Below are 288,358 nucleotides of genomic sequence, written 5' to 3'. Positions count from 1 at the left end.
GCCGTCCCTTTTCATTCTTAACAAAACAGAGTTGCATCACCTTTCATGCCTGTAACCAAGTGCAACACCACAAATGCTTTCAAGGAGACACTGCCCAAAAGTGTGTGTGAGATGAATTGCGGCAAGACTACAAAGAAACACAAAAGACAAAGTGCTCCTAGCGATAGATCAGGGAGGCTGTGGGATGGGATGCAGCCAGGAGGAGACTATGATACCAGGCTTTTTGCACTGACTTCGAGTGCAGTCATTCAGGAAAGGTATATGGACACTTTTGCCTTTAAGACTCATCGTACAATCTAATTTTGTTTCAAGCATACAGTAAAACATAAAACCATTTGTAATAATTTGTTTTCTCTTCTAAATAAGTTTGGCTTATCTGTTGTTTCTTGACACAGTTTCACAAAAACAAGTTCTGGTAAACTGGGACTCTCCTTAAAAGAGTGTTTGAATGGACATGGTGTAACATTAAAGGTCCCGTACAGTCTAAAAGTTGATGTCCATGTGTTTTTTGATTATAAAGCAGGTCCAGGTTCTATATTAATACTGTGAAAGTATCAAAGCCTCAGTCCACAGAGAAATGCACACAGCCTGTATTCAGAAACTGAGCCTTAAAACCAGCCGTCAGGACTTCTGGAACTTTGTGATGTCACAACAAAGGAGTCAGTGCCATCAGCTAAGCCCCAGCACAGTCCACCTGAACCCACCAACCAACCTTGAAGGATTTGGTTTCTCTGAGTGTTTACCTGAAATTTGCTATATTTTTATACCATCACTCAGAAAACAGTCAGCCAATCAGAAGAGAGGCTCAGAACCTCTCTTCTGATTGGTTCACTGAACTGTTGTTACTAAAGCTCCAGAGAGAAGTCTGAGAGAGGAGAACTACACTGAGATGGTTTTTGGTTCTTAAAACCACAAATATATCTTCTGATGGAGATCAACACTTCAAATAAAACACTGGAGAAGTGTAAAATATGGGACCTTTAACTTGAAAGGGTTGAACTGACAAGGTGACAGTCCATGTGAAGGTATCAAGTTATAAAAAATATTTTCTTATCATAAATTACTATAAAATCTCTCTCTGAAACACACAGAAATGTAACTGAGTGTGTCAAGTTCCTCCCCTCTGTCCCCGCTGGAGCAGAGACTCATGGGAAGACCAGGATAACAGCCAATCCCTAAAGGAAGTGAGGAAATGACTCCTCGCCAATCTCAGGGCTCACTGAGGTTACTACGGGGCTGCTGGGCCATCGCCATGGTACCCTGCTATCAGGGGACACCTGGCCAATCACATTCAGTGATGTGAAGTGTAAACATCTCACACTGCAGTGCAGAAGCATGTTGCCTTTACAGAAGCAGGGGGTTCACTGTGCAGACATGGGGGGTTGGAGGGAGGGGCAGGGGTGGGGCGACATATCCTACATATGTTACAAGAAAATATCATGTTGATTTTTGACCACAATATTTGTTACATATCATTTTTAAAGAGTCTGTTAGTGTTTATGTTTATTATATTTACACTCACATTAAAACCAGTTACATCTTTTAATGTTGCATGGACTTAAACATAAAATAAAAGGGAAATAAATGACAAATTAAAATACATTTTGTAACACAAGGTCATTATAACACACTGTGACATAGTGATATTATCATTTGAAAGCATATGGTGATTAAGTACAGTTGAAGGATTACACATTCCCTTGCAGAGAAACTTCCACAAGTCCTGGGCTTATTAAAAGTTTAAAAACCCCAAGAGATGAAAGTGCAGAAGTACATTGTGGTCAAGTTTAAAACATTTGCTCATACAGAGCTTTCAGATTTCCAGCAGCTCAATCAACAGCTCACCAGGAGTCTATTTTGTCTCTGCTGAGCTGATCAACCTGACAAATATTTGGCAGGAACTGACCATCAGCAGCCAGGTTTCCCCGCCCACTTTGTTTCCTACAAACCTCACAATAATTCTGTGAATAAACACTACGCTTTGGTGCACAATGAACAGCTGATGTCTGCCATCCAGGGATTCCCTCAGCTACACATATATAACAGTGGCAGTAGCGTCACTACAAGTATGTATAGTGTGTATCTGTTTGACAGACAGTTACAGTAATTACTGAGAGCTAGCTTCAGTGCAGTGAAGCTTCATTTGATGTAACTAGTAGCTTAGCTCACTACACTTTCCAAGTAGCTCCATTGTGAGATGATCTACATACTGATATTAAGAAATATTGATTAGGTTTATCAGGTTGCACTTTCAGCTGGATGATGTAGACGATCAGGTAGATGTTTCACTTGCACAATTAATCGAAATATAATCGAAATCTCAGTATGGTCAAGTGCAATATCCAAATTGCAGGAGCTGCAGTTTTTTTGACAAAGGTAGAAAGTGTGACAACACACCATAGATGAGACATTGTGGTGCTACAGAGACGCCCCAGCCAACAAATCATATTCTCCAGACGGAAGGGAATGTGCTTGTTTGGCTCAAGAAAATCACATCATCATCATTTTAAAAAATTTAAATGCAAAAATGAAATATACCTGCCAAAATAATCAGTAATATTTATTTTATTTTTTTTTTTTTTGCATTTCATGCAGCCTTACTACGTTAAAACTTCACATAGGTGCCACATAATCCTGGTTCTTTAGTTTGAATGTGAAGAAAACACAGCTCCTTTAAATTTCTCTGCTGTTAGCTGTCCAGTTAGCTCCGACGCTAAAAACTGTTAGCAAAGCAGTGACGAAAACATTCAGCTAGCAGCCTCGCTGTTTTAAGGCGGTGCTGAGCGGCTCTGCTGCAACGTCAGGTCATAATAGCTAATAATGGTCTGTGGCTTGGAACTGAAGCCACAGGCCCTCATCAACACAGCAACACAATGTGGGGAATACTGACTGGAAAGACACAGATTGTATGTTATAAATGGGGCCAATACTGTGGGATTCCTCAGAGAATCAGATGTGCTCCAGCTGACTTACTCCGTAATCCCACCTCACTCTCTGATCCAATTTACACACACTCCGACACACACATACAGTGAACGCAGATAGACCATAAACAAGCTTTATCCTTTGATCATTGTGTGGCAGGAAAAAAAAAAAAAAAAAAAAAAAAGACATTACAGGCGAGAGAAGTCAACAGAAATGCACAGAAAACCCACATTTCAACGTGCAAATAAGCCAGCAGGATGGAGACGCTCATATAACATCAAAGAGTGGAAAAGACAAAGTCGGTTTCAAGTAATGTTGGCGATTCAAGTCTGTATGAACAACCACTAATCAAATAACTACACACACACACACACACACACACACACACACACACACACACACACACACACAGGAGTGAAGGAAAGATGATGACTGAGCTGAGCCATTATAAAGAATCGCTCCTGACCAACCCATCAAGCATCCAATCCCCGCTAATTGGAGCAGAGATGGGAAGCGTCATTTCAGCGAAAGCTAACCTCTAACCACCTGCATTATGAGCATGATGTTAGTTAGCAAGCTTGAAAGGGGATAGAAGCGTCCAATGATTGGTGATGACAGGTTTTATAGACGGTGGGTTTTATAGGAATACAGACGTAAAGATGCTGACGTCACTGAAGCTGAATGTCATTTTTCCTGCTGTGGATTTACATATGAAAGTTTACTTTTAAGAACCTCAGTGTCAGTCAAAGCAGAAACTCATGAGTCCCTTTCATGACATAAAGACATCGTTATCAATTGGTCATCAGTTAAAAATAGTTTAACTTTGTCTCTAAGAAAACACACTTTTCATGCATTTCTTCCTTTGCTATGAAGGAGATGCCAAGAATCAGAGTTCCAGCATATTCAAATTGCTTCATCATCACAATCTGTCACAGAGCACCACACGTTCACCTCTGTAATGTCTCTTACTGCAATGCTTCCTGGGACTTCTCTACTAAAGACTGTACAGAGTCCCTATGAGTTTTTCCCAGTCCTGTTTTAAAGTAACTAATGATTCACCTGGAGCCCATCCAACTGCAACATAAAGCTGCAACAGCCTGTCCTCTAACACTGTCTGTTCAAATAATTAACATTTAGGGCTCCAACTAACCAATTACTTTCATTGTCGATTACTTTCTCAACCAATCGATTCATTGTTTGGTCTAGGAAACAAAAACGTATTTTTTATCCAACCCAAACATATTGACTTTATTGTAATTTTTAGTGCGACATTTGAGAAGCTGGAGTCTGATTTTTTTTTTTTCCACTAGCCTTGTTTGAAAAATGACAGGAAGTATTAATCAATTACCAAAATAGTACCCGATTACTTTCCTGTCGATGGACTAATCGATTAAAGATAAATGGACTGCACATATACAGCTCTTTTCTAGTCTTATCAACCACTTAAAGCCACGTTTACCCATTCACATACACACTCACACACTGGTGATGCATCAGGGACAATTTGAGGGTCAGTATCTTCAAAATGTGGATGGGAGGAGCCGGGAATTGAACCACCAGCCTTCCAATTAGTGGACGTCCTGCTCTACCTCTAGAGCCACAATCAATTAACCAACTAATCATTTAGTTTCACAACCTGGGGTGACCGACTTTGCAACACTGTTGCCCTGAAAAACTTCTGGTCTTCTTCCGTCTGGTCAAAGGTGGGAAAGAAGACAGCAGGGATGACAGACTTAACAGTAGGTATGATTTCGTGGGTTTGCTATGAAAACTTTTACCTAGTTTTTAAGATGAATCATCAATTGTACACTATCTTCTGTTTATTGCTGGATAGCTTTCTGTATCTCTTCAAGGGCAAAAAAAGCTCTGCAGAGGACAGTAAAGGTTTCCTCACATCAGCATTTGCTTAACTTTTTGTGTCAAGTTCAGCTTTGATGAACTTGACTGTTTACAAGCCATCTTGACTATGCTGATCTGTGAGGGAAAGGAGAACCACAGGAGGCTTTGAATAATCTGAGGTGGAGAGTGAGTGACTACAACTAGCATAGTCCTGTTTGGTTAGCATCTGGTTAGCTCCATGGCCACAGTAGTTTGCCACCTCGCCCCGAGAGTGAACTCGAGTTTCCAGCAGCATCTATTTTGCTGATGAGCATCTGTGTGCATCACATCATCTGGACCTTTCAGAGCAAGATAGACACAGTTGACGGAAAATGACTGACAGCTTGTAGCACAAGTCTGAATCTTCTGGGCAAATAAAAGTGGTCCCGTATTTAACTTGTTGGCCTATGTCTGTATTTCTAATAATAAATCACAGAATCAGATCAGAGTCCAGATATAATCAAGAAGTTGAAGTGAAACATTTCACGCACACACACACACACACACACACACACACACACGTGATGGAAGTCATTCCTCCAGACAAGCAGCTTGGCAGGAGAGCGAACTGTGAGACACACGTCGTCTGAATCCAGCCTAAGCCAGCTAACCAACGCTACGGAGGAGGACCACAACATCAGCTCGTCTCTAATGACTCAACAGGATCTGGACTGGGCTTATCAGACTGATCGTGTCCGTCTTCACAGCAGAAGCCAGTACTGTACACTGACAGATGACAGACAGAAAATGAGCTGTGTGTGTGTTTAACAGGAGACACAGTCACTCTGAAGGTAAAGACAAGTGAGGCTTGTTAAAACATATTTTCACTGACACCAAACTTCCTAAATAGATCTAAACAAGGCGTTCATCTGATGCCATCCCACTTACAGTATCATACAAATTGTATAATGACGGCTTGAGTCACACTTGCAAAACATAGTAACTGGAATGTGAGTTTGTCTTTTATGCTGTTGACTCATCCAAGGTGTAAAATAGACTCCACAGCAAAACATGAATGTGAGGAAAAACAACAGACTGCCAGCTCTCAGAGGTTGTCATGGGCCGCTGAGGTGAAGTGATAGCGAAGTGACGTAAAAGCAAATATTAGCAACGAACTTTAAACTAATTTTAGGCCGGTTTTAAATTCCCCATCGACCAGTGTTGCCACTCACCGGACGTCGTTTTGCTGCGGAGGTTTCTTCTGGCCAACCAGGTTCACCGTTCTTGCTTGGATAGGCTTCTCTTCTCTGAAACACAGAAAGGTAGAAGACCACTGTTAGTGCAACATCTTACATAACTTTCTTGTGTCTTTGCAATCGGTTCATTCATATACTTTCAAACTCCCTGTTTACGATGAACGGTCAGCTAACAGGCGTCAGATAAAGACAGACTTTACCTGTCGTCTTATACAGCTTAATGGGTGATGGAGTCATAAAAAGTCTGATGTCATCCCTGTAACTTTTACAAGACTTGCCTGAACTCTTCTTCTGTGAATGAAAACATGAGCACTGTGTTTTTCACTGGGTTAATTTTGTTATGCTAGGATTTCTTGTCAGTATCTGCTGGCTGTCAAATCTGAATATTATATTAACCTCATTTTATCTGCTCCAGTTATTCCACTGAAACTTGAATTGTGCAGCTATATTGTGAGTGCAGCTATTTTGTGTCACCTGATCTCAAACGACATTACACTCAACCAAACCGAAATAAGAAAAAAAAATAAAACTAATGCTTGACATACAAACTAAACTGATAAAGACTGTGCATTCAGACATCCAGGATACCTTTAGGCAGTGATGACAGGCCTCAGGCAACAATGGCATGCTTTCAATATGTCCGCTGACACATTCGCAGTGTGATTCAAAACCATCTCATCCATAAACATGAACAGCGGGCTCTGATCAGTCTGATCACAGAGGGAACTCTGGAGAGAGAAATCCCCGCCAACGCCCACGCTGTCTAAAACAGAACACGTCTTTTTTATCGTCAATACTGTGGATACCCCTCTCTTTATGAGACACTTCTGGCACATTAACAATGGAGATATCTCTTTGTTCCTCAAAGATACAAACCATCCTCTGTTGCACCGACTCTATATGTGATTCTAGAATGTGGACTGAGGCATATTTCTTTAGCTTGACTGAAAATGATGCATACTTTTCATTTTTTTCATGTTCTCCAAACATTTTAGGTCTCCACTGGTTTGCATTCACTTCTACGTGGTGTGAAAATGAATTTGCAGACTTTTCAAACTTGCCTGAACTTCAAGCGAACATCATTACAGCATTTTTTTTTTCCAGTATTTCACTTTTATTACATGGGAATGCAGATAAAGTGCAAACCAATTTGAAAGGTCTGCTCTGTTTTACCTCATAATGATGATGTCACTTAAACAAAAGTACATGCAGACTTCACTGTGAATAATTACGCTCAAACCAGCAGATGTCAGGAAGTGTAGGAAACACGTATTGAAATACATAAAACACTGCAGCATTGTGGTGAGCTGTGATCTTCAGTGATTTGTTGTAGATTTGAATGAATTGATCCGACCCAACAAATTGGTACCAGACACAGACTGCATTAAACAAATGCTCATTAACTTAAAAAAAAGAATTCCATTCATTCATTCATTCATAACAGGCTCCTGATTCAATTTGTAGAGTTCGCTGGCCTCATTTAGGAGAAAAGACAGCACTGCTGTCGGATTGGTACATCAAGGTGCTGGAAACAGTATTAGGAGTGAAAAACTTGCATTGCTACCCTTGTAGTTAATGGGCTAAAGCATGCAAAACCTTAGTATGGCCCTCATGGTCCTTTAAGGTCAGACTGTTTTCCCGATCTGAGAGAAGCCGCTCTTACACCGCTCTCTGCTAACTATCAGACTGTGGTGCTTCTCCACACACTGATATCTTGTTTTTTCTAGAAATCAGATCTAATGCTTCACAGCTAAAATTAACACTTAAATTCTCACAACAACTTGCAAAGAATCTACTGCATGTATACACATCTTGCACATGAGCACAGAAAGAAAACAATCACATGCATGTGCACAAGCAGCACACACCTGCGACACATGTTTGCAGTGGATGTATACGTGTGCTATGTGTTTCCTGTTTCTCTCTTCAAGGTGAAGGCAGCCACGTATCCCAGCTCTGAGCGAAATTGAAATAAGTGATAACATTGGAGCACACACATCATCCAGCTACTTGCAGAGAGTAGAGCTACTTTTAGGCCTCTACGATGCTTTTCATGAATATGTACATGGAGTGATTGCTTACATGTGTTTGATTGTGTCACTAAAATGCACATACTTTGGGTATTGGTAGCGACTGAGGGAGACGTGCTGCACTGTAATATGTTCCTATACTTTACTTTTCTATTTATAATATGTAAGTGGGATTGAGGCTTTTAAAGATGGTGCACAGCACTGTAGCAGGGGTTCACCACAGTCTTTCATAGAACAGTTTACCTGCTGATAATCACTGACAGGACGTCATTGTTTATCCACACTTTATTTAAAATGGCATCATTGCTGCTGTTATACCCTCAGTGTATAACACTGTGCTCATATACACTTGAATAGCAAGAAAACTGATGGTGAGTGGATCTTAAAGTGCTCATAGGAGGAGTGTATTCTCTACCTCTCTGCATTACAACCCACACGACCCTGCTGCTCGTACACTCACCATGCATGTATTAGTCAACCTGTGCTGACTTTCTGTGCAGACCCAATCGTAAAGACAGACACACACACACACACACACACACACACACACACACACATACACACACACACACACAGCTTTCCTGTGGAGAGGAAACGGTGCTGAAGCTAATATAGGTTAAGACATGTATGTGCTGACAGCCTGCCTTATTTGCAGCCGCTACAGTATGACATGACTGAATCCACGGCTCCTGATACATTAGCCTACTGAAAATGATGCATAGCCACTTAGAGCTGGAGTTATATATTGGACATTTCCTTCTTTAGATGCAATGAATCGATCTTCCATTCCAGTGCTGGGCTATCAGTCCGCGCAGAGAGCTTAAAATAGAACAGGGACGTAAAGCTTGAGGAGTGCCTTGCTTAGGTGGGTCGCTCTATCTTTTCAAGCTGCCAATGTATGCACACAGCTCCATGCAGACCAGGCAGAAAACGAGAGAAAGGCATCGTTTCCACTTCATACATTTTTCTGGTCCTGGAGGAAAGGGGGTGGATGTGGGTTGATTTCTGCAGCGATCGCAGTGACAAATGAATCTGGAGGAGACTTTTTTTTTTTTCTCCATGCATGTATATGGTGGTGGTATGGAGGAGGCAGAGGTGGATGCACACAGTGAATGTAAGTCACTCCTGATTCAAAATGACATTACACATGCACCTTTTCCTCCCCTGTTATAGGCCCACTGGTTCTATAACAGCCTGTGTGATGTCTGTTGCAAGAGCACTGGCCTACATACAGTGCATAAGGCTGGGAAAGGCTCAACCGCACCCCTGAGCTGAGAACAGCAGCTGTTGAGATGGATGCTGCACAGATAAAAGCCAACAGGGAGGGTTTTACTTTTACTATTCTCAATGGCAGGCTTCAGTGAGCCTTCTGCAGTTTCCTGCTGCATCTATCAATGAAATATTTCAGACGAAGTCCAAATACTCTCCACTTGACTCAGGCATTGGTGCAAATGGTTGTGATGATATCAGGAAGACAAGCGCAGATGAGAAAGTAGTTCTTATTTTTCATCTGAGTGGATTGTGATGGGGTATGGGAACACACCTTCATCCTCCCACGATTCTCTTCTTCCTTCCTCCTGAGCAAAGTTAACCCTAACCCACCAGGCACTCACTGAGACCCTCATAGGGCAAGTAAGAATCAGCAAACTGGACGGGAACATGGTCTAAGCTGGCGCATGCATGTTTTCTCCTGCACAGAGCTGGAGTCTTCATGGGTTTGTGAGTGAGTGAGTTCAGTGTGGAGAGAACTGCAAGATGTACACACACACACACACACACACACACACACACACACATGGTGAGATACAGTGGAGTGGAGAAGAAGTCCTGATGCTGAAACATTTCATCCATAGGAGGTGAATGGTCTTCAGAACGGAAATAGCCCAGGCCCAGTCTCTCACACACTCACACACGTAAACACACACACACACTATCTTTCTCTTCTCTCTCTCTTACTTTAACATGGCCTCCTCCTTCGCCTCCTCCTCCCGTTGCCGAGCCAGCACAGCCATGATGATGTTCCTCTCCTCCTCCGTCAGATGGCTCAGGTCCGGCTCCGGGATGGCCGGGGCGACGGGTGGGCGCGGGCCGCCCCGAGGGCCCACCGAGGCGAACATCTTCCCCACCACCACCACCACTTTCCCCTCCTCCCTCCCTCCTCTTCCTCCTCCTCCTCCTTGCCTCGGTCGGGATCACGGATAGAAAACCCGCTGGCGGAGCCCACGGATCACGACATGGCCCACGGACAAAGCGGCGGTTGGAGCGACTGATGCGGAGTTCCCATGGCGGTGGCGGGGGGCACCCAGGGCGGCGGCGGCGGCAGCAGCAGTGTCGGTGCTAGCCGTGGTAGAAGTAGCGGTGATGGTGGTCCCGGTTGCCGTTTTCAGCCTCTGCTTCTCCCTCTTGCTGCTCCGCTGTCTTCTCCCCCCACCCCCCTCCCACCGCCCGCCCGCCCACCTCTCCCCTCCACCACCTCCGTTTTACGGGGAGCCCATATCACCGGCGGTCGGTCGGGATGATGGTACACGGGAGAGGGATCTCGCTTCCTTTCTCAGGCCAGGCAGAGAGTGGAGGTCCCTGGAGGCGGCTCAGGTCTCCGCTCGGTCCGGTGGGCTGCTCCGTGTGGCTGCAGGGCGAGGCGGCGACTTCTTGTTTTCCAGCGCCGCCGCTGATGCTGATGCTGATGCTGATGCTGATGCTGCTGTCAGGGAGACGGAACCGTCAATGGGACCGCAGCCCCTCAAGCGCGCTCACTTCTCTTGCGGCGGGAGCGCGCAGCCCTCATTTGAGAATGGGGGGCTCCACTCACCGTTAAGATGCGCGCTCACGCCAGCCTATAGCACACACAGGAAATAATGGGTTCCTCAGGGGTGCATTATGGGTTTTGTAGGATCGTAGCCTCACAACTCAGGGATGTTGTTTGCTGTCTAACAAAAAGGCTTGTTTACTTATTGATTTTTAAATCTATCCCTTCATTTCATCGATAATTGATGGATTGTGATATAAAGGTAATATTGCATGTCCCCTAATTTGCACGTTTTCCAAAGGTACAACTCAACTCAAAGAGCTCATCACAAATTTGGGGTAAATTAATAGATAGATTTATCAGTAGATTATATATTATATTAAGGAGTTTTAATGGATGGATGGATTAAGGGTATTTAAAGGGTAAAAAACACTTAAAACTGACCAGATAACTTGAAAATGATCCCATAATTTACTTCATGAAAAATTACAAATCAAGGGATTTCTTTGCCATTTTTAAATCTCCAAATAAAATCACATCTATCTCTTAATTTAAAGTGCCTTACTTTTTCAGTTAAGATGCAACAGTGAATGGATAAGCTGGATAGATCCAAATTTAATATATTGTGGGGTTTTCTGTCTGAATTAAGGGTTTTAATGGTCCAAATGTCTCAAAAATAATCCCTGAATTTCCACATTAATGAAACTTATTAAAGGATGACTTGTATTTTCTCCCTTAAACTCTCTTTAAACCGTACAGATAATCAATTAAAATGCCTTAAAAGTCTATATTACAATCTGTTGATTTACCCTGTAATATCCACTTACATTCTCATTGAAATATCTTTACATCATTATTTGTGAGTTACGATTACATCATTAATTATGGGTAAATTAATGGAACTGTAAGATATTAAATGAAGCTGTTTCCTTTTCATAGTGTTCGTTTTGACCCAAGCAAAGACAAACATAGTCTAGAGTCTTTATCATATACTCCAACCATTAGGCCCTATGTCAGTGTGTTAGGGAGAATAGAACATAGTACAATTTTGCAATAAACTAATAACTGGTTAATATGCAGTGCACTAAAGTATAAAATGGCAATATATCATATATAGGCAGTATAGGAAATGATTAATGTGATTCTAAAGAACCATTTTCTAGTATTGTATGAAACCCTTCACAGTAAGAGTGTGCATACTCTCCTCCTGCCCCTCCTCCCTCCCTCCAATCATTGCGTGTTAGAATGACGCTCATCCCCCTTTTTTTGTCCTCCCTCCCACCCTTCCTCTCTCTCTCTCTCCTTCCATCGCTTCCTTCAGTCCTTCTTCCTTATCCATCCTTCCAACAATTCCCAGCTCTCAGCACACACACACACAGCCAGATGTTAACCACACAGCCATGCACACAGATGTATGGATGGCATTTGCAGCTTGTGACTGTATAGTGACTGTATATACCACACATACAGTACTGTATAAGACGAGATCATGTACTGAGTCATGGTTCTATGAATTTGGAAACAGATTTACTTAATAAAGTTATTCTTAGCCATGAACCAAGATTTGGAAAACCTGATTTCTGAGCTGCTAAAATATTTTATTATTGGCTATGACTTTATTTAGAAATTGACAAGTTTTCATATAGATAATGGGGCCCTATAAAGTTAGATGCTACATCTTGTATATCTTGACCTTTATTGCAGTTCTACAAGTCCCCAAACTCCAGGTCCCAGGTCCAGGTCAGACAAAATGACACTCATAGTGAGACCTGAATTTCAGCTCCTACATCTCAACACGATGGTCAGTTCACTCAGTGAACAGAAGGCCAACCTGCAAGTCTGGAGCCAGTAGCCTAGCATGTTATGAGAATAGGCATTAAGGAAAAAAACAAACATGGCTTCATCATCATCATCATCATCATCATCATCATCATCATCATCTCATAACACATCCAAAACAGCAAAAAAACAAACAAAAAAATGTCTAAACATTACTGGTAACAATATACTGCTTGTTCAACAGCTCTGGCTCATCTTAAAGGAGATTCCTATTTCAACTACAATTATTCCATTTCTGTAAGAAACTTTCTTCCAGATATCCCACTTTTCAAGTAGGTATGGAACACACACACACACACACACACACACACACACACACACACACACACACAGCTTGCCTCATCTTATTTTTTACTGGGCATTGGTTAAAAAACAAAATGTGGGAATTCTCACTTCATAAAAAGCTTATATTTCAACCAGTACAGAACTGAACTGTGCTTCTACTAATAATACTTTCCTACAATTACCACTACCATATCTACTGTGACAGTAAGAATCATTTTATTTTGAAAGGGCCACATTCCGGAAATGCTGTTGCTTTTCTCAGCTGTATGACTCCTCGGTGATATTTCGGTAAGACAGAAACACCTGTTTTCTCCCTTCTCTCACGGATTGTATGAGCAGCTGAATTTCACTGTCTGTACGCTGTCGATATCTTGACAGGGAAAAAAACCCTCCGATGTTTGCGTGCTGTTAAGCTGCTTGTAAATAGGTCAGTGTTCGGGTAAATAAGGTGCAGCGGGAATTTTAACGAGCCAACGGTTTAGTGAATTGTAGAGTTTCACACGTAGCCCTGGGTCGTTTTTACCCAGAGACAGCTGCAGAATTAGCCTACTAACCTGTGGAAGCTGCGATTCACGCAGGACACCGCTGTGTCCGTGATAGTGTCTGTGTGTCGGCTGCACCGTGGGCTCAGCACACACACGCACACACACGCACGCAGATATATCCCGCACCCTGCTCCATGAAGCTGTCTGACAGTCAGCTTCACTCTGATATCAGAGACCTCCACAAGTGAGCGGTTTCTGGCTCTGTTGGCAAGCGCAGCACCAAGGGTTTTATCCACTAGGCTTCAAACTATTGAAGCCAAGAGAAAATCATTACAGGGGCCATTTTTTAAATATATATCATACATTAGACAGAGCACAGTGAAGGGCTGGGTATTAATATTATTAATTACACTCAGTGTAAACAATGACATGAATCCTTCAATGGCTAATGCAAGCATGTGATTATAGAGCAAATTCAAGGTAATTCATATATCAAATGATACACAAAACCATTCAGAAGGAAATGACGTAATGCAACTTAAAATGCTTGAAACATTTTTAAAAGATATTAAGAAGATAAAAACAGATAATTAAAAAATACTGGAAGGGTAAAGGTGTATTGCATGTGTAAGGTGGGTAAAGATCAGTACTTAGTGTTCAGTCAGAGGCAGCTGAGAAGATTTTTAACCTGGATTTAAAGGTGGTCAAATTGTATCTCCTTCAAGTTTGTTCCAGTTCGGACTACATGCTGCTTCTCCATGTTTAGTTTGAACTCAGAAAACACAGACAGCAGATGACCTGGAAGGCTGAGAGGATTCATATGTTAAAAGTCCGAGAGAAATTATGACATTTTAAAAAAAAAAAAAACTGCTCTGCTCTGCTCTGATTACCTGCTCTTTATCACAATCAATTCAAGCCAGCAAAAACAAGAAGCCTTATCTTACAGACCAAACATTTTCTTTAAACTTTTCTTCACCAAAATATTTACCGGACTTTATTTGAACTTATTTGAAAGAATTAGATCAAAATATTTCAGGAATGCAGAAAATTAAACTGCTAGATATGTCCTTTTAGCTTGAGTTTACATCTTGTTTTACATTGTATCTCTCCTCAGTTTCTTCTCAGGTGATTGACATGTTGCCAGTATTAGTGGTCCATGGAGGGGCGGGTCATATCCCAAAGGAGCGATCAGAAAAGTCCACTTCAGGGGTGTGCTCAGCAGCCCGAGCAGGGTACGCCATCCTGCAGGGAGGGGGCAGCAGCATGGATGCAGTGGTAGAGGCTGTGTCGCAGCTGGAGAATAATCCCTCCTTCAATGCAGGTAATGTAAAAAAAAAAAAAAAAACACACATTAGTGTATGTGTTTAACCACACACAGGATAATGTCACTTTTCTTATACATGCTCCATTGCTTGGGCTGCAAATGATAATGCATAAAAATGTGGAGTAATAATAATGCTGAACGGACCTTTTCCACTGCAGACACTTTGACCTGTCAAACACGGGTTAAATGTCACAATTAACAATGTTAATTTTTATTAATTCAATTAACAATTAACAATGTTAATTGTTGCATTGAATTGCAATAATTGCCAGTTCCACTTGTGAAAACAAGAGTGCACTGATGCTAACAAAGCTAACAAGATCAGTGTGGAAATGTCAGGGTGTCAGATAAATCAAAATCATATTGTGAAATCCGTTACTGGACAGCAGGAAGAACATTTGTGGTAAAGACGTTTTTTCCATAGCATAAAATAATTATTTAGAACAACATAACGTCGTTGCTACTCCTTCCAAAAGGTACTGTCCATATGCATAAGAATTCATTTTAAACTGTGGGTACCCAGCCCAGTTTTCAGTTTCCAAAAAGGGGCATAACAAAAATGTTTAGTGTCATTAAAATATGGAAATAAGACATCAGTGTTATAGCGGTTTCTGATAGTGTAAACTAATCAGCTCCACCATAAGGCCAAAGTTTGCAATTCTGTACAATAGATATCTAAAGCCAAAGGACAGATCTCTGTGAAATGTATGAATCACCCCCAAAAAGACGGAGCTCCACTCATAGACCAAATGTCACCTCTGTGCACACAAGATTCTTTGTTCCCAGAGGCAAGAACTCATCAAATTGTTTTTCAAATCATATTTCAGGGTGTGGGTCAGTGCTGAATGTCAAAGGAGAGGTGGAGATGGACGCCATTGTGATGGATGGGAAAACACTGGGAAGTGGCGCAGTGTCTGCTATACGCAACATAGCCAACCCTGTTCAGTTAGCAAGACTGGTTATGGACAAGGTGTGTATGCATAAGATACAGTCATTTAAGGATTTTAGCAAAATAGATAAATACAGATGTATATCACAACTGTGCTAATACCAACAGTCTTTGCACATAAGGACTGTGACTAATGTATCATTCACCTTGAAGAAACACAGGAGAACCCATAGTTTCCACAGTGACCTCAAGATACACTCTGGTTTTCAAGTACAAAAAGGTTTTGTAATAGTTTGCAGATGGATTTCATAGATGTGAACTATGATCTCTATTTCAGACCAGTCATGCGTGTCTGACAGCAGAGGGTGCCAGTCAGTTCGCCTCAGCCATGGGTGTCCCTAGGGTCCCTCAAGAGTCCCTCATCACTGAGTACTCCCGTATGCGCTGGAAAAAGAACTTGGCACCCGATGCCAACCCCGTGGAGTGCCAAATGTGAGACAGAGCATAAGTTTAAGCTTATTAGCATATGTTTCAGTAATGATGTATTCCTTAAAGGTCCCATATTTGACATTTTTCCTGTGTTTTATTTCAAGTGTTGATATCCATAAGAAAATGTATTTGTGGTTTTAAGAACCAAAAACCGTCTCAGTGTAGTTTTACATCTCCTCTCTCAGGATTTTCTCTGGAGCTCTAGTCAGGTCAGGGGAAAACAGTGAGATTGACTGAGTGACTGAATAAAAATAGAGCAGATTTCAGGTAAACACTCAAAGAAACCAAATCCTGCAAGGTTGGATGGTGGGTCCAGGTGGACGGGACTTTGGGCATGGCTGAGAGTGGGGTTGTGACATCACAAAGTTACAGAAGTCCTGACGGCTCTATGCCTGCTTTCTAATCAAAAAAGACAAGGAAGTCTCACTTTATACAATGTGGGGCCTTTAAAAAAGGAAATAGACTAAGATATGAATTCCAGCGTTCTTGTTCTTTATTGATTGAAACACAGAAAAAAAACATATCAAGACATCCACAGACACTTCTCAAACCAACCCTTCTGCATTATCCACTTCTGTGGTGTTGATGCATAGTTTATATTCAGTATGTTCCAAATGCTGATATGGTCCTTTATGGAAACTCCAAAGTTTAAACATGCAGGTTAGGTGAATGTGAGCATGAATCAACCCTGTGATAGATAGATAGATAGATAGATAGATAGATAGATAGATAGATAGATAGATAGATAGATAGATAGATAGACAGAAATAGTTTATGAATCCCTTAGGGAAATTCAGAAGACTGGCCGCCTGTCCAGGGTGTACCCCGCCTCTTGCCCAGTATCAGCTGGGATCGGCTCCAGCCCCCTAGCATCCCTCAAAGGATAAGTGGGTAAAGCTAATGGAAGGATGGACGCTTTCCATTTGGCTTAGGTGGCTCCTTGCTTCCCTCAGTCATGGCTCTTAGCTTCTCTCGGTGGGGATGCAAGAGAGAGAGGTGACACAGATACACATGCATTTACCAAAGAGCACCTCCTCGATCCCTGCAGCATCATTTTGAGGAGACAGCAATTACTTTAACAGAAATCATTTCCTTTACCGTCTCATCAGATCAACTGACCAATCCCTGAGCAGTTCCCATTGCTGTCTGGTAAAAAAAAGAAGCTTGGATGAGGTTTTGGAAGCGAGCACACGGAGTATTTTAAGAGGCATCTATGGATGTTTTGACAGGTTTTCTTGCTGTGACTCTGGGTCATCGTTGGAATTTATGTTACTGCTGTGAGTCCCAGCTGTCGACAGCTGCAAAAGAGCAAGATACAAACTTTTCAGAGCTACTTTTAAAGCCGCCAGGCAGTGAGGACCTGATACCCCTGATACCTTATAAGAGTTTTTGGTGTTCCTTTAACCTGGATTTACCTCGCTGTAACGTGGTAACCAGGTCACTGTATTAACAGGTTTTACATGTAGTGTTCTTCTAATTCAAACGTTATTCTGCTCTTCCTTAATGTTTTGTTGTGTAGTGGGAAGATGGGCACAGTTGGAGCTGTTGCAGTCGATAGTGAGGGCAATATAGCCTGTGCAACCTCCACCGGTGGAATGCTGAACAAGATGGAGGGACGGGTGGGTGACACCCCCTGCATAGGTCAGTCTGCACACATGTAGTTTGGAACTTTATGCCTTTTAATGAAAGGTTTTGGGAAAGAGCGACTGGCATTTTAGTCTAACAAGAAAGATGAAAGTCCCTTTGAGATTGACTCATTGTTCCTCCAGTCTGTTGGCCTGTGACCAGGAGGAGTTTGACATGTGGTTAGTCAGTAAACAAACTTGGTTAATAATTGACTATGAGTGTTGTCTGTGCACTGTGCAACTTTTAATTGTTATGCAGAAAAAAGTCAAAGCATGATGTCAGAGCCTCAGCACTCATTGGTTTATACTAATACCCTAATGTTGCTTAGGAATATACATACCTAACTTGAGAGGTTAGATATGTATTGGTGTAACAGGGTCTAAATTATCTCATGGTTGTTTTCTACTCAGGTTCAGTAAACAGCAGTGAGTGGACTTTGGCCATGTCAGCCCTGTCTAATCTGTTACTGTCAGTCAATGACTGATTAGACTGTCATGAGTCAGAGGAAGGTTTCAGCCACCAATCAGGGCTGGAAAAGCAAAGCCAACACTGAAGTGCCAAAGCTGCAGTTCCTCAAATGGCCACTTAAGGCTGGTTCCAAAAGTGAGTCAATCCCCGCAGACCCTCATGTTCAAATGTTCATCTCTACAGCAGAAATAAACATGTTTACAGCCTGGTACAAAAAAACACACACGCTCCGCCTCTTCGCCCATTTTTAGTTGGGAGTTAGGCGGAGTCAGGCCCCTGCCAAGATGGCAACTTTAAGCTTCAAAACCGCTCCTCATGCGTGACATCATGGATCACAGTCTGGGATCACAGCCTCTCTGGTAAAAGGTTTGCAAAGCTGTACAACAAGTTGAAACTTCAGTTTAATGTGGAATTAGTCATCATTTTCATGTAAGACACAAACTCACAGAGCAGGGAAACAAAGCAGTTTACTAGTCATTTGCTGTTTTTACAGACTGGAATCTGGAATTCTTAATCTTTTTATGCTTCATCATTTCTTTAAAGTCTTGTTAAAATTCAGACTTCTCCTCCATAATAATTGTGTCACTGGAAACAGGCAGACGTATTGAAAATTAGGATAATTTGACGTGATTAAAATACAAAAGAGATCAGGCCAACAAAGTGTCTGTTTGCTTAACTGTGTTAATGCCCACTACAGTTTATCTCATGAAAATATTATCTGAAGCATTACTCTTCCATCTAGTGAAATGGATGGGTGGCAGCATTCTCATACAAGTGCAAAGAGAGTTTCAGATGATTCAGCTGAAAATGTGGTTTTTGTTGCCACATTTTACGTTTTATTTCATAAGCAAAATTCTGTTGTAAGAATTTAAAGCTGCTCTAACTAATCAGTATTTTTGTATTAACTATGTGTCAAATGTGGAATATGAAAGTTGACACTTGGAGAGACAAACCCAGAGGATTATTACCTGCAGCTCCCCTCAGCTCTGCAGAGCATTTCAGTGTCTCCTATCGTCTTCAGGTTTACTGTTTACTCCTCAAATTCATTTCCTGCCGCAGCAGCCAGCTGTTTCCAGCAAAAAAAGCTCAGATAAACCCACTGGACACTACCTGCCCAGCACCAAACAGCAGACAGACAAATTTAGCAACTAGCTGGTGAAAATAGCGGTTTACTTGCCAACTGAAGAGCCAGATATGTTCTTCAGGAGTTGGTGGAGACCAAATCAAAGCTAAAAACATTCATCAGATAGCCAGAAAACGTCCAAATGAATTCTATTGTTGTGTGTTGAGTAAATAGGCAACAGATTGCAAAAATACTAACTTCATAAAGGGGTAATGCTGTGTTGCACTAATGCTTTGATTCTGCTGCCCCCGAGGACCAACATCAAACTCTAACTCTTAGCTCACTTGTTTTTCCCCTCACCATGTTTCTTTATATCAGAAGTTGGGATTTCTTCAATAACTCTCACTCATGGAATTAAACAGGTACCTGGGTGATGTGATGTTTTGTGTGTGTTAGGCAGTGGGGGTTACGCCGACAACGAGATTGGAGCAGTGTCAACGACAGGCCACGGAGAAGCCATCATGAAAGTCACTCTGGCAAGACTCATCCTGTTCCACATGGAGCAAGGTAACACACACAAACACGCACACACACACACACACACACACACACACACACACACACACACAAGTAAATGTGTATGTATAAAACATGTAGAGATGATGCAGATGTGTGTTAGACTAAGAGTGGGCAGACTAAGGCCCTGTTCAGAACTGGTATTAATGTCCATCTTGAGTGATCCGATCACAAGTGGTCAGCTCTAAGTTCAGGTGTGAACGCACCCGCTGAGGACTTATTTGAGATCCGATCTCTCAGACCACATTCAGAGGTGGTCTGGGCCACATGTGGACACATTCTTTTAGCAGTGTGAACGCAAATGCGTCCTGGGACATGTTGAAGCACCGCCACCTCTACTGACGTCCTCTGACCTCTGACCACTTGTGATTGGATCACTGAAGACGCATATTAATACCAGGTCTGAACAGGGCCTAAGAGTCAGAATAAGAAGGAAGCACTTCATGAACAGGATTTGATGGTTGGCTGACTGACTCAGTTTTCTCCAGTAACATTTCATCTTCTCCCCTCTTCTCCTCTCTCAGGTCAGTCAGTAGAGGCAGCCAGTGACTTGGGCTTGGCCTACATGAAGTCCAGAGTGGCTGGGCTGGGTGGGGTGATCACAGTGGACCCCCAGGGCCACTGGGCCGCTCGCTACTCCAGCCTGCAAATGGCCTGGGCTGCAGCACAGAAGGACACCCTGCACTATGGCCTGTATGCTGGGGAGCACTTCACACAGAGCATCGATGATCCACACTGACAGAAAATACACAACAAATAACTCATGGAAGAAAATCACTGAAACTGAGGATATTAATACGACTTCAAACTAATCAAAATAACATCAAAAATGAATCCAGTTGAAGGTGATCTGATTGTATCATTGAGTAAAACTAGAGTCTACAGAGAGGATACATAAAGAAAGAGAACACATGGTTATTTTTATTGACTGTGGGATAGAATAAAGTGAGGAAAGACTCTATTGATCAGGTCTGATCATGAAATTATCTCCAGCATGATTTCCCCTGATCCTTAAAGTCTGACAGTGACAGACTGTAGAGAAGACCTGTGGAAACTGAAACCTGCAGCTGTGTCACACTGTGGGTCAGGCTGGATAATCCACCTCCATAATCAAACAGCCTGTTTGACATCAGAGACAAATCTGAAATCTATCTAATCTAAAGGTATAATCATAAATACACTCCACTGTTTATCCATTAATCTTGGCTAAATCAATAAAATGATTTCTTGATTTAATCTCGAAAGTTTCAAATCAAAATATAATCATTAAATACAAATGTATTGTATGACAGAAATCGCTTCATAAAAACAGATGATTCAGAGTTTGAGCAATAGAAAATCAGTATTTTGTGTTGTAGTATTTCTCAGCTAATGGTATTTTAAATGAATGGCCAGTGTTTCCAAAACTTTCTACTGTAAACTAAGATTTAACTGCAGCTTGTTTTGATCTGGAGTGAAACACTTAGACACTTTGTGTTTCACTTCTCTTTGTATTGTCACAGAGAATCCATGTGATTTTTCTGCTGTTGTAGTGTTGTATTGTTGTGGTGTTGTTGTTTAAGGTGGAACACCGTCTGTACACACACTGAACCTGAGCCAGTATTAGTGAACCTGAGCATTAGTGAAGTGCTGCTGATCAGATGATGGTTGTTAATGCTGAAGCTTTGTGATAAGAAAACACTGATGATGACAATAAATTCCTCTGATCCCTGGACATTGTGTGTTTCATGCTTCATTTACCCATGAAGTGTGTGTGTAGAGGTGCACTGATGTGTGAGGATCTGACTCTGTGCGTGTGTGTGTGTGTGTGTGTGTGTGTGTGTGTGTGTGTGTGTGTGTGTGTGTGTGTGTGTGTGTGTGTGTGTGTGTGTGTTACCCTTTAGACTCCACTAGATGGTGGTGTTTCAATACAAATCAACACTGAAAGGCGCTTCATGACCTGCTGCCATGTTTGACTGGTTTTAGGCCTGAGATGACACTTTTCTATCAGGTGAGAAACACACAACAGACTCACAATGATACATCTGCATTTGTTATCTTACACTTGTGAACTTCACGTTCATCTTTACTGTGCAACAATAGATAAAACTTGTGACACTGAGGGAGAGGGAATCATTTGTTTGTTTATATTTTGCCCTTGAGCAGGAGCCCGCAGCAGGTCTGTGTTGTCAGGAGACTTAATGTGGCTTCTGTTACAGCATGTGTTTGTTTGTGGAGATGGAAGTGAAAGTCTGGAGCTATTTGAAGTGAAGTCTCAGCAGCACCTTGGGACTTGTTTTCCTCTGCGTGAATGACGCCTGACGTGTTGTGATATGTGTTGATGATGATGTCAGCGAGAGCTCGGCCAAATTAGGATGTTAATTTTTTTAATCAGATTTTAAAGAAGGAAGCGTGAGGCTTTACAGTCGATGCTTTCTGGCACGAGTGCGTTGAAAAAAATGGCAGTGTATGTAAGGGCCTACATGTGCAGCTGGAGAAGCAGGAGGTGGCAGTAAGAGCTTCAGAGAGGACCAGAAGAAACCACAGTGCAGGTGTAAACCAAAGTTGTTTTGACAGCTCTCTCAGCCTCGTACACGTTCAGTGTGGTTACACCTGCAAGTCAAGAAAATACATGGAAACTTGACTTGAGTAACAGCTCTGTGTGTAAGTGTAAGCCACTGCACAGCTGGAGCAGACAGATGTTTGGAATAAAACTTGAGGGTATCTGTGAGACGGTGTGTAGACAGACTGTAACTGTATATTCTACTACAAATGATTTTTCAAATGAAATGATCTTTTTAAATAAACTGACACCTAGAACATCTTGAATTAAACTCTGTTACCTTTTCAAATGGTTTGTCCCACAGTGCTCGAAAAGAGACTCAGACAATAATTCTGTTATCACAGTAGTAGCTTTAATTTCCTTTAATTGACTAACTCTTTCAGCACAGGTCTAGAGATCTGAAGGGTCAACTGCACATGTCATTGGCACATTAGATAGATCCAACAGATATATATGCAGCGACATTAAATTTAAAAAAAAAGTTTCACCTACACATGAAGTAATTCTTCTTCTTGTCCTGCTGTCCACTCACACATCTGGCACATTCTGCCTTGTGGTTGTATGACAAAGATCACTTTGGTCTCATTTGTGTGTCATGGAGATTTTTGTGTTTGCCTTTGTCTACAGCCGTGTGTGTCTGACATGGGGAGGGTCCCTGAGGTACCTGAAGAGTCCCTCATTACTCAGTAATCCTGCACACTGGAAAGAGGACCTGGCACCTGATGCCACCCTGAGGTAGAAGCTGAGAAAGGGCATTCTCCTAAATATTTTTTAAAAATCTTGAGATAACAAAGCTTGTTATCTAGAAATAACAAGACATTATCTCGAGAAAACGATATTTTGTTTTCTCGAGTTAATGGAATAATTATCCTGATATAACAAAACTCTGTTCAAACAATGAATAGTTTTCTCCTGTTATCTGAGGATAACATAACATCCTCTCCTCCTGATAATATGTCGTTATCTCGAGATAATGGGATAAAAAAATATTTGTATGTATGACCTTTCTCAGCTGCCATACTACAGAGTACCTACTGTGACACATGGCTTTGTCTTACCAGCGTTTTTACTGAGAGACTAAATTCTTCAGAATAAAAACACATAGATGCAACTCACGTGGTCCAGTTGATAACACTTAAAGAAATGTGGTGGACCACTCTGTTCTAAGATAATAACACGATGATAGTGGTGCTCTTGATGTTGTGTTCTTGTTCTTCTCTTAGAGACCAGGACATGTAAATATTGTTACTGCAAACCGGCCCATGAGTTTTAGTCTGGATTTAATCTTTCCAAAAAGGACCTGATTCTCTATTTAACAAAAATAAAATTAAATTAAAAAAAAGTTTTGCATGTTTATGTAGAATCTAGTCAAAGTTGCAGAAATAATCAAACATCATGTCGACTGTGTCAGAGATGGCCGGCACTGCCTGGGCAGTAGCTTTACCTATAAATTCAGAAGCCCAGCCTGTGAGGGGCCAAATTAACTTATGTCAGTTTTATTGTGGGGTTATGAGATTTCAGCCCTGGCACAATCTGGATTTGTTCCTTTAGGCTTGGGGAAAAACAGTATACCATTATGTCTAATATGTAGTTCACACTGTTTACTGTTAGTATGTAGTGCAGAATTAGGACACATCTAAGAATAGCAGGCTCTGCTGTTATTAATATATTATTATTATTAAATAATAATATTAAATTTTCCATCCAACAATTTTATATCCCATTAACTGGCTGTTTACATTGACTTTCTGTTGAATGAATGATGAATGAAAGTGAAAAATAAAAATCTAAAATTTAAATTAAGAATTTATCCAAAAAAAGTGGGTTTAATGTCTGTAGTGAAACCTACTGAGTGTGTGTGATTCTGTGTGTGTGTGTGTGTGTGTGTGTGTGTGTGTGTGTGTGTGTGTGTGTGTGTGTGTGTGTGTGTGCAGAGGAGATATCTCATACAGATATAGTTAGTATAGTTCACAGAAAATAAGCTTTATTGGAACAACGGACTAAAGACAGAACACCAGGCTTTTCTGTTTACCTGGATCAAGGTGTGATTTACTAGTGAGTGTAGACAGAGAGCAACTGGATCGAGACAATTTAAATCAAAATCTAATCAAACTGGGGAGTCCAGAAAAGACTCTCTGGAGGCAGATACCAGTGAAACAACAGCCAGCTCCCAGTTCTCAGACAAATCAATAGAAATCTGTGCTTTCTCTGCCACAGAGAACACATCAGTGAAATTTGACCCTCTCCTCCCCCTCCTTTGTCTCTCCTCTGCCATGTTTGCATTTTCATGTATACACAACACACATTCACTTAGATGTGCAAACACCACCTCTCTCCGCTCCCACTGATTCCTTTAGTAACATATACAAATATTATTTTTCTATACAGTCAGGTCCAAAAGTCTGAGACCACTTTCCTATTAACTGTTTCATGCCTTATTGTCTCATGAAATCTGTGACTGATGTGTGTTAAAACCCTGACAGTAACTCTATAGACTGACTAGAGGGCACTGTTTCAGTAAATATTAACTGCAATATGCAAAATGCAAATGTTCCATGACTTCTTACATTTACTTTTTACAAATTTTCATTCTTTTGCGAATTTCTGGCCATTGCAGTGCAAAGAAATATACATATATGTGGATTTTCTTAGGATAATTTTAAAATGATAAAACATGAAGTCATTTCCGTTATTTAGCCTATTATCTGGACAAAATAATACAAACAGCTGTCAGTACACCACAAACTGCAGCCTCCAAAATAACAGAAGACAGTTCAGAGGATGAGAAGATGAGAAGACCCTGCTTCAGTCAGCTCCCGAACCTGATTTCCATAATCTAGTGCCATTTACCAACCTTACAACCAGCAGCATCGACCCTTCATGCAGCAGGCACAACTAACAACACTGATAATGGCTCTGTTCCATTTAGATGTGCCAGTGAGCTAACATGCACTGCACAGAGGCTCTGGAACTGGCACACCACAATGAAATACAGCCAATATTAATACTGTTAGTTGCGTCACAGTGTTGCCATGAGAAACATCTATCAGGCCAATCCCAAATTCTGCCCTCAGGGCCTCTCAAAAAACACGTTCCCCATCATGTGCACAGCCTCCGGACCAGTCCACATGTGAGGGGTTTTCATGAGTCTGTAGTCCTGCAGACTTTGCCTGATGGTTTAGATCACAATTCATCATGTTGTGATATTTAACAAGACTAAGACTCCACCACTGCACACAAAGCACAGATGAAGCTGATGGAAATGTCAGTAGTGTTGCAGGTCATGAATCAAAGTACTGGCCATATTAAAGTTCTGACCTGATGATGGCATCATTAGGACTCATCCTGGGGGTACGTGCATGTGTGCACCAAATCTCATTCCAGTTCGTCCAATAGTCTGTACAACATTTCATGGCAATCGATCAAGCATTAGAGCCACTAACATGGCTAAAAACAGGGGCAACAATAAGCAACAAGGGACTAGCAAGAACATGTTAAGGCTGCATGTACGTGGTGGCGAACACTGATATGATATGGATATGAGACAATGATGATGATTTGCTGAATCGTTTGGTTCCTGTGTAATCCGTCTGTATCCAAGCGTAAAATGGGAGTGGGACATCTTCTGTAGGTGACACATCCCACCCCTGCTTTGAGTGTCAACTCTCTTACCTTACTCCCACCTCCTTATAATGCTTTGAGTATAAACACTTATACTCCAACATAGAGGTATTTTATCTGCCTCCACATCTTGATGCCAGCAGGTTTCTGCCCCTGTTTGTACCCTAAACAAAGCAGTAATGATGGTAGTGGAAAAGCAAACGACAGAAACGTGTTCTGCCATTTCAGGTTGAAAGGATGAGGCATACTTGTGTGTCCATATGATACACACTGTCTCTGTGAGAGAAGAGAGTGGGTTTGTGGTTCAGGAGTTAGGAGTTGGTGTGTGAAGTGAGGACATTAGGTCTGGCTCTGCCTTCTTCAGGGGCCAGTTTAGGGTTAGGGTTTGGGTTCGCCCGGGGGTTACCCAGACAGCACACAGTGCTCAGACAAAGGCATCCAAGCCACGAAGGCTGAAAGTGGGCGACGGCAAGTGTCACATCAGCCAGCGTGGCCTTTGTTAACTTATGTTAGATGCAACAGTTTATTCTGGACTAAATCATGGAGAACAACATATGGCCTTATCTGTGGAAAATCATCTCTATCAGGTTGTTATGTAACTTTGGTGTTACACAGCTTAAGGACTGCTCTCACTGGGTGGTCTAGTCTACTACAAAATTATTCCCTGGCCATGGAGCATTATTAGCTCCATATTTGTTTTTGTTTATTTGTTTGTTGTTGTTTTTACCTTTATGCCTTTACACATTGAGTTATGTACAGCACTAAAATATGAATTCTATTTTATACCACTATTAAGGTCTACTCCACTGCAGTTCAGAGGGAAACATTATTCTTCATGCTCCATTACATGTATTTAGTGATTAGTTACATACACAACATACAGTAGGATGAGCTTATAAAATATAATGCATTAACCTGACCCATTGTAAATAAGATACTTACATTTTGCTCTAACAACTACAGTAAAATGCAACTTAAAAAACATTAATGCATTAGCAGTTATATTAAAATATAATAGTATAATATTCAAGGAGGCCATTTTTCTTATATAATTATTAAATGTACTTATACTTTAAATACACTATGCTGATAATATTCATAGATTTTTACTTAAGTAGCATTTTCATTGCAGAACTTTTACTTGCATTGTCATTTTTACTTAAGTAAAAGATGTGAATACCTCTTCTATCTTCTTTCTTCTACACCCTAGTTGGATTATAGTGATTGTTAATACAGTACAGTCGTGTAAAAATGTTATGACACTGTAGAGTCATGTAACATATGAATACTATCCACAGACATCTCAATGGCTTATAATCTATAGCTTTAAAGGAACTTTATTAGTTTGAATTTAGTATAAAATAGAGGAAGAAACTGGTTCATTATTAGGGTTTTGTTTCGATTATAACTCTTTTTCTATTTGGGACCAGAGTTTTTATGTTTGGTGGTTATACGTAGCAAACTGGAGAATGTCTGCACATAAAAGGAGACATGAGACTTTCTCAGCTGATCTGTGCGGAATGAAAAGGACATCATCTTACAGTTGACCTCCCAGCAGTCAGCAGAGTGGAGGTTGATGCAGCCTCTGCAAGGTGAGATTAGGCCCTGCTATCCTTTCCTCACAACCAGACAGCTATCTTTCTAGATGTGCGTTTTTTAGTTTTAGTTTGTGTCTAAACAAAGCAATGTGGGTTGGCAAAATGTGCACATATCTGTGTAGGGCTACGCTGCAGAGCTTGCATTGAAATATATTGTTACAGTATGAATTAACTGTAAGTGAGGGTTAAAACAGGGAACAAACAGTCCGTGGAAAGGCCTCATTAACATACTGTATGCAAGTATTGTCCGTGTGTGTGTGTGTGTGTGTGTGTGTGTGTGTGTGTGCGTGTGTGTGTGTGTGTGTGTGTGTGTGTGTGTGTGTGTGTGTGTGTGTGTGTGTGTGTCAGCCTATGTGACTGCAAGGTGAGATTTGCCCTCGCTGTCCTCCAGCTTCCTGGCTATTGGTCAGGGTGGAAGCTGTGTCAAGTTAAACACAGCTAGACGTAATCAAACCGGAAGTAGTTTCGTTGCATTCCCGACAAAAGCATTACTTTTATTTAAAAAATAAGGTTGAATGTTATATTCAAAGACCGTTGTCAAATAAAAGGGACATATATGACTTTTGTGAACATTTTGAGATACGTAAACTCTTGATACTTTGTATAAAATTTTACTAACATTACTTCTTATTCTGAAAAGACTTACCGGAAACGGATTTTTTTTCATTGTATCTAACGACGCTAGCTAACTTCACACCGGTCTGTCAGCTAAAGGGGGCCGGACTCCGTCCAGTTTTCTTCCTACAAAAACCTCCGGAGCTGACAGAAGACCGTCTCGACCGGGACAGGAGAAAGTAAGCTTCAGAGAATAAAATGCTCAATAAAAGGTATGAAAGCTTCCGTTTTCCTGAACTTTAGAAAGTGTTTGACATCACCGAGTTCATCCCTGCTCCGGCGGAGTCGCTGAGGACAAGTGACAGGCATCGACAGAAGACTGATTTTATTTTCAGACCCACTCCCGCCCTCTTAACATTTGTCTCACTGTTTGTTAAAGTCCGCAAGGAATGGTCGCTGCTCTTTAAAATGATCCTGAAATATAAAGAGCAGCAGAGCGGGTCCGCTGTCTACAACTGCTGTCCGCAGGGAGGTGTTTATGGTGAGTTAACTTACCTTCGGACTGGTTCTGTTGTCTCTTGTACGGACTTACTATGATGCCAAACTCCAATCAGAAATAAATAAAGTTTGCGTTAGCGCAGCTTTCATCACATTTGTATACATGGTAAAACACTCATCGAGATACATTCTACATTAAGACATATCACTCTTAAATTCGGCGTAGATCCAACATCAAAAGCACCTCTAATGTATACAAAACTAACTTTGAGATTTGGTTTGTCTATTTTTCTCTCAATTTACGTCAATTAAGTACGCCAATGAGGCCGGTCAACAGCTGTGAGTGCTAGGGAAAGATTTTATTGACTGTAGAATGAATTATTTATAAGCCGAATTTACAAAAAGCATTGTTTGAATATTTAAATGCCGGTTCTGGGCTCAATCTGACATATAACTCCGCTGACAAGCCAAAAACTTCTAAATTGATAGATTTGTGAATTGAGTTCGTCAAAACATCTTTAACGGAGAACTGAACGTAATGAACGTAAATCACAGCATTTCACACAGCAGTGGAGCTCATACAGGGGGCTTTAATTAGCTGCGCTGCTTTTCAAAAGTGCAACTAACTGCTAAAGAAGAAACTGAAGTGCTCACCTTATTTGGAGGGAAATATTCCATAAAGTGCAGACCTGTAGACCATTTCAGAACATTAAAAAGAGCCCTAGTATTACTTAATTCAAAGTAACCATTTATGAATGAATGCATATGATTAGCTCAAATTGTGCAGTGTCCAGAGCATGAATAGGCTATATACCGTAATGCTATAAATGACAGGGTGCAAAATGATTTTATCTTGAATATAATCAGACTAATAGTAGCCAATCTTGGGGCAAGACGTAATCAAATTACACCAAGTTATTTTTGAGAAAATTGTTTGTTGTCGTGAATTCTTAGTTCTGAATTCTACTGTCTTTTTGAAGTTCAAGTAGGCTACTCCAAAAATAATGTGAAGTAATCAGGTCATACATTAATAGAATGTGTCTCTAATAAGAGAAATCAGTGGATTAATAGAGTAAAGAGATGCAGAGGTGGGTAACCCATTTAAACTGATGCACCAAAGGTTACAGTCCCATATAGGATAATATATTAAGAAGTATATTTGAACGAGTGGATGGACTAAAAAGCATTAAAAGAATGTGTTTTAATGGATTTTACTTCATATTTGTGGTTGTTTGTCTTATGCTAATCACCAGCCAGAGGTCACAGTTCAACCGTGTCATCATTTACCAGTAGATCACTGGGTTGTCAATTTCCAAAAGTACATTTTAAGTAGGTAATGAGTAATCTGTGGGGGGTTGCATATAATCGTGACCCTCTCGGCCCTGCCAATTCATCCATCTACTTCCTCCCTTGGGATGATGGTTGGTTGGTTTCCCAGGCAGAATGAGGAGTTCACAGTGAGAAAAGTGTGTAACAGTTTTTCCAACAGTATAGAACAGGGCTCTTATGTGAAAAAAAAAACATGAAGGACATCTCATTCTTTAGGACATTAGTTTGCTGGTCGATGTACCTTGTAAGTGTTGATAATATGGAAACCAAAGCCCATGCTCTGTGCTGTTGATATAGACAGCTTTATATGTGGCTCTAATTAGTGTGAGGATTTATCCAAAACACTGTAAGTTTTAGCTTTGTACAGTCTCCATTTGCACATCACTCCCTATCATTGTAAAATAATAGAAAAATACAAATTGAGTCTAACATGTTTTAACATGTAGCAGCTGAATCAGAGATCTGCCCAGGGCATTCGGTTGACTGTGGGATCAGCTTGTTAACCAGTAAACTGAGTAACGCTCTCCCAAAACCTTGATGTAGTCCTTCAATCTGAATGTGCAGCAGCCACCACTGTAGTCTAATGCAGCAGTGACTTATAGTAGCTTTCATGTCCTAGACTGAAAATATGTGGTTGTTATGTCCTTGTGATCTTGCCTGCATTTGTGTGTATTTCTAAGTGTGTGTGTGTGTGAGAGAGTGTGAGTGTGAGTGTACGCCAGGTTGTTTGTGTTGATCCAGGCCTCTGGGCTCTTTGTGTTTGAGGAGGGGTCTCCGGCCGAGCGCGGCTGACCTCAGGGTTGCTATGGAGACAACAGGAGCCACTTCCTGAATTCTCAGCCCATCCCACAAAACATTATAGGGCAGGGATCTTGAGCCGAACTCATGACAGAAGTGGAAAAAAACGGAAGAAGGCAAATTCTCAACTGAATTATTCGTTCTTTAAAAATGCAATGAATAAATACAGTGAATCAGAAACACCATGTAATATTCAAGACCCCAAAACAATGCATCTATAAAGAAGTTTAAAGGAGGGAGGCCACTTGGCTGCCTCATCCTGTTGGACTTAGATACAGTCTTTCTCAGTACTTCACTTTAAATAACTAGTTTCCATTACTGTATCCTTTCAGGCCACATTAATGTCATGAATCAGCTGGTTTCCTTTAGCACATAGTCATCAATATGCAAAATAATGTAAAGTAGGTTCAAAGCTGAGAAGTAGGCCTAGTTGGTCATTGGCTTCTTCACTGTTTTACTTTGTGATCAAAAACTCCTTAATTTAGCTACAAGCCTCCAGATAGATTTAAGTGATGGAATATCATTAGCTTCATATCATTAGGTTGTGTCTTGCAATACCAGCTCAGGTTTTCCACACGATCAGGTTTGAATTGTGACTTCAAATCCAGGATCATTTAAAAGGGAATATTTCACACAGAGTTGAGATTTGGGGAAAATACTTATTTGCAATATAAGTGTTAAAAGGACGAGGTTGGCATAGCTTAGCTTAAAGACGGGAAGTTGGAGAACCAGCTAGCTAGCTCACTGATTAATACACTACACGTTGTTTAATTCTTACACAAACAGAAATCTAAGAACAACAATTTGTGGTTTCTATTTTTTAAACTGGCTTTTTCCCTGCTTCTAGCCTTTAGCTAAGCTAGCAAGGCGAATCCCCTCCAGCTCTGCTCTGAACGTACAGACGTGAGGGTGTTATCACTCTTCTTATCACAGTTGTCACAGCAGTGAACTATGTAGAAATACCTGAACCTGCGTACGGCGGCTGTGTGAAAGAATCTACAACCTACACAAAAAAAGTAAGTGTTAGAAAGTGTTAGGCAGTCATTGAGAAAGACCAGAGGTTTATTATCAACTTTTCCAACATTATTGCACAACATAGTTTCCTGCAAGCCCCCGGTGCTCTGCACCCGAGGGTGTCGAGGAACATTAACCCGGCGTTTTTGTCCTTTAAGAGTCAACAGTGTTAATAATCAGAATCCTGGTTTCACGGGCCACCGGCTCTGTTAGTTTTCAGGACCCTGATCAGAATATCCGCTGGTCCGTTAAACTGCTGACAGTGACTGATACACAAGGTCAGCCTGTCAGAGAGAGGGAGAGCTGGACGGAGGAGGGCGGGAGGGCGTTAAAGAAAGGGCAGGATTTGTGGTATCAGATAAAGAATGGAAACTTGTAGGAAAACTCCAGCTACACACACGCTGACACACTAATGTGAAGGTCGTGGCAAGTGTTAATGAAGATAAATTGTAATCTAATAATAAAGTCAAGGGCACAGATTATATTTGTTTAACCTGAATGGTATGTCAATCTCAGCCTGCTGATTTGAGATTGTTGGAGGGAAAGTGCTTAAAGTGTCTGAGCAACTTCACAGATGTGTCACTTCTACAGAGTGTTTTTGTGTGAGGTGTTTCAGCAGTTGGATAAATTCCTGCTTAAATGTGGAAAGTCCTGAAACTTGACATCAGAGCCACTGATGGAAACCTGTGAATGTAAAATCTGTAACAGTAACTAGTGGAGTGGAGGTTCACCTGGACTCTCCTGGGATCCAGGTACTGAGTCACCAATTACACTGCAGTTAGGAGACGTCCACACATGGTGCGTCTAATGTAGTTTGTGAGTGTGTAAATCTACCAGAGGATGTGGTGCACAGAAGCTGGGCTCTGAGGGAATTCATTAAATATGAGATAGTGTGTGTGGCCTCTATCAGATCCTCATGCTCATTGTCCATTGATTGTCTGCTGTTTCCTGTCCTTTAGTTTAAAAATGTTCATGAAATTTCATGTCATAAGTTACAGGGATGGTTCGTGCAGCCCTATCATCTAACTTTGAGTGACATTCGGTACTTTTCAACATTTGAAAATCCAGCTGTAGGCCGTAGTTTCTGTCCCTCAAAAGTTCTTGCTCTCAAGATAGTACCAGGAGCTATTGGGGTGATGTTTGCAATAGTTTAAAAACAAAAATAGTGCTAATATTGCCATGAAAATTTTGAGGAACTGTATTTGTCAACAACATTTTTTCCCATGAGGAAGATGAGAAGTTGACAAGACCACGGTATGAGCTGTGGATAACATACGGTGACAGGAAAAGTGGGGCTTGTTGAGAAAACAAGGGTTGACATTTGGACCCACTTAAAATGTAAGACCAGTCTCTTTACACACTCAAACCTGTTTGTGTAAATAAACAGTCACCAGCATTATAAGAGCTTGTAGTCGCCTTACATACTGTCTTGTTCTTTTTTTTTTTTAATTAAATGTCCATATTCATTGAATCAATTCATTCAGTGCGTAAAAGTACGGAAGTTGGATATAGCCAGCCCTAACTTACTCATTTATATAGCTTCTTGTAATTCCTGGAACTGCTTGGTCAAAAAGGCCTATTAAATACTACTTAAAAAAGTATACAACTTCTTACAAAGTATTCAACTTTTACATATTTTATATTATAAAATATGTAAAAGTTGTTGTTCAGAGGGTCCAGAGTCTTGTAGCTCTTCTTTTGGGAAAATCTGAAAGTGCAAAGAACATAAAGTTTACACGTCACATTGGTTTTGAATAAGCACAAAGTACAAGAAATGGATCATTAGCGCTGAGAGAGAGAGAGAGAGAGAGAGAGAGAGAGAGAGAGAGAGAGAGAGAGAGAGAGAGAGAGAGAGAGAGAGAGAAAATAAGTAAAGCTCCATCAACAGAAAATCTACAGAAACTAATGTTATACATGGAGACCAAAAAAAAAAAAAAAAAAAAGCAACTGTAAATCAGCAACAAATACAGAACACATTATACTTCAAAGGGGCGACTTTGGCACCTGACACAGTTAGAGGTTGTCTTGAAGTGCCCGGGCCCTTGATATTGTGCACCTTTAATGGTGTTTAACCTGGCATGCACGCTCTCTCATTGTGTTGGTGTACTTGTGATGTAAAAGAAGTGCCTCTTGAGTGGATGAAAGAATGCACTGACACGCTGCTTGCCATACTTTAAAGGTTTCCTCTGTAGCAGCTTTAAACATCCATATATCACCATTGAATCCACTGTCACCTTGGCATATTTACTGTACACACATCAGGCTGTGATCACCTCCACCTCGCACCACTGACATTGGTACTGTGTGTGTGTGTGTGAGTGTGTTTTTAAATCTAGAGTCAACAGGTTTCTCTTCTTCGGTACACTGACTCATCTCAAAGAGGGTGACTGTTAGAGGACAGTTGTATATTTTAAATGATTCATTTGGGAGGAACACTCACTGGCTTTCTTCTCCACAGTTGAGATTAGTAGATTAATATCAATTTCATGTCTGTGCATTAGCCCAGTTCAGCAGGAGGCCGAGCTCTAAAGTTCACAGAAAAACACGTTGTTTCTCTTGTGTTAAAGCTGGATTCTTACAGGAATGTATAGTCTATGTTTTGTGGCTCTATGTGGAGTGAACGCACTGCAACTATTTCTTGGTGACCACTGCTACAGTCGGAGATGCTGGCTGGACGTATAATCTGAAATAGTTACAACGCACATCTCCCCATGTATGGATTAAACAAACAAGATGCTACGTGCTGATTAAAGATCTTTGGACAGAGCCAGGCTGTTTACCCCGACTTCCTGTCTTTATGCTAAGCTCACCATCTCCTAACTCAGTGCTTGACATGGAAATGAGAATTTCAAATTTCTCATATGAATATAGGAAAGAAAGTGAATAAAATAAAAAAAATTATATGTAAAAAAAATGATTAAAATTAATAAATAAAATTAAGTTTTAAAAAAAAGAAAATATTTAGATAAATAAATAAATAAAATAAGACAATAAGAAAGTGAATAAGTGCCTTTCTGGCTGTTTTGTCCCTTTCATTGTATTTGCGGAGAGCACCAAACAGCCTCAGTGTTTCCAGTTTAGAAACTTTCATGTTGTATGTTAAAACTCCAAGAGCTGACATTAGTCATTTTGTCCCCAGTTTTTCAGTTCATGAATAAACCCCACAAAGTACTTTGACTCAACAGTTACTTTTTAGACGGCAGTCCACTATGCAAATCTCATTTTTGTTTATCAGTTATTTAAGCCGTCCTTCAGCAGTGAGTGGTGTCAAAAGTTAAGATTTTATCGAAACAGGAGCTGCTGCTGTGTTGCATGAAAGCCAAACTGAAACAGTCACCCTTAGTCATGTTGATAAGCTAGGTCCTTTTTAAATAGCCTGATTTTTGAATTAAGTTTGGCTTTGACATTCTCAGTATCGAGAACAGCATTAGTTGGTCCTGTTCTAAATTCAAACTACAAAAAAATCAACCACATTTCTAAGTAGTTGCCTTAAATACTGTCTTGTTCTTTTTTTTTTTTTTTAAATTAAATATCCATGTACATGTCGCTCGATATTCTCAGTTTGCAGTACAGGATTTTTTTTCTTACATTGCTGCACAGCTAAAACACAAAACCTTTCTTTTTCCCTCGCACAGTCTACAGTCTGTGAAGCAATAGTGTAGATTATATTCAAACCTGCAGCAGACAGTGTGAAGAAAGACTAGAAGTCAATGTGTACACCTGCTTTTATTTTCTCCTGCCTTCCTCCTCTGTCTTCTCTCTCTCTCTCTCTCTCTCTCTCTCTCTCTCTCTCTCTCTCTCTCTCTCTCTCTCTCTCTCTCCGCTCTGTGTGTCAGCCGGTTGCCAAGTGCTAAGAATCTGGGGAATGCAGGATTGCAATGTTCTGATAAAGTTTGCTTTGTTCCCCAAGTGACCTGAGTGAGAGAGAGAAACAGAGAGAGAGGGAGTAGTAACCATAAGTACACACACACACACACACACACACACACACACACACACACACACACACACACAGTCCACAGACATGCATACTTGCAGATGAGCATCTTGTTGTTATTCTCCAGAAAGTGTGCAGACATGGACAGTAAATGAGACACACTGAAGAGGCATGAACACAGTTGTGTAATTGGAGCTAACTAACATACGGCTGGACAATTAGCATTCCTGAGGCATTATCTTTGCTCTGCATTGTCAAACCATCCATTAGGCTTATTTACAATAGACTGCCAGGAGTTAAGAGCCGTCTGACAAAATGGGACCAGGAGTCAAGGGCTCTCAGGACTCCTGAGGATTACTTAACAGGCAGCGTGGAGATTTGTAATTTTAATTAGTTTCTTCGAACTCTGGGATTTTCTGCCACTTCGTAATGAAGTGGAAGCTGATTGACCATTGGAGTCACAGAGATGAAGTAAATAATGAATCCCTTATCGAATCGTTCATTCACGGTCCCGATCTGTTTTGCCTCTGTCTGACAACTACAGGCATCAATAAAAATGTATTTATTTTTAATATCAGTCAACAGCAGTATGTTAGCTAATGTTAGCCTCAAGTGCTAGACTGTTTACTGTTGCTTGGCTACACCATCAGCTTCTGCAGGACTGAAGTAACCACAGCTGTAATCCCCTGATGAGTCTGTGAGCAGCTCAGGAGGTTTAAGTCTAGATCTATAGAGTGATCACATTACTGATATTCAGATTTGATCAAATGCAGTTGAACCCCATCACTAAACGTGAGCTCTGCATTTTCAGATTCATCCCTCTGATGAGCGTTTTCCAAAAGCTCTGGTTCCGTGTGAGTCAGCAAAGGATTCTCAGCAGTAATGATGATGATATTTGGCTTTTAATTTTAGAAAAAGCTTAAGAAAAGGAGGGAATTGGGTTTACACAAATATAGGTGAGGCAATGAGAGCAGGGCGAGTTTCTCCGACTGACAGGAGCTGGAAATGTGCTTATTTACCTTAGATGAGAAGATTGAGAACATCCTCATATCTGTTAAACCTAAGTCATCAGCTGATTAGCTTAGCATAAAGTATAAGAGCAGGTGGAAACAGCTAGCCTACCAGTTAGCATATTAGCATCTACCTCAAAGCACTGAAGTGCATAATTAGTCACACAGAGCTGCTAGCATGGATGTGGACTTGAGTCTTATTACTCATTTACAATGACACCAGTTTTTTGTTTTCTGTTTACTTTATGTGAAAGTAACAGATTGTTGTTCCAGCCACTGACCTTTATCTGACTGCTGTTGTTGTAGAGTAAAATGTGGACGTAGAGAAACAGTGCTAAACTAATGCTACTGTCTCAATCCAAATCACATTAAACAAACACAGATTCAACTGTCAAACATTAGTTTCTTCGAAAGAAATTGGGAATATGTACATTCTGCAAAAAGTCATTGAACAAAGATTTAACTACATGCTTGGTTTTGTCGTTTTTGTTTTCTTGGGGGTGGAGTTACATGGTAAAATGTTTATTTTCATGATTTTGTCCTCCTCGTCCATCTCTCCCCCCACTTCACCACACTGACAAGATACTTCTTCCTTACTAACACTCTTACTAGCATCCGACTCAATCCTCTGCCTGATGTCATGGCGAGATCATGGATGTGGTTGGTACAGTTGCTATGTAATAAGGTTAACTATTTCTGCTACCAATCAAATAAAAGAACAGGCGTGGCCACTGGCCAATCGTCACTGTTGTACCCGTTTAACGTACGCTGAAGGACACTGGACATAACCAGGCAGAAAACAGAATAGCAGTAGTAGTAGTAGAAAGTAGTAGTAGTAGTAGAAATCCTAATTCTCAAAAAAACGGGACAATTCATGTCCTGGGAAACAGTAATAATTTTCCGGACAATCTTGGGAAAACCAGGGATGGCTGGTGACCCTGGACATAATTCAGCTCTGTGTGTAAGGTCAGTGTAACTACAACACAAGCTTTGAGATCTGCCATGCCATATTTTACCCCCAGCACTCTGAATGGACCTGGACAATAACGACACGCCACCTTTTACCTCAAGCTTCCAGGCCTCTTCAAAGGCACTCAGCTAAAATAGCACAGTCACATCCGATCCCGTGTAGCAGCGACTGTCAGGAGCTCCGAGTGGCTTTACATTTCACGTTCAGTTCGGTTCTCGTGTGTGTCGAGAAGCAAAGCGCTGCTGTGCTTTCCAGTAGTTTGACACTTCAGCTCTTTGTTAGTGAAGGAGAGGGAGGGAACGGGGAGAAAAGGCATTCCTGTCTTTATCTGAGCACAGGACACACATGTGATTACATGCTCTCCTGCTCTTTCACTCTCCAGCTCTATCACGCACGCACACACACACACACACACACACACACACACACACACACACACACACACACACACAAAGGCACATTCATGTTAATGCTAACAAAGACCCGCAAACTCTTACACATACACATGTGCTGTGCTCTCAGGCACACACACACACACACACACACACACACACACACACATACTTGTACTTCCATCTTTGTGAGGACACTCATTGACATAATGCATTCCCTGGCCCCTTACCCTAACCTTAACCATCACAACTGAGTGCCTAACCCCAGCCCTTACCCAAACCTTAACCTAACCCTAATTCTAACCATGACTCTAAAACCAAGTCTTAACCCTCAAAATGTGATTTGAAGGTGTCTGAAAAAGTGAGGACCGGCCAAAATGTCCTCACTTTCCCAAAATGTCCTCACTCTGTTAGTAAAATACTTTTTTTGGTCCTGACTATGTAGCAAGTACAAGCACACACACACACACACAAAATGAGTTATCAAGACCGGTTGAGGGGCACATGCCACAGCTGTCAAAGGTGTGTGAGGGAGAGTTTGTGTTCTAAACAAAGATTGGCACTGCAGCCTCTCTTTGTGTGCGTTTGTGCATGTTTGTGTCAGTAAATGTCGCTGTGTGTGTTTGTGTGTGAGAAAAAGTGAATGAGAAATGCAGAGACAAAGGAAGACAGGAAGTGAGCGTTTGGGTTGGGTGGGGGGGGGGGGGGTCAGGGTCAGAGAGGGCACTATGGGAGTCTTCCACATTCATTTTCGTGTGAAGAAGTAATTAGATTTTTTTTTGTGTGTGTGTTTGTGTGTATGCTGAGCTGTGGGAGTATGTATGATGGCTAAACAGAAAAGCTGAGTTGTGTTTACATGGTAAATATGTGTGTGTGTGTGTGTGTGTGTGTGTGTGGGTGTGTGTGTGGGGGGGGTTGGAGTTAAGGTGGTGGAATGTCACATGTTGATAAATGCTTACTGGACAACAAAGCTGGGGAAAGAAAACAGTGGAAACCATGAACTGGGCTGGTCACTGCCCTGCACTGAGTCTGTACTGAAGGAGAGGATGCTGCAGTGAGTGTTGTGTGTCAACAGTGTTGTGTTGAAGTGAAATATCATCAGATGGTTTTCAACTAGTTTGCCTTTGCAGCTACGTCACATCCCTCGAAAGTTTAAAAGATTGTATATTTTAAAGGAGCTATTTGTACTATCGCTGCACAGCTAACGTTAGCATTAGCAGCTGTTTACTCACCAGTCTAGAAGAGATGTCGCGAGTTCAGCATCAAACTTCATTCCTTTACTAGCCAACAGCTGTCTGCAGCGGTGGAAAGCAACACCTAAGAAGAAAAACCAAAAACTGATGATTCTCTTGTGTCTCATGAGAAAAGAAAGATACAGATACTTGATGTCCAGAATTGCTTCAGGAATTACTGAGGAAAGCTGATGTTAGTAGAGTTCATGTAGCTCTAACCTTTGCAAAGACTTTCATACGTTTTCATGCAAGTACACAAAACTAAATTTTTAGATTAAATTGAATTGGTGAGCATCAGTCTTGCAGTCGTCTTGGATGTCAACTAATGAGGGATAGAAAGTCTCCTCCAAAATAAAGAGAGACACATTAACAGACAGATGTAGAGTTTTACAGTGCTTCAGATTTATAAAGGACCGCGCTCGTATAGTTTTACATTCCTCCTGTTCTTTTCTGCGATGATGGATTATTCCTCTCAAGCAGGAGTGGGTTTGACAGTAAGAATAGACAACAGAGAGAGTGGAAGTGACACAGACAGGCTGTGGTGCTGCAGAGGAAAGTCACCAGCTGGCAGGGGGACAGAAGCTGCAATTTTCCACTAGTTTTTTTTTTTTTTTTTCTTTTTAACTTTGCATGTAGATGTTGAAATGTGTGTATCCACTTTGTGTTTTTGTTGTTTCTGTGATTACACAACAGGGTTAATGTGTGCACTCACTGAAAGAAATCCACCAAATGAGGTTTGATCAGTTCATTTGTGTCCAGTGGAAAGTGCAGTGGATTGTTTCTATTATTTTTCAGAGCTGCTTTTTATTTCAAGGTTTTCATTTCTCCCCCTGCTCTAAACTAAAACAGGCTGAATTATCTCACATCAGTGCTCGACATTTTCACTTGTTTGGCTAAATAAAATGTTAACGTGGTCAGTTTGCACTGTGGTGCAGGCATGCATGTGTGTATGGTGTGTGTGTGATTGAGTGAGTTCATAGGTACTGCCTCCTCTCCAGGCTGGTTGGCAGTCAGGGCTACTGTAAACATCCTTGACTGGAAGCTGGTGTTAGGCTCTGGGGCTTTCAGTCGGATGTTTGCAGCAGCCAACTGCTAGTACCATCGCTACGTTTCACCCGCTGTGTGCTGTGATGAAAGGTGTGCGAGCTGCGCTGAGGTCACTGACACCACTGGCACACAACTGTAAGTATACGACTGTTGATTACAGAAGTTAAGAAAGAATTTTTAGATATAAAGGATAATTTGGTTAAAGGAAAATGATGGTTTAATAGCAGGTGGGTTTTATTTTCGTTGCTCCAACCATCACTTATATCATAACTGTGTATTCAACCACATAATTGCTGAGGTCCTGTATTGCAACAAACATCAACAACAAGCAGAGTTCAGGAGTCACTACCATTAGATTTAGAGGTAAAACCAAAAGTAATGTTTTATGTTTTATTTATTTATAAAACTGCTGTTTTAAAACATAATCTTCTGACACAACCTACTAACACTGTGAATACTTAAAGGGGCTATTTGTAGTTTTCTCTCCTGCTAACATGGTTTCTTGCTGGGACCGGGTGGTGGTGATTGTTGCTTGACATCTTTGCGTTTACAATCGAGAGGTAATAATACGCCCTCTGAGCAGTGCTATGTCTTCAGGGCAGTTTGGAGGCTACAGTGAGTCGCTATCAGAAAATGGCGAGATGGGCCAGGGCTAGCTGGTTAGCATGCTAACATAAGTAGAAGAAAAGATGTGATAGAGACAAGAGTTAACATTGGCATTGCTTTCTATGTCTAGAGACAGCTGGGAATAAAGGAGTGACGTTTGATGCTAAACTCACAACGTTTCTTCTAGAGTGGTAAGTAAACAGCTGCTAATGCTAAGGTTATGTAGCAAGCAGCTCCTTTAACATTGTAATACTAGACATTGTGAAGTAAGAACAAGTCCTGGCCCTGCAACATTGGCAGCTGTATGCTTCCCTGCAGTGCAAATTATATTTTTAATATGTCATACTGTCAGCAAAGAGTCCCTGAACTATGGAAACATCTACAATAGTTCCCATTGCAAACCATAGCCATCCTTAGACTCTGAATGACTACAGGCCTGTAGCCTTGACTTCACTAGTGATGAGGTCTTTTGAAAAGTTGATTAAAAGGAAAGAGCATCTTCTATGTTACACTTCTGCATTAGACCAACAGGCGGCTTCAGGATGCAACTATATCTCTGCTCAGCCTTATTTATAAGCACTTAGAGGATAGCAAGAACCATGTCGGACTGTTGCTCATGGCTTTATCAGCTTTTAACACCAGACGGCCTCCGCTGCTGGTACTTTGGGTTGGACACTGAGACTGGTGGCCGGATCTTGAACTTCCTCACCAACAGATCTCAGAGAGTGAAAGTGAATGGATATTTCTCCGGACTTACTTCAACACCAGCCGACTTTTCCCACGGCCGTGTACTCTCTCCCCTCCTATATACCCTGTACTCTAATTACTGCCACAATGAGGCTGAACACCTTCACATTGTGAGGTTTGAAGCAGGAGGAAATGTCCTGTGGTCCTGTCAGAGTATTTTTCGAGATAGCCTTTTTATATGTGTATTGATTTTAGTCGTCCTTACTCCAACCCTGGTCAGGATATAGAAGTTGTTGCGTTATACTAGTACTTGACACTATGACTGATAATAACTTGATCTGTTGTGTAAGTTGTGTAAAATCTGATACCACTGAATAAACTTGTAACTTTCAAAGTGCTTGTTGCGTGGCTGTTGGTGAGTAAAACTTTGTCTAATCGCGAACTATGACTCAATTCATAGTAACAGTAAATATATACCAAGAGTGTGAGTCCAGGGAGAAACGGCTGGCCATGATGGTTGTCTCCATTCAGGCCATTTGGTTCCCAGTGGATGGGAGCGGCTTCATCTCCCCAGAGGGACGAGGACAGGGGAGGGGAGAGGAGTAGCAGGAGGTGGATAAAGGAAAAGAGGAACAGGATGGGAAGAAGCTGAAAATAAGGGATAAGAATGAGGTAGATGAAGAGATGGGAGGGGAGACAAAATTGTTATTCCTGAATAGTTTGGCTTTGATTTTTCCTTCCCCCCTCATCGGTCAGAGCTGAGGGGAAGTGGGTGTAACATACACTGCAGGACCACAGACAGGGAAGGAAGGAAGGAAGGAAGCATTCTAATATTACTCCCCCACCCCCACATTCATCATACCATGAATGAAAACATGCTGAGCTTTTTGCAGTTTCTGTCTAAACAGTCTCAGCGTTCCTTCCTTGGTGCTGGAAAACTCAGGAAATAGTTCAGTTCACAAAAAGCTCCTCAACATGGAAAGATACAGTCAAAGCAAGCAACTTGTCGATGATGCAACAGTGGGTTTCTCTCTGCTGCAGTGTTTGGATGTAACTAAATCCCATATCTGTTTATTTGAAAAGGAAAAATCCAGAACATTTCCTGACAAATCTGTGTCAGTATAGTAAAAGTATAAATTTAGGTACGGAGGTGTGCTGACTTGTGGTCCTCTCAGTGATGGTCCTGAAGGAAGAACATTGTAATACTTGAATAATGTTTAAGTGCTACTAAATGAAAGAGTCAAGTCACCCAAACAAAACAGAGAGTTGTGTTGGTAGTTGGGACATGGTAGATGATATATTACATAATGATTAAAAAAGTTTACTTTTCAGACCTTTCCACAAGAATTGTTTTGTGACTTGTCATGTGAATTACTGAATAACTTGATCTCCTCATTACTGAATAATTCAATCTGTTTATTACTGAGTAACTTGATCTCTTCAGGCCCATGAAGCCTGAATAAGTAAACAAGGGAAGACTCAGCTGGTCAGAACTCAATAGGCGTGTTGAGGGGTCACAAGCACATTACTTTGTTTTAAGGGTCCAGAAAGGTCGGAAACCAGCGGATGTTTTATAGTGTTACATATTTTTATTTAATATGGTTGAACTGACTGTTTAAGGACAATTTTTTTGCAAAGCAGAACAGAGGGATGTCAAATTTTGGTGTAAAATCGTCTTCTTAAAGTTTTGCTATTGCTACATAGCCAACGTTAGCATTAACAGCTGTTTACATTACATTGATGTTGCGAGTTCAGCTTCAAACTTCATTCCTTTATTCCAGTGGTGGAAAGCAACGCCAGTGTTGAACTCTTCTCTTCTACTGAAGTTAGCATTCTAACCAGCTAGCCCCAGCCCGTCTCGTTACTTTCACTGGAGCCTCCAACCTACTCTGAAGATGTAGCGCTGCTCAGAGGGTGAATTATAACCTCTTGTCTTTCAAAGTAACAATGGCAGAAACTCTTGCCAAGCGACAGTCATCACTACCGGCTCCCGGTAAGAAACCACGGTCAGTAGCAGAGGAAACTTACTCCCAGGTTTAAAAAGTGTTTTAGTTTTAACATTAAATTCTGCCAACTTCTGCAGCATAAAGTCGCCCTGTGACCTCTGGGTTCCAGGTGGTGTAAACATCCTACACTCTCGGCGTTGGCCCCTGGTGGCCGGGAGTGGGAGTGTTTGCACTGCCTGGCTCAGGAACTCAACCAGCAGCAGTGGATGAAGGTTAAGAATTAGTCTTTCTGTTCCTTCACATTTCAGTGCAGAATTCACATATCATATAATTCATCCAGAACATAATTTCACTGTTACTGTTAATTAAATCCTCCAACCAAGCGATATGTCTGGAACAGGTACATTTTCACTTAGACAATAACCAAAGTTACTGTAAGTCAAGTAAATTCAACTTTGAAGCGGGTTTTCCTGTTTTTCTGTGTAAAGAAATGTTGGTAAATTAAACAACATTTTCACTATTTTGTGTTAATAATGTGTGTATCAGCCTCTTGTGTGTGGTATTTCTCATTTTAATCTGAACAATGAAACCTGACAGTTCATTTCACTGTGGAAGTTAGTCTTTCTTTTAACGAGTCCTGAATGAGAATTCAAACATCTTGAATCAAATGTTCAATCCTCGGTACAGCTAAATATAACATAAAGTTTAGGAGCTTTTGAGAAGCCAGCCTGGCCACCCACAGATTTGCAGCACATTACCGCAGACTTACAGCAGCTTTCAGTATTACGTCCTTTGTATTGAGATTGTATTGAGAAATTGTGTCTTTGTTCTCACTGGCATAAAGGGACATCAACGCTGTTAGATGTAGGTTGATGTAAGTGACTGGCAGCCTGTGTAAATAAAGAGTTATTGGAGCCTCAACTAAAAGATTCGAGCAGTTCCTCCGACATCCTTGGTTGGATTGCTGGGGAATGCTTGCCATTCGGGACAGGAAACAGGGAGCGGCACATCTCTGATTGGCTGGATTCCCTGACCCAGCGACCTCGGTCATGGCTGTCCCACTGGGGGTGGGACACACACAAACACATATACAATTCAGAGTATGTGACAAGAGAGTAGTGGTGAAAAGCAAAAGGAAAGAATGGAGGAAATGGGATGGAAATTATGGAAAATTAACTCATCATATATAATGTAACAGTATTAATAGTAATTTGAATGACTGCTTAGTGTTTTAGTCTTAGTTCAGACCTGTCCTTATCCATTAGGGGAAAAAAACTGACATGAAATTGCACTGTTATTTTCAGAAAGCTGAAAATCAATAATAAAGTGAACACATTAATATTTGTGTTCCTGTATGTGTCGCTATGCTGTGATGTGTGTGTGCGTGTCTGTGAAAGGCTTCTGTGGTTTAGTGGCAATAGGAGGAAAGACGTACTGAGGAAGCAGAAACAGTGGGTGTTGTCTTGTGTGTGTACTTGCAAATCTGCTATTCTAGGACTAAAAATACACAATCAATAACAAATACATAGGCAGGGAGGATGTGGCTGTTTAAAGAGGAATGACTGTGAGATCTGGTTGGTGGACTCAGCAGTAACGATACCTGAAAATGGAAGTTGTAAAGAAAAAGACAAATTTGAAACTGACATAAAAATAGTGAAAACAAAGCCTGAAGTGGATGTGATGCCTGCTCTTGAATACTGGAGGTCATGCCTACCATGTGCTATGCTGGAGTTTTGAACCCCATCGAGGGATCTATGGTCTGGAATCACATCATATATTACATGCACATGTACATTTTTCTCAGCACAACTGAGTTTCTTCTGTCTGTAAATGGGTCATGTCACTCTGTTTCTATATGAGTGCTTCTTCCAAGTGTTTTGACCTTGTCATCTCTTTACTGTACTCACAGTAGAGAGATAACAGGAAGTTAGGGGAGGGTGCGATGGGAGGACGGAGGAGGTTCCCAGCCATATTCGAAGTGGGGATGTCGCAGGTCATATCGTGTTTTTGAGTCCATTAAAAGTTTTGATGTAGTGTTTGTATATAAACAGTGTTTTCTAAACTGTACATCACCAGCTGTTGTCATATGAGCAGGGCCAGGGTCAGGGGTGGCACAAGTCCCACTGGAATCTGGTTGGCCACACTTTATGGTCTGAGGGGGTGTAGCTATTGTGCATGAGCAGTGGGGGGCCCCATTGTGTTATCATCTGTCTGTGGCTGTAGGATATTTTAAATGATAGAAGTGGCAGCTGTTACTTGAGTTTATCTCACATTAGAATATTTAGAGTTGTTTGTTTGGCGTTCATTTATTTCACCAAATTAGCCTTATAAATATTAATAATGCATACAATAATACAGTTCATTATTACAGAGAACCAGGGTTTTAACACATTTTTTTACTCTTTTCTAAAATGCACCTCCTCCCTCTTAGAGCTTTCCTCAGGTCACTTGATACTGAGCAACTGAGCAAACTCTATCTGCTGAGGAAGACTGTGAGTCAAATTTGACTTCCTGTGTTACTGTAAAGGCTATGTGGACAGGCTAGAATGACATATTTCATACAAGAGGTTATTTTGTTCTATTGTTATATTTTCATATTGCATGTCCTGTATTTTATGTTCCATTGCTTTGCTGTTTTCTGTTAAGAATTACTGCTTCAATTTTTCACTGGTCTTTCTATGATTCATTTACTTGATAGTCTCACGTACAGTATCTAAGGTATGTAAGCATCTGACAAATTAGCATTTCCAATATACACAACAAACTTTCATTTCAGTTGAGTAATTACACCATTTTGCAGTAGGAAATAATTGGTGTTTTTGAATGGACGAATACAAAATAAAAGCACAAATGAAAACATACAATAGTCATGTTGTACTTTTATGTGTAGCTTGCAAGAAAGACTAATGTCCATGCTTTCACCACAAGATGGAGCCATAGCATCATGATGAGGCCTCCTGGAGGCTCACATCACTGCTGCACAGGTGCAGTAACTAACGTTTCAAATGTTGTGATTTTTGGCTGAATTCAAGGTTGAATAAAAACGAAGTGAGACCAATAAAGACTCAAGTCTGTGCTTGTTAATCTAAATAGCACTGTGAATGAATGTGTGCATGGAAACACAGTGGTGATGATCAGTATTTCTGGATGCACTGTACATTCTCTCTGGTTGCTGAAGGGCTTCCGGGTCACTGGGCCAGTAAGAAGTTATGAAAAAATAAGATGAGGTTCCTGTTTTCTGTGCCTCAAAAAGCAGAAGTGGACTTTCGTCCTCAGCTCTAGTTTCTACCACAGGGCAAAAAGCAGGGAAAACCCCCGAAACCAAAACTAACTATAGTTTCATCATGTCATCAAGAGTGAAACACAACACCGTCAACAAGCCTGCAGAGTCAGGGTTTTACAGACACAGCAGTGGATTACACAAGCACATGTGTGGAGTACAGTCTTACTAACACTGATGTGACGGCTCGTCCACGCTGAGTTGACTGAAACGATCACAGAGGCCACAATGGAACAATAATGCAGAGGCATGCAGATGTTAGTCAGTGTCAGCCGTCGTTGACTCCAATTTGAAGTGGGTACTTTCTAACCAGGCACCAGGGTTTATAAGCTGCAACTAATAGCTTTACCCATATGCAAATGTAATATATGTGTATATATTAAATTACCATGACAGACAGATATGCACATAAAAAATAACACATGTAAAAATGATAAATGAAAGCTATAAGAAATTGGAAAAATTTTATGTATTGACATATATGACTGGACCACATAGTATGTATGTTTATGTATGTATGCTTATATTGTAGACATATGTTACATAAATTTGTCCATCCAAAAGCTTGTGAATATACATTATGTTAATATTATACACAGTGGGTTCCAAAAGTCTGAGACCACTTTCCCAGGATGGAAACATAAACATATTTAAAATTAATAAGAAAAACATATCGAAATTTTTATGTATGTTGTTTGAATAAACTTACATATATATATATATATATATATATATATATATATATATATATATATATATATATATATATATATATATATATATATATATATATATATATATATATATATATATAGTTAAACTATATGGGTGCAACAGTTTATACTATATAAAATTTCATCATAAAGATATTTTTAATATATGTACATTTGCAAATTTTACTCTGAGTATTTAATGTATGTTATAAACTTATATCTTCATATATTCAGAGGATGTACAGTACATATGTGATAATATAGGTTACATAAATGGCAGCACCACTCTTTCTATAAAATATATCATATGTTACATTTATTTATGGGTATGAACAGTTGATAAATCACTTTTAGAGATCAGTTGTAAGCATTAGTGACAGTTTTGGGTTGTCATGCTGTGAAAAACTTTTTGGGCTGGTGTTTCACCAGCTGCAAAGCCATTAACGAAAACCCTTCATAAACACCAACTTATTAGAGAGAAGTACCCCTCTGCAGTGTTGCTGGACTACGCTGTCAAAAATGGATTGGAGCCTTGAAATCATTCCCAATCATTAAAATCGAAGCCCAATTAAAAAAAAAAAACAAAACTCAAACATATTTGTGGTCCTCTGTTTTATCAGAATGAGGTAAATTCAAAACCTTCAAAAAACTCAAAATTAAATTTATAATTGCAGTCATAAACTAACAAATAGGTCAGAATAAGAATTGGATTAAAAAGTTTTAACTGAAACGTTAGGTTTTGATGGTTTTTATAGGTGGAAAACATCCAACTGGTATAAAACGCAGACTAGACAAATTATCATAACCACCATGAAACTATTTTTACCTGCTCAATTACATAAAAAGTAGCTGAGTTGAGTGGAAAACCGTCCAGTCTGGCACCACTGTCCTTCTAGGTTGAGTTGCAACGATGTGACAATGTGTCTCGAAACAAAAACAACAATCATCACAGTGAGTTAATTTTGATATGACAGCTGAAATGTCTGTCTGTATGGTTTTATTTATCTGTAAAATATATTCTATTAGTATATATTAAGTGGAAACCAAACTGTTCACTCCCGATCACAGGAACAAAGCAGGAAGAGTTCAAACTGCAGAGGTGCAAAATTTAAAGACTTATGGAAAAGGCGTTGGATTTGACATCATGGGTAATTAAAAAAGAAAAACACTGGTATAACTTATTTTCTTATTTTAACTGAGTCATTGTATTCTGAGTGTGACATTTATGCTCTAAAATGTGCCCTAAAAAATTACCACAATGCAATTCAAAAAGTAGTGCCAATGGGATTTTCATTCATTTCTGCTGACAATCCCACAAAGACGTGTACCGCGTCTTATAGTTGTGAAAATTACTGTTGTGCGACTCTACACCTGTCACTGTAAACATAAAATGATGATTTAATCACTTTATTTTGTGTCTGTCATTAATCCTCTAAACCAGGACAGGTTTACAAGAATATTTGTGGTGTGTATTTAAATATTGCAGAAGTCAAGCCCACTCTTGTACAAGACCTTTATTTGAACTGACAATAAGGAAGAACGAAACATTTGAGGATGTGTCTTAGTTTCTTTATGCAATATACATAAAACTCAGAATAGTAAGGAGTATTTTTAGATTTGCTTTCTGTCCTTGAGAATAATCTGAGTATCGTCAGAGCACAACGAGGAGTAGAAATGCTGGAAACTCTCCACCTCTGCTCATCATTACACAGATATTTTGTGGCCAAGCATTGTCTGAACCAACAGATGTTTAACTCACATTATACTTAAGATTTCCAAGTTTCAAAAGGTGCAGAAGGTATTTAATTTTTCAGGATGAATTTTGGGGAAATTTGAAATATTCCTTTAATGAAAAACAGTGACTCTTGGGAGTTGGTTGATAGATGAAGGGAATAGACCAGAAAAATGCTCTGTTAAGTTTTACAGTTTTCATTTTTCTCCAGTTATTCGGCACAATCTGTCTGAAGCAGCAGCATCCAGGCTTCAGCTGTCAGCCTCAGCGCTGATATCTGCAGACAGGCAAGACGAAGAAAATCAGCCCTTTGTCGAAAAACAAAAAGTACCGCTGTGGTGCACTGTGCTGCTACAGATATGGCCTTCAGACATACTGTTGTGAAAATAAGTGAGTGTTGGTGATTACCAGTCTCCAGCGGTGACTGAACTTTCACAATCTCCCGACAAAGATGAGAGGGGAGAATATTGTGAAATATCTTTTTGAGGGCGCAGCGGCGTGCTGCACGACACACTGAGAGGAAATAGAAGATGAGAGGACAGGAAACACATGGAGACACCATCTGCTGTTGGGCAACAATGCAGAAAAAAGTGCCAAACGAGAGACACACACACGTACACACATATGACACGAAGCAAATGGCAAACAGACGAGTGCATATTCAACTGAGAAGGATACTTCAACATTTAGGAGTTCTGAACTCCTACAGATGAAAAATAGGATTGAGATGATATGATAAAGTTTGGAAATCTAATAATGGTAATTACCACTCCATGAGATTGACCTTAAAATAAAACATATTACGATAATGTATTAAATGTTAGGGCTGTCAAATTTTCAAAGAAATCAAAGTCGAACAAATTTGAATTTATGTAAGTTGCTGTAATTAATTTGAACACAATCCACATTGTTGAACCCTCACTTGATCATACAGATGGTCACAGATCAAATATGTTTTGAATTTGGAATAAAAAGGGACATCGCTGACATACTATAACTTTCCTCCATAGCCACCATCAGGTTGTCGTAGAGAAATGAGGCGTTAGCATCACTCCGGTTCCCTTGACAAAACACCAATGAGACTTTCACATCAGAATCAGAATCAGAATCAGAATCAGTTTTATTGCCAAGTATGTTTTCACATACAAGGAATTTTTTCTGGTGATTGGTGCAATTGATCAGCAACAGTGGGGCTCTCTAGCCTTGTTGATGAGGCTAATAGCAGATGGGAAGAAGCTATTTTTGTGGCGAGAGGTTTTGGTCCTGAAGGACCGCAGCCTCCTGCCAGAGGGGAGTGTCTCAAAGAGTTTGTGTCCAGGGTGGGAGGAGTCAGCTACAATCTTCCCTGCACGCCTCAGAGTCCTTGAGGCGTACAGGTCCTGGTGGGACGGAAGATTGCAGCCAATCACCTTCTCAGCAGAGTGGATGATACGCTGCAGTCTGTTATTGTCCCTCTCCGTGGCAGCAGCGTACCAGATGGTGATGGAGGAGGTGAGGATGGACTCAATGATGGAGGTGTAGAAGTTCACCATCATAGTCCTTGGCAGGTTGAACTTCTTCAACTGTCTCAGGAAATACATCCTCTGCTGAGCTTTTTTGATGAGGGAGCTGATGTTTAGCTCCCACTTAATGTCCTGTGTAATGGTGGTTCCCAAGAAGTGGAAATGCTCCACGGTAGCCACGGGGGAGTCACACAGGGAGATGGGGGTGGGTGGGGCTGGGCTCTTCCTGAAGTCCACTATCATTTCCACTGTCTTCAGAGCGTTTAGCTCTAGGTTGTTCTGCCTGCACCAGGTCACCAGACGCTCAGTCTCCCACCTGTAGGCAGACTCATCGCCATCAGAGATGAGTCCAATGAGAGTGGTGTCGTCTGCAAACTTCAGGAGCTTGACAGACTGATGGCTGGAGGTGCAGGTGTTGGTGTACAGGGAGAAGAGCAGAGGAGAAAGAACGCAGCCTTGCGGGGATCCAGTGCTGATGGTCTGGGAGTCAGACACATGCTTTCCTAGCTTCACGTGCTGCCTCCTGTCAGACAGGAAGTCGGTGATCCACCTGCAGGTGGAGTCAGGCACGCTCAGCTGGGAGAGCTTGTCCTGCAGCAGAGCCGGGATGATGGTGTTGAAGGCAGAGCTGAAGTCCACAAACAGGATCCTGGCATAGGTCCCTGAGGAGTCCAGGTGCTGGAGGATGAAGTGGAGAGCCATGTTGACGGCGTCGTCTACAGACCTGTTGGCTCTGTAGGCGAACTGCAGGGGGTCCAGGAGTGGGTCAGTGATGGATTTGAGATGGGACAGGACAAGGCGCTCAAATGATTTCATGACCACAGAGGTCAGGGCAATGGGTCTATAGTCATTTAGTCCTGTGGGCCTTGGTTTTTTGGGGACAGGGATGATGGTGGAGGATTTGAAGCAGGCTGGCACGTGGCAGGTCTCCAGTGAGGTGTTGAAGATGTCCGTGAACACCGGAGACAGCTGATCAGCACAGTGCTTCAGGGATGATGGAGAGACAGAGTCAGGACCGGCTGCTTTGCGGGGGTTCTGCTTCTTAAAAAGCCTGTTGACATCTCTCTCCAGGATAGAGAGAGACGTTCCTTTGGTAGGGGAGGAGGGGGGTTCTGATGTGGCTCTGATGTGGAGGTTAGTGTCAGGCTTGTCCCACTGTCTTTCAAAGCGGCAGTAGAACTCATTCAGATCGTTGGCCAGACGGAAGTCATTAATGGAGTGGGGGGGTTTAGGTTTGTAGTTTGTGATCTTTCTGAGCCCTTTCCAGACAGAAGCAGAGTCATTGGCTGAGAACTGGAGCTGAAGTTTCTCAGAGTACAGTCGTTTAGCTTCTCTCACCGCTTTGCTAAACCTGTACTTGGACTCTTTAAACTTGTCCCTGTCCCCACTCCACATGGGCTCTGACCTATTCTGCAAATGCCTTTGCTCGAACAAAGGTTTGTAATACTTTGCAAAAATGTGAGTATAAATACAACAAGGCAATAAAGGAGGACTGGTGAGTAGATGGGTTTGCGTGATGATGTTTAATGTCCTCGACAACCTCTGTAGTCTCATTTAGCCACTTGTTAGCAACTGGCCTTTAAGATGTAGAAGCTTACAGAAATCAGGACTTCGGGATGATGGAACAGGATGTGCTAAAATGGTAACTCATTTCTGGGTTTTAGGACTCATTCCTGCGGCGCTGTGTTTGTGGTTAAGAAATGTCTTGACAGCTGTTGGTTGGACATGTCCACCTCAGACTGAACTGTAGTAACTTGGGTCATCCCTTCATTTTTAATCTCTCATGAATGAACCAAACTCGCATCAGCCTTAGTGGTATTTTTATTTAGTGCCTGTAAGCAAATGTTAGCATGCTAACAGAACTAAAATGATAAATATGGTAAACATGACCTGCTCAACATATGCATGTTAGCATTGTTACTGCAGGTGTGGTTAGCATGCTTAAGTTAGCATCTATAGCTCAAAGCTCTGCTGACATAACGACAGCCTCACAGTGCTGCTGTTAGAGTCTCGAGGCGAACAGGATCCAGGCTGCATGCTGACTCCTGACTCTTGGGGAGTTTAAAGATGTATGACACACTCTGAGTTTTAAAGCCACATGGACGCAGCATTTTGCTGGTATATTTCTTGCATAATTTATTGCCTGGAACAGGATGTTGAAGCAGAACATAATGTGGGAAAGAAACGCTCAAATGCATTCTGCATAAACATGACTTTCATGTCTCGAAAACGGATACAGACAGCCATTAGGACTCAACCACAGAGTTTGAGAAAATGGGATATGTTTATTTACCCACCATCATATTTCACTACTTTGTCACTTTAAACTTAAAACGTATTGTATATTAACAGTGGATCAAATGGCTGTGCAAGAGACTGCAGGTAATAAACCCACAGAGAATTATCACCTGACTTTGCAGTTTCACTCAGCTCTGCAGGGGCTTTACACACATACATATAAATTTTCACACAATATAATGAGCTGAGAAGTGATTTGGTCACTTTCATTTAGCTGCCAACGTGTAAACAGGACAGAACATGTCTACACCAATCACCAAGACAGTAGAGTACAAACACACACTCACTTACATAAACACCTCCGTGTAATGATGGAAGCCAAAGTATGGTATCATTGCTATTTTCAAGTGTTATTTAGTTTTCCAACTTCTTAAATCCAGCTCTGGATTACTCAGCTTGCTCTGCGCAGATGGGACGGTAAAGTGTTGAATCCCTGTACTTACCGCCAACAGCTCAGCCCTGCAGTGAGACCATCCCACACCACAGTGACACGTGTCAGCTCAGTCTCAAAGCTGCAGCTGATCGAGTCAAGCTTTTCTGAAGACTGATGTTGTTTGGAAGATCTACATCGACATAAGGGTCACATTTTAAAAGTGAACTGGTGAAGAAACACGTAAAACTTAGACTACTGCAAGACAGAGGCACCATGCTGATCACCTCTCACCATCTTGTTAGCAACTCATTAAAATTTCTTTCACATGTACCTTGTTATAACCACATACTGACACACGTTAGAAACCAGCTCACCAGCTGGTTTCCATAAATGAGCAGCTATTATAAGAGATCCGTAATTATAAGAGAAGAAAATCTCAGAAACTCCCCACTGTTATCTGAAGGTTAGATGAAGAAATGATGACAGAACAAGGTGTCCTATCAGGGAGAAAGTAACACCTTACATGTTGCTTTAGTTAACAAAAGTTTCTCTATGGATATTTTCCCAGTACCTACTTACCACTGACATTTCCAATTACAATACACTGCAGAGTTCATGTTTTTTTTTTACTTTAAATGGGATCTTGTTGAGTTCTTTCACATTTACATTGCATCAATATCAATAGTGCACAAGGGTAGAGAATTATCTTGTCAAAACATGAAAGGTTTTTATTATAAGATATTTATACCTCATTATAAATAATGTTTTCTCATTATAACAAGATGCAATAACGACAACAAAAATATGAGAGATCTGTTTCATTATGTGACATTTCCAGGCTGCTGTACTCAGTTACACTCAAATATTATGAATCCAATGAGCTTGTGATTTGTTTGCAAATGTACTCTCAGCATTTGACATAAAAATTGTGACCCAATATCCATTCACTATCTCTTTCTGGAGCTTTCAGCTGTATCTCATGGGCTTGTGGAAACTGAATCTCAGCAGATGGCGTTTGTAACAATAGGGTTCAGTTGTCATCACATGACATGACACATGACTGTAGAACTTGAATGTTCTCCACCAACTGACCCAGTTTAATGCTGTGGCTGGTTTTTGTCTGTTCATAGACAGCTGATGTCATAATGATGTCATACACCACGGCAGTCTTCCTCTCAGGGAGGATCTGGTCTTTAGGGTGTACCAGCAGAGATCTGAAGGTGCTGAATGATTTAATGGAAGTGCTGGCTCCTTGTGCCCTGAAGATAGCTATGATTATGGCTTAGATTTAGCAAATAATCAGACCTCAGATAGACACTAAAATTCATCTGGTGAACAAATTTGTGTAGTTCTTTATTATAAATTGAGACTTTTTTTAAAGAATAATTTTTGTTATTTTTCCCGTTATTGAAAAGTGGACTGAACAGAGGCAGACAGGAAACAAGGGAGGGGACAAAGAGACAGATGTACGACACACAGCCAAACCATGGACATTGTAGTTATGCAGCATACGTTCTAACCATTCAGCTATCAGGGCGCTCCAAAAAACTGAAAAACATGGCGGACCGAGTAATCACATAAAACAATTCTCTTCAGCTGAAAATGTTTGTTTTTTATAATAATACAAACTAGAATCACTGCTTTGTCATTGTATCCCTCCACCAACCGGCCAAGTGGCAGGAAATATGCCCACAAACTCCACTTCCTGAGTTACAGCAATGAATAATGTCCAGCCGTGTTTTTGCAGAACATTAATGTCACAGTGAAGTTGACCTTTGACCTTTTGTATATGAAATATCATCACTTCATTTTACCCTTGTAGACATTTGAGTTAAATTGTATCATAATCAATGTATGAATTTGAGAGTTATGGCCATCAATATGTTTTGTGATGTCACAGTGACCTTGACCTTTGACCTCTGCCCACCAAAATCAAATCAGTTCATCTTTGAGTCCAAGTGAATGTTTTTGCCATGGTGCCAAGAAATTCTCTGAGGGTGGTCTTGAGATATCGTGTTCATGAGAATGGGACAGATGGACAGAGGGATGGACAACCTGAAAACATAATGCCTGCTGCCCCGGCTGTCGCCAGCGTGGTCAGTGGCCAGAAATCTCCAGTAGGTGGGGCACTGTAGCACAGCTGAGATGCAGTGCTGTCTAAATGAGGCAGAGCTCAGTGTCTCTGCCGACCCATCAGGATAGTTTCCTTGGACAAATGAAAACACCTGACTATGTGGTCGTGCTGTATATTTTCAACAGATAACTGTGTTCTCTAAAATCTCCTCCTCCTCATTACTTGCTCCACAACTTGTCAGCAGACCTCTATATCTCCATCCTCCTCACTAACAGGATCTTCTGCTCTATGACAGAGGGTCGTTTGGTTTTATGCTGACATAAGCCTTCACATTGATCTCAGATCTGACAAGCTCCCCAGTCCACAGGGCTGATCACAGGCCCAACAGGAAGACGTTGCAACAGGCATATTTCACTCTTCATACAAACACAATAAACCTAAATTTCCATTTTCAATATAAAAGTGCTTTATGTGTACACCTTACCTTTAGTGGTAGAGACATTCAGGACCAAGAGAAGCCTCTCTCTCGACACTTCATCTCTCCTGTCTGTTGTTTGCTCATCAGTGGCATCAAAGAGAAGTGGAAGGATCGACGCTGTCACTGACGGGAAAGGAAGAAGAAAGGTCCAGTAGGAGTGAGATGAGTCGCACTACAACAGAGCTGACGCTCTTTGAAGGCTCTCGCCGTCACATCTCTCAGCTTAAGCCCTCTCCGGATGGCAGCAAGCTTTCCAGTCGTATCCCGCTTATTATCTTCCAACTTCTTCATGGAGAAAACAATCGTTTCAGAGAGGTCTTCAGTCAGTTTGCTATTCACATAATGTACGGCTCCCTGTGCCACTCCAGCTCTTCGCTGAGAACCTAAATCCTATTATTCAGCTGGCAGATCTGCTGCAACAGATGTGGTCTTTGTACTGGAGAATCAGAGTGTACTTCTTTCTTGTCTTGGCTCTGGAAGGCACAGATGTCACATGTTTGACTGTAAGAAGCTTCAGGACTGGATGTGTACATAATGAATTATTAACAATACATTCAGGCTACATTATACACCTAAATAAAGGTTGTCAAATGTTGCAGTGTGTAATTTTGTGAAGGTAAAATATCCTCTGTCATGCTGCTATTAATCTGTCAGTTGTCTGTTTGTCTCAGTATAATTTAATCCCATATGTATGTGCATTGATGTTTTACGCCTACCAACAGCATCACTTATCTCTTGTCTGGACAATGCTGCACATAACTATATAACTGTGTAATAAAAACCGGTGATGGTAGGATAAACTAACAATGATTTATGCAAATAGCATTCATTAGTAATTAACACAGGCTTCCAAGCAGAACTCATAACCTCTGTGATCACAAATGAGACATGAAATTATGCTCCAGTTATGGATCCTTATGTTGACACATTTCAGCCAAGAGAAACACAAGCTGATGGCACTACAGCTACGGCACAATGTGCATAATGTGAGACTGAAATTCCAGAAAATAAACATAGCCCTTATTCTGTGTTTTGTAATTCATATTCATTACATACAATATGTAAAAACATGTTGCAAATAAAATAGATAAAATTTAAAGGCCTAATATTCCGTAAATTCAATAGCTAGAGATATTTAAAATTTAAAACACCTAACCAGGGTCTCCCAGGTCCCCTAAACAACCCATCATGTGCTCTGTTCTTGGTTTGCTTCATAGACTTTGTATAAAGATGGACGTAGCCTCCATGATGTCACCCATATGTTTCTGAGGAGCAGTGTTTCAGCTCAGAGTGAGCTGCTCTATTGTTGCCATGTTGGCTGTGTCTGACTTAATGTTATGCTGCTTCATACTAACACAATCAGGTTACCAGTAATTTGATTAAACATCACAAATCCACAATCATAATGCAGACTTGAGCCCGTTTCCACTGGTCAAACAAACTCAATGACCTGCTATCGGGCTTTTGTCAACAAAGAATAAAAAGGGCCACAATCGGCATTCAGACACGGGTCAAGTGACCCTGCAGTAAACGTGGGTATTTATCCGCTCTGGCTCTATAAATTATATTTTATAAATTATATTTTATTTTTACTTGAATATACAGAAGGACTGATGAAGTTTGAAGAATATCTGGGCCCAGATTAAGACACTGATCACCAGATGTTTATTCAAGAGTTTATTCAAAAAAAAACAAGAACTTACTTGAAATAAGTCTATGGGTCAAAATAGGGAAATAACAAAACAAACACAGGTTGCCAATCCAGTGCAGGCGGAAGATAATCCAAAATTAGGCAGACAAAGCGTAAAAGGATAATTATCTAAGGAAACATGACTGGAGAACAACAGGAACAAAACAGAAGGGAAGTCAGAGACCACATACAGATGGGAGGCAGGGGGGCAATAGGCAAAAGAACACAGGTGAAACACATTAGGGTGGGGCAGACAATCAAGCTGGAGGGAAACAGGACAAAGACAGGAAGTAAGAAACAACAAGAGACACACAAGGAAGTAACTTCCAAATAAAACAGGAAATCAACGAATGTCCAAAAAAAGAGTCAAACAAAGTCCTGTCAGGACAAATCGTGACAAATAAAGCAAAACTTGTTTGATTTGAAATTGCTTTTACAAAACACAAGATAAGGTGGATCACATTTATTAGACAAACACAGCATAACAGCAACAATCATGACTTAAAATGGCACTCTTCACTCGGATAACAGTTTTAGATGTGTGTAATGGTGTTATGGTTGAGTTGGTGTTAAGTCTCTCTCCCTCACACACTCAGGCTCCCTTTGATCAATCTCAGTGTTCCACTCTGGCAAAAAATTGTCCGTCTGTACTTCACATACATTATGCAAAACACTGAGCATTAGATTGAGGTCAATGTCATTTCTCTTCATCAAACATCTCCATCGTCCTTTCAGTCAGCAGGAGGCTGTACTGGCTGAGCTCAGGGTGTGGGTCCTCCACACCATCCATCATCTTCGAGTTCTGTAAGGAGGGGAGATTAAAATGACAGCAACTGACTTTATTTTATTTTATTTCTTCTTACTGTGTGTAGTGTTAAGCACCAAAACACCAAAGCAAATTCCTGGTATGTGAAAACCTCCTTGACAATAGACATGATTGATCACTAACCACTGGGTATGAAATTTTGAAAAAACTAAACTCTATTTTGTAATTACTGAGTTTATCATAAGTCATTTATAACAGATTATCATTTTTAACCAATATATTTTCATCTCAGGTTTACAGTCTAGCAACATTTGAATCACAAAGATTTTTAGTTGTATTTCCACACTACACAGACAGCACCTGGTAAATATACACAATATGCACTCTACCCAAAGACTGCAACATGTTTATTGATTAACTCTGTTTTTCAGGTTGAAGTTGGGCACATTGTCTTTTCACCCTCACCCGTGCCAGCTGAGTGCTTGCAGTGAAACTGACTGTGCTGAAGTGGAAGGGTTGTGGGGTGTGTCAGAAGTGATCAAGCATAAAAGTGTAAGAGTTTTTATGTCAAAGATAAAAGGATTTATTATACTTACATCTCCTTTCACCTCTACTGCAAACCCCTGGAGAGAGACAGATCCCTCTGAAAACACGTTGTTAATAAACTCATAAACTATCACAGAACTGAACAGACATATTTCATCTCAGCTCTGCTGTAAATGCCTCTTTCCTGTCGCCAAACGGTGCATCACTACCAACCTCTGTTTGGAGACAAAGTGCATTCATGAACTGCAGTATAGCTGAAATATATTATATACAAATGCATAATATGTGGAACACAACAGTGTGTGTGTGTGTGTGTGTGTGTGTGTGTGTGTGTGTGTGTGCGTGTGTGTGTAAAATAACACTGTGAACACAGACATTTATCATCTCAGAGTGAGACTGAAACACAGAGAACCCATTAGACAGATGATGAAGATGAGGAGGAAGGCCTCATGCCTTTGTTTTCTAACTCATATGTTAGAATTAAAAATAACAGTGTTCAGAGCAAACAAATATCTGCAGTTATTGATGAGTGAAAGACAAGTGATGATCATTTTTGTAATTTCCATCCTGTAATATTCAGTATTTAAACCTGTACGTCACATACTGCACAGGCTCATTAAATTATTCATTCATCCACCTCACTGGTGGAAATCTTTTGGCTTTGGTTTCCCCTCACACATCCCCAAAAGGGTTAAGATATGTAGTGACAGTCCAGCATCAAGCCCAGATGCGAGGCTGTTTGTGACAGGCCTGGGATTTGAGGGTCAACTATATGCTCCTGTCTGACTGTCAAGACCGACCACCCTCTGTGTGCACTGGAGGAAGTCAGTTATTTTCAGTTTTTCTATCTTGAGAAACACTGCTGGGATTTGAGAAACTTCCATTTTTTTCTACAAAGGTTCTAACATGAAGCCATTAACCTGCCATGTGTTTTTTTCTTAATTTTTTTTTTTTTTTGTACATTGTTGCATGCGGCATCAATGTGCACATTAATACTGCATTAGTTCCAGTCAGGTCAAAGCTTCTGTCATTCATGTTTCAGAAGTCAGGCAGATAATCTTCATGTCATGTTAAGTATTGGCAAATGAAACCCTTTATGTGTTTAATCCATAGACTGTAAATAAAGATGAGCGTAGCCTCAGTGACGTCACCCACAGGTTTCTGAAGAGCGGTTTTGAAGCTCGAGAGTGGGCTGCTCCACTGTCGCCATCTTGGCGGTGCCTGACTCCGCCTAACTCCCTGCTAATCCAAAAATGGGCAAAGAGGTGGGGTATGTGTGCAGATGTCAGTAAATGCTGGTTAATGGTACATGCTGATATAAACATTTACCCCACAGTTGTCATGAAGGAGGAAATTAGCTGTAGAGACCAAAAACTGTTTATGTACCAGGCAATCAACCAATGAGATTATTCCTGCCTCTACAGTCTGACAAACATGTGCTCATCAACTTGAATCTACATGTAATGCACTTTCTTTAAACTCTCTGCAGCTGACAAATTTCTTCATCCACACTCCCAGTTTTATTGAGTCAACTGTGGCAAATTTCACATTTTAGGGCAAACATCAAGTCGTGGCCCATCTATGCTGAAAAACACTGACAAAACACAGGTGTGTCCAGCAAGCGTAGTGAATAGTCATCAACAATCACATTTTAATCAATAAGCCAGATACAAACAATTTCAAGTATTATATATTATTAACCTCCTCTATACCAATTCCTATGGGATGTATTCCTGCTGTTACTGTACATTAATACTACTCATACTGTACTGTGTATGACTGTAATGAAAAACAATAATGTAAATATCAAAATGCTGTACAAAAAACAGGATGTACAGGAAATTAGCTGGGAAAGACAACATACAGATAAACATAAAAAATACAAAAGAGGCACTTAAGAATATCAGATACACACATACGCACACACACTCGCACACATATATGTACATGTACAATACACGAGAGATTCAGATACTTCAGCCCATGTGATCACATAATTCACCTGAAAAGTTATTTTTACAATTATATCAGATACACTTGGCTGGGGAGCGGTGTAGAGGCCTTGTCAGGTCATGAAAAACAAGGCCATACTCTACAGGAAGAACAGCTGAACAAGTCAGGAAGAAGCGTTAAAGTCCCGATCGTTCGCACCACTGCCGTCACACACCTCACATGGCTTTTAGTTTCACAGATATCTATCTATTGCACAAACACAAACACAACCAACGTAATGCTGCCAACATCTGATATGATGAGGGTGATGATATGAGGGGAAGCTGAAAAAAAAAATGCTCCATGCTAATGACACTTATCCTTACCCTTATCAGAGTACAGATCCAAGGGGAAATCATATTTTTACGGGGTATTTTTTGGCATGTAAATGTATGAATTTGAAGATATTGAGTATCTAACAAAAGTATCTGCAGTGGCACTTATACAAACTTAGCCCTACAAGCATTTATCTATCGTATTTAGAGGACAAAGTCAACAACATCACCACCTACTACTGTATGGAATATGGGTGTTCAATTTTACATATCATTTAGTCAAATTACTGCCAGGTTAGACTATATGAGAACAATCAATAGCGTTTGTGACGCAGCAAGTTCCTGACCGTTCACAGATTATATATATGTTGATCCACAATTTACAGCGCTCACAACCGGAAGACACAGATTGTCAAAAAGTGCAACACACGACACCTGTCTGACACATAAACTTCATTCATAGTCCACATCCTGTCACCTGGTTCAGTTAAGTAGAGAAGACTTTTAGGTGACACAACACACCCGGTGGCAGCCATGTTGGAGGTGTTGGGCTACTGATGGCAAAGAATGTTAGCAAGTTTGCACTAAAACCACATTAGTGCACTTTTTAATTTGAAATTTCAAATAAAAAATGAAATTTTTAGGAATGAAACATTTGATATGAAATGATCTGTCTTAATTTAACATTCACAGTTTATAAAAGCAGGTCATGCCTTGTACTCTTAGTAAAATAAAATGCACTGTTAGCCTAAACTGGACTTGTTTGCATTTCTAATACACAATTGACGAAACTAGAGAGCCGCGCTGAATAGATAATCATCATGACACAAAAATAAAATTTCCGGAAGTATTTTAGATTTTAACACCATACATGAAAAAGGTGTTTTAAAACTACCTGCAATTATATCACTGCAAAAACAAATCTAAAGTCATGTGTTGACTATCTACGGAACATCAGTTCTTCCATGTGTTTTATGATTAGGCTGCGTAGACTGCTTTCAAAATATTACATAACTGTTTTTACTTATTAAAAAGTTGACTTTTTTTAGACCTTTTTTTCAGATTTCTTTAACTGCAGTGATTTGCTAACCACTGCCGCTACCACTAGCTAGCTAACGTAGCACCATTCGTACTAGCAAATGTATCTCTCAGAAACTACGACTACCAACCAGTGTTATCAATTTATTGACTCTACATTAGCTCGTTTGCTACTTGTCTTTCAAAAAGTGTCATATGACCATTTTTGTGTAGAAATTGGTGTTAAAAAAGAGACAGTTTACTGTTACAGTAACCTACATTTTGAAAAAGAAATTACACTTCCCCCGTTTCCCTAAAACAACATGGACACCTCACTAATTTACCAGTTCGTGAGGTCCACCCAGCTAAAAAGTCGACTACAACAGTCCCACGATAAATCCTCCGTCATGAAGGTTATAATGTTCAGTTTTTGTTCAAATGTTGGATCATTTTGGAGGCTGCGGTTTTTGGTGCCGCTGAACTGTACTGCATTATACGAAGGGGCTTATCTGTTGTTTAGCTTACCGTCATTGTTTTGAATGGGCTGGACAAAAATAATGTCAACATAATGCAGTGTAGTTCAACAGCACTCAACTACATTCAACCTCTCTTTAACACAGCTTCACTGAACACTGGAACCTTCATGAACTGCATCTACTGCAGGATCGTTTTCATTAGACTGCACAAGCTAGGTGTTCCCAATAAACTCACGCTGGTGCATATTCAGCCATTCAGCCCTGTGTACCTCGCCACTTCTCAAGCAGATCTCCATGGTGCCAGTTGTATTTTACAGGAGTTTTGATGTCACTAAAAAGCCACTCTGATATTAACTGTTTCTTACAGATATAAAGTCACAAACAAGTCTTTTTTTTTTTTTTTTTTTTTTTTTTGCTCTAGAGATCTGTACAATTTTCAGAGGGAGCTGCTACCTTCAACTTGTAGACAGTAAAATTGCAAAAAGCAGATAAATGAGTTGTGCCTGCGATTATTATCATTACGAGGATTTCAAGTCCATCTCAAAAAATATGGTTTTTATGTATTGCTATGACAAACCCACCCACTCCTGCTATTTTCAGCCAGCCCCTCTCAAGTGTTTACTACCCCTAATATCACTTCACAGAATTTGAAAAAAAAAAAGAGTTAAAACTCCCTGATCTCGCTCTTCACATTATAATTTTCACTTTACAGCGCCTGTACAAAGGGAGCTCAGTCCAGCTTGCTGCTCAGGAGAACTCCAGCTACAGTGTTTGATGAGTAGGCAGGACCGTTTCCCAAAACCATCATGTGACCAACACGCCAATCAGCAGGTAACCTTTGGTTCAGTGACACCTGCCACAGATCTAAAAAGACAGCGTTAAATAAGGCAATCTTCTCTCTGACTGGTTTTTTCTTGCTCACCGCCCTAATGAGGAAAAGCCTTGCTGAAACACGTTTGAGTCCCTCCTGGTTCAGATGGTTTTGGGATTTGGTCCAAGGCGAGATTGTTTAGCTTGGCTCAGGATATGACCTCCCACCCCCCCCAACACCCTGGTCCCACATTACAATCCCTAATACAGTTAAACAGAATAATCTACAATGAATACTATCGTAGTTTATATTAAGCCCTTAACCTGAATTGATTCTAACGACACATTTATCAGATTCCGATCTAAAACTATTAATGTGTTACACTGTCCTGACCCTGGGTTATGGGGTCTGCTAAGAATAAAGTTCTTCTTTGTTCTTTACAATTGAATTGATTTAATTTTAAAAACAGTTAATTTTTTGTTTTTTCTGCTTTAAAACCTGATAATAAAGGAATTAAACCTTATTTCTGTTCCCTACAGAGGAACAGCTTCGCTGTACTCGCTCCTCCCTCCCCTAGCTCCCGCCAACATCAACGCTCCCTCCAGTCCGGCCATGTTAGACCCGAGCACTGTGCAGCCCTTCAGTCCCCCTCCAGCCAGGTCCTGGCACATCATGGCATCATGGGAAGACACAATAATCCCGCTTCTCATAGAGGTGGTGCTGTCCTCCTCTCTCCTCTGTTGCTCTGGCGTTGGAGCAGGTGCTCTGATCCCACTGCTCCCAGCACCCACGCTACCTCCGACACCGACACCTCCGCCTCGCCTTTTAGGTGGTGGACCCCAGAGGAAGGCGTGGGCAGGCCTGTAGTGCTGGCGGGCGTAGCGAAGCAGGCGTCTGCGGGTGGCCGGGAGGCGGATGGTGTAGACATAGTACTCGAGGACGCTGTGCTGCATGTTTGGAAGGGTGTTGTGGCACAGCGACTCCTCCAGGAAGAGGCGAACCAGAGGGGCCTTGAATGCCTCATAACCCAGCTCGCCCAGGGATTTCAGGATGCGAGTGATCCGCAGGTAGTTGTGCTGCGACCTTAAAAAAGAACAACACAGGAGAAGCAGCTTAAAAGGTTTGAAAGAGAAAGGGAGAAAACACGAGTAAATCACAGTCAGTGGTATTCCGTCATGACCCTAGTGTTGACAAAGACTATGGCGAAAAATATTCACATTACATTTTTGTAACAAAAATGTAAACTAAAAACTATAATTAAATATTTGAATTGTTTGCTAAAAAACTAACTTGATGATGATGTCCAAAACTGATTAATGAATATTCATCTGTGGAATTCCACATTATATGTCCCAGACTGTTCTTCCACCAGCCATAGATATCTATTTTTCAACACGCTAGGGTTGTGTGATCTTATCCATAGTGCAATCATCCTGTCGTCACCCTGTGAAATTGCCAATAGCCAATATGATGGGGGTTGGATGGTTACTCTATAAGTGAGAGAGAAAGTAGAGCGACCAAGGAGCGAGTGTGTCTCTCTCTCTCACTCCTTCTCAGTTCCCCAGAGTGATGACAGTATGATGACAAATCCATTTTATGGCAAAACAGAATTGTCATCATGAATAAAGCATCAATTATTTATGTTTAATAAACACAGCATTTACAATATTCCTGTGGACACAGCTGTTTATGGCTTTCAGCTCTCTCTCTCTCTCTCTCTCTCTCTCTCTCTCTCTCTCTCTCCACCTCTCTCCTCCACTCTGTTTAATCATAGCACAGAACCTACACACAACAAGCAGCGCTTCAATGACAGTCAGCTGGTTGGAGTGTGTGTGTGTGTGTGTGTGTGTGTGTGTGTGTGTGTGTGTATGTGTGTGTGTGTGTGTGTGTGTGTGTGTATGTGCGCGTGAGCATCAGCTAGTTGCAGCTTTATACATGAAACTGTGGTGGGGAAAATTAAATTCAATATTAATTTAAAACCACAAATAAGTTACATACAATAAGTTTTTATGTTAATCGTCTTGACTCACTCGATAACTGTCGATTGTCCATCGGCACAACCCTTATACAAGCATGCAAGAAAGTCTGCCATTGCTAATAAGATATGCTAATGTCACATTGTGAAGGGCTGTGGTTGTGGATGTGATGTTAACGGTAAGAATAAGAACAGGATTAAACTAGGCTGTCAACTACGACCGCCACAATATCAGATTTTCACATTTATACACGATATCTAGAGAAAAATGTAATAATAATAATAATAATAATAATAACGATGTTATCAGTCAAATCCATCTTTAACTTTTTTTAGTGTGTGTTTTGTCTTTTTTTTGGCAAATGAATTAAACTCAAATTCAAGTGCGAGGTTATGTAACTGTAACTGTACAAAAGTGAACAAAAAGAACAAATACTTGCTACTACTAATGAGTAGTGTTAAGATGAAATGACAAACAAAAGATCTACAAGACCTAACATGACCATATTATCATGTGTGTATTATTAACACCATATCAATATTTAATTTTGAAAGTATCACCTTGTTGTCATCACCCATCACCCACTGCAGCGTGCATCTTTATGTTTTAGCTGCTCGTTGACTCCATTTGTTGTGTAACTACAGAGCAGAGTGACCTGACTGCTGTTGTATGTGAAGTTTTACACTCTGGTATAAACAGCACCTTTTTTTCTGCTAGCCTCACCATGGACGTGAACGGCCCCTGTAACCATGGTAACTGCTTACATCAGAAATGCATCTCAGAATAAACTAATAAACTTTATCCAGCAAAAGACCGCATGACCTTAATTATTAAGAACGGCTCTTTTTGATGGTAGTTTGGCCCGAGAGAAATCTGGAGACCAGAGTGAATATTTGATGAGAGAAAGAAATACAAGTGTATTGAGCAGCTGTTTTATGGTGGAGCATTTGTTGTTTTTCAGGAAGTTGGGATAATGTCTAAGGTTTAGAGGAGGCTTGTGACCTGAGGAGGTCTGGTAACAGCCGGAGATCTTGCTGGGCAGAGGGAGAAAAACGTACTTAACAAGTCCACACCTCGATGTGTAACATTCAGGTGCTTCTTTGGCAACTCAATGACTTCTCTCAGGCCATGAAACCACCAAAATAGGATGTGAAAGAAAAAAAATTACCCTTTAAATTACCACTTAACCATCTGTTTGTTGACTTAAAACATGCTGTTTCACATTTGGCTGCTGATACTGGAACAATTGAGTTGCATGGGATTTAGAATAATGGCTTTGCTAAAGGACAAATAAGCAGCAATTGGCAAGCGAGCGATAAGTTGACACAAAGTCTACACCCCTAAGCTGCTGCACAACGCGTACGTGTGTATGCTTACTCATTAAGGTGCTGGAAACGCTCCTGCCAGTTGGGAGCCCGAGCAACATTCCCGCTCTTATCCAGCAGTTTGATGCCATAGAAGTCCAACATCAGGGAGTAGGCCGCCAGGAATCGCCGCTTCGCTTCACGAGTGCTTTGGAATTCCTGACAGGATTAAGTACAGATATATTTATATTTCTGTATAAATACAGCGCATCAGAGACCAAGGCTGTGCTCACATGTCCACTCACTTATTCACACACCGTATAGTGTTTGCTGCATAGGAGACTCACTAGGGCAGGAGTGGGCAATTACGTTCAGAATGAAGCCAATATTTTCTAATCCATTAGATGGCGGCCGGAACATAATCAAAGGCTAATTTAAGAAATTGATTAATAAAGATGAAACTGGATTTTGCTTTGTTACTGTTCACATGTGGCGCTGTGGCCCACAGTCACAAACGTTTGACTGATTTACTGATTTATTGGTGTTATTTTTTTCATACCACACATCGTGTGGATTAAAGTATATTAGGCAACATGGATTAAAGCAGTGGTTCCCAACCTTTTTCTTAAGGGACCCATATTTTTACCATTGTAAACTTTGGTGCCTGGTGTGCTCTTTGGGTGATCAGATGATTATCATAAGGATATAAAATCTGTACATACGGACTCTTTCACTCAAACCATATCTAAATTTGCACAGGGACAAAGTTACTCATTAACAATGAATTGTCAAGAGCCCAAACACAAAGGCCCTGTTCACACAGGTATCAACACCTGTCTCAGGTGATCCGATCACAAGTGGACAGCTCTAAGTTCAGGTGTGAACGCACCCAAGATGTAATGAGACCTAATCACTGAGACCACATTTGGAGGTGGTCTTTTAATAGTGTGAACGCAAATGCGTCCTTGGCCACACTGAAGGACTGCCTCCTCTACTGGTGTCCGCTGCCACAGTCTCAACACAGTTTCATAATGAACCAAAACGATTTTACTAATTCAAATGACACAAAACCATCTCTCACTGTAGGGCAGTGACTAGCTCAACCCCTCCTTACCCTCTCTCACTCTCTCTCTATCACACACACACACACACACACACACACACACACACACACAGGCACATTAACTACAGACATGTCTGTCAGATTGGCTAAAAACAACAATGCATACATGTTCATAAAGTGGAGACATGGTACGTGCTTCATACACGGAAAGCACCAATTTTTGTGAATTGTTTTGCTTGAATGGAAGCAACAGTCACCCAGCAATTGGTAAGCACGTGTGAACAAATGAGACAGGCAGCTCACACACTGACACTGTATGCAGTCTGTATGTGGAGTCTAGATGTATTTATGTTTACTTGTGTGTGTCTTACTTTGATCTCGTCCTGAGTCAGTTCATGTGCGTAGAAGTTGAGCCCTTGTTCTCTTAATGGGAACAGCCTGGAGCAAAAAAAAAAACAGGATAAATGACAAAATTATTAAAAAACAATTTTTTGAACATACAAAACATTTTGGTTAGTTAAATAATGTAGATTATTAGTTACGTGTCTTTTCACAGCAGTTGCTAAAGTCCAAAGTAAAGAAGATAAGTACCACTGCCGCTCCCTGACACATGTCCACAGGTGTAGGACAGAAATAACCCTTCATTAAACCCCTCCCCCAAACAGGAATTTACCAATCATAGCTTAGCAATCATAGCTTTGTGGATTTCTCCACATGCTGAGGCAGTGTACAGTAGGAAACATCCAGTAAGATTCTCTTCATGTAAAGACAGGTTTGTTTAGTCTCCCCTAAACCAGAAACACATGTGCCAAAGTGTAGTTAACAGTGTAAACAGCTCTGAGGTGAGCTACAGATGTTAGCACGTCCAACTAACTGGGTTACTACCTACAACTGTAACGTAGCGTTAATTCCACAGCTTAGGAGCACATCATTATAACTAATCTACATTAGTGTGTAGGTTACATGACAAAAAGCCTCATTCATCATTAGCACATGTAGGACAGTTTAGTATTTTCCCACTGTGTGGAGGCTGGTTCTGTGTCCTATCAAAGTTCAGAGTAACATTAGCATCTCGCTCTTTACTGAGATAATGTTACTGTCACACATTACAAAGCCTTCTCTCTTGTAGCGTTAAAAGTGGAATACACAGTTTGAAAGTACGAATATGTGTGTAAGTCGACAAACATCATACAGATCACACCAGGACTAACTGGCTCTAAAGTGCAATGTAAGAACAACTGCGTTTCTTTACTTCCATGTCGTCTACAGGATCATCAGATGCAGCCACGTTAGCCTCAGTGTGTTCACACAATATCATGCACTTGCACATTTAACGCATTTTATAGCACATATTTAACAAGGTTCACATTTTAAAAGCAGTCAGCTAGAAACCTTAAAAAGTCAACTATCTCATGAAGCTAATGTTAGCTTAATTAGCTGGCTAGCTTCAGCTGACAACACTGCAACAGTAACTAAAGGGGACAGGACTCAGACTCACGACTCACGATCAAGCACAAATCCATTCTCCTCTTTATTTCTGGTGACTTTTGCTTGACAACTAGGTAGAGGAAAGCAGCTGTGACATGTCAGTTACTGTGGCCCCTACCAGGTGACAAATGATCCAGGCACCTACAAGGAGTTGATGCAATCACACAGCAGGTATATGACATCAAAATAGATACAGCAGCACGTGTCTCACCACTGAATGTAGGTGTGATTGTGCTCCAGTTTGTCGTAGTCGCCTCTCCACTTCGACAGAATCTCCTCTATATAGATACCTGAGAAGAGACGGGGCTAATTAGCTCTCACGCACATTTCCTTGTGTGTGTGTGTGTGTGTGTGTGTGTGTGTGTGTGTGTGTGTGTGACAGAAAGAGAACGAGAGAAAGAGAGAGCATGTAAAAACATCAGATAAGTCCACTGATTTGCTGGTCTTTCCCAATCAAACATGACCTTTAGTCAAACAAAACCAAACCCAAAGCCAACACATCTTCTCTCCGCAGTGGCAGGTGGTCTTCATGTATAGTGTGTGTGTGTGTGTGTGTGTGTGTGGGTGTGTGTGACCTCACCATCAGGTACTAGAGGGATCTTGTTCAGGTAGAAGCGCAGGTTACGGTACTCGTTGGGTTGCCGGGGCCTTTTGTAGTTCTGCACACAAAATCAAAGGCATCACAAAGGGTGTCTACGTTGTGTGAGTCTGCGTGTGTGTTTCAGAAAGCAACTGTGTCCATTGTGGTTACACATTCTTGGGTATCAATGGCACCACAATGATATAATCTTTGGTTTCTGTGTGTGTGTGTGTGTGTGTGTGTGTGTGTGTGTGTGTGTGTGTACCGGGTAGCTGTGACGGTATTTGTAGAGGTCCCTGGCCGCATAGAAACTCCTCTTCATCTTCGGAACAGACTCTGGGGAGTCAGTCAGCTGAAAGAAGCAAGAAAGAAAGAAATTAAAAAAAAAAAAAACTTTAAAATTAAAGAAAAAAGGAACAAAAGAAAAACGTAAAAACCAAAAGAGACTTGGTGCACTGCATGATATGAAATAAAAACAACTTGTGTTTGAACAGATGCTGTGAGGAGCTCATCTGCCATTCAGCTGAATTAAAAGCACAGCCTTTGCTTTTGAGGTCGACGGCTGTCATCATCCATTTCTTTCTAGCAAAGGAGGACAATTCACATCAGCGCTGCCGTGCAATCACGACAATAGGACGCCAGAAACCAGAATTGATTCTCTAATAAAATCTGGGTCATGTTAACTTTCACTGGTCAAAAGGGCTCACAGTGTAATACTAAGCCTAATCCTGCTATATCTAGCTGTATTTATCTACACTATACTCAACTATGCCAAACACCAGGTTTCATTTATTAATCATACACTAATCAAAGCTATGTACTAAATGTAGGAATGAATGAATATCGTTTTTTGTCATTTTACATGTCATTTTATGTTTGTGCTATTTGTAATTTTGACCTGATCCTGAATCTATGTTACAATTTCCAACTGCATCCTAAATTTCCTCTTCACAGAAATTTAGTTTCTATTTGTAATCATGTCAAAAATTGTGAGAAGGCTAATTTAACCAATTCAAAATGATCTAACAAAGAATGATTCTGAACTTCTGTTATGGTTTTATGACTGATTTTATGATTTCTATATCAAGAAAGTTGACTTGATTTGATCCACTGAATTACAGTTCTTCAGATACTCCTGTTATAACCTGCTGCTTTTAATATTCTGACACAGTGTGAAATAGTTCAACAGCAACTATTCTGATAATTCAGGCCACAGGGATCATAATCATAAATGTAATATTTTATTTCTTTCATAACCCGCAGATAGACATTGCAACTTTATTTGAAAACGCAATATTGGGAAGGACTAATTATCTTTACTAATTAACCAACACAATTAGGTGTACAATATGGAGGTTATAATGCTATGTTTGCAGGTATATTTTCACAACATAGGCGCGTATATTGGCAAGTATAGAACAGGTTTATAATCCTTTAAAAAATTCGTATAATACATCATGCAGAACTATATGTAAATTCATCTCAAATTTGAAAGCTGTTTTACAGTTAGCTGCCTTTTGAAATGAACCTTGGTAAAAGTGCTAGATGACTGTTTTCAGTGAAGTGCTGCTTGGTGGATTAAACGCCACCATGAGTAGTGTATCTCAACGACTCTGGAAAGTTGACATCGTGTGCATGTCTTTGGTTTTAACCAAGGTTACAAAAAATTGATATATTTTTGAATGAAGTTTGGCGTGGGCTGCATGCTCTCCCCAAGGAGACAGCAGCGTGTATCGGGGCCACTCGGTTGCCCTTTCTGTGTCCTGGCCTTGTCAATATTGTGCGTTGCCGGTGGCACATGTTACCGCACCGTGCCCCCTCCCTCCCCCTCCCCTTTACCCCTGTGTCACCACATGCATCTATCATAAACCCCGCTCTACCTGCGGGGATGTGTCTCCAGGGTCTCCGGCGGCACGGTCGCTCTCCGCCGGGCTGACGGAGTCGGAGATGCCGCTGTCATCTTCAGCCGCCGGCTCGTCGCTCTCTGAGTCCGATCCCCACGTCGAGTCGCATTCCTCAACGGTGCTCGGCTCCTTGAAACGCCAGCTGCCCAACAGATTTCCCATTTAAAAAACATGCAACACCTGCTCTTCTTTATTATCCTCTTCGTTGCACAAAATATTGCATAATTCGGCTCACAGCCTCGCTCTTCAGCGTGCAGCGCGCCGGGCTCTCTCAGCCCTCAGAGCGGAGCTTTTAAATGGCAGGAAAGGGGAATTTCCAGATCAGCGGCGATGATGCCTGTTTCTGTATGAGGGGTGATTAGTGCCACAGAGAAACAGGAGGAGGAATTAAAGCGACATTCAAGCTTCAACTTCATTGTTCTTAAAAATATAATCATGTGAATTGTTAATTGGCAGATTGTGTATGTCACCTGTAACGAACTGTAAAGAACTGAAGTATGCAGTCTATTACAGCCACTGATGTGAGTAATTATTAACATTTGACAGTTTGCTGCATCATTAAATGTGGCCATTAAATGCAGCCATCCTTATTCTAGTAAAAACATTTAAAGTAGCGGAGGTTTGTATTTTCACTCTCTCAGTGTTCAGCACAATTTTCATGGTGTTAGATAAAGCTACGCTGCTTTTGGATTAGCTTGTTTAAGGTCCTCAGTCCCACTGTATGATGTATGCTGCATGCCTAGGTTAATGTTAGCATGGCCCTGTGCCAATCCAATCCACATTTGTTTGTGGAGCTTTCAAACAGGCCGCAACAATGGCACCACTACACTCTGTAACCCATTATTTCCAATTGCTTGCTGCGTGCTGTGATGAACAGCCACACAGCCAATGGAAACGAAACATCTGGTTAAATGGTAACTGGTCGCTCATTCACAAGCCTTAATTCCCCAAGCTGCACCCTGTACCTGAGGACACACACAGCCTCTTCCCTGCTGCTCCCCGTCTTCTTCTTATTTGTGGAGATAGTGCTAATGCTTGCTTCATCGCATAGGAAATAAATGTCTTTGTTGCTGACCATGATAGACTCTAAACACAGCAGGAGCTGTAAGCTAAAATGAGATGTTTACAGAGTAGACAAAACATACATGCAAATAGAAAACCTGTGTTTAGATTTAGTGCCTCAAATGCATTTTATGACAACATATTGTGCAACCAACTTTTTAAATTAATTCATAATACAACAGCATGTCTAAAACAAACCCTAATCTTATTTTTGTGGGGTTTTTTTTCGTTTGTTTGTTCGTTTTTTCCCGCCGAAATATTCTGTGGATAATGTGTAGTGTATACTGCTGTTTGTTCCACTGAAGCCACTGATACAACGTGTAAGCACATATCCCTTCAACCTGCCGCTGGGTGGCATTAATCACCCCTCATACAGGTCCCGGCAACAGCAGCATCAGGACCAGAGCTGCGTCACGTGACAAGGACAAGAGTAGGTTACGGTGCCACGCGCGCGCACACACACACACACACACACACACACACACACACACACACACACACACACATAAATACACACACAGACATACTTGTACTTCCATCTTTGTGAGGACACTCATTGACATAATGCATTCCCTAGCCCCTTACCCTAACCATAACCATCACAACTGAGTGCCTAACCCTAACCCTGACCCAAACCTTAACCTAAACCTAATTCTAAACATAACTCTAAAACCAAGTCTTAACCCTCAAAATGTGATTTGAAGGTGTCTGAAAAAGTGAGGACCGGCCAAAATGTCCTCACTTTCCCAAAATGTCTTCACTCTGTTAGTAAAATACTTTTTTTGGTCCTTACTATGTAGCAAGTACAAGTACACACACACACACACATAAATACACACACACACACACACACACACACACACACACACACAGAAACCAAAGATTATATCATTGTGGTGCCATTGATACCCAAGAATGTGTAACCACAATGGACACAGTTGCTTTCTGAAACATAAATACACACTGTGAAGGTTCTATGAAGGTAGTTTATGTATTTTCTGTTTAGAAACAGATGATATGTGTGAATACTTGTCTTTTCACTCCAGTCACTTACAAAACAAACTTAGTAAATGACTCGTTGCTTTAGATGGACATGGCAAAAAAATAAAAATAAAAAGATTCGGCAATAATTTTATTACGTTAATGAGACACTGACCTTGTGTTATGTTCATGTTTATTTGCTCATTCGGTGGAAAAAATGACACTATATTCCAGTTTCCTTCCTCACATTATTTGACAGAAAATTTCACAATAAATTTGCTATGTGAACTCTGACCTACACATGGCTTTAATGAAATAGTTTGTACAAAGAACTGGGGATTTCTCACTGTATCTCTGTTTGTCGGGTTTGCCCCTGTTCTGATTCCTCATGAAACAGTAGCTAGAACCAGCCTGTTTTTGTAATTCCAAATTGGGACTTTCCATAAACCTATTGTGGAAAGTTAGGCAATAAATTGGTTCGTTACTGTTCTCATTTACTCTCAGTTCATAATTTCCACTTTTAAAAAGATGGTTTTGTTCAGCCTCTCTCACATCGAGGTTTCACGACATCTTTTGAGGTCATGAGGTGATGACCATTCATTACAAGTGTTATGTGGAGCAGTCACTGTCTGCCGTCGCTGATATGGTTGATGTGAAGTCTGATTACATATGTAATGTAAAATTAAACAACACCATATCGGTTGTCTGCTGACAGTCCTGAACCTGAATTGATTTTAATTGTTGATTCAATTACTGAAATGATGAATAAATATTTTTACTCTCTCATTAAATTACATTTTGTTAGTGTTTGCCAGTAGTGGAAAGTAAAATCCAAGTACTAAGTAAGTGTACAATTTTGAGGTACCATATTTTCCGGACTATAAGGCGCACTTAAAAGCCTTTAATTTTCTCAAAAAACTACAGTGCGCCCTGTAATCCGGAGCGCCTTATATATGGATTAATTCTGGTTGTGCTGACTGACCTCGAAGCGATTTTGTGTGGTACACGGCGCTCTGTCAAAATGTTTTAGTACGACTTTGGTAAACTACAAAGCCGCACTGCTTGCAGCATTACAGCTATCATAGTCAGGAGCGTCGCGGAGTAATACATATTGTGCTTCACCATAATATTACTGTGTGTGTGTATAAGGACCTATAAGGAGTTATTGTGAATGTTTGATTTAGCGGTATCAGACTGTGTTTTTTTTACGTGTTACAACTGAACAAGGTTGGGAGTTATTGTGAATACGCTCATTAACGTTTGAACAATGTTGAGAGTTACTGTGAACGTGTTTAATAAAGTTTGACTGACTTATCTGACTGTTTTGTTTCGCTTAATGCGCCTTATAGTCCGGTGCGCTATATATATGAAAAAAGTTTGAAAATAGACCATTCATTGACAGTGCGCCTTATAATCCAGTGCGCCCTATAGTGCAGAAAATACGGTACTTGTGCTGAGTGTTTGCATTTCATTCTACTTTTTACACCACTTCACTACATTTCAAAGGTAAACTTAGTGTAACTTTTTACTGAATTACATTTACTAGTTACTTTTCAGATTCAGATTTTTATATATATATATATATATAAAAGTCAAACTTTATTAAACACGTTCACAACATACGATAACACACTAATAAGAATTAAACTAATGAGCCCCAGCTTTTTTATTTTGTGACCTCAGAAAAAACTATGTCTCGTTGGAGCTCCTTGACATGTTTTACTTTTTGAATGTAAATGGACACGTGCAAGTGATTGATGAATGCATCTGTTTTTAATGTTGTTGTTTGTTACTGTGATTTCATAATGCAGGCAATGTGATGTCCAAGGCAAGTTTTCCACAGGGACAATAGGCTACATATATATTATAAAATACAGGGCTTGGTATTTTCTTAGCGTTGTTATAGTTTTTAAGTTTATACTCAAGGTGAGTCACAAGATGTCACAAATAACCTCAGTGTAAATAACATTAGTGTGAACCTTGAACAGTGCATGTGAACACAACCCTAGTAAGCGTTTTTGTTTTGGTGAAAGCCTGCAGGTTGCACACCTTTACACTGGGAAGAGAGGCGGAAGCTACACCTCCTGCCAGCATGAATGACACCCGTGACATTGTTGTGACTCTGACCATAAGGTGCATCCAGCCCTGCAGCTGTGGCCACTGCTGCTGCTGCTGCACTGGGCGAAACAAGTTTAACAGAGAGTTTACAGCGGTCAGAGAAAAGTCATTCTTCTCCTTAGACGAGAAAAAAACTTTAAAGTGAAACTGTGGAATGAAGTAATCGAGAGTACAGTATCGACAGCACAGTTGTGGTTGTGTCAGCAAGAGTGGGAACAGAAGTGATAGTGCATGTGTGGTATTTGAGTGACCCCCTGTTGGTTTATTTTACTGTGAGTTTCATGTTTCTTGAAAAATTAAAGTGAATAAAGTGTTGAGCAGCTACTTTGGGCATCGTGCATGCTGGACTTCCCAACCACCACATGACTACAGCATCATAACCATAAATCAGTTATTGTTAATGGTGGAAACCCGTTACAGAGAGATACAGAGAAAATCTTTTTGATCGTTACCTGTAAACATCAGCAAATGGGTTAAAAACATTCACACCTTTGTTGGCAGATTTAAGCAGAACCTAAAAACAGCCAGAGGAAGGAGGAACAACCTGTGCAGGTGTCAACATTACATCTAAATATGAGCCATATACCAAACAACTGGAGAGACTTCACTGCTGCATTTTTCTGTTTACATACTCTTATTTACCTTGTACCTTACTGGGTATAGCTTTACTGCTTCCATACTGTGTCTGTCACAGAAGAGTTCTCTGCCAGTAAGTATTTTATAGCATTCAGTCCAACCTGCTTCCTCTAATGTGCCCTGGCTGCACTATACCAGAGCCTGTGTATTGGGAAAGAATGACCCTCATGCTGGATAGTGATAGTATACACATACACTGCCACACAGTGTAAAAACCCAGTATTAATGTAGTAGAGCTGCAGCAATAATTGTTATTATTATTATTAACTAGTGATGAATCTTTCTTGTTTTCTCAATTACCTAATCACTTGGTCTATAAAATGTCAGAATATGGTCACATTTTCTCACAGCCACAGCACAGTTTCCTACTGTCAGACAATACATTTTAAGTTTACAGCAGTTACAACCAAATATATATCTAGTCCAGCATCATATGATATAAACAAGCGCACAAATCCTAACAGCTGAGAAGGTGGAACTACAGAGTGATTGGCCTTTCCTCTTGAAAAATGACAAACAATTCCCTCAATTAACAAAACAGCTGCTGATTATTTTTCTGATGATCATTTAACTGATTAATTTACTAAATGTTTCAGCTCCACATTAATGCAACATGACTATCTGCAAAATGCTGACATGTTAACAGGCTGTAAATGTGCTGTAGTGGTTTATATTATGTTTAATGACACTGCACCAGTGGCATAAATGAGGGAAACAACAAAATGAGGAATACATTTGAATACTGTTGTATTCCAAGGAAGTACAATAACGGGATGTATTTCTGGGTGTTATGAGAACACAATTATATTTCTACATGCTGTACAAACATACATCATGAACAATGTGGTGAATCTACTCTGCTCACTGATCTAAAGGAGGAGGAGGCGCAGAGAGACAGAGATTCAGAGAGGGAAAGAAAAGAAGACGATCAACAAGCTAAGAAATGGCAATTAAATCATAGCAGCGAAGAAAATAATCCTCTATCATAATAATAATAATAATAATCTTTATTGTCTACTGATGTGGAAATGTGCCTTTGGCTTCACAGGCTGGTTAAACCACATCATTGAGACTCACAAACAATAAGTACAAAAATAAATAATAAATAATAAAATCAGCAAAACATGCACAGTACAGACAAGAATAACGGACGTGATTCCAGTGTGAATGAGGGGTTTAACAAAGTCATTGGATTTGGTATAAAGGATTTTCTGTAAACATTCTTGGTTGCTCTTGTGGCTCGGTGTCTTCCCGAGGGCACTTTAACAGGATCAGACACGATTTGTCGAGCTTTCTGCTCCACCTGCAGTCTGTATATACACTCCAGTTGTTTCTGCTCTCTCCCAATCATTTTACTGGCCCTGCCGTAATCCTGGTCAATCTGCCTCAGACCTCAGGAGCCCACACCCTGTGCACATTATAAAAGTTAAAACTCTTTCCACAAGACTCCTGCTTATATCATATGAGTTCAGTTCCCTGATTAGATACAAGCATGCGTTGCTTTTTTAAAATGTTTCATGTGTTGGCTGTAAAACTTAAGAGTGCAATTAAAAAATGTTGTTCGGGCTCATGTCATCTGGTAAAGCCGTGACTGTGCTTTGCAGTTTTATTAGGTTTCTTTCAGTTCATGCAGTAGAGTATCTGTTTTAATGCTGCTTATCTGCTTTTTATCTCGCTGGTTTGTTTCTTTTAATTCTCAACAGCAAAGAATTTTTGCTTTTCAGCTAAAATTTAGATCACATAGATATTAATTCAAGCTGCACTTATCAATATTTTTATGAGGACGTTGGATGAAATGAATATCTGTAATGGGACAGGGGACGCTTATAGCGATGAGCCCACAGAAAATGACGACACAACTCTGAAGTCCAGACTGAGCGACTAGCTTGTTAGCGACTAGCAGGTGGAGCAACCAGCAGCTAAAGACCCAGAGTTAATATTGGATTCAGTCTAATTGTTCGGTGTCTGTTGTTTGTGCCTTAATAACGCTGGAACACATCAAATCTGTGTGTGATGTTCAGCTTGTTGTGGAATTCTGCCCCCAAACACCCAGAAAAACAAACAACGTGAAGAAAAATGATGACTGCAGATTTAATGTTTCAAAAACAGTTACATGGGTGTTTCGTGCTGTAGTGTTGTGAGTGTGTGGATGTGCTGGTGTGACCTCTGCCCTCCCCTTTTCTCCAGCAGGTGATTTGGCACAGCTCATCCTGTTTCCCAATCAGGAGCTGGAGCACGAAGGCTGAGGGAGGAGGCCTGGCCAGCGCTGGAGTGGGCGATCGGCAGCTGTTTTTCCCCGAAGATAGCTGCTTGGAGCTGGAGTGTTTGATCAAAGTTACTGGTGATATGGATGCTGATTTCTGGTTCCTGTCAGTTTGGGTTTTGTTAGTGTATGGCAGTGTTTCACTGTGCATTGTAGTTTTTTAATTGTTAATAAAAATCCCTTCCCTGGTTCCTGTGGAGCTTTTTCTTATTTGAGTGACTGTTACTTCCACAGGAAACGTAACAATGGGACTTTTGTGAGTTCATAATATCACATGATAGCACATTATAAATGTCAGACATTATGCACTAACCTGTATTTCACTTCTAATGCCACACACACACACACACACACACACACACACACACACACACACACACACATATATATATATATATATATATATATATATATGTGTGTGTGGAAAGCCTGTGGTGACAGTGATTCAGCCACAATGATTGGCTTCTTTTTTTCTGCTGTACTTACTGTGTATTTACCACCAGGGAGCAGTGTTTTCAATATAATACTGACGGGCTGTCTCATCACCTGCCCCTCCTCACTATATGTATATATATATATATATATAGTGTGGATGAGTGTGTGTGTGTGTGTGTGTGTGTGTGTGTGTATGTGTTCATTTGCAGTATGTAGGTATTTGTGCGTACAGTGGATAACCACAGGGGTGGGTGGAGTAGGTGGGAGAGGTTTATAATGTATAGAGATACATACACACAGACACATACACAAAAGGCTGTGTAGCTGGAGCTGCCAGCGCAGAAGCACTGTGCTGAGAAAAGGCCTCTAAGTGAAATGGGCAGCTCGATATTCCCTGCCCACTGAGCAGTGTGTGTGTGTGTGTGTATACAGTATTATACAATATGTGTGTTAAAAGCTATTATGTTTCTCCAGGGATTCACTTGGGTGTGTCACCACCATTAACATCATGTTAGCTACCTATACTGACACTGAAAAACCCCCCATCATTGATAATGACCATCCAGCACCGATGTGAGTGTGTGCGCCTCAGTGTGTGACTGTAAGCCAGGGTTACTCACCTGCTTCCTGCAGCTTGCAAAGCTTTAATTGGCAGCTTGTGTAGAAGCAAATAATTATATGATAATGCAGCCAATACACACAATTCTTATAATACTTAAAACAGCGACACTGTTCATACAGTAAAAAACAATATAGGCCACAAACACACTGTCAGTTTTGGATGGATAAATAAACAGTGGGCTGGTGTGAGATAATTTGGAGTGATGAAAAAAATACATATATAAGTACACAGCACTGTGAGCATGCAGCCTTTCAAACTACATTTGGAGTTGTACTAAATTGTAGATATTGGTTAAATAGAGTTAACGGGAAGGAATTCAAGTCACGAAATTGGAAACACTGCTCACTCCTGTTGTAGCAGTGTTAGTTTGGCTGTTGCAGGGTCTCATGTTGGCTCATCTGTAGTGGATGGGCAGGGAAAAAAAATCTTTAAGAGAGTCACAAGCAAGACGGAGAGAAACAAAGCAGCGAGTGAGGAAAACGAAGAGTCAGACTGTGCAGCAGCCGAAAACCAAAACAAAGACACCACAGTGTGGACTAGCCTGCAAACTGCAGGTGGTCAGAGGGAAAAGAGAAAGCTACATACATGATATGTCAAGAAGAAAGAAAGGCAATTATTTATTAGTTCTGTTGTGTTTAATATGTAACGAACCTGCTCCATTTTTGGGGTTTCATGGTAAAAGTGTCGCTCCCGTTTACTGAGTCTTGCCAGTGTGGCTATACGCAGCAAGCAGCCATCTGTTCGTGACAGTAAAATGGAGTGAATTTTCTCTTCTATCAGAGATTCCCATATAAGTCACCTTCCAATCACAAAGTGTGTGCAGTCCACCAATGTCTCATCTGTAACCTCTGATTTTCTGTTGGTTGACTTTCTGCTTTGCGTCATGGAGGCTGATGCTCATGCATGCTATGTGTTCAGCTTGTGTGTGTGTGTGTGTGCATGTATGTGTGAGAGAGAAGCGGGCAATCGTTGATGCATGTTGCACAAACTCAAACAACTAGAGTGCACAGACAGCAGAAGACTGAGTTGTGTGAAATCTGAGAACAATGCCGTCTTAAATTTTTCTCATTGTCTTGCTGCATATTTCAATTAACAGTATCCTGTTTGTCTTCGCAGTAAACCTACAAAGCCCTGTCAGTGTTTGCTCCATAACCCACTCTATTAATATTAAAAATGAGCATTAATCATGGATGAATCCCTTTAGAAGGATTTTGAAGTTTAACAGAATACAGTTTCCTCTAAAAGCTGCAGATTAAACAGAAGTGCGGTTCACTGGTGGTGTGAAAATCTAACCCACATTCTTAGAGAATTAAACATGATGAAAGAAAATCATACATTTTATAGATTTGCATTTTAACCACTTCTCTAGAGAGACAAAAACCTGATATGTAGGAAGTGATTCTTGCCGTTAGAAAGAAACAGGGTAGAGACTGTGCTGGAGTGACTGAATGATAAATAAACAGCCAATACACTGCTGTAACTTAGTGTTCTTGAAACAATGTGGGTGTTTAATTATGTCCGTAAATGTTCTCGAGTGACTCCACCTGAAAGGTAGAGCAGGATTATAACTGCATTGACGTCACAGAGACAAATGTGTTTATACCCAGCCCGTCGCAGGAATTCGATGGCTAAGCTAATTCAGGGGTGCCCTCTGACTGCAGTGGATGCTGCTGTTTGTGTCGCTCTCGGATCTGAACCCAGAGAGGCGACTAAATCCTCGCTCCCTCTGACAGAGCTGCTGTTATCTGTGGAGGAAGTTCAGAGAGCAACGTGAAGTGGAGGGACTGCGGCTCCGTCCTTAACCGCCTCATTCTTTTCATGTTATTCCAGGCAAAACTGAAAATATATAAAATACATCATGTCTGGAGTATTTTTCCCACAAACGGCCCCCAGACAGGTGTTTAGAAGATCATCTCAGTTCAGGGTGAAAAAGATTAAACAGCACACTCACTCTCCAGACTCCACAGTCTGCAGTTGTGCATACTGTTTCAGATAAATCACCCTCCCACTCTGGGTGGACAGCAGCTCTTATACTGCCCTGCCAGTTGCCTTGTTCATCCGCCCACTCGTCCACAAGCGAAACACATATGAGCTTCTGTAGCTTGAAAAATGGCTCTTGTAATGTGGCTCTTGTCGTACTGCAATGTGCTGGACCCTTTTTATATCAAACCTCATGACCCTGTTATCCCCACGCCAAGCTTTACAGGTTACACATGATGTGGGAGTGGGGCACAGGTCAGCCACCATGTCAGCTCCAGTAAGTGAGCAGTCATTGACTACATTTATAGACACACTCTTGTTTCAAGAGATATCCTGGATTTCATCAATGAATCAAAAAGAAAATGTGGTTGTGCTCAGTTTAATTAAAGGAGAGAGACTCAAACTGAAAACAGTGTTATAATGAATTAAATTAATTTTAAAGGTCCCCTTGAGCGTGTCCCAGGGATGAGGACAAATACACTGTAGGTGAATATATAAGGCTGTCACAGTGTTCGTTATTAAGTAAATAAAAAAGACATTATGAAATAAAAAAATGTATGAATAAATTGTGTAAAGCATATTCAACTGCAGGGTTGAATGTCTGAATGCATTCACCTCGGTCCATTTATGTTTATAATATGAAAAATAGATATAAATTATTTATAAACCGCCAAAGTCTTGATGAGTGATAAGTCGACCTTTGAACCTCTTGAGTTTGAAAGTGAAAGCAGGCAGCTGCAGTAGGTGCAGAGGCTCCCAGCAGCTAACATCACTAACGTCATGTATCTTAACACAAAACCATTTTATTGAAAATCTGAGGTTTGAAGGACGGATGTTTTTTTTAACATTTCTATCATCAGCTATTCACCTGAGCTGAAACCCAGTGCTCACATTTAAAGGTGCACTCCCCGGACTCGCTGTGTTTGCTCAGTCTGCCATATTCGCTTTCTGAATACAGATTCATCACCAGCACGCAATGAATCATGGGACAGGTTGGCCTTTGTTGGATCCCAGTGGTTTGAGCAACCGCAGAGAAAGACTTTCTGTCCCTATGATCATCACACAGTCGAATCTTTCTCTGAGGAGCATCTTTCAAAATGCTACAAGGTAACTCTGAAATAAGCAGCTAATGTCGCTCCGGTTAACGCTATCTCTTCACTTTGATTGTGAGTAATAAACCGAGCTCACAAACCCGCCTACCCAATAAACAACCCTGTCCTTGTAGCTGGTGCATCTTTCTGAGCTGGATGCATAAAAGGAGACGTTAGTTTCTGTGTCTGTGTTTATTAAGCAGCAGCAGCAGCTGTATCACATGGTCTTCATTAGTAGATGCGCTTTGCCAGTTTTATGACCCACCAGGCTTGGTGGAGGGAGGCAGTGTGGACCAGAATATGTTCTGGTGCAGATTTGGTTAAAGAGGCACCTCCAGGAATTTTCTTTATCAACATTGAGAGGTTTCGTCAATATTTTGCCTTGACAGAGCTACAGACTCTGCTGAATGTCATTCTAGTTTCATTGAGGATGAATGAAATGACTGTGTGGAATATGAAAAGTTTCCCTTATATGTAAAGGCAGACAGAATAGCATCATCCACCTCTGACCCTCATATCAGCTGAGCAGCCTGTAACCGTATTGGTTTGGTTTGTGTGGGCCATGGACTGAAATAATGTATGGAGTGTTAAAGTGATAGTTTGAGTTATTTGACTTGAGGTTAGGTGGGGATATTTCTGTCCACAGAAAAAAAGCTAATATCAGTTGAAGTGTACTCTTTATTTTGAATATTTTCACCACTTTATCTTGCTGTTAAACTGTGAGGGACAAGAAGACGACATAAGTATAAACAAACAAATCCAGAAACAAAGAATTTACATAACTAAATGCAAAGTCCGACTTTAGACTGAAGAAGAGGCGTCCACCTAACATACAGACACAGAAATACAGAGATAAATAAATAAATACATGTAGAAATGCAGAAATAAATAAATAATAAATGCAGAAATACAAAAAAAAATATAAATATAAATATACAGATAAGAAGTGTTTTTTCATTACCAAAATATTTTTATTTTGCATATATTTACATATTTAATTACTTCTTCCTGTATTTATTTGTTCATTCATTTGTTTAGACTTATGTCGTTTTTTGTCCCTCATATAAAATAGCCCTCTCCTTTGGACCTACTTTTTCTCAACCTTTGAACTGCATATTATGCATAAGTACAACTGATACTGGCTTTTTTCTGTGGGCATTTTTTTTTTAAAGTGGCTAAAACACATTTTGCAGATGGCCCTGTCCGCAGCAGCACATTGCTCAGCTTCTCTACCAGTACTCCAGGCTGCTTCAAACTGAGAGAGCAACAATCCAAATATACTGCAGGTAATACACCGAATATGTATAAGTGTCTCGCACAACCCGACATCAAATAGGCTGAGCTATCATTTTAAATGGCAGCATCTCCTTGATTAAATCATTTCAATAAGTAAGTAAGAGTTACTTTATTGTTAAAATCCACTTTCACAGTACAGACAGGATTTAACTTGGAACTATTTGTGGCTGACAACAACAGGATTCATGTCTTTAGGACTAAGAGGAGGAAAAAGAGGAAGTTTGAGTCCTTGTGAAAAACACCTGGACCATTATCACAATGCAGAAATCATCACAAATGAGTTTTGTGAGAGTTGTGCGTCAAGTCATTTAGGATTAACAATCAGCAATCAGTGCAGATTACAGCTCGGGAAAAAAATCACTCTGCTTCTGTAATTAGGACACGTAGCTGATCTGGAGTCAGCTGTGTGTGTGTGAGGCACTGCTGAAAAAACTGTGTGGCTCCCAATAAATAATGGTTACAAAATCTGTCAAGCTCCACTCCGAACTGTTTGGTGTCGGACCCAAACACATTTTGTCGAATTTCACCTCCATTTTCTGTTCCCCTGGAGCTTTTAAGTAGCAGCGCGCTAGCAGCTAATCTCTCAGGCCGACAGTCTGCCTCATGGCTAATGACTAAGTGTCAGTGTAACAGATGAGGCTGCTGTCCACACTGACCTGTTTACATACACTAAAGGCTACAGGCATGGATGTTGCCCGTGATAAATCACTCGTCCACAATGGCTAGAAAATGAACTGTTGGCAAATGAACACAAGCCCAAATGTTGCTAAATCAATACATCAACCCAATAATTGATCAAGTAAATCTCATCAAATATAAATTACAAAGTGGGTGTACTAGAAAAGTGATGTTTTTCACATACGACCACAAGTAAAAACATGAAGGTTGCCAGTTTAAAAAGAACAAACTTAATTATCATATAACAGTGAATGGAGCAGCAGTGATTAATAAGGAGCAGGGTCGCGAAACCTGTTGATCAATTTTTGGTTTTCTCACATCAGGCATCTCATTGAAATAGGCACTGAGGCATTTTTCAATAATATGTTTTTCATAAGGAAAAAAACAACCCTTTGGTTTCATGTTTGAATTAAAATATGAATCTGACAAAATGAGCTCCCCGAGCAGACAGAGTGTCAGGTGTCACAGTGAAGATGGATGGAGGCTCTCAGGGCTCTGGCAGACAGCGAAGATGATGTATTGGACTCCACAGGTTAAGATACAGATACAGTGGTGTGCACTGTCTTTTCCAGGGGTAGAAAATCAAAAAGGGGAACCAGATGAATGTCTGGAGGAAATCCACATCCTCTCTAATATCTTTTTAGGAAATATGGTCTTTAGGAAACATCGCTTAAGCTCCCCTTTGTTGGTCGGATTCAAAAGGGAACTATTTGCCAAAAGCTTTAGAGAATCCAAAGAAAAACAACAGCATCAGTTATTTGAGCAAATGAACAAAAATGTAATTTTTACATTCAGAGCTTCTCTAGCATCCAGTGTTGGGGAGTGGTGAACTATATGTAATCAAACTGCTGTAGTAGTTTAATTACATTTTGCAGTAACTTGCTGGTAGGTCAACTACAGTCGTATGTGCACAGTGATTCAAGTGAATACATTTTTTCCTGCCATTTCCGTGTAGTTAATCACTGAAACCACAAACAATCTTGGGTCGTCAATGGAGAGGAATCATTTTTTATTCATATTCTACCACTGCCTCTCCACTGTAACTGAGCCCTCCTTGACCAGCAGTGACCACTGTGAAGGTGGTTGCCTCCACACACTTGACCTTTGTGTAGCTCATGTGCACAAGCTGAACCTCCTGTATCTCAGCCTGAGGAAGAATCATCACGGCCATACTGAAGCACTTATTCTTACCAAACCACAGCTGACGTTCCGGCAATTTCATATCCATTATTGTCACATGCACATTGTCAGTTTCATCATTTCTTTTACAAAGTAGTTTGAACTAATAGTTGTGAACTACATTTTATAAGTAGTTCTAATTAACTAAAGTAGATTTCTTCTTCTTGTACCTTTTCTGTACGTGAACTTCTCCCAGTGTGAGGTAATTAAAGGTAAAGGTTAGTAGCAGAAGTAAAGGCAGTGGGTCATTACACAGACTTAAATGTTAACTGAATACATGATTGAGCTACTGGACTATTTGAATTTTCCCAAGGGATAAATAAAGTATTTCATCTATCTATTTGTCTATCTGTCTGTTTGTAGCAATGCTTTCAAAGTAGCCTCCCCAACACTGCTGGCAGCTGCAGTATTTATGGCCGTCAGGAACAAAAGAAGAAGTAGCATTGTGTTACTATATAGAGTCTGGGAGGAGGTGAGGGTGGATGAATGGGTCAACAAACACTGGACTTTAACACAAGAGTCTGATGTTTGTTAACTGTTTCCTAACAACAGTCCATGATCATGATCATTGTAACCTTAACCAACTGTTTATTATTATTACCATATTATTACTATGGCGATGAAAGTCTCACTAACCCTAACAAAGTAGTAATTGTAATTTAGACCCAGACCTTGATCTTTCTCTAAACCTAATCCAGTCGTTTTGGTGCCTAAACTGGGTTTATGGACGTGACTGTTGTGCAGCCTCCTCTGTCACACAGTCGGACTTGGACTGGAGTCAGACACAAGTCATGATGACTGAAGACTTGACTTGGAAAAAGCCAAAAAGACTAACTTGACTTAAACTCAATTGATTCAGGACTTAACTCAGACTTCAGCCATCTGACTTAAAAAGACTCTTTGTCACCCCCCAGCCATAAGTAATTTATGAAACAATGTACAATGAATAAAATCTTCATTTTCCAGGCAACAGATAAACGTTGAATCAGTCTGACAGCAGACAAGGATATAAATGAGCAGGAGAATAATCGGTTTGACAGTAACTACAAATTTTAGAAAGCATTCCTTATTCCTGTAAATTTACCATTTTAACCAAAAATGAAAACTAAATAATGACTTGTTTAGGACTCACATCACAAATCTTAGGACTTGGCATTGACTTGGGAGTGGACTTAGGACTTACCACTGAAAATATGGTGGTGGGTGATAAACCCAGTTTGTTAGGGTTTTTTGTGTTTTTTTATACTACTCCTCAGAAAATTTCAAATCCCATAAATTGGGGATTTAAATTATTTATTTTTTGAATCCACCACCAGTACCAACAGTTTATGTTGTGAGGTATCAGTTCTATTATTTATAACTATTTAAACACACACACACACACACACTGCTTTTTTGTCTCATTTCCAAAAAAGCACAGCCAACTTGTCCTTGAGCAAAACACACTGAATCTGGAACAGATTTCTAACTGACTAAAAATGGACATTTCAAATAATCCTGTGCGAGTTCGAGCACTTAACGTTCGCTCACTCTGCCAAACTCCAACATGTAATTAACATCGCACGCACGCACAGTGCACAGAGTGTACATTGACACCCTGCTTCTAAAGGGAAGGTCTCCTCTGTTATGCTAATGGGGCGAGATATTGCCAGTGATTCAAGGTTAGTCAAACAGCAGTTTGTTTGGTTGCTGGGCACGCTCGAGAGACTTTCCTGTCCTGGCTCGACAACACGCTGGCAGAGCTACAGCCATCAATGTCACTGCACAGACAGCGCGAGGTAGAGCATTTGTTTCCACCCGGACCTGTGTTGTATACAAAGAAAAACCCGGGCACAGAGCCAGCAGGAAATGCACTCACTGAGGAAAGTATGGGGTGTATAGCTGAATGGTGTGTGTGTGAGATACAAATGGAGAAAGGGTGAGACTTTACCCCCTTCATATGCATGTGCAAGGCCTACTGTAGATATGAAGGCTTTAAAGGCTCCTGAGAGACACTCAGTCAGTGTCAGTGACAAACTGCTGCTGGACTCTGTTAGGATGGATCTTAACTGACTGTCGTGTGCTTCTGTTTTCCAAACCTCTGCACTGTACTGTCTCCTTGAACTGCACTGTTTTCTCAAACAAATCAGCTTAGATTGCTACAGTGCTCTCAGAGAGCGAGAACGAGAAAGAGAGATTAATACCAAATGAAATAAGAAAAGAGAGGGAGCGGGATGGGACAGGAGGGGAGGGGGGGTGGGGGGGAGAACGAGCCAAAAAAAAAGGCACAAAAGGGAGGAGGGAAAACGAGACAAAGAGAGAGAGAGACTGGGAAGACACTGAGAGAAAATCTTTATTGCATTTTCATCCAGTGGGGTCTGGCTGGATGGAGGCACAAAAACACAGTTATTCTTTGGAGATTTGATTGTAGAAGCAGAGAATAGATTCAGTACACTGCCAGGTTCTACAGAGGAGGCAATTTTACCCTCCGCGGCCTTTCTCACAGTCTAATATTCTTCTGCATTCAACCAATTGGTCAAAGGTATTATTGTAACCAGAAACTCATCGATGAGAAACGCATAACTGTTTTACAGGTAAAATCTGCAGTGATTCAGTCTGATGAAATACCCCAGCCCCCCCACCAACGAAAAAAAAAAAACAGAGAAACTGTCCTGAATTTCTTTGAGGTGGTTCAACTTTATGACATAATTCAATTTCACATTACAAGTGATTTTTAAAAGGGTAAGTATGACACGGAAAAAATATAAAACAACCAGTTATATGCAAACACATATGAGTCAGTGGGGCATCTACAAAGATGGGCAGGGAGTCGTCCAATCATTGTCTCAGGTTGGTAGAAAGGTAAGGGGGGTGTCCGATAGAGGACATGGGAGACACCATATTTAGCTCATAGTCTGGAAAAGTGCACCCAAGGGGTAATGCTTATTTTTGTAAAATAGAGACCTTGCCTCTGACCCCCCCCCCCCCCCCCCCCCCCCCCCCCCCCCTTTCTTTAAACATGTAAATTTAAAGAAACTTAATAATGTGCTGTACAAATAAAAGGTAAAAAGATGCAACATAAAAAGTATTTTATACTTCAATAAATCCAAACCACTGCAATTCCAAATAACTGAGCTATATTTACAGACTGCTATAAAAACTCCTTAACAGAAGTCCTCATTCATGCCCCCTGGAAATAAACTTTTAAGATAAAATATCCAAAACGCTTCCCTCATCCTCCTCAGCGTTACCACCTGGCTGACAGTTGTCTTCCTGCTGGAACTTGTGCTAAAAGCTTCATTGCTGAGTGTTTTTTTAAACCTCTGGACTCAGGCTGCTGAACAGTGAACAGCAGCATTTAGCATGGACGGATTACTGAACAGGCCTACCAAACACAGGCCCGGGGGCCACAAAGAGACACAAAATAACCACAAAGAGACACAAAATGACCACAAAGAGACAGAAGACACACTCATGTCCACAAGCAGCTGGTGTGCTATAACCCCAACAGCAGGTCAATGGATATTTTGATGAGGATTAGATGTTTGGTGCCGTTTCAGCGTTTAGTAGAGTGATAGACAGCGTATTTACTGTATCAATATTACAATGGTTGTCTGTGCTGCACCTTGAACTGAATATTAACATGTTAATCTGGGATGACATGTTGTCTGCACACGTGTCACAGCAGAAATGTTTACAGCTGTTCTGAGTGGCTGCGTCACACTCCCACAGTCTGACCCCTACAACTCTGTCTCCTGTTGCAGACAGAAATGTAATATTAGACATACATGTCTCTATATCAAGAGTGATGTCGCCATATATGTCACCTATGTTACTATCACAAATATACATCCTCTGGATATATGAATATATAAGTTGATAACATATATGATGTACCCATAGTAAAATTTGTACATGGATATTAATTTAAGCATACATACATAAACATACATATTTGTATGGACTAGACACATATGTCAATATGTGAAATAATTTGAATTTGTAATAGGTTTTATAATTTTTTTTACATAGATGTTTTTATTTTATATTTACATATTAGTCATATGTGGAAACTTGATAAATGTACATATATTAGATTTGCGTATGGGTTTTTGTGGTCTCAGTGTGGTGCATCATAAATGGGGATAGAGGTGCACAAACCTCAAAGGCGTTCAAGTTGTTGCACTCAGTTTAGTTTATCCAGCTATTTCATATCAAATTTTATAAGAAACACCTACTGTTAATTTATCAAACCTTGAATTTATTACACAAAATAAACAGAAAATAACATGTGGCAACGTAGCTTTTGGATACGTTACCTCACAACCTGAAACATTATGTGGTATTGAAAACAGCTTGCTGCAGGAAAATTGCATTCAACTCAACTTTATTTGTAAAGCGCCAAATCATAATCTACATTATCTCAAGGCACTTTACAGGGAAAAGTCGAAATTTCACTTCATTATAGAGAAAAACCCAACAGTTCCCACAAAGAGCAGCACTCTACAACAGGGGGAAGGAAAAACTCCCTTTTAACAGGAAGAAACCTCCAACAGAGCCGGGCTCAGGGTGGGGGGGGGCTGTCTGCCTCAGGGTTAAGAGGAGAGAGAGAGAGACCAGGAACAGCTGCATATTAATAACAGTAATAGGAATAATAATAAGTGTTGTGCTGTAGTGACAGATCTGGATCCTGCTGCAGAGTGAGGACAGAGAGGAGATGCACGAACTACAGGAGAGAAAAGATACTAAGTTAATGACATGAAGTAGTATGGTATAAATATTTATATATATATTTATATTTATTAAATATAAATTAAATAAATATTATATATATATATATATATATATATAATATATATATATATATATATATATATATATATATATATATTTAGAGAGAGAGAGAGAGAGAGAGAGAGAGAGAGCTCCATGCATCATGGGATCGCCAGCAGTCTAGGTCTATAGCAGATGCACTTAGCGTTGCCACATGTAGGACCTACGTCCCACACTAACAATATTGGTGTTACTGCTGCACAGCTATGCCTGGCCTCTCTCACTGACATTATTGGTTTGGCAAAAAAACATTAAAAGTGTTCCAGCGCCACACAGACTACAGATGCACACATTCTAGGCTGCAGCAGGTGCCCTTTTTGCAATACATATGAGAATTAGATTTGGTAATAAAAGGGATCACAGTAAGTAGCTGTGGCATTAACATACCTGGCAATGACTAAAATCAAATGGCTGCTCCATGAATGTGAAAAAGTGCTCAAACTCCAAACAGCTCAGGCTACATGGAGAGTGTTATAGCTGACACAAAAGCTACCACTTTCTTCATCCTGAAATAGTATTCTAATATTCTATTTTTGAGACTATTTTATATTTATACTATTTTTGTCTTTCAATGTACGAAAAATAAAAACTCTTCGACTCTCTAATGTAAACCAATAAGACAGTTTTATATTCTCCCTCTGTGATGTGGTCAGGAGCTGATTAAACACTATGGTCATTACTACAGTCTCAGTTATCAGACCACATCATTATAATACAGTCCAATACAACAACATCATAAATTAAGGCCTCATAAATAACCAGTGCTGAATTAACAGTGACAGTGTCAACAGGAGCTGGACTTCATCATCTTCACATAGGAAGGATTTATTACAGGGCTGTGGTTATTGTGTAATTGTGTAAAATGGTTTTTACATTTCTTGTCATTCAGTGTAAAACGTAACCTTTAAAGACTGACGGGATCCAGAGAAGTGTGTGGCTGTCTCTGTGTAGTGGAAATATGTTGAAGACTTTGGGGAAAATCAGGGAAACAATGAAACCCACAAGTACATTCTTCAACCAGCTGTTTGCTCCGAGCCTGCGAGCCTGAAACAGTCTTGTAGTGTCAAGTGTCCTTTTGTTTGAGATTGGATTCTGATTGTCAAGATGTTGCAAAGAAACATTTGAAAACAGCTCAGTTATTGTCATCAAGCAGCAAAGCCAAAAAAAAAAAAAATCTGAAAACTGAAATGAAAGTCAATGGTTAAAGTGTGTTATGAATGAGAAGAGTGTGTTGTTGCATGTTGCTGTATGAAACATCTGGCTAACATGCTTACTAGTGTTAAAATATTCTTGTTTATTGTTCCCAAATTTACATTTTACTGAAACCCCAATAGACTGACAACCACTAGTTGAGTTATTTAGCCAGTTTCTCTATGTAGCTTTAGAAACTGTGAATGATGCCAAGTAACAAACAAAGTGTGCAGTGGAAAACAGGGTATGTGCCTCTATATCTCTGATATTGTTTTATTATTTCATTAACTACAGTAACATGGGGCCCCGGGTTTATTCCAGCACACATGGTTAAATGTAAAGTCATTAAATATCAAAGTAAGATCATAAATCTAAGACATTCAGAAGTGATATTCAGTCAAACCATTATTCTGTCAGTACTGGGAACTAAGAATATAATGAAATGCATTTTAAATCTAGGTCAATTGTTTTCTTCCACATTTAAGAGAATGTCAGGAGTCAGGAGACCGACCAATTTAACACCGAATGGAGTTTTATACTGTGGACTTTTTTAGTGCTGATGCCATCAAATGTCAAGTGACGCCTCTGAATGATTTTTCATCCCGGTGCAGAATGTATCGAGTCACCCACCAATCTGCTGAAGTGCTGGACAGAAACTTATTTCTATGCTAATGGTGTTGACAAATGTGTTGTGATCTTATTGCCATTTTTGAACGGATTTGAATTGCCCCCCTGAATTCAATTGTGCTGTGAATTATCATATAATTGCATTTTCAGCTATGATTTATATGCGCACCGGGGCCGGTGTGCTCCAGTTAGTTGGTCGTGGCGTTTCTGTGGCAGGTCTGACTCCAAACACTGCAGATGTTTCTCCATCAGTCTTCACCCGTGGCCCCCTTTCCTCTTCTCTCTTTCTGCTCATTTCTTTTTTCATTCATTTGTTCCTGCTTTTCTCTTCCTGTCTTCCTGTTTTCATTCATTCAGTTTGGCTTTTTCCTTCAGTTTCCCTGCCGGCGGTACTTTCACTTGTTCCTTTGTCCTTTCCATCTTCCATCATCCGTCGCAGCTGTATTTGAAGGGAAGACAGTGAGGTGCCCTCAGGGTTATACAGTAGTTCTGCTTCCTTGATAGGACACACACACACACACACACACAGACACACACACACACACACACACACACACACACAGGCACATATATACACATGTGAGAACTCACATCTTCTCTTCTCTGTCCTTGTTTTTTTTTTTGTATCCCTGCACTTGGCATTGACACATTCTCTCCATCTCTTTATCTATATGCTATACCAACCTCTCTACCACTATGTTTGGAACATGTATGTAATAAAATATTTATTACAGGTATGTAATAAAATATCAGCTATGAAAAAATAAAATATATTTCATTTATTAAAACAACATATATATAAAAATTCTATATAAAAATTCTATAAACATTCTATGTTTATATATGTGTTTCTGATTAATTTCTCATTTATTTTAAACATGTCTTTCTTCCCATTCTCAGGCTTTTGGTTTCAGACTTTTTGAACCCACTGTATATAATATCATCATATGCTGACAAGTTTTGAGATGGATATATATTTATGTAACATACTGTATGTCTATAATATAAGCACACATACATAAACATACAGTGTGGGTTAGACATATTCATCAATATATGAAATTATTCCAATTTCTAATTACCATATATAATAATTGGAAATTCAACATTCAACATTTGCATGTGGGAAAACTCTCCATTAAAAATAAGGGTAAAAAAAAATTCCGATAATAGTCCATTCAATGACAGTCATAGCTCAGCTGCATGTGAATTAGTTCAGGCTGAGGGCTTCCAAAAGTGGTACTGACTAGCTGTACAACAAATAGCACCTAACTGCGTATCCCTGGCTGCCCCCAATCACACAGGCTCCTGACATTTGACATGATGTCACATAATAGTGATGCCTTCAGGATCAAATCAGCAGCATCTCGAGCTGCAATGTTACTCTGGTGACAGGCAGCTGACGCAAGTCTGTGTCAGAGGTAATTTTACTGGAGGAAACATCATCCAGGTTGACTTTACTGGGACCAGATTGTTTACTGGTGACGCTTTTAATAGGCACAAAGCAGGATGCTGGACCAGGACTTATGTATGTCTTGATAGGCTGTGGGATTACCTGAAAATGAACTGTGTGTTTTCGAACTGCACCTACTCCTGTCGTCACACTTGACAAAGTGGTGAGGTAATGTTGAGCAGATTAGAGTTCTCAACATTTCTCAGAGCTGTTCTGGAGACAGATCTGAACCTCCACAGCTCTGACAGACTTAAACAGAAAATGAACTCAATATTTACAGCAGGTTAAAACTGCATAAATCAATGTGTTCAAAGTAGAGGTCTAAGGACAGAGCCTGTTGTTCATTGTACAGATTGTAAAGCCCTTTTAAGAGGTTGGCTTTATCATTTGGACATAGTGAAGCAGTATAGTGTTTGTCTGTGTGTGTGTGTGTGTGTGTGTGTGTGTGTGTGTGTGTGTGTGTGTGTGTGTGTGTATTACGCACACACACCTATAAAATAAAATGTACCTATAAAATAAAGGCACATGTTTAAAGATAACTTAAAACCTGTCCGAAAATGGAACAATGTCATATTTTGACATATATGTTAAGCCTATACAAATATGTATGTGTATGTATATATGCTTATGTTGTAGACAAATGTAAATATATATCCATCCCAAAGCCTGTCAATATATGTTGATGTTATATGCAATAGGGTCCAAAAGTCTGAGACCACTTTCACAGAAAAGGAGGAAAAACAAATACAAACAATAGAATAGAATTTTGTGTATGTTGTTTTAATAAACTTGCATAAATAAATGATTGTTAACATATATGGTTGCAACCTGCTATATCAGAAAGATACCATATAAAGATTCATGCACACACACACGCACACACACACGCATATACATATTTTACATATATATGTATTTACACACACGTATTTTTTCTTCTATTTATGTTTAAGTGATACTGATCTGCAGTACTTGCTTGGTCTCACCTTGTTTACACTTTTTCCCTTCTTACTATATCTACTGTTTTGCACCAAACACCAAAACAAATTCCTCATATGTGAAAACCCACTTGGCAATAAAACCGATTCTGATTCTGACATATGTGATAATAACACATCCCCTTGTAGGTGACATATACGGCAACATCGCACTTAATATAGGGACATATGGCCTGTATCATATATTACATTTCCAAATGGGTTCATTTGTTACATGTTATGATATTATTTTTGGTGATGAAAAGACTTTGCAAGGTAAAGTTGTAAACGTCTAACGAGCCGGGGCTCACACAAATTTAAAAGGAGAGTGAATACTCTTTTGAACAGTGGGCATGAAAATAAGGATAAATAATCAATGGTTTGCTAACACATTAGTTGTAGTTAACAGTGGTGCGAATATCAGTGCTGTGTTTGCAAAAAACCAAGAAAAAAGAAATTCTTTTTCATTCATCCACAAAGTTGATCTTGGATGGCCAGCGAGCTTGTGAATTATAGGATCGCTTCGATTAGGAGGCTAATGAGCTAAAAGAAAACTGAGTATGACTGGGTTTCATTTCATTGTTTGACTCAATAGCAAGAAAGCGTGTCTGCGTTACATCAGCTCGACCCTTCATCATCTGCTTTTCATTGTGTCTAATTTTACAGTGTTTTCTGCCCATTGAGGTTGAGCCATCGACCATCGAATTTTGCCTGTGTCATCTGATGAAGCTTTTTGCAATTGTGAATTATCATTTGATTTAGAAAAGCGTTCCTCAGCTGTGAGAATTAACGACATGCTGAGGTAATTTGTTTGAAAGCTGCTGGCTAATGCTTTACATCGGCTGATGCTTTACATCGCAGGGGCGGTGGGAACATACTGTACTGTGTAGGATCGGTTGTGTGGCAGAAAGTTACAGTCGTGTGTGTGTGTGTGTGTGTAAACAGGTCTATTTTTGGCCCTACAGTTCAGTTGTCGGTCATTAACATATGTACACACAGCCAGGCACACTCGCCACTTATGAATAAAACATGAACAATGATGTGGAGACAGGTGACTGAAAAAGCAGTTTGACAGGTGATTGAAGGGTGCCACAGTTTGACAGAGGGAGGAGAGGGGAAAAGATTTTTACAAAGATTGATGGATCAGGGAAAGGAGTCATGATGAATGCAAACTTTGACAGAGTGGGAGGTGTGTTTGACTCAAACCGTATATATGACTGAGACTTTCTCACTCTCAATCTGCTGCATTCAGGCAAATTAAAAAAAGAAACACATCTTGTTGCAACGCCGGTCATAGATGAGATAATCCTAGATTTACATTTCCCTTTTTTAGAACAAGTCCCTTTAGATTAATCATCTTCTTTTCAGGGTTTTACATAAAATAAAATAAAAATAAAAATCCGTCCTCTGTGTAAATTACTAATGATACCCAAAGCAATCCTGGTCAAAATCATCTTATTTAAAATTACATATTTCTTGATGCTTCATCTTAATTCTGAAACTGCTCATTGTGCATGAGGGAGACGGGAGAACATGCAATCACGGCTGATAAAGCATGACAATTTAATATTGGAATAAAGCCTTTTAAATCATCTGCTATCATCACGTCAGTCTCTTAAAAGCGATTCATCCTTGAGTAAGCCCATTACTTGGTTTTCACCCAATATCACTGAGCATGAGACTGATTAAACCTCCAAAAGTCATTTCATTCGAGGACGACGTAAAACCCAATAACTCTCAAAGCGCCAAACACAGTGCTACAAAGGAGCTCCCTCCCAGTTATACATCAGCTTTCTCAGGCTGCTACCTAATCCAAACAATCAAAGGTTCTTTCATCCAGTGAAATTATGAGCTTGTTTGCATGCTATTAGTTTGGTGTGAACCAACTCTATTAGCATGGATCAGTGATTTCTCTTCCCTTTCCTCCCGACAGATCTCTTGATCCGTGTTGTGTGCATAATTAACTATCATTGATTAGCTTCTCGGCTCAAGTGGAAAACACCAGTAAGCCGGGAAGCTCCTGCACTTATCTGTTTCAAGGACCCTTAAATGGTTCCGCAATAGACCAGTGACCCCTGTGTGATCCAATTCTGCTTAGATGAACCCCACCTGAGAGGTCAGCTGTGGTTAGATATGACCTTGGTCAGTCAAGGAGATGATGACACAAAGGAAAGGAGAGACTATCATCACCAACAGTATGCTTTTGTCCGTCAAAGATGGCCACAGCAGAAGACAACTGACCACCCCTGACCAATCATAGTTTGTCATCTCTTGTGAGCTGTAGGTGATCAGAGAGGAAGTGCTGGAGCCAACCAGTCCTCCAACCTGATCAACCCTACAGGTCGTTTTTATCAACCCTCTGATACGACCTATAGCAGTGTCTCCTGAAACAGTGCTCCTGCAGCGGCCCGGCGTACTGGACCTTGGTTGTCATGGTTACAATAATAAACATACAAACTGTACAGAGAATGGCATACATGTGGCCAGGGTTACTATATTAACAGTCATGGCTTGGTTAGGTTTAGAAAAAGATCATGATTTAGGTTAAAACAAGAACTTCCTCAACATTAGATCTTTGTTGTCATGGTTACAATAATAACGACGTGGTTAACTTTGGTCATGGATAATAGAAACAACATAAACTGCTACTTTCACCTGGGAATCGAACACGTACTCCTGTGTCATTTTGTTGACCCATCCATCCAACTCAACCTCCTCCTGACCTGGACTTAGTCACTACATAAACTATGTCACCGCACTTTTCCCTTTGCTCCTGTCATCATTACTATGGCCACTAGATGTCGCCTAGCAACAAAACCTAACTATGAATCATAATAAGCTGCACAGACGACCTGTGGGCTCATTTGCACAGGACAGTCTCCATTGCCCATCTTCATCCCCATCGCCCTTCATCTGTTGGGTCTGGGTAATATTGGGTTGATATCCTGGGAATAGACGTTGTGAATTTAATAATGAAGCATAATCCCAGCCTGTAGAAGTTATTTTCCTAAAGGTTGACAGGTCCTAGTTTAAGAAATGCAAACCTGAGACACCCAAGCTTTCATTAAAGGATGCACATTGATTTGGTCTAAAAAATGTTCTAAAACAATGAAAAACATCTTCTTGCCTGTTACATTTCTTAAAAATAAATCTTATTTAAACTGTGGAACTCATATATATGAAGTCAAGCAGAAAAGCCCAAAGCTATTTCTAAACTATTTATCCTGATGTTTTTAAGAGATGTTGTTTGAGTTGTTTATTGTATTGTTTATTGGGAATAACCTACACAGTACAAGGAAATTTGACTGTTATGAGACTCAATAGCAGGTTTGCATGAAGTCTGTTAGTGACATGAAATGTTGTCTTGTGTTACCGCCATCAGGGACCATTGGGAGGTTACATCTCCTCATCCCTTAGTTCTCAGGTCATGTCCTGTTATTTATTTATTTCATAATTTACTCTTGACAAACAACACGGGCAGCATAAACTACCATCTCTCTCTCTCTCTCTCTCTCTCTCTCTCTCTCTCTCTCTTCCTCCCTATTTGTGTCTCTATGTCTTTCTATCAGCTGGGTTTATTCTCAGCGGACACTGATGCGCACAACATAACAAGGCCTCTCTCCCTTTTCCCCTCCTCTCTCTCTCTCTCCTCCCCCCTTCCAGCTCTCTCTCTCTCTCTCTCTCTCTCTCTCTCCTCACTCTCTCTATGTCTCTCTCCCTCCCAGGTTCTCTCTTCTATATCCAGTCTCCCCTCCTCTGCTCTGCACCTGCTCCTCCCCTCCTGCCTTATTATCCTCAGACTCAGAGCTGCGCTCTGTCCTCGCCAAGTGATGCTCCTCGGCGGGGCGGCGCACATCGGTGGGTTATCACCGCCCGCTGCAAGGAGGGCAGCTCCGGCTTGTTTTTGTCCTCCGGAAACACGCACTAAATGACGGCTGGACATGGGAATGTAACGGGGCTTGTGAGAGAGTGAGCCGGAGGAGGGTAGAACGACGAAGAAGCACTCAAGTCCCATCCGAGAGCAGAGAGGGAGGAGGAGGAGGAGGGGGACTACGGGGAAACGGTCCCGTCGGGACGGGGACGCAGCGGAAGGTTTTGTGCTGTAGCTCCATAGTTTGAAATAGACTTGAGATGCTGGTTTTTGTTGTTTGGTTGTGAAGAATAACATCACGGGATTTATAGGACCGGATTCCTGGAGTTGGGTTCCCTCGGTCGGTGCCTTTCTGTTTGTGATGGAGTGAGTGAGGGAGAGGGCGCACGGTAACTTCAGCCTCGCCATGAAATCAGTGTTTTTCAGCCGCTTCTTCATCCTGCTGCCCTGGGTCCTTATTGTCATCATCATGATCGATATCGACAGTAAAAGGACGATCCGGGCTCCGGCGGTCGGTCGGACCGGCAGGGCGCAGCGGGCAGCCCGGACCGGCGCACCGGGCGTCGGCGTCACCCAGAATCAGTCCGCCCTGCCGGTGATCTACGCCATCACTCCGACCTACACCCGCCCGGTGCAGAAAGCGGAGCTGACCCGGCTGGCCCACGCCTTCCGCCAGGTGCCCCGGCTGCACTGGATCGTAGTGGAGGACTCTACGACGCGCACGGAGCTGGTGGCGCGCTTCCTGGCCCGGTGCGGCGTGCCCTACACACACCTGCACGTGTTCACGCCCCGCAGGTTCAAGCGCGCCGGGATGCCACGCGCCACCGAGCAGAGGAATGTGGCCCTCGCGTGGCTCCGGCAGCACCGGGGCCGGCGGGACACCGGGGTGGTCTTCTTCGCGGATGACGACAACACCTACAGCCTGGAGCTGTTTGAGGAGGTAAGCGTCCTGTGCGTCCTGGTCAGCGCCCATCACTGCGGCTCCCAGCAGCTCTCCGCTCATTCTTTTCCTTCTCTCCACTTTACTTTTCTCAGCTCAACGCACGGTTTTTATGTCTAAAATATGTGTGTGTTTTATATCTGATTTAGATCTTGGTGATTAAGTTGAGGTGGAGCGAAGCCTGCTTTTATTTAAAGACGTGATGATTTACTTAGTCTGACAGAAACACACATTTTTTTCCCAACTGAAAACTTAAACTCTTAAGTATTGATACCCACACACCCACATCACCCCCAGCTCAATACACATTGGGTTTTTGCTCCTAGAGCTTTAATTGGTCTGGTAATTTATAGACCACAACCGAACATACTGCTGGGTTGTTTAATTCAGCAGTGCTGCATCATATCTTCTGTGCTGATCCTGTGTTTTGTATGTAAAATGTTAAACTGTAAAGAAAGTATTAACTGTAGAACCCGAGCCATGTTGCTTGACTAAATGTTGGCTACTGTCATGGAAGATATAAGCTGCTGATATTGAGCTCCAACATGTGAAATCTCATGAATCCCAGAAACATCCCTGCAAACCCAGTTTCATAGGATTTTGTGCCACAGATTTAGATATCGATGTCAGATAGTGATAAGAGTTTTATAGCATGTGGCTACTGCTTTAGCACCTTTATTCACAGCACCAGCACCATGAGGTTAAAGGGTCCATTTCCCCCATGTCCGCCTGCATCGTTATGGTGCTCTAACCAGTACGCTGCACAGGAGAAGTCATTGTTAGCCGTTCCCCAAATGGGATCATTTCAGAGGCGTTCAAACACTGGAATTCACAGGTTCTTCATATTGATGGGATCCCACTGGAAAAAAAAACACCCCGGGGAGACCCAAGACCTGGCAGGGCGTTGTTAAACCAATGTATTCTAGCAGAGCATCTGGGGAAGACTACATGGACGCTTGGTATGAAAGCAGCACACCGATGGAGAGAGTGGCAGTTGAGTGAAAATGAAAATAAAACGAGTGAGAGACAAAACAGCAGAAGAGTGAGAGGGAGGACTGATCGACAGAAAGAGAGACAATGGAGACGGATGGCAGCTGTGCAGGTGCTGTCCAATTTTCTACTGATCCACTGGCCAGCACAGAATTAATAAGCAGCAGTGTGTGTGTGTGTGTGTGTGTGTGTGTGTGTGTGTGTGTGTGTGTGGATTGTTAGGGGGGTGATTCAGTGAAATGATAGTATTTTCCAGTTCTCTTGCTCTTAAATTCTTGCACTTACCTGGATGTAAATGCCTCTCAATTTGCTTCTAGACTAATATGAGTCACTGAAAATCCTCGGATGTATAAATATGACAAAAAACATGTTGGCTGTCTGCGGTCTGCAGACCTGACCTGGACAACAGTCTGAATGATATCCCACCAGTACTGAATCAAGTCTGTGTGAGAGTCTGTTTATGTTTTTGCATGTACATTTAAGGGTGTCTCTTCACATCAGTTAACGATTAGTGGTAATTTATCTTTATGCTACACTGCCGTCCTCCACTACATCCAGATATTGGAGAAAGACGTGCCACCAACAGCGTCAGCAGCTACACAACAATCCTCTCACTCTTGTAAATGCACAAACACTCTCAGAGAAAGCCTGTCTGATTGCTGATTGCTGCTTCTGATTACTGCCATTCAGAGATTTCTGGCCCCAGATCAGACTGCAAAACATTTTAATATTATTTAGCTGAGATCTTGGCGTTGAAATAAACTGAAGGGAAATAGTTAATCTGATGGTAAAACTCAACTTCAGGGTGAGTAATTTAGTGATGGATAAAAAAGACTGGTGATCTTTAATGGAGGCGTTTGATGGTGAGCACATTTAAAACATGTGTTCTCCTCTGCTTGAGCATTTTATTGGCTCATTGCAGAATAAAAGATGTATTCCTGCGTTGCAACATGCTGATTTGGAAGGCTCTTTTTTTCTTCAGTCTCCATCTGTTCTGCAAACAGCGAGATAAACCAAGGGCACATTTACATTAAATGTGTTTGAAGCACTTTATTTGAGCTGTGCATCTGGATTCTCAGGCTGTCAGAGAGTGAAACATTGCGGCTGAAAACACGTGTCGGATGTCTTCTGAGAGGACATGTAAGGGTTTTAAGGCTGCAAGCAGGGATGAGCAATATGACTTCAAATCAATACCACAGTTATTTCAAACGTTTACCTCGATTATGATTAGTGAACGATCACTTTGGCGCTCATCCGTCTCTCTTTTTTTTGAGCCTTGTACTCTTCATGTTCAGCATTGTGATGGTGTTTAAGTGATTAAACATATTGGTGGAGGTGCCTTTGGCTGCTGAAATTAGTTTTTCTGCAGTGTTTGCATTTGACTTCATCACTAAATGTGCTTCTGCATTCTGTCTAGATATAAGCTCTTTGCCAGGTTGACTTTGAGTGAATGTGGACTAACGTGAGTTCAATCAAGAGAGACTTCAGTCAACGAATAAACTTTTATTGCCATGTGCAAAAACAAGAGAGGAAAAGTGAGAGATGTGAGTCTTTGATGGTTTGACCCCGTTGTGATGTCATCATATTTGAAAAGCGGGTGAGGCTGTGTGAAGTATAGTTTAGGTTTAAACAACCCCTCGTGATGTCAGCCATTGGTTTGTTTTCAAGCCTCGCCATCTTGGTTTTTTGAAACTAGAAGAAACCATATTTGGACAAGAAGGTGGAGCTGAGGAGGAGTGAGGGGTGGATCTGACCTGCTCTGTATTCTATCCTGATCCTGTCAGGCAGGTCGCCGTGTGTGGTACAGTCTGTCAATCACACAGTAGCCCCGCCCTAATGCATACCCTGTTTTATCATCTATTTTCCTCTAAATGGAGTATAATTTTAAGATATGAACATCATGCTGTATTGAAGAAGACCTGAAACTAGTGATTGAGACCATGAACTCATTAGAAAAGCATTTACTGAGGTAATAAATGAAGTGACAAGTGGGGTCATTTTCCCACAGACTTCAATACAATCAGACTTCTTTTTACAACCAGTGGAGTCGCCTCCTGATGGTCATTAGATAGAATGCAGGTTTAAGGCTCCTCAGCTTTGGCTTCACTGTGGTTGTGGTGGTTGATGGGAAGATGTGATGACCTCGACCTGGCACTGGATATGAAGACTGGAGGTGGATGGGGTGAAGCACTGACATTACAGCTGACAGCAGAGGAGAGGAGAACGGATTTAAAAGTTTGACAGTGACAATGTGATTGGCTTGCTGAGATCGTGGTGAAATCTGAAAAGCACCTGAAGTCAGCTGAGTATGAGGAGTGGGGTGAGAGAGGGAGAGAGTGAGAGAATTGTGAATGAAAGATGCATAAAGATTCTTCCTGTTTGAACTTAATGCTGAGCCTCATTTGGACTGGGCGGCGTCATGTGGCTGAACACAAGCTCGTATTTCTTTAAGGGTTCATGAACGCAGCATTGGGGAAAGTATTAACCAGATTAACCAAGATGAGCAAGATTAAGCTGGTGAGAAGTTTTCAGTTAATTGTTCAGCCCTAGCTGCAAGTAATGATTATTTTCAATCAATCATTTGTTCGATTTATACAATATCAGAAAATTGCAAAAAAAAAACAACCAAAAATTGGCCATTGTGAAGTCTTCAGTTTGTTTGTTTTGTCCAACCAATGGTCCAAAACCCTACAATAGTCTGTTTACAATGAAAAACAGTGAATCATCACATTTGACATGCTGGAAACTGAGTGCTTTGGAGTTTTGCTTTAAAAATGATTAAACCTGCAAAATACATTTCTGACTTTTTACAAATTGATTAATCAATTAAACACTTTAGCTCTAAAGGGTTGAACTGAGGACAAACTGCAGTCTGGGCTGGTGCTGATGAGAAGCAATTTCTTAAAAATGACATAATGTTATTTATGAGAAGTATAGAAATCCAAGATGCTGAGCGGAATGACCATATGTCTGTCTAATCAAACAAAATGCAGCAAAGTTGATTTTTCACATCAGTTTAGGCTGATGAAATGCAACTTTAAAGGAGCTATTTGTAAGTTTTGCTATGGCTACATAGCTAACATTAGCATGAATGGCTGTTTACAAAGATTTATGAGTTCAGCTACAAACTTCATTCCTTTATCACCAAGAGCTGTCTCCACTGGTGGAGAGAAACACCAAGGTTAACTCTTATAATTGTATTGTAAGCTCTTGGCAAGTGACCGCGCTCGGCAGCAGAGAAAACCTACGTGTGGCACCTTGAACTAGAATCACATGCTGATTTTAGGTTGTTTTTCCCTCCATCTCATCCCTGAACACAACGCCTGGGTAAAAAAATATCTGCACAGCAGTGAACCCAGCACGCTGGAGCAGAGTCTACTCACAGAGTCTCAGTGTTCGATTCCGACGGCTCAGTGTAAAGAGCATCTGTTTGATTTGTTGATAGCACACTGTCTTCTCTCTGTCCTCCTGCCTATTTCATTACCCAGCTCCTCTGTGCAGGTAATGGCCTGTCATAGAGAGATAATAGGCTGTCATATGGCAGAAATAACCTGCAGAAACTGTCTGCAGGCTTTAGACTGATGGTGGTAACTGTACTTATAGTGGGTGGCAGCTCCACATTAGAAAGCCTTATATCACTGTAGGAAGAAAAATGATTGAGGTAACATTCAAGCAACTAAAATGTTATTTCACCTCGACCCCCTGTGATAATATTTCTTCCAATGGGAGTTTTAATGAGATGCAAGGAATGGTTTTGTAAAAATAGGATAGGTTCAGATTTCCTCAAGTCCATCTAAATACAATACTGCCATGTGTACATGGCAAGAGTCATGGGGCCATGAAGGACTTACCAAAAAAAAAAAAAAAAACTACAACCCCCCTCATCCTATTTCACTTACCTTTTTCCATAGTTCTATATGTCAGTGAAAATGGACAGTGAAATTGAGGGCACTGAGCAATCATTATAAATACAATTAATGTAGGCATAAAAGAATCTAGAGATTTGACCTACAGCAGTGCATTGAAATGAGAAGCCGTTTGTTCCATCAGAGACAAACACAAAGACAAACGACATTTAAAATTAGCTGACTCTGTGTAGACAAACCTGTGTATGTTGATGAAAAGCCTGACAAAAAGCATAATGTGGCGAGGCCCCTGTGTTAGCCAAATCAAGTGTTTCTCATTGTGCAGGCTGCATTGCTGCTGCTGTGTCGAGGTGACAGACCTACATCTTTCGCGGCTCAGCAAGGAAATATTGTTCAATTAAAAACTATATTTGGCCAGGGCGACCTGATAGCCGAGTGGTTAGTGTGCGTACTGCAAATGCTCTTTTAACAGTCGCCGGTTTGACTCCTGACCATCCCGAGTCCTTCCTGCAGGTTATTCCCCCCATCTCTGTCCCTTTCCTGTCACTGTCTACTGTCCTTTCAAATAAAGACACAAAAAATATCAGAAATAAAACTATATTTGGAAATAAATATAGTAAAGAGTATGTTTCTGCCGGTGGGTGCTCTAAACGGTTAAATGTCCCACCCCCACACCCAAGATAATCCTGCAAAAACCACAGTCTGCATTTGGAGAAGGTAGTTAAATGCATTTTAGCACCACAGTAAATTCACAGAGATGATATACACACATATACAACAGAGGGATTGGAGATGAAAAGTTCAACTAACAATACACAACATGAAACACAAGGATAATGCTATGTGGTGCAGGCACAGCTTGTGCTGGGTCGAGTGTGTGAGTGTGGTAAATGTTGAAATCAGAGGGACGCTCTGTGATTGGTCGTTACAGTCAGGACAGGGGTGTGACAGAAACAACCACAGCAGTTTAGTCTCTACAGCTGATCAAACCTTGCACCAACCTGGAGTGTGTTATGAAATCAATGTAAACTTGTCCCCGACTGCACGCTCTCGCAGGTTGATGCTCGGGCCTTCTTTTAGTGCCTATAGAGTGGAGGTAACTGGAACATGGAGACACATGCGACTTCATTTCCTTACAGCTGGGGTACGCCACAAAAGAATTATGGAACTGCTACTTTATATAACATATATTTAGACATGAGCACAGGTAAGACTCATAACTAGTAGCCTCTGGGAGGTAAGTCCACACTGATTTAAGCACCAAAAAAAAGAATTTTTCATTCAATATTTTGAGTTTAACCAATTTTGTCCTTCTATTAGCTACTGTGGAGCAAAATGCTAAGTACTTCTGACCTGCAGTTGTCCAATTAACAAATGGGGAACTGCAGCTGGAACAAAATCAGTGCCACTTTTGACTCTGGGTTGTTGATTACATGAGAGCTGCCCAGGCTGAGTGTGAGAGTGGGCTACAAACTACCGCAGAGTAATGAGCAAAAATGTGTTACAACCACCCTCCTACTTCCTCCCCTTATGAAAAAAACATTGGTACGTAGCAAATGTTTAACAAGCCTCCCTGCGTTTCTCCTTTAGTCTCTGGCAGCAGAGTGAGAGTGAGAAATCAGGTGGAAAGGCATTTAGCACGAAGACAAGAATTAAGGGGAGTATTCTCCATTTCCGCACAGCAGTCTGATTTCAGTTTGGCATGGTTTATTATGCACACGACACGTTACGGCTGAGTTACCTCCAAGCAGTCAATAGAGTGTCTGAAAATGCAAGACTGCTGATTTAATGGCCCCCATGCAATGCTGCCGTGATTGGCCCTTAACACACACTATTTCCTGTTGGCTCCCTAAGGTGATTTTGCATTTTTGCCCTTAGGAATAAATGTTCTGCCATCACTGGGAGCTCCCTCACTAAAGGTCAGATTAACATGCTTTGTTTTAACCTTAAATTGGACTATTTTCATTTTTTTTTAAATCCCAAAATGTTTGGGTTACTCATATTTTTTTCCTGTTAGGACACACCAGCTTGATAAACAGCATTTAAACCTTCACTGGGCTGTAAAACTCAATTTATACACAGATTAAGGGAATTATTATATGGTAAGAAACTCCATAAATCACAGTGAATGAGGCCCCATTGATGGATGATTTTTATTTCAGTGAAATGTCTCAGCAGTCTGTGGTTGAGGGAAATTAAGGTTGACAATTAGATTTTATTTTGGCAGTCCAGAAATAAAAAAGTAGTTTCCTGCACATTCTTGCTTGCTGCACAGTTTAAGGTAGAGTAACACTTGTAAGATACAAATCTTTATCAGCACCTAATTCATAGTTTCAGTTTATCAAAACTTGGTTCTTCTTCTCACTGTTTTGATTATGATTCCTCCAGGAAGTGTTGACATAACCAAGTTAACTTCTGAGGTCAACATCACTAAAGAAATGCCACATGGGCCAAGAAGAGTGTTTCAGCCAGTCCTCCAAACCGAACAACAATACAGGTGGTTTTTTTTTTCAACCCTCTGGTATGTCTCATAGTCTCCTAAAATTGTGTCCTTATGACAGCAGGTGTACTGGACCTTGGTCGTCATGGTTACAATAATAAACATGCAGACTGTACAGAGAGCGGCATACTTACCTTTGTTACCATAGTTACTAAAATAACGGTCGCGGCTTGGTTAGGTTTAGGAAAAGAAAGTGATTTTGGTTAAAATAAATACTTCCTCAACATTAGATGATCTTTGTTGTCATGGTAATGATAGTAAGTAACATAGTTAAGTTTGTTGAATGGTCATTGATAATAGACACAAGATAAACTGCTACTTCCACAGGGGAATCAAACACTGGTCTCCTGTGTCATATTGCTGTTTTGTATTTATTTTGTCACTCTATAAACTACGTCACTGCACTTTTCTCTTTGCTCCTGTCATAATTACTACAGCCACCAGATGTCGCCTAGCAACAAAATTTAATTATGGATCATATGGACCATAATAACCTGCTGCACAAATGAGCAATGGAGCCCATTGCTCATTTGTGCAGCAGGTTATTATGGTCCTGTTTTTTCACATGAAGAAAGTCTTGAAATGTCACATGGGGCAAGAAATATGAGCATTTGGATGATCAGAGAGGTTTGAAATTAAGCCCAAGATCTGCATTGTTATTATGTTTGGGTAACATCCATGGTAAATATATATATATCCATCCATTAAAACTTCTTTACGGCAGGTGATTTTTATTGGTCTGAATGAGCCGACAGCCGACCACATACCTGGCTCTGTCCTGCTTTTTGTGAGTGACAGACAAAGACTTTGTGATGAACAGTTGTTGGAGTTAAATAAAATGGCAGGCTATGTGAAAGGAGGAGCTGAGTTATGAAACACTCCAGGTTCAACTTTGACATCTCATTTAGTGCACAACTAACAGCAAGGACAATAGGTCAGTTATAGTATATTGTGACTGACTTCTTTATAAGCTATCTGATTGTATGACCACACTCATAGCTCCGTCAGATCTCAGCAATCACTTTGGTGAATACAGTGTTTTCATGACCAACAGAAATCATGGCCAAAGCTACAGAAATAAGACCGTAGTTATAATGAAGGTGAGTCATCAGGTGAAATTACTCCTGAAACTCTTCTTTGCTGATGGGTGATCTCAAGTCCGCCACTGGGACAATGACTCTGTCTGTCTGTTTTGGGTCAGCTTCTCAGTGGAGGAACCCTTTCAGAGTTAGTTGCATAAAAAGCAATCAATAAAATTAAGCAGTACTCTTCCCCCACTCTTCATTCCTGAAAAGCTGACTCTGGGGATTGGAGGGTTTTCAGCTGACGGCAGCACGGCAGCCTGTCAACCGGGCCACAGTCTCATCAGACCTTTTTTTTTTTTTTTTTTTGAATAATTGAACTCCCCCTGGCCCTGAGAGCGCCATAGCAGTCAGAGTGACTATTTTAGGGAGCAGGTACTGTGGCAAATGCTCTGTGCTGAAGTGTGACTCAGGCACACCTCTCTCATCTGGTGCCATACGGGGTCTGGTGTTAATCTGTTAGTTGTGATGTGGTGGGCTGGCTTCTCAGAGGGTGTAAATTCACTGCTGTGCCTTTAAATTTTGAGTCATAAACTTTAAGAATATGTGCTCACATTTCATTTATTTGATAATTTGAGCATGAAACGAATTTGACTTTTTAATTATACCTCCATAGTGTTAATATTTCCTGCTGTACATCCAACTGGGGAGTCAGATGGTGCAGGGGAAATTGGCTAACAGACGTTCTATTTTTAGATAAAATGGACCAAAGACACATGCATGCAAACATGAAGGATTTATTTCATCAAGTGTCCAAGCAGCAGGCTCCATGCCTGCAGAGAATCGTGGGTGATGGGGAGGTGGCACAAAGAGAAACTGGTGGGATAAAGGAACCAGAGCGAAATAAGCAATTCAATTTCCTCAAACCCCAATGAGCAATTATCATAATTACATAGTGTAGTGGGAGAAGCGGGGGGTGGGGGTAGGTGTGTGTGTGTGTGGGGGGGTAATGTCAGCGAAGCAAAGCAGGAAGGAGGCAAACTTTGCAGAGAGAAAATGTCCACGCCAGGGTCAGAGGGAGGAGAAGGATGGAGGAGAGAGGAAAGCGGCAGGAAAGGTTGAAGGCTTTTAAGGGCCAATGTAAATGTAAAAGAGATGTTATACACCAGCTCTCTGCTTTTTTTTCCTCCTGAACTGGCAGCTTGACTACACACCCTCCCTGTGCTCTCTGCTCTCAGTGTAACTGTGGCTGGGATACATTTGTGTTAAACTGAGGCTGACAGTCATTGAAGCTGAAGATTTTATTCAAATGAAATGGACATATTCTGTCCTCAGGGCTTGTGACAGGTTTGCAAAGGGCACGTGCCAAAACATGTCTCTTAAACCTGTGTGATTTAGGAATGTTCTCATGTTCTCAGTCTGCAGAGGAGGTTCTGTAACATTGCAGATATTTTGAAACCTGAAAACTCAGTTTTTTCTGTTAACAACTGTTGGCCGATCATAGACGATGAGATCTTCTTTACACCGTGTAGCTGGGCTTTCTGTCATGTGGTGATTATCGATGATGTTGTTGTAACTGTGGAGGTTTATGATCTCCTTTTAGTTGGTGGATACTGTCTATTATTTCAACAGATTGATTACTGGTTATCATCCATGTCTTAGGATGTGTGCAACATTAAAACGTTATAGTATTTTTCCAAGAATGCGATGACAGGAACAATATCAACCTCATGTCTCGGAGCGAGAGTGTTTCCTGGATTGGGTTGCACCAGCTACTCATGAATCAGGTTGCAGGTAGGTAATGTTTATGCTAGTAAAGACTTTAATAATGTGCAGGAAACCACAATCCAAGCAAAAGCAATCAGCTGTGGAAGTCAATGTAGAGTCATAAACTTCCTAAAATAATGTAATGTGCACTTAGTAATGTAATGTTCAAGAATGACATCATTATTAAACAGCATTTATCACAGTTCGGGTCAAAGGTGTCGACCTGGCAGATAGTGGGTGGAAATATTTAATTCATCTCTACGTTACAACCAGATTGTGAGGTGCAACCTGTTTTAATGAAGTCATGCGTGAAACTCCACTTAAACACTCACGTTAGAACCAGGCTGTTTGAAGTTATGAACATCTGGTGCAGCTGGCTCCTGGTTAAACTAACAGTTAACTTCATATACTTATATAGCTATATAGCTAACAGTAATGTAGTTCCATTCTTGATGTACAGTCAATAATTCTGATCCCCTCCCAAATATGCAGTCATTTTGCATGTTTTTTTTCCATAATAGTGAAATTTTACCAAACTGATTTGGAAACAGTTTGATTAGTGATTATATATATATATATCAGTGAGGTGTTTGAGAAAACTTATTATTGGTCCAATCACATCATCCTTTAGTATGGTGACATGTTTTGTTTGAGGTGCTCTCTATAGTCCACACTATGTTCTGACACACAAGGATTCATAGTGTATCCTTGTATCCTGCAGCCTGCACAGTAAACCCTGTAGAGATGGTACGTGCTGCAGAAACATGGTGAACCTACAGATGTGCTGTGAACTGCTGGATATACACCAAGTGGCCAGTTCATTAGGTACAACAAGCTTAAACTAATGTTTTGTAATATAACAGCCTTCCAATGAATCCTTGTTCGTGAGGGTTATAATGTTCAATTGATTCAGTGTTATGGTGATTTTGCAGTTTGTGGTGCTGCTGAATTGCATTGTGTGATCATGACAGGTGCCTCTAATATCTGGCCGCCACTCATTGACATCAATATGCTGGAAAAAATATTAGAATCACCTGTTGGCACCATCACAAACAACACTTTAACAAATCCACCCAGTATTTCAATGCATTGTGTACAGATGTGGTGTGAGTTGCCAGATGTGGTTTGTGAACACAGGTTGTGGTCTCACGCAGGCACAATGATACCTCACATGGCAAGTCTTCAGGAAGTGACCCAGACTGTTGTTTGCTAAGAAATAGTTCCACCATGTAACTACCCTGTCTGTGGATGTAGACATTAAACCAGCCAGTGTACTGTGTACTTAACACACAGACATGAGATTTATACTTTTTTTCCTGTATGAGAATGCAAATAAATGTATGATATTTCCCATAATCACTACTCTGATTTGATTCACCAAACAGCTGGATTTTAAAAATGTATATATTTTTTTATTTTTACCTGGGCTGAATAATTAATCAAAATATTATTGAAGCTGCAATATGGACAAGTGCAATATCCAACTTGGAGCTGCATTTTTTTTTAAGGTAAAATGTGTCTCCACACACAAAGGAACTTGTCTGTTTGGTACAAGCCCCAACAACAATCACATCATTTTTTATATTTTTCCCAGTGGAAATGAAATGCAAATAGGACCACTCTGACTGAAATCATGATTCATATTGCAATCACAATATCTGCCAAAATAACTACAATATGATTTTTTTAACATATTGTTCAACCCTAGTTTGTGCACAAAATTGGATTTTATTTAGCCTGTAGTAGCCTATATATACATAAGCAGGTACAGTATATGCACACAGACAGCTACTTCCCCTGCTGGAAAGAAACTTTGACATTATCATATGCGTGCAGGTTTCTGGATATTCTAACAAATATTGCACAGTTTCATACACACGCAGACAACCACACACTCATATGCACACACCCAATATGCATGCACCTTCATTTCTTTAATAATTTTTTTTCCTACATAAACCCATAAACCATTCACCCTGCACACATATCATGCACCATTGAATCACAGTTTCATAGCCCATCCAGAGCCCCTCTAATTTGATTCATTCATTTTCTCCCAGCTCATTTCTTCCCTCCCTTTCTCCGATTGCCTCTGCCATGCATATTAATAACACACAGATAAAAATACGCTTGATTAAAATCACACCCGGCCCAGCCACCCGAACACTCATCCCAGTGAGCAAACAACACAATGACGGCTCTTTCTCCGGGGCAGGAGGCAGGAAACGAGAACATCCATAATGGATTTCATATACTTCATCATTAAGAGTCTTTGTGTGTACACACAATTCACTTTTCACCTATTTGTTTGCAGGGAAGGGAGTCAGAGTTGATTACCCAACTGAGCCACAGTGCTCCCAGACAGAGTGTCCTGGCTGTGAGTCAAATGAAATGTGATTCCTCTCAGCACTGTATTTCTCACCCCCAGCTTTTCTTTTGTTTACTTGTAAATAGCCTGCGTTTACTGACTGAGCTTCTGGTGCTGTAATTTGTCAGGACTTACAGGTTGTCATGCATTCAGCTGCATCTGAAATTATTTTTCATGTGGGGCTAAGATGAATGATTTGTTATCTCACTGCCGTGTCTACCCTCTGGTGAAGATATCCATACTGATAATGAGACAAGAGCTTTCTTAATGTATGACAGGTCTTGCCGGCGGCTCCTAACTATACAACCTAAACTGATGCACAGTACAGAACAAAGGCCTTTACATATTCATCAGAGGAGAAGAGAAGAGGTTGAGGAGAGTCAGGGCAGAGCTTGTGCTGTCATCAGGTCTTATCAGAGGAAGGAGAAGTATGCAATGACATTTACCTTTTACTCACCTCCACACCATATCCAAAATGTTTATATGAATCGGTTTGAAATCCATTCTGCTCATTTTACACAAGTGTACTGGATACACCTGTCGACTTTAGTCTGTCTCAAGTCACAAATCTGATGGCTATAGACTCAACAAAATCAAAACAACAAATTACATTTATGTTTACATTACATTTACTCATCTGGTATTTGCTGCTTTAGAGACTCCTGGAGTAAGCAGCAATAACTAAATGTGTTCAATAAGACAAAGCACAAGGAGATCAGTTGAAAAAGTGCACTGCAAGTGTAAGTTAGGCATGTTATTGTGTTAGAGGTGTTAGGAGAGGAGGTGGTCTTGCAGGGGATGAGTCTTCAAGAGATTCTTTAAGACAGAGAGTGAAGATCTTGCTCTTGTTCTACCATCAGGGGCCCACAAATGAGAACAGTTTGGACTGAGGTTGTCTTGTGTGTAGGGATGGCCCGTGATCAGTTGGTAGTAGATGGTTGCAGACTCAAGCAAGCAAGTTGCAGATTTTGACGTTGATATTGTGATGGACAGATTAATTAGCCAAGAGGACCAAGCCTTCAGACTTAGAGAGGTTTAGCTGAAGGTGGAGCTACATCATCAATGTGGATTTTTTCTGAGAGACAAGCTGAGATCCGCACTGAGGAATCTGGCAGGAATGACAGGTATAGCTGGGTGTCATCTGCATAGCAGTGATATGAGAAACCAACTGATAATCAGACCCAAGGAGGTGGTGTATATTGCAAAGAGAAAGGGGAATGGGCTGAGATTGGTACACAACTTTGGGATGGTATCAGTCAGAAATGGGTGAAGCAGGTTTGGAGGACAAAGGACACATGCTGTCCAGACATGAGCTCAGTGTAGAGCAGAGAAGCTCTGGTTGATTGATTCATTTTTGATTACATGTACAGGAGAGGTAATGACACCCATCGAGGGCTTGTGGCGGAATGAGACCAGAGGTGGTGGTTCCAGGAGGCATGAAGTCAAGCAAATGAAATAATGGTCAGAGAGGTGGAGAGGCAGGATTATTAGGCTGTGTGTGACACTGTTTATTAATGAAAACTGGGTCAAGTTCCTTGCCGACTTGTCAGAGTGGATGTTCATCATCACCTAGGATGAGCAGCGTGCAGCCATGATTGGTGCCTGTGTTCATCTTTTTTCTCCATGCCGTCATAAATGCATAATCTGAGTTTGCTTTTGAAAATGAAATGCTATTAAAGAGGAAATGTCTCATTATTATTAAAAGGGAAAATTAAAATGACAGGTCATAATAGCTTATGATGGAATTTTTACAATCCTGTCCATTAAAATGATGGGCAACAAGAAAGTCTGATGCAAGCACAGATGAAGAAAGGTGGTATTCTTCAAGTTGGAACATATGATTTACGACTAGTGTGTGCAGTAAAGGGAGTTTGCTGACTCTGACTTGGAACAGTCAAGCAAAGCCCACTGAAAAAAAATAAAGAGAGGATAAGAACATAAAAATGTTGTTGCATGAGCTCTGGTGAGCTTGTGTGAATGAAAACTCCCTCTGACAGGACAGATGATTGCTGTCTGAGAATGAACTGTCAGAAGGGATAGAGGTATATATTTGTGTTTGGGGGGGACACCAGGAGACGGCAGTGAAACAGAGGAGTTTTGCCTTAGTTGCACCTGGTAGTTGCTTGACGACTTCTCTGAGCCGAACCATATAACGTTTCTCTGTATTATGATTGTAATTTCTGTCAGAATTAGAGCTCTCTCCCCTGTGGCTCTGTGGTGTCTGCATTTACTTTTCCACATTAAAGGAGTATCATAGGACAGTCTTGTATGTTACACAGACTGTAAAGCAATTAGTATGGAACACCATGAATTTAGTATTTATTTTATTGTTGATTTATTTATGAATTTCTCTCATGTAGTCTTTAGGGAGATTGAGGACTCTGTGGATTTGTGATTATGGCCTCTATGAATAAAATTAATTTGTCACTTTGAACTTTATATATAGAGTACATAGATGCAATAGAGACCATTGAGACCTGAAGCAGGGCAGATGTGCAGTTAAGCATTGCCCTTAGAGAAAACTCCATTTGGCTGAAAGCTCAATTAATATACAATAGTGGGATCCCCAGTTAATATGAAATTATATTGATCTCAAATAAGGAAATTATTTGTTTTTGCAACAGCAAGATTAAAATGTGCAGGTGCTTCGTAGAGGTCGACTAAATGTGTGCACCTACAGAATTTGTAATCTTTACACCCCAAGGAGAGGTGTATTCTTCTGGTGTTGTTGCAGCTTTCACCTAGAAAAAAAAAAAAAAAAAAAAAAAAAAAAAATATATATATATATATATATATATATATATATATATATCCACAAAATCCCTCTGTGTGCTCTCTCAGCCACATTTATTATTTTCCTTCCCCAATTTAGTCCCTGTGGGGAAGCTGTAGAGTTTGTTCATGATGACAAACTTGATCATAAGGGTTGAGCTCAGTTGTTTGTGGCTTTGTGAGAGACTTGTTTGTGTTCTCAGATACAGACTAGATTACTGTGGAATAACATGAAGCACTCAGAGCTTCTTTGATACCTTGTTCCTGCTCTGTAGCGGCACAAGACTTAGATCAGCTGCTAGCTCATATTACTGTTCTCCCAGTTAGGATATTTCTGTAAATAATCACAAAAACAAAATAAAATGTATTTCCAGAAAAGTTGTCATTCTTCGTTTGTATGGGTAGTCTTACTTTTAAAACCTTAAAACTTCATCAGTTTGTTGCTATCTGCTGCAAGGAATACACTATATTGATATAGGGTGGTATGCCAGCCTAAACAGATGAGTTTTGTGCTGTAAAAATGTGGAGTTTTAGTCATTTTTTGCTCATCTTCAGTCTTCCAGTGCACACACACACACACACACACACACACACACACACACGTTTCCTAAAATAGAGGACTTTCTGTGCAGGGGATTACATTTGAGGTTATATAGATTTTTTCTTCGACTCCAGACTTTCTCAAAACTGTTGCAGTGTTGGTGAGCGTTTGAGACTCTCCTGTTCAGATTCTGTAAAACTAAACAGGACTAAAACACTAAACCTTTTTTTCTAAGGTAAAGGTTCAGTATCTCCAACAAGAAGACATGATGAGGATAACTATTTTGAAATAACAAGAAATGTTTTTGTTGGCAGTTTAATGCATGAGATAGTTGTAAAATCACTGAATACAGGATACAGAAAGCTCCTGGTTTCCTCCAGAACTGGTAGTGAAGAAAGGGAGCTGGGAAACCAAACCTCGATTTAGTATTAAGGCGTTTAAGGATTGAATGCACATCTACAGTCAGAGGATACTACAGTTTCTACGTAGTTCCGGATTTATCTTATCATCCCTGTATGAAATCTGATAGCTGTTTACCATTAACTCAGAATGGTCTGTGGTTGCCTTTCAACTGATATTTTGCTGCCACTGGCAATTTGTTTGATCACACAGGGACTGAAAAAAAGCTCCTTGCAGTCATTCACTTCTGATGTTGTACGAAAGGCACAACAAGCCATAGATGTTCTTTTGTCATTTGTCAGCACTAATTATCATGAAATACATTACATTTATTTTCAGTCTTTCCATAGCATTGAGGGGCAGCTGTGGCTCAGGAGCTAGAGCAGGTCGTTCACTTATTAGAAGGTCGGTGGTTCGATCCACTGAGCCCCAAACTGCCTCTGATGGCTGTTCCATCAGTGTATGAATGTGTGTGAATGGCAGAAGCGCTGTATGATAGTGTGTGTGAATGGGTGAATGTGGCTCACATGGTAAAGAGCTTTGAGTGGTCAATAAGACTAGAAAAGCTCCATATAAGCAGTCCATTTACTATTTGCATCTTGTGTAGTGGCTTCTCATAAAGATATGGCGATAGTTCAGGGCAAAGTAAAAAATCATTATTATTCATAATCATTATTTAGGTGGTCTCTCCTTTCAGGAGTCAAGTTTCCATCCTGTTTGCAATACCATTATGGAAATAGGAGGAGTTTCCTCATGAAGATGAACGGCTGGTGGTACTAGTTCTACAGTCAGGTGTCGTTAAACCACTGCAGATGATGATGGTGCGACCAAGTGTCAAACCACCGTGACATCACCCACTGGTTTGTGAACTGCCGGTCTGAAGCCTTGAGTTTGTAATTTGGCCGTCGCCATCTTGGTTTTTGAAACTAGAAGAAACCATATTTGGAGGAGAAGGTGGAGCTGAGGAGGAGTGAGGGGTGGATCTGACCTGCTCTGTATTCTATCCTGATCCTGTCAGGCAGGTCGCCGTGTGTAGTACAGTCTGTCAATCACATGGTAGCCCCGCCCTAATGCATACTCAGCTTTATCACCTATTTTCCTCTAAATGGGACCATGATTTAAAAAATGAACATCATGTTGTGTTGAAGAAGATTTGAAACTACAGATTGAGACCATGAACTCATTAGGAGAATGTTTACTGGGGTACAGTAATAAATCAAGCAAGAACTAGGTACATTTTCCCATAGACTTCAATACAATCAGACTTCTATTTACAACCAATGGAGTTACCCCCTGATGGTTTAAGGCACTTCTGCATTGGCTTCACTCTTCAGACCCCAAGTCTACGTTCATTTCTATACACAGTTTATGGGTACAACAAGACAACATGATTGAAAACGCAGACAGGAAATATGTCATTTCTGTTTGTTTCAGTCTCAGATCTGATGCTTTCATCTGCAGCGGGTTTTCTACTTTCAGTGGAACATAATTGAAACACCAAATGTCTGTCTGTAAAAGACAAGCCCGTAGGTCATCTGTTTAAGCAGTTTATTACGATCTATAGTTCCATTTTATTGTCAGGTGACCTCTGACAGCCATTGTTGGCTAATTTTGACAGACACAAAGGAGGAAGTTGGGTGACGTAGCATATAGAACAACAAAGTCCACATCAGGAGGAAAAAGATGAGGTGAATGGATGAGTTGAGAAAACAAATGACTTTCAAACAGGAGACTGCTGTTAGTTTCCAATGTGAAACTGATAATCAGTGTTGTCTGCTCCACAGCCTTAGCCGCATATGTATTATTGCAACCATGACAACGAAGCACCTTAAGGAAGTATTTATTTTACATTCAGATTCACATTTACTCATTTGGCAGATACTTTTGTCCAAGTGACAAGTGAGTGATAACACTAAAGCCTCAGAGCAGTAGGAGACCTTGGCTGAAGTACTTTAATAGCTACATCTATTAAATAAGGGAAAGGAGATCAGGTTTCTATACACCTAATTGTTTTAATTGTGTTATCTGCTTTTCCTCTCTTTGAAATCTATTGATTTTATGTCTTGTCTATTTTATTCACGACAGAGGCTGCAGTTTAGCTAAAACATTTTTTAGTATCTAGCTGGGAAGTGGTCAAGGAGAAGTGAGAGTCATGGAGATGGAGACGTTGTCTGAACCCTCAGTAAATTAGCACACCATCAGAATCAGAATCAGAATCAGAATCAGTTTTATTGCCAAGTATGTTTTCACATACAAGGAATTTTTTCTGGTGATTGGTGCAATTGATCAGCAACAGTGGGGCTCTCTAGCCTTGTTGATGAGGCTAATAGCAGATGGGAAGAAGCTATTTTTGTGGCGAGAGGTTTTGGTCCTGAAGGACCGCAGCCTCCTGCCAGAGGGGAGTGTCTCAAAGAGTTTGTGTCCAGGGTGGGAGGAGTCAGCTACAATCTTCCCTGCACGCCTCAGAGTCCTTGAGGCGTACAGGTCCTGGAGGGACGGAAGATTGCAGCCAATCACCTTCTCAGCAGAGTGGATGATACGCTGCAGTCTGTTATTGTCCCTCTCCGTGGCAGCAGCGTACCAGATGGTGATGGAGGAGGTGAGGATGGACTCGATGATGGAGGTGTAGAAGTTCACCATCATAGTCCTTGGCAGGTTGAACTTCTTCAATTGCCTCAGGAAATACATCCTCTGCTGAGCTTTTTTGATGAGGGAGCTGATGTTTAGCTCCCATTTGAGATCCTGTGTGATGGTGGTTCCCAAGAAGCGAAAATGCTCCACGGTAGCCACGGGGGAGTCACACAGGGTGATGGGGGTGGGTGGGGCTGGGCTCTTCCTGAAGTCCACTATCATTTCCACTGTCTTCAGAGCGTTTAGCTCTAGGTTGTTCTGCCTGCACCAGGTCACCAGACGCTCAGTCTCCCACCTGTAGGCAGACTCATCGCCATCAGAGATGAGTCCAATGAGAGTGGTGTCGTCTGCAAACTTCAGGAGCTTGACAGACTGATGGCTGGAGGTGCAGGTGTTGGTGTACAGGGAGAAGAGCAGAGGAGAAAGAACGCAGCCTTGCGGGGATCCAGTGCTGATGGTCTGGGAGTCAGACACGTGCTTTCCTAGCTTCACGTGCTGCCTCCTGTCAGACAGGAAGTCGGTGATCCACCTGCAGGTGGAGTCAGGCACGCTCAGCTGGGAGAGCTTGTCCTGCAGCAGAGCCGGGATGATGGTGTTGAAGGCAGAGCTGAAGTCCACAAACAGGATCCTGGCATAGGTCCCTGAGGAGTCCAGGTGCTGGAGGATGAAGTGGAGAGCCATGTTGACGGCGTCGTCTACAGACCTGTTGGCTCTGTAGGCGAACTGCAGGGGGTCCAGGAGTGGGTCAGTGATGGATTTGAGGTGGGACAGGACAAGACGCTCAAATGATTTCATGACCACAGAGGTCAGGGCAATGGGTCTATAGTCATTTAGTCCTGTGGGCCTTGGTTTTTTGAGGACAGGGATGATGGTGGAGGATTTGAAGCAGGCTGGCACGTGGCAGGTCTCCAGTGAGGTGTTGAAGATGTCCGTGAACACCGGAGACAGCTGATCAGCACAGTGCTTCAGGGATGATGGAGAGACAGAGTCAGGACCGGCTGCTTTGCGGGGGTTCTGCTTCTTAAAAAGCCTGTTGACATCTCTCTCCAGGATAGAGAGAGACGTTCCTTTGGTAGGGGAGGAGGGGGGTTCTGATGTGGCTCTGATGTGGAGGTTAGTGTCAGGCTTGTCCCACTGTCTTTCAAAGCGGCAGTAGAACTCATTCAGATCGTTGGCCAGACGGAAGTCATTAATGGAGTGGGGGGGTTTAGGTTTGTAGTTAGTGATCTGTCTGAGCCCTTTCCAGACAGAAGCAGAGTCGTTGGCTGAGAACTGGAGCTGAAGTTTCTCAGAGTACAGTCGTTTAGCTTCTCTCACCGCTTTGCTAAACCTGTACTTGGACTCTTTAAACTTGTCCCTGTCCCCACTCCTGAAAGCTTCCTCCTTTTGCCTCCTGAGCTGACTGAGCTTAGCTGTGAACCAGGGTTTGTCATTGTTATAACTCACCCTGGTGAATGATGGGATACAGCAGTCCTCACAGAAGCTGATGTATGACGTCACAGCCTCTGTGAACTCATCCAGACTGTTGGAAGCAGTCCTGAACACCTCCCAGTCAGTGCAGTCCAAACATGCCCGCAGATCCTCTATGGCTTCACTGCACCACTGCTTTGATGTCCTCGCAACAGGTTTACACAGTTTTAGTTTCTGCCTGTATGTGGGAATCAGGTGGACCATGACATGGTCAGAGTGGCCCAGTGCAGCCCGGGGGACGGCGTGATAAGCACCACTGATTGTGGTGTAACAGTGGTCCAGAGTGTTCCCCTCTCTGGTCGGGCAATTAACAAACTGTCTGTATTTGGGCAGTTCATGACTGAGGTTCCCTTTGTTAAAGTCACCAAGGACAATAACTACGGAGTCCGGGTTGGTCTGCTCCACACACAGTATCTGGTCGGCGAGCGCCCGCTGTGCCTCCTGCACGTTGGCCTGTGGTGGGATGTAAACACCGACCAGGATGATTGAGGTGAACTCACGGGGGGAGTAGAAGGGCCTGCAGTTTATGATGAAAGTCTCCAGGTCAGGAGAACAGTGCTGCAGGATCACTGTCACGTCTTTGCACCAGCCACTGTTTGCATAAAAGCAGATTCCTCCACCTTTGGTTTTGCCGGACAGCTCTGTGTCGTGATCCGCTCTGAAGAGTTGGAAGCTGGCCAGCTCCAGCGCAGAGTCCGGAATCGATCCACACAGCCACGTCTCCGTGAAGCACAGGACGGCAGATGAGGAAAAGTCTCTGTTCTTCTGCACCAGTAGCTGAAGTTCATCCAGTTTGTTGGGCAGTGAACGCACGTTGGAGAGAAAGATACCTGGGAGAGGTGTGCGGAGTGCGCGCCGGCGGAGACGCGCAAGCGCACCGGCACGTTTTCCTCTCCTCCGGCGTTTCACTGCGAGAGAATGTAGAAGAACCATGAAGACAATGTGAAGAGAGTGAATTATATTCCAGTTTTTTATGCTATTTAAGTCAAGAAAATACTGACTCATAGGACAGACCAGGACCACGTCAGAATTTTAATTTAATTAAAATTTAATTTCAATTTCAATTTGCCTTTGTCCCAATGTCAAATGTCACAGAATAATGCTATTTAAACCCATACAGAAATGTAATATATCACATATCCATATGTCCCTACATCAAGAGTGGTGTTGCCATATATGTCACTTGTATTATTATTATTATATATTATCACATGTATACATATATGTTCATTTATTAAAAAATATCTATGTGATGAATTTTTATTTGGTATAACATGATGTGACCATATATATGTTAATGATATATATTTAATTTATATATGCAAATTTCTTTAAACAACCTACATATAAAAATTCTATATTGTTATTTTGTAAAGGTTTTCGTATCAATTTCTCATTAATTCTAAACATTTCTATCTTCCCATTCTGGGAAAGTGGTCTCAGTATAAAACATCAGCATATATTGACAGGCTTTACACTATGTCTACAATATAAGCATACATACATACATAAACATACATATTTGTATGGGCCAGACTTATATGTCAATATATGAAAATTGTTCCAAGTTTCAATATGATTTTTACACATGCGCCTAACCCTAACCCTATTTTTAATATATAGAGATTGAATATATGTACATATTTTTGAATTAAAACTAACCTTACAGCCAACTCAGATTGGTGTTTAATGTGAATGAATATTCAGAGACATCAGAATCAGAATCAGAATCAGTTTTATTGCCAAGTATGTTTTCACATACAAGGAATTTTTTCTGGTGATTGGTGCAATTGATCAGCAACAGTGGGGCTCTCTAGCCTTGTTGATGAGGCTAATAGCAGATGGGAAGAAGCTATTTTTGTGGCGAGAGGTTTTGGTCCTGAAGGACCGCAGCCTCCTGCCAGAGGGGAGTGTCTCAAAGAGTTTGTGTCCAGGGTGGGAGGAGTCAGCTACAATCTTCCCTGCACGCCTCAGAGCCCTTGAGGCGTACAGGTCCTGGAGGGACGGAAGATTGCAGCCAATCACCTTCTCAGCAGAGTGGATGATACGCTGCAGTCTGTTATTGTCCCTCTCCGTGGCAGCAGCGTACCAGATGGTGATGGAGGAGGTGAGGATGGACTCGATGATGGAGGTGTAGAAGTTCACCATCATAGTCCTTGGCAGGTTGAACTTCTTCAATTGCCTCAGGAAATACATCCTCTGCTGAGCTTTTTTGATGAGGGAGCTGATGTTTAGCTCCCATTTGAGATCCTGTGTGATGGTGGTTCCCAAGAAGCGAAAATGCTCCACGGTAGCCACGGGGGAGTCACACAGGGTGATGGGGGTGGGTGGGGCTGGGCTCTTCCTGAAGTCCACTATCATTTCCACTGTCTTCAGAGCGTTTAGCTCTAGGTTGTTCTGCCTGCACCAGGTCACCAGACGCTCAGTCTCCCACCTGTAGGCAGACTCATCGCCATCAGAGATGAGTCCAATGAGAGTGGTGTCGTCTGCAAACTTCAGGAGCTTGACAGACTGATGGCTGGAGGTGCAGGTGTTGGTGTACAGGGAGAAGAGCAGAGGAGAAAGAACGCAGCCTTGTGGGGATCCAGTGCTGATGGTCTGGGAGTCAGACACGTGCTTTCCTAGCTTCACGTGCTGCCTCCTGTCAGACAGGAAGTCGGTGATCCACCTGCAGGTGGAGTCAGGCACGCTCAGCTGGGAGAGCTTGTCCTGCAGCAGAGCCGGGATGATGGTGTTGAAGGCAGAGCTGAAGTCCACAAACAGGATCCTGGCATAGGTCCCTGAGGAGTCCAGGTGCTGGAGGATGAAGTGGAGAGCCATGTTGACGGCGTCATCTACAGACCTGTTGGCTCTGTAGGCGAACTGCAGGGGGTCCAGGAGTGGGTCAGTGATGGATTTGAGGTGGGACAGGACAAGACGCTCAAATGATTTCATGACCACAGAGGTCAGGGCAATGGGTCTATAGTCATTTAGTCCTGTGGGCCTTGGTTTTTTGGGGACAGGGATGATGGTGGAGGATTTGAAGCAGGCTGGCACGTGGCAGGTCTCCAGTGAGGTGTTGAAGATGTCTGTGAACACTGGAGACAACTGATCAGCACAGTGCTTCAGGGATGATGGAGAGACAGAGTCAGGACCGGCTGCTTTGCGGGGGTTCTGCTTCTTAAAAAGCCTGTTGACATCTCTCTCCAGGATAGAGAGAGACGTTCCTTTGGTAGAGGAGGAGGAGGGGGGTTCTGATGTGGCTCTGATGTGGAGGTTAGTGTCAGGCTTGTCCCACTGTCTTTCAAAGCGGCAGTAGAACTCATTCAGATCGTTGGCCAGACGGAAGTCATTAATGGAGTGGGGGGGTTTAGGTTTGTAGTTAGTGATCTGTCTGAGCCCTTTCCAGACAGAAGCAGAGTCATTGGCTGAGAACTGGAGCTGAAGTTTCTCAGAGTACAGTCGTTTAGCTTCTCTCACCGCTTTGCTAAACCTGTACTTGGACTCTTTAAACTTGTCCCTGTCCCCACTCCTGAAAGCTTCCTCCTTTTGCCTCCTGAGCTGACTGAGCTTAGCTGTGAACCAGGGTTTGTCATTGTTATAACTCACCCTGGTGCGTGATGGGATACAGCAGTCCTCACAGAAGCTGATGTATGACGTCACAGCCTCTGTGAACTCATCCAGACTGTTGGAAGCAGTCCTGAACACCTCCCAGTCAGTGCAGTCCAAACATGCCCGCAGATCCTCTATGGCTTCACTGCTCCACTGCTTCGATGTCCTCGCAACAGGTTTACACAGTTTTAGTTTCTGCCTGTATGTGGGAATCAGGTGGACCATGACATGGTCAGAGTGGCCCAGTGCAGCCCGGGGGACGGCGTGATAAGCACCACTGATTGTGGTGTAACAGTGGTCCAGAGTGTTCCCCTCTCTGGTCGGGCAGTTAACAAACTGTCTGTATTTGGGCAGTTCATGACTGAGGTTCCCTTTGTTAAAGTCACCAAGGACAATAACTACAGAGTCCGGGTAGGTCTGCTCCACACACAGTATCTGGTCGGCGAGCGCCCGCTGTGCCTCCTGCACGTTGGCCTGTGGAGGGATGTAAACACCGACCAGGATGATTGAGGTGAACTCACGGGGGGAGTAGAAGGGCCTGCAGTTTATGATGAAAGTCTCCAGGTCAGGAGAACAGTGCTGCAGGATCACTGTCACGTCATATGTTATGACGTGACAGTGATAACATATATATAACATAACATAACATGTTAAGACATAACATATGTCATAACATATGTCATATGTTATGACATATGTTATGGTAATGTGCAGATCTACTGTGACAAAGTCACAGAATATAAATGTCCTGACATCTGGTTTACAAGTTTACATTTAAATATCTAATCTACGACAGAAACTTGTCTGTGAGATGTAAAAAAGGATCAGTGAAGCAGTTCTCCTCTCAGTGTGGACTGTCTGACTGTCATTTATACACCATGCGTCTGCCTCCACTTTTACCATTCAGGAGATAATTACAATAATCATCACTGTATTTATTTATATAAAAAGCTATCTATGCTGTGCTGGAACTTTGGTGTATAGTGAATTTTATTAAGATGTTTTTTTGGGCATAGATGATCTAGCTTGGCATTTATTATTTGACAGGAAAGGGGCAGAGAAAGGGGGAATGACATGCAGGAAAGAGTCAGGCTGGTTGGGAGTCAAACCGGCGACTCGCCTGCTAAGAGCATCTGCAAGTTTAAGTATCCCCATTCTGAACTGGTTCATGCTTCTTAAACCAACCAAACTAGCCTCCCTGAAAAATCTGAAAATGCAGAGGAATAAGAAGCGAAACATTTAATCTTAAAACCAGTACCTGACTTAAACCAAGCCCGTTCGTTCTGTTTACTATTCTCTTCGTGTCTGTTCTTGTCACATTATTTTGATTTATTTTTCATTGTACCTGCCAACGAGGCAGTGCTGCATAACAGCATGTACTGTATGCTCAGCCAGCCTTTCCTGTATAAATAAAGGTATAACTAGAAGTTTGTCCTACAAACTTTTCTGGTGCCAGCAGTAATCTGCAGATGGTGGCATGAAAATCAGCATGTGCTAAAGCAGTCGCCACTGAGCAGAATAATGCACCATCTGTTGAAACGCTGTCACCCCACAGCTTTGTTTGGCTCCCAGCAAACATTTTGACATTGAGTTGTTGTTGATAAGACAGCGCACAGAAACTTTGAAAATGAGGCAACATCTGTAGTCACACACTTCCTCCAACAGGATCTAAATACAGTATCTTTTTTTATTTTTAGAAAGGTTTTTATGGTAACTTTATTTTTATTATCCTATAAGACCATGTTGTTAATAGTTGTGCTTGATGAAACTGATGCTGAACTTGAACGTCTTCTTATCATCGCTGTCCGTCAAATGTTTGCTCTTTAAGCTGAGGCAAACTTAACTCATCATTTAATGCGATTTTTATCCTCACATCCTATAATGGGAAGATCTGGATGCTTCTGAGAGTGATTAAGGCTAATGACACCCTAGATAGACACACTCCCATTATACACAGATAACTACATAGCCTGGACACAATCCAGTTATAATGGATAAATGAAAGCCATAAAGATGTAGCCTTGTACTGCCAGCCCACAGTTGTTATCACACTCCTTTAATGCAATCTGGAGAAGCACAACAGACATTTGTTTGAGGCAGATGCCGTTTTAACCAGGCTGTAGAGTGGATTATTGATTATCTCACTCCTTCCATCAGATATCACCATGAACTAATATATCTAACTGGTTGAATGCACAACTTGCTGAACTGTTTTCAACTTGAAAAACAGCAGCTTTAAACCACCAAGAAGAGTTTTTGTATCAATTTCAAGCAAAAATGATAATATAATAACAGAATCTTTTGTTTTATGGCCACAGCTGCATTTATCAGATTTTTGTAGGTGAAATGACTGTTTAATGTGAATGGTGTCGCAAAGTTTTAGCATTACCATTTTAGCAGCTCATTGTAAACCGCCTGTTCAGCACCAAACAATAGGCAGACAATGTTAGCACCTGGCTGGTGAACATAGTGGAACATTTAGCAGCCAAAGACCCAGACATTGCTCCCAGGACTTGGTGGAGACAACATTCTGAATAGAAAACTGGACATAGCTTCTGTGAGGTTTCTGAAAAGCAGCTTTGAAGCTCAGAGCGGGCTGCTTGACTATTGTCATCTTGGCAGTGCCTGACTCTGCCTAACTCAGCCATGCTTTGAGTGAATTATGCAGTTGGTGAGTTAAATAAAAATTCACCCCCCGTACAGTTGTCATGATGGAAGAAATTAGCTATAGAGACTGAAATGATTTTTTTTGCACCAGGCTGTAAACATGTTTATTTCTGCTGTAATTTTAATATTCTAACATGGGAGTCTGTGGGGACTGACTCACTTTTGGAGCCAGCCTCAAGTGGCCATTTGAACTGCAGTTTTTTGGGACTTCCATGTTGGCTTCATTTTCCATCCCAGGAGGATGATGCTTAGCGGAGACCAAAACAACAGCAAAAAGGAGAGTGAATATTAAGCACACAAGTCACCAGGAATATGCAAGTGGTGTAAATAGGCAGTTTTCTAACATGTTAGCCATGTCAGCTTTACAAGGCCATATGTCAAATGTGTGGGAGAGGTAGCTTCTTTTCAAGCTTTTGACACTTAAGAGTCATTATATCATCTTAACATTATCCACAGCTCTGACTGATCCACAGTTTCAGATCAAGCTTAGTCGATTCACAGGGGGTGTTTGAACATATCCTACTCTGACAGAACATTCATACTGAACATCTCTGCAACACGTAATGACTGAGCAGCTTTCATCACCAAGAATTAAACCTTCTGAATGTTTATAACACTTGTCATTAAATGTTGTTTTGGTGGATAAAGTCACTGTCAGTGCAAAGTTGATAACAGGTTGACTAAGAAGACATAAGAACGTCAAGTCGCGTTTCACTATCAGGCACAAACAGTAATCCTACCACATTACAACCGAACAGTTTTTTTGATGTGTTAGGATTACATTATACAGTTCTGATCATAGATGTTTGAATTTCCCAAACTTGAATTTAATTTAGCACATTATCATTTCTTTCCTGCTCTTTTCTTACGATATGTTAGATAATCTACTGTAAAGATGTGTGAGAATGTGTTTGGTGCTAAAGTCATCCAGAGAAATTAATCTGCTCTTGATGGAGTTTTATGGAGGTTTTCTTCTTAACAGGGATGAGGCAATAAATTCATCTAGGAAACGTAACCTTCCTAGAGGATATAAACAAGAAATCATCATCAGTATTTTCTTCACTGCAGAGAAAAATATAGATTTTGACTTGGATACTACTTCAATACTTCAGTAAACTGCAAGATGCTTGTAAAAACAATGATAATGCACTTTTACAGAGCTTAAAAATTAGCCTCACTTCTATTCAATTTGTGAAAACCTTTGTGAAGTCTAACCGCTGAAAGACAGATATTACTTACTGGTGTGTTCATGCAAGAAATACAACATATTGTGGTTTAAATGTTCTTTCTAAAAGCAGGCTAAGCAGAAAAAAAATATTCCAAAGCCAAATTCAAATGTTGCTCCTCAAAGTGATAAAGGTTGAGCCCCCTGTAAGTCCAGCCAGAGTTTCTGAATATGTTTGCATATCCATAGACTCTGTTTCCATCCTAACTCTCTCTAATAACATGTCAAATCGTACTGAGCTTTGAGGCGCAGCATTCAAACCTGGAGATCCTTAGCAGTCAAACTAGGACTTAAGCACTAAGCCAAAATAACGATCGTACTCCAGGAATGATCTGGGAACGACCAACACGCAGAGTCAGCTTCTCTTTCTTCCTCTTCTCCCTCCTCTTCTTTTCATTTGTGTTTTTACAAAGCAGAGGAGCCGGGGCCTTTTAAAAATGTCCCGAGAGAGAAAGGCAGACAGCAGCAAAAGAGGAACGAGGGGGAAGGGTTTTAGCGTCACACAGGCAAATTCAAGGGGCCGTGGTATTAACGGGGAAAGGGCTTCAAAGCACCTGCCGTCGTTCAGGGACTGGGGCAGGAGAGAGGTGGAAGGGTGCGGGCGGGGCAGAAAAGATGAAATGAACGGGAAGAAAGAGGCGAAGGGAAGAGGAAGACACTCATTGTTCTTCTCAAGGTGGAAGTGAGGTCAAACACTATCTAAATGTTAATGTTATCCACCTCCCTTTGTTCTGTTAAATCTAAAGATGAAGTGACCGCACGCCATCTTAATTTATTGGAAGATGGATAAGTTACAGTTATTATCTCTGACAGTTTGATATAAATAAAAATCATTTCCTGTTCTTTATCTCATTGCTGTGGCACATCAGGGATTCAGGCTCATGAAAGCTTTTACTGCTGGTCGGATCTCGTCTTTGCTCTGGTGCACTGGCAGAGACATGTTTTATATTTAGAGTTTGAATTTACAAGAAGAAGTGAATAGTTAGCAGATAGCAAGTAGCACAAAGGAATCATTAACATTTTGGGAAACACAATATGTGGCTCAAAGTAGATACTTCAGTCAGTACACGCACGTAGCACACGGTGTGCAAGTACACTCACTGGTGTAGGCCGTAAAGTCCGACGGGGCAGTGATGCCAGCAGGATTATATTTCATAGTACGCACGAAAACCACCCATTCACTTGTAGGCTACTTTTAGGTTTCCTACATGTGCACAAATGTCCGCTCATCAAGCAAGTAAGCGAGCAAGAGAGAGAGAGAGAAAACTCTTTAGCCTACCACATGCATTTAAAAGACCAACCAACAGGCCTGAAAAACAACAGCCAGCTAGATAATAGGCTACATACTATATTGAATGTCCCAGAGAAACATGCAGTAAAAGCTGGCATCAAGCAGGCAACAGATTCCCTCATTTAGCTAAATATACAAACAAAATCATAAAAAAAATGTATGCAAAGTGCAATGGGGTAGTGTTGTGGGTTGTGTGTGTCTGTGCTGGTGACCTGTCCTCCTTCTTAGGTCACCATTGTCACAAGTAAAAAACATGTTGGTGTTCCCTCCCCTTCTGTAACGTGCCAAGATTGTGACCATTGAGGGTAAGAAATGTCCATCATTTTGCACTCAAATTTTTGAGTGCACTATCCAGGTACTTACAGTGCACTGCATGTTGGCGTACTTGTCAATGTGTACAAACTTCTGCAAACTCAAACTAGCAAGTGTGTGTGAGTATGGAAGTACACAAATTGAAACACAGCAGCACTCTTGCACTTTCTGTCAGAGTGACATGAAAAGATATACACCAGTTTGATGTTAACTTTGGAGCTGGAGCATGGATGTGGTTAGCCTGGGGGCGATATCTAGCTTGGCTCCATCTAGAGTTAAAAAGCAGCCCTGCCCATATTTCTAGAGCTAGAAACAGAAGTGTTAGGCAGATGGAAAAGCTCTTGTTTCCCAAAAATAGACGTATACTGTTATAGTTTATGTACGGGTTAAACAGTTTATTGATGTTCTCTTATGATCTTTATGCTCTTAATATGATGTTTTTTTGTTTTTTACTATTTATTGGAAAAATGTAGAGAAGGTATGTGAATGAGCATGTGTGCATGTATGCATTGTGTTTTTTGGGTTTTGCACAGCAAATCTCATTGTACTATCTGGTGGTGGAGCTTTTGAAGTGTGCTTGAAGTCTGCGTTGTAGTTTGCTTAACCTGTGGATTATTGTGAACACAAAGTGCTCCACATTTGCTTCGCCTTTTGCCATTATATCTATGTCCTGTTGCAGACAGATCACATGTTATTGCACTGGGATGCTTGAAAAAACAAAGATGAAACCATGATAATGACAGTGTCCACTTTGAGCACAGAGAGGAGGAAAGAACCAAACACGTAAAGAGCTGAAACCAGCAAATAGCCACTATGACACAGTCCAGTCATGTATTAGGTTTTGACCTAGTCTTGTTTTTTTCTCTCTGGAGAGAGCATAGCTAGCTGTTTCCCCTGCCTCTAGTCTAGTCTTAGTTAGGCTGACCATTGCCTGACTCCAGCTCTGTTGTTAAAGCACAACTACTCCTTTAACAGGTTAATATTTCTACACTATCATTCCTTCAATTTGAATATTAATGTTTTGATACAAGCACAGTTTGTAATAAAAGTAAGACAAGACAGATGATTCCTGTAACTTACGTTTTAGACAAATCATGTTATAAAGGTGTAATGGTGTAACCTGATTTAGTAAATCACTAGTTTAAAAAAGATAACGAGACCCCAGGAAGGACTTTATATTCAATCTTTGTAATGGCTTTATGAAAATCTGCAACACTGCTCCAGCTCCATATTAATACAAAGACATGAGATTGATATTGTTCCTGTCACCTCACTCTCAGAAAGGACACAGAGCACAAATTCAAGAGAAACATTTGTCACTTGCCCTTTGCAAACCTGTCACAATCCCTGAAGGCAGAATGTGTCAATTTCATTTAATAAAGCTGGTTCAATGAAAGTCAGCTTCCGTTTTCCATAAATGTAGCTTGAAGTCAAACTGCCAATTCAGAATAAAATGCAGAGGAAATAAGCAGAGTCACAGTTCTCTTCTGTGGATTCAGTCTGTCTCAGTGCCTTCTTGCAATCTCAGACTGGTTTGATGATGTGGAGATCAGGGCTTTATGGGGGCCAGATTGTATGTTGCACAAGTCCCTGTTCTTCTTGATGCTAAAGATCCAGTTCTTTATGACTAGTTCTGATCTTTGGAGTTGATGTCATGCTCATCAGACTCCTCCCTGATTGTATAGTGTGACGGATAACAATCAAAACAGCCCAAAAGTGCCCAAAATGTTTGCACAGTATTTTATGTCTTTCTGTTACGTCAGGGTTTAGCGCTGCTGGTGATTGATGTTCAATATCTAAGAGAATTGAAACATTTATCCTACGACAACATGACCCTCCAGCTATGCCCTTTGGTGGCCATGTTGGAATGTCACACCAACTGTAAGCAACTAACTACATCTCTAAAAGTGGGACATAGCTGTATAAATAGAAGAAGAAAACAAACATTTTCCTATTACAGCTATGCCTTAAACTAATCATACTGACATGCTACACAACATTAGCTCAGATAGCTTCTCCACAATTCAACTGTTAAGTTCATTTTACAGAAACCAAAATGCTGGTGACTCTCTACCCTTGAAGTGGTCGTAAAGTCCGAATGTCTGTCTATTCCTTAATTATTTACATTCATTTGGTTCATTAGGATCAACCCAATCAAGGGAACCACAGGGGTTTTTCATAAAAGTAATACGAGTTATGAATATTATCATGTGAAGTCCATTGCAGATTGACCTATCACTTTACTGTTGGACTGACTGACTGATCTGCTAGCTTAAACTTAATTCACCCGGTACCTTCTACACAAACACATGCGGCTGTGGGGGCTTCAGGCCTTCTGTCCCGGTTATGAAGTCCTAAACAAGGAATGGGTTAGCTAATGCTAGGCAACAACAAAAAGAAAAATCTGATTGGATAAGTCTATTTTTGTGGTTTTATGACAGTAACTATTTAATTTCTGAAGCAAACTTGATTGAAAATTAGGCTAAAATTACAATAAGAAGAGAATAATTATTAAATGTATGTAATTAAATATAAAATTCAAAATACTGATATGTTTGAAAGCCTAATAGGCCCTGAAGATTCCCCACTGGTGTTGTCTAATGCATTTTTATATATGTGATATTTTTGTCATGAGCCTTCATCATACTTGAAATTCACAGCATGGACATGTTGATGATGTAATAACTGTGTCAGATATTTGCGATTTGGCTTGTGTGTTTTGAAATCTGGTACTGCTTTGTGATTGGTTGTTATACACAGGAGGCAAGATGTGCTGCCAACAGTATGTGGGATTTCTACACGTTTCTTTACCTTCGTATAGTTAACATATCTGCCAGAGGCTTGTGGTGCAGTCAGTGGTAACTTGTAGTGTGTTAATTTCTACAATGTTTTACATCTGCCCTGTCATTGAGTTCTAGCAAGGCTCAACACATATTTTGCTAGAGGCAGACAACATTTAATTAAGCTGTCAATGGCAGATTGACAGTTCTCCCCATCACTAATACATCAACATTAACCTTTCCTACACCTGAGTGGGCAAAACACACTACTCGCTGGGATGTCATTAGTTTTCTTTACATTTATTAAGTCAGAAAAATGTGTTAGAAATTCTTATCATACTCTTATTTTTCTATGCCATGTTACACACTATTCTTTGCACCCAACTGGGTCTCCCACATTTTTCCACAGTTGCCAGGACATTTGGACTAGAACTGTAAATCCTTTTCATATATAGTGCTATATATACACTTGGTTTCCCGTGGCTTTAAAAGCTAGAACTCAGTGTGATGTCTGGGCACAGTAATGCAGTGCTGCTTACTGATTTGGTTTTGTTCTGTTGTTTTGTCATGAGCGACCTGCTGGAGGCTGTTTGGGTGAGCGATGAGGAGCAGTGTCTGAGTGAATGGGCTTCAGGGTGGCCTGCATTGGAAAATAGCATCACACACACATATACACACACGCACACACACACACACACGCACACACACACACACACACACACACACACATACATGCATCCACACACACACAACGTCCAGATACAGATGTCTCATACTGCAACACAAAAACTCAGCTGTCGTCACACAGTCCATCCTCTCTCTCCCCCTCTCTCTCTTTGTCTTTTATCTTGCTGTCTCTGTCTTATTTCCCGTTGCACTGCTTCTGGCTATGTGCAAATTCATTCACTGTGAAAATGGAAGGCAGCATCGCACCGCACAATTTCATTTAGTTCTATATTCAGTTAGCCACAGATTCTCTGCATGCTGCACTCGCAAACATTTCAGGTGAATATTAGACATCTCCAGTCACTCACGCAAACTGACACACAAGTCAGTCATTTGAGGATCAGTGGTACAAGCCTGGTCGCTCACTTTCTCGGGTCTTCTCCTTTATTGCGCCCTCTCAGGGTGGATGTCTCCCTCAGGCTCAGACATCTTGTCTGGTTTGCTTGCAATGTCATTGACGGGAGAAGTGAACGTGGCTCAGCCAGCAGCGAGGCCTTAGATGGCTGTCATTACTACACCAACACACACAGAGGACGACGTTAGAGCAGCTTTGACTCCTGCTGTTTTTTAAATAGCACAACTCTGCTGGATTTTTACACCAAAAACAACTTAATTCACTTTTCAGCTTTTTACTTAACATGGCTGTTGAATGTGGGTCTATCAGTCATCTTAAAGTTTGAAAGATGAAGGTTCTGTAAATGATCGTCACTGTCACTCTGATACGTACAGTATGACAAATGACAGGCACACAGAGAGAGAGAGACATTAAAGGATGGAGCCAGTAAAAATATGCAAAACTAATGAATGTTCTGACGGTCGACCAGCCGACTGGGAATTGAGTCGGTAGTTGTTGTTTGCTGCTGTGTTATTGTTTCAAATCTCATTTACAGAACTTTTAAGTTTGTATTGAACATCAGCTCTGGTGATTGTAGTTGTGTTATTGTGGTGTTTCTGAACAAACCTTCCTCCTCTTCGCAGATGCGCAGCACTCGAGGTGTGTCAGTTTGGCCTGTGGGATTTGTGGGTGGCAGAACGTACGAGCGCCCCCTGGTGTCTGAGGGTAAAGTTGTGGGCTGGTACACCGGCTGGAGACCGGACAGACCCTTCGCTACTGACATGGCAGGTAAGGAGCAGTTCACACGTTTACTAAAGTACAGGTACTTAGACACAAATCACAACTATGATGACATTGACTAAAGCTTTATCTTCTGACTGAGCTCATTCATGCTCCACAGAGGATGGAACATCACTTTTTTGGACACTCCGTAAACTTACTTGTAGTACCACACCCATAGCAAAATATCAGTTTTATAGAATCTGTTATAGTCTAATATGCAGATTTCCATGAAGATCAATGAGGACATTCTTGCTCTGATTTGGATGAAATCTCTTTCAGGGTCAGATGAAAGACTGTTGTCTCATGGGAAATGTAGTATCCAACTTTTGACCTAAAGGTCTTGATATCTCGATGACAGTTCTGCTTTATGGTCACAGTCAAAATAAATAGAAATTTTTGACAACAGGAAAACATAACCAGATACTTGAGTCATACTCGAAGAAAATGAAATCATTTCACTCACGAGCAGATTTTCTTCTCTTCTTTACAATAATGCTACATCTGCACTGACATGTTTTAGTTCTAAAAGCTTTGTTGCATTTGCACATGGCGTCCACACTCCTCTGGAGTTTTTTGACCTCTAAAACTGAGATTTTTGGAAACACTACTGGACCCGTTTTAGTTTGAAAACTCTGGGGTTGGGTTGTAGGGTTGAAGGGCAGAAATGGAGACTTTTGGAAACGATGCGTCTGACATCCACCTCGCCTCCGGGCTGAATGCAATATGGATAACAAAATACAAGCATTGTGGAGACTGTTGTCTTTGTTAGAGGCTGTTGTGCAAATAAATTAAAAGCAGAGTTTGTACAGTTTAGGAAATAGAGGTGAAATTTACATTTTGATTCCTCTTTTTAAATTAGTCATGTTGTGGAAACAGTTAACAATTTTTTTTTTTTTTTTTTTGATCAGTTCATTGATTACAGAACAGTTCGGCCTGCTGCTGTTCATCAGAGTAGAGGACAAAGAGAAAACTTTAAGCAGAGCTCAAAGCAGAACACAGCTTTTCTATTGAGTTTCTGTTTTTTCATGGATTAATTTGCCATCAAATGAGATCTGATCTTTCCAGTTCAATGTTCTGACTGTTACTCCTCCACATACACACTCTAGCACTCCTGTGCTACTTTGCTCGATTGTTTATTCCTGAGATGAATCACAAACCAAGATTGCAGAGTCTTGTTGAATAAAACTGCTCTGAGGAGAGACAGACTGGATGAAACAGAACAGGAGCCCAGTGGAGTGAAAATCAAAGTCTAAGGCATCAGGACACTCACTGGTTTCAAGTGTTGAGCACAAATAACATAAACAGTAATAATCTAACATATAACAGTGACTTTATCTATATTAAATGGCTTAGACACTTTTTAAATAATAGTTTTAACCTCCTGTGATGATTTCACTTGATGTTTTCTTTCTAAAATAACCAGAGGGTTTGTGTCTCAGTGTTGCAGCTTAGATTCATAAGAAAGTCACTTTATCTACTTTCAACAGCTGGAAGCCCAAACGCTTCTATAATGTGTGTGACTGGAACATTTGACCTAATCGTAGATATGTTCTATTACCTGATTATTTTTTCCAGCATTTCCTCAAATTCACTTTGAGGAAAATACATTATGCTGCTTATCACAAATATTTTCCATTTGATGTTTCAAGCACATTTTGAACTGACACTAAAAACAAACATTTTAGTTAAGTTCTTCATCTTGGCAAAGGCAACAAAGAGGAGTCAGCAGAGATGAATCAGAAGAATCAATCAGATTGTTTTGGTCATGCTTCTCTTTTATTTTCTGCTGGGCAGATGCTCCTGTCATCCATCACAACCAGACAGGCCAATAAACATATAAAGTACACCTGACAAAAAAAAAATCCAAATGCTGCATGTAGACGGAGGAAACAATTAAATCTCAATGCCAGATTAGGAGAGAGGCAGCAATAATGTGTCAGAGTTACAGGTTTTCCATTGAGACGGTCCACAGCAGAAAGACGACAGCACTGGCACCCCTTGTTACAGTGGAAATAATTACTATCCACACAAGCACAAGGCAGAAGTAGTGTGAAGTTGTCATAGTGCTGCCAGTACTTATTAGAGGAGGTCACAGTGGATGGTTGGGCCCACAAAGTGGCGACTGTTAGTTGCGTCCCGTCTCCTTCCACCAGCTGACACTGGCTTCCTGCCTGAACTTAACCAAACCTTAAAGGCGCAGTTCAACACTCTGCACCTACTTTTCAAAAGTGAAGTGAAGATCGATTGAGCTCTCACATCTGTCGGATAAGGACGGAGCTGGAGTCAGGACAAGGTTAGCCTAGCTTAATCAGCTAGCTCTTTCCAAAGTGGAGAAATACACCTGTGTATACCTCTAATGCTCAGTAATGAACAGTTCATCTCATTAATTTCATTTGTGGTTTTAAAGGGAGTTCACACGCTGCAACAGACGCAGTGACTTCCTGGATGTGAGGCTGAAACAGTGCAGATGCTGCACAGATTAACTGAGCAGAGGGATAAAGAAAGAATTGCACCACTGCCCTTTATAAACCACAAGTTGTTGCTTTTACATCACTGCTTTGATCCGGGTTTAAGCTCCAGCTCCATACTTCTGTTTATCTCTCAGAAAGAAAAATGAATTTTCTAAAATATTAAACTGACCTTTATCTAACACTTAAATACACTAAACCAAAGGCTTTTTACAATGAGTGGATTTCCCAGATTGCTGAACTTTTCTTGGTGGCAGATCAGAAAGAACAGTCCTGTGCAGGAGACACTGACAAACAAACAAATGTCACCCTGATGACTGGAGCACTGAATCAGACAAAGCCCTGATGGGCTGAGCTGCACAAAAGTGACAAACGACCTGTTTTTGTCGTTCACTTTGTTGTCTCCGTTGATTATGTTACTTTGTTCATGGAAACACAAACTAACTTTGTTTTTCTGGCTTTCTTAAAATTCAAATGGAGAACCTCTCCTCTCCGGCTGGACATAAAGAAACAAAACCACATCGTGACAGTCCACCATGACAGAAAACACCACCTCCAGGTTGATCTCGTAGTTATTATCGTCCTAATGGAGAATAAAGACTCAGCAAACTTCTCCATCAATCTATTTACATCTTCATGTCTCCTGTGAAAAACTCCAATCAGCAGTGATCAGCACTCAAGTTCCCAGTGACCTCAGAGAAAATAATTCATCACACTGACCAAATAACAACAGCCTGTCAGTCACCACTCATACACACTACACACACACACACACACACACACACAGTGTATTTAGAATCTGCTGGAGTAATAATATTAAATGTGTCTTAGCAGAGGCTTTCAAATCGAGATCTGCTTATATTACAAGGACAATAATACTCACAACACAACTATATACACAAACATGCTACACAGACTCACAACACGACCAAATCTACAAACGCACTGGAAATATTTACTACACAACCAAATACACAAACACGCTGGAAAGGCTGGGAGACACTTTATGACCTTTGCAGCACAGAACAACAAGTGCACACGGATGCATCTTAATGTATCCCAGTGTGTCCCAGCCTGGTTCATCACTTTTTTGTGTCTCCTGGAGACACTTCCATTGTGTTGTGAGTCTTTTCATGTGTTGTCAGACTGATGAAGATGTTTGTTAAGTCGCAGTGCTTTGAGCTGTCAGGGCCACCGTACTCATATCATCCCAAACACATGTGTGGAGACAGCTGAGGGCACTGCAGCGGAGCACACATGCATACACTCACAGTCTCTCTCTCGCTCACTCACACACACACACATACACACGCAGACACACATGCACAGGTCTGCCCTCGGGATTAGTGTTAATTAAACCACAATTACAAGAGTGAGCGTCTCTTTCTCTCTCCTCCACCTTTCTCCTGCTCTACCACGGCCAAGATCCCCCCACCCATCCTCCTCCCAACCATCCTGTTCCACCTAATCTCACTCACACACACAAACACAAACATACACATGAGCACACACACATGAGCACACACATACATGCTGTAATTATCAGCCTTACTTTTACTCTGCTCCATATAATTACACTGTCAATTTGCAGCGCTAAGATTTACAGCCGTGGCTGTTTTACGAAGCATTTCTTACTTTATATTCTCCAAGAACAACAATAGCTGCGCCGAGCGAACGCCCCAAACTTTATTCACTCTTAAATTATTATTCATAGGATTTACAATAGTGTGTCTGCAGCGCTGCTGAGTGAGTGCTAGTGCGTGTCCTAATAGTATTGTGTTATACAGCGCCGTATTGTTAGCAGTCCACTAAAGCCTCCCATCTACTGCTCTGTCTCATTTAGCCAGACACAAAGGAGCCTGGACAATGATGGTGTGGAGTACTATTCACCTCACTGTGTGTGTCTGTAATTATGCACATTTGCACACACACACACACGCATCTGTTGGAAACACGCGCAAAGCACGCACCTGCCAGCACTTGAGCGGATGCTGAGAAGACAGGATACATGTTTCAGGACACAGACACACACCAGAGACACAACTTCCAACAAGCACATTACAGGGCAACTGAATGTATGCTCACACATAGTAAACACAAAAACACAAGGTGTATGCACTCACAGACACACAACACTAAGATGGTTTTATGCCTGTTGAAGTGGTACTTGTGCCTTGGGAGTGTTCCCTGAGAGGGGGACATGAAAGTGTTTAACCTCCAGCAGCCCGAGTGTTTACACCCGGCTCCTGAGATGGTGAGATGAGAGCAGCAGAGAGGAGGAGGAGAGAGGCGGTGTGCAGGAGTGGTTAAAGACAAAGCTGAGAGCCTTCCTCCTGCACTGGAGTGGAGTATTGTAGTGAGAGCTGAGCTGAATAAAACCTGTGATATTCGTGGTGATAAAATATGAATTTCACAGCAAGAGGCTGAGTGTTGCAGATCAGGTTCCAATTCAGTCAGTTTTAGCAGTTAATGTGCGTTTAATATGCTGGTTTAGCTCGTGTGACGCTCTGGAGGCAAGGTTGACACAGATTGTCCTTGAGCTCACAAACCCGCCCCCCCAGCAGGGACGTACAATTTCTGATGGGGACTGGTGCATGCAGATATAGAACGTGCAGATATGTTCATATGGATGTATCATATATCAGTGGGGTCCCCAGGGGTCCTTGAGGGGGCTCCTAGCAAAAATGGGAATCATTTATTTTCACTGTAATTCCATCCGTAAGTAACACGTTGACAGGATGGATGAATATTTTGGTGTGTTTGGTTAGTTGTCTTTCAAACACTCTCTGGAATAAAACATCTAGATGGGGGTCGGAGGTTGAATTTGTGTCAGTTTAGGGAACCACTGTCATGTGTCAGCAGAGGTGGACACAGCTCACAGCTCCATTACTTAAGTATACTACAGTATAGATACTCCTGGTCAAATATTACTCCAATACAAGTGAAAGTTGCTCAGTTAAAGTTGTACTCGATTTAAAGTACTGGTGTACTTGCTTAAGTATTCAGAAATACTTTTTTAATGTCAATACATCGTTGTATTGTTTCACATTTACATTTGACTCTGAAACCACCTCCTGACTGACTGACTGTGGAACCTGTAGAATAACAAGCTTGTAGAATATAATACAAACACCGTAGAAATGGCCTTAAGTTATTTGGCCAACCACAGCATAAAAACAGAAGCTACTACAAGCTGCCTGTTTAAAAGTTTATCTGGAATTGAACATATCTCAACATGTTTTCCCAGAGTTGGACAGTGAATTTTTTTAGGGAGTGATGGAGTTTGGTCAGCTTTCGTGGAGAAGGTGCAGAACTACAAAACTGATAACAGGACATGGTACAGTTTATTATAAAAGCCAGTTTTTGTCCGAGTTCAAGAACGAACTTTAAAACTCAACAAGAAGAAGATCCAGTCGGCTGTGGGCAGACAAAGAGCTGGTGTTAATGTTTGATGTGGATAAAGCAGGAGTTTGTCTGCACTGATCTATAAATGAACATGAGTGATTCTTACAGTATCTGTTGTCCATAGCTGCTTTACACTGTATGAAAATCTTCTCCTTCAGTTCATTAAACCCCTGCAGCACCTGAAGGCAGCACGACACGCCTCAGATTTGAGAGCGTGGCGCCGTCACACACGGCTGTTCGCTGTGTTTACCCTGACTGCAAATGACGCCAAAATAACCACACAAGCCACAACTTGGCATTCTGTCTGTTTGTGTAGTAGATGTAGGAATACAGTGGTTATCAATCCCATGAGTCACTTCCTCCTTTCCAACTTTTTTTTTTTTTTTTTTTTTAGCAAATGAAGCACTTGATGTTTTTTCATGTTACTGTGTCAGATTTTAAGATATGATGTGACAATTTATGAGGTGAGATACAATAGAATTAAAACTGAAACAGCGTCAGATTGATGCATTCACATGAATAGATTCATCAGCGTTTTTTAAATTCATTTTTGCCTGTCATCATTGTACAAAGTAAGAAAAACTTCCACCATCCACACAACAACACGATTTCCTGATTTCTGTTTTTTGAGCTGTTGTCATCACCCTTCACTGTGATTGGCACAGCTGTTTCAGAGTGACAACACCAGTGATGTGACTGGAAGAGGTGGGAGTACAGTAAGCCAGTGTCAAGCTTTAAAGGTCCCATATTTTACACTTTTACAGTGTTTTGTTTGAAGTGTCGATCTCCATCAGAAGATCCATTTGTGGTTTTAAGAACCAAAAACCATCTCAGTGTAGTTTTACATCTCCTTCTTCTCTCTGGAGCTCCAGTAGAAAAAAGTCTTTGAGTCACTGTCTGTTTTCTGAGTGATCAAATAAAAATATAGCAGATTTCAAAAACCAAATCCTGCAAAGTTGGATGGTGGGTCCAGGTGGGTGGGTCTTGGGGCGTGGCTGAGGGCAGTGACTGCTTTGTTGTGACATCACAAAGTTCCAAAAGTCCTGACAGCTGGTTTTAAGGCTCAGTTTCTGAATACAGGCTGTGTGCATTTCTCTGTGGACTGAGGCTTTGATACTTTCACAGTATTAATATAGATCCTAGACCTGCTTTATAATCAAAAACACATATGGAAATTCCACAGTCTGCATTGTGCTAATGGCTGTGGCTCAGGAGCTAGAGCGTCTCAGTGGTTAGATCCCCAGCTCCTCCAGTCCACATGTTGAACCCTAAATTGCCCCTGAATGCTGTTACATCAGTGCATGAGTGTGTGCAGGGCTGTGATGTATGAATGTGTGAGTGAATGGGTGAATGTGGCGAGTACTGTAAAAAGCTTTGAGTGGTCAATAAGACTAGAAAAGTGGTATATAAGTGCAGCCCATTTACCACTCCATGTGCTCCAGCATGTTCTCTTTCCTCCTAAAATTCATATTTTAGTATTTTAGTCTCCAGTCATGGATACCAAGTCAAAGTCCAGTCTTATATCAGTGTTGGTCAAGCAAGTCTCAGGTCTTCAAATGTATTATCTATAGCCAGTGTGTTACCTGCAGTAGATTCACATAAGATGAGTGATGTGCTGCTGTGGACGGTGTCAGCAAAAAATACATATTTTAGCCAGTTAAAAAATACCCACAGAAAAAAACTAATGTCAGTTGAAGTGTTCGCTTTATTTAGAATATTTTCACCACTTTACTGTGGAACAACATTTGTCAATTGTTGAACTACTGTATTCCTACACACAAGCACATCTACACTTAGCTCTGTCTGATCCAAACGGTCGACCTGTGGAGTAATAGAGTGCGGGCTGTAGATGAGGTAGTGCGTAGTCATAGTTACAATAGTTCAACGGTTCAGAAAATGTAGTTGCAAAGGAAAGGGCTGTTAGAGAGCAGATGAAGTGGTGAAAATAATGAAAATATAGTGTACATTTCAACTGGTATTAGCTCTTCTCTGTGGACATCTTCTGAAGTGGCTGTGGATGACCCCGTCCACAGCAGCACATCACTCAGTGTCTGCTGCTTCTCTACACTGGGAGCATACTCATCTGAATCCACTGCAGGTAAAACACTGACTATAGGTAAGTACCTCACACAACCCCACGTCACATATCCCCAACTATCACCTTAAGTCAAGTCATGTAACTGAAGCCCCCCACCTCTGGTGACTAGCTATGGTGTATTTATTAATCATCATCAATCATCAATATTCACCTTCACGCAGCCCTTTTGCACTTTTCGCTGCTGCACCTACATGAACCAAAATATCAGGTGTGTCTGGAGATGCTGTCACGGTCAACGAGCCCACCACAGAGCTCTTTGCACTTGTCGTTGCGTTGCTGTCTGTGTTTAAAGGAGCAGCTAAATGAGTTTCCTGCAGTGGATCTGAGTGGAATCACTGCTGTGTTATGTAAACTGATGATGGAGGTCACCTAAAGAGTTAATTTACTTTTATGATCTGGCTTATGATTTTAATGTCACAGCGTTGTGGGTGCTGATCTGCTTTTGCCCTGGAGGTAAACTCTTTTGTTTTTCCTATCTGAATTGGAAATGAACCATGGGCAGGAACAGAGACGGAGGACAAAGGCTGAATAAAGGCAGGAAACAAAAATAAAAATTGGCTCCATGCTCGTGTGTAAACCTGGCAGACAACAGTGTGATCAGTGTGGTTCCCTCAGGCTCAGAGCATCAGGTCACAATGCAAGAAGGTAAATCAATAAAGCACGAGACGTTGTATCACATTTCACTCATTTATTTATTCCTCTTTTCTTCCACATCTGCTCTCTCTTTATTGTTTGTGTGATTGAGACTTTATATAAGTGTAATGTTAAGTTAAATAGTATTATAATGCAACACAACTCAGAAATTTTACCTTTTCTTTCAGTGTTGCAGGGTCCTTCAAATTAAAAAGGTCTATCTGCTCCTTAACCTCCTCGAGCTCAGAACATTTAATCATAATTTCCCACGTGTACGTGAAATATTTTTAGACATAACTTGTCATGGATTTTTGTGCAGAGGGACCTGTGTGAAAATGATGAAGTTCCTCAACCGATGTCAGTTAAGTCAGTGTCGGTCAAGGCTGAAGACTGAGGTCTGGGAGTGTGGAGCCCTGACTCTACACTGATAGTTGTCAATAAATCAAATGGTGCACGACAAACAGGAACTTACATCAGATGAGTTGGTACATTTCATTTTCTAAAATGTAAACAAAAACAAACAAAAACGGGGCTCAAACTGAAGCCCACAGCTGTGGGCAATCTGTGTGTTAGATTTAGTTGCATTTGGAGCAGATTTACTGAGTGAAGCTGTGTTGCTTTAAGTCTTTACTTTGCATCCATACAGATGATATTCTCTGAACCTTTGTTGGAGACCTCTGGGCCAGAGACTCAAAGCTACATAAGCCAGTATCCATTGTGAGTCTGACAGTGTTATGGGAGTGTAAGGCTAAATCGATGAAGCACTTTTTAAAATAACAATCAACAAGTGACTGTCATTGCCACCATGAGGCCACTAATGCCAAGAGCAGATAGAGATCCAATCACTAAGGAGCTGTAGGATTTAAACTCAGGAACTAAGTCCCTTTTGCACAGTCCTCAAGAACCATGAAGACTTGGCAAAATAAACTGATAAGAGATTAAAACAAGTTTCAGTGTTTATACATGAAAAGTCATGAATGGAGAATGCAGTTGTGAAAAAGGAAAGGAGTAAAAACTCCAGAGCACTTGTCTCCAAAGTTAAGACGAGTTTCAGGCTTACGCACATTACGGCAGTGAATTAACTAGAATTAAATAGAATAAATAGTTTAGCTCTGTCTGTTACTGCTCCTCTTGATCTCATCTCACACACTATCTCACTTTTAGACACCTAAGGAAGCTGACAATATACTGTATATATGATTTTGTTTATAACGTTAAGTAAATATTACAAAAATGTTTCACCATGTGTCTGAAGCTGTACACAGGTTGTAGCATCTGTCCAGTGAGTCAGACTGGCTGTGTGGTGTGTGTGTGTGTTTCAGCCCCCATGTTTAACAGGTTACAGCAGACACACTGCCTGCGCCTCATGGCTGCATCACATGAGCTAGAGATTCATCTCACCTGCTCTGAATGCATGAGGTGAGCGTCAACAGACAGAGAAAAGACCTGCTGATGTCATATTGACATCATACCAGCAATACTACATAAAACTGACACCTTTCACTACAGTCGTCTCTCTCTAGGCTGAATCGGAATATTTCACAGAAATGAAAAAAAATATATATTTTTTTTTTTTACCATTTTAGCAGCTGCATGTTGAGACAACAACATTTTAGAGATATTTTCTGTAAAAAATAAATCAGAAATTAATTTATAATAAAGAGAAATCCAACAAAGAGTAACCTGCAAACTCTGTGTGGAAGGTTAGAGCTGGCAGATGTGCAGCCAGTGTGAACACACACTCAGCCGCCACACACATGTAATGCAGGCAGTGTGTTCCTGATGTAACTCTGCCCCAATAGCTCCTTGGCCATAAGAAAGTGGCAGAATCCAGATGGACTTGCAGAGTGAGCCGTTCGTCATCTGTACCCTGGGCTGATCACTTTCTGATCAGTCTGCTATAGGGAGTGAAATGTTCAGTAAGGCAATACTTAAACCTCATGTGTTTCCATGGAGATGAATTGAACTTCCTGACACTGTAACTCATTTCAAAGTATTTTCTGCACAGTTCTTAACAGTACTAAAAATTTCTGCATGATACAGTACGTGCAGGTCTGGTGCATCACAGACTCTTTGCCTGAGGCTCCTCACACTGTACTGTGCTGTACACACTGTAGTGTCCACAAAGATGCACCAGCACTTTAAGTGTCCACTGACTGCCTGTTTATTATGGACACCGGCTGCGTCAGTATTTTTTAAGCTGCTCTCTTTTCATGTTTTTATGTCACACGTATAATATGTCTTTTGTTGCATCCTGATCTGTGGAGTACAGTATCTTGCTTCCATGTATTCTGAATTGCATATTATGGTAGAGACAAATATATCTGATTCTGTGGACAGACAAAATCGAGCTTTGGTTGAATCGTGGATTTACTGTGGAAACGCACCTGTTAAAGTATAGATTCACAGGTTTTCATGACTGTCTTAAAATAATAGGCATGTGACCATACGAACATTAAAACAGGTTTTACTTGCTGTACTTACTCCTCCTGTACTGTATTGGCCTCTGTGATCCTCCAAACAGGTCTTTTCTTAATGCACTGTTAAGGGACGAATTGCACAGTCCTTGTTATGTGCATAAATATATTCCAGTTTATCTAATGCTATTATGAGGCTTTAACTCTCTGAGATAATCAAAGTTTACTGGATATCCTCTAAACCCCTCTTTTTGTTTCTATCCCCTCACAGCAGCTCAGCATAGAAACACACTGAGTTCATAGTAAAGAAAGTGTAAGCTATAATCTTAAAATAAACTTACATATATTGTTTCAAAGTCTGTATTGGTTCCTGGCTCTTGTAGGATAGACTTGAAAAACTGTGAACCTTCCCTTAAAGTGCAGTAAAGACCAGACGTTTGGATTGGGCCAGTAAGACCCCTGACCAGAGACTTTTTTGGCACCAGGAACCACAGTTAGACTCCAGTTACACCTGTCAAACATAAGTAAAGTTCCCTAGCTCTGGAAATTGTTATGGGCCCCTGGAAACTATAAAAAAAAGCTATAAATAGACAGTAATCTCAGACAGTTTGTACAGACAAAAATCAGCTCATGCAGATCAAGATAGTTGTAAAACATCCACTTTGACTTGTTGATTACTTCCTGCATGTGCAGGTCCTGCACAGAATGATGAACTCCAGGGAAATATTGTGCCTCCACCAAGCATAACGTAGCATTCAATAGAAACAGACAGTCATATAGGTCAGCTGGAGCGGGTCAGGACTAAAGTGGGACAAAGTTAGTGCAGAGTCCGGACAGTAGCCTCTTGGGCAAACGTGGCTGAGCGAAGCTGTGATCTCCATATCACAGAGGCTGGCTGCAGGGTAGGAGATGTCTATCTTGTAATTGCTCTCACATCTATCTGCTCCACCTGAGCTGCATTTATCTCTGTGATTAGCCTGCGGTATCTCACACACTGCAGTAATATACATGATAGCAGTCTAACCTAAAGAGCGCATAGGTCTTATAGCAGGTTCTGTGCACGTTTGTGTCGGTTTAGTCAGCGTGTGGCGGTTAAAGCTTTGAGTAAAGGCTTTTTACCCTAGAATGCCATTGAAAATTGTCCAATTTAAATATATGTATAAAGGTACAATCTATAAATGTTAGTTCTGAATAAATCTTCAAAATGGCTCCCAGCCTCATCCGTGTCTGTGTGTAATAGTGAGGGCAGGATGAAAGGGCACAGTGTGCTTGCGACAGTTGTCCTGGCCTCAAGTTAAACCCATAGAAGAGTGATAAGCTGAATCCGTGTGCATATCTTCAGCTTCTCTGTGTGTGTGACCCACGCTGACACTCACATTACTCGGAGGACTGCTGTCTGGAGAGCTGCAGCCTGGAAAATGCTGCTCAGGCAGGGGGGATGGGGAGAAGAGAGGAGGCAAGGATAGTGAATTACTGGGGGTGAATTCCTACACTAATGCACTGATTGCCAAGGCGTGCCACCCACTAACAATTTGCATAAATAAATATTCAGTAATTATGGCGAGACCTTGAGCACGGAGGATCACAGCAGTTTCTGAAAATATCCTCCTGTCATGCTCCAAACTGGAAACTTCAGCATCCCTCAGAGAAATATTTACTCTGCTTAAAACGCAGCTACACCTACTGTTTCATTTTAGCTGTTTTCATCAGTCATTTAAGGATTGTACTAATGTTTTAGACCATTTACTACAAATTACATACGCTTTAAATTACACCATAGGGTGTAGATTTTTCAGTGTGTTTTTCCTACCTCTCAGATTTCAGGTTGTATGTATATTAAACTGCAGAGACTTGAAATTTAATTGAGATAAGAAAGCTGAGTGATTTAGATTTTTTTTTTTTTGATCAACTTACATTATGCTTGTGTAACGTAAAAGCACAGATCTGCGACTTCCGATTCGGCCAAACAGCAACCTTTAAAATTTAACAAACCACATCTATAGTATGTGTGCTCCCACTTATTTTCCAGGTTTAAATGAACATTTTGAAAATTTCACATCTTCTCTTATTTATTGACAGTGAGACAAAGATCAAAAACCAACCTCATATCTGTGCATTAAGTCTGGAGGCGATTAGCTTTGATTAACATAAAGATGCAGCAACTGGTCAGGCTAGTTTGCTAATTATACCTCATTTGTTTGATCCGTACACAGACGATAATGTAAAAACGACAGTTTGCAGCTTGTTTACCTGTTTCTTTCTTTAGTTCATCCATCCACCGAGCAAGAGTTAACACCTAAAACCACACATTGTTGCTTTTACATTACTGAGTGTGTATGAATTAGACTGAACAAGATTCAGAATAATAATGAGTAATCTTTAGAGGTGTTTGTAGGTGGATGACAGGCTGTATCTTTTCCCCTGATCTCTGTTGCTATGCTAAGCTAGGCTAGTCACCTCTTGGCTCCACCTCCACCCTTGACATGAGAGCTGTATTGACTCTCTGTATTCCTCTAACTTCCAGCAACAAAGGTCATGAATAAAAAGCTGTATTGCATACACAGCCTGAGGAGGTAGGTTTTGGTCGATGTTACTGACTGACTGAGTGATGAATTTACACCATTGGTCGGTGGCCAAGTGTTGTTGTGGTTTCGCCACTGACCACTGTTCTCTCAGAATGATTTGGTGCTGCCAACACCTTTGTCACTAGATTAACTGACTTTTCACACCTTCTCTAGTGACTTTTTGTGGGATTTTGTGAGATGATTTTAACAGCAGCTTGGAAATGGCTTTGAGATGAATGCTGGTTAACATGTTGTCTTAATGGACCACGATTCAGTCACTGTTTAATATTTGTTCTGTTGCCTGACAACAGAAACAGAAAATCATGAGAACAGCTTTATTGTGAACTCGGCTGCATTAAAATACTGTACATGTGAGCGCAGGGAGGAGGAGAGAAGCAAATGGATAAAGACCTTGAAGTAGACTTGTTGTTGTATGTTAGCTTGTTAAACTTGACCTCAGCCAAGTGATGTGAGAGTGACACAGACACAATCACCTACTGTAATAAGACCTGGTAAAACATATGAATGTTTTATTTATTAGATTTATTGAATAAATACTTTACATTAGTATGTATTCATATTGTAAGAATTTTAAAATGTACCCCAGGCTGCTAGTGTCCCAAACTTTGTCTCCCAGGTAATTAACTTCCACTCAAATGCATGTGAACGTAGGTCTCCTCCTCTGTTCCTATTTCTGTCTGCTGACTCAGCAGGAAGGCTGAGAGAGTTACTCAGCAGGCAGAGTGAAGGGGAGAAGGTGCTGATGGGATCTGTTTTCAGCCCAGTGGGGGTGTCCTGAAGCTGCAGTGTGGGGTCTTAAAGGGAAATAACACAGAGGACAAGAAATCATGCATACCTCACACATACCAGCAAACATTTATGAACAGAAAGAGAAGCATTCTTGTTTACAAGCTCACCATCTTCATCACTGTGTGAGTTTTCCTTTGAGAATAAATGTATTTTACAACGCTCATAGACTGGTCTGTGTATTATGTGCACAGCCACAATGCCTCCAGGTAATGCGGTCAGTCAGTCCCCCGCTTTGATCCACACCGAAATGTTGGTTGAAATACTGGATACTAGATGCATGGATTGCCATAAAATGATATATGATATTCTTGCTCCCCTTGGTATGAATTTTAATGAGTTTGATGATGAGCTGAATTTTCATCTAGTGCCACCATCAACTCCCAGGTGAAATTTCAAGCTGGGCGATGCTTTGGTTTCATGTCCATCAACCTCAGCTGTGTTTTGTGTTTAGTTCTCATTAGCAAAATGCTAACATGCTAAACTTAGATGGCCATCATGCTAAACCTTCCCTGCTATAAATGTTAATATTTGTCATTGTGAGAATATTAGCGTGCTGACATTAGCATTTAGTTCAAAGCCTGCTAGCGTGACTGTAGGAACTTAATAATTCGTGTTCAATGCAGGGTGTTCAGGTGAGTCCAGCCAAAAATACCTCTGACTGTTTGATGTTTGAGGAGTGTCACCGCATTGTCAGATGAATGCAGACGGATGTGGCGTCCCCATGGCCTTACCGTTACATTTCTGAAGAGGTGCACACAAGGTACGGCATAGTCTGATTCAGTGGATGTAAGCTGTGGATATAAGCTTGTCATTGGGAGCCTATTTCAGGTGCCGTTCTCCTCGCTTTCCACTTCCCCTGGCTAATGGCATCTTCAAAATCCCCTTTGCTCTGGGAAACAAGAATGAAACAAGAATGAACTGAAAATGAAATGTTTTGACCAAGATTTGGATCATGCAATCACACAGTCGATATACATGTTTGCTATTTTTGTGGTGTTTTCTTTGCAGTCAGCTATTCTTTTTAATGACAGTGCTTAGTTCCCCACAAACTGTAAGTTCCCCTCTGACACTATTTTTGCAGGGGCACTCTCACCCGACCTCTCAGCTATCTAGTAACAAACGTCTGCTCTGTAGATGAACCGGAAGAGGCCAAGCTGTCAGTAGCATCACATGAAAATAAAAAAAACAACTGGCATCTAAACTGGAAAAAAATGCAATGCACAGGTCAATCCTATTAAGAAGATGGCCATTATCAGCTTTAACAGGAGGTCTCACAATTGTCAATTTCACTTGTTTTCAAAACAACTTGAGGCAGCTGCAGATGCGCACAGTCCTGAGGAGCAGTAGTCAATAAAAATGCAAAATTACTTAATGTGGCAATAACAATCACACCAAACACAGACAAACTGCAGACAACAGAGGCCACAGCGTCTCATCATCAGCCAGAGTGACCATTCAGAAGCAATTTATATTCATAAGCCAACCATGGTGCTGCTGTTCTTTTCTGGGCACCCGTCAAGTGTTTTTCCGGGGTCCACATCTCCACCTCTGAGCAGTTTGTTCTGTCAGTGAAGGAGCAGCCGGAGATGGAGGAGAAATGATGTAAAGGAGACTCATGATGGGTCATAGTGTCTTGGGCTCTTACAACACATCAGATGTGTGAATGACATGTTCTCCAGTGAGTACAGTGCTGAATGGTTAGCTTTAGCTTTTGTGTTTAGTTTGTTGCCTTTGCTTTGTATCTGATGTACAATGAACAAAATATAAACTCGATGTTTCTATTCCCATTTTGCATGAGTTGAAATAAAATTTCTAGGATTTTTTTTCTATGCACACAGAGTTTTTTTTTTTTCCTTAATTTGTTCACAAATGTGTTTAAATCCACTTTAATGAGCTAAAATATTCCAACTGCCTGGCAGGTGAGGTATATCAAGATGCTGATTACACAGCATGAACAGTGTGTCTTGGGCTGGTCACAACAAACGTATTTAAAAATGTGCAGTTTTATTTTGAAAAGTCTTAAATCTTTTATTTAAACTCATGAAAAACTGGAAAAAACAAAACTGTTGCATTTATATTTATGTTATAGTGTATCTAAAATGAACTTTTAGATAATTGGACTCATTAATTGCAGCTATTAAAGTTATGGAAAATCTTTCTCTCACTTTCTATCACAGTGTCTTTCTGCTTTCAAAATATTTATATAGGGACAGATTTTTCTAATTAGCATTTTTTTTCTAATCAGACCAACCACTAATCCTCACCTGTGCTATAACACACTGCAATCATGAACATTTTGACTTCCCTCTGACTCTCTCGTGCTTTCCTTCTCATCTATAGCACAATTATCACAGGAGAACGGAGACCCCTGTGGTAAATGAATTTCATATCAGCCATATCACAGTCATTAGATACACTAATGTACTCTTTCATTTTCTGCTGTGATTATAATAGACCTATAATGTGCTTTTAATTCATGCTAGCTAACACCCCCCCCCACCTCTCCCTCAGGTTTTGCAGTGAACCTCCAGGTGATACTGGCGAACCCCCGGGCACTGTTCAAGCGGCGTGGCTCCCAGCCCGGGATGCAGGAGTCCGATTTCCTCAAGCAGATCACCAAGGTCACCGAGTTGGAGCCCAAAGCCAACAATTGCACCCGGGTCAGTAACCAGGCGCCACTGTCACCATGGCAACAGATTGAAGGTCCTTTTGACTATGTAATAACGTCAGACAAGGATCTCAGTTGCTGCTTGCGGCTTCATCCTCAAGTCAAGGACATTTACCATTTGTGCTTTATAATGGAGAGTGTTCAGTTCTCTTAGGCATTTAAACAGATACATTATTCTGATATTAACAGATAAACAAAGTGAGATCCAAATGTCTTTAAATGACAAAAAAATCCACATAAGCAGATTCATAAAACAACCATTCTGCAGATTCTCATTTTGTTTGTGTGTGTGTGTGTGTGTGTCTGTGTGCGCGCACTCACAATGTGTATTTTGGGGACAGAGGGTCCCCTCTAACACCAAGCAAATGTGTCTAGTTCCTTTAAGATCAATATTCAGATTTTCAGACAGTAACTTTCTCCACTTTTAACATCATTAGTTGAGCAGTGCAGGATGAAGCTTGACTGTCATTTTTACTGCATGACCTGACTGTGATGATATGTATGAGCTGAAGTTAAGGACAGTCTTTAAAAAATGTATGCAAAAGAGAGCTTTTCATATCTTCACTTTCACCTGAACCAATGCAGCACAAACATAGCTCCTTTTTGTCTATAGCCTTCTCTTTTTCTGTCTGAGAAATCTAATATCACTCATTTCAACCTCCTCCCACAGACGAGCCCCAGCTTTTAAAGAGCAACTCAGAACTCTGTATTTTAGATTGAACATGCCCCCGTCACAGGTTCAAAAAGGCCATTCAAACCTTCAAACCCAGACACACATGGCACTGCCACGCGCCCCATGACCACTGACACTCAGAATTCATAGAAGCGTAGTTATGTTTTAAAGTCTGTTCAGCTGATGACAGCTCACATTTCACTCGCTGGAGCCAAACTGACACTGAAATCAGTGACAGTGACAACTTCACTGCCGGCCAAGGTGGAGGCTTAGAGCCGTTTGGACTGCTGAGCTAGCTTAACGTTAGCTTAGCAAGGCTTTAGCAGATACAGCTGACATGGAGAGGGAGTTGATCAAATGACTGTACTGTAATCATAATTTACTTACACATAAAAGTGGTTTTAGTTTTACTTTTTACCATAAAGAAAAACATGGAGGGTGGAAAATGTTTTGTGTCTGAACACTGAAACACTGAAACAGAGCTGTGTGACTGTTGATGGTCCAGGTCAAAACACAAATCATGCTTTAGGCATGAAAATATTCTGCTGTTTTTCACATGTGAGGAGTAAATGGTAACAGGAAATGATTTTACACTGAAAATGTAAACAGAAGATTTCTAACAATTTGTGGTTTAAGCCTAAATCTAAATTAGAATTCAGATATTTTTGTGCTATAGCTTTACACACAGTTTCTGTGCCACCTCTTTCCCTTACAGTTGCGTTTTGAGGGTCAAAGGTCAGACAAAGGCAATATGTGGTGTGTATTTCCTATAAAATAAATGTGATCTTTCCCTGTTTCACCCCTCACAGTCACAGCTGTGTGACTATGCAGGGCAGAGTTGATTGGTTAGATAATAAATATATCATCACACTGCACTGACCTGCATATTGGAGGTAAATGACACAGACTTGGGTTTAATAAAAGCCTGATTTATCAATCTTAATCTAGCATTTGTGTGTTTGTGTATGTCTGGGCCAGATATTAAACTGCAGTTATAATAATGGCCACTATCACAGCAGTAGCTCTATACGGGGCATCTCTCCCCTCTATCGACAGCATGAGTCATCCTTTAAGCTGGTGGCACCATCTAAACTTAGACACACACAGCTTGAATTGGATAGAAATGACGTTATAGCGCTATCAATTCTAGTTGTGTGCTTAGACAGCTGAGATCGATGCAGCTCATCTCAAATTACCACAGTCCCTGTTGGCACTTGGTTTTATGAAGCTACTCATCCTCATGACAGCCATCACAGAGCCGCCTTAAAGGACTTTTTGTGAGAAATGGATTCTATTACGTTTTTACCTTTCAAGGAACGCATGAGCTGAAAGTGTCACAACCCAAAACAAGAGCCAAGACTGAAAGGGGAAAGTTTTTTTTTCTTGTTTTTTTTTTAGTCGCGATTAGACTTTCATGTCATTATCTCCTGTGACATCATGTTATTAATCATTTCCTGTTTGGGATTATTTTGTCCTAACCACTCAGCACTGGTCATCTTATCATCATTTTCAGTGGACATGGACATGCTTGGGCAGCACAGTGGTGCAGTGGTTAGCACTGTCACCTCACAGCAAGATTCTGGGTTCTGGGCTCGAACTCGTGTTTGCATGTTCTCCCGATGTCTGTGTGGGTTCCCTCCAGGTACTCTGGTACTGGCCACATTCCTCTGACATTTGATATATATATATGGGCATTCTTAATTCATGGAGGATTATCCCTATAAAAACTGCTTTACGATAAGGTATCTAAAATCTAACTTTAGGACGCAGATGAAATTAGATTCATGACATTCATGCTTCCGAGGTAGATGAGGCCCACTGATGATCAGGGGTGTCACAGTGTGAGTAATGAGTTTAATGAACTATTCAGAGCCTCAACATTGGAAGGGTCATTAGTTTAGAATTTTTTTAATTAGATTTTTTTTTTTAATTATTACAACCATTTGAAAATTTAATGTTATAGGCATCATCAGTAGATTATTGTTGTGTCAGCAACGGAGCCCTCTGAGAGGTGTGCATCCTGCAGTCCACTCTCACAATATCAGACAAAATTATTTTTGGTAATTGCTGATGGTAATGCTTGGATCTTCCACAATTATGTATTTCTAAAATAAAAAGTAAGGCAATAGTTGCCTAAATGATATCATGCAGTCATTTGCAGGAGTTTACACTGAAACTAAGTAGTTCATTTTACCATATAGTGTTGGTATTAGGAGTGTTATACAGTATTGAAGTAGTAAGAATACCCTGCTATGATAATATTTTGTTTAATACACATTTACCTTGTAAAAAAAAGGAAAGAAAAAAAAGAACTCTAAACTCTACTCTTAGTTCCTAATTGGCAAATTCTGGATCAGACTTTGTGCCCCGCCCATCACCACCTGCTTGCTCCAGGTCTCCGGGTGAAAGAGCAGAGTGTATGAAGATGGTTCGAGGAGGAAACATCAGAGAGACTCAGCCGCATGTTTGAGCCTCAGTCAGACCCAGACTCAGACGAGGAGCCTGTTGAGACCAGAGTCAGAGACTAGCAGACCGATCAGAACAGTTAACATAGTTAGCGTCTTATTTGTTTATGCTGTTTGTTAGCTTGTAACTGGCAGTGGCTGACACAGTGTTAGTGGTTGTGCTAATGCAAACTCTCGCTCTCTGTACTTACAAGTTTTCAGGTTTATTTAGCCCCGCCCCTTGTCCCCACAACTTGACAGAATTGGTTCTTCAGGTTATGTGAGGTATGAATCCCTGACTGTCTGAATCTGTGACTGTGACTGATTATTTCACTCATGATATGTCTTGTATTACGTAATATATATAAAAACACCATATGGATTTTAACAAAGTTAAATGCTTGATTTTCATCAGAGGAGGTCTTTAATATACTTGTAATATAAATTATTAAGAGGCAAATTTAAACTTCAGACTAAAACAGAACTGTGGATGTTTTTCTACCTTTGTCTTGTATACGTAACATGAATGAATACTGTTATTTCTTCAGCCTTAGCCTCATAGTCATAGTGTCAGGCAGCAATTGTACAATATGTGGAGAAATAATATACAGTATACTGAGATTTCAGCACTTTTTTCCACAGATGGGTTCTGTAATATTTGCTTAAACATATGTTTTGCCCAAATGATTTCATCACTGATTATCCTAACAAAACACAGATGCCTGTGTTAAGTCACTGAATTAGTTAATTGTAGATAAGGGATGTGTTAAGAGGGAAAGGGAGCTCAGTGGGACAGAATATGGTCCAGGGCCCAGTTTTTCATGCTACACCACTGCTGATGAAAAGGCTCGACCAGCACCAAATGTTCCAGTTCAGTCCAGTAATTCTGTATTGTGGAGAGAGGTAGACAGAGCAGCATCTAGGGTTCACCAGCAGAGCATCTGATTTTAGTTTAGTTGATAAATATTTAGGTCATTAGAGTGAGTAAACTGAATCATTCATTCTGCTAGATGCTTCTTTCCCTCCATTACACTGCAAACTGTATTTTCATTCTCTGTGGAGATGCTTTGCCTGGAATCAACAGATGTAAAATCTAAATTTACTGGTTCACTGAATGTGTACAGGTCACATCACTGCACTGTAAGTCCCTGGTGGGTTGTGGTAAGTGTTTCCTGCTGGGAATAGGATAAAGACCCCCGGAGCTGCTGGATCATCCTTTTACAGCTTGCTGCTGCTGCTGCTGCTGCTACAGACAGCTCTGTGTTGAAACTGTCATCATCATTATCAGCCCCATTACACTAATGGAGGTGCCCTGCCGCTGATATTAATACAGGCCATTAACAGGCTATGACATCATCATTCATCGCCCAGCACTGCACAGACAAGAGGATGTGATCTCAGCATTTATCACGTCACAGTTACAAAAGCAGTGGGATGTGACATCATCACTCATTAAGCCCATGTTGTGCAGCTGGAAGATGTGACACGACTCATGAAGTCACCACTCACACAGATTCATGTAGCCGAGATCTGACATTGTGTAACTTTAGAAAACACAACACACTGGAGTTTTGTACCCAAATCGATCAGTGATGATGTCATCTTAAACTGTACATGATGACATCATCATTGGTTGATTTGGGTGCATAAAAAGTAACATTATTAATCATTTTTTTTTAATTTTTTTACAATGAGGAAATAACAATATTAGGCATTATGTAATAATATAACGTGCATAGACAATTAAACCATAAATATATTTAAATAATAACAATAATAATACAAACATCATAATATAGATAATAGTTCATAATAATGGATTGTATAGATTGTATTTGATATTTGAGGTCTACTTGGAATAAATAGAGCTTCAGTACTGCTTTTTTAAATTTTTGTTTGTAAAAAAGGAATTTGTAATAATAATAATGATAATAAATTAAAAGCATCATTATAGTAACATGTCACATGTCACAATTTCATGAAAAATAAAGTAGCTTAAATTATTCTAAAAGAGCGTTCACACTACTGCATTCATTAATAAATGAACAGCAATTTCTCATTTTTAGGCAAAGTACACAAGTATCAGATACGTTTTTGTTAAGTGGGAGTTGAAAGGAAAAAGTATATTTTAATTCATTTTCTTTCTGAGAGTTTCATGAAAAGGTCAAAACCATGTAGTTCAGCTTAGCATAAAGAGGTTTAACTAGAGTTAAACAGTTCACCTGGTTTTGTCTAAAAGCTCATCAAATGACACGTTGCACCTTGTTCATCTAACTATATGAAAACTAATGTAAGTTTTACTTTGTGATTTTAGAGAGAGTTAGCTGAGATACAACACATTCCCTCTGTTTTATGCTAAGCTAGGCTAATGTCTCCCATTTTGTGAGTAGTATTGATCTCATCAAGAAAGCAAATATGTTGCCAAAATATCAGACAATTCCTTTTAAGTGGACTTTAATCATGACAGGAAAATCATTATATGAAAATAAACATTTAACCCTGGTGACTTCCCCAGAGTGCCTAAGGTGACATTTCATTAACTGGCAGAGTCCACCAGGAGCTGATTTAACCAGAGAAGTCAGCTGCTTGGGGCAAATTGGAAACTGGAAACAGACTCGTATGATAAGAAATGTCAAATAGATCAGATAAGAATAAATTATTACTGTCATTATCACATCGTCATAATTTATTAATGTAAAGACAAAGATACAGTGAAATACGTAATGAAATTAAAATGACATCATCAATGTTTGTGCGGTTCCTGGTTTTGTTGGTCAGTGCAGCTAAATCCTGACAGAACTGTAAACAGCTGACCTTCTGCACATGGTGCGTGATAGATTTTAGCAATTCTTAAGGTTTAGCAATAACCTCAGCCACCTTTGGCTGGTCTGAACGGTTGTGATTGAAATGATTTGGTATCGATGGCCCCTCCAGCAGCTGTGACACACCCTAAACTCCAGGCTCCATCCACTTTGAGGAAGCTATCTAGGATCAGATCACAGCACCTGGATCACCTTGACAATAGAGGCCAGAAAGGCTCATCTGATGGCCAGGTCAGTATCTGGAGACGACTGACAGGAGCTGTAATGTAGTTAGAGCAGGAGAGTAATGGCAACAGACAGCAGTGACAGGGCAGGAAAGGAGGGGGGGGGGCAGGAACAGATGGAGACAGATGATAGCACAGGAGGAAAAGGAGAAAGGGAAGAGAGGAGGAGAGGAGGGAGCACAAGCCCATATAGAGAAATGGGGGATAGGTGGATGGATTGATTGAAGGTGGAGGAGACAGACTGAATGACAGAAGAAGGAAAAGGGACACAGGGAGGTCTGCTGGCATGGACTGAAAGATTATATCACTTCTATTTCATTTGCATCGGCTCTCGGGTTTCTACCAAACTTAATTTTTATGTTATTAATGAGGCTAAATGTATTTCTGACCATTATTCGTTACAGTTGTTTGGTCTGGTTTGGGTGATCTGATCCTCCATACAGCTTGAGTGCATTTCCGAATGGATGTGATGCATTTTATTCTGTCCGTCCCATGAAAGGATCATTTTGACTTCTTACAACTCGGTTCTTGAGATTAAAGTTCATTCTTAACTGTTAGGTCTGGTCTAATATCCTATATTGTGATATTTCCCACAATATGCAATATCATTTCATTTTATTTCATAATATTTTTATTTATTTTCTTTTTTTTTTTTGTGCAGTTTTGCACAGTCTGCCTTGTCTGACCCTCATTTCACTGTCTTGTTACATTGTGCGTTGGCATATAACAAATAAAACTTTGAACTGCACTGAAACAACTGAAACAGATACAATAAGAACGTATAGTTACTAAACAACAGCAGTACAATTATGTTATAACACCCACCTTCTGGCAATAATATCATATATCACAAAATCTGGGGCTGGACTGCTCAGGCCTACTGTCCACAGAGACAGAACAGTTCACAAAATCAGTCTTTCAAGTGTTTAGAAAAACAAAATCTATCATTCTGTAACAACTGAGAAAGCTTGGTCTGCTGAGGAACATTGTGTGATATGATAAGAAGCTCCAGAACTGCTACTAAAGGACCCAGCAGTGTGACTGTTTAATCTGGTGTGGTTTTTGTATTGTGGGCATAATTTCAGGAGCTGTCACGTTTTCACAAAGATCAAGTTGAAATAAATATGAACCACATGATTTGTTCAGATTAATTGAAAAACAACCAACAGGCTAATCCTGTAAATAGACGCAGTGACATGGTTCTGCTCATTCATGTTGTTTCTGTGTGAACAGGTGAAGTCAGATTGTTAGTGATGTTATGTTACTGAAAGGCAACAGTTTTACAGTTTTACTTTCATTTTCTCATCTATGGTGAATCTGAGGTATTTTCACACTTTTCTTCTCAGATGGTTTGGTTTCACAAGTTCTGCACAACATGCTGGTTCCCTCCACCCCGTGTCTCACCACACTCGCCACAGATCAAAACTACATGCATAATGCATAATGTGCATAATGTGTTATTTTTACTAATGTTCAGTTTTAATTGTTTCCTGAGTTTCAATGGCAGTTTGAAATTTTAATAAAAAAGGACATTATTGTTAATACTGGTGATGATGAGATTGTACTCACTAAGGAACATGACATCTTTGACATTTTTCAATCCTTGTGCATCCTTTTAAAAGTGGACCTACTGGACAGAAATGTCCCTCAGGACGCACAGGGGTTAAAAGACGGGTCCAGAAACACAAACAGTCAGATGATCAAATAGGTTTCATACAAACTCTCTGGTTGGAGAAACATATTTGGAAGAAAAAACTGAACAGTTATTATCCAAACTGTAAACATCCATCACAGTTTGGTCCAACTCTGACTTGCTGCACTTGCTGTAGTTATGTGCACAGCTTTCTTCGTCAGTGAGGGATTATTACCTCAACCAAGGAGGTGATGTTTCACCCATGTTCGTCAGGATAACACAAAAAGCACTGAACTGACGGGGGGGTGGGGCATTGGTCAGGGATGAAACCAGTTCATTCATTATGAATTTCAGTTTTTCTGTGAACTCTGGTGCATGTTGTGTGGCGGCCCTCCGGCTCTGACATGGCCTCTAGTGTTGTCTTGGCCTTGGTTGCTGCATGTGTTTTGTCACATGCAGCAACCATGGGGGGGTGAGGGGGGTGGGGGGTTGAATTAGTGCAACTGGGTGCACCTGGCAGAGTCCATCCAGAAAGCATTGAAGATCAGCCCCATTTTCTCTCTCACTCCATCATTGGGTGGACCACATGGTTTCTTTTGTTTGGTTTGGTTGTACTTTTTATTTTGCACCATGCAACACCACCATTTCACACATCCACTCACTAACACTACTGACCCACTTACTGCCCATTCCATGCATTTACTTGTTCTGTTTGGCTTTCATTTATGTAATTTGTTCTTTATTTCATGGACAACTTTGCCTTTTCACCTCTTTCATCATGGCCTAAGAGCCGGGCCGGGACAATTGTTTGACATTGGCCTTGGAGGGAGATCCTGTGATCTCTGTGCACATCTAGTTAATATAATATAAGGTCTGATTATCAAATATATAAAGTAGTAAGTACAATGTTTTTATAACTCACAGAAATGATGCCAAAGCTATGAACATAAGCCCCAAGTTGCAACTACACTGGAATTTAAGTGTAGCCTCTAATCTGAATGTAATTTGAGGATAAAACTGTAAGCTGTTGCTACCCAGCCGTCCCTCCACTGCCTCTCGACAAATTTCTCCTCCTGATTGGGAGAAACAAGGCTGCCCTCCCCTCATGCTATTAAGAAAAAAAAAGGCTCTAACGTGGTAAAGCTTTTTAACTCCCAGTTGCCTGAGGGAGGAAGAGAAAGAGCGAGCACTGAGAGGTAAAATCAAGTGCAGAGCCATGAGAGAAAAAGCGGATGTGATGAGTGAGGAAAACAGAGAGAGAGAAGTGGGGGGAAGAGAAAGAAAGAGATGTCCAGTGGAACTGGGAGGGCATGCTGGCTGCATAATTCCTGCGCACACACACTCATGCACAGACACGCACACATGCAGTACCAATTTCCCCACAGCTCTGGAGTGATGCTTTAGTGGCTGCTACATTAGCCTTGTTAGATATGCAAAGTGGGCCAATTAGCAGCACAGTGTGCAGGAAGTGACATGTTCCACCTGAAGAAGCTCTGAAACAACGGCAGTGTTCACATCCAGCAATAAATCATGCCTCCGTGAGTCTGTGTGTGTGTGTGTGTGTGTGTGTGTCGCTTTGGACACGAAAATGTCACACACCTGAATTATAGGCTCATTAGCTATGGGCTAAAAACAAAATACTCCTCCTCCAAATAACCTCACTTGAATCTCTGAGGAATGAAATCCAGGAAAATATCAGTCTTTGTGTCCACTGCAGTGTTTTCTCACCAATATATTGCTGTGAAATTGGCTGCAAACACAAGACAAACAGCCGCAGTGAGTCACGTGCTGCTTTTGATTTGATCCATTTCAGGAGGTGTCAGACTCTTTCTCGTGTCAGGGATCCCTCCTGACCGACTGGTGGGCGTCACAATTCAACAGCAGGCGGATACGAGACAATCTCTGTTTCAAAGAATGCAGAAGATATCTCCGAGCATCATCAAGGCATGAAGCTCCTGTAGCTTTAGACAGGCATATTGGCATTTTATTAAAAACCAGACAGTGGTTAGTCATCGCTGTGGCGTGGAGGTTCCCCACACATGTAGCCTCAGGGGTGTAAAAGTCTGCACCTTAAAGGATCACTCTGGTTTCTCTACAAGCTGTGTCTTATTTTATTCATTTGGCTTCATCTGATCCAGGTTGTGTCCAAATTGCAGGCTGCAGCTGTATTGTGGTGACATCAGATGTGTACGTGAGACAGCTAGACTTGTTCAGCTCTTTTCATGTCATTATCGTCACAGGAGAAAATCTTGAGTGTCATTGTGAAGTGCAGATGAAATGACATCTGTTTCTGCTCTTTGCTGATTAACTGGTGGAGCATGATGCTGCTGCTGCTGCTGCTGCTGGTTCACGGCCGCCTCATTTTTGACTTGGGGCTGAACTGGTCTATTCAGATCAGGTCACTAAGTCGCTGTCGGTGACCAGTTGTCCAGCGAGGCAAGAAACACAGGCGGTAATATGATCAGACAGATAGTAAGGAAGTGAACAGTTTAGAGATGATTGAAAACCGCTTCATCTGGACATTCAGTTTTCCCCCGCTTGTGCTCGGCTACAGTGAGTACAGTTGTACAGTTGTGCTCCAGTGAAGGTAACCTGTGCAGTTATGTTCATACTCACTCTTTCTCACCTAAATTGAATGTGTCTTGAGATCTAGCAAATGAATTTCCTCGGGGTTCCCACATGTCCTGGGAAACCTGCAAACAGTTGACCAGTCATGGAAAATACATGGAAAATGAGAGAAACAGTAGAATGACCTGGAAAATATTTTGTTGTCCTAGAAAAATTATTTTGACATCTCCTGTTTTCGAGAAAATTTAAGGTCAGGATCATGTTGATGTGAAGCTAGTTTATGGACGACAGTATTTTGAATAGGCTGCTCTCGGTTCTGTTTGGCATTGCTGTGAACACACCCTGAAGTCATATCACATGTGTGCAGGTTGGATGATTTACTGAAGAATCATTGCTCATTCATTCATCGCTTATAGCTTATTTTAAATCGTTCTTCCAGAGATAGGAAGATATTGGTTTATTGTCATAAAAACATTTGCAGAGCCCATTAAAAAAATTATAATTATGTTTACATCCATGTTTTCTTGCTAGCAGTCTTTCTTTCGTTCTGGTGGCAAATTGCTAAATTCAGTGGTGATCCTAGACCTATTGGTAGATTCAATACAATTTACAGATATTCCCTGAATGCCTCACCTGAAGACTACTAGTAGATGCCACAATTTACAGATATTAACATAACACCTCACCTGCAGGCTATTGGTAGATATAATTTACAGATGTTCCTTGAATGCCTCACATCTAGGCAATTGGTAGATGCTCACTTAGGGGTGTTAGGGCAACAGCAGTGCACTGCACAGTGTCTTTATAGGAGGTTTAAGTGGGTTTATAGTTGTCATTGTAAAATGTGCTGATATGAGGTGACATGAGGGGCCCTTTTTTCCCTTGAGGGCCCCAAACATGTACCTGATGTACCTCTCCTGATGGTGTGCCTCTGGCTACATTTCTGTCGGTCATCTGCAGGAGTGTGAGACTCATGAGATTAGATACAAACAAGATGGTAACATTGCCCACAGCTCTGCAAGTGTTTAAAAACCTGCACAGGGTTAATTGGACTCAGTGTTTGAGCACAATGTTATCATTACTGGAGGGAAAGCTGGCCAGTACGGAAAAAAAAAAAAAAAACAGAATTAATTATCCTTTTACCAGTGTCAGTTTCAGTGTACCATGATTTCCTGAAAACATTTTTCTACTCTGACACACAAAATATCAGGCATCAGCAGCTTTAATCCAAAAAATGTGACCTCAGGTCTTGGGTCTTACACTGTATCAGGAAAGCTCCGTCATCCACTTGAATCTGTGCTGTATTTATCCAAGTAAACCAGCTTGTTCATTCTCTCTCAGTGGCCAACTTTTCCACCGTCAGCAGATTTTCTCATCTTTCTTCTCTTTTTCAGGTGCTGGTTTGGCACACTCGCACAGAGAAACCGCACCTTGCAAATGAGCCCAAACATCGAAAGGACACTGTGGTCATCGAGGTGTGAGAGGGGGAGCCGGGCAGAGGATCCAAAAGCAGAAGCTGATTGCGGCTCCCCATTATCTCTTGGCTGGGTTTAAAGACAGCATCCTGTTTTCTCTCCTTATCGGGTTCATACAATCTGTTCACGACACACACAGACTCTGAGGAGCTGCATGATTTAAGACTTGTGGCTGTCTGTCAAATGTGCTTTGTGAGAACTGGATGGCACCGAATATGTTTGTTTTACAAACTGAGATGAGCTGGACTGTTCATTTTCTCCATCCATGGCTTGCTGATGTAAAAACTGGAATTGAAAAAGAAATGTTAAAAAAAGAAAAAGAAAAAAAAAGCCATGTGTATCATTTTGAAACATTAATGTCATTTTTAATCATTAATGCATCGTCAAATTAACTGTGTTGCTGTGATATGATTACCATAAACAAGGACTATGGTACAGCATATGTTTTATGACAGTGGTATTGTGATTCTGGTGTTTGTCCAAGTTAAAGGATTTTTTTTTTTTTTTTACATCTTGGGAAATATGCTCATTTGCTTTCTTTCTGAAAGTGACATGAAAACATTGGTGTTGATTTCATGTGCTTTAGATACAGAGCTGGAGTCAGGAAGTGGTTACCCAGCTTAGCAAAAAGACTGGAAGCTCTAAAGCTATTAACACAATGTCTCTCATTAATTTAACCCACATATAAATACAGATGTAAAAATGAGAATTTGTGACATTTGAAGGAGCTATCTGTGAGTTTTATCTGCCTCTGAATATAGTTTCTTGTTGGAACTGGGTGGTCGTGATTGTCATTTGATAAGAGCTTCAGCCATCGTTGTGTTTATAATACAACAGGTTATAATAAGTCCTCTGGGCAGTGCTACAACTTTAGGCCAGATTGGAATCAGAAAGTGATGAGACAGGCTGATGAGACAGGCCATGGCTAGCTACTAGCTACTTTGCATGCTAACTTCAGTAGAAGAAAAGGAGCGATAAATATTGGAGTTAACGTTGGTGTTGCTTTCCACCATTGCAGACAGCAACGTTTCTTCTAGACTGGTAAGTAAACATCTGTTCATGCAAATGTTAGCTATGTAGCTTTGGCAAAACTTACATAAACTCCTTTTAAGGGAAGTTATTTGGTTATTTGGGAAAAACATAATGCAACAGGAATGCAACACAAAAGCAAGTGGCAACCTCCAGGGATGAAAAATGAAGCCAACATGGAAGTGAGTGGTCACCTGAGGCTGGCTCCAAAAGTGAGCCAGTCCCCACAGACTCCATGTTACAGCAGAGAGAAACACGTTTACAGCCCGGTACAATAAAACTGTTTTGGTCTCTAGAGCTAATTTCCTCCTTAATTGAGGGTGTGGCCGCTTTGAGTGACAGGTGGGTGAACATATGCTTGCCTCACACACGCCCCACTTCTTTGCCCATTTTCCAATTAGCCAGGAGTTAGGGGCGGAGTCAGGCACTGAATAAATGCCAACGGTGGGGCAGCCCACTCGCTCCTCAGAAACCTGTTGGTGACGTCACAGAGGCTACGTCCATCTTTATTTACAGTCTATGCACAGATGAACTAGACAGATGGAAGAAATATCTCCGACATGTATCTCCCCAGTAAAATCACAAATTGTAATTTTTACTTAACAATATTTTCAACAAACTAGATACAGTGTTAATTAGCTTCAGAGGTGTTGGTAGATGTATTATTTAAAGTAAGAGAGCCAAGCTAGCTGTTCTCCCCTGCCTCCAGTCTTCACCTGAAACTAAACACGTCCTGATTCCAGCTTCGAATCTGACGAACACAAAATTATCACAGTTTTTCTCTTCTCACCCTCGGAAGAAGGAAAGTATTTCTGTTAACTGTGTGTTTCCAACCAGACCTCACGTAACCCTCCACACCTCTCTCACCGAGCAGGTTAAAATGTTGAAAGGGAATTTTTTAACATCAGCTCTTCACTCCTTTTATCACCTGCCAAAAGTTTTAGCTCCATTTGTTCTGGAAGAGCAGCACCTTCTTCATCTTCGTGTTCAAGGTGGCTTGTACCTGTGAAACGCCAATCAGATGCCAACAGAAACAGCATCATTTCCCAGCTCTGGTCTTCTCTGTTGACATTAATTATATTAATGTCTCAAAGTTAATGTGGTAATGATTTATTGATGCCTAAATACTATGTAATTCTGCTTCAATCACCCTGTACTGATCATATATAATGAACTGGAGCAACCGTTGCCGTCGTCTCATCCTGTATGTATGTGAAGTGTGTGATCGGATTCAAATATGGCACATGTGAAGCAACACGCAACATCTCTCCTGACAAACTGCCATCAATAATGTAGCATCTGCGGGCCGACAACAAAGAAAACCTGCCTAACAAGAAAACGCAGCTGCCAGCCGAGGAATAACAACGAACGAGTCGAGTAGATGGGATATAAACCTCACATCAGATGGTTTCACAGCTCTAAAGTGTGAAGAAGCATTTTCTCCGGTGCATTTCAACAGTGGTATTGTGTTAACGCTGAAGTTGAGAGGCGACTGAACATGTGTTGGTGTTTGTTGTACACACAGGAAATAAAAACAGGATTAAATCCAGGATTCAACAGCCTTTATTCCAAATGACCCTCCTGTAAAACTTGGAACAGAAAAAAGGAGCAAACTAAATTTCCAAAAGATAAAACAGTACTTTTACAGTTTAAGAGTCACTGGATAAAGATGAACACAGAAAAAAAATCTTTCTATTTATTATTTTAAAGCACGGAAACCACTTTTATTTTTCTCTGTATTAGGCACCAGAAAATGTAAACACATTGGAAATAAACCTGGAGGACATTAGATTTATTGAATATGTTCATGTGTCGTTCACACTACCCACATGTGTAACAGAGTGCTACAGTTATTGCATGGCAGAGGGACCCTGTGTACACGGACATGAAACTCTGCATCGGCGCGGCAGTGTGATCGTAGCTCTGTGTGTGTGTGTGTGTGTGTGTGTGTTTTGTTCGTTTCTCCTGTCGTTCTTGTTCTTACTCCAAATAAACAAGGATTAGACAGTGATGATTGGACCCATCCAGTGATTTCATACAGGTCCCCTCTCTCCAGCACTGTCCAATCCTGGTCCTCATCCTGCCGGTCTAGCCCTCTGATTGGTCGTCCAGGTTTATTTGCTCATGACTAACTGTGCTTCTCTTGTACTGCACACAACAAAACACCACGATAAAGATGGCGGATGGCAGAACATACGGTTATAGCTTCACATATGGGAGGAGACACATTTTGGGTGTCAAACTGGTCCAGGTTTGAAAAGTATATATATATATATATATATATATATATATATATAATACAAAACAGTTAATGGATTTCCTACCCTGCAGCTGGGAGTGAATTGACAGTTCACTTATCTCTGCTGTTCCCCGACAATGATCTGAGAAGCAAAACCACAACACAGTGAGAGTGTACAGTACAGTACCTGCTCTGCTATTTAAAGTGCAGAAAAGACAAACGGCTGTGATGCCAGCAGTGCTTTAATTTGCCTCGGGGAGCGCAGGGGGAAACGGCTCATTTCAACAAGGAACCGTCTTAACTGGGTCAGAGCCCGGTTTCCACTGAACCCAGCTCGTTTGGTTTTAAAACACTTCAAAACATCACATTGACGCTACCAAAGACATCCAGGGGGACCCAGGGGCCACTCAGCAATTACTGAGACTTAAAGGGAATCCTTGACATTTGGATTTCAGGTTGTTTTAAGCAGCTAGCAGTTTGAGAAACAGGGTTGGATATTTTCTCCTGATGAAAGTACTGATTCTGGGGAACTGGCCAGACAGTGCTGTCACATTAACTGCAGCGTACATATCAATCAGTGGTTCCCACCTTCTCTTGGCCTTTTCAGCAAAGGAATGTTTACTTGCAACCAGGGCAGGGCAACAGATTATTTCGAGTTTTTGTTTGTACAGTATGTCTAAAACGTCTATATTGTGAAAACTTGAGTTATTGCAGCATTTATAAAAAAGCATATTTTCAGTCAAAATGTGGCATGACAGATAGCTGGCTGCACTAGGTGTCTTGAGTTACGACAGTCCCTGAAACTGTGATGTCAATGCTGCAGTTTCCAGGACTGTTGTGACCGTTGGATGGCTAGCTAGCACTAGTCATCCTGTACCAAATCTAGCAGTTGCATTTACAACAGGATTAAACTGAAAAGGGGCTCTACACCCTGATCATGGCTGGTGAAGCTATGGGAGTGAACAGTGCACAATAATTTAGTTTGGTCTGTCTTTGCCATGTAGTCCAATAGTTAGCCAGAGATGCTAGATGAGGCTAATGTCACGCAACACAAACAGTTAGAGCAGATAAATTAGTGAGCAGCCTACTATTATAACTTCACTGAGTGTGTACGCTCGTGAGTTTTCTCAAAGAGTGAGATGAAAAGATAAATAAAGTAGAGAGCTAAAGTCAGGAGGCGATTAACTTGGCTTTACAAACTGCAGGCAGGGTGAAACAGCTCATCTGGTTCTGTGCAGAGTGTGTACAGATATTTGATTGCAGCAGGATATAATGTGTTAATTAGTGAGCATTAGAGGTGCTGGTAGACATATTTCCCTTGCTTCTAGCCTTTATGCAAAGCTAGGCTAAGCTAATCACTGACTTCATTTTGATACCTAGCAGACAAATGTAAGCGTTGTGTCAAACTTCAAACACCCAGCAGTAGAATGAACAAAGGTATTTCCCAAACTATGGAGCTATTCCTTTAATTAGAGAATGTGGTGCTGAATGTCCACAGCTGTGCCAGCGAACCTTTATTTGTTAATAATATTCATAACAATGACAACCTTAGAGCAGTTGTTTCACACATGTAGGTCTTCAAATGTAGATGTTTCCATGATTAAGTCATTTTGAATTTTGGGAGGAAGAGTAGGATGATGTGGTGAAAAAATAAATTAATTAAAAAAAAAAAAAAAAAAAAAAAAAAATATATATATATATATATATATATATATATGTATATATATATATATATATATATATATATATATATATATGTTAGCCTTACTTGTGACCTCCAAGCATTGTTGAAGTTGAGTAGGGTTCAGGGTTAGGGTTAATAAATAGAATAAAAAACAAGAAGTGCTTTTTCTTATTTTCTTTTTTTAATGATCTTGCAAACCCTCAGTTGTACGTTGTGACCCAACCCCGAGGTTAGGAACCACTGGTGTATATGATGTTTACTTTAGAGCTGATCAGTGCCACTGTGGCTGCTGTGGGGGAATAAAACTTAACCTGAAGTGGTTGTAATGAGTTTGACTGTTTGACTTAATCCTCAGAACATTTTACAGTTCTGGGAAAAATTATGTGACAATGACTCAGTGAATCAGTGCAAAACAACATCTACTGTATAAGCAGCAATAAACCCATGTCAGTCAAACCCTATGCTATTCAGCGAATAAACTTCACAGGTACTGTTAAGTAAAGGGAGAACCTCATCTCCAGATCATTTCACCTGACAGACTGACAAATAAAATTCAAACCAAAGTTGTCGAGAATCAAAGCATCAACTTCTCTCCTATGGCTCTGAAAAAGTGAGGGGTTCACATTATATTCACATAGATACAGTACTGCTGAGACGATTATCTGCTACAAGGCTTGGCTCGCCTTACAGAGAGGGGGAGGGGAAGGGAGAGGAGGGGGTGTTACAATTTACACAGCAGAGAGAGGGGAGAGGGCAGGGTAGCGTAAACCAACCACAAGATAGCCATATCTACTGTACGCATTGAAAGACTATTCACAAACTATCCATTCTGGTAATGATACAATAATATAACTAGGACTAATAGGACTTGGAGTTACTGGTCCAGCAGCGTTCTTTTTTGTTATCCTGTGTTTGTCTCTTCAGACATGAACAACTAAAGGAAATCAAAAAAGAAGAGGCAAATTGAATTAAGACATGACAGCTGCCAGTCTCTCTTTTTTTTTCCACTTCACCCAGTGTGATGTCATCTTGGTTTTTTGAAGTAACGATGAAGGTGTATATGGTGTGTGGGGAGGGATTTAGGGCAGTCAAACTACCCCTGCTGTGCGTTTTTTTATCCAGAGCTAAAAGGAGACGGGTGAGTCAGGGGCAGATTTGGCTGTTTTGGTGCCATGTGACTGCCCCATGTTTTCCCCCACTCATCCTCGTCACTTCCACAGCTGGGTGCTGAGGGTCTGGCCAGAAGAATTCGGTGGAGCTGCGGGCCAACCGGCTGCGGGGGCGCCTGACTGGTTGAAAGTGCCTGGCGTCGGGCCTCCACCGCTCATAGCCATGCCTGACATCTGCTGGGTCATCTGAGTGAGAAAAGAAAGGCAGAGAGAGGAGGAAGGTCAGTGTTAGCAAAAAGAGACAGGAGCATATTCCCTCATCCCACAGGTGAGAGGGGTGGGCTGGGGGGGCGGGGGCTGACTCTTCATGCTTTAATTCCACTCCCATACCTCCATGCCTCGCTTTTTACCTTCACTTCTGCTCTTAAAGGCCTTTGAGTGTCCCCAGCTTCCTGCCCTCTCTCCCCCTTCTCCCCACTTCCCTGTTCACCTCCCAATTCCTCGCCCCCCTGCCACCCCCCACTCACCCTCTTCCTTCCATTCTGTCTTATCTATTATGAATGTGCTTTGGTGCAGCGCTATTCGCTTATCTGGTCATCTGAGAGCTGTATGTGTGTGTGTGTGTGTGTGTGTGTGTGTGTGTGTCAGCCAGGCTTAGGCACACAGGATGTGCAACCAAATGCTCATACATCCATTCACCATTCCATTACATCTCACTGCACAACGTGCACACACACATCTCGTCATCCACCTCATGCCTTGACCATCCGAAGGTGGTGTCATATGTATATGTGTGTGTGTGTGTGTGTGTGTGTGTGTGTGTGTGTGTGTCTGTGTCTCAGTGGTAATTTACGATCTCTCATTAACCTTCCAAGCTGGATATATGGTGTGTGTGTGTTTGAGCAGCAGTCTTATGAAGGGGAAGCTCTAAAACAGATGTGCTGACAGGTCTCCCAGCACTGATCCAGTATAGATGAGTAAAAAAGGAAATAAGTTAATTTATTTATACAGTACTTTTCACAGAAACAAGTCACAGAGTGCTTTACAGATTCACATAAAAAGCACAAAAAACTAAGATCACAAATATGAAATGAAATATATCAGCAGACCTTAAGGGTGCAGGCAGACAGTTCTATGGTTTAGGTGCTACAGCCTCAACAGCTCAATCACCACAGGTCCTTGACAGTACATTTAGATTATTAGACCTAAGAGAGCGAGCTGATGAATGATGGGGAAGTAGATCAGCCACATAAGCAAGAGCTTGACCATCCAGTGCTCTGTATGCAAGAATTAGAATTTTAAACTGGATCCTTTATGCAGCAGGGCCAGTGAAGGGATGTGAGTATGGGGGTGATATGAGACTGTCTATTTGACCTAGTGAGTCGTCTTGCAGCAGCATTCTGAGTTGCCTGCAGATGATCAAGGGTGCACATACTAAGCAAGAATAAAAGTGCATTAGAATAACCAATACAGGGAGACATAAAGACGTGTGCGGGCATCTCTAATTCTGCATTTGAAACTGATGGTCTCAGTTAACTGATATTTCTTATGTGGAAAAAAACAAGATGTGGTCAGCTGCTTAATGTTGGTGCCAAACACCAAGGACTGATCATTATGCAAGTTGGGGTGGTTGGCAGAGAGAAGATGTCCAATACTTTGCTTGATCATGAGGGGAACCTTTTCTGGAGCAACAACCACACCTGTTGTCTTATCCGCACTGAGCTTTGAGAAATATTCCACCGTCCTGTTATAAAAGCCTTTAGACAGTTCTGAGCTTAGTTAACATATAAGCCTGATAGGTTTGAATGAGAAGATGTAAACCAGTCTATGGTACCAATAACCAATACGATGCTTGACATGCCCACCCGGTCACACAGCCTCTTAATCAGGATATGATGGTGTACTGTGTCAAACGCACCCTTTAGCAGAGCAGTTTCAGTGCTGTTTCCGAAACCCAGACTGAAATCATAGATATTCTGCCTCTCCAACACAGTGGTGAGTTATTTGGTCACAATCTTTTCTAAAACTGTTGACAAAAATGGGAGTCAGATACAGGTTTGTAGTTCTTGGGGACAGCAAGATCTAAGTTATGTTTCTTTAAAAATGGACTAAGAAATAAGAAACTTATTACAATCAATGACGGGTAGAGGGGGACGATGATTAACAGCGTCCAATAAAATCTTAGGAAGAAGACATGATGTTTCCCAAGTAAGTCATCTCAACATGGTTGCATGTTTTTCAATGACTCTGCACCGCTCCTTGTGTTTCTCCCACCGAATGGAGGTGAATTTATTATACACTTGCTTATTATTTCATGGCACGAGGGACAAAAGTAACTTGGCAGAATTTAAGAACTAAAAAAAAAGATACATTATAGTATTATACAATAACCCTGGTTCTAAAAAAGACTGACTAGTTGTTTAAAGCTGCTCCTCCTGGGCTTTTAAAGAGGCTGAAGGGGTCAGGATATTACAGCACTGGGCTTTGCACAGACTTAGAGAGCAGAATGTTGTGTAAGACCATATATTAACTTTTAGGACCTGGATAATGGAACTGTTTCACAGGAAAGAGAAAGAGTCATAGAAGAAAAAGTCACTGTATTTATGACCATATTATTGAGGTTATTAGAAACACGGTAAACATTTAAGTTTGCTTCTTAAAAGATTAATGAGCAGAGAAAGTGGAGTGGAACTACAAGGAGCTAAACATTTAAATGAATTAATCATGACCATAAAATGAATTAATCACCATTTTACTGTATGTTTTAGACACATACTGTATATGTATTAGTGCGTTACCTGGCTCATATTCCATTGTCCTGGCTGCTGTCCCTGCTGCATGTTGTACATGTTCTGTCCTTGGTTGGCTGTCATCACACCCTGCTGCTGCATGCCCATGTAGCCCCCATTGGACAGAGCCATGCCAGACATCATGGCCCCCCCACCCATCATGTTGGTGGGTGGGATGGCTCCACCCATTCCAGGGGTGAAGCCCTGTGGAGTGAACTGCATTTGAGGCTGGCCCATGTACATACCTGCTGGAGTAAAGACACATCACATTAACAACTGAGCAGACAGTCTTTATAGCTGAACATAAAAGGGAAGTGATCGATGTGAAGAAAATAAGTTGGCTTGCAATCAAGCTGCTATTAATCCAGTTTTGCTTCGACTCACAAAAAACTACAGCACAAATGGAAAAGTAATTAATTACAGAAGAATCACCACCTCATGGTTGTATCCCTCTGCCCACCAGCCAAGTTGCAGGAAATATGATCACAATCTCCCCTTCCTCAGTTACAGCGTTAAACATTAGGTGTTTTTGTTTTATGATGTCACAGTGAAGTTGACCTTTGACCTTTTGAATATAAAATGTCATCATTTCATTTTATCCTTATAGACATTTGAGATAAATTATGTCATAATTAGCTTATGAATTTGTGTTATAGTCAAAAACCTGTTTTGTGAGGTCACAGTGACGTTGACCTTTGACCTATGACCACCAAAATCTAACTCAAAGTTCATACTTGAGTGTAAATGAATGTTTGAAGAAGTTCTCTCAAGGCGCTACTGAGCTGTTATCTGTCTGTCCCTCCCATTATAGAATGGGACGGACATAATGCCTCTGTGCTGGTTAAGGGTGTCAAACTTCCACACAACCCATTTATAACAAAACACTTTAAAACACTGTGTCTGTGCAGTGAAGATGGGGAGAGGTTCACCACTCTGTGAAAGACTGTGCGGGCAAATAGTGCAACAATTTAAGAAAAATTTTCCTCCAGAAAATTGCAAAGACTTTGGGAATTTCAGCATCTACGGTTCATAATATCATTAAAAGATTCAGAGAATCCAGAGAAATCTCTGTAGGCACAGGAACAAAGCTGAAAACCAATATTGGATGGTCGTGACCTTCAGGTCCTAAGGCAGCACTGCATTAAAAACAGACACGATTCTATAGTGGAAATCACTGCATGGGCTCAGGAACACTTCTGAAAACTATTGTCTGTGAACAGTTTGTTGCTTCAACCACAAATGCAGGTTGAAACTCTACCATCCAAAGAAGAAATCATATCTAACCATGATCCAGAAACGTCACCAACTTCTCTGGGCCCGAGCTCATTTAAGATGGTCTGAGGTGAAATGGAAAACTGTCCTGTGGTCTGATGAATCAAAATTTCAAATTCTTTTTGGAAGTCATGGACCCCTCATCCTCCGGGCTACAGAGGAGAGGGACCATCCAGCTTGTTATCAGTGCTCACAGTTCAAAAGCCAGCAGGGTATAGGGGGTATTAGTGCCTATGGCTTGGGTAGCTTGCACATCTGGGAAGGCTCCATTAATGCTGGGCAGTATATACAGGTTTTGGAGCAACATATGCTGCCATCCAGACAACGTCTGCTTCAGAGAAGGCCTTGTGTATTTCAGCAAGACAATGTCAAACCACATTCTGAGAGTATTACAGCATGGCTCCGTAGTAGAAGAGTCCGGACTCTAAACTGGCCTGTCTGCAGTCCAGACCTGTCACCCACTGAAAACATCTGGAGCATCATGAATGAAAAATACAACAAAGGAGACCCCGAACTGTTGAGCAGCTGAAATCCTATATCAGGCAAGAACAGTACATTTCACTTTCAAAACTCCAGCAGCTGATCTTCTCAGAGTGTTGTTAAAAGAAGAGGTGATGAACACAGGGGTAAACATGACCCTGTCCCAACTTTTTTGAAACATATTGCTGGCATCAAATTCAAATTGATCAAATATTTTTCATAAAACAATAAAATTTCTCAGTTTCAACATTTGATATGTTGTCTTTGTTCTATTTTCACTTATATATGGGTTTATATGATTTACACATCATCACATTCTGTTTTTATTTACATTTTACACAGTGTCCCAACTTTTTTGGAAGCAGGGTTGTAAATGAAATTCAAATATAAAATACAAAATAAAAAGTCAGTCAGTCCACCATTTCTGTGGGATTCAAATTTCATTGTTTCCTTTTTTTCTCACCAAATGCCATATCACAGCTGTATTCAGTTACTGTTCGTGCTAATAGAATATTTACTACATTTTATTGTGAAACAGCCACAGTAAATGCAGTGTATATGGCACCGGGGTTAACCCTTAATAAATCAAGACATGGTCATTCTTGGTGATTTTTATCAGCGGATCAGTGTAAATATTGCAGGAAAGGAATATAACAAGTAGTGACCTGCAGCAGGTGTCAGACTCAGGCCACAGTGGGAACAGCTGCTGTGTGCAAGACAACTCACACAGGGTGCAGCATGATAACCACATCATAGATGCTCACATGATGATGGGACTTTTGCTTTTAATAAAACATTGTTATGACCTAGCCCATGGTTTGTCTGGCTGCTAAACACACACACACACATTTCTGACAGAGGAGCTGATCAGGTTTGCTGCTAAGACTAGTCAATACATTTCTAGAGAAACTCTTGAAAAATGCACTTACATCAGAAGTTTAAAGTAAACTGAGATTAAAATCTTAAGAACTTTACCATTAAAGTCAGTTTATGTAAATGCAAAACTAATTTCACAATCAACAAATACATGAAAATGAAAACATTAGACCAACCAAAGTTGAAGTTTGCATGATTTCAACACAATAAGAAGCGACAACACTTCTTATTACTGCATCTAAAGATTAATCAAAAGCTGCAGAATGAGATATTTTCATTCAAACATATCAGCGCTGCATCAGACCACTGTGGGAAACTGATAAGTGGAGAACATAAAGCACAGATTTATCAGTGTTTTTGGAGGAAAGACCTAAAGGAGCAACGAGGAGATAACTTCTTTAAAAAAGGCGAAAACAAACTCTGATATCAGACAGATGTGCTCGCGGCGTGTGGACATGTTAGAGACCACCTGCTCATACTGAAATATTTCTCTTTTAGCACATGTCCGAAAAAAGTTTTACAATTCTGGATTGGTACAGATTCAAAGTGGAAATCAATAAAAGCGCCATGTATTAATGGAGTTCATCCGAGTTTTCTGACATTTTGAAAATTGTGTTATTCGGTCCACTTAGAGCCACATCCGTCCTGGTACAATAAGAAGAGGCACCCACGGCCATGCAGGCACACACAGAGCACTACACACACGATGGAAGTGAGTGATTTGGCGCATTAGCCTGGTAAGGTTCTTTTGGCTTTGATCTCCATCAGCATTTATTTGGATTCAGAGAGGACAATAAAGCAACAGAAAACCCTTCATCCTGATTTCCACTCTAATCCTCCACACACATCAGTGTCATCGCGCTGCAACATATCGATATTCACATGTGCCTGCTGTGCAAATCTGCTGCCTCCCATCCACCATTCAGCAAAACATGTAACACTAATGCTTTTCCACACACTGCATACATGCTCAGGTCCATGTACAGTGTGTGAATGTATGAACCTCCACCCACTCACACATAAACAGTCTTGGCACTTCAGTCTTTACTCATAATAACTGTGAGATGAGTGCGAATCTGCAGACACTTCTCTATTTTTACTGCTGCGCTGGGACTCTGGTAAATGCAGCCTGGAGTGGACCTGCCTGCTTTTCAGCACGCTGACCTTTCATCTGCCTCTCTCTGCTCCATTTTTATGATGTATCTTTCCTCTCATGTGTGTGTCTGTGCAAGTGTGTAGGTGTGCGTCTCTGTGTGCGTACAAAGGCCTACGTCTGAGTGTGCTCTCTAGTACTTACACAGTATGCTGCATATTTTTTCCTTGCTTATGAGGCACTATGTGTAGAGTGTCTGCTTGTATTCTACGTGTATGAAGGTGTTTGGTCTGTCAGTGCAGGAGTTCAAATTAATGGCTGTTCTTTAGGATCCTCACTGCAGCAACTACCATTTATTTTCTGTTGAGCAAGGCACTATTCAACTGTTTTTTTACATCACAAAGACAAAAATCAAACAATACAATGTGTTCCCTCTAACCGGCCCCAAAGGGGTCACAAGGTAAATCTGAGAGCTCATTAGATCAGTTTTCAACCTTTTCCAACTCACGGCCCTCTTCAAAAATCTAAAAAAAATACTGGTGGCCCACATCCAACCCCATCATAATACAGAAAATAATATGTTTTTGCACTTTTTATTTGAGTGGTAAAACTCAAACATTCAGGACTGAACTGAAAGCAGGGGAAACATGTAGGAAACATGTAGCTCAGTTTTTCTCTTTTGTTTGATGGGGAGGGCACTTCTCGAGTCTCTTGACTCCCTTTCCTTTTAACCCTTCCTGTTTCTAACCATCTATCCATTTTGCCATGGACAAAATCTTTGAGTGTGCAACCAGCCTGAGATAACACACAAGTATCTGATGTGGTCCAACGGTGACAACATAACAGTTGCTATCGTTGGGTTCTCACAGTGACAGACCTTAATATGAGAAAAAAAAATAGGAGTTGTTGAATATTTTTAGGATTGATATTGATATTTAAGGATAGTTTTGTTTAAAAACATTTAAAAAGGTTATTTATATTTTGATTATTTATATAATTACATATTTTCACCTAAATTGTTCTGTTTTGCAAATGATTTGTCGGCCCATTTGCAATACCTTTGCGGTCCACAGGTTGGGAACCACTGCACCAGATGATTCCAGGGACAGTAAAGAAGAAAAACATCCTGTATACATCCTATACAACCTATGTTCATACAGATTTTCTCTAGTCTTTGTTTTTCTAAAACAAACTGTGATTGTGAAATTCTGGGAGGTTTTAGTTTTACCTAACAACATAAAATGATAATTTATTCAAATTAATCAACCTGAGAAGGGAAAACCAGTATTTGGTTTTACTGCTAACACCTCATAAACATAATGCAACCTGTGACAATGGGGGCCACCAGCAGACTTTGGTTTATTTTCTCAAAGGGGTTGAGGCCTAAGCCAAAACAGTCAGGACCTGGTGTTCTACATTTTCATGCTACGTGTCTGTAAAGGTGAAGCAAGAATTAATTTTGGGTTTATTCTACAAACAAATTCTTATAGTGTAGCAGGAATCTACTCGAAGAATAGACTGACTACCCAGATGATAGCTGTAGCTAGCTAGCAACAAACACATTAACAGTGTATGCACGGTGACTGTGTGCAGACTTTATTTGACATCTCAGCCTCAAAAACCCATAATCTCCACTTGTTTTTTTTTTCCTTTTTCCCTCCAGTTTGACTGAGACTTCCTGATATCTCTGTGCGTTTATGAAACAGAGACGTAAACAAAGCAGCTAAGATTTTGCTCTATTTGAAACATTTTCAAGTTATGTGGACACTCCATTTGCACCACCCAGGGCAAATTCACACCTGTTTGCAGCCACTTCTATCTGCAGTGGTGCTGCTTTTAATGACAGCTGCCTATTTACACATCCAGCACAGAGAAAATTAGCATTAATTCAGAGCTCTGTTTCTGGGAACTCAACAGAATTAAAGTCAATACTGACTGTGCTTTTATCTCTGTTTTTGACTCCACCAACTCCTAAACTACGTTGACTTGCTAATATAACAACTTTGTCTGTCTGTTGTTTGGTGCTGGGCAGTAACATACAGAAGGCTAAAGGAGCATTTCTGCTGAAAAGAGCTGCCTGAAAAAAACAAAAACAAAGCAATTAACAATAATATAATAATTAATGTGATGTGATGATAATGACTGATTCCCCTGCAACTAATTGTTACAGTCATTATTAATATGAAAATATTAATTAGTGCAGCTTTAACATTTGCTGCACATTGAGTCTAAAAACATCATAATACTGTTGATCAAGATGAGGCCAGTGTCCATATAGCAGGTCTCAGCAACGGGTTGGGGGATGGACTGGTATACTGTTGGGGAAGATGTTACCTGGTGTGGTTTGTTAAATGCTGTATCTGTAAACTGTGACAGTGCTAGTTGAGAAGTCAGATGCCAACAACAGAAATTTAAAGGTTCATTTTTTAACAATAAACCTACAAGCTTTTGCACTTTGGGGTTTGAACCTGTAGTTGAACAGACTGTGGAGGACAGAGACTCACCATAAGTTTCCAGATGCCATGCATGTTCTAATCACACCACTCTTATGGCAAAATTAATCACAACAAAGGAGTAAATGTTGCAGAGCTTAAATTAACTTCCAACCTGGAGAACGCAGGGTTAATAAAAATGCTGCGTGCAGTGTGTGTGTGTGTGTGTTACCTTGTCCTGGAGCAGGCTGTTGCTGGCTCTGCGGCTGACTGCCCACTGAGCTGCTGGCATACAGAGACAGGATGGAGTCTTTAGATAAGAGCTTCTTCTCCTCTGCCTTCGTGGTGGTAGTGGTGGAGGTAGAGGAGGAGGCAGAGGAGGAGGTGGAGGGGTCCGCCTGTGGAGGTGCTGGACTGGAACTAGACTGTGATGGAGACAGATGGGGGGAGGGGATGAAGAGAGATATCATAAAATTTGAATGATTTCATCCAAACATTTTTAATGTCATGACTATTCGTTCAACTTGTGCATGTTGAGTTGATTATGTCAGTAGCTGGTTGATACTAATGCCCGTGCCTCAGTTTTGGAAAACAAAATTATACTTTTTTTTACTATAAATTCTTAAACATTGGCTGCATTTGTCATATTTTATTAAGTCATCTCTCTGCTTTCTGACCTGCTCCATGTTTATGCTGTTTATTGTTGATGCTTTTCTTGATAAATTCAGTATAATAAATAAATTATAAATATACATTTTCACAGCACTTTACTTTGCCGTTCTTTTGATTAGTGTTGGGCTTCTGTCAATGAAACACTTCCCATTCCTCAAAGGGCACATTCCCTTTCCAGGTGTGTTTTTAATCTGCAGTGGGTGTTGAGTTTCACAGTAACTGAAAGAATGACAAAGTAGAAATTAGATTAAATTGTGGGGGAAAAAAAGTAGAGGCAGTGGTAGGTATTATAAATTATTGTGCAAATATGTTTTTTTTTGTTTTGTTTTTTCTTTGTTAAATATGTCATATTGTGCAATCACAAGTAGTAGTAGTATATGTGGGCGGGGTTTGGCTCAGGGTGGTGACTGCTTTGTTGTGACATCACAAAGTCCCAGAAGTCCTGACGGCTGGTTTTAAGGCTCAGTTTCTGAATACAGGCTGTGTGCATTTCTCTGTGGACTGAGGCTTTGATACTTTCACAGTATTAATATAGAACCTAGACCTGCTTTATAATCACAAACACATGGACATCTACGTTTATACAATATGGGATATTTAATTCTTGGAATTCTTGGTCCTGACAATTTTATCTGTTTTTGCTCCACATACTGGTCTCAAGAGTATATTCACTCATCTTTACTGTATATAAATTAGTATGAGAAAAGATGAGACAAGGAAGCAGGAGAGAAGGAGGAAAAGACAAGATAAAAATAAAGGGGAGAAGAGAGGGAGCTTAATAAAGGACAGAAAAGGGTAGAAAGAATGAAGGAGACAGTAGAGGAGAAGCATTTAGTGAGACAGATGAAATTAATTGTCTGCAAAGAGAGGTAGACATGAACTGTTGCAGACAGAAAACACACACACACACACACACAAACACACACACACATGTCATGGTCACATACACTTTTTCATTTATTTTTTTAAACCTTTCACGCAGACATTCATTATGTCTAATGGATCGAGCTGGCAAAAAATAAAAAAAATAATAACACCTGCTTAAGAGCTCTATACAGGTGTGTGTGTGTGTGTGTGTGTGTGTGTGTGTGTTAAGTGAGGGGACAGAGACTGGAGGGAGAAGGGGGAGGCATCAGTCAGCTGGACTCCATGAAGAAGATAAGGAGAGACATTGTGATAAACTGTGGCACTGCAACATGCACACGCACAAACATGAACACACACACACACACACACACACACACACACACACACACACACACACACACACACACACACACACACACACACACACACACACACACACACAGGAGTGAATAAAGACTATGAATTCAATGTCACGAGTACACTTCATCCACATTCCACAAATTATACATTCTCTTAACCACACACAAAAACAAACTTAATACTCAAGTGTACAGGCTCGCTCGCACACACACACACACACACACACAAACACACGCATATACACAAGCACACAGACACAATCACATGCACACACAAAGCTTTGTGAGTGTGTTGTACGCAACTGCTTAGCAGGCAGTGCTGCTCCCCTCTGTCTCTCTCTGCTGACTTCCTTTGACTGGAGGAGGGGAGGAAGGAGGAGAGGGGGAGGGTGAAGGAAGGAACAGAGGAAGCGTGGAGGAAAGGAGAAGAGGAATGATGGAGAAGGATGGAGGGGACACAGATAGCAATACTGGGAAAGACAGAGGAAGTAAGAAAGAGGAAGGAGGGAATGATGGAAGGATGAGACAGAGAGAAGAGAGAGAGAGAGAGAGAGAGAGAGAGAGAGAGAGAGAATGAGCAGGGAGGAGAGGATAAGGAGAAACAAAAATGGAAGACAAGGACAAGTTGAGGAGAGGAAAGGAGGCAGGAGGCCAATGAAGGAATAAACATAACTGAGGAGAAAAGCAAAGCTGGATAGGTATTCATGCCAACACACACACACACACACACACACACACACACACACACACACACACACACACACACACACACACACACACACACACACACACACACACATGGTCCATTTCCTCTAAAGTAAAGCCAGTTAAGGTGAGTCAAGTGTTGACAGCGGCAGGATGGAGCTCTGTATTAATAGCTGCAGCACATTAGCATGATACTCGCTCCTGAATAGAGGAGTGAATGAAAGGTGAGAACAGGCAGAAAACTGTCCTCAGCTGATCCGTCTGATGTCAGCCAGCTGCATACCACGACTCAATCAAGGAGCTAAGCCTATTTGCTGCTGAGCTTGTTCGCTAAAGTTGAAAAATACATTTAACAGACTTCAAATCCCCCAAACTGCAGTAATCGCCAGCCATTCAGCATCCTGCTTCGAGACGAGTTGGGAGAATGGACGGTGTGACTCAGACAGAGTGTGCTGGCTCTGAACTGTGTGATAAGACCATCATCCAGGATCATTTTAGAGGGGAGCAGCAACATGTGGAGCAGATGGGATGTCCACCGATGGAGGTGGGGTGAGTTAAATTATGTTTGCACAAGATTGAAACTGTGATATAAATGAGAGATTCACTTTTTTGCTCATTTGTGATGCATAAATTGAAATTTAAATCTGGTTTATTGCACAAATAACACAAATCCTTCATCCTACAAATAGATTAACACAATTTAGAAAACCTCATTATTACACTATTGCACACTTCAAACAAGACACAGCCCACACATTTTAAATTGCACAACTGCCATCTAAAACCTGACCTTTCTTGCTTTCCTTGATACAAAGTCATCAATCTCATCATCATACGAAATCTACCCAGCAACTGCATAGTTAATACTGAGACAGTGCAGAGATAGAAGTGGCTATTTGATAGATTTCCCTGCTCCCCCGCTCCAGTGGGGAGACCTGTGGTCAAACTACCCCCCGCCCCCATCTCCCACCATCTCTGAGAGCGAGCAGAAGCCTGCACAAACTAGACAGAGAGCCACACAGTGACATGATATCGATATCACTGAAGCGATGTGCAAATGAGTGATAGAAAACTGATTGCCCCTGACATGCTGCTGCCCGGGACGGCTGCCCATGTCGCCCATATCTAAATCCGGCATTGCTTATCATGAATGAATAGTAATAATTAATTAATAATTAGTGTCTGCTGTCTTCATGTTTAGTGCAAATTAGCAAATGTTAGCATGCTAACATGCTAAAGCAAGATGGTGAGCACAGTAATGAGCATGTTCACACATGCACACAGGGCAAAAGCTCGCTCGATCTTGATTTTCAGTATGAATACAGGCCTCACGATCCTTCTGACTTTTTGGGTTTTAAGCAGGAGGTGTCAGAAGAGATGTTAGCACTTAGCTCAAAGCACAGCTGTGAAGTGTTGCTGTGATTTTTATTCCTGTAAACAGAGCATTTAAAATACTTTTTACTCAGCAGACGTCTCATCAAACACAGGCTGATCGAATCACATGATTAACTGTCACTCTGGGTTGCAACAGATGCTGGAGCTGAGTCATTTTTAATGTCATTACCTGAGCTGTACTTTTCCTCTGTGACAGGTCCAAATGTAAACTGTGATATTTGTTCTCCTTCCAAAAAGGGGGTGTGACAGTAAATGATTGAGAATTATTGATTTAAGGAAGTCCCATAAACAACCAGTATAATATTGATCAGTTATATAATATGTTCTGAGAGCATAGTCGGCTTCAATGTGTTGCTCAAGGGCAGGGGGACTGAACCACCAACACTTCAACTAATGGCCGCTGATAATACATAATATATGGTCAAACTGGGAACTGGCTGGCTGATACAGATTAACTGTGTAACAGTGACAAATGGACAGTGGAGACAGCTCAGTAGCCTTTACATTATCCTGGTGCATGTGGTTCTTAAAATCAAGGCTTCTCTGGTATAAATGCAGTCGCCTAAGACAAACCATTCTCCATCAGCCTTTCACTCCGTCCTCCATCTGTGATTGCCAGACACTCCAGCAGCATTAGCTCCAGTCGCACTGAAAGAACGGTGAAGCAGGCCAGGAGTTTTCCTGCCAAAGCTAAGCAGGTGGCACACAATGTAAACTGCACTGAACTTGTAACGGAGCAGACTTTTAAGCACAGTATGTTACATGTGCATCTATCCTTTTCTTTGCCTTTCTCAGTCAAACACACACACACACCGTCCACATAGTGTGTGATGTGTTGCTGGGCTCCTAGCAGCACATTGTGTGATAGAGAGCCTCTTCAACAAGGCTCTGTTCTTCTCACCCAGTGCTGGTGTTGATGGTGCAGCCAGAGCTTTGAATTACCACTCTGACAGTCTTTTCCTCACTGTCACTATACATAGACCTCTACACATGCATGCACACACACACACACACACGCACACACACACACAAGACTGTGTGTCCCTACAGTTTTCCATCACTGTTTGAAATACTCATACACTCCCCTCTGATAGACCATCTGTGGCTTTAAAACCACACTGAGCTGTGTGTGTGTGAGTGTGTAGGTGGGTGTGTGTGTGTGTGTGTGCATGTTGAAGGATTTGTGCTAATTTACTGAAAACAAAAACAAAGCTTGGAAGTCTAAATTTTAGAGAGAGTGTCTAATATGACAGAAGGAAGAAACAAAAGACAAAAAATGAAAGGAAGTGTAAGAGGGAAGAAATCAATCGCTGGTCAAGTTTGTTACCTCATCCCTTTTCTTCTGCTCTCAACAAACTGCATTCATCTCTCCATCTCCCCTTCCCTCCCTTTCCCTCCCACAACATCCCTTGTTCAGCAATCTTTCCTTCACTCTCCCTCTATCTCTTCACTCCTCACTCCTCCTTCACTCTTCTATCCTCCTCCCTTTATACTCTCTTTCATCCAGCTTAGGCCTTAAAACCCAAACATGACACACTTGCACAGAAGCTTCCACTTTAACTTTATGTCCATGTTAACATTTTTTTTTCATGCACAATGTAAAGTACATGAAAATACACAAGGAAGTGGACGGTTTAACTGAGTTTCATTGACTGGACCGAAAGTCGCACCAGTCACGACTCAACTTGTCCTTCACTAAAGCGCAACATTTACTACAGCTAAGATGCTGCATAATGAACACACAAAGAATTATCACACAAATCTGCAGTTCCCATCACCTTTACTGAATGTTTGAATCTCACTGTTTTAATTTTATGTCACACAACTTTAGGTCGTCCATGCAGCAGCTTATTATGACCCATAGTTAGGTTTTGTTGCTAGGCGACATCTAGTGGCCATAGTAATGATGACAGGAGCAAAGGGAAAAGTGTGGTGAAGATGGTAAAATAGCTAAACAGCTGTTGAAGACCACATTAGAGCTAAAAAGCGACGGATTGTTGATAAATCAATAATAAATGTTGTGTTTACAGCTTCTGTGCTGCCCCCAAATGACCTAGAAAATCAATGAATGCAGGTTAAATACAGCTGGATGTCTCTTCGTGGTTGATTTTAATAATTAAACACTAACTCTTATAGTATTTCCACCATAATGGTTTTTTTGTGTGCATGTGTGTGTGTGTTAGTAGGTGTGGTTACCTCTCCCTGACTGTGGCAGCTCTCCACACCTGTTTCCAAAGTACGAGGACTCCGGTTCTCCTGTCACTCATCACCATACTGTTCGTGGTAGCGACGCGCTCGGTGGCTCAGTATTATCTACCTGAGTTTTTCCTCCTGTGCTTTGTTCACTTTGATTCTCCTGTACTCCGGGACTCCAGAGCCAGACCTTCACCCTGTATCCTTCTAGCTGCTGCCTGCTAACCATCTCCACCACACTGTCCACCTCCAGCCATCTCCAGTCTCCACCATCTCCTTCCCATTGCTCCACGCTTACCACCACACCCTGGTCTCCTGTCTTCAGCCACCCCTCCAGCTCTCCTCTCCGCATTCCTCTCCTCACAACCTTTTCACTATTAAAATACCTTTAATACCACTGTTGAGTTTGTGTGTCTGCTTTCTGGGTCCAGATATTTAAAACAAATGTTACACTTTATGCTCTTCCCAACTTTAGCAGGGATTTTTTCAATTTTTGTCCAGCCACGCTTTAGGATCAGACTCACTCAGTTTTAAGTGGTCTGCCAATCATCTTCTGATTGTGCTCTGTCTTGAGTAGGGCGCTCTTTGATCAGACGGATTTGTACTGTATGATGGATGCACATGGCGTTCTGTCTCAAAGAGATATTCCCTTGTTACACGGGTTTTCAAATGGTGCACTGACTTCATATCTACTGGTCCAGCTTTAGATGAAAAGAAAAAAAATCTCTCCAGCTTTGATTGCACTGCCCACTTAAGAACTTTGAAATTGGCTGCAATTTGGGGCATGGGGATAGTTTTGAGCACTCAGGAGAACAATTTCAGTCCCTAACTGCTTTATTAACGCTCCTCTAATATCATTATGGACAACTTGGAAAAAAGATGTTACACAAGTCTTTTATTTTAAAAGTCTTATAATAGGAACAATTACAGCTTCAGGACCATACTTATTTATTCAATATCTAGTACTCATTGTTTAAAGACTTAAAACAACTGAAGCTGTTCACTATAAGCATGTATCTGTAACATTTGAATAAAATGCTGTGTACAATATGAAAAGGCTGATAGTCATTGATTGCCTTTTGAAGACATGGCCAAGGACTTATTTACAAGATGGTTTTCATTGATGCAATGAGTCTGTGTTCAGCACCTGATCTACTGACGTCAGGGACACACTGGCTGCGTGGTGTGTGTGTGTGTGGCAGCTGCAGAATGTGTCGGCTTTCATTTCAGCGCCCATGTTAACAAGGTAAGAGCGACACACTGCCTGTGTGACACACACGTCTGAAGTTCGGTCTCCCGGCTGCATTGCGTGATCTAGAGATTCAGTGTCACGCAGCAAAAACAGACAGGGAAACGTTGACACCTGTTGATAGTCATACTGACATCATAACAGCAATGTTAAATAAAACCGACACCTTTCACTACAGCTGTCTATGTCACAAACATGAAAAAATCTAAATATATTTTTAATCATTTTAGCAGCTGCATGTGGAGACAGTGGCATTTCAGAGACATTTTCTGCCAAAAATAAATCAGAAATTAATTTAGAATGAAAAGAAATCCAACATTCGAGTCACCTGCTGAGTCCATGTAGAGGGATGGAGCTGGCTGCAGCAGTTCAGCGATGCAGCCGCCACGCACACGCAACGCAGTGTGTTCCCGGCGTAAGACAGCAGCTCTTTACATAGTCAGCTCCTGAACTGAACCTGGTGCTGGATGAACACAAACTGTAGCTCACTGCACACTGTAATCAGATATTATGTTCATTAATAAGAGCCTGACTGCTTCATTTTTGTTGCTCATAGTCGGTCTTCTCTGGAGCGCCTGAAGGGTGACAGACTATTTTTGTGTGCACCTACATTAAATTCTGCAACCCACCGATCTAGAGGAGCAGCCAGTGTTGGTCCAGTCCTGTTCTAATACACTGCCAGTTTACGGAAAGCAGGGATACATTTAATGCTCATTCCTCCTCCTCAGAAATCCAAGCTCTGGTACGACTGTGAGGACAGCTGCGGTCGCTCTGCGTGGCCGTAGCGGATGAAGCTGCGTGGTTACTGCTCTGATTACACCTGCGGCACTTTGATCAGATATGGCAGATGTGTTATTAATACATGAAAAGAGTTCAGTAAAACAGTTGCTTCAATATGATGACCAGTCACCAGCACCACATCAGTTCACTGCACACACACCACCACTGCATGTACTGTAGCAATGCACCCATTATAAACTCATTCATCACAGCCAAAATCATAACAAGCACAGCCACAATAAGTGACAGCAACAGCCAGAGCTAAGTCCTCCCATGTTTATCATAATCACAGCTACAGTCAGTGAAGGTGCCAGTTAACTAACTATGCTAGTTATCTATCCAGCTGCGATGATACAGCTGTGCACCTGAGCCACACACAGCTGAGGGTGCGTCCACTGGTCACAGCAAGCAGTGGTCCTGTAAATCTGTGCACCTCCTTCTCAGGAGTGTGGGTATTTTTCTGACAAAACTGACAATAGAATGACCTCACTAAGTCCACAGAAATACAAAACCAACCTTAAAGTTCCCCTCTAGTGAAAATCAAGCATTTGACCTTGTTAACATCCATATGGTGAGTTTGTATGATACAAGACATATCATGAGTGAAATACTCTGTCAACACCATGACTGAGTGTTTCCACCTTGAACTGCAGTGAACCAATGATAGTCTCATAAAAACAGATTAAGACAGTCAGGGATTCATACCTCACATAACCTAAAGAACCAATCCTGTTAACTTGTGGGGACAAAGGGCGGGGCTAAATAAACCTGAAACCTTGTCAGTCAGTACAGAGAGCGAGAGTTTACATAAGCACAACCACTAACACTGTGTCAGCCACTGCCAGTTACAAGCTAACAAACGACACAATCAAATACAAGACGCTAACTATGTTAACTGCTCTGATACGTCTTCTAGTCTCTGATTCTGGTCTCAACAGACTCCTCGTCAGAGTCTGGGTCTGACTGAGGCTCAAACATGTGGCTGAGTTTCTCTGATGTTTCCTCCTCTAACCATCTTCATACTGCTCTTTCACCTGGAGACCTGGAGCAAGCAGGTGGTGGTGGGTGGGGCAAAAAGTCTGATCCAGAATTTCTCAATGAGGAAATAAGAAATCCTGTTGTTTATATGATTGCAGTGCCGAGAGAGACACACCTTGCAGCATATTTTTGCCTATGACACAGTGACACACAAAGTGTAACTCCACCCTGGTCCATCTGTTTGATAAATACACCACACGTGTTTGGGATAGAATGCCTCACATCGTGACAGGCAGGAAGGGCCTCTTCTTAATTACTCACAAACCTGGGGGGCCTGTGTGAACCCAGCAGCTTTGGGAGGAAAACAGAAATAGGATTGTGGGTGGTGATTCAAGTCGGTGCCTCCTGGTGAGTCTGCAGCATCGCACTCGCTCTGTCAGGGCGGACGGGGCTTCACGCTTCATGTCCTGTGTGTCCCTGGCCTCGCCCTTCACCTCCGTTCACTTGTTTATTTCTCTCCTAACCTGCTCTCCACCTGTTCATCCCTCTTTCCATCCATCTATTGCTCCCCACTTTGTCTCCTCCCTTCTTCACCTCCCTACCACTGTGGTTAAATGTTGATGGCTTTTTACATTCTTTTCAGTTTCTTGGTAAAACCCATTTGAAAATTACATTTTCCGCACTCAGGGTGGGGTGAATGAGAGACAGAGGACAGAACAGAGACAAAGTGTGTGTGTGTGTGTGTGTGAGAGCGAGAGCGAGAGAGCGAGCAAGCAAGAGAGAGAGAGAGAAGGGGAAAGCTGGGGATAACACAAATCCTCCCCCTCCTACAAGGCTGTAATCGCATTTTTATAATTGACGTATTTGCAGATAGGCAAGTGCTCCCCGATGCCGAGTAATAGCTGCACGAATCAGCAGGCTGCCGGCTTCCTCTTTCTTCATGCGCCCAGCTAATCACAGCTGTAAAGTAATATCCGCCTGCTGAATCCCAAATTCAGCCCTCTGCATATGTGTGTAAGAGTAGGTGGATGTGTATTGACTGTCAGAGTATGTCCTTGTGTTTACTGAAAATGGTGATGCTAGAACGCTGGTGCAACAGGTGGGTTGCACAGAATTTCCTCCTGGGAGCATGAATCTAGGGAGCAAATTGTGTCTCTGAGCGAGAGGGGGATCAGAAAATAAACTTATGGTGGCACCACAGGAAAGGTCACAAGGTCACCTGCATCCAGTGCGTCTGTGTGAGGAAGCAGGAAGCAGGAACATGCACAGGCCATTAGTTTGTCAGATTGGTTGGTTACAGACAAACAAACAAAGAGAGGCAATCACAGGCTAACCTTCCCACAGAGGCACAGACCAGTATTACCACACACTAACTTCCTTTTATTTAAGGGCTGTGGGAAATATCACTCAAGGTCTCTGTGTTTCATTGGACATGGCTCAGACAAAGAGAAGGACCAAGTTCTGGTTGAATCAAGACCTTTTCTGAACCTTGGTGGTTTATTAATACCTCGAGAATTTAAAAAAGTCCTCTCTGTGAGAGCTGCAGTAAAACTCCAGAGGATACACAATGTCCTGCTTGACATTGAAATCATGGAGTCTACATGACAGACAGTGGGTCCAGAGGTGGAGGACTACATGAGAGCAGCCTGTCTGGAGCAGTCACTGCTGTGTAACAGTACCAGGCCTTAACTCTACTCCCCAACTCTACTGCAGTGCTAAATAATAACAGCATCAAACACCACAAAGGGCTCTCTGCTGGATCACATGTGTATGGTATCATTATTTCACCTGCTGAACAGCAGTGCAAAGTAACAAAGTTCCTTTGCTTTCATGCTATTTTATACATATACTCTGTATATCAGAGGGAAATATTGAACCTTACTCTACACTATATTTATTTGACATCTGTACTTACTGGATACTTTGCAGATTTAGATCATATACTGAACAAAAACATAAATGCAACACCTTTGTTTTTACTTTGTCGTGCCATTGATCTGCCGCCATCGCCTCATGTTGCAGCATGAAGTACACAATTCCTGGAAGCTTAAAACATCCCAGTTCTTGCACTGCCTGCATAGTCACCAGACATGCCACCCACTGAGCATGTTTGGATGCTCTGAATCTGCATATACAACAGCATGTCCCACTTCCTGCCAATAACCTGGAATGCCACACAGCCATTGAAGCGGAGTGGGCCACCACTTGTTTCCTGATCCACGACCAGTCATCTGAAACAAATAGTTCAGTGGCTAATAAATGCCTTTCATCAAATAAAACTGCACATTTTAAAGTGGCCTTTTATTGTGACCAGCCCACGGCTCACCTGTGCAGTAATCATGCTGTGTAGACAGCAGCTGGATATGCCACATCTGTCAGGTTGATGGATGATCTTGACAAATGAGAAATGCTCACTAACACAGATTTAAACACATTTGTGAAGGAAATTTGAGAGAAAGACGCCTTTTGAGTGGTCAGAAAAACTTTTAGATCTTTAATTTCAACTCATGAAAAATAGGAGCAAAACCAAGTGCTGGATTTATGTTTTTGTTTAGTTCATATATAGTAAAAGAACAAATAAGCTTATTTAATACACAATAAACCAGTGGTTCCCAACTTTTTCAGCTTGCAGCGGTAAAGAAGATCTTTCAGTAAAGAGATCTGAATACTCTTCAAGCATGATTAAAATACAAGAGAAGTCCTGCATTCAAAATTCTAAACCTTATTTCTGAAGAACTAAAGAAAGATTATCAACAGAATTTACTCATTATTAACAGAAATCAGTCCCTGATTGGTCCCAGGTTTATTATACAGCATGACAATAGGCAGAAAACAGTGCACAGACTCTTTTCAGGACTTTTTTGCCCTTGGTTCAGCCTCTCAGGCTAAATGTAAGCTGGCCCTTTCTTATTAGTGAAAGCTGTCTGGGCTTTATGCAACCTTAAAGAAATGCCAACAATGCTCAGAGCTGAAGGAGATGCTTAAATTGAACAAAACAGTAATTCATAGTCATCTTTGTTGTAAAAATGCAAATACAACATTATATATCAGACAGTACCAGGTATATATGAAGGAAACTACAACCATTATGATAATTGTGCACTTACAGTAATAAGAAGTTGGCAATAGTATAGAGATTTTTTTAATTACTGCCCGCTGTGACACGCTGTAGGAAAACCATTTGCATCATTGAGCCTCTAAAAATTAAAGTTGAAAGAACAGCATGCATTATGCAGCTCACGGTAGGTGTGAAATTCCAGTCCTGGTTCTTGGTGCAGTGTTTGGAAAAGGTGGTGTTAGAAATCAAAATTCTACACAATAAAGACATGGAGATCTCACTTTATACAGTATGGGACCTTATGGGCCTGTTGTCTCAACTAGCATGTGTAAACAACAAGTCCATTTTTGCTCATTATTCAGTTCATCATTTGCTTCTGATCTTTAAAGAAAGATTGAAGTCTCTATTTATTCTACCATGCACCAGTATCTTCTTGGCTTCATGTGAATTTATGCATATTTAAGCATAAATTCAAAATAATAAATTACACTCTGCTCAGGAATGCTTGTGCTGTATGTCTAACTTACCCATATAATTGTACATACTTAATGTTGATTAATGAGGCCCCAGGTGTGGGCAGATATAAGACAGAAAGTAGACAGAAAGGACGTAAAAGTGAAGAAGCAAGGAATGTAAATGAGAGGAAGAGGAGGAGGAGGAGGAGGAGGACATATGAAGGACGAGGAGAAGAACAACAGGAGCGGTGCTGTATGTTCGGATTCAAGGAAAATATATTCTTGTGAGAGAATGAATGCTGAGGTACAGCAGAGAGAGTGGGAAGAAAATGAAAGGAGAGGGGAGAGAGAACACGTACAGACAGGAAAAACGGCAGAAAATCAGTGAGGAAGAAGAAAAGGTGTCGACAGAGAGAGCGTAGACTGTGACAGAGGCAAACCTATGCTGCCGCAATATTAATGACTTGTATTTGTTTTGAAAAGCGAACTGATAATGATGAATTTCGTCACACAAATCATTTGAATGGTACAACACTCTATTCTAACAGCTTCTTAAACCTTTAGCTATTATAGCTAAACGCTGGCCTGCAGCTACAAAGTGCCAAACAAGTAAATCATGGAGCTTTGACTACTTTTGTGTCATTGTTTTGTTGAGTAAATTAAGCTTCTGTAACCACATGAACAGAAAAAAACAGAGCTTATTGATGAACTCCAACAATGGATGCAGCCATTCTCAAAATATCGATTTTGGGATGTTGTTACCTGTCTGTTTAAATTAAAATTGGACAAACAGGGCTGTAATTAAATGCTGTCCATTTTCCAGTTAATGGGGAAGACTATTCTTCGTGAAAGTGATTTCCAATTGTAAACTGGAGCATTTGGAAGCAAAGAAACTGTTGTTACTGTTGCCCTGCCTGCCAAGCTCACCAATCAATCATCTACACAGTTTATAATGATAAGCGATGTAATTCTGCCAATCAAAATTCATGGTAATTTTTGAAACAGTGGGGACCTTGGATAGATTTGATCAGCTCTGACTAGCCAGCCAATTAACATTTACTCCCTGAGTTGGTTGTAAACTCCGTCTCCAGCTGACTTTCATGTTTCTAGATGGCTTTTATGCATTTGATGGCTACAAACAGTGTTTTTGTAACTGAACACTTTGTAGTCATTTACTACGGCAAAAACATAAAGAACTATCATCCTCACCCATTTATTATCCATAAAGAAATAAAGGACTAACATCTTGTTTCGCATGGTTTAGTTACTAACCCTAAGTATTACGACACACTATGAAAGTATTAAAAGGAAAAAAAAGGGTTCAGATGTTTACCATATTCAGAGGCTTCAGAAAGTATTCAGACCTCTTCACTTTTTACCACTTTATAGTGTTGTAGACTTGATTGGAACTTGATTGGTTTCCACCTGTGACAATCTGAATTGACTGGACATGGTCTAGTCTACAAGTATAGAAGGTCCCGCAATTCACGCTGCATGTCAGGACAAAACCAAGGAACTCTATGAAGACTTCAGTGACATGATACAACAATGTTGAGGTATAGATGATGCCAAGGGTATAAAACTTTGAGTGTTCACAGGAGCACAGTGGCCTCAATAATTCAGATGGAAGATAACCAGGAACAGGGAACAACCAGGACTCTTCCTAGAGTTTGCTTTTCAGCCAAAACGAGTAACCAGGTAAGAAGGGCCTCGGTCAGAGAGGTGGCCAACAACCCAACGGTAACTCTAACGGAAACTTCAGAAGTCCTCTGCAGAGATGATAGAACCTTCAATCAGGCCTCTGATCCAGTGGCCTGATTGACCCCCCCCCCCCTCCCTCACTTCTTGAGGGAAGAATGAATGCAGCCATATACAGCTGGTTTTTGAAGAAAACCTGTGCCAACTGCACCTGCAGTGGGATGTTCACCTTTCAGTGTGACAATGACCTGAAGCATAGAGCCAGGAAAATGGTAGAGTGGCTTTGGGACAAGTCTCTGACTGTCCCTGAGAAGCAGAGCCAAAGCCATACAACCTCTTGTACCTGAAGATGGCAGTTCACAGACACTTCCCATCCAATCTGACAGGGCTTGAGAGGATCTGTCAGGAAGAATGGGATGAACAGCCCAAATCCAGATGTGCGAAACTTGTAGATACTTACCCAAGAAGACTCAAAGGTGTAAAGTACTGAATTAAGGATCTGAATAGTTTTTTTAAGTGAGAGATTCCAGTTTTTTCTTCACACTGTCAATAATAAATGCAAATGAAGGCCTTGTCTGAATACTTCCTCAAGCCACTGTATACTTGAGTCCTTAGAGAAAAAAATAAAGGTTAGATCAATACTTTACTGGCTACATAACTCACCTTTACATGAGAAACAGATTTAAGGATGAGGAATAAACTGACGAGTTATCTCAGTCATCTCAGGTAAACTTCCCTATACCTAACAAAGACCACAACAGAGCCAAACTTTGATGAAGTAGCATCAAAGGATGATAACTCACATGAATATGCCATGCACACCACTTTAGCATGTGCAGAAATCCAAAGCTTGACAGAGCTGCTGTGCTTTGTTACTGTTGCTAACATACAGTATGACTGGTCAGTCGTTCCTTGTGGAACTAGAGGATACAAAACAGAAGGAGCTATCAGATGTGTTATAACATCCAATTACATGTATCCCTGCTCTGCCAAATCAGAAGCCAAACCAAGAGAGTTTCCTCTATGTGTCCATTTTGCCATTAACAAAACTGGCCATAACTGATGGTAGCTACTGCACAAGTGATGACTCCATCACCAGACTTTTGTGATGACACTCTTATGCATTTCTTTGTGTCGCTTTCTAGTTTGAAAGAGCACTCATGCCGTGATCACATTATCTGGGACAGATGGCAGAGATGGGAAAGATTCCCATGTTTACAACTTGAAAGTGTTCATGTCATTTGACAACTCACAATGGTTCTATGATTGCAGTGTCTGCGTGGGGTGAAAGTAATGTTTATGGACAATATAGCACTGTATGTATTAAATTTGACTTGACAGACTTTTGGAAATGTGATACCTTCATATTTGTTTGCCTTATATAGGAGGTTTGTAAAAATCTGAGGTTCCTAGTTGTAATTACAACTTGGAGGTTTAAAAATTGTAAACAAGTAACTGCAGTAATTAACATATGGCATTAACACTGCATAATCCTACAGAAAATTAATGGGCTTCTGCTGAGGAGTTAATTTAATGAGGAAGTACTGAATCTCCAATATCCTTGTTTCTGATTGGAGGGGGCTGCATGTAAAGTATTACCTTGCATCATTGGTGACCACACCAGGTTTTTGCACAGAAGAAAAAAAGAGTCTCATTGGTGGAGAGTTTATGGAGATGAGCTGAGGTGTGAGGCAGACACAGAGCTGCAGTAGGTGGAGTCACAGTGGAGGTGATCGTGGAGGGGAGATTAAAGGGTAAGTGGGAGGAGAGGGAAGCTGGTAGTGGCAGGAGACCTAGCAGTTACAGCAGCCCATAATTGTTCTTCATGCCTGGGTCACCTGCGAGCTACTGCCTGGTCTGGTCCCAGGAGGCCAAGAAGTGTCTGTGAGTGAAGAGTGAGATGTACAATTTGAAACCTAGAGATAGGTCAGGGAGTGAAAGAATGAATTTCAAACCCAGACATGAGGTCGCTGTGAATTCTTACTTTGTGTATCTTTGTTTGTGTGTGTGTGTTTTGCACTTAAAGTATACAATGTGCATATTGTGTTTATTTTGTATGTTTGTATGTTTATTGACTCCTTGACTAGAAGCGTGCAACTGCATGTCTCCATCTTCTGAGTGTGTGTTTGTATGTTGCATATATTTAAGTCTGTATGAATGTGTGTCCTCATTTTCAGCCGAGCCAGAGGTCAAAGGCCACGCTTGAAGGACTGCAACAGCATTTCAAACTCAGCTCTGCTCTGTGAAAATGTTTTATTCAAAAAGTCTTTCTCGTTCCCCTGAGACTAGTCAGTGAACGAGAGAGAGAAGAAGGAAGGAAAATTGTATCTGGAAAACACACTGAAGAATGTCAAAGAATCTGTCTCTCTCTAACTCAGACAAACACCCTGCTTTGTTTTGTCTACCAAGAAAATGAAGAACATCCAATATGATTGCAGGCACTCATTGGACGCACTCACCTCCATCCTTTGTTCTCAACTTCGTATCATATCATAATAACAAACTCAGATGCATGATCTTGTTTTTACATTTTTCTTGTTTTTACATCTACTGGTAACAGGGGTTTTTGTGTCAGACCGATCAGAGAAAAGTCAGATACCATAGACTATACATAGAACTTTGGTGGGTTTCAATGAAAAAGTATCACACTGAGAAAGATACTACAGTAAAGGTACAGTGCATCCGGAAAGTATTCACAGCGCTTCACTTTTTCCACATTTTGTTATGTTACAGCCCTATTCCAAAATGGATTAAATTCATTTTTTACCTCAACATTCAGAATCAGAATCAGAATCGGTTTTATTGCCAAGTATGTTTCCACATACAAGGAATTTGTGCTGGTGATTGGTGCAATTGGAGATTAGGGGGGATCAGTGACATCGCGGCTCTCTAGCCTTGTTGATAAGGCTGATAGCAGACGGGAAGAAGCTGTTTTTGTGGTGGGAGGTTTTGGTCCTGAAGGACCGCAGCCTCCTGCCAGAGGGGAGTGTCACAAAGAGTTTGTGTCCAGGGTGGGAGGAGTCAGCTACAATCTTCCCTGCACGCCTCAGAGTCCTTGAGGCGTACAGGTCCTGGAGGGATGGTAGATTGCAGCCAATCACCTTCTCAGCAGAGTGGATGATACGCTGCAGTCTGTTATTGTCCCTCTCCGTGGCAGCAGCGTACCAGATGGTGATGGAGGAGGTGAGGATGGACTCAATGATGGAGGTGTAGAAGTTCACCATCATAGTCCTTGGCAGGTTGAACTTCTTCAACTGTCTCAGGAAATACATCCTCTGCTGAGCTTTCTTGATGAGGGAGCTGATGTTCAGCTCCCACTTAATGTCCTGTGTAATGGTGGTTCCCAAGAAGCGGAAATGCTCCACGGTGGCCACGGGGGAGTCGCACAGGGTGATGGGGGTGGGTGGGGCCACTATAAGTCCACTATCATCTCCACTGTCTTCAGAGCGTTAAGCTCTAGGTTGTTCTGCCTGCACCAAGTTACCAGACGGTCAGTCTCCCACCTGTAGGCAGACTCATCGCCATCAGAGATGAGTCCAATGAGAGTGGTGTCATCTGCAAACTTCAGGAGCTTGACAGACTGATGGCTGGAGGTGCAGGTGTTGGTGTACAGGTGTTGTGTATTCTACACACAATACCCCATAAGGACAAAGTGAAAAAAGTTTGCTTAAAGTTTTTGCAAATATATTAAAAATAAAAAACAAAGAAAATCACATGTACATAAGTATTCACAGCCTTTACTCAATACTTTGTTGAAGAACCTTTGGCAGCAATTACAGCCAGTCTTTTTGAGTATGATGCTACAAGCTTGGGATGCCTATTTTGGGGCAGTTTCTCCCATTCTTCTTTGCAGAACCTCTCAAGCTCCATCAGGTTGGATGGGGAGCGTTGTTGCACAGCCAATTTCAGATCTCTCCAGAGATGTTCAATCAGGTTCAAGTCTGGGCTCTGGCTGGGCCACTCAAGGACATTTACAGAGTTGTCCCGAAGCCACTCCTTTGTTATCTTGCCTGTGTGCTTAGGGTCGTTGTCCTGTTGGAAGATGAACCTTCGCCCCAGTCCAAGGTCCAGAGCGCTGTGGAGCAGGTTATCATCAAGGATGTCTCTGTACATTGCTGCATTCATCTTCCTTTCCCTCGACCCCGACTAGTCTCTCAGTTCCCGCTGCCAAAAAACATCCCAACAGCATGATGCTGCCACCACCATGCTTGACTGTAGGGATGGTACTGGCCAGGTGATGAGCGGTGCCTGGTTTCCTCCAGACATAAGGCTTGGCATTCAGGCCAAAGAATTCAATCTTTGTTTCATCAGACCAGATAATTTTGTTTCTCATGGTCTGAGAGTCCTTCAGGTGCCTTTTGGCGAACTCCAGGCGGGCTGTCATGTACCTTTTACTGAGGAGTGGCTTCCGTCTGGCCACTCTACCATACAGGCCTGATTGGTGGAGTGCTGCAGAAATGGTTGTCCTTCTGGAAGGTTCTCCTCTCTCCACAGAGCAACGCTGGAGCACTGTCAGAGTGACCATCGGGTTCTTGGTCACTTCCCTGACTAAGGCCCTTCTGCCCCGATCGCTCAGATTGGCTGGGCGGCCAGCTCTAGGAAGAGTCCTGGTGGTTCCAAACTTCTTCCATTTACAGATGATGGAGGCCACTGTTCTCATTGGGACCTTCAATGCTGCAGGAATTTTTCTGTACCCTTCCCCAGATCTGTGCCTCCATACAATCCTGTCTCTGACGTCTACAGACAGTTACTTGGACTTCATGGCTTGGTTTGTGCTCTGACATGCACTGTCAACTATGGGACCTTATATCGACAGGTGTGCACCTTTCCAAATCATGTCCAATCAACTGAATTTACCACAGGTGGACTCCAATCAAGTTGTAGAAACATCTGAAGGATGATCAGTGGAAACAGGATGCACCTGAGCTCAATTTTGAGTGTCATGGCAAAGGCTGTGAATACTTATGTACATGTGATGTTTTTGGTTTTTTATTTTTAATATATTTGCAAAAATTTCAAGCAAACTTTTTTCACTTTGTCATAATGGAGTATTGTGTGTAGAATGTTGAGGTAAAAAATGAATTTAATCCATTTTGGAATAAGGCTGTAACTTAACAAAATGTGGAAAAAGTGAAGTGCTGTGAATACTTTCCGGATGCACTGTATACCTGACACATTACTCAACAGTTGTTGGTTATAGTGATGGAATTCAAAAGTGGTTACATAGGTGACCACTTATGATAATGATAACAAATTTCTGGTGAGTGACATTAATAACTAAAGTGAAAAGTAACTAGATTAACATGGTTTCACTGACAGATAAGTGTCTTGTTACCAAAGCTACAAAGTTCATATGTTACACACATGCTAACACTGAGATTGTATTGGAGTAATTCAATAGTAATTTAACAGGAACAGTAATTACTTGGTTGACAGGACACACCCCACCGAAGACGGTCACAAAACTAACTTACATTCTGACTATACAGAAAAAATACGTACACTGTCTCGTTGTTTTTGCAAATCCTGCTCATGTACATACCGTGTAAGCATTTGGATACAAATAGGAGCTAGTACAGGCACTTGCTCATTAGTGCCACTCAGCCCTTTTGATGTTGATGCAAACCTACCCAAACTAAAGCTGAGACTTGACACTTTTACGTAATAAAATGGTACCATATTACAATAATTGTATTATTTTAAGACTGAAGTGTATCTTATGTTGATCTCATGTATAATTAAAAACAAACTGATAACAGATAGTCTACACTGAAAATATGAGCTCCAAAGAAGATCACTGCAACAAAAGTGATTACACCAGTTATTTCCAGTTAAGCTGAAAAACGTACACAAGGTTATAAAATAACCTGTTAACACCACAGCTTCCTCAGTTTTGTCCTGTCAAATGCAACATGGCTTCACGTGGTGAGGAACTGAACAAAGAAACCTGAGTGTTCACAAAGGTGGGAGATGGTACAAGAGCATCAGTAAGCTACTGAACATGAGCTGAAACAGCTGCAGCAGTGGTTAGGAGGTACAGGAAGAGCAGAGACCGTCCTCAGAAAAAGACGCCAGGCAAAACTCACAACCTTGCAGTGAAAATCAGACGGGTAAGTGCTTCTAACTTGGCACAATGATTATCTGAGTAAGCTGAGGTTTCAGAGACTGATCAGACGGTGTGAAGGACACCGCAGGATGTCCACCTACACAGACGGCGTTCAAGCAGAAAACCACCGCTCACAAAACTGCTCACAAATCAGCACAAAACTGCTGGATTTACCTTTGCTAAAGCACATGAAAAGAAGCCTGATGGATGTTGGCAGGACATTTTTCGGCTCAGAGGGGGTCCGGTGTGTTTGGCATGGATCTGGCCAGGAGACTATCATAGTGCTGATGGTTGAACATGGCGGTGGGAGTAGGGCTGTCACAGTGAAGGAATTTCCCCTGCGGTGGTTTAGGATGGCTAAACCACCGCAGGTGGTGTATGCAATGTCTGTCAGGACAGTGCACCCTGGCTCAGCAGCAGGCTTCAGCACCTCATCTAATCATTGTTTTCTCCTGTCTCTTATGCATGTACACGCTCTGTTAGTGTGTTGTGGTTGCTGAATCTTGAAAATGAAATGTGCTTTCATGTGAGTATGACAGAGGAGTTATCTCAGTTTGTTATTTTCTGCACTGTAGTTTGAAGGTCGGATAAATGTGAACATAACACATCCGTGGCGGTTGTTAGCCAGGTGTGCCGATCATGTGGCTGAAAAATGAATCTCACACTGAAGTCTCTAAAACTGCAGTTCCTCAAATGACCACTTAAGGCTGACTCCAAAAGCGAGTCAATCCCCACAGAGTCCTATTAAAACGTGGTTTTGGTCTTTATAGCTAATTTCCCTCTTCATTACAACTATACAGGGGGGGAAATTTTGAGTGACAGGTGTGTGACCATATTTTTCCACATCTCAAATGCACCAAAGTCTCGGCCCCACACATGCTCCACCTCGGGAGTTAGGCTGAGTCAGGCACTGACAAGGTGAAGACGGTGGAGCAGCTTCAAAACCACTTTTCAGAAACCTGTGATGTCACGCAGGCTACGTCCACCTTTAGTTATAGTCTTTGGTGCTGATGTGTGTACAGGAGATGACACTCGTAGACAGTACTGTAAATGTGTTTGTTTACCCAGATACTGAATGAAAAGACAACTCCCAGTGTCAAGAAGCTTGGCAGGTGAGGATTTGTCCAGCATGACAATGATCCCAAACACACTGCAGAAGTCACTCACGAGTTTGTGAAGGGGAAAAAGTGAAAACCATGACCTGGCCAAGAACAGTAATCCAGTAGAAGACATTTGTAGGATTTTACAATGGAAGGGAGAAGAACAAGACCCCTCCAGCAAAGAGCAGCTGAAAAGAATCATCTGTGCAGAAAGACAGATCATCATCACTAATGCATGTTAGACTGGTATCATCCTGGCTCAGCAGGATGTAATCAAAATAAAATAAAATAAAGCTGGATATACAGAATAATAAAAGAATAAAAGAACTGAATCTCACTAATGAAGTTGGTTCTTAAATATTTCATTTTAGTTTAATTAGTGAAATCATTGCCTTCATTCTTCTTGGGCTTTGGCTAAAAAAAAAAAAAAACTGTATTAAATGGATAGGATGTATTCCACTACATCCCCACCTGCTCTCGTCATTACAGCCGTTCACCATTATTCCTCTCTCTGTCAGACAGGCCCACTCTCCCCTTGAAGGACATTGGTTAAATTAATTCAATAAAGGAGAGTCTATGACAGTTTACTTTGATATGATCCTCAGAGAGTGTGTGTAAAGAGAGATGGCGTGTTTGTGAATATACTTGTGTGTGTGTGTGTGTGTGTGTGTGTGCACTTACATGGGAGTCTCTGCAGACTCCCAGTGTTGCCACCTGCCTGTGGTGATAAGCAGATGATGAAAGCGTGTGTGTGTGTGTGTCACCTGAGCCTGCTGTGTGTTGTTGGCCAAGGGGAGAGGGTTGGAGACCATTGGTCCAAAGATGTCCAGTTCATCGCTGATTGGTGCAGCACCGGCCGAGCTCTTCCCACCACCTTCTGGAGCATCTAAGGGAGACGTAGAGATGTATTTGCTTTACTACAAATAACCTCAACTATACTTTGATTTACTTTAAAGAGAGACTACGTGCATCTCCAAAAATTTTTGAAAGAATCAAAGTGATAAAGCTGAAAGTTTTATTCCTTCATACTCATGACACAGATTTCTCTCTGCACTGAGAAAAAGCTGCATTTGTAAAAACTGTATTCAGAGGTTTAGGAGCAGCTTCTAAATGGACCTTTTGATGTGATCATTTTCTCAACTGCTTTTAAAAAGGTCAGCAATGAACTCTGAACACCAGCTCTTGGGCTAACAAAGATGAGTCATCCTTTAATTGGTCAGAAACTTGAGTGTTCTTCTTTTCTATGACGGCAATCATTCTTCTAATGAAGGTTGTGTGATATGATTTAAAACTCCAGCTACTAAATGGACCTTGTGGTGACAGTGTTGTCACAACCAATATTTAACCAAATTTAGGACATTTACATCACTTTAATTTGGTGAGACACTAGCCTGATATCAATCCAAATGTAGATCAAATTTGAACACTATGTGGATATTAGGAGTTGGTTCGTCAAGAGTTGGTGGCACTAGTTCTCCAGTTGTGTGCGAAGAAGACTACACAACAAGGTGACATCATTAAAAGCACACCAGTCAAACCTCAAACAAAAGGAACACGATGTAGAAAATGTGATGGAAATGTGGCATTACCCTTCACTTGAGGAAGCTGCAGTGAATGTTGACGCCGCATGCTTTGTGGTTTATTTGATTTATTCTGCCTCCAATGATCTTTGTTGCGTTTTGATTGTATGGATAGAACAAATTTTCCACATCAGCGAAGCGTAAAAGCACATTAGCTAAATTGATCTTTAAAGGTTCTGTAAATGATCGTCACAGCCACCAGACGTCAAAACTGGACCAACAGAAACTCTGACCACAAATCTTCCTCCTCTCCCCTCGGTTCTCAGTTCTCTGCCAGCTGTTGTTAGGAAGCCCAGTGAAAGTACCCGACACCCAACAAGAAGCCACGACCATGGACGGCTAATAATATGCTCCACATATAGCAACATTTGCCAGACTAATCTGTAATATCTGTGACAGTGAGTTAGCTAACGTTATGCTTCTGTAGCCATCACTAATGAAAACAGACATGTAACATTATGTAGCATCAAGTTACTTAAGCACTGAGGAGAAGAAAACCTGTTCTGAATCAAGCTGGAGCTCTTTAGCAGCTCTCAGGGTTGAACTGGGAAAGAAATTCAGCCTTGGACCAGCCGCACAAATGACAGGCAGACAGAGAGGGGTGGTAAAGAGACTGATGGAGCTGGTAAACACTTTAAAAACTTAATGGATGTTTTGAGGCGGGAGTCCCCATGGTGAGTCCACCTGTGCTCCGATCTTATCTTTATCTTTGTCTGAGGCCTTTTGAGACTGTTTGAAAAAATGTGGTTTCTTCAGTGAAGGTCGCTTTCACCTTGAACGCTGTGTTCTGAGCTGTGCCATCTCACATGTGGGCAGTCCCTGCATCTTTATTAATGTGGGGAGGGCCAACGATTTAACAGGGAGGGACTTACATGTACTAAAAAGCACTCATGCTGCTCAGGATGCTATTACTACACGATATCTTCACATAGAAAACAGCTGTTTGCTGCTGTATTGTTCTTTAAAATCTCCTTTACAGAACCTTGAAGTTGTTTAAACTACAGTATCATTATGGAAAGACTGTGCTGTCCAGACAGAGACCCATTCCCATTCTGCTGAAGACGGAGCCCTCAGTACACTATGCACACTCATCTGAGAGACAGTGAGAGAGAGGCAGACAGGGGGAGGAGAGGAAGTATGTCAAATGAAAGAAAGAAAGAAACAGAGAGTGAACTGGGTGTGTGTGAGAGAGCAAGCGAGCAGCGGAGGTCATTTATATAACCGCAGTGATGAAACATCCATAATTTAGCCCTTTTAAAGTGTGAACAAGACTGAGCTCCTTTAGCTAGACAGCAGGGTACAGGGGAAACCATTTGCTGTGAGAAGGCCAGAAAGACCACTCGACATCCTTCTGAACCACTTATTAAAACTCATTTTCAAAGAATTACTTTGACTGTGGTGTCGTCCATGCTAATTTAAACTATTGATTTTTTTCCCCTCAATCCATCTTGCGATGCCTTCATGTCAGAACTTGGCTTTTATTTAGACAGCTAAAATCACTTTGTAAATTGCTGTAAGAAAGTGCTTGAAGAATAAAACCTGCTATGATTACAGTTATTACTTTAGGAGCTGGTGAGAATGACAGGTGTACATACTGAAACACAACTGAGAAAGATAAGATTTCATGTGCATTCATTACCCTCTCCCCAACCCTACTCCCCCCTTACAAAAAACCCATTGCCATGGTAATGAGCCACAGGGAGAAAAGGGCCCATCATTCTCATCATCATCACTGCCACGGCGGGCAATGTGCCCACCAGCTTTTATTATGGTATGGAGCCACTTCTTTAGAGCACTCTCAACTTCACCAAGGAAACAGACCAATAGTTCAGCCTGGGGGTGTGTTTTATAATCACCCTGCTCCAAGTACACACACACACACACACATATATATGGGGCTTCCTAGTACCCTCAATAAATACGGTGACCTCATTCAGCAGTAGAGGGCTGTTACATAAAGCACTTGGCCACCACAAGAGCTAAAATATCTTCCTTGATTAAGCTCAGGTTTGATTCAAATGCAAAAACTGAATAAGATTTTACACAAACACATGTGGAAACATTCTGTGATTATTTTGTCGCAATAGTCAAAATGCTGTTTCACATCCTGTCAATAATAAAGTCCTTTGGTTTTGGTCTTTGAAGTCTTCCTACTGCCATAAACCAAAAGATATGTTAATCTAACCCCCCCCCCCAAAAAAAAACTCAAGTCACAACTAGGGCATGAAATGAAGCTTGCCCGCTCCCCTGCTTGTGATTCTGGGAGTCTGGAAAACGGGTCACAAGCCCAGTCGGTGACCAGCATCATTAGCTCCTGGTGGAACGAGTCAATTTATGGAGGGAAGTGAGGAAATTGGACACTGCAGGTGTCTGCAGTGCAGGTAGAATATGTTTGTCTACAGGAGATAATGGACATAAGACATTGCCTCTTATGGTGCAGTGAGATTAGGTTATAGATGTTGGTGTTTTGATGCAACTGGAAACATTATTCATGGATTTGCAAATGGAGCCTGTGCTGCAGAAAAACAGCCTGAATTTCTACAATTTTGAGCGCTGAATGATTATGTAACCACAGTGAGACTTATGCCCAAACAAACATCAATCAACACACAGAAGTGGAGGATCACTTGCTTTAGAGTCTATTAACACAAAGATGGATAATGGCAAAAGCTGGCAGCTGCCCTGCGGCCCCGGATCCCGAAGGAGGCCCACTGCACTTATTTTAGCTCAAGTAGAGCATATTCTGAAATGTTATAAATCACATTACCACAAAAGAAACTGATGCACAGAAAACTTGGGCCAGCTCATTTTATTCCCACATAGGGGACCTAGTTGGGTTCTAGGTCTTTGGCCTCATAATGACACCACCAATTACATAGTCTGCTCTGTGCAGTGGGTGGGAACAACACAGCGACAGGATACATAAACTACACTGAGGGCCACAGGTGTTGGGTGGCCATAGGGGCCCAACATGGGCCCAACAGGGAGCCAACAGGGGCACATTTTTTCCCCTTTATGGTTAACCCATCTTTGCTTATAGCCAGTTTTTTAAATGCCATTTTTATGTCAAAAACATTGTCTGGTTATTTTTGTTATGTCTGAAAGCCCTAACAAAAGAAAAGAGGTCGTTGGTGTTTTAGTAAATGGAAAATGGATGCAGTTAAATGCTGCCTCTCATTCACACTCAAACTCAAATGGCGGCCGAGGTACCGTGCAAAGTACTCGCCAAACCATCAGGAGCAATTTGAGGCTCAGTGTCTTTCCTGAAGACAATCAACTGCAAGACTGAGCCACCAACCTTGTGACTAGTGCTCCCTGTTTACCAGCCGCCTTCTGTTTTGGCCAGCTGCCTATTTTAGACACAAAACAACCAACCAGTGCTTCACAGCCCACATCTGGTAAGCAGTGTGACAGTCTGGCTACTTTGCTGTGCTGCTTCTGAGTCTGCAGAGTCTCAGCTGTTCCACTTTCATCACGTCTCAACCAAACTCACAATTTAAGTCTTCTTACTTAAATATTTTTGTTTGTGTTATCAGACAACTGAATGAGTTTAAAACAGTGAATTTAACTGTGGGATGTAAAGGCTCTTATCTGTTGACTAGGCAGGAACAGTAACTCCTTCACTTTGTGCTGAGGAATTGGTTAAATCAATCATTTTTGATGATTGAGTTGTTTGATAAAAGTAATAAGTAGAAGTAAAAGCTTAACAGTATCCTGCAGATGTTATTTTACAGTACTTGTACTTGTATCACTATGGAGCAACGTTGGTCCATACTTTGTTTGAATCATGCAGAGACAGACCTGCATGTGTGGGAGCACACAGGCACTGTGATACAAGCTCCTGCCACTAGTTTCACACTGTTCCTCTGACCAGCTGTTGGTGACGGTAACGTGCCAAGAAATGTAGCATTGTACATTTGTTAGGGCCCAAGAATACACACAATGTGTTTTGGTGCAAAACCGTTTTTGTTGTTCCAACAAGTCCAACACAGTGAGATGTCATATCCCTAACCGACTGCCTTCAGTGTCTGGACCAAATAGCTCATTAAAAATAATGTGAGCCAAAGTTAGTAGCTATTCTGGTTATTTTAACATGCCAGATATATATTTAATCAACATATTTAAACATGCTTGTCCACTGCTACTGTGCATGACTCAAGGCTGGGGCCAAAAAACTCAATCAATCTGTTTTCCTCAATCAAGTTGTGTTTTCCTCAAACTGAAAATGTGCAGTATGTGTTTCAAGATTTATCTACTCTGGAGATTTCAAAAAGCTCAGTTTTAAATCAAATCGCAGACTTAGTGTGGACAGAGCCAAAACAGAGAAAGAATGAATTTAGCCCACATAGTGAGGCTGTCCATACATTGTTTCTTTGTCACGTATGTTTTATCATAAGATCATGAGAACGCAGTCTACAGTTTCATTAAAAACAAAACAAAAAAAAAAACAAAGCAAGAGAATACAACAGATGGATCTGACAAAACAGACACACAAAAAAACTCTCAACACATCTCCCTCCCTTCCTCCCTGCTCACTATGGAGTATATGGCAATAAAGGTCACAGTGGAAAATAAACAAAAGGTGAAAAGTAATAATGTCGATTACACGAGGAAGAGTCCACTCTGGGTTGTTTCTTAGGTAACGGATGAGGGGCGGCCAGACGTTATTGAATTGTGACTATTCTTCAGAGACGACCTTATTCTGTCAAGGTGGAGGATACTGGGTAATTCTCTGAGCCACAGTTTAAAAGTGGGAACTTCCTTCTCCCGGCAGAACGTCAACATTAAATTTTTGAGCTGTAATCAGACCACAGCAGAGAAGCTGCTGCTGTGGTCTGATTACAGCTCTTTCTAAGACAGATGTGGAATCTGACGTTTCCAGCACAATTAAGACAGAATCAGGTTCAATGTGAACATTAAGAAAATCAGAGAACGTTTTAGAAATGTTTATCCAGCGTCTCTCTGTCCTGGGACAGAAATGAGATTTGCCTCTGCTGTGAGGAGACGTCTGGAAACATCTTGTGAAGCTGTGATTTTGAATAGCGGAGTCTGTGGATCACCTGACACTGAATGAGACAATGCACAGAGTTGATAGAGGAAGCATTAATCTCCTTAAGTCTCTCTTCCCAGGTCCCATCGGGGCATCCGCATCCCCAGCTCATTTTCCAGTGCAGTTTTGATCGCTATCATAGACGGGGGAGGGGGAGGGGGGCAGATTATCTAGAGCTGAGGGTGAAGCACTTTCAAAAGAAGGTAAGCAGTCTTTCTCGCTTCCTTTCTCTCTGGAGTAAAGACGCCAGAAGCGCTCCCTCTCTTTCTTATTGTTGAGAAATGTTATTGTTGTGATCTCGTCTGCTGCCAAGAGCGACTGTGAACACTGCTGGAATGACACTTAAGGAGAAAACATGGAGGAAGTCAGTTCAGCATATCAGAGCCATTACAGAAGAAGGCTGAGCCAGGAGGGAGAGGGGCATAAAGACAAAGGGCGGGGGGGGGGCTCCATCAATAAAAGGTTTTGAAATTGATTCAGCAGCTCCTGAACAGGAAGGAGAATCTCTGAGACAGCATTTATCATCACAGGACGCCAACATCATCCAACTAAACCTGAAATAATAAACAAAATCTGTTTTTTATTAATCTTTTCTTTACCGCGTTTAATATTTCATAAAAAGCTGATATTAACCAGAATTTTTGACAAAAGTGCAAAGATGGAAAAAGAATTCATGTAACTTGATGATATTGTGTTTACATTAAATCCAACACAGCCTGAGAAACTGAATGAAACTGAACAGAGGAAGTGACAGGAACACAGACACTGAGGCAAAGGGAGAAAGTGGCTCTTTGACGGAGACGTGGAGGGATAGATGGATGAGGGGGGGCGCGCGCTGAAGGCATACTGCCATGTATTTGACTTATTGATTATGTGTGAAATCTCATCCACTCGACATGGCTGCGAGGTGTGTAGCATTGGTTATTTATGGCAGGGCATCCACTCTCACTCTTCCAAGCTGCGGTCAGGAATTTTTGATCAATGCAACGTCCACCGGCTCCTTCTTTTGTCAGCACAGCTAATTCTATACAGCCTCGGAGTGAGGATCCACAGGGTGATTGCATATTACAAATTTATGGTGAAACCCTGATCGCTGCCTAAATCTGCCAAATTTTTGCTGCTTAGGATTAAGGTCAACTAGCACGGAGCAGAACGTCCTGGCAGTTAGCGAGCCAAGACACCATACCATGAGCTCAAAATGTCACAGGTTTGAATCCAGCTTGTGACCTTTGAGAATGTCATATCCTCGGTGCGTTCAATCTTTCCAGCTATTCTGCTGCTGTGTTTTCAATAAAGATGCACACATACAGAACATGTGATCTGATCCCTCGAAACTCACACCTGAAAATTGACAATTTATTTTTTAATAATAAAATAAAAATGTGTCACGATGAGGTAGTTTTTAGTCACTCTGGGTAATTGGATCTTTCACCCAGTTGAGTATGTGTATTAGACATACGGGTCCTGCCCACACAGATGCAACAAAACTAATAGTAGAGTCAAACACAGTGTGTAAATGCAGACACAAGCCTGATGGAGCAGACGTCAGGCTTGGATTTTTGCTCGGTGAATTTTACCTGCATATTTTGGCATGAAGCAGACGGGGTGAGAAATAATGTTGGCAGGATTGTGAGCATAAACTGAGGGAGCTAACGTGGCTAGCAGGCTAACAGCAGCACTCGACACTCAACAGCACTCTGTCATTAACCTCTGTCATTGTCCTTACACTCCGTGCAGCATCTCTTTGTCTCTTGTATCATTCTGCGTTTATATAAAGAGCATGAACAATCCATTTATTGTGGCCTGAATGGGGTGGAAATCATTGCAGAGCCTTACGATTTTTCACACTGAAATCAGAGGCCCTGTCTCACAAAATCGATTTGCAAACAATGCTCAGATGCAGATTGCAAACGCTGACAGTATCACATTTCACAAATTACTGTAGCTCCCAAATTGCAGATAAATGTCTGAGTCCTGCAGGGCTCCTGCATCGGTCGCAAGTAAGGACGTTCCAGTCATGCGTTTCTGGCCCTGATCCCAATCAGTTCTTTAATATTAGGTATCTGTTAATATTGACACCAGGTCTGATTCAATATGTATTCTTATGAAATGTTGATTAAATATGTATCTGACAGTTTGAAATAACACATAGACTCTTTCATCTGACAGACATAATTTTCACATGCTCAAATAAATGCAGTTCACCCACTAATTTTTCTTGCATATGCAGTGAAATGCTGCACTATGGAGCAGCACTGCAGCATTAGCAGGCTGATGTGGATAAAACACGGTAGAGTAAAGAAAAGAATTTGATTAATTTGGTGAATGAAACATGTAAAAATAAAATCAAGAGGAAACAATATCATGTTGTAAATTTAGTGGATGATGAGCAGGTGGTGTCAGTTTCATCACATGCATGACGTCAAAACAAAATTACAAGGAAGAGCTCATAAGCAGTGGCTTCACCAGAGACATTCAAAATGCTCAGTAATGACAGATTAAAACTGAGTGTTTTGACAATGGAAAAGTAAGTCAGTCGTGTGTTTGTACTGCATTTGAATTGTTTGTTTAATGTGCCTGGTAGGTGGTGACTGGTGTGTTGCTAGCTAGCTAACATTCTTGCCAGTAGTGGCCACAGTCATTGACGTTCTGATGTATTTTTCTAAGCTTGGGTTCTGGGGAGACTCTGCTCCAACATTTTCTATAACAAAATCGATGGACTTGAATATTCTATATTGAGGCAATAAGTCAACTACTATTTCAAGTGGACTTGATACAAGGTTAGTACACATTAAATCATAACTAGATATTCCAGTACATGACGAGACTTTTAGGTGGCTTTAACTGCAGTCTGCTCACAGATATGTTAAACATGGCAGTTTGAAACCACTAATTATATATCAACTGCTAAATGATAGAATAAGCCACCAGACTGTAAGGAAATGTCTCTGTGCACAACTCAGTCCACCTTCTGGAGTGATCCAGTCAGAGTCCAGACCGTAATCAAGTAGGAAGGCTGTGGAATGAGCTGCTCACACCAGACATCCTAAGATTATGTCTGAGCTGAAGCAGCTCTGTAGGAAGAAAAGTCCAGAGTCCCTGCTGAATATTGTGCAGGTCTGGACCTCAGCTCCCTGACGAGCTTGTTTGACGTAATTACTGCCAAGGAAGGACTGACCTCTTATTAATTTCAAGGGTTTTCTTCCATTTTTCACCATTACTGCAAATGTTTAAAGGTGTGCTTCAATAAAGACCAGAAAGATAGCTCAAGCACACCGTGTTTGTCTTCACTTGTGACTTAGATGAAGATCAGATCATATTGTATGAACAATTAATGACAAAAACAGGTAATTAAAACATTTTCTTCTTGCCACTGTATCTCACACATTAGGTCGAGACCTGAATAAAGGTTGAGAAGTTATTGTATTGCCTGAGGGTTATTATATTGTTGGCTGGTAGAAGGTCCATCATGTCTTACCCAGGCCCAGCAGGTCCACAGCTGGCTCTGTGCTTCTCTTGGGACTCGCTCTGCACTCTGACTGCTGAGAAGCACAAAGACAAAAAGAAGGAGGAAAAGGTTATTTAATATAATGTCCAATTTGCACTGGATGGCTTCTGTGTGTTATAAAGTTCACATTATTATTGATACTTGGAATTATGAGCAAGGATTACACCGGTCTATTACAGTGTTGATATTACAATCCAATACTGACCTTTATTCAAAGAAAAGTATGTTAAACAGTCAGAGTCACTGGCCTGAGGATGAAGGTTTCGGCCTTCAACTACAGTCTTTAAACCTTAATTACAGATGTCAATTATCTTGATGACTTATTGTAAATCATATAGGAAATACAAGCATTGGCAGGAAATCTGCCCCATTAGTTTACAACACAAAATGCAAAGACATCACTGTTCAGACCAAACAGATGTAACATTTCTGGAAGTAGAGATGGCTATCATTAAGATTTTAACGGTACTAACACTTTTACAGATACTGCTCATCAATCCGTTCTTTTACTCTTATCAGTACTTCTTGTTATTTTGTAAGAGAGAAAAAAACAAATTAAGGACAGAATTAACATTGCTTTATTTTCTCATATCTTGAGTAGCAAACCTCAAAAGCATTATTTTGAACAAATCACTGTTGTTGGTGACTTATTTTCCAAGGATGTAAAACATGTAATACACAGTGATTAGCTACAGCACTTTGCCTTTGACAGTATTTTTACTGTGCTGTAGTTTACCAGCAGCCCCCACATCAATAAATCCTCCCCTGCTCTGAGTGACCTGATGCTCTGTCCCCACCCAGAACAATCAGCTGGTTAACGGTTACTCTTCATTATTAACCCATGTTCATGTTTAGTGAGGTATATCTGTGGGCTCCGGGCTGCTAAGCATGCAAAACACCTCAGGCTCAACGACAGATGAACTGCGAGTTAGGCGGTAGAAAACTGTGCTTTTCTCCACCTGTGTGTGACGGATTTTCACTACATGCTTCAGCCCTTAGATCCAAAAACCTTAACTGTACTTTTGGATGTTTACTTCTCTTCACTATTGTCACTAAGAGCAGGGTCTCTCTCTGCATCACAGACGATGCAGAGAGAGGAGATAGTGAGGTAAGATGTTAACTTTTATGGCAATAAAATAAATAGGAAATAGGAAAAAGGAAATCTATTTTCTTAGTTTGTCCAGTACTGAGAGCAGAACCAATAATGTCAGAGCTTATCAATACCATGGTCTTTAAAAATTTTGCCCCAGGGCTGTTTATTACCGGTTTTGGTGCTAGAAGGTTTCTGCAGTCCTGAAAATGAGAGGCAGTAAAAACACTTGTGGTCTATGGTAAAACAAAGGCACAGTGATTGTAAACAAATGCACAGAGAATGTTTTCTAAATGATTTCTTTCTTTCTTTTTTCATATTCTTTCAATTTAAACCAACTGAAGAGACAGAAAGCCAGTGAATGACAATATAGATAATTGCCTAATCTTTTAGTTTATACAGAGAATAAAAATACCAAATATTTGCTGGTGACATCTTTCAGTTGTTTGTCAGTGGTACATTACCCTGGTAATATTGTTTATAATCAGCAATCACACTAATTAGGTTTTAAATTAGATGCACAAGAGGAGTATAGGATGGAAAAAAGAGGTGGTGCAGGAAGAGAAGCAGGGAGAAAAAAAACAAAATGAGAGACAGATTGGAAGAGAAATAGAGAGAGATTAAAAGTCAAAAGGTATGAGAATGAGTGAGGAGAATGAAGAGGGGAGGATGGGGATAGATAGAGATTTGAGAGAAAAATGTGGTGAGGGAGAGAGAGTATAAAAGGTTAACACAAGGGCCATGAGAGATCTACAACGCTGGTAACAAACCCAATTTCCCCCAACAAAAGATCGATGGACCACATTAGATTCAATGCCGTTCCAATCCAAAGCAATGAAAACAATTACCGTGTCCACGCCTAATCAAGAATGCATTGGCTCCGAATTGATGCGTGTTGGCACTGCAGCAAAGCTTGAACAGCAGCAGCGAGAATCTCAGAAGGACGGTGGTTTGTGTACAGCAGCAGAAGGTTGTTTTGTGCTGTGCATTCAAACTGACCAACAGTGAAGTGCAGCTGCACAGGACCGGAAATTAAGGAATAACAAGGAGAGCAATGATAAAACTGGGGTTAGGACTAGATGGAAACAAACAAACAAAGCTACTTTTGCCAAGTAAATGACCATTTATATCAAATGACTGTACAGTTGGCTTTGCTGAACAAAAAGTCTCTGACCTTTGAAGGAGATTCTGCAGGAGAGATCTTCCTCCCTTAGCACACACATGATCATTAGATCTTAGATAAGTCAGCAATACCAAAAACATGGGATTCCTGATTTCCTGATACCAACAGCAACACAACACCTGAACTCAGGGTATCTGCAAAGACAGATTACCTATCCAATACCAGGGTTTTTTTCCCTTCAATAAAAGGACGTGAATCATTCACCACATCTGAATGAAAGTAACAGTTAAAGCATTTTGTATGAAACTGTATCTTTTCCAGGCAAAAAAATCTTGCTAAAGAGCATTTTCACTGAAGCTCCATTAAAAACCCAAACTAAGGACCTTTCTCTGGGATTCCTAGTTCTTAAAAACAAATTCACCCACAGCACTTGCTGCACTGCAGAAAAAACTAAACAGCTTAATGTACTAAACAAATACACAACAAACTGACAGTTTAATGAAATCAGCTTTCACTGCAAGTGTTACTGATGGTTTGTGCACAAATGTGGTCAGGGAGGTACCATCACATCTTATAAGAAGAATAATTCAACATCTAATAAATTCTTTAAGCCCAATATTGACAATGTTTGTCTTCTATTGCAGAGTCTTGCTTGTTTTGACTTTGTAGTCTCTTGCTGATGTTGGATTAAGACCTGATTGGTCTAAATAATATTTGATAATTCTCTTGTCACATGTTCTGGTGCAGTGCACACAGCAATAAGAACCTTACTGACAGGGAAATTGTATCTAATGTGGCTCTGTCATGTAATGGCCAACAGCCAATTTGTTTCATAAGGTCCAGTGTCCAGTATCTGATGGCTTCCCTACAATTTAGTAGAAACAATAATTAATCAAAATAAATGAATCAAAATCTATCAACTACTTGAATATCGTAAAAATATTCACTATCAGTGCTTGTACAAAACAACAAAATATGAGTCAAACATTATGAGACTGACTCAGATTGGTCAGAGCTTAACCTGCGGTTCACTCATTAAGACTATTTGCAGGGAAAAGGCAACAAGAAAAAAGGTATGTTATGCCTGTCCTTTTGATTTCAGACATTTCAGACCATGCACAGTGTTACAAAATTGAGATTACATAGTCTTTCGATGCCGCAACCCACACAGCTGCTGTGAGACACAGAAGAAAGAAATAAGAAAACCTAAATGTCACTGTGCATAAAAAGCTTAAACCCGCAGCTCTATATTCATGAGGATTTAGACAGACATGCTGGTAAAATTTGTCCCGAAACACTGACAGACAAGTTAGGTTTTCCTGCCCACAAACTGGTTATGGACATCCCTTGTAATTAGTTATACAGGAAGACAACAAGTGATGCAGCTGAAAGATGGCCAGCGACAGGCTGTGATTGGCTGTCAGGGTCTGTTGTGTTTGAGGATAAAGAAAGAGGAATTGGAGAAGAGGCCAGCAATCAATAACCAGCCCACCAGGTGAATGCAGTCTTTGGCGATGACGGTGACGCCGGTTTGAATGAAAACCACAGAGCAAACCAAACCCTCTGAGGACAGCTGTCACATCAGCTTTCTGTCAAATGCACGGCAGACAAAGCCATCAGCTGACGGCTGCTACACTGACTGTCTACATCGGGCCAAGGTCGGCTGCAAGTTCCTTCCTGATGTACTCAACAGCTTCTGGTGAAATGAGCAAAATGAGAGACAGTGACGCACTGTTAAGCCCCATCCATCTCCTTCTACCATACCAGGTTTATAAATGTAGGCTTCCTCCATATTAACCTGTTGTCTTGATAAATTCAGGTCCATTTACATTCACACAGTTATTCAATTAATGTAATGATGTAGACATTAATTTCAGCAGCAGTTTTTTCATTCCATGTTAAGCTACTGTCAATGAAACTCAACACATTATGCAAGTGTTTCACATTAAAAGCCTATCAGGAGAGGAAGCAATTAATGCTCTTTGTGCTGCTGAAAGCTTTAAATGTGAAACATTTGCACAGGACGTTGTCAATTTATTAACATTGAACAGCAAATGTTGCAGCGATTGGATTTAATGAGTGAAAAAAAAACAGTTACAAAATAAGCTCAAGGTCTATTCACTAGCTTTCTCTCAGCTAGAACTAAAACAGGTCACATCATTAGGTGCATTTCCATTAACCTGCCTAATGTGCAATTTGAAATTGTGAACTTAAAAGTGAGTAATGTTAACCTGTGAATTCTCAACTCTCAACTGTTGCAAAAAAAAAGTTATACTCTCTCACATTGGATGGTTTTTCATACTTTCTGAAAAAGCAATATTTCAAAAAATTTAAAATGGAAACACATTTTTCGCATTCAAGTCGTGGCCCCTATCGTATCATGCTCAAGGGAGCCAGTTCCAACCAAGAGGCAGACTGCCGGAAGTACGCTGTCATGTTTAATTGGAATCGTGAGAGGAGAAAACTGAGATTTATTCACATAACGCCTCTAAAAAAAAAAAAAAAAAAAAGACTTCTTCTATTTTACATAAAACTGCAATGGAAACCTGGCTATTGAGGGCTCAAAGTCAAAGTCAATGTGACCAACATCCAAAACCTAATCACAGATGAAACCTGAGTCAGACTCGCTGATGAAAAGCGTGATAGGTGGTTGAAACATTTCGTATCTGGGCTTCAAGTGTCACACTGAGACTACAACACTTCCTGCAAAGATGTTTCACATTAATAGCCTTTGTATTATCCCTTTTACTATCCATCAGCTCAAAGGGCATAATCCCAAGGTCAAGAATGAACATCAGTGCTCAAATGAGAGCAATACTTTTATCAAAAAGACCAGTTACCTACAAAGTTGATCACTCAAGGTGTCCAGCGTCTCCAGACGGCGTTCAAGGTGACAAGTATTCAACAGATAATGTCACAGAAATGATTTTAAATAATTCTGAAATATTTTTTAATTTATGCCGACAGACAAACAGCAGGGGACTCATGAGGATAAGAATTAATCAAAATAGGAAGCAAGCTGCCAGAAATGGTAATACTGTATATAAATATTCATTGAGTCCATGAAACTGGACCTAAGATCACTCGGGTACCTGTGGCATCCTAATTACATCAAAGCATGAGATGATGCTATTATAAAAAGTGCTTGATGAGACGATAAGCAGTAGTTTGAAAGCAGGCAGCAGCCTGTGTATCTGGCATTTACACTACTGTGTGCAGTTTATATCAGGTGGACAGTTCAGGCTGACATCTCTAAAGGAAAACAGCAGACTGAACATGCACACAGTGGCACGACATTTACATCTGCACATTTCTATCACCCGTGCAACAGGTCAAACAGTGTAGAAGAGAAAAAATAGAAAGCTGCTGCCAAGGCAGCAGAATAATAGTAGAACAATGAGCACATAATATGGTTTTCATTGTGAAACTCAAAGGGCAGGTTTCACTGACAGGAATTTCCCTGAGCTCAGTCTGAAGCCACGGATGATTTTGAAACACAAATTTCAATCCAAAAACATCAGCTCTCAAAAAGTAAATCAGTTGAAACCTTTCAAGTGCAGCGCTTGAATTTTGAACTAGATAGTGAATAAAATAATTGTAAGTGACAAGACTAATAGAAGTACCAACCCTCAGGTAGCACCACAATAAAGGCAAAGACAGCTGTTAACTTTTCAATGGTCATATCGATTGTTTCTCATGCTTTAACAGATCTGCACTGTGTTGTTCAAGGCTGAACTTTCAACCACATACAAGGAGTTATTGAGCCTTATTCTACAAGTTGTGAAATATCTCTAAAATCAATCTGTTTTTGTCTGCTGCTGAAAAGGTTTTTAGGCTTTCATTTCATCTCAATTTGACTATTGTATTTAGCACTTATAAAACCCTTTCACTCAAACTAAGAGAAGAGAATACTTCACCTCTTGACTTTAATTTCTTGCAGCACATAATTTTCACAAGTCAGGCATCAAATGGATTCGCTCTGAGCCATATTTCTGACCTACTAAGCCCATTTGTACCAGGGCACGGACTTCAGTCAGCAGAAAAAGTTTTCTAGGTTTAGATTTGTTACCAAGGATGACTGTGCATTTGCTGCCTTGGCACCTGAACTGTGGACCGTTCACAGTCTGCATCACTGTCTTTAATATCAGATAAAATCACGCTGTTGCCAGGAAAATGTCTTAAATAAGACTGACCTCACTGATTTATCTGATTTCCCAGACTACCTGGTTTTATTTGATCTGGTTTTACTTGTTATTATATAATTGTACTGCTGTCCATCGCATTATTTGTTTTAGCACTTTGTGACTATGGAAAGGAAAGTATAAATAATAGTATTATTATTATCATTATTATTATATTATTATTATTGCATGTGTATTCTTTAAATATGTCATTAAATATATTCTGAACTCTGAAAAAAGGCAGTGGGCTTCACAGTGGCGTTGCATTATAACAGTGATCTTACTGGTTCAAGTGTAAATGACAGGAATTTCCCTGAGCCCCCCCCCCCCCCCCCCCCCCCCAATTTCATGTCACTCTCTACTGTTAGTTCTCAACTAAAGGCAAAGTAGGTCAAAAACTCTACAGCTTCAGTGCAGATAGTTGGTATAGGCCTTCAAAAACCAACACTGTCAAACTCTGCATTGGGAGCACTGCATCACCAGCTACACCTCTCACAAATATATCTGAACACACACCTGCAGCTTCTGCCCTGCACAAAGATGCTGGCCACCCACTGAGACTATACTCAACAGGCTTATGCAAGAATGCATTCAACAGTACTCCTTCACACGCACGAGAGGCAGATGAAACGAGCGTCTTATCCTCCCAGCGAAGAGGCAGAGCGAGGTGGTGGAACAAACAAAGAGCCAACAACACTAAAGGAGGGAGAGGAAAACAAATAGTGTGGAAGGAGACAAGCAGGAGATGAGGGCTGCAAATTGGTTGGTGGGGAGAGTGAGAGTAAGAGTGAGGGAGGGAGGGAGAAATACAAAGACAAACACAAGAGGGACATGAAACAGAGGACGAATAGGAGAATGAGAATAAACATGAGGGTGATTGAAGGAGGCATGAGACAGACAGCTGCAGACAGTGCAGCTGACAAGGAAGTTTATACCAGAGGCTGTGGTAGCAGAAGCTACTGCAGCAGCAGACATTTATGCCATAAAGTGTGAGATAGTTTTTTTTACTTCTGAAATCTTTTATTTAACTTAAATACAAGTTAAATAATTACATCCAGTTGCAGCTACTTTGCCGTTTTGTCTGTCTATGTCAACCAACTGTCAATTAATCAGAGCATTTCCTGTACATGTGTTGGGCGGCTGGAAGGTTTTTGATGTAACACAATGATGTAGGAAGTGTTGATGAAAAGAAAAACTCAACACTTGCACACATACCTGCAGATGTTAAACGTTAAAAGCCTACCAAGAAAGGGAGCCATTAAGCCCTGTGAGCTGCTGGAAGACTTTTAATGTGAAATAACAATTCAAGATTCCAGAAACACTTTATTTGTCCCCAATTTCAAAGGCACACAGAGGAGTGCACTAAAAAGATTCTACACGTTATGAAGGCAATGACATAAAAACACATAAAAACACAACCAGTACAAGAAAAGACAAACTGTACACATTAAAACAATGACATGAGAAACAACACCAGTGCAAAGACAAAACTGTCTGCACAGGAAGTACTAAGGCTGGTTTAACACCAAAGGAAAAAAAGGCAAAGAAGAAGAAATTTGAATTATTTAGTGACTTAGAAAAGCATGACAAAACAACCTTAACTCAAAGTCCATTTATTGCCGTTTTCTGAGCTTTAAGTAAAACTGGTAACCGCATCGACTGGGAAGAGGTCAAAGGTCATCGGCCAGGAGTCAGTGCGGAGCCGAAGGAAGATCAAGTTCTTTGTTATCTGCCCCCAAAGACCATTGGTGAACAGAAACAAAAGCTTACAATCTGTCACCCACATACAAAGACCAGTGATTTCCACTAATTCCAATCAAACCAATTTAAAGTGACAATAAACAACCTTTTTTAACTGATCATTATGAAGCAAATGCTGATTGCACAATGTGATGGCTACAGAATAATGACAGCATCTGCGTTTAGACAGGTTCCCTATAATCTCACTTCACTATGCAAATCCTTCTGCCACAGGACGGACTGAAGTGTGTCTGCCACAGCGACACCAAAACAGAAAGAGGATAGTAGCTTTAGTTTTCCTCCGTAGCTCTCAGTTGCTTTCACCAGGTACCTGAAATGGCAGTCAATGGAACAGCCAACTGTGTAAACTTTACACAGCAACAGAAAAGTGCGGAGGAGGCCAAGAAGGGGAAGAGGGAGAGTAACAGAGACTGTGGTAAAATAAGAGGAGCACTCACTTGATGGGGAGAGCCATGGTTGGACTCATCTGCTGGGACTGACTGTCGACTGGCCCACCAGGCTTCGTCCCGTTTATCCCTATGAGGGTTTCCAACAGGCTTCAAGAAACAACATCCAGTTGGTAGAATTTCTATGAGATCTTGACGTACCAAAAACTCACTACTCATGATACAACTGGGCGTGTTACTCTGCCTTTATCATTACACTGAGGTCAGAGTTTGCAGATAAAATTGGGATTCTTATGGTTTTTTCTTGGTTCAGACAATTGTCTGGCCGATAGCGGCAGCCGTGTCACTAACACTCAACCCAGCCAGTCGAAGCAGGTGGTCGCCCACCCTGAGTTCTGCAGGTGGTTTCTTCCTGTTGAAAAGGAGTTTTCCTCCCCTCTGTCACCAGGTGCTGCTCCTTGTGGAACTGTTGGGTTTCTCTGTATAATATTGTCAGGTCTGGACCTTACCCTGTAAAATGCCTTGAGATTATGTACGTGTACGTTTTGATTTGGCGCAATACAAATAAAACTGAACTGAACACTTCTGCTGGCAGCCAGAAACAAACAATTCATTGTCCATTTGATAATCTAAATAAATAACACTTTTCATGGTGGTGACCTTTCCAAAAACCAACAGTGGTGGATCGAACTAGATTCTTCTTTCCGACAGCAGCGCCAACATAATACTACTTTGAAACGCTGGGGGGAAAGTTGCCTACTGCCTCTTTAAATCTGGCATCTTCTCATTCAGTGTTAAGCTATTGTCACCGTGGCAGCACTTCTGCACATGTTTCTGCACAAGTGTAGCAGCACTGAGGAATGACCTTGCTCTAATGAGTGAAAAACTATTATTTGAGACTTGATCTTTGCTTTGTTGAACAGGTATTGACAGGTGTGGTAGCAGCAGTGGTGACAGCAGTAGTACAGTGGTACTTTAGCAGCAGTAGCAGTAGCAGAGGTAGTACACGGTCGTCGCAGTAGCACTGCAGGGAGTAGATTGTCTTCCTGTGGCTGACAGCTGCCTTATTAACACTATAAAAGAGAATAATAAAACTGCCACTGGTTGATGAGCCAATGATGCCAAAGACAGGCAGCCGCAGTGGAGGGGGGAGGAAGACAGAAGAGGAGAACCAGAGAGTTTACCAAGGAGGGAAGGGAGGATAAGGGGGTCAACTGTGGAGGGGGGCATGAAGATGTGAGGAGGAGAGCAAGGGGCAAGTAGGAAGACTGGATGTGGAGCGAGGAGATGGAAATATGCTGGCAGTATAGATGAAGAGGAAAGGAAGCAGGGAAGGAGGAGAGGAAGAGGAGGTGGACAAAACAACAAGAAGACATCATGAATGAGAGGAGGAGAGGAAGACGAAGGACAGGGAAGGAGGACAAGATGATGTGATGACTGATGATGGAGAGAGAAATGGAAGATGAGAAACAAAGGATGAACTGAGGAGATGACAAGAGGAGAAAGATAACGAGACACAGTGAAGACAGGAGGAGACGGTGGGCAGGAGGCCAAAAGTCTGTGTGTGTGTGTGTGTGTGTGTGTGTCTGTGTCTCTGTGTGTGTGTTCATGCATGGAGAGAGGAGAAGTGTGTTGAAAATGCATTATCAACACAGACTAAGACATTCATATCAAGAAGTCAGCAGCCTCCCCATCTCTACTTGGAAGAACACAACAAAGACCATGTGTGTGTGTGTGTGTGTGTGTGTGTGTGTGTGTGTGACGCTGCAGTAAGTCTGAGGCTGTTAAGTGTGCTGGGCTGCTGCAGTTCTGCTCCATTCAACATGATCTGTCACTCAGCTGGTGGCACACACGCACGCACGCACGCACGCACGCACGCACGCACGCACGCACGCACGCACGCACGCACGCACGCACACACACACACACACACAATCTGAAAGGGTTTGTCACAGAGAGGAGATCTTAAGCTGCCACACGCAAGCATCTCTTCCACCCAGTTACATTCATCTGACAGTCATGGAGAACCCATTGCATTTTAACACACACACACACACACACACACACACACACACACACACACACACACACAGGGTTACAGAGACACAGAGAGTGAAACATCAAGACAAACACAAACAGGTAAAGAGACACTCTCATACATATAAAGGGACCAACAAACACACAAATTCAAGTAATGCGTGCAAAAGTGTACAAACACACAACACACACTCACACACATTGGTAACAAACACACACACACTCTACAAATATATGCACACACTTCTGAGTGTTTGAGGAAGGTCACGGTTTGGTCCGATGCCTGAAGCGTGACGGCACTGTTCAGGGAAAGAATACCTAATCAAATCAACACACACACACACACACACACACACACACACACACACACACACACACACCAATTTAAAGTGGGTATTTTCAGGTACTTTGTGAAGTGAATCTTATTTGTCACTAAACAGCAGAGCTTTCAGAGCTGTGTTTTTTGAGAAAGTAGCAGCCTGCTTCAGGTTAGAATTTGTTTGTTGGATTTAGGGAACACAAATAGACACACACACCCACACACACACCCACACACACACACACACACACACACACACACACACACACACACACACACACACACACAGCTGGATTTGGGAAAGGCACATGCAACAGGCTGGATTAGCATGCTGGATCTAACCTGCAGCACTGGGCCAACGATCGACTGGGGACGAAGTTTCCTTCAGTTTTCAGTGTTTTAAGTCTGTAGAGAGGAGGGGTGTGTGAGTGTGTGTCTGTGAGGGTTTTTGTAGTTTAGTCAGGCTGTGTTTTGCTTGTCTCTTCCCACACAGCCTCTCCTCTCATGTCCTGTTCCAACAGCAGAAGAAGCAGGATTGGACCTCATGTTGCCGTGAAACTCATCTCCACCACTTTGCATAAAGTAATTGGATTTACTGTGTTTTACACAAGGTGTCCAGACTTTACTGCACCGGTGGCTTCAACAACACACTCAGATCTCTGGTGTTGTGTGGGTGTGTCCATGTCCAACAGAGAACGTTAGTGCAGAGCTAAACGTACACTTAAGGTGTGTGAAGAGAGACCGATTGCGTGAGGAAGGCAGTATAACTGCGGCTTGAGATAGACTGTGTAAGCAAGTGTATTTGTTTGTGAGACAGCTGGTGTTTTAGCAACTGTGAATGAGATTGTGATCGTGTGTATGTGTAGGTGTGAATTGAGTGTAGCAGCACTGACAGGAGGAGGACAAGAATAGCATAAATCCAGAGTCTCTGTGCAGTGACATCATCAGAAAATCTCCATGAGAACAAGCAGCATCTGAAGACTTGAGGTGATGATCTTCACCGCACACACATGCTACGTCCACACAAACACACTTTAGTTTTAAAACGCATGACTTTAATGTTTACACCTCCTGTCCACACTAGGCTGGAGTTTTCAAGCCCTTAAAACAGAGACTTTTGAAACTCTGCTGGACCTGCTCTAGTTTGAAAACTCCAGGGTTGCGTTGTAGTCTGGACAGTCAAAAACGGAGACGTTTGGAAACGATGACGCAGACACCCACTGTGCCTCCTGACTGGGTCTCACTAGTCATGGCCTTAGACTGTGTATAAAGATGGACGTACCCTCCGTGACGTCATCCATAGCTTTCTAAAGAGCGGTTTTGAAGCTCTCGAGTTGGCTGCTGCACCATTGCCATCTTGGCAGTGGATGACATCACCTGACCCCACCTCACATGTAGAAACAATGACGTAGACGCCCACAGTCGCTCCCTGATTGGGTCTCTTCAGCCTCCACCACCAGTGGTGAAAGAAACATGGATAGTGAATTACAAGCGTTACTGACCTTGTTGTCTTTGCTAGCAGCTGTTGTGCAGTTGAATTCTGCATTTTAATGTTTTAATGTCTTCGCTGCTAATCATTTGTGGTATTTTCTACAACAAATCAGAATCTGCATCCTGTGTGTGCCCACTGTGCGTGTGAATGGTCATGTGTGTATGTGTTTTCAGGTGTGTTGGTATGAACAGTTTTTAAACGTAGCCACAGTGTGTGATTTTATCTGTCGACTTACCAGTACGGCTGAACAATAAACCAAAAAAAAAAAAAGAAAAGAATCTGATTGTGATTAGTTTTGACAAATACTATGACTGCAAGATGAGTTATGATTTCAATGGGAATGTTTTCCATTTTAATTTCACTGAAAAAATGAATATAAAATGTGTTCCTTTATGTCTGGAGAATATGATTGGTGGGCCGGGGTGTTTCTGTAGCACCGCAGTGCTTCATTTATGGTCTGCTGTGACACATTTAAACTGCAGCTCCTGTGATTTGGATCTACGTGCCACTTGGCCATATTGCGATTTCGATAATAGTTTGATTAATTATTCAGCACTACTGTAAGTGCTACCTGACACAGACTGAAACACACCTGGTCCACCCTTCATCATATCCAGGATCGGTTCGACAGTCCTAATGCGGGTCCGGTTTTTACAGAAACAAGAACTTTTAAGAATTTATTTCTGTTGTGAAAAATCTGCAACACTGATACACAAATAAAGGCCATCCAGTCAGATTATCAGGCTGCTGAAATTATTAATTTGATAATATTCACATCTAGTAAAATACCTACAGGAAGCACGTGCAAGACGACAACCTCCTCAACCGTTCGCCTGCCCCCTTCAATATTTACTCATCAAAATAAATAGGTTGTGGACCATCTCCTCCTGCAGGGCCTCGACGTAAATCTATGATTGACAGTAAATCTGCTGCATGATATATTTGCAAATCCCCGAGCCCTGCAAATGCCAGCCAGCTCAGCAGACATGGCTCGCTCTGTGTGGAGAGGTAAGCTGGGATGTAACAGCCTCAGTGGCATATAGGCTCTGCTGCATCACAGCAGGGGAGACGTGCTTCTGTTTGTGTGGTTGTGTATGTGTGTGTGTGTGTGTGTGTTGTGTATATTATCTCATCTGTGCGTTTACAGTGGGGGGAGGGTGGATGTGTGCGTTTTATGATTGCGTCTGTCTTGTGTGCGTGTGTTTTCTTGGGAAACAGGCCTGATTCTCTTCCTCCAGCAGTGCAAATCCAGCTTATTGATTAGCCTCCTTGTGGCTACACTATTGATCCTTTGGCTGCTGGACCTCAGAGGGCGCTACTTTCTATGTGTGTGGTATGTCAGGCCAAAAGTCTGTATGTGTGTGTGTGTGTGTGTGTGTGTGTGTGTGTGACATTATTAGTCACAGAGTGCTGCTCCTTTGGCTGCCCTTCACACCATCCAGTCAAACTAACTCCTATCGACCACAGATATGCTTTAGCTGCTGCTGAGTGAATGTGTGTGTGTGTGTCTGTTTGTGTGACATCCAATCTCAGGAACCTCTGAGAGCCCAACTCAGTCCAGATGTACAGAGCACCTAGCGATAACACACTCCCCAAATCCCTGCACTGAATGAACAAAGACACACACAAACACATCCCCACACACACACACACACACATACACACACACACTCCTTCATTTCTATCTCCAACAAAGGCGAGCACCAGTGTTTTCCATGAAGGAAAAGCAGCCTCTTGTTCTCTTTGATAATTTATTCATGGGCTGAAAGAAAAAGACAACATACGCTGGCAGTCTAATGGGACGACAGTGATTTAGTTTATGGAGAAAGCGACAGACACACACATACAGGCAGATTGAAACAGGAGGAGGAGAGAGATGGAGGGGGGGGGGGCAAATGAAGGAGAGATGAAGATGAATGGAGGTGAGGAGAGAATGGAAACGACCAGAGAGATAACGGAGACACTTTTTGGCTAAAAAGCATTGTGTGTTTTTGTGTAGTGCGTGAGCCTGGAGTACACTGTGTCCTTTCTCTAATCTCTTCCTCTCATGTTTTCACCACTGTGTGTGTGATAAATATGTTTTTTAACTTACTCATCTTAAATCCATGTGGCAGGTGCTTTCTGACAAAGTGATTCCTGGCCTTTTAGTTTGTTTTTAAAAAAAAAGTGTTCATTTAGCGAGTGCTTGAAAAATTACATGTAACCAACATAAAAAAAGTCCCATCCACATACATATCAGGGCTGGGCAATATGACTTTATTTCAAACTTTTATCTCCATTACAACTAAAGGATTACTTTGGTGCTATCTGCCTCTCTTTACGAGCCACACACACCTGCCTCATGGGATTTTGCGCCAAGTGATTAAACAAGTTGGTGGTGTTATCTTTGGTTGCTATCCATGTTGCATTCACCACTGTCTGGTGGTCGTGAGCAAGCGGAAACCCTCAGGGCTTGAAAATGAAGCCAACACAGAAGTGCTAAAAACTGCAGCTTTTCAAATGAACACTTGAGTCTGGCTCCAAAAGTGAGTCAATCCCCATAGACTCCCACGTTAAAATGTCCAACTTCACAGCAGAAAGCAAACAGTATAGAAAAAAATGTTTACAGCTTGGTATAAAAACAGTTTTGGTCTCTATAGCTAATTTCATGACAACTGTACAGGGAGTGAACTTCTGTTTAAGTCACCCGATTAATTGAGGGAGTGGCCACTTTAACCGACAGGTGGGTATGCTCCAAAATCACAGCTTCACACATGCCCCACCTCTTTATCCATGTCTGGATTAGCTGGGAGTTTAGTGGAGTCATCCACTGCCAAGATGGCAATGGTGCAGCAGCCCACTCTAGAGCTTCAAAACCACTCTTTAGAAAGCTATGGATGATGCCACGGAGGCTACGTCCATCTTTATACACAGTCAATGACCATGTTTAAGGGGCTTGAAAACTCCAGAATAGTGTGGACGCCAGGTGTAAACGTGGCAAAGTGATGCATTTTAAAACTAAAATGTATTAGTGTGATGTCACCTGAGGATCAGTGTTTGCGCTTGTGTCGTCACCAGCTTCTCTTCGGGTGAATGTGCGCTCCCGGAAGTTGGACAGGGTGGAGGGAGGATTTTTGGTTGGACAGTTTAAGGCTGTGCTAGATGTCAGTTTTGACGAATTTCATTTGAAGTCAGATGATCCCATCTGATATCTATAGTTTTCTCTATGACCCAATCTGGTGTATATGTTATTACCATTTAAGAAAGCTGAGCAGAAAAGTCAATGCTTCTAGTTCATTTTTTATTCAAATGCCCAACAAATCCCAGAGCTCCTCCTGTCAGTGAATAGATACATCACTCTGCCTGCCCTTCAGCTGAAAATATGAAAATGAATTTATTTAGTCTGAGAGGAGGTAATTTGAGAACATTTTGAAGGTCAAAATACTGTTCAAGAGGCTTTCCTGATGAGCAGAAAACAAGAAGGCCATGGAAAAGGCCATGTGTGAAAATGATGAGTATTGACACAAAATATTACTAACCTTGTACAAAACCATCAGTGTCAGCCTCAAAAACACTTGTAGCTATCACTACAATAAACAAAGGACTATTAAAACACATTAAGAGTCCATATGGAACTCAGGTCAGGCACAAGCACGGTGAAGCATCAAGCAACAAAATGCTTTAAGATGGTATAATAAGGTATAATAATTACAACAAAAGCAGGCTAAAAATGTTTAACAACCCATTCACATCAGTCACTCCTCAAAAACTGAAATGTAATTCTCCTCCTGGAAGATTAGCTGCACATCAGGCAAACAACATCGTCATTCATCAAGGCAAGACAGGCATGGACATGCTTTCTTTGTTTGGTGGAACAATTGTTTTTTATTGCGACTGAATGAAACATAGCACAGTGGCACCCTTCCCTTTCCTTCACACTGGACAGATCTAACATGACTACATCTTGAAAGTATTCCAACCACTTTCTAGTGTACAGTTTGTGTGGTGGCAATCAGCACTGCACAGCTGCCGTTAGCCCAGCGAGCCACAACCTGCATTGTTTCTCACTTCCAGTTCCACATCCGAGTCATCACTGAGTGAAAGAGGAATTGGTTCTAGCCGTACGGACTCCAGAAGTCGTGGACATCCGGGCAGTCCCATGTCATATGTTTAAAAATAAATGCACAGGCTTTCTTGTGTGGTTGGAAAGTTCACAGATGTAGAGTTGGGATCAGGGCCTATAGAACTCAGCACGTGGAAAACATGAAGTGCTACAAGCCCACTCTGAGCTTCAAAACCGCTCTTCAGAAACCTATGGGTGACGTCATGGAGGGTACGTCCATCTTTATTTACAGTCTACGCTCACTACCTATGGGGAACACAACTTTTCCGAACAGTGGCTGCTTTCATTTAAATGTCTGATCTGCGGATGCATCCACCTCATCTGAGTCTTCCTACACCCAGGAATAAAATGCATGCATGTGACATTCAGGCATTGTGATCTAAAAATTCAGGCAGCTCATGTAAACAGCCAACACAGGACGCTTCCTGATGTCTCACTGTCTGAATTATTGATTAGTTCACATCTCACCACTATGTCATGTGACTTTATATATCTTTTTCTGTCTTTCTAGATCTTTGACTGCCCTTCAGTCCTTCTGCATCTTATCTGCTGGACGCTAATGTCCCTCTGTGGTCAATAATAGATCTGACATGGATTAGACCACGACCATACGAGGAGAACTGTTAGGATTAATGTGCAAGTGAAACTACTGTTCGGTACACGATGGAAGTTTCAATCACTATCACACTGGAGTGACGTGCCGTGAAGGGACAACACTGCCTAACATCTGCTTCAACACCTGTGTTATGGTGGCTTAGGGGAAAAAAACTACACTTTACTGGTCTTGATTAAGGAAAGGTAGAAGACAGCATTAATTATAAAAATCAACATGCTTCAGCAAATGTCAGAATCAGAATCAGAATCAGAATCACCTTTATTGTCATTATACATAGTACAATGAAATTTGAGCGCTGCTCCCTTGGTGCAAACAATGCTAATTAAATAAAATAAATAAGAACCTAAAGAGAACACAAGAATTAAAAATAGAGGAGGTATAAAAAGGCAAGTGATATGTACAGATATATTTACACGTGGTATGAATGAAACCCGATTATTGCACTTTAGGCCCAGTTTTATTGCACAGGTAATTGGAAGTTATGCAGTCTGATTGACCGGTCATCCGGATTTCTTTTTGTCTTTGTTGACTGCAGTGATAGCCCTCGGGAAGAAGCTATCCCTGAGTCTGTTGGTCCTAGTTTTGTGTGACCTGTACCTTCGGCCCGACGGTAACAGGTCAAACAGGTGGTTACCGGGGTGGGAGGGGTCCTTGATGATGTTTCCAGCTCTGCTCAGATAGCGAGAGTTGGCAATGTCCTCCAGGCTGGGCAGAGAGCAGCCAGTGATCTTCTGGGCTGTGCAGACGACCCTCTGTAGTGCTCTCCTGTCCGCTGCTGAGCCCCCCGCATACCACGCTGTGATGCAGTACACCAGGATGCTCTCTATGGTGGCTCTGTAGAAGGTCACCAGCAGCCTCTCCTCCAGGTTGTTCCTCCTGAGCACTGTCAGGAAGTGGAGGCGCTGCTGGGCCTTCCTCGCCACCGCCGAGGTGTTCGCAGTCCAGGAGTGGTCGTCGGAAATCTGTACACCCAAGAATCTCATGGTGTGGACTCTTTCCACACAGTCCCCGTGGATGTAAAGTGGGGCCGGGTCCCCTCCGCCCTTCCTGAAGTCCAAGATGAGTTCTTTAGTTTTTGTGGTGTTCAGTTGGAGGTTGTTTACCGAACACCACGTAGTCAGTCTTTTGACTTCATCTCTGTAGTTGGACTCATCCCCTCCTGAGATGAGTCCAACTACGGTTGTGTCGTCTGCAAACTTTATGAGGGTATTTGAGAGGTGTGTCGGGGAGCAGTCGGATGTGTAGAGTGTGAACAGTAGGGGACTCAGAACACATCCTTGTGGAGAGCCGGTGTTGAGTGTGATGGTGCTGGACAGGTGGGGGCCAAGTCTGACAGTCTGTGAGCGGTTTGTCAGGAAGTCCTTAATCCAGAAGCAGATGGGGGTGGAGAGGCCCAGGTGGGACAGTTTCTGGATCAGGATCTCCGGGATGATGTTGTTGAAAGCCGAGCTGAAGTCCAGGAAGAGCATCCTCACGTAGCTGCCCGGGTGCTCCAGATGACTGAGTGCGGTGTGGAGCGCTATGGTAATAGCGTCCTCGGTGGATCGGTTTGCCCTGTAGGCAAACTGGTGGGGGTCCAGAGTGGGAGGCAGACAAGTCCAGATGTGCTGAGAGACCAGTTTCTCGAAGCACTTCATGACCACAGGCGTAAGTGCAACAGGCCTGTAGTCGTTGGGGCTATGAGAGGCCTTAGGCAGGGTGGAACGATGGCCAAAGACAGGGACAGGTTGAAAATTGTGGTGAACACTCCCGCCAGTTGGTCCGCACACGCTCTAAGCACCTTGCTGGGTACTCCGTCGGGTCCGGTTGCCTTCCAGGGGTTCACTGTCCTAAGCACATGTCTCAATTCCTGCTCCTGAAGTGTCAGTGTGCTAGTGCTGACGGGGGATGGGGGTGATGCGACAGCTGAGGGCCTGACCGCCTCGAAGCGGGCAAAGGTTCAATTCTTCTGCCAGCAAGGCGTCGGTCCTAGCCGTCGCCTGGTTCTTGCTTCTGTAGTTTGTAATGTGGTTTATCCCCTGCCACATCCTTCTAGGGTTGTTTTCAGCAAAGTGGTCTTCAATCCTTTTCCTGTAGGCCGCCTTGGCTTCCCTGATGATGTGGCCTTATTGAGAAAAATGTGCCGTCTAGTACTGCAATATGCTGACAAGTAAACCTGTGCTAATCCACTGCACTGTGTATTTACCTTGGTCACGACTTTGTGTCATGTTTACGACTTAGTAAAATGTTTAAATCTAGGCAGAAACCTTGTGGTTCATATGATGACTAATAACAATGCTGACGAAAAAGAAAAAAAGGATGTTAATTTAAGATTGTGGCCCTATATATCTAGAAATACAAAACTTTTTAGTATCTATGATATTACAAACTTTAGGTCTTGTTTACACTTTATCAGAGCTAGGTCGCACATCATGCCACCTAATCCAAAGTGTTTCTACTTGATCCAAAAACCCTCACAGCAAAGACAAGTAAAAAGCCAGTCATTAAGAGACACAATATCATAATTTTGCATTAGGTGTTCACATAAAAAGTGCAGAAATAGTTGTGTTACAAATGAAAAAAGAGAGCTGAAGAGAGTCTTCAAACCCTGGCTCCTTTCTCACCACCACAAATGTGGCCAATCAAGGTGGGAAGTGGGTGTGAGTGTAAGATCCAAGGTTTCGGAGAGTTACAGAAAAAGTTTGGACATAGACCCGAGAAGAGAAAGGTGTGGTGCGGATGGAATTTCTTAAACTATATGGCCATCCACCAAGCAGCCCACCCCTGCAATGTCATGAAATCACAATTACATAACTGTGAAGAAGGCGTTTTATTTGAAATGACAGATACAGTGGAGACACCCAGCCGAGGTGAGAGGGAGAGAGAGAGAAGGTGGAAAAAGAAAGCAAGAAAGGTAGATTTAACTATCTGACATTAAGTTAGATAGATTTTTATCACCTACTGACATTCACACCGACAGTCCACCACCAGGGTATGACAAAACCCATCATAGTTGGACTGGCCATCGGGCTTACTGGGACAAATCCCAGTGGGTTACCATATCGGACTATCAAAAAATCCATACAGTTTTTACCAGCTCTGTTGTGACAGTCTCTTTATCAGCCCTCTCTGTGTGCCTGTCTTCCAGGGTGAGCATGAGAGCTTGTAATGAGCATGGTCCAGGACTGGGCTCATTTTCCCGACATAGGTGTACTCCTGCCAGGGTGCACCAGAACAACGCCCCGCCACTTCTTTCTCCACGTGAAGAAACAATATTCAGAGTTTTCATAATCCTGTTGAAATTCATGTCCTTTTTTTCAAGGATCAATCATCACTAAAGCATATGTCATGTAAGAGAACCAGCAAAAACAGAAAAAGAATTGTCATATTGACATTTAAGGTTTATTGATTGATCACAATGTCAACACATTGAGCGCCATTCCAGAAAACATTCCAGCTTAAAAGTTTGCGGTAGTTGCTGATAGCCTGTGAAGGAGACAGTGGCTCAATTTTTTCTAGCTGTCAACAGGTAAAGATGAAAACTAAACATCCTTTTATTCATCATTCACTCCTCTGACAGTTTCTTTATTTGTGATGCATTTGCAAAGAAACATTACAGAGCCAGTAAATACCTTGGACAGTCTGTGCTGCAGCCAAGGTGCTGGATAAGTTATAGTTGACTATAGTGTGTAAACTTGCCACTGTAGGAACAGTGATTACATCACATTCAAAATTCAATTTTCATCAATTCCACAGGTCCAGAGGAGCTATTTGTAAGGTTTGCTATTGCTACATAGCTAGTGTTAGGATGAACCGCTGTTTACTTACCAGTCTTAACAAGAGCTTCAGCCATTGCTGCGTTTACAATTAAGAGGTTATAATATGTCCTGTGAGGAACACTACTTCTTCATGGAAGAAAAGAAGTGACGGAAACAAGTTTGATGCTGAACTCACATTTCTTCTAGACTGGAAAGTAAACAATTGTTAATGAATACGATGGCTATGTAGCAATAGCAAAACAGCTCCTTTAAACATATTCACTGTATCTGTAATATTTGATAAAATAATCTGGTATGGTTGCTCAGTATATGTCGATCAAACGTTTTGGGTTTTTTTTGACGTGCTTCATTATAGCAGCATGGCAGGTTGTAAACTTTGATAGAAACTGTAGAGAGAATGGCTGTTACTGAACTCTAACCAGGACGCTTTTTATTTCTTCTTTCTCACCTGCTTAGAGCTCATGTGGTCCGCGCCCTGACCACTCAGCTTTCAGGCCGCCCCAACTTAAATTTTTTATTTATTTAATTTCTCATAATTGTGGATAGTATGCACCTAATGAAAACATCAGTAAATATGTCGAGTAAACATGTTTATAAATAGGAAAAATAAACCACAAGCAGATGACAAATACAAATCTTTTTACAGGAATCTACTACTAAGATTAAGATGTTTTTGGGTCTTGACCTACATCAGGGACTGAAAGTATGTAATTTAAAATTCCTGGAGAGACCCAAGGCCAGTGTGATTACACAGACAACAAGATTTATTATTCTATAGATTATAATTATTTAACTTGACTCATCAATACAGATGAACAGATTCAAATTTCCTCAGATTGAATTATATACAGGTATTATTATCTCTGTAACCAACATCCTCAATTTCAGAGGATTGTTACCTGTATAATATGAAATCTTCTACCTTCTGCTTTGTTCCAGAAATTGTTAAAATGTTGATTGATTTTTGTCTCCCTGCAGCTGCAACAATTTCAGAATCAGCCTTGAAAAATCCATATTGATTGTAGCCTCCCTCTCAGACTTTCATCTGGAAAATAAGCTCAGTAGCTGATGGATTCACAGTATTTTACACTCGGTCTTTGTTTGGATTTTAACATGAGAAAAGACAAGCCAAAGTGAAGTGAAATGAGGTGAAGTGAAGTGAAAGGAAATGAAATGTATCTGCTGATTAAACCTCAGTCTGCTCCATCCTGGAGCCACAGGTAAACAGCAGAGTGAAGGGGTAGAACGGAGTGAGAGAGCGAGACAAGGTAAAGGTGAGTGAGGGACAGAGAGTGAGAAGAAGTAAACAGAGAAACACGGCTGTCAGCATGTTTCCTGCTATACTGGAGATTAAACAGCTTTCAGCACGTCAGCACACTTACACTTAGACTAACAAGTCTCTCTCTCTCTTACACACACACACACACACACACACACACACACACACACACACACACACACACACACAAAATGTCCTTAAATATCTCCTTGACACTGGGGCTCATTGACAGCAGGAGTAGCTGATAAGGAGGTAGAAATGGAGATGAACAATGCCACATATCCCTGCCAGCACACACACACACACACACACACGCACACACACACACACACAAAGAGTCATCCAATCTTGCAACAAACACCATGTACTACCTAGACAAACGAACACATGTATACATCAATGTGTAACCTATCTGCAGGTCGACTGAGAAGCAGCAAAGGTCACAGGATCATAAAAGGTATTATAATTCATCCTGAGGGGGACACGAGCATGTGTAGCTAAGTTCATGACAATCCATCCAACAGTGTTAAAACACAAATGTGAACATCATTAGGCGCAGTCAGCAGAATTCATCATCTGGGTACAATGAATGTCTGCGGTGGCTGTGCTTGTTGTGTGATGTGAGAGTTTGATTCAACTGTTCACTGAAGCTATGGAGACTGTATAACAAACACTAACTGAGTAAACCACTGTTATATGATCTTTACACTGAGTGAATTACACAACACCAACATTTTTATGGCAGCCTCATTACATTGCTCCTGCACTCACTGTTCTACCAAAGCTGATGGAGGAGGAAAACTTCACTGCTGTGTGTCCACAGATGAGAGATCCCAGCTGTGTAACTACAATAAGTGAGTTTGCAGCTCTGATTGACACTGCTGTGCAAGAGACTGATGCAGTTAAGCCTTAACTCTAAGCACTCCACCAGATGACCTTGCAACAAGTCTTGCAAATGAACAGGCAGCTTTAGTGCCAATAAGTTTACAACAGAAGCAGTTCCTGATGATCTCTGCTATAATAGCTAATCCAGGATGCTAATTCCTGGGTTCTCTTTCAGTCTGACTGTTTCATATGACCCTCAGTCAGACTGGACACAATCATGAAATTTATCCAAGCTGGAAAATATTGGAATTTTTCTTTAAATACTAAGGGCTGTATTTTAACAGTCCAAAAAATGATCTAAAGCAAGTGCTGCAAATGCATTCAGAGCATGTCCATATCACTTTCCCTATTTAAACAGCAGATAAAAAGGTCACTGCGCCAGGCTCATGGTTCAAAAGGGTTGTACTTACTATAGTTTCTTCATTAATCATGGGCATGTTTTAGCGTGACATACAATAAACCAATCAGAGTGCCATCTCCATTCCCTTCAGAGGCCAAAGCATGCATGCACCTTGGCAGATTGCTATTATAATGGTGCAGTGTTTCAATCAGAATTAAATTCTATTTGCGGTTGTGAGTGACCAGTGAGCCTGGTCCTGATGCAGCAGCTCTCTGCACCCTGAGGGGCAAAGGAAGGGCTGAGAGAATCAATGCACTGTGCACAGCTCTACAAAGAAATAACAAATCACAACATGAAACATCTTCTATGTTTTATTAGGGACGTGTAAATACATTTTTGGTTCATTATGAAACTGGACAAATTTAGTATAGTGATGAATGGGAAACACTGTGGCACATGCTGCTTGTGTGCAACAGGCAAATATTGCACCACTGACTTAAGACCAGGTTTTTGTTGGTCAATCGTGCAATCCAATACACACATTTGATATTTAAACAATGTGGGCAGCTGGTATACGATAGGGCCCTGAGTGTTATAAACAAGCACATGAATTGAAGACTAGAATTTTAAAGCTTAGCCATCATCAGTAATAATAAACCACTGGTATCATCAGCAGAACTGATGATATTACCTAAGAAAGAAAACGTTTGGCTCAAACCAAACAGCTACACAGTTGGTAATTTATCTTAATTCAGAACCACAGTGTTTAGAGCTGACCACTGTGCAGTTTTTAATATCAAGTCCCCTCCTGCTTTAATTAGTGAAACCCTGACTGCTACAACTTGATTCAGAAATTAGATGTTACCAAATTATTATACATTTTAGATCTGAGTAGGAGCTTTGATGTAGGAGCAGCAATAATGATACATCTCTGTACCACTCCTCGCTCACACCTGCCTGTCCACATGACCAGGACCGACACACAACAGGTTCATCAGCAGCTCCATTTGTGTGTGTGTGTGTGTGTGTGTGTGTGTGTGTGTGTGTGTGTGTGTGTGTACTGCTGTTGGCAGGTGGTGCAGACTGAAGTGAAACTGCAGGTAGTTTCAAATTAATCTTCTTCTTATGTAACTCCCGTTTTTCTTTTACAACCACAGGTGGTAAATGTAAATAGTAGATGAAGCAGAACGTAATTAGTTTAAATTATTATTTTTTTAAGAGCTATGAAAATGTATTTCATCTAATTTTGAAGCTTTGCAGGAGACACTGTAAAGAATATATTTTGGATACACTCTAATTTCACAAACATAATCATTTCACTGCTTCAACTAATTGTTTTTTTTAATGAATCTGAGGAGAAAAATATGAAAAATGTTTTAAAGCATAATAAAAATAAATTGTTATTATTACAAACACCATTTCTGTGTGTGAAAAATATATTTTCATTAAATGAAATGACTGAATTGCGCCCATCAACTCATTTATATGTTGATTATTTTGTATTTAAATCTCTGTGTTTGCATTTGTTTTAGAATTCAGCAGTCTGTTCAATAGACACATGACACTTTGATTGATTGATTACCTGTGATGACAGTCAAGGCTGAGGCTGAATCAGTTTGATCTTTATTGTGCAGCAGCACATGAGACCTCACAGCTGGTTGTGGCTCGGGTATGTGTGTGGTTCAAACAGTGTAACAGTGCACAAAGAGTCTGGAGGTAATTGGATTTTCATCGATTGTGAATAATCATACGCTGATTGCTTCTGATGCCTTCACAATAAAACGCAATATTTCTCTTCAACATTGATTTTCCTCTGACACTGGAGCAGACTTATTACAGCACAACAACTGTTCTTCAGCTCAGACTGGACACATTAACACAGCAGCAGCCTGAGACAAACGACTTCCTCTGAAACAAGAGCAGAGATTAACAGCAGACACACTGGTGTTGGCAGACTGTTGTACAAAGACAGTATTATGACTTAGATTATGATTAATGATTCCAGTTTAGATAATTATGTCATAGGCATGAAGGTAAACTCAAACAGGAAGAAAGCGAGACACTCTGATGTCAGGTTCAGGCTACGTCCACACTAACATGTTTCAGTTTTAAAACACATCTCTTTTGATACGTTTACACCTGCCATCCACACTGCTCCAGACTCCAGACTGTAAACTCTGTGATTACATTGTAGCTTGGACGGGCAAAAATAGAGACCCTTGGAAATGATGTTGTAGGCACCAATCGTCGCTTCCTGATTGGGTCTTTGCCTCCAATACCAACAGAGAAAGCAGCACGAATAACGAATTACACGTGTTACTGACCTTGTTGTCTTTGCTAGCAGATGTTGTGCAGTGAAATTCTGCATTTCTACGCTACAACTGTCTTTGCTGTTCCTCATTCATGGTATTTTGTATGTATGTATGTATGTATGTGTTTTCAGGTGTGTGGGTATGGACGGAGATTGTTTTCATTTTAAAATGTCACATCACAGCTGAAAGGTTGTGTGTTAAAACCCACCATCCTTTCAGTGTGGAAACTCCACACTGGCCTCTCTGTGTTTGTAATCATGAGTGTTTGGGTTTCCTGCAAACACCTGCAGGTTAGGTGAAGTGGAAACTCTAAACTGCCTGCAGTAGGAGTGAGCAATATAGATAAAAATCCATTATTATTATTATTATTATTGTTATTATTATTATAATATTATTATCATATGGGATTTATTAACGCTACAGTAATATATTAGATTTGAAACAACTGGTTGATCAACAGGAAGATAATCAATCATTCTTTGTCTTTGTCAAAATAAAGTGAATATTTTTAGGTTTTGGACGGATGCTCTGGGAAAATAAGCAAGTTAATGACGTCACCTTCAGAAAATAATTAGCAGATTAATCGATAATGAAAACTGTTGTTATAAAAATACATATAAATGTTAATACTAGACCTGCGTGTGGTTACATTTTACTCTCAGCTATCAGTGGATACAGTTTCCCATAGCCTACATTTCTGTTCCCTGTAGAGCATCTGAACACACACACACACACACACACACACACACGTATATCCAGCAGTATCCACGCCACTGCAAGCCACTGTATTCCCTCTCCGCTTCCCAGGCCATGGAAATACTCTGAATTTACAAACCATGACCCAGAAACACACACATTCACTCCTTTATTCCCCCCTTTTTGCTCTCTATCTCTCTCTCTCTCATACACACACGCACACACTGTAAGGATATGCATGAATATAACACAGCCCTTGCATACAAACATGTACGCTCCATCACACACCCACAACTACTGACCTCTGCTCCAGACGTCAGTAACTGCAGCTCATTCTGATGAAACCGGAATTAGTCATTTTCTTCAAAAAACGCATCTTGACTAGCACTGACTGTGTCTCTCATTTATCTTCCTACTCTGAATTTGAATGTTATGCAAGTTGTCTTTCATGACATTAGGACATCTTTTTTCTGGTGCAGTGAGCATTTTAAAAAAGCTAAATTTGGCTAAATCTGCCAGCAGCAAGAGCCTCACTAACCGCACTGAGTGATGTAATGTGGGATTTTTTTTTTTTTTTTTTTTTTTTTTTTGGAAAGACAAGAAGAAGAGTGAATTAAAATTATTACAGGCATGTTGGAAACTTGTTTAATGCAGCTCAGGTGCAAGTTACACCATCCAACACACACTCTCACTGTTGTAGATGATATCATAGTTTTTAAGCAATGGTTTCTGTGTTTACGCGTCTGTGCATGAGCGAGAAATTCTCCGTACGGATGCACAGAGCAAAACTAAAGCATCTGTGAACAACATGAATGTTTATGAGGAGCTTCCCTCGAGGATTCAGCTCCTGCACCACAGAGGTGGAGCGACTCGCCCTCTCTGTTGTCGCACATCATGCATTCATAACGCCGCACTGACACACACAAAGAAGGCAGCACTTCTCCTTCAGGCCTTCAGTACCTGTACACCAATGCACATAAAGCACGACCAATGTCACTGGACTGCATTCGTTCTTTTTCTCCTTTGTCTCACTGAACTGAATCCTACACAAAACTGAATCCTGTGGTTCTTAAAGACTAAAACATGAGCCACTACTGAAAACCAAGAATCTTCACAGATTTGTATGAATAGTGATGTGCACATTAGTTTGTACTCGACACACAGAGATGGTTAAGACTGACAAAGATCCCATTAAAGGTCCCATATTTTACACATTTCCTGTGTTGATCTCCATCAGAAGATATATTTGTGGTTTTAAGAACCAAAAACCATCTCAGTGTAGTTTTACATCTCCTCCCTCAGGCTTCTCTCTGGAGCTCTAGTAACAACAGGTCAGTCAGTCAATCAGAAGAGAGGATCTGAGCCTCTCTTCTGATTGACTGTTTTCTGAGTGATCAAATAAAAATATAACAGATTTTAGGTAAACACTCAGAGAAACTAAATCCTGAAAGGTTGGATGGTGGGCCCAGGTGGGTGGAGCTTGGGGTGTGGCTGAGAGTGGTGACTGCTTTGTTGTGACATCACAAAGTCACAGAAGTCCTGACGGCTGGTTTTAAGGCTCAGTTTCTGAATACAGGCTGTGTGCATTTCTCTGTGGACTGAGGCTTTGATACTTTCACAGTATTAATATAGAACCTAGACCTGCTTTATACAATAAAACTATAATGACCACCTCATGGTTGTATGCCTCCACCAAACAGCCAAGTTGCAGGAAATATGGCCACAATCTCCACTTCCTGAGTTACAGCATTGAATAATGGCCAGAAGTGTTTTTGCAGAACATGATGTCACAGTAAGTTGACCTTTGATCATTTGGGTATAAAATGTCTTCATTATGTCATTAAACATTTGTGTTAAATTGTGTCATAATTAGCACATGAATTTCCGGATTGTGACCAAAAATGTGTTTTGTGAAGTCACAGTAACCTTGACCTTTGACCTTTAACAACAGAAATCTAATCAGTTCATCCTTGTGCTAAATTTCAAGAAATTCCCCCTGGACATTAGTGAGATATGGTGTTCACGGACAGACAGACAACCCAAAAACATGCCTCTGAGGCCGTGGCTGTCACTGCCACAGAGGCAAAATAAAAAAATCTAAATATGCTTTCAATTCTGGCACCAGAGTAAAAGAGAAAAATTAATTGACAGCCAAAGACATGATTATTACAACAACTTACATTGAAGTGCATAGCAAACACTTTTAGAACATATCGCCCATCCTCAAGTGAATCCACTATTCACTTACCCTTTAATAAATACAGACCTCGCCATGAGCCATTGTTACAAGATGTCAGTGTCATTCCATCACATGTGAGTGCTCATAATGTTTTGACTCATCAGTGTAAACTAATGAGTTGTTTTACAGGTAACATGTAATCTATTACTTGTGTGCTGTGTTTGTACCTTTGTGTTGTTGAGTCTCTCTCCTTTATCAACGTCCCTCTCTTTCTTCTTCTCCTCCTTCTTCTTTTCACGCTCCTTCTGTGGAGGAAAAAAAAAGAAGAGGTGGTGTGAGACAGCGGCACACTGGCTACAGTTCATACAGCATGTACTGTTCATTCATGTCATACCACCTGAGGTCAGGCCAGTGCGGCTTTACATGTCCTGCACATGTTCATACACATGTATTCTATGATCAACCTCTATTTTCTATTCTTGGGAGTAAAGAGCTCACAAGACTTTTTAATCACAAGAGACACATGTAACATTAACAACAATAACCAATATTCAAACACATTTTGACTGAAACTGAAAATCATTTCTATTATCTAATGATGTACAGTATAGATGCATGTACAGAGATACATAAAACGATTCTGCAGTATACAACATATCACGTTGAAAACTGCAGTGCTATAAGTAGCAATGTAGTACTAATTAAGCGTACTGAAAGAAAGCACTTTTCTCCATTAAATCACTGTTTGCCAGCCATTATAAAATTCTATAGGAGGAGACGTGAGGCCTCATGGTTAAGAGTTGCTATACCTCATAGCAGGTTGAAAACAATTAGATCTCTCGTTCCTTAATGTGATTTTAATGCACTCACAATGCAGATTTAATGTGCAGACATTATTAGCGTGCCGAGAGTTGATGTAGTGTTTTCAGGTTCATGCTTCCATCTTGATTTGTTATATGTAAATGAGCCGGTGCTGATGCCAGCCACCAACATGCTTTAGTTAATGACTGTCAGGATACCAAAGACAAGAGCTTTAGCTTAGCAAGTGAAGCCCACAGTCTGGCCATTATTGTAACAATAACAGTCTGTTTATTTCAGTGGCTGTTTTTATAGTTATTTAGGCTGAGATGGGTTTTTTTGTCTTGTCTTGAGAATATAATAAAAAGGAGTGAATAAAATCAAAATTTAGACTCATGCAAATCAGATTTAACACTGCGAGAATCTAAAATTACTCAACAGTCACTGCCTTTTGCATATATTTAAAAAAACAAACGCAGCACATTACAAAATCTGTCACACACAGAAAGGCAGGGTCAAATGTCATGGCTTCACCCGGGAAAAAAGATGCTTGAATTTTAATTTCTGAGGAGTTTTCTCAGGATTTCATGACAGCAGAATGAAAGGAACTGTGGCTACTGTCAAAGCAGAATAGAGGCCAGATACTGGTTTCTATTCTGTTCTGGTCCTCAGTACATGAACTAAAATTAGTTGTTAGATGACTTCATTTTTGCATATCTTTAGCGGGGTTACTACATTTTGGCTGCATTTGTTGTTGACATATCCATCAGTAAGTGTGAGCGTATTATCTCTGAGGCTCTGGCAGGCACCAACTCTGTGATTCTATCAGCTATGAGCTAATGAGGCTAGCATTGGGTAATTTTCTCCAGCAGCATTATACTCCCATCTGATCATCACTAATAAAACACAACAAATTACAGCTGGGATCTCCCTCCACATATCACAGGGCTTTGTTTCTCACTTATTTAAACAGTTAACACGAGGGGCAGTAATCCCCCCCTTCCTTCTTTCAACCAATCACAATTCCTTACATAATAAATAGACCCTCAATGTACTTCACACTATAGGGTAAAATACTCAGACTTTGGACACAGGCTGCAGCTGAGAAGTCTTTGCTTAGGAAGGTTCCTAACTAAGTGAAATGACCTGGAAGTTTCCATATGGCAGCTGTGTCCAATCCTCTAAATGATAAGGAAAGGAGCTTTAATGCCTCCTATCTTATCTCCTTTAGCATAGGATACAGTGGACCTTCCTTTACAAAGAAAAGGAGATAATGCTGCTCCACAATTCTTTGCTGCAGCAACATCGCCACAGCAGATCCATGTAAATGTGTAATGTACTAGAACTGCATTTTCTCTACTTAACAAATGTATAAAAAGATCTAAAGTGCCTATGCCAGGAAACTCTGTATCAGTGGTTCCCTACCTTTTCCAACTCACAGCCCACAGACAAATCAGACAAAGACAGCAAACGAGCATATCATGTGGTCTGATGGCAAAGTGGTCTGGCCAGCAACAACATAAAAGTTCCTATCATTAGCTTATCACAGTGACAGGCCTTAAGACAAGGAGAAAAAAACAGAAAGGACTTTTTAAACATTCAAGTTTTTAAAGATCATTTTGTTTTAAAACATTAAAAAACATTATTTATTTTTTATAATGACATCTCTTTATCAAAATTGTAATTAGGCCTAGTACTAGTAGGCCCCAGCCCACAGTTTGGGAACCACTGTTGTATATACTTATGCCTGAATATAATTAATTCTGGCTCCATGCTCAGTTCCTCATTTTCATTTAATTATTATTTTAATGGCTCAACTTCCTCTTGTATGTTCTTTTCACTTTATCTTATTTCAACATTTAAATGGATTTATCATCCACGTTTTATAAATAAAGTTGGTTTAAAAACTAAAAAGCCTGGTGTAAGTGCAGTGGGATTCTCTCAGCACCACAGTCTCCTTCAGATTACTCTGACTTTTCGACCGCAGCCTCAGTTTGCATCATGATATGATTGATGAGGAGCTTTACACAACCGTCATTTCTATAATCTATAAAATATAATATACTGCATTCCGGGATTGTAAGCACAAAGACATGCCATGGACCCTAATGTTTACCAGTATCTGTTTCTGATGAGTGTATCTGTGAGGGGAAACCTTTGGCTGTTCTCTGGTTAATGTGCTCCAGCACTGGGCCAAAAATAATATTTGTGATTGAAAACAAACATCACTTTGCAACTCACTTTAAGTCCCTTCTAGAGAGAAGATCCTGTTGATTGTTCCAGTCAATGAATTAATCAATATTTTAAGCTTATCAACTTAATGATTCTGCATGGAGACGTCCAGTATTTAGCGCTTGCAGCTAATGAATAATGAGAAAACTCTTCACTGTGTGACAATGCATTTGATCAGTGTTTCATTTATTATTCTGCTCATCTCATTTTCATGCTGTAGCTGGTTGTGAACATTAATCAGGCAGCTATTTTAAACTGTGGAGTCTTTGTCCTCTCATCCAACACAAGCTGATGACAGATCTTTGCATTTGAGTTATTTCTAACTTTGAAAAAGCTAAAGCTAATTAGATTCAATAATGGACTCAGAAAGGCTTTTAACAAGGATTTAACACAGCGATCCAGAGCTGGAATCAAATTTGATAAAATGTTGTTGAACTACTGCAAGATAAAGTATAAAAACTAATTAGCAAAAACAAATTTCTGGTCTCTTTCTTCCTTAGACATTGTTTGAATTTAGCAAAGTTCATCCGAGTGTGGAGGTGTTTTACATGATGTTTGAAAAAAGCCTTCACGCCAGAGGTGCAGCTTGAGAACAGGCAAGGCAGGCAACTGCATGGGGCCCCAGGCTGTTAGGGGGTCCCCGAGGGCTGACAAACTTTACTCCACAGCAATGTCTCAAAGCGCGGGTCCCTCACCCTTAAACTGCCAATGGACTATTTGCAGTGAAAACTCAGTACAAAACCTCCCTAAAGGAGCCCCATTTAGAATAAAAACAATTGGGATCCTCATTGGTTTTAAGGAACGTCCATTCACGTCTTTGTCTTGCTGCTGATTGGTCAACTGAATATAATGCTGCCAAATCGAGCAAAAAAAATCACTAAACAGCTGCTAAGTAGAAAACCTCTTTAAGGGGGCTTTATGTGTTAATGAGCACTGGACTTATAATGTGGGTTATTTACCCATGTGACAGTGTTGAAGTTATTTAGTTAATTTATTTAGCTTTTTATTGTTCTTTATAATATATATTTACAAAATTACAAGGTTTTTCATCCTCTTTATATTTATATATTGAAAATTCTACTAATGTGAACTTTTGATATAAAAAAATAATAAAAAAAAGTTTAGACATTTTTTGTTAGTTTAAGATTATTTATTACATAATGATGATGAAGGCTGTTTGGAGGGGCCCCCTGGCAATTTTTTTGCTTAAGGTCCCACCAGACTCTAGGATCGCCACTGGATTTCCTGTGGAAAAAAAAAGTCTGACATAATGTATACGGTTAAATAATCTATGAGGTTATATTCATTTATATTTATATTAGTAGCTATAAGCCAATCAAATAGTCCCCATCCATTGAGTGCCTATAGTCAACTGTTCTGGCCTCACTAGGGCCAACAAAACAACAACTCTACGAGACAACAATGCAGCGTAACACATCCACAACACGACACCAGAGTACAGAGGAGACCTGTACCTCCTGTCTGCTCCTGTCAGCCTGGGAGGACGGTGAGGTGGAGGGAGGAGCAGCTTCAGATGACTTCTGCTGCAAGACAGAGAATTTCAGACAGAGGGTTAGACGTAGACAACAGAGGAAGAGGAAGGGGGGAAGAAAATGAAGGCAGACAGGAAGAACAAGGAGAACTGACTGTGGAGAGAGAGCAATGCAGGGGGGAGAAGAGTGAAGCAGAGCAGAGAGGGAGCAGAGTTAATTAGAGGGAATGAAGGAGAATTTTCTCCACTACAGCAGAGTACACTTCGCTTCAATAGATGCAACGAGCCAAGGTTATATTCAGCCTCGCAGCTGCACAGAATGAATGGTGTCAAAACAGGGAGTCGCAGACCCACCAACACGCACAGTTATGGAGTGCAGGGATGACCTCTATTAACCCGTCATTGACCTATGAGACAGACTGAGCGCAGGCTTGAATTGAACTCTGCAGTCTACCTGCAACAGTGTCTGTTCTCACAACCCATTTTATATTTCTCTGCTCATCAAAGTGTTCTGTAGAGCAGGAAACGGGGATCAAACAGGGTGACAGCAGCCACAGGAACAAGCTGACAAATGTGGAAAAGGTAATGAAAATACAGGGTATTTCTATTATCCTCTTAACTACTCCCAGCGGCTCCAGAAAGAGTGGCACCGCTGGAGGATGAAGCCAATTTTTTGGTCACCGAGGGTCCGCGTGAAGTGTATTTCTTTACCTGCCCAAGTACAAGGATGTACTTGGGCAGGTAAAGAAGGAAGTACGTGGACCCCCTTTGCGGACATCACCCAATGTGGACTGTGACTGCAACCGACTGCACATGTGCCCAAAAATTACCCTGGACGCTCATTACGTGCACTGCATGTATGAACTTAAGTTCACATCGTTAGTCCTGTTCTTGTTAAGGATCTGCACAGGCTGTTTTTTGTCATCACATTTCCTAGCGCACATGTGTGGAATGTGTTTGTGTAACCATACCCCTGATGCACTGTGAGAGATGGGGTAAAGACATGAAGGCAGTATTATACAGTTTTGTTGATTCCACATTAAATCAGCTATTTGTAAGGTTTTTGCCGGGAGCAGGTGGTGGTGATTTGGTGCTTTGCAAGAGCTTCGGTCATTGTTGCGCTTATAAGACAAGAGGTTATAATACACTATTATATATACGGTTAAAATGCACTATATCTTCAGGGCAGAGGCCACAGTAGGTCTCAGAAAGTGACTTGTTGGTTAGCATGCTAACTTCAGTGCAAGAAAAGGTAGAGACAAGAGTTCACATGGCTGCTGCTCCTCTTCATAAGTAAAGGACTGAAGTTTGATGCTGAACCTGCGACGTTTCCTCTAGACTGGTAACTAAACAGCTGCTAATGCTAACACTGAACTTACAGCTCCTTTAAAGATCTGTGTATTTGTGGTTTTGTCTGTGACCTTCTCGCTGGCTTCTCTGATGGAAAAAGGTGATAGTGTCACATATTTATGTGCATCGATGAGGATTTAACAACGCGTTTTTCAAAATGTAGTGACAGTAGTGGGATTTTTGCCTGTGTTGCCAGGCCACTGTTGATCAAATGTGATCAAATCACACTTGAGTCTAAGAAGTGCAGATAAGCTACAAACATTTCTTTTTTTCTAGTCTCATTTAGCCACTTTTAGCTTAACAACATATTAAGCTAAAAGAAATCATGTCTGTGCTATTTACTGATGTATTTTATGTCATAGAATAAAAAAAATGTCTTGTTAACTACAGACCATGTTTCAACCATCTAACAAAAAACCCATTCAAATAATGCATTGATTTTAGTGTGTAGACTGGTTCAGAGCCGTGCAGAGTGTATCGATTGCTCAGCCCCTGCTCTCTCTCTCTCTCTCCAAACACACTGACAACTGTCTGTCATAGTCAGACTGGTAATAAAGAGCACCAGGAGAAATCCTGTCATATCGATGGCCCATTGGACCTTCAATAAAAACCATGAAGTTTTTACCGTCCTTGGCAGACAGAATTTGTAACACCGGCACATGGGAGTGGGCTCCGTGGCCAATCACAGTAATCAACCCTCACCGACAGTGACCTTGCTTGTTTGGCTCCACCAAATGTTTCAGCTGGTCTCCACCAAAACAAGCTGTTTTGTATTCTTGAGCTAAAAACCTTCATAAAGCAGCGAGAACTGCTGAGTTCAGCAGTAAATTTCTGTAGGATCATCACTGTGAGAGATCCATTACATATTACAAAAATCATTTTATTTATTGGTATAAAAAATATTGATCACTGCAGCTTTAAAAGCAAGTGCACTAAAGTCCACAGGCAGCAATGTTTTCCCTTGTTTCAGAAGTAAAGCAGCCAAGCTGGATATGCATTTCTCCACAGACAGAGATTATCACAGTGCCAGATGGACTGAGAAACAAAGAGGTGGAGAGGAATGGACGGAGACAGGAGGGAGATAGAGAAAGGAGGAAAGTCAAAAAAACAAAAAAGATTATTCCCAATAACACATTTGCATGCGTGGCATATTAGTGCATTTATGTTCAGCGGACACAAAAGAATTCAAATTCAATTCAGGATTCTTTTTCATGGTGAAAAGCCTGGTTTATGCTTTCCACAGCTTGGTCCGCACAAAATCTATCATGAAAGCAGTCAGCAAAAAAACTAAGCACACACTTTTTACATTAATTACTGCCATTTTCAATCTGTCTTCAACATCCGTACCAATCCACTCTGACATAACTCCCATAAGCTGCTTCTCCACAGAACTTCTTAAATCTTTCCTGCCTGTAATTAGACATGTCAGTTAACAGATTTAACTAAACAGCTCTGACACCACCTTGGCCTTGTCTTTATCTCTTCCTTGTTTATTCTTTGCCATCTGGCTGTTCGCTGCCTTTCTGCAGCTACCTCCCACAAGAGCTGTGCCTCGTCCTCACTTACTGCCTCTCCACACAGCAGTTTAACAGACTGATTATTCCAGAAAGTAGTAAAAGTCATCAAGTCTCTGAAACACTAAAATATATGTTTTCTTGTAGTGTATTTTGGGGTTGAAAAATGAAAGGAGTGATTAGGTTTTGGTTGGAGGAGTGTGATTATGAAAGAATAGGTTCGGCTGTAAAATGACTCTGTAAAATAGGCTGAGATTTCTATTTACAAACATGAAAAGCAAAAAAATCCAATACCAGTGGTGGAAGATTCAACTATCCCACTCAGTCAACGATAAACACAAACAAACCAACAGTTCAAGCTGCAGAACTATGGAGCTATGGTCTGTTCATATACTGACATGTTTTTAATTGCTCTGATATAATCTAAACCAGACTCCGACATCAAAGTGGACAGCTGGTTGTGTGTATTGCATTTGGTGTCTGGGTAGACATGTTTCACACATACAGCCGCTGTGTTCAGGCTACACAGGCCGACACTATGGGCTGCACGTGGAAGTCGGCAGAGATGAGCAAATTGTGAAATGGAGGCTCACAGAACATTATGAAACCTTGTAGCTATGTGGAAAATACCATTTAATCTTAGGTCTGTACAGACAGTAAAGACATTGTGCAGGAAACGAAACCTTGATGACATGTTTTTGCTGCTGAATCCATTTCCTGTTATTCACTATTGTTCATCGGGCCACTGCCTGCTCAGAATATCTCTGATCACTGTGCTCACTTTACATTAGGCTTGGGTCGATATTTGATATTATCAAACTTTCAATATTTGATAATATCAAATATCACGATTTTTCACTTGCAATATGTGTTTTGCACAGTTTGCCTCTTGCTTAGTGTATGTTGTACAATGGCCTGTGACAAATTTGTGTTTAGTGGCAGCATTGCTTATACCTGCAATATAAAATACAAATATACCAATATGTATTAAAAACAACATAAAAATAATATACACACACGCACACATATATGTAATACCATATCACAATATTTGGTCTGGACTGAATTAAGATATTAGCCGCCCAAGCCTCCTTAACATAATGTCACAATTTATTTATTTTATAATGTCACAACACATTTTTTAAATTTTATTTTGAGCCAATCTTTCATTGAGACATAATATAGTGTATGAGTGCTTCAACACATTATTCCAAAAACCACAGTGTTTCTGGTAAAAGAAAAATAAAGTTAAAATGACTGAGAGGCAACAAATACTTTATGCAAATTAATAATAATTTGAATGCAACCCACACAGCTTGAAGAATATTGTGGAATTGCTGTTGTTCTGTTCATTTGTGGCGCCTTCGCTGACTCAATTAAATGACAAATTAACAGTGCAGACGTGTGTCTCAAAGTTCGTCCCATTTCTTTTCTGCCAGATGTGAGTGACTCATTTTCCAAGGCATTATGGAAATGACACAGGACAGACCAGCACTGCTGCAGAAAAAAAAAAAAATAGGGGGCAAAAGTTGAAATATTTTAATTTTGATTTGTCGAAAAACTGAAAGTCAAAGTAAAAAGGAAGTTTAGTCTTAACCTGCTGTGAGTAAATATCAGTGGAAAAGCACGTTATCATTGCAGTTCCTCTTCTGTATTTCTCCAGCTGCCAACATTATAGATACAAACAAAGCTAAACTGCTGTTCGGCACATCGCACAAACTGTTGGAGAAAGCTCCAAGTGCATGACGCTGGTGAAAACAGTGGTAGGTGTGGTGATGCTGTGACAATTTTTTGCTCCCAGTCAGTGTTCACCATAACCTGTGTCTTTATAACTATTGTCATGGTAACATTACAGTGAGGCAGCACACAACTGTACCTTTATCCACGAGTATGGGATCAAACTCAAAATGTTTCCACACACTTGCTCACTTCCTGTTTCTGCCATAACAAAGAGAACAACAACTGCCTAGATTTCAGACAGGGCAGTGGGTCACACAGTTCATTTTATGAGCATCTCCCACTGGAGTATGAGGCCCAACCTGCTGCACTTACACTGTGCATTTGATCAGAACAGTAACAGGTTAAATCTTAAATTTTTTATAGTTTCAAGTAATAGTGTTAATTTGAAATTAAAAGTGACAGCCCGATGAAGTGCCACTTTGTTTTTGCCCTTATGATTCATTAGTGCAATCTCTATCACTGACACAAATTGGATGTGGACCACAGTGATTCAGTGTGTTTACACCACTTTGAGCGCACACACTCGGCTGCATTTGCTTCTGTCAGAAGCGTTAAGGGAATCTGTGGAGTTATAAACCTGTAGTAGCACTATGGAGAGCGGCAAGAAATTATTCAGCATTTTAGCACCTGCAGTCGATGGGTTTTTGTTTAGATGACTGAAATAAGGTCAAGGTCACATTTTATTCTACGACATAATATACATCAATAAATACCCCAGTCCTGATTTCTTTAAGCTTTTATATCTCTTAAAAAAAAGCCGGATGCTAACAAGTGGCTAAATGAGACACAGACATTGTCCGGGACGTTAAACGTCATCACACCTTTTGCAAATTGTTACTCACTTTGTAAGAGGAAAGGCTTTTGTAGAAGAGGTCAGAGCTAAATCAAACCACAAATTTGAAGTTTAGCTGTGATGATATTGAAACTATGCTACAGTGGTGTAGTTTGTTTATCGCCCAACATTAGCTTTTTGCCCTTAGCGATTGACTTTAGGCTTCAAAAATCATAAAAATGGTTTTCATTATCCTGCTGAGCAAAACATGTAACTTTATTTTCTGTAATAATCCAAAAGCCAAAGTAAAAGTCCCACTGGCTTTTTGTCAAGGGAACCAGCATGACGCCAATATCTGGGTTGATCCTCAATGATACATCATCCCTGCATCATCCCTCTGTGGAGCATGAGTGAATGTAGGCGGTGACACAATACATAGTCCACTGACCAGCAGGTTAACACGCCCACATATGGAGCAAAGGCAGGGAAGAAGAAGACTGCTAACAAGTAAACACAGACTTAAAAGACTTCAGTAAAGCAGCAAATGTTTTATGATGAAGGAAATCCATTCCAAATATTCGCAGGACCTCAAGGATGCACACAGTGTGTTTTGGTGAGAAACACTGAATACCCAGCCTCAAACTGTTCGAGCCAGCCAGAGAGAGATGCATTTACTGAAAGAGATGACATCACTAACATCAGCCCACCGCCCTCTCCTCCTCCTCCTTTCCTCTCTAAAGCGCCTCAGGGTGGAAACTAACACTGACTGTGTCTTTCTGAAGGCAGAACAGAAGAATGTTTTCTCCAGTTTTCATCTTTCTCCGTTTCCATCCTTCTCCCTCCCTCCTCAGCTGTTAAGGCATCAAACGACTGCTTGCTCTTGTTGCCTGTGGTGGTGGGAAGGAGTGCAGCTGAGATGTGAATTCAGAGCTTTTTCCTCTCCCCCTACTTATTCTGTTGATGTCTTGAAGGTTTTCTTCCACTCTGAAAACTTCCTCCTCTTCCAGACTTTGATGCTGCCGGAGATGTCGACACAGCACTAAACAGGGACAGATGGGCTGATCATGAAGATAAAGAGAAAAGAGGCTGGAGGGTAAGAAGGAGGAGTGAAAGGAACACAGAGGGGTGAGGGTGGGGGAGGGCCAAATGATAAAGAGAGAAGAGATAACAAGAGGAGTACCACGAGCCGGGTAAAAGAGGATGAACAGAGGTTGAATAGATATTAGGACTTGGAGATAGCGGTGTCTAGCTGTCTGCTGTGGCGAGCACAGATAGTGAGAGAGAAAGATGGTTAACATCTTCACTGAAATTTGTCCGCTGGGTAGACCTTTAACAGCTTCATTTGTACTCTTACAGAGGACACTCACTGAAGTCAAGTGGAATCGTCATACGGAGACTAATAAAACGAAAATTATGGCGGCTGAGGGATGGCGTTAGGTGGTACAGCTGTAATATAACGCCACGGTGTTCTCAAAGAATCCTGAGTCACCATCAACTCAGTGACCTTGAGCCACATTTTGTGGCACAGTTGGGGTCGCAAATCCCCTTGCAGTCGCTAAATATGGAAGACTTCCTCTCGAGCTGAGTCAGGTTTGGGCCAATTAGCGACCAGATTGACGATCGACAACTAAACACGCAGACGGCAGCTGGTTTTTTTCCCTGCAGATACAAATGAAAAATCCCTGTTAACAAGTATAAGTGACTACTCCTTGATTTAATTCAACCAGTTTGTGATTCCTTTTGTATCTCAAACAGAATCTGATAAATCTGATCTCAATGTTACTGTGGTTTTCATTTGTCACAATCTTGATTTTGTTTTCATTGTACGTTAGTGTTGTTAACGATTTTCTGGGTTTGGCTTGCTTTGTTTTTTTCTGCTTTATTGATATAGTGTGATTTGTTTTTGTGTGTGGACTCCAGGAAGACTAGCGACCACTGTGTGGAAGCTAATGGGGATCCAAACAAAGCAATAATCCTGCACACCTGATCCTTCACTTGATTTTAGCCGATGTGTTTCTACCGGGTCGCGCCTGATCCAGACTCTTCCCACCACCCCACTAACTTTTCATGCTGAAGGATTGGGCGACCTCATCCACAGTCAGTCCTGTTGTCACCCTGTGAAATTGCCAATGCCAGAGCATCATGACGGGCTGAGGCTCAGGTGGTAGAGCAGGTCGGCTGCTGATCCCTGGGTTGGCGGTTTGATCCCCGGCTCCTTGAACCCAGGGTTGAGTCAGGAAGGGCATCCGGTGTAAAAACATATGCCAAATTAACTGTGCGGATGCCGTTTCACTCTGGTGACCCCAACAGCAGCAGCCGAAAGACAACCACAGCAACAACAAATAATCAGAGCTTTCACAATAATCACTCAGCAAAAACAAATCAACAGAGGGGTGTGTAGAGACAGCTCTCTCTCGATCTCTCTCTCGACTGTCCCTTAACTTCAGTGTCGTTTCCTACATTGGGGGGGGATCTATTTACAACTAAGTGAGATGTTCTGTGTGTCTGTCTATTGTCTGCTCTGCTTTGTTTCAGTACAGTCAGTGCTGCAGCTGTCCATGGTTCTGAGACAACAACTAAGACACAAAGCATATTTAACAGGTCTTTGCTTTAATGCCACTCAGCTGGTCGGAGTGTGTGTGTGCCTCTGGTTGATGCCAACTTGAACCTATGGCGGGGCAAATTAAATCTAATATTAATTTAATACTACTACAACTACTACTAATAATAACAATAGTATTCAAAACATTATTGGGACAATAAGAACAAATATCAGCTTGACATTGGTCATCAGCTCCATCTCTCTGAACACCAAGATCATCGTGTATCAGCACAACCTTAACGTGCCAGGACCACACACACTGAGTGACCAATGAGAGAGAGGGAGGGAGACATCTCAATACAGGATAAAAAAGTTGTTATTTTATAATCACAACACTGTCTGATAAAACATCCAAAATATAGGTAAATAGCAGCTGCAGCCACCACAGGGAACACAGACGATAGCCCAACCATGAACTGATAAACATGAACACTTGGTAAGAAAGAAAAGAAACACTTGAAAAACTCACAATAACATTATAACCAACAAGTTATAATATAATCTGAAATAATTAATTTGAGCTCGGGCTATAAAATAAGGAAGTAGACTTATCATATGATCCAGTATCATGGAGACTGCCACATCCTGCTGAATATGACTCTGAGGGCTCAGTCACACCAACATTTACAGCTAATTTTGAACCAAAATTAATGAGTCTCCTCAGAATCACCTCCAACAGTTGAACCAATGACAATCACTACAAGCCTGTCGTCACAAATAAGACTAGGAGGCAGCGCTAGGTGCTAGGTGCTGACATGCTCAAGATGACAATGTTTATATGTTGATGTGAAGCAGATATAATGTTTACAATACTTTAATGATATGTGCTATGTGCCCATGACGTCCGCAGGCCAAAGTGTCCATGGCTGTTTCAAATGGCCACGGTCAGAAGTGGGGTGAAATGCTGACCACAAAGAGGGGGTGGGAAAAAATAATCAAATGAAATCCATAAAAACTGACACCAGTAATTCAATAAAAATCAAGTCTGTGCTGCTCATTTAGTCCAATTTAACTATTGATTCTCCAGTGCCATCAAAATTGACGAGAAATAAATCAGTTTTCTCCTGTTCAACAAAAAAAACAAAAGTGAACTTTGCGACCTTCTCCCTGTAGCTCTTCCTCTGCCGTCCACTGACATCAGAATACAATATGTCAGTGGTTGGCAGAAGTAAGGTAGGCTGCTACAGCTGGCTGCAGGAACACACTGAACATTGGCAAGTGCAGTGGACACAGCGGACAGGACATCCCTATGACTAACACAGGAAAATAAGGCTGAAGGCAGCAGCCCTCCTCAGGGGCGACTGTGCTGCTCTCTTGTGACATTTTCAGGCCAATCACTGGGCTCATCACAGAGGGTTTGCAAGATAAACTCTGATGTCTTGTTGATTCCTGTAACATTGAAATAATCTGTGGTCCATGTACTCACACACACACACACACACACCCCTACTAATTCACTGATGGCAGAACAATGAGCTCATGCTGCATGGGCGATGGAAATGGAGTGGATGCACTCACATACTCCACTGTGAGGAAAGAACTGCAAGCTGTCCATTACAAGACACTGCTCCCTCTCTCTCCATAGGCCTCTCACACAGGTACACAGACATAGAACAAATAAAAATACAGCACTTCAAACCCTTTATGCATTAGAACCTGTCCATGTCATCATCAGTAAGGCTTTGTGAATGTCATATATTTGGTTTGAGGAGAACTATAACAAGCATGTGGTTTCAGAATTGAAATGTTAAAATGTCCAAACAGTATCTGCAGCATCGTGGGAAGAGGACTGGGTATAATACCAAAACTGTACCTTTTCCAAATTGTAAGTGAAGAGTACAAACTATTTTTACAATAATTTTATTTTCTTTATTTAAGAAGAAATACAAATCTCTCCTCTCAGAAATGAAAAAAAATAACTGACAAGCTATAAAACATACCCTGGCTTAGGTCAATACTCAGGGTTTTACTGTTACAGCCTTAATCAGTAGCTTATGGTGGCTAACATTAGCTAACGTTAGCAACTTGAAGATATTGCTGTGAAAGTGACACAGTCTGTTTGCTGACTTTTTTAGCACTGCATGTATTATAATGCATTATACAGGGAGGTTTTTATGTTATTTAGTTAGTTATTTCCCTCACTCATATGAATGGGGTGGACAGAATTATAGAAACACTGCATGATCCAAAATAAATCAACAAGTCCACAAACTGCAGCCTCTGAAATGACTATGAAGTTGAATCAACATCTAATCAAACAGTTTCAATACAATCTAAACATTACAACTGTCATGAAGGAGGATTTATCGCAGCACTGTGTTATTAGACAGTGTTAGTTTTAGGTAGGTGTTCCTAATAAACTGACACCTGAGTGTACATCAGTGTTGTGTTTACAGCTTGTTCTGTTACCCACAAATAACATTTAATGCAGGATTAAAAGAACAGATGCAAGAACTTCAGAAAGCTAAATGAAAATCAAAGTGCCTTTGATTCATCTCTCCGCAGGGGCTGTTCACCAAATGTTACAAAAGTAAAACTCACAGTAGACCTCAACCAAAAGTGTGGCAACATCTCATCTCAAATTTAATCAAGCAGGTGCCATCTTCCAGTATCTGTCAGTCCCAGAGTGCTGCAGGAATGAGTCCTAAATCCTGGAGATTAGTTAACATGTTAGCACTCCCAGTTCCCTCATCCTGAAGACAAGCTCAAGACATTTTCACGTTCTATTCTAGGACATAAAACTGTTGTGATTTCTTTAAGCGTTTACTTCTTTAAAAAGGCTGATTACTGACAAGTGTCTAAATAAGACTACAGAGATTGTCGGGGACGTTAAACGTCATCAAACTGAATGAGAAAACTGATCTACTCACCAGTCCATCTTTACAGCCTTGTTCTGTTTATACTCACACTCCTTGCAAACTATTATTAACTTTTCAAGAGGAAAGGCTTCTGTGTAAGGTCAGAGCTAAATCAAGCTACAAGTTGGACGTTTAGCGGTGGTGATGTTGAAGTCATGTGACCGTGCCATAGTTGGTTTAAAGCCTAACATTAGCTTTTTATTTCTGGTGATTGTATTTGGGCTTCAAAAATAATAAAAGTGATGTTTAATTATTGTACGAAACATAAACTTTTGTTTGTCACAGAGTTTATTTTCTGCATTAATCCAAAAGACAGTGTAAAAATCCCATTGGCTTGTTGTCGAGGGAACCAGGATGGTGCTAATGTCGGGGTAGGCCAACAAAAATACATCTTTCCTGCAGCACTCTATGTAGTTCACAATTTAATTTGTACTCAAAGTGTTACAGCTCATTACCCAGCTCAAAACTAGAACCCTAGATGGTAACAATCATAGTGAATCGTGGAATTCAGTCAAAATGTTTCATTAGCATTAATCTGGGTTAAGTCTTATTTCCTTAGACAACCAGAACAGGAATGATCATTTCCACAAGGCATAGTGCATTCATTTAATGCATCTGCATCACACTATATGCATCATGTTACAGTATTTACACTGACCCACTGGCAGTATCATCCAAACACACTGGTAAACAAATGCATTACAGTGTGATGATGTAACTGCAGTGAAGAGGCATCCAGAGACACAAACTGCTTCATTTCTATAAGTGTTCAACAGATAAGTCAAACCAACACACACACACACACACACACACACACACACACACACACACACACACACACACATGCACACACATGCTCAGGGTTACTTTAGCCCACCCCTCCTCTTCTTTCTCCATCTGCACGAAACTGCTTAAACTGATAATGAGTTGTTTTTAATAATTAATTTGCATATAAAAGCCAAGCCGTCTGTGTGGGTGGCAGAAACAGATCCTAGATCACAGTCTGACTGCTGGCAATGCTTCAGAGAAAGCCAGAGAAAACAGAGGGAGAGGCAGGAGGCAACAGGGAACAAGAAAAAGACTAAATGAGAGACCGAAAGTAGAAGAGAAAGAGAGACAGTGAGAGGAAGAGACAGAGAGATGAAATGAAGATGCACCAGAGGAGAGCTGCTGCGAACAAGACATTTTGCATTAATGTAATGTAGTGTAGTGTTTGAGAGTGTTTTCATTTCCCTGCAACTATTTTTGTTAAACAGTGTTCACTTTGTGTGTTCCTTACAGCTTGAAGCCTCGGAGTGAGAGCCTGTCAGGATAGAAACATCTGTCACCTGACAGAGCTTTTGCATTGTTCATATTACTTTACAGCATTTCGTCTGAGTGTCTGTTTCTCATAAACATTTGATACCTTACATCCTGGCACCATAATTCACTGAGTCATTGACTGTGCGTCGTGATTATTATAGGAACGCAGAGTATGTAACTTTTGCCACTAGGGGTCTCTCAGTCGATAACAAAACAAAACAATAACAAAAGATGGAATTTGGTGATGTCGTGAAGTAGCATGGGACTTCGGGAGTTATTGGCTTCAGCTTCTCCTGGTTTGGATTTCTTCAGTGTCAGTCAGCCGAATTATCCACAGAGGTCTCTTCCTCTCCAAAACAAACAGACCCTGTGATTTTAACCAGTGAAAACACTGAATAAAGCAGTTTCATGTTAAAAATCAGTGTTTCGCCAACACTGTATGATGGAAACAGGACGTCAGGGAAGGGTTGGGAGCTGACTGCTGCTAGGCTTTGTAACTTATGATCCAGACATTCAGAAAGATTTTACCGGCAGCAGAGTTATCCACAGAGGTCTCCTCCTCTCCATAACAAACAGACCAGGGGATTGGAACTGGTAGAAACAACGAATAAAGCAGTTTCACTTTAAAAATCTGTGATTTTTGAGCAAGGCTCTTCATTGGACATAGGACAAGTCAGAGCAGGTGGAAGCTGAGGTGTCTGACATTTGCTCAGCTTTTTTCTCTGATAACTGAAGATCCGGTCTAAAATCCTTCACCTGGTTTAAATATAAAGTTGAAAATGACCAAGGTATAATATATCTTAAAAATGTGGCTTAAAACTTCTGGCAAGCAACCACAACGCCAACTCGTGTGTGGGGAATATGATGTCATTTACAGATGACCAAATATAACGGACTGTTACCATGAATAAAATCACAGATTTCGTTGGTTTGAGAATTGATGGAAACATTTGGGATAATGTAAGTACATAACCCAGAAGTCATTTTAATGTGTAAAAGAGGAGAAATTTACATAACAACGGTAAACTCTCTATAACTCTGTATCTCAGTACCCTTCAGCTTCTCTGGTTATAATGACTGACGCTTGCACATTTTGCCAGCTACAGCTAATTTATCTTAACAGAAAAGTGGCATAACTAACAAAAATGAAAGGCTCGAGCAAACATGTTTTGTTGAGAAAGAAACACCACTCTGGATCATTTAGATTTTTGAAAAGAGATAGAGAGGGCTGTATCTTTTTTGGAAAAAAAGAAAAAGAATAATGTTTCTTTCTCTACATAAACAATTTCACTGATCATTTTTAGGGTTTTTCAGGCAGGTAGTTTCTAGCTTGGTAGTTCTCACAATGTAACTTTATATCATATTACTGCCTTAAGGTTCAACTTAAAGCCTCTGAATTGAAACCCTCAGTATTCAAGGCTGTGAAGCAGCCCGTGAATCTAATATTAATGTTAGTTCCAGTAGCAACAGTCAGAGCTGTTAACAGTAGAAGAAGATGTAGTCAGTTCAATCTTAAAAACAGACCTGACTTATCAAGAGTTAGTTATTTTAACCATAACCATATAGCTATTACCAATGAATAGTCAGGGCTAATGCAAATATTGACATCTTTATCCACAACCACGCTGTTAAAATAGCAAATACACTTGCATCCATCTGAGCACCCATGAGCGTGTTGGTCTTAGAATGAGGTGTGGTCAGGTGTTTGACTCACAACACATTGTCTTTAAAAGGTGTCAGACTTTACTTTCTTTTGTATTTTCTTTCTTTTATAAGTCCTCTATTGTGTGGTAGATACAAAGACAAATTATGATCATTGAGTCAAATTGCTGTGGTTGCAATGGTCAGTTTTTGTGGGGATCACAGGAGGTTACACCTGTACACACACACACCCACACACACACTGCATCACACACATTTTGCTGAGCATTCACACCGCCCTAAATAACACACAGTATAGAAGCAACCCACTCACCAAAAAACACACACCTCAGAGATAATCTCTCTGGAAACTAGAAAAGGAAATGTGCACCCACCCACTCACATACTCATCTACACAATCACATCCCTTCTCTCACATCATCCACACAAACGAAGGTTCAGTCTCGACAGATACACACACACACACAAACACGTACAGAGACATTTATACTTGATATTACCAAAACTTGTATTACCAGATAACAGTGTTTTAAAAGGATATTATCTTACTGTGAGCAACAACACTTTGTATCAGATCCAATAAGACTCTTTTGTTCAGGCTGACATCAGGGATGAGCAGGATTTCACTGTCTTTCCACACATCTGAGCTTAGCAACCATCACCAGTGTGGTAAAGTGCAGAAAAGGTTAACAGCAGTAAAAATATAAACCTTGCAGGCTTGATGAGTGAAAAACATGATGGAAGCCAAACCATGTACTGACATGGAAGTCAGTATAGCAACTCAAGCAGTGTTGAGTTAGGTTCAAGTGATAGGAAATCATTCATATTTGATCATCAATAGGTAGTTGGTTTATGTCCTTAGCAGATACTGACATCAAACATATTTGCATCAAATCTCTGCAACAAGCAGCTGTTGATGCACAGGAAATGGCATCCAGCCACTGCAGCTCTATAGGCAATTAAAACAATGACCTGAACCAACAGGCCAAAACTAAAAATGTAAAAAACAAGAAGTGTTGGTGATACTCACTGGAGCTGCAGCCAGGGCTTCCTTATCAAAGTACTTTTTCCTCTCGTACTTGTCCCGGATGAAGACCTCCACTGCTCTGAGGGTTTGGGTTAAGTACTGAAACACTGAACAAAAATATCTAAGTATCTATTATGCACAACATAAAATCAGCAACATACTCTAGTGTCTGGGAACACTGGAAGAAAAGGTAGTCTTGAAAGGTTCTGTTTCTGGTGATAGGAGCATCTGATCAAACGACTTTGTCATTTAATGTGAAGGAACTAAAACTTCCTCACACCACTACTTCCATACATGAGTCTACAAGTGGTTTTTAAAGCAAAGCCAATCAGTCATCAAATGTAAGATAATAACTCACAATCATAAAGAGCTTGCTTTATTTAGAAACTCACTGGTTTTACAGTCCATGACTTTTTTGGGCATCCTAGTAGTACAAGGTTAAGCTCTGTACTCTCTCATGTAACTGAAACATCTATCCAGACTATAGAAGTATAGTATAGTATCATCTTCTGCTTCTGCACAAACATAACCTCCTCAGTGCACATGCCACTCATCCATGCACTGCTTTCATGGCTAAACCTGCTGATTCCCACACCCCATTGCTTATCTTTCTTATAACATATCTTTTCATTATAATACATTGTTTTTCTGTGATCTTTCTTCTTGTCACATTCACTGAGCCAAGTCTGCAACAATTGTTTTTTAATTCTGTTGTACTAACAGTTTGGTTTCCATAAATAATGAGCTTCCATGAGAAAAATGAGTAAAAACTACTTGGAGACATTCTGGTGTGCTCCACCCTGTTCATAAAATACTTTTTATTTCCTGCCTTTCTTGGAGTCTTAATCACAATGGTCTGATTTTTTTTTTGTCTACTCTCAAAATGTCATTTGTGAGAATCCTGGTAAAAGACCAAGTGGGAACTTCTGGGGCTGAAAGAAGAAACCAACACTTAAGTGCCAAAAACTACAGTTCCTCAAATGAACACTTACGGTTGGCTCCAAAAATGAGTAAATCCCGATCAACTCCCATTTTGAAATGTCAAACTGTACAGCAGAAATAAACATGTTTATAGCCTGGTGTGAACAATGGTTTTGGTCTATATAGCTAATTTCCTCCTTCATGGGGTGAATTTTTATAGAACTCACGTGTTTAAATTTTATTAAGGCTTACAGTTCTGCATAATTGAGGGTGCGCTGCTTTGACTTACAGGTGGGTGAGCAAATGACTGCCATGAAACCAGCATGCACCAAAGTCTCGGCTCCACAGTGCCCCACCTCTTTGCTAATGTTTGGATTAGTGGGGAGGTAGGTGGAGTCAGGCACAGCCAAGATGGCGATGGCAGAGCAGCTCACTTTGAGCTTCAAAAGCGCTCTTGAGAAACTTCTGGGTGACATCATGGAGGCTACGTCCATGTTTAGGTCTAGATAGATAGATTTAGATCTGGCCTTTTTTTTATTGTACCAATGACTTTGCCAATGTTGTTCTGTCAAAGTGAATTCAAAACTTAACTTAAACAGAGCAATAGTTGGGCTGTTAAAATTCAGATTTCTGCCATTGTCAAAATACCCTAACAGGCATATAAAGCGCACAGCCCCATACTCATGAACTGAAACTCTCTCACACACACAAATACAGACACACAGACACACACCTCCCTCACGCCCAGGCACTACATCAGCACTAATCCCGACTCTCTTATCTCCCTATTTCAGCAGCGATGCTTCTGTCAGATCGAGTAATAGACTTCAGAAGATTGAAAAATGATGACCACCTGCACAAGTCTGGCTACGAGATAGGCCAGGATGGGGACGGTGTGGCTGCTGGAGCTGCATCTCAAACGCAACGCTTATTTATTACCGTTGACTAGAAACACCAGAACACTTTGGATGGTACGCTAAGATACTCAGCACAGAAGCAAGAGCTGTAGAGGATAAATGTGTGCACAATGACAGTCCGATATATGGGCTCTGATGAGATCTGTCCCACAGCTGAACTGATTCCATGTTTATTTTACTGTACAACTATCAGAGCAAACTAATATGCTTTATTATTGCTATTGAGGTCCTGTTTACTGCTGCCATGCTGTTGAGCAGAGAATCCATTATTCTTGGTCCTGAGGTAGCTGAGGTAGGTAGTTTTACATGAGATAAGAACGTTTCCACTGTGCTGGGATGTGAAAGAGCAAGAAATAGAGGGAGTGTCCAACCCAGAATAAAATTTCATAACATTCCTGTCAGTAAAGATTGATGAAAACATCTCAATTAAAAGAGTGATGGTGGTAATGATAACGATTGTGCATGACATGAAAAGGTTGGATGGTCATCACTGTGTCTTCATTTCTAAGGACTTTCTACTTGAGCTAGTGAGATATTTAATATCCTTAGTTAGATTCAGAGCTAATGACCAGATCACTGGATAGACTGCTTTGAAAGTTACTCATACCAACTTTGAACTGGGAAGACTAGCTGCTAACTATATTAATATATTAAAAGTTCTTTTCTCTTACAGAACCTATAGTACAATGAGCAGGAAATAAAGGCTCTTCATGAAGTTAATAATACCACATTAACACGTTCAGGGAGCTGCCCAATATCAAAAAAGCTAAGTATAAATGAAACCAAGAAGATTAGAAAAGTGGTTCTCAACCTGAGGGGCACGGCCCACTAGTAGACTGCGGAAGTATTGTGAGTGGCCCAACAACTCATTTACAAAACAGTAACAGTTTTGGTGAAAAGATATAATTAAAAAAAAAAATCTTTAAAAATGTTGAAAAAGTCTTTCATTGTTTTGTGAGCTTTTGTGAACTTTTATGCTGTTGTCACTGGATGACATCATAGACTTGTTTTCTATCTCAGTCTGACTGCGCGCTGGAAGATTATATCCATGGCAGAAACAAAATAGACAGCTGGTCAGCAACAGGAAGAGGAGGATGAGACCTGTTGGTGTGTTTGAAAAGACATGAGGTCTGTTAAGATATATGTTAGAATATGGCTAATTCTACATTACAATAATGTGAGTAAAATTCTCAATAACAAAGTCAACACTGGTGTGTGTGTGTGTGTGTGTGTGTGTGTGTGTGTGTAGGTGTGAATGTGTGTGTTATGAACATTAAAACATTCATACATACTGTGATACAGAAGAAAAAACATAATAGCAAATATGGCTGGGGAATCAAACCTCATTTTGTCATTTGCATACACGAGCACAGTAAATAGTGGGGCCGAAATCTCGATCTAAACACAGAAGGACACACCGAAAACTCTTACACACACATTCAGGCGGCAGCTCTTCTAATCCTGAGTCTGTTATCTGCTGTTTTCAGCCAGCGGCGCTGCTGTCAGAACGACTAATGGACTTCAAAAGAGTGAAGAATGATGACCACCCGCACAAATGGGCCTGCCAGATACAAGATAGGGTATTAGAGCAGCATTTCAAACTGGGAGATTATTTATTTCAGTCTGCTGGTGGAAATATGAACATATGCTGCTGTGTTAACCACACAGCTGTCTTGTCTTGTATCTTGGAAAAGGGCAAACTGGAATACACTGTTACAACACTGTATGCACAGACGCTGCTGGAGGTGTCCTGTTTAAATGTGCAGAATGACACTAACAAAGCAAGCCTGTCACTTCTTATTTGGTGCTGGAGGTACTTGGTTGTGCAGAAGAAGCTGAAGTTTGACAATGAGTGAGTTCGATTTGATGCTGTAACTTCTCTGACTTCTCCTCCCAGAAAAAGGCCCATCACAGGAGTGATGGTGGATTAGACTAGACTCATACACTGCACCCACTTAGGCCAGGAACACACTGGATCACACTGGACCTGTTGACATTTTGACATCATACCAGCAATATTACATAAAACTGACATCTTCCACTATAATTGTCTATGTTTAGGTTGAATCCGAAAATGACACAGACATGAAAAAATATAAATATATTTCTTAGCCATTTTAGCAGTTGCATGTGGAGACAGTGACATTTTAGAGACGTTTTCTGTCAAAATAAATCAGAAATTAATTTAAAACTAACAGAAATCCAACATTCAAGTATCCTGCAGACTCTATGTAGACAGACAGAACTGCTGTAGCAGTGAAGCAGGCAGCCAGTGTGAACACACACACGTGTGTGAGCCACAACAGTCCAGCAACGCAGCTGCCACGCACACGTCACACATCCAGTGTGTTCCCGGCGTAAGTGTTGCATATCAGTGTCATGCACCACTGATGCGGTAGAGCTAACTCACTGGTCACAGTTCACTAATAACCTCTTGCTCTGTATTTTTTTTAAAAAGCTGCATTTTTATTGTCTTGTTGACACAATTACTGAAATTTTCTAACTTCAGTATCTCCACTGTTACTGCACCTCGGTGCCAGCGGAAGAACAAATAGTCCTCAATTGTTGTCACAAGCAGGGCAGTAAAATGTTCATTTTGAAGTCAAAGGAGCTGACAGGTGGGCAGTAATTTCAGTCACATGTTCCCATCTTCATTTCCGGTGGGTGCACAATGGCAGTGTTTTGGGATTTGGGACAACACTACCCTGTCAGAATTCACGCACTACGCAAGTGAGCATACTGTGTACTGTGTACACAGTGTACTACATGTGAGAGTACTGACTGAAGTATCTGATTTGAGACACAGCATGTTTCTTTTAAGTCACTCACTGCTGCGCCCAAATGATTTCTCACACTGACAAAAACTAACGCAGCAGAATTCTGCAGGTTGTAGGCTGAGGCATAAAGGAGAACCATGCTGAGGTGGACAACACAGTAGAGTACAATAAAGACATGACTGGAATTTGATCAGGATTGCTTTAGCAGATACTGATCTATTTAAAATACCTGGAGTGACCCCGACCAGCTCATGAAGGGTCGCTACCTGTCCCGTAATATGGGACAATATGGGATAATATGGGATCGTCCCGTATTTGAAGATAAAATGCTGTCCCACATCCTGCGCTGTGAATGATGTAATGTCAAATGAAACCAAACCAGTTACTGAGGGCACCGACACCCGTGGTTCACCTGCTAGACTGCAGGTCTTAAAGGCTTATATTTAAACGCAGTGGTCCTGGTTTGAGTCCGAGCCGTGGCCCTCTGCTGCATGTAATCTGCATGCCTCTTCAATTGTAAAGCAGTAGTACACTGCATTTTTTGTAACCCTTGATATATTTTTTATTTTATCAGCATTTTGAAATCTCTAAAAATGTATCCATCACCAAGAGGGGAGGGGGGTTGCCAACTTCTTCACATAGAAGGTGGCAACCCTGTAATCAGGACATCTCTACAAATGAGGGGAAAAATATTTTAGGAGAATGCTGTTTATCCCTCCAGTGGAGACTCAAGCTGAATCCAAACACCTCACTAATGTGGGTGACAGATGAAAGGAAGCAGATGAAAGCAAAAACTTTATGTTGTTTTTTTTTTCCCTCTCTTTTGACACCCATCTGTACGCGACACAACTGTAGTGACATAACAACATTTTATGCAAATGTATGGTGACATTAGGAGGCCACAGGGAGCTTTTAGATTTGTATGTAAATACAGCATGACATATATGGTGATACAGGGGCCTTTTATGCAAAACTGCTCTAACATGTGGTTCCAGAGGGTTTTATACAAATGTATAGTGACAGGCAGTTTTTATACACATGTAGTGCAAAAACAGCAGTTTATATGCAAGTGCTGGATGACAGGGAGTTTTTGTGCCAATGTGCGCTGACATGTAAAGTGACAAAGAGAGTTTTTATGAAAGCAAAAGTGGGGTTGAATTAATGAGAGACCACAGAGGAGGATACTGGTCTGTTTGCGGCCGTCTGAAGCTCTCTGGTAGGTGGGCTTCATACAGCTGTCTGGCCCTGGTGTTGCCCATGTCCACCATACTCTGCAAGGAGAGAAGGAGAGCGGGGAAGAAAGAAAAAGGATCATGGTGTTAATACTAGCAGGGTAATTGGTAGAAGGCCTTTAAGAACATGTCACACACAGCGAGTTCTTTCATACATCACATTGGCATTCAACTCAGTTCAACCCCGCTGACTGCTTTCCACGCACGCCCGCTCACACACAAACACACAGAGTTGAGAGACACACTGGCCGCATGTGTCAAGGCTAAATTAAGAGGAGGGTGATAAATGGGGTGATGATAGGAGAAGTAGAGGAGACGGAGTCGGAATAATCAGCCATCCAGAATTAATTAGTCATTGAAAACAGTGATTAACATTCAGAGTGAGACCCTTTCTACTCAGACTCAGCTGATGGATAGGCACCGCTTTGAAGAAACACACACACACACACACACACCAAACAAGTGGGTATTCTAACAACTGAATGATTAAATAAATTACTGACACACTCAGGTGAGTTACACACACACACAGACACAAACACCTCTTCCAGATGCATTGTGTGTAATTCAATCGATGTGGCATGCAGCTTATCCATAACACACCTACACACAGACGTATTACAGTTGTCAATAATCCCTGTGCATGTGTGTACACATGTTGCTGCGTACATGCACGTCATAAATCCACTGTGCATGTGAAGGAACACTAGAGTGCATACTAAACACTGCATTTCTGTGACAGTGTGTGCATGTGTACAGACTGATACCGACTGATACTGTGTGTGTGTGTGTGTGTGCGTGTGTGCGTACCTGGATCTGCTCAGGTGTCCACTGGTCCAGGTTGACAGATTTGACTCTGGAGATGTGGACGCCCAGGTTGCGGTGGATGCCGGCACAGCGGATACACATGAACACCCCGAGGTTCCATGATGCCCATCGAGGTCCTGCAGAGAAAGAAAAAGACAGAGAAAGAGAAAGAAATAGGAAGAGGAAGAGGAAGAGGAAGAAGAAGGAATATTTCTGCTTTAAAGCTGCTGTGCTTAAAAATTTTATGTAAAAATCCTGCCGTTATCAGTTTAACTGACTCAGTCAGACTGTTCCAGAGAAGAATGACCCATCCCAACCAATTGAGACGATACAGATTCAGTCTTTTAACACCCTTTCAAATACTAAATTCTGGATGTGGTGGAGCAGTAGGAAGTGGCAAATTAAAACTCAGCCAAGAAATGAAAAGGCAAGCAAGCGACCATTATTCTCTGTGAACCTCTCCACCCCAGCACTGTCGCCGCCAAATACAGTCAAAAGCTACGTTTGTTTCTCAGAAAACAGTTTGTTCAAAACAAACAGGAAGAACCCAGCAGTGATAACCACCTCAGCCGCACAGATAAAGAGAAGGGTCCCATCCACAGAAACTCGAGCTCAGAAATCACAAACTGTTTGACTGACAGGAGATTTCAGGTGAGTGCAGGTACAGTGCACCATCACAGCTGAACCGAAACTCAAGAAGTTAATATGAAAAGATAAAATCCACACAGCACAAACATTCAAAACCTTTACTTCGGTGAAATTGTCTCCGTTGAGAAACTGAAGTTCAGTATTTCAGGACGTACACACCTCAGGTTATCCTGAAGACTTTCTTATCAAAATTGCTCAGGAGGTTAGATCTCAAATCCCTTCACTACAGCTTAATGGGATTTTACAAAGGAGTGTTGAGAGTGTTGTTTGCATCCTCATCATTTGATTATAGTTCCTGCTGTTTAAAAAATATGTTTCTCTATAAAAGCACCGGCGTGCACAATCAGAGGTATCAGTCATTTCATAATAAAATGTGCAGACATACAAATATAAGGAATAACCAACATAAAGTGTCTTAGTGAAGTGTTGGGAAAACATGTGCACCAGAGCAGCTTCAACGCTCTTTGGACTCTACTGGAGGTGAGAACATTCTTCCTTAAGATATTCCCTCATGTGGTGTTTTGATGACGGTGGTGGAGAGTGTGGTCAAAAATCTCCCATAGGTGTCCAGTTGGGTTGAGATCTGACTGTGAAGGCCACAGCATGATTCACATCATTTTCATACTCATCAGACCACTCAGTGATCCCTCGTCTCCTGTGGATGTCTGTATCTTGTTTTTTATGTTGAATGAACAAGTCACGTGTCTAAACGATGTCTGCGTTTAATCAGCTTTAGATGAGAAAGCTGATCTAAATGCTACAGACTGGGGGCCGTGTCTTACACCAGGCGCAAAGCAGCAGCAAGCACAAGTGTCCTTGCTAGTTTCAGACTGACGCAGTTATCATTTTCCCGCCCAGCGACCATGACACATGTTGTTTTAAATACACTTACAATACACTTATTTGAGTGCATGTACCGCTCTCAGCATTGTGCAGCTGTTCCAGAGAGCAGCATCGTCAGAGCACAGTGGCATTATGCATAAAGCATGACATAGCTACCTTCACTAAATCAGATGAAAATGACACCAAGCTGCACAATAACCACACACACCTCTACATACATCAGACTGATTGGTTATAACTCAATTTAACCACATGGAGACGTGGGTGTCCTACCACCTTGCACTTGGCATTTCTTATTAAAATTTCAACTGAGGATCTAAAATGTTACACTGAGGGTGTAAAAGCATGCATCGCACCAAGGCCTGTTTGGTGGAATCCTACTGTAGATGGTTTGTTCTTACACTTTGAGTGGATATAGACACACCCTTGCTCCATGCACTGTAGACCATGAGCTTTGGACTGTTAAAGTAGGACCCCTTGTGTTTTATGGTAAATTCAAATTCAGTCTTTAAAGGCAGAGGAATTATAAAATGCTTCTGCTTTTATTGAATGCAATCTCACTTACTTTCATTTAGTGATTCATAGTTTTATGCCAGTGCAACTACGATTAAAAACCATTTTCAAATATGAAAGGTACTATATAGAAAAGGGCCTTTTAGCTCAGTGAAAGCAGCTTTGACTCCAATAACCTTGTTTTCAAAAGCTCAAGAGCCGCAGGTATTTTCAACCCATAAACTTAATTCTCGAAAATCTGAAAAACAATTGCCACGTTCTCCATTATATATGGGGACAGGGTGAACAACAGATGTACACGGGTCATTGACATGACGTGCATATTTTTGTGTCCGAGTGTATTACTTTCCTTTAAAATAATTTTAATTAATTCATGAGATGCATCATTTTATTCTATAAAACTGCTGTAGTTTGACCATGTTTTCAGTACATTCAATAATGTATATATTTTATATTTTGGCATCTCAAACCACCAAAATGTCAGGTGGCACAACCGTCCGAGTTAATGAACAGCCTGAGAAAAGTATTAAATATGATATTTCAATAATAATAAATTCAAAATAGATACTGTGGCATGATTTCATGTTTGAGACCTTTCAAATAAACTAAATTCACAAATATTCATAGTTTTAAAGGTGTTAAGATGATTCAAAAACTTTTGTCTGGGAATTTGTGTATTGTCAAATGTCAGGGTGCTACAACTGTATACATGCATCTTTTATTCTGAAGTGAATAGTTACAACATCAAAAAGGATGTTCCATCAGCCAGAGGACCCCAAGTGATCTTTATTGATGAGTGAAAAGGTTTGTAGAGCTCTTTCAAATATTGATAAAAATAGCTACTTTCAACTCATAGTTGGGCTGGTACACACTTTTTATGTCAGGTGGTACAACCAAGGTAAAACTAGGAAAATGTTATTTTATTATAAAACTCTTCATTTTATTAAAAAACTATATGTATGAACTTGGTTAGGTTAAACAGGTGTCTAAGTAGAAGCCTGTTTAATTTGAAATTAGCTGCAAAAGTCAGGTGACACAACTGAATCGTCAGGTGGTGCGACCAGGTAAAATATTTATTTAAACCAATAAATGATAGTTTAAAGTGAACCAATGGTTGAAAACTATGAGGTATATAGCTATTGTATTAAATAGATTCATTTGTATATTTATATACATGTTTTTCTGTATTAAAATGTAAAATTGGATATTAAAAATATTAAATACCTGCAAGAATCTTAAATTATAGTTAACAAAAAACTCAACCACAAAGTAACAATGTGTTAGCCACTATAGACACACTCAGGTATACTTGCCAAAAGTTTCACTTAGAATAAATAGAAGGAAAGTATATACATTTGGTTGCGCCACCTGACATTTTTCAGGTGGTGAAGTTAAAAATACAGTCAAAAAATGAATTTAAAACTTTGAAATGTTGTAACACAAATAAGGCTTGTTGAAACACATTATTCTAATTTCAAAAATATGCATAATATCCATTTTAAAAAGACTTTTTTTAAAAACATTTTTAAAAGCTTTATTTGACAATGACCCACACACGTTCGTACAAACTTTCATAGGACAAAGGTGAAACCATCTTGGTTTTAGAGAAGCTGGATTTAGCATCTTTGCCTATTAAACAGAAAAAACAACCAACATGGGGGTTACATAAAAGCCCTGGAAGAGAAGAAGAAACAGGGCCATGAGCAAGCTGCACACAACCAGAAGAAGTGAAGAACCTCCAGGCAGGCACAGACAGCACTTTGATTGTTGCTGGCACACAATCATGTAATGTCTGTTGAGAGGAGGGATGGAAATTTTGACTTGTCCCACAAGCAACAGCCCGATGTGGGTCAAACAGTTTTTAGTCTCACACCAACCTCTTCGTTGAATTCTTCTGATTCACTGAGATATTCAGTGTCATGAAAATATTTAAAAACCTTTAAATTGGCAAACTAACATAACAAAGACCCAAACAACTCTTCACTAAACCCCTATCATGAACAACAACTGTAGGTTAGCAACCGTAACTATGCTGTGCTCGGGGTTTCTCCATGTGCCAAAGCAGTGGAATAAACAGTGGACTGAACAGAGTATCTATCTGCTCTAATGAAAGCTGAACAGCATTAGCAGGTCCACCACGCTAGTTTACTAGCAACAGCAGTAATCTCTAAGAAGGGTACAGGTTACATTCAAAAAGAGCCCCATTCAGGACTACCACCTCCACTGTGTAACACTTCCCCACTGTGGGGAAGTTAGATTAGCGTTTAACGTTAGCAGTTCTGTCTTTATTTGGTTTGGGGAAGTTATCATTTCAATTACCCATCAACATCACATGAGACAGAGTTACGTTTGCCAAACACACTGATTAGTTCTTATTTTAAAAGCAGCCAAACAGGATTATGTTGTTAAATGAAACAGTCTGACATGACACATATCTTACATATTTGCTTATCATACTTATTATACTCAAACAAACTAGCTCTGCACTGTGAAGCAAGAACAATACTATTTCTTTGTTTCCATGTCTTTTACATGGATCATCAAATGGCAAACTAGTCAACAACATTACCGGAAAGGTACCATATTTTACACTTGTAGTTTTACATCTCTGCTCTGGAGAAACAGTCAGCCAATCAGAAGAGAGACTCTGATCCTCTGATTGTTTCTGAGTGATCAAATAAAAATATAGCAGATTTCAGGTAAACACTAAGAGAAACCAAACCCTGCAAAGTTGGATGGTGGGTCCAGGTGGGCGGGGCTTGGGGCATGGCTGAGAGTGGTGACTGCTTTGTTGTGACATCACAAAGTTCCAGAAGTCATGACGGCTGGTTTTAAGGCTCAGTTTCTGAATACAGGCTGTGTGCATTTCTCTGTGGACTGAGGCTTTGATACTTTCACAGTATTAATATAGAACCTAGACCTGCTTTATAATCAAAAAACACATGGACATCTACCTTCATACTGTATGGGACCTTCAATGCTGTGTGACCTTCAATGCTGTGTGGTTGAACACAAAATCTGAAAGAAGTAGTTTTGTGAAGAATGAAAAACTGAGAGCTTCTGATAGAAGGTTAAACGCTGCCTTACTTTCACACCTCCGTAAAAACCGGCCAATCACTGCATGAAGTAGGCATGACTGTCAGATTTTCTGTCATAAAATGACAAAAACTGTCAGATGCAGCACCGCCCAACTCCACTAGTGAAAAGAGAGTTTCACAGGCTGTGAGACAAGCTGACAAGTGCTTTGTCTGAAATATACTTAGGCCATTAAAGTCACTGAAACCCAGAACATTAACAACCTTGTGCAGACTCGTGGAAGCTCTTGAAAATATTTTTTAGTTCGGGTTAAGATTTTCCATGGAAACCTATCATCCAAATGCATCATCCATCACATATAATGTAGTACAAAACAACCCTAGCTCTGCCAAACCTCCATGGGGATAAATAGATGATGGCACAGAAATGACAGTCAAATCATTTTAATGTGCTAGTGGCTGCAGTCCCTCAGCGCCATCTTTGGCTCCATCCTTACCCAGACCGTGAAGCTTACTACCAGTCAATCTGACGACTGAAAGCAACTGTGAACGCAGAACATACAAAGGATCAACTTTTATGGATCCAGGCTACATAATGGTGGTGAGGCAGGGCCAGTTGGATGGTAGCAGGAATGCATGCAGTCCAGTGAGCTTGTCGGTCTCGGGTAAGAGCATCAGTGTGTTAATGCGGTGGCACTAATGCGCTAGACGGCCTAAAGGAGCATTAAGGCAGGGATGACTGAGTGTTAAGCCTAAATCAAGCAGCTCAGCCATTATAAGCTGGACTCTATCTGCTGGATATCTATCAGTATGGATTGGACCTCGCTGCGCTCTGCTCTCAGATAACCTCTTTAAAAAAAGTTCTCCAAAACAAATGCATAAAGTCTTCTCATCTGAGTTCTCATCTACATACAGAGCACATATACACTTTGCATAGGCTGGAAATCCATTGTGGCAAACTGCAGAGCATCCAGATACAACACACTGAAACTTTCTTAACAGTATTTTTACAAGTATTTCTATTAAGACAATCAGTTGCAGCAGTTCAGCAGGGTCGGACTGTATTTAGAGAAGTGAATGGCTCATACAAATTCTACTCTAAATACACAGTAGTCTGTTGTAGACCGAGATAAGCCTTTGGACTTGGTCTGTGTGTTGCATGCTAAACTGTCCTCACTGTTTCAACCAGCCAATGAGCCAATGATGATGAACAAACATTCTGATTGTATGACTAGCAAGTGCCAGTGTCAGTGGATGATGACCAGCAGCCCCTCTGGGTCACTTAATGTAACATCATTAATTCAATTCTATTTCATTTTATTTGGATAGCAGCAAATTATAACACACGTTATCTCAAGGCACTTTACAGGCTACAGTCAAGACCTTACAATATTATAGTCCCCACAATGAGCAAACTCACTTATTGGCAGCTTTAGAGCTTTAGCGACACCAGCAACCACAGACAAATGTGTTTTTGGGGTCAGAGCGGGTGACGTTGAATCCTATTTAAAACTGACAAAGGATGAACATGAATATAGTAAGATTGATATTTAAGTGTTTTAGCAGCAGCCAGATTTCAGACAGTTGATGTAAATGAGCATTCAGGTTTCTTTTATCAGATTTAATGGGAAACCACAGAACACAGGTCGAGTTCTGCTCAGGAATCCTGATTACAAAAACTGTCAAACTAAACCATAACAGCTAACCCTGTTTCTTCACCTGAACAGTTCAGACCCTGTCCTCTCACTGTGGAATCTCTCCAAATTTTCTGACCACAAAAAAACCCAACATAACATAAAAACATAACAGAATTAACTTACAGACCAACTTGATGTAAATGGAGGTTTTGCGTATTTGCACAAATTATCACTTTTTACTGCTTTCTCCTGATTTCTCCAGCTTTTTGTGCATCTGTAAACAAAGTGAACTCTTAAAACTTCTACTTGCATGTACAACACAGCTCGTTTTCATCTCTTCTTCACTTACACACAATAACAGCTGTTTAAAAGAGGAGCAGAATAAAAACACTGATTCGTGAGTCCTGACCTACAGCACTGCTCTGCATCCAACTAGACTAGGTCAAAAATGAGTATATGTCTGGACCACATATGGTCAATGTGTGTAATTGAGGACGTAGTTGAAAACTGTTGTGGAACCGCTGTAAACAACTGACATCATTGTGTCATATTTGCATCCTGCCAAGTGTCAGACAGTTTCAGCTCTTTATCTGTTTGCTTCTCCTCTCTGTGCTCATATATACAGTACAGTTTAATTCAGCTGAATTCTCTCAAAGGAGTTTTAAATCGAAAGCAACTGGACTTGGTTATTTGTCTAGGAAGACGTTTCACCTCTCATCCAAGAGGCTTCATCAGTTCTTTCTCGCACCTGACCAGGCTGGGACTGGTCCAACTATCTGGTGTGGAGACCCAGGATTTAACCTCTGGGAGGGGCTTTCACAAGGCTGATGATGTCATTGGTTCCCTTTGTGCTCCATGTGCCAACGACAGTCGTTAGAGTTACTGTCTTGGTGGAGAGTTGGTTTCGACTTCGTTAGAGCCCTATTGTGTTATAACGACAGTTGTTGGAGTCACATGCCACTTGTGAACAGTTGTTTCTCTTAGAGGTTAAATTGTTGAATTTCCTGGGAAGGGATGAAAGGGCAGCATTGTAAATTGGAGATAGGTGGTGTCTGAGGCCTCCTCACCTGTTGAGGGACGGTTTCTCTACTTTCACATAGATAGCTTCTTTCACTCCTCTTTCGAACCACCTGTCCTCCCTGTCCAGGATGTGAACCTTGCTGTCCTCAAAGGAGTGGGCTTTCTCCTTAAGATGTAAGTGGACAGCAGAGTCCAAGCCTGAGGAGTTAGCTCTCCTGTGTTGGGCCATGCGTTTATGCAGTGGTTGTTTCGTTTCTCCAATGTAGAGTTCTTTGCATTCCTCATTGCATTGGACTGCATACACCAGGTTGCTTAGGGTGCTTTCGATTTAAAACTCCTTTGAGATACTATGACCTGGACAAATGAGAATATTCACAGGCTCAGCTGAATTCTCATTTCTCATTTATTTATTGGATTTTTCTGTTTCTGTTGTCAGACAATAAGTTTGAAATAATGACCAAAACGCAGCCCATTAAGACTACACGGTAACTTCCAAGCTGCTGCTAAAATCCTGATTTTATAACCACGACGTCGTCTGACAAAAATCACCACAACACATAAGTTAAAGACAAAGACTGAGCTGTGATTGATTTCAGTCATATTTACTCATAAATCGAAGTGACAGAATACCTTTCCCATATTGTCTCTCAAACAGAGCACAGCCTCCGTCTGGGTAACAGAGTGCTGCTTCATTTCTCACCTTTGACTCTCTTCTAAGCAGCCAAGGTTTTCTCAAAAAGTCACCACATTTGTCATTTGTTGCTTTAAAAAAAAAAGTCTCTAAATCTAGTGACAAATGCACTAAGTTGGCAACTGTAACTGCCCCAATGGAAACTGTTTGTGCACATTCATTTTCAAACAGCCAATGGGGAAACTCCAACTCAGTCATGTGGCATTCAGCTGACCAATGGTGGAGCTCTGATCACTCCCCCAGTCAGTCAGTCAGTCAGTCAGTCAGTCAGTCACAGACATCCGTGGTTACAGGGCTGGTCCCACTGTTGCAGTCCAGCCAATAAGCTACTATTTGCTGCATGGCCTGGTGAGGGGCTGTCCTGGTCTGAATCAGCTCTTTCAGATGTAAAAACAATCTTCCGCCCAGATTTAAAACAGTCTACAAATGAATGAATAAATGCGACTGATGCATCTGATGACTATCAAGTGAATAGTATGTGGATAAGCAGCAGCTTTGGTTCTGAAACTTCAGTATCTGTTCATCTGTGTCTCCGGCAGATAATTCAGATTCAATAGCTGCTTTACTGCGTTATTCATCTTTATACTTGCTCTGTATTGAAGTTAGGACAAAAATAGACAGCTGAATTGAGTTCTCTCAGCAGACATGAGCCCTGCAGTCTCTACACACACACACACACACACACACACACACACACACACAGAGAATACAAACACACTCGTGCTAATTTGTAGACTGCTGACCTGATTAGACACAAATGAGCTCTTCTTTCTCTCTCTCTCTCACACACACACACGCACACACACACACACAATTTCAAGTACTTTCATGCAGGTAGATGTGAGCCCATCGTGCAGAGTGCCGTGAAAGAAGGGCACACGCAGGAGCATGCCTGCACAAACGATACACACATGCCAATGCACAAACACACTGACGCATGCAAACACACTCACTTGCACACAAATAAATACCCATGAAGATTATATCACATACACACACACACACACACACACAGTTTAATAATAAATATGCATGCATATTCACATACATGCAGACAAAACTCACACACACTGGGACAAACAAACAGAGTCATCTCAGCTGAGACACACACAGACAAACACACACCCTGGAGTCTTGATGAGTGACAGCGGAACTTTCCAACTGAGAGGCGGGGGGGGCAGCTAGCCGAGCATGAAATTAAAGCCCCAACTGTCAACCTGAGGACAGTCAGGATGACGACCGATGTCTGTGTGTGTCTGTGTGTGTGTCTCTAAAAGTTCGTGATGGTGGCAGCAGGGTAGGTAGGCTATGTAACCATAGATGTCAGCTGAGGTGTCTCATCCTGTCATAGAGATCAATTTGTGATCTGGCACTTAATCCTGCAGAACACACGCCGACGGCTGTTTGGACTTTGTGTGGAAACGCTCTGAAGCAACAAAGAAGGAAGGAAAATAAATAAGGAACATCTGAATTTACTGATGTGATTCCTGTGAGCTTATTCGATCAATATTTATTAGAGGGAACAAAAGTCAGCGGCGAGAAACCGGAGCCGCTTCTTTCTTCAGGGACATAGCAAAGACACAGAGGCTAAAGCTTCAGGGCTGAACGAGGCAGACTCTGTGGACTTGACTCATACAGATCCTCCGGGACTAATAACACTGCAGCCTTTATCTGTCCCGAACCACAGCACCCAGTAATCCATCTGGGCTCCTGTCACAGCCACTGTTCTACCTTTTTTATTTGAATCATCTTTTCATTTCGAGTGTAATTGCTCTCCAGGTTTTATACCTTTCTTTCAGACAGTCCTACTTCGTCTTAATGTCCTCTTGTAAAACACCTTGAAAGCTATGTGATATTTATAAGTTCTTTAAATTATGTTTGGCTGCATGAAACCAATTTAAATTTTCTCCATTTTACTTCCAGGAATGAGAATATAGGTAATGTTACTGCACGAGGGCTGAACGGTGCTGGAGGAAAGAAGATAAACCATCCCTGTTCTGAAATTCAGCAGCATCCACCTTAAAAAAAAAAGGTTAACAATTTCCTCAATTTCCTAATTAATAAAATGTCACTAAATCATCCAAAGACTGCCAAAATCTGCAGCCCAGGCCAAAGAGGAGCTGAGAATTAGACTGACGTGCAGGATACAGAGGGGGAAATAAAGAAGCGCTGTGTTGCTCCCTGCTGGTCCATTAGTGTGACTCAGTGTCAGCGGTAATGAGGAGGAGTGGATAGACTCAACACAGAGAGAGGCTTCCCTCTCTACGCAGCGCTTCTTTATTATAACAAGAGGAAAACGTAATAAAAACTCATCATCTGCTCTTCTTGTCTGCTCTTAAACAAATACTAAAACATTATGGCTCGGGCAGTTCATAAATCATGACACATAAAGAGCATTAACAGAAGTAATAAAGGCTGAGGGGGTGATCAAGTGCCTACAAGTAGCTCCTTATGATTTCTAAATGATTCAAGAGCTTCAGAAAACCTACAGGCTATAAGATTTACACTCTTTTTAAAAGGTATTTAAATGTCACACAACAAATACCAACAGAAAAAAAAAACAAAAAACAAAAAAAACAAGGGTTGAACTGAAAAGTGAGAAGAGGACTCCATCTGCTGGTGAAAGACAGCGGCATAGTGGATTCAGCCAGAGTAAAGATATATGAAAGACATTTTTCTTACCCTATTCAAATTCCCTCAAAAAATCAAAACCAATGACGAACTGATGCGACTAACAGCAGTGTGTTGCATACTCAGAACACATCAGTGAGACTGGGTGACATGCTCCTTCAATAACATACACACTGGGGTTTATTTTGACTTAGTCGCACATATTCCACACCAGAGGTTCTCAAAGTGGGGTCTGGGGACCCTCAGGAGGCCTTGAGGAACTCCTGGGAGTCCCCAGTAAAAAGGGGAATAATAATAATAATAATAATAATAAATGTCACCATAATTCCATCCATAACTAACACAATGAAAGCATATATTACTAATTTGGTCAAATTTCATACACTTTCTGTAATTAAAAATCTAATCAGATGGGACCCTGGGACCAGATCTCATCAAATGGTTTGTCACTTTAGGGGTCCCTGACATGACAAAGTTTGAGAGCCGCTGCTCTACACCATCCTGCTGCTGTAGAACTCAAAAGAGCACAAAATATGTATTAATCTACATCTGAAAATAGTCCTCAACAAAGTCCTCACAATCTACTGAGCCTGTTTTCAAAATCAAACTGTATACATTAGGGCTGCACTTATTGATATTGCAATTGCGATATGATTAACAATTTCAATTGGAGTGGTCATTTTTTCTATTTCATTTTCACTGAAAAAAATATAAAACTGATTTTATCTCTGTAGCACAACAATACTTCATTTATGGTCTGTTGGGACACATTTTACCTTTATCCAAAAAAAATGCTCTTAGCCATGTAAAGATTTCTATAATATTTCCACCAATTGCTCAGCCCTAACATACATGTGACACATTTACAGCAGGAATGAATGGACTCGTAGCAAAAATGCTCACATTTATGAATGATTTAAATAATCAACAGTTCCTGTTTTCATCCACTCCTGGAGAAGATGCAGACTTTGTTTTAAAAGCTAAATGACACAGGTGCGTATAAAAGAAACAGCATATGTGACAGTGAACAGCTGGATGCAGACTGCAGCTTCTGGTAACTCTCTCCTTCTGTGCTTACTAACCTGTCCTTCACACCTTTAAAATGTGTACAGTTGGAGGCTGTGGGTCCAAAAAGCATTTGGGTCTGAATTAGAATGAGTGTGTGTGGGCCTGTGTCAGTGTTATATGTGTGTGACAGCAGAGAGGTACCAAGGACAGGTTGTCAAAGTGCTGAGTGCCCTGCAGGCATTTGCCAAGATGTGCTGTGCCAGCACAGAGGAGAGTGTGTGCCAGCTTCGAGCACCCCCTGCCACAAATCATGATACTGACACACTGCCAGCCTGTGTGTGTGTATGTGTGTGTGTGTGTGTGTGTGTGTGTGTGTGTGTGTGTGTGTGTGTGTGTGTGTGTGTGTGTGTGTGTGTGTGTGTGTGGCATTTACGTCACACTGGTGAAAGGACTGTGTTAAAACCAAAGGCAAAAATTATAGTCTGGGACTCTAAGTAGTGGATGAACTGAGATGCCAGGGAGGACAGGAAAATGGAATTGCAATCAATAAGGACTCACACACATATGCACACACATACACACTCACACACACACACGAATGTAGGGCAGCGTGTGTAGACAGTAGACAGGAGTAAGGGTGAAATTTCAGCTGAGACTAAGGTGAGTCACCACACTGCAGTGGTCATAGCAGGACAGCCACGCCCAGGCATGCTGACTGCAGCAGGCGCTGTGGAGGGCACCGGTGTTTGGTGATGCCAAGCCCTAAAACAAACTGATCAATCATACCAGAGCCCTGTACTCTGAGTGGTCAATCAGCTGTGGAGTGAATGCTTGTTTTAAAAAAAAAAATCAATAACAGCTAATACACTGCCGCTGTTGTGTTTGCAGAGCGCTGCATCCCGGAGACATCCATGTTCACGCTCTAAGACAGAACATGAAGTCGACAAGAACAAGTCCATGTCCACTAACAGACGTTCAGTTGTGTGTTTTCTGTTGCAGTGAAACAACAGGAAATGTTTATATAATGCCTGTGCATAAGGACAAATGTTGATCTTGGAGCAGCTGGACTGTCGCAAAAGTGCAAAACGTTAAGTGGAACATGAAGTGACCCTGTGTTTATGTTCAGGCGGTACCTTTTGTAAATTTAAAAAAAAAAAAACTGGCCTATAAAAAGTCAGAAAAGAGTGAAAAATTTGTCTATAGATGATATATAGAACATTTTTGACACTTTTGGCTTTCATTTGATAAGATACCTTTATTATTAGTTGAGATGTAATAATATCTATTGATAATTTCTTTCTGTGTCCACACTAGGGTTGCACATCTCTCTGTGATAAACGATTCGATATGCATCTAGATACACAGGTTATGATTCGATTCAAAAACGATATCCTTTTATCACAGACCAATTTGATACGAATCGATTCCATACAGTGTAAGAACGATACGATTCGATTCTATGGTTAATATTTGTTGTAGATATTTTATATAATAAAGAAGCCAAGTCTATGAAAGTGATTTTCCGTGTTGTCCCTTGTTTATCACTCATGCTAATTCCAGCTAGGCAGCTACAGCGTTTCGCAGGCAGTCTCAGCTCTCGTGTTGTTTTAGAGACCTGGCACGTGTGTAATGCCGCCAACCGATTCAAAGTCTCGCGATACCCGATCCATGACTCTATAACCGATTAATCTAGGAATTCATTGATAATTCGTATCGATTGAGGAGGCTGCAACCGATACAGCCGTATCTCTCACTTGTTGAACCGAATATCCGGTCGCATCGGTTTATCGTTCACAACCCTAGTCCACACTGCTATTGTAAAAACGTTAACCAGCTGGTAGTTTAACGACTGCCTTGCTACCTGCTAACTGTGGTATACCTATCTGAAAATCATGTGATGAAATCAGCTATTGTTGAGTCAAGACGACAACACACACTGAGTCTACACAGAAGGTGAAGTGTGAAGTGTGAGCAGTACATCAGCAGAGCAGCAGCAGCTCCAGCGTGACACGTGCATCTACACAGGAGGCGTTCAGGCGCAGTGTAGAGCTGTAGGTCACCTGTGTTTTGGAGGCACTCAGAATCGAGAGCCGTCGTAAGAGAATCGCGAAAAAAAACAGTACACTCTTTATCTTTTCAAATATCAAAATGATTAAGAGGGTTTTTTATTCTTTTTTGAGGAGCGTTTTTGAGACTGTCCTCTAGAAAACGAGCCCATAGGTCGTCTGTCAGCAGGTTATTTTGACCCATAGTTAGGTTTTGTTGCTAGAAGACATCTAGTGGTCGTAATAATGATGACAGGAGCAAAAGGAAAAGTGGGATGACGTAGTTTATAGAGCAACAAAGTCCACGTCAGGAGGAGGCTGTGGTGGATGGATGGGTCAGCAAAACACAGGAATATGACACAGGAGAGTAGTGTTCGATTCCCATGTGAAAGTGACAGTTCATGTTGTTTCTATTATTGTAACCGTCAACTGTTAAGGAAGTACTTATCCTAACCCAAACTGCGATCTTTTCCTAAACCTAACCAAGTCACAACCGTTTATTATTGTAACCATCCCAACCAAAGTCTGGTGCGCCTGCCACCACAGGGGTTTAATTTCAGGAGAAATTCAGAGCTGAAGTGATGACTAACGGGTGTTACTACAGCTGTTCCTTACAATTAACAACTTCCACTCTTCCTGCCAGCTACCTGTCTGAGACTGATGTGAACTGTTTGTCAGGTTTCACAAAACGCAGACATTGTCTTCAACAAACCATATGTGGCCAAGCATGACGACACACTACTCTCAAATATGACTGAAACACATACCAGCTGCAGGGAGCATCTTAACAACAGTCAAGACTGTTTTGTTGTTGTTGTTGTTGAGCCTCCTCACAGACGTAACCTTCATTATTCACAGGTGATTAAACGAACCAGTGACAGCCGTCAATACAGCGACTGACTGAACTGTCCGTCTCCTGCAGCTCGTCCACCCACACAGGTGATCAGACCTCCTCTCAGTGCAGAGTGGGGGCTGCTGTGGCCGTCACTGTTTCAAAAAGTCAAGTACCAACAAACTCAAACTGACACTTAATCCATTTGAATTAATTCAAACTCAACCCGTACAACAGGGTGGAACTGGTTCAACATCACTACGGGTCTAATCAGCCAGAGAAACTGAAAACATCTAAGTGGGTGTCGAGAGCCTATAAAACACTTTTATTATCATTATTATTATTATTACTATGTAAGATATAGTTAAAAGTGTGGCTATTAGGACTTAAAAATTATTTTCTTTCAAAGCTCAATTTTAATACAAAACTGATTTTCTACAGCTTTCGTGTTGCTTTCTACATCATTGCTGGAGTTTACCTAATTATGAATTATTAATGATGATAAACTGAAAATAACTAAACCCTCAATGACAGAAGCATCTGTTCCTCAGGCTTTTCTTTAGAGACTTTTTATGAAGCTTTATTTCATCATGTTTTCAAGTCGTCCGTACGTCTGTCTCATTCTCATGGACACGATATCTCAGCACTCATTAGGACAAGGATGAGGTCAAAGGTCAAGGTCACGGTGACCTCACAAAACACAATTTTGACCATAACTCATAAATATGACATTTTATATCCAAAAGATCAGGTCAACTTCATTGTGACATCACAATGTTCTGCAAAAACACTTCTGGCCATTATTCAATGCTGTTACTCAGAAAGGAGAGACTATGGCTGTATTTCCTGCTACTTGCTGGTTGGTGGAGGGACACAACCATGAGGTGGTGATTCTAGTTTCTTTTGTACTCAGACAAATGAGATTTGGTGAGAATGACCTCCATTCAACTATTTTATGAAGCTGTCTCAGTGATTGTCACTAACTAATGAAAACAGAGTAATCTTAATCAGTGGTCATGTTAAGATGATTTCTTCTCTAACTACTCAGCCTTTTTTCTGACAGTGCATTGCTCCACACAAGAAGAATCACATTAACTGATTTCATCTTTCAGACTTCGGACTTTTCACTGAATCATGTATCATTTGTTTAAAAATAGCTGTGACATAGTGGAAGTGACTCATAGGGCATGGCTGGATGCTGCTGCTGCTCTATGACTAACATAAGTAAACACACCTCAGGCTGCAGGGTGCTGTGTCTCAGACTGATGGTGAAAACACAAATCAGTAGGGCAGATTTTAACACAGTTCAGTAAATTAAAGGTTAATTACTTGATCAACTGCTTTGATCATTTAAAGTCTGAGTAAGAATCAGCAGTGATGGGACAGATGTGGGATGAAACCCTTATCTCAGTGGGAAAAATATGTGTTGGAGCTGAGTCACACTGAGTTGGAAATAAATCGGCTTCAGCCTCGATTCAGACTCATTATATGAAGAAAATAATAATAAGAGATTTTTAACTGTTGTGGATTTGATGCAGAGTTTGAGCCTCCACAGAACCAAGAAGAGAGACCACATTAGTCCAGTTTCAGCTGCTCTGCACTGGCTTCCTGTTACATTTAGAATTGATTCCTCCAAAGGCTTTAATGGGCGAGGACCAAGCTGAGAACACTTAGATCATCTACTGATGTTTTATTGAAGGTTCCTTCGTCAAAGCTCTGCACATGTTACCTACAGATATCAGAGAAGCAGCTCACTGAGTGTTTTTAAAGAAAGCTTAAAACATATCTCTTCACCTGAGCCTTTAAACAGCTCTGAAACCGAGCACTTTGCTTCACACTTATACACTGCTTAGCTTTTTAATGCTGTTATATGTATTGATGTCTTACAGATTTTATGCTTTCTATATAATCCATTTTTAACTATTTATTTCATCAACGTTATTATTCCATCTCATTACATGCATTTCATTCTACAATGTGTTTAACATGTTTTTAAGTTCCTTTTATGTATTTTCATGTGATGCACTTGATGCATGTAATTTCTTTGTAGTAAAGCACTTTGTCCTGAATTTCTTGTATGAAAGGTGCTATACAAATAAAGTTTGTGTCTTTCTCTGTTCCACTGCAACAGAGAAACAAGACTGACAGATGTGTGTCTGTTCATTCACTCATTTATTAGCTATACTGCTTATCCTTTAAGGGTCTGGAGCCCATCCCAGCTGACACTGGGTGAGGGTGTGGGTACACCCTGGACAGGATGCCAGTTTTTCACAGGGCTGACATGTAGAGAAAAACATCCATTCAGTCTCACAGTCACATCTACAGGCAATTTAGAGTCACGAATTTACCTGATCTGCATGTTTTTGGATTGTGGGATGGAGTACCGGCAATGAACCCACACAGGCACAGGGAGAACATGCAAACTCCACACAGAAAAGGTTCAAGCCCTGTGAGGCATCTCTGCCAACCACTGCACAAAATGGGAAACAACCGAGAGGACAAGTCATAAACTGCCTACTGAAATAAGTAATTCCAACTGATTCGGGTGATTAACTACATTCAGCAATAAGCACAAACACACACACACACACACACACACACACACACACACACACACACACACACACACACAATACTTGAGGTTTACGAGAACAATGCTCCACAGATGCTGTAAATCAGCTCACTTGAGAAACACACATGTTCTCCACATTAATACCTGACGTTTAACAAAGCAGAACAGCAAATACAGCCATTCTCCTTCCCAGCAGGCATCAGTGAAGGTTTGTTGAGAAGGCTCCCATTATCAACAATCATTTCCATGATGAAACTCATATTGACAGAAATGTTTAATTGTGTGTCATGTCAGTCTAATCACCAGCCACAAAGGAACGCCACGGTTGTGTGCACTGTTGAACCACGGCCAATTTAAATCCAGGGGATAAATTCTACCAGTTTATTAGCTGACACTTTAAATAATACACAAATAAATAGAGGAGTGAACTATGAGTTAGAGAAGATTAAAATCCTGAACAAATATTAACTATAGCTCAAGAGATCCACCTTTCTCAGCCAAGGCTGCTGGGTGGACAGCGGCGTGCACGCTGAGCTCCAGTACCAAACACCAGCAGAGACTAAGTCAACAAACGTCCACTGAGGCCAACAAGTCATGGGCAGATAGCAGGTTTTTAGTGATATTATATATTACGGAGAAAACACCCTTATTCTGTGTGTTCAGGCATTATTCCAGGTTGGTTAGCCTGAAGCCTGGGTTATACTACTGTGTAGGATCAATGCAGAGCCTACGCCACAGCTTCCACAGGTGCTTTACGATGCCAATTACACTTGTGCACTTGTGTGTCTGCATCACTCTGGAACTTCACCGCTAAAGCCTAAGTTCGGGTTTCCATCAAACGGCAACCTCTGAGGCTGAAAAATGAAGCTTACACAGAAGTGCCTAAAACTGCAGTTCCTGCAATGGCCCCTTGAGTCTGGCTCCAACAGAGAGACTGTCATGTTAAAATGTCCAACTTCACAGCAGAAATAAACATGTTTAAAGCCTGGTATAAAAAACAGTTTTGGTCTCTATAGCTAAATTCATGACAACTGCACTGGAGTGAATTTTTATATAACTCACCTGTTTAAATTTCATTAAGGCTTAAAGTTATCCATAATTGAGGACGTGGCCACTTTGAGTGACAGGGAGGTCGGTGCATGATTGCCACAAACCAGCATGCACCAGAGTCTCGGCTCTACACATGTCCAACCTCATTGTCCATTTTTGGATTAGCCGGGAGTTAGGCAGAGTCAGGCACTGACAAGCAGCCCACTCTGAGCTTCAAAACTGCTCCTCACAGACCTATGGGTGATGTCACAGAGGCTACGTCCATCTTTACAGTTTATGGTTACCATGTCACCGTGTGTGTACTTCTAACAATGGTGACTGAAACTGAGCAGATCATGTTGGGGAGAGAAGAGAGAGGACAGAGGAGATGGTGTGGGCGAACACTGACCTGACTGAGTTTTCTGTCCTTGTTCGTTCACTGAGAGACACGGATGAGACATGCTACCAAGTGGACCAATCACACTTGTTGCAGTCTGCATCATCGTGACGTGCAGTTACATTTCTATGGAGGCGCACGTCAGGCTCTAGCGTAGGGTACGGCGTAGGGTACAAAACTCCGCCACACGTACAGCGTTGATTCAGCCAAGTATAAACCAGGTTTCAGGGCTAACCTGGGAGTTAGCCCAGATTAACAGCCTAAATTTGCTGTTTATGCCGTGTTACATATTTGTAGCAGTTTGTTACCAAGTGAAACAAACTAACAGTGTGCAGCTGCTTTACATGAGCTGAATGGATTCTATTAGAGTTAGATGTCAGTGATTCTTTTCACCAAGTGGCAAAAATTTTTGCTGTCAGAATGTCCTGATACCTCCAACTGGAAATAAGGCTGACATGAACAGTTTTTCCCATTCAGCTGCTCATAATTACGGTTTAAACAATATGAAGTGAATGCAGCATAAGGACCAATGGGAAGATGATAATCACAAATGCAAGTGAGATATTTTTCTGAAAACAGTTTCTTAACATGTTATAGTTAAACATTAGTAGAGAACTTGTTATTGTTTTAATGAACACTTCAGTGAAATATTAATAAGTGGAGAGTAGTGTTTGAACATGGAAATGTTTGAATATTGAAATCTTATGCAGTCAATTATGAGTGTGCAGTGTTAAACTAAATAAATAAAAGTTTAAGGTGTTTCAGACACGGTTGTTTGTATTGTGTCACTGCAACTTAAAAGGTTTGAGGCAATCAGTGTCCTTCAATGAACTGAGCAGCCACAACTAAGATTGCAACTAGAATGTAGTGATGAATCTTAATGGAAGAAAACTGAGTAAATAAAACTGAAATGATAGCATTTGTGTAAAGAAGATGCTTTTAGTTTGTTATTCCCTCTCGCCCAGTCAGCTGCCCCCCTCTTTGGTGTATGTTGCTGATTTCTAAAGGGAGACGAGCAGCGTGTGAAATGAGGTTTCACAGGGGACCACGACATGCAGTTGCTTCCCCCTGATTGGACAGTGAATGCAAAGATCTGTGTCAGGGCGCCAAGGTGGATCCTTGAAGAGATTAACCAATAGTAAAGCCCGTTAGAGGGCTACACACATACTCATAGAACTGCAATTACATTCAATAACTACTGTTTCCTCAAATGAAAAAAAGGGGAATGTAGTGGAAAAGATACTGGATAATATAACTTTGTCACTGCTTACATCACAACACAATCAAACAGGAAGCAGGATATACTAAATGTATTTCATGCACACACACAACAAGGTCAACACGTTTTTATCCTAAAGCTGCACAAACCGAAAAAGTAATGAGTGGAAAATGTTCGCAATCTCAACGACCCCTGCCCATTGGTTCAGAGAGCAGAATTAGCTGTTAGCTCCAGTAACCTGATCAGAACCATGGATTTCATGACAGCTGTGTTACTGTGTTTACTGCTGTTTAATGAACATTGTTGAGGCTCTGTTTTTGACCTGCCTTTAAAGTTTCAGTCTGGGGGTCTGTGACAGCTCATAGAAGAACAGACTGATGGCTTTGGATGGAAAATGTGTCACGTTGCTCATAATCTTCCAGAAAATTAAAAACAGGCCTACAGAGTCTCTTGTCATGATCCTGTGTGGCTGATCAATAACACTGATTAAATCCCGTATTGACACACTTTGTCAAGGGTGCCTGTTTGTAGTGTAGTCATCACTGATATTTGTTAGTGCACACACACGTCATGCCTCTCTGCCTATGGAGCCTCGTCCAGCATTACCACTGCTCCTGGCTGCTGTTGCTCACTGGAATGGGTCGTGTTATCTGACAGAGATGACACTCGTTTATCAAAGGTTGCGTGTGTGAATTCATAGGTTTCCAGCAAGCTGTTTCATTTCTAAATAGTGACAATGTCCATATATAAGCTATTCTGACGTTATGGAAGTGTGTTTTCTTCCCAAATGCGTCCCCAGTTGTGGACACAGGACAAGTGATTTACAGAATAGCCATGTTATTCTGTAGCAGATAAAAGACAGCATTTAATTTCAATTGGACTTTAAAGCTCAAATGACAAGTCTGCTGAAAATTACAGAAGAATCAGTAAATAGCTAGTAAATGGACTTTAAGATAAAAAAAAATGTATTATATATTATTTACAAAGACTTTACTTAATATAAATATAACATGTTTGCATTGTAAAATGACTTTTGATCTGAAAGGGTGGCTGCACTCTGTTCTGCAGACAAAACTGTGTGGAATCTAGGTTTAGGTTTACAACTTCTGCTGTGGCTGCTGGCAGACACAACATCAGGATCATGAAATGTAATTTAGATAAACATCAAGGATACAAATGATATTTTACTAAAATGGCAGAAGGAAGCAGCATCAGCAGCGGGCTGTGGCAAATCACTATCAAAACAGATTCACTGACTGAGGGAGGTGTGGTACTACAGATTACACTTGTCAGACGGCAGTATAGGCATTGCGTTGACGCAACAGGAATTTAATCTCAGTCATAGGTAGCCCCGATACGAGCCGTTCAAACTCCACTCAGGAGTCTGGGAATTTCACGTTTCTGTACTTACACTTCCGCTTAGCCAACAGTCACGATCCTTTGACAAATTTGCTAGATGAATAGTTTAAAACATTATTACATTGTTATGTCATTTTTAAGATGATAAAGCTCTGTTCGGGTAATTCTAGTATTTATATTAGATATCAGATCTTGTTGTAAAACAGTACTGTTTGATCTACTTCATGTATGCCGAATTGAAGACTGATTCCTAACGTTTTCTGAAACATATTCAATCAAACTGTAATTTAGACTCTGTGCAAGTAAGTAATGAACTTTCACATTTTTTAATGGAGTTTGGGGGGCGGTTGCTCTGCAAGAGGGCATCGGGAGCGAGATGTAAGGTGTTGGCTGCAGCTGTAACAAACCCACAGTCTGTGATGCTGCCGTGCTTTTCTGACGTTCAGCGAACAAAGTACACCTCTAATTTAATGTTGCCTACACAGGACACGTATGTTTTCCGCTCATAAATAATCCAGTCAAGGACATGACACTGATACTGTCGGGCAAACCTGAGTCAAGTTAGCTACAGTTAAACAATACAAGACCGGACGAAGAGGCCGTCTGATTTCAAAATAAACGCACAAACGATGAATTTCAAGGGCAAACTTCTTAAAGCATAAACATGTCTATAAGGTGAGACACAAAAAGGCAATCAGTGATCAATTCAAATCCCAACATTGCTCATCATATAATCTGCCTGGTATTCAGAGTTTTAATTCAGCTATAACAACATCTTACATAAACAAGAAGTGTCAATCAGGCTCCGACATAATGTCGAACACAATCATCAAACTTCTTTGATTTATTTATATCATTAATATGCCAATTTGGCTCATTTTCATTCTTGTTATAATTACTGCCTCACATTCCCCCTTTGTTCTTTATTATTACTGTAAATTCCAGAGCTCATTGGGGATTTTATTTTGAAAGTGCTAAACGGAAGTTGAATGTATTTTGATGCTCTTTGGACAAATGTCGCTCAATATTATTAATTTTGTCTTAATTCTGACTGGACAAGCAATAACTTAGCATGTTTGCATCGTACAAAATAAATATACGTTATGCAAAAAATAATTTTAATCAGAATTACGCAATTGGTTACACAGCAACAAGGCTGAGGGAGATGTAAGCATAGCTAAACATCAGTGACTCCCATTAGAATAACGTTGCAATATGTTGCTAGCTTTAGCAAGCCGTTAGCTACCAACTTCCCACAACATTTCATCTTTACGCACTCACATTTCTGACACACAGGTTGACAGCAGAAACTGTCATGCTTACCTTTTGCCTCACAGTCAGCACAATACTTGTTGTCTTCTTCTCTCAGCATTTTAGACAGAATGGCCTGATGCTGCTCATTCAGTTTCTGGGCTTTTTCTCTCTCCGACCGCGTCGTCATGTCGCCAGAGTTTGGGAGTTAGTCCTGCTTGTGTAGAGGCGATAAAAACCACGGAGTCCTCAGCTTGTGTTAAAAAGGGTGGGACATCCCCGTGTAGCCGCACAGTACCGCCTGTATTCAGTTAGCTTGCAACCTGCTAGCAAGGTAATATGGATCCAAGGCAGCATCATCCCTGCTGCCTTCAAGACTATCGGAATTTTACATTCGTGCATTAATCAGAATCAGCATATAACTGAATAATTCCACTGGGAAGAGAAGAGATGATGGTTGTGATGGTTATCAGCAATTACAGCTGCAATTTCTAATAAGTTCTGATTTTATTAAATAGTAGTGTCAAAGATATTAATCAGAAGCAGCACTGGGTTTTGAAAGAGTTTTAATAAAGCCATAGTGGACTGATAAGTTTTTTGTTTTTTTGTTTTTTTGCAGTTCTGTTGCAGTCTGCTGCATCTAAACCTGTAGAAGTCACTCAACAAGCCATAAAGCTCTGTTTAACACCAGTGCATACAGCAGTGACGGAGGCCAAAAGTCCTTAAAATGAGGAGTGCACCTAAACTCAACTCAAAAGTCCATTAATCCTTGAAGCCAAACAGAGATTAAACAGCACTGAGCAAAAATAAACACCCTATAATATGCAAAATATGTTTTAGAATTGGTATGTCTAAATATATTAAGCACTTTTAATACCTACCCCTTAAATGTACATCGCAATTAAGTTTTACTTTACAGTTTTACTTAAAGTGGGAAACTGTATCATTTTAATATGAAGGAGCTATTGGCCTCCTGCAATCACACAGTCATAAGAATGCAAGAACTACATCCTTGCTGCTAATAAGTTTGATTCGTCTCCATCCTGACATCTGCTGCTCTGGTCATCAGTATATTTGTAGCATTTTTCAGCCACAATAAGACCTTATCACTTCTCTAGCAACCTCAATTTCTCCTCACATTTTACCTCCTCTGTTTCCCCAGCACTGAACCGCCCACAGCTGTGTGCACTCTATGTTTTTTTAAATCCAAAATAAAAATCAATCA

General features: G+C 41.1%; 5 protein-coding genes and 1 long non-coding RNA gene across 25 annotated transcripts in view; 2 read left to right on the top strand and 4 right to left on the bottom strand.

The window, feature by feature from the left end:
• The window catches only part of rims1a (regulating synaptic membrane exocytosis 1a), a 111,075-nt gene extending 100,633 nt beyond the window's left edge, over positions 1–10,442 (bottom strand). For all 10 annotated transcript variants that reach the window (XM_071481452.1, XM_071481457.1, XM_071481459.1 and 7 more), the window contains exons 1-2: positions 9,986–10,442; positions 5,976–6,050 (exon numbers count right to left, since the gene is read on the bottom strand). In XM_071481452.1, the coding sequence (XP_071337553.1) occupies positions 5,976–6,050; positions 9,986–10,146 (236 nt within the window). In that variant the 5' untranslated portion in view covers positions 10,147–10,442. The remainder of the gene's footprint in view (positions 1–5,975; positions 6,051–9,985) is intronic.
• A 2,675-nt stretch (positions 10,443–13,117) lies between these two features.
• On the top strand, positions 13,118–21,533 carry asrgl1 (asparaginase and isoaspartyl peptidase 1). Of its 2 annotated transcripts, none has more exons than XM_071481449.1 (7): positions 13,118–13,187; positions 14,499–14,705; positions 15,536–15,678; positions 15,935–16,089; positions 17,606–17,727; positions 19,700–19,810; positions 20,344–21,533. In XM_071481449.1, the coding sequence occupies exons 2-7, from the start codon at positions 14,519–14,521 to the stop codon at positions 20,556–20,558; spliced, it is 933 nt and encodes a 310-aa protein (XP_071337550.1). In that variant the 5' UTR covers positions 13,118–13,187; positions 14,499–14,518; the 3' UTR covers positions 20,559–21,533. The 2 variants fall into 2 exon arrangements, with proteins under 2 accessions (XP_071337550.1, XP_071337552.1); XM_071481451.1 differs by lacking the exon at positions 13,118–13,187 and adding an exon at positions 13,194–13,326.
• A 27,560-nt stretch (positions 21,534–49,093) lies between these two features.
• On the bottom strand, positions 49,094–56,304 carry LOC139623312 (uncharacterized). Its single transcript, XR_011691466.1, has 4 exons — positions 56,058–56,304; positions 53,570–53,689; positions 49,735–49,891; positions 49,094–49,603 (listed from the first exon to the last, which is right to left on the bottom strand). It is a non-coding gene; the product is annotated as an uncharacterized lncRNA (long non-coding RNA).
• A 6,897-nt stretch (positions 56,305–63,201) lies between these two features.
• On the bottom strand, positions 63,202–72,271 carry ogfrl1 (opioid growth factor receptor-like 1). Its single transcript, XM_071481447.1, has 7 exons — positions 71,916–72,271; positions 70,301–70,387; positions 70,036–70,114; positions 69,667–69,745; positions 68,339–68,405; positions 66,978–67,123; positions 63,202–64,707 (listed from the first exon to the last, which is right to left on the bottom strand). The coding sequence occupies exons 1-7, from the start codon at positions 72,099–72,101 to the stop codon at positions 64,158–64,160; spliced, it is 1,194 nt and encodes a 397-aa protein (XP_071337548.1). The 5' UTR covers positions 72,102–72,271; the 3' UTR covers positions 63,202–64,157.
• Positions 72,272–98,995: 26,724 nt separating this feature from the next.
• Positions 98,996–165,912, top strand: b3gat2 (beta-1,3-glucuronyltransferase 2 (glucuronosyltransferase S)). Its single transcript, XM_071481448.1, has 4 exons — positions 98,996–100,151; positions 134,048–134,192; positions 151,093–151,241; positions 163,008–165,912. Exons 1-4 carry the CDS (start codon positions 99,618–99,620, stop codon positions 163,092–163,094), a joined length of 915 nt encoding a protein of 304 aa, XP_071337549.1. The 5' UTR covers positions 98,996–99,617; the 3' UTR covers positions 163,095–165,912.
• Positions 165,913–168,202: 2,290 nt separating this feature from the next.
• On the bottom strand, positions 168,203–287,501 carry LOC139623308 (stromal membrane-associated protein 1-like). 10 transcript variants are annotated; one of them, XM_071481436.1, is made up of 13 exons: positions 287,206–287,501; positions 281,655–281,776; positions 264,407–264,540; positions 263,550–263,635; positions 257,753–257,828; positions 242,906–242,974; positions 242,588–242,675; positions 238,628–238,705; positions 209,815–209,878; positions 200,471–200,592; positions 178,324–178,516; positions 171,948–172,186; positions 168,203–169,395 (listed from the first exon to the last, which is right to left on the bottom strand). In XM_071481436.1, the coding sequence occupies exons 1-13, from the start codon at positions 287,321–287,323 to the stop codon at positions 169,249–169,251; spliced, it is 1,536 nt and encodes a 511-aa protein (XP_071337537.1). In that variant the 5' UTR covers positions 287,324–287,501; the 3' UTR covers positions 168,203–169,248. The 10 variants fall into 10 exon arrangements, with proteins under 10 accessions (XP_071337537.1, XP_071337539.1, XP_071337540.1 ...); XM_071481438.1 differs by having other exon boundaries at positions 171,948–172,183; XM_071481439.1 differs by having other exon boundaries at positions 242,906–242,971.
• Between the last annotated feature and the right edge of the window lie 857 nt (positions 287,502–288,358).

The sequence above is a fragment of the Trachinotus anak genome, unplaced genomic scaffold, assembly GCF_046630095.1.
Source record: "Trachinotus anak isolate AG129_WGS33_773 ecotype Australia unplaced genomic scaffold, CSIRO_AGI_Tana_v1 ptg000007l, whole genome shotgun sequence".
NCBI classification, from domain to species: Eukaryota; Metazoa; Chordata; class Actinopteri; order Carangiformes; family Carangidae; genus Trachinotus; species Trachinotus anak.
The sequence above is the reverse complement of the archived record's forward strand: the minus strand, read 5'-3'. Positions and strand labels throughout refer to the sequence as shown.

Excerpts from the sequence above, each read along its gene's own strand:
- asrgl1 (XM_071481449.1), top strand. The coding sequence starts at position 14,519 with ATGTTGCCAGTATTAGTGGTCCATGGAGGGGCGGGTCATATCCCAAAG. Across the intron at positions 14,706-15,535 it reads TAATCCCTCCTTCAATGCAG|GGTGTGGGTCAGTGCTGAAT; the intron begins GTAATGTAAAAA and ends ATCATATTTCAG. Across the intron at positions 17,728-19,699 it reads GGGTGACACCCCCTGCATAG|GCAGTGGGGGTTACGCCGAC; the intron begins GTCAGTCTGCAC and ends TGTGTGTGTTAG.
- ogfrl1 (XM_071481447.1), bottom strand. The coding sequence starts at position 72,101 with ATGGGAAATCTGTTGGGCAGCTGGCGTTTCAAGGAGCCGAGCACCGTT. Across the intron at positions 70,388-71,915 it reads CTGGAGACACATCCCCGCAG|CTGACTGACTCCCCAGAGTC; the intron begins GTAGAGCGGGGT and ends TGCTTCTTTCAG. Across the intron at positions 70,115-70,300 it reads AATACCGTCACAGCTACCCG|AACTACAAAAGGCCCCGGCA; the intron begins GTACACACACAC and ends TTTTGTGTGCAG.
- b3gat2 (XM_071481448.1), top strand. The coding sequence starts at position 99,618 with ATGAAATCAGTGTTTTTCAGCCGCTTCTTCATCCTGCTGCCCTGGGTC. Across the intron at positions 100,152-134,047 it reads GCCTGGAGCTGTTTGAGGAG|ATGCGCAGCACTCGAGGTGT; the intron begins GTAAGCGTCCTG and ends TCCTCTTCGCAG. Across the intron at positions 151,242-163,007 it reads AAGCCAACAATTGCACCCGG|GTGCTGGTTTGGCACACTCG; the intron begins GTCAGTAACCAG and ends TCTCTTTTTCAG.
- LOC139623308 (XM_071481436.1), bottom strand. The coding sequence starts at position 287,323 with ATGACGACGCGGTCGGAGAGAGAAAAAGCCCAGAAACTGAATGAGCAG. Across the intron at positions 242,676-242,905 it reads CTGACAGGAGCAGACAGGAG|GAAATCCAGTGGCGATCCTA; the intron begins GTACAGGTCTCC and ends TTTTTTCCACAG. Across the intron at positions 178,517-200,470 it reads ACAACACACAGCAGGCTCAG|TCTAGTTCCAGTCCAGCACC; the intron begins GTGACACACACA and ends TCTCCATCACAG.